We start from the raw sequence: 269,024 nt of genomic DNA, 5'->3' as shown, positions 1-269,024 counted from the left end.
CCTTGTCAGATAAACAAAACCATAGGTAACATTCCACCAGCGTATCTGCTTCTAATGTGGCGCCTGGTCCAAAGGGGGGAGTGGTTTGGCTTCTGAGTTCTGAAACGGTGTGCGCTGTAAACACTGATTATATGAAACATTAAGAACGCTAACAACCCCCCCCCCCCTCCCCCAACACTGCCTCAATTCGTCAGGGCATATTTTTTATTTATGTATTTATTTCACCTTTATTTAAACCGGTAGGCCAGTTGAGAACAAGTTCTCATTTACAACTGGGACCTGGCCAAGATAAAGCAAAGCAGTGCTACACAAACAACACTGAGTTACACATGGAATAAACAAAAATACAGTCAATAACACAATAGAAAAGTCTATATACAGTGTGTGCAAATTAAGTAAGATTAGGGAGGTAAAGAAATAAATAGGCCGTAGTGGCGAAATAATTACAATTTAGCAAATTAACATTGGAGTGATAATGTGCAGAAGATGAATGTGCAAGTAGAGATACTGGGGTACAAAGGAGCTGAAAAAAAGAATAACAATATAGAGATGAGGTAGTTGGATTAGCTATTTACAGATGGGCTATGTACAGGTGCAATGATCTGTAAACTGCTCTGATAGCTGATGCTAAAAGTTAGCGAGGGAGATATGAGTCTCCACCTTCAGTGATTTTTGCAATTCGTTCCAGTCATTGGCAGCAGAGAACTGGAAGGAAAGGCGGCCAAAGGAGGAGTTGGCTTTGGGGTTGACCAGTGAAATATACCTGCTGGAGCGCATGCTACGGGTGGGTGCTGTTATGGTGACCAGTGAGCTGAGATAAGGCGGGGCTTTATCTAGCTAGACTTATAGATGACCTGGAGCCAGTGGGTTTGGCGACAAATATTAAGCGAGGGCCAGCCAACGAGAGCATACAGGTCGCAGTGGTGGGTAGTATATGGGGCTTTGGTGCCGAAACAGATGATACTGTGATGGACTGCATCCAATTTTCTGAGTAGAGTGTTGGAGGCTATTTTGTAAATGACATCACCAAAGTCAAGGATCGGTAGGATAGTCAGTTTTATGGTGGTATGTTTGGCAGCATGAGTGAAGGATGCTTTATTGCAAAATAGGAAGCCAATTCTAGATTGAATTTTGTATTGGAGATGCTTAATGAGAGTCTGGAAGGAGAGTTTACAGTCTAACCAGACACCTAGGTATTTGTAGTTGTCCACATATTCTAAGTCAGAACCGTCCAGAGTAGTGATGCTAGGCGGGCGGGTGTGGGCAGCGATCGGTTGAAGAGCATGCATTTAGTTTTACTTGCATTTAAGCGTAGTTGGAGGCCATGGAAGGAGAGTTGTATGGAATTGAAGCTTGTCTGGAGGTTAGTTAACACAGTGTCCAAAGAAGGGCCAGAAGTATACAGAATGGTGTCGTCTGAGTGGAGGTGGATCAGAGAATCACCAGCTGCAAGAGCGACATCATTGATGTATACAGAGAAAAGAGTTAGCCCGATAATTGAACCCTGTGGCACCCCCATAGACTGCCAGAGTTCCGAACAACAGGCCCTCCGATTTGACACGGAGAAGTACACTGCTCAAAAAAAGAAAGGGAACACTAAAATAACACATCCTAGATCTGAATGAATGAAATATTCTTATTAAATACTTTTTTCTTTACATAGTTGAATGTGCTGACAAAAAAATCACACAAAAATGATCAATGGAAATCAAATTTATCAACCCATGGAGTTCTGGATTTGGAGTCACACTCAAAATTAAAGTGGAAAACCACACTACAGGCTGATCCAACTTTGATGTAATATCCTTAAAACAAGTCAAAATGAGGCTCAGTAGTGAGGGTGGCCTCCACGTGCCTGTATGACCTCCCTTCAACGCCTGGGCATGCTCCTGATGAGGTGCCGGATGGTCTCCTGAGGGATCTCCTCCCAGACCTGGACTAAAGCATCCGTCAACTCCTGGACAGTCTGTGGTGCAACGTGGCGTTGGTGGATGGAGCGAGACATGATGTCCCAGATGTGCTCAATTGGATTCAGGTCTGGGGAACGGGCGTGCCAGTCCATAGCATCAATGCCTTCCTCTTGCAGGAACTGCTGACACACTCCAGCCACATGAGGTCTAGCATTGTCTTGCATTAGGAGGAACCCAGGGCCAACCGCACCAGCATATGTTCTCACAAGGGGTCTGAGGATCTCATCTCGGTACCTAATGGCAGTCAGGCTACCTCTGGCGAGCACATGGAGGGCTGTGCGGCCCCCCAAAGAAATGCCACCCCACACCATGACTGACCCACCGCCAAACCGGTCATACTGGAGGATGTTGCAGGCAGCAGAATGTTCTCCACGGCGTCTCCAGACTGTCACGTCTGTCACGTGCTCAGTGTGAACCTGCTTTCATCTGTGAAGAGCACAGGGCGCCAGTGGCGAATTTGCCAATCTTGGTGTTCTCTGGCAAATGCCAAACGTCCTGCACGGTGTTGGGCTGTAAGCACAACCCCCACCTGTGGACGTCGTGCCCTCATACCACCCTAATGGAGTCTGTTTCTGACCGTTTGAGCAGACACATGCACATTTGTGGCCTGCTGGAGGTCAATTTGCAGGGCTCTGGCAGTGCTCCTCCTGCTCCTCCTTGCACAAAGGCGGAGGTAGCGGTCCTGCTGATGGGTTGTTGCCCTCCTACGGCCTCCTCCACGTCTCCTGATGTACTGGCCTGTCTCCTGGTAGCGCCTCCATGCTCTGGACACTACGCTGACAGACACAGCAAACATTCTTGCCACATCTCGCATTGATATGCCATCCTGGATGAGCTGCACTACCTGAGCCACTTTTGTGGGTTGTAGACTCCGTCTCATACTACCACTAGAGTGAAAGCACCGCCAGCATTCAAAAGTGACCAAAACATCAGCCAGGAAGCATAGGAACTGAGAAGTGGTCTGTGGTCCCCACCTGCAGAACCACTCCTTTATTGGGGGTGTCTTGCTAAATGCCTATAATTTCCACCTGTTGTCTATTTCATTTGCAAAACAGCATGTGAAATTTATTGTCAATCATTGTTGCTTCCTAAGTTGACAGTTTGATTTCACAGAAGTGTGATTGACTTGAAGTTACATTGTGTTTAAGTGTTCCCTTTATTTTTTTGAGCAGTGTAGTTGGTGAACAAAGTGAGGCAGTCATTTGAGAAAGCAGGGCTGTTGAGTCTGCCGATAAGAATGTGGTGATTGCCAGAGTCGAAAGCCTTGGCCAGGTCGATGAATACAGCTGCACAGTATTGTCTCTTATTGATGGTGGTTATGATATCGTTTAGGACCTTGAGCTTGGCTGAGGTGCACCCATGACCAGTTCAGAAACCAGATTGCATAGCGGAGAAGGTACGGTGGGATTTGAAATGGTCGGTGATCTGTTTGTTAACTTGGCTTTCAAAGACCTTAGAAAGGCAGGGTAGGATAGATATAGGTCTGTAGCAGTTAGGGTCTAGAGTCTCTCCCCCTTTGAAGAGGGGGATGACCGCGGCAGATTTCCAATCTTTGGGGTTCTCGGAAAGAGAGGTTGAACAGGCTAGTAATAGGGGTTGCAACAATTTCGTCAGATCATTTTAGAAAGAGAGGGTCCAGATTGTCTATCCCATCTGATTTGTAGGGGTCCAGATTTGGCAGCTCTTTCAAAACATCAGCTATCTGGATTTTGGTGAAGGATAAATGGGGAGGCTTGGGCAAGTTGCTGTGGATGGTGCAGAGCTGTTGACCGGGGTAGGGGAAAGCATGGCCAGCCGTAGAAAAATGCTTATTGAAATTCTCAATTACCGTAGATTTATCGGTGGTGACGGTGTTTCTTAGCCTCAGTGCAGTGGGCAGCTGGGAGGAGGTGCTCTTATTCTTCATGGACTTTACAGTGTCCCAGAACTTCTTGGAGTTTGTGCTACCGAATGCAAATTTCTATTTGAAAAAGCTAGCCTTTGCTTTCCTTACTGCCCGTTGGTTCCTAACTTACTTGAAAAGTTGCATATCGCGGGGGCTATTCGATGCTAATGCGGTACACCACAGAATGTTTTTGTGCTCGTCAAGGGCAGTCAGGTCTTGAGTGAACCAAGGGCTATATCTGTTCCTGGTTCAAAATATTTTGAATGAGGCATGCTTATTTAAGATGGTGAGGAAAGCACTTTTAAAGAATCACCAGGCATCCTCTACTGACGGAATGAGGTCAATATCTTTCCCGGGCCAGGCCGAATTATAAGCCTGCTCGCTGAAGTGTTTTATGGAGCGTTTGACTGTGATGAGGGGTGGTCGTTTGACTACGAACCCATTACGGACACAGGCAATGAGGCAGTGATCGCTGAGATCCTGGTTGAAGACCGCAGAGGTGTATTTAGAGGGAAGATTGATCAGGATGATATCTGTGAGGGTGCCCGAGTTTACGGATTTGGGGTTGTACCTGGTAGGTTCCATGATAAGTTGGGTGAGATTGAGGGCATCTAGCTTAGATTGTAGGACGGCCGGGGTGTTAAGCGTATCCCAGTTTAGGTCCCCTAACAGTACAAACTGGGGGTAATTGATTCACATATGGTGTCCAGGGCACAGCTGAGGGGGGTCTGTAACAAGCGGTGACAGTGAGAGACTTATTTCTGGAAAGGTGGATGTTTAAAAGTAGAAGCTCTACTGTTTGGAAACAGACCTGGATAGCATGACAGAACTCTGCAGGCTGTCACTGCAGTAGATTGCAACTCCACCCCCTTTGGCAGTTATAGTTGAGGATGGAAATTTCAGAATTTTTGGTGGTCATCCTGAGCCAGGATTCAGACACGGCTAGGACATCAGGGTTGGCAGAGTGTGCTAAAGCAGTGAAAAAAACACACGTAGGGAGAGGAGGCTTCTGATGCATGAAACCAAGGCTTTTACGGTTAGAGAAGTCAACAAATGATAGCGCCTGAGGAATTGGAGTGGAATTGGGGGCTACAGGGCCTGGGTTAACCTCTACATTATCCTACTCTTATACCCTTATCCTACTCCTCCTCTGTTCCTCTGGTGATGTACAGGTTAACCCAGGCTAAAGGCTATAAGAACTGGTTGTCTAGTGCTTTGGGGACAAAGAATAAAATAAGCAGATTTCTGGGTGTGGTAGAATAGATTCAAGGCATAATGTACAGACAAGGGTATGGTAGGATGTGAGTACAGTGGAGATAAACCTATGTGTTGCATGATGATGAGCGAGGTTTTGTCTCTGGAGGCATCAATTAACATAAGTGAGGTCTCCGCATGTTTGTGGGGCGGGACGAAAAATCGATCTAAGGCATTTTGAGCAGGACAGGTCTCTACAGTGAAATAAAGCAATAAAAACTAGCCAAGACAGCAGTAGACAAGGAATTTTGATATTTGAGAGAGGCATAAAGCAATCACAGGTGTTGATCGGAGAGCTAAGACAACAATGGGTAAATGGCGAAGAAAGGGCAGAGCGGGTCAGTTAGACACATACAGGACCTGGGTTCGAGGCTGGGGCCGACAGGTTAACAAAATGAGGTACCGTGTTATTGAAACTGTCCAGGGGGCATCAGCTGTTTAGCTGAGTGATCATAGGGTCAAAAGAGTAGCAATAGGTGAGTCAGGGTGCTGTACGGTATTCACTACAACGCTGGGCGAGCAGGTGGCACAGCATTCAGAAAAAGCTAACGGGCCGGGGCTAGTAGATGGTTCTGTAGATTCGGCGATATCATAACAGAATAGCCTGTTGAGTCCACATCGGGTGATCACGTCGGCAGTCCAGTCGTGATGGATCGGCGGGGCTCTGTGTCAACAATAAAGGGTCCAGGCCAATTGGCAAAGGAGGTAATTGTAGCCCTAGAATTAGTTGGTATATGAGCCTAACTCGAGGCTAGCTCGTGCTTGCTTCGGGACAGAGGCGTTAGCTAACAGTAGCCACTCGTTTGCAACTAGCTAGCAGCTAGCTAGGAGTAATGATCCAGTGTAATGATCAAGAGCGGCAGGAATCCGGTGATATGGTAGAGAGAAGCAGTCCGATATGCTCTGGGATTGATATCGCGCTGTGCAAGACTGGCAGGTGTTGTCCGAGCTAGGGCTGGCTGATGCCGGGGGGCGGGGGGAAGTTGAGGACCGCTAGCCGTAGCAGACTACTAGCTAGTTAGCTGGCTAGCTCCTGATGGAAGTTCCAGTTATAAGGAATAAAAATAGCAGATCTGTACCACATTGAGTGAGGCAGGTTGCAGGAAAGTATATTTAGTTCGTAGATAGAAGTGAGATTAAGATATATATATACGAAAAAAGACTGGCTATTTACAAGGGATAAGACAAAGACAGAAAAACACGTCCTACTGCGCCGCCATCTTGGATTGAGAATATACTCTACAAGGTGTCGAAAGCATTCCACTGGGATGCTGGCCCAAGTTGACTCCAATGCTTCCCACAGTTGTCAAGTTGGCTGGATGTCCTTGTTGTGGTGGATCATTCTTGATACACATGGGATATTGTTGAGTGTGAAAAACCCTGCAGCGTTGCAGTTCTTGACACAAACCGGTGTGCCTGGCACCTACTACAGTACCATACCCCGTTCAAAGGCACTTAAATATTTTGTCTTACCCATTCACCCTCTGAATGGCACACATACACAATCCGTCTCAATTGTCTCAAGGCTTAAAATATTTTTTGGGCCTCCTTAGTGGCGCAGTTGTCTAAGGCACTGCAGTGCTTGAGGCGTCACTACAGATCCGGGTTCAATCCCGGGCTGTGTCGCAGCCGGCAGTGACCGGGAGACCCCTGAAGCGACACGCAATTGGCCCAGTAATTACTTAAAAATCATACAATGTGATTTTCTGAATTTTTGTTTTAGGTTCCGTCTCCCATAGTTGAAGTGTACCTATGATAAAAATCACAGACCTCTACATCATTTGTAAGTAGGAAAACCTGCAAAATTGGCAGTGTATCAAATACTTGTTCTCCCCACTGTATACACATGTAGCTACAGTATATGGTTTTGCAAAACAATTATGTTTTGATTGTGGTACTGTATGTGCAAATGATTTTAAAGAAAATCGTTCTAGAGTATAACGACATGAATAAGACACATACCCCATTGTGTTGTCCAACACCTTAACAACCCTCATTTCCATTTGTTATTTGCACCTGTCAGTCCAGCAAAGCTTGAGAATCTTTTCTTTAAGGCAGGCACTTTCTCCTCCCTGCCTAGACAGTTTTCAAAATGCATTAAAATAAGGTTCCCTGCTTAGATGTAATGTTCTTTAAGCTGTTCAGAAGTTTGGTTGTATAGCCTGAGACAATATTTTCAGAGGGTATCACCTTTGTTGATCAAGATTACAAGTCTGTAAATCAGGTTAACCAGATTAATATTTATCCTTTACAAGACTGCTGCCAGCTAAAATAGGTCATTGGCTGTAGTCTTTTCATTTTTTCCAGTTGAATTCTTAGGCCTCACCTTTTGAAATGTCAATTGTGTACTCCTAATATGACTGAGAGCCTCCAGAGTAACAGATAGGGATATTTAGCAGCTTTGCAAGGAGACATAGATGGAGAATGCTGGAACGCAAAAATAGGCCTATTGTGGAACTTATATTAGGGATGCCTTCTGGGATTTCAGACATTTAATGGGCTGTCTCGCACACAAAGGCTGTCAGATTGCAAACCCTTAAATTCCTTCTTTAAAGAAAAATGTGCATGTGATTTATGAGTGGGAGAACATTGTCATGAATGATATATTTGGCCATGGATAGATGGGAAGACCGACACAGACTGACTGACTCGAAAAGCTGTTGACTTTACCATGAAAGGTATTGTCTGTAACAAAGCCTGTACATTGATTTCCTTTGACGAGGTAGTCTTTAATGCAGTAATCTGTTTAATAGTCCCGCCAACGCCTCAGTATAAAATGTTGCCCTTTATCTTACCGGCTTTGCCACACAATAAATCATGAACATTATATTCTTGTCCGACATCAAACCTGTCAATTACAAAGCTTCACTGAATTCCTTTTAATGCATTTATTCTCTCCATTTACATTATTGTAGTTCTGTCCTTGATGCTGGACTTGTCTATTGTCACAGAAATGCTTTAGCATTTAGCCTGAGGGAACGCACACAAGAATCTGCATTTCATATTTTTGTATTGACATTTAACAGGTACCTTTTTAAAGGTCCTTATATTTACCTAAGAACTTATGGGTAAATATACATACGTGTCAAACTTAAACTACAACTCGGCTTTTAATGTGAACTTTTATTAAGCATGCCTTCTGGGATTTCTGAAATTTGAATGGGCTGCGAAGCGCCAAAGGCTTTCAGATCGCAAACACCCATAAATTCCTTTTTAAACAATGTGCATGTGATTTATGCTACTGCGCTTTTCCTCTTTTCCTGAAGTCACACAAAGCTATAGGCTTCAATAACTTGTTGACATTTATGTTGAGCATGTTTTGCTACAGTAGTGGGAAGTAATATTTGACAGTGTAGATGATATTATAAATACCTCAAGGGCAACTCGTAATAAGACTAAGTATTTAGCATATTAAAATGTTTATCTTACTCCATAAAGATAATTAGCAATATGACAGAACACTATAGTTCAGTTACAGTAATAAGCAATGAAGAAATGTCTGAGAATGGAATTCGAAATATAAGTGTATTTTACTACTTTGGAAAATGAATGGATTCACATACTAGGCATAAAGCTGAAGTTACAAGGCAATACTGACATTAACAAATCATTATTCTATGCATGATCAGAGAGGGAAGGAGAGAAATCATAGCCTGAAAGGCCATGCCCCAGAAATCTATGGGGTAGAGAAAGAAGGAAAGAAAGAGGGAGTATCTCACTACAGCAGGTCAGGAAGAAAAAAAGAGAAAGAACAATGAATCTTACTCTTTTTTTTTTTAAAGCGTCTGAGTTGTTTAGATTCTAAATCTGAGTTGGCCAATAGTATTACTATTAAGTTAACCTCCAATCAGATATCAGATCTATATGATGTGAACTCTGCTTCTCAGAGGTGAGACAATGGGGGTTGGAGAAATACAACTGAGAATGTTGAATTCCTAAGACAACACAGAGGAGATTCTTGCCTTTGGTTGTTAAAGTGACTTCGGGGGCTGAGCTGCCCTACTGCCTACTATTAAAAGGCAGTTGGCTAACGTGTTAGCAAGATATCAATGTGCATGATATCTAACAAAGCAGAGTGAAGGTAGGAAAACGTATGAAACGTGGATACAATGGTGACTTTTTCAAATCATCCTACGGAGGTTCATCCAGGTCAGCTTTTACATTTCTTTACATTATCGGAAAGAGCAGATTCTAAGGTTTCTAACATACAATCACTTACAAACTCTGGAAAATGAGGGCATGGCCTCTGTTTCAAAATAGAACTTGTTTGTTACGTGGCAGCGTTTCCATGCGTTACCGTGTCACTCAAGTTGCGGGAAAATATTATTGATATTTGATTGTTACAGTATATTCCATTATATTATTACTATAAAATGTGTTGCCTGTGATCAGAGCAGGGGAATGTAAGTACGTCTTCTCTGTTTTAATTAACAAAATAGCCAACTATTAATTTAATCTACATGGCACAGCCATGTATCCTGCAGGCTGCATAGACCAGTAACATAATTAAACAAAAAAATATGCTATTTCATTCCTTTGAAAATGCATTTTATTAGTCTTATGGTTCTTAGCACCTGCCTAAACCAAAGTAATCATAGATTTCTTTGTGATGGTGTATATTCAATGGATTTATCAAAATAGACGCCCACCCACATCTGCATACCCCTACTCCCTCAATCACCGGTGCCGGCATGTGCACAGTATATATAAATGGTTTATGCCCCCCAAAAACGTTTTTTACAGGTAACATAGACATATCACACAGGATTTACAGTATCTAAGACAGACACACACACACACACACACACACACACACACACACACACACACACACACACACTCCTGTCTGAGCAATATAGAGGTATTTTTCAGTTGGATTGTTTTCTATTGTTAAGATCCCGTTGTACATCTCTTTCTTCCATCATATGTATTCCTATGAAATAAAAAGAACGCCAACTGCCCCTACCCTGGCTTCATGAAAGACACAACTCTGCACTGACTTAGCTGTCAGCCTCCTAAAGTCTAAATTCAGAGACTGGCTACCCCCTGACCGGAAGCAGGAACACCAGCAGCCAAAACAAACGGACTATTACCAAAGTCTAGAACAGAAAGGTACATGACAAAACCAATCCATGTTTCTGCCCATTGATTAATGAGTCACTTTAAGACCACAAGACATTATTGCATTTTTTTTGTTGATGTTACTCGTTTGTTTATTTTGTTGCTGTTATACATTAATATGTTGTATGCTCATGGATTTCTGTTTGTATTGACTTCTATATGAGTGTTATCAATAGAACTTGAAACCAAAAACAATGTAAACATAAGAGCTGGGAATGTAACATGAATACAGCTCCTTCATACTCCTCCTCTGCTTTTTTGAGGCCTGTCTGTTCTCTGTAATAGTGTCTCTTAGGGCCGCAGCAGAGGTAGTTAAGCAAGATAAATAGAGCCCACAGCCCCATAATGCAATGCTGTGAAGTATCCTCACTTAAATTTCATTAACCTTGTCTCAGCAACTCCCAGCCCGGGATGCAAGACGGCACACAGGGAAGCAACCGCCGCACGGTGGACTGTTAATGTGATGAATGCAAACTGGGAGAATATCTGAGAACAAGTTATTTTTTTCAACGTGACACGCAGCAGCAGTGTCATGTTTCTCTCTCGCACAACTCTCGACAGAACAGCCAGGCAAGCCTCAGAGTCCTTGACTCCCTTGGTATTCGTGGAGTCGTGCAGAGCAGCACACAGCTCCGTAAAAGGGCTGACAGACGCTCACATTTAAGCCAGTATTGTTGTGCAACCATTGTGTGTGTTTTATACAACCCAGATGAAGACACTTTCAGGTATGCATGCATGTTGGTTTGTGAGCATGAAGACATTAATTCCGTTCTCTGCAAGCTAATGGACGATAAAGTACATCTTGTTTTGTCCAGTCAAATATCTATTTGATCAGTGCATTGCATGCGAGAGCTCTGTACAACATGCGAGCTGCTGTAATCTACTACTCCCTTGATCATGTGTTTATAAATCCCAGGGTTTATAGGAAAACATTTGCTATGTTCACTAACCTTTTGGATCTGATTTGATCTTATCACTATGGAAATATACAGGCAACTGCCAAAATAAACGAAACACTCGAGTAAATGAGGGATACAAAGTACTGTATATTGAAAGCAGGTGCTTCCACACAGGTGTGGTTCCTGAGTTAATTAAGCAATTCACATCCCATCATGCTTAGGTTTATGTCTAAAAATGCCCAGTTGCCCATTATTTTGGCTACTATGGCTAGAAGAAGAGATCTCAGTGACTTTGAAAGAGGGGTCTCAAAGAAGCATAGATAATTTAAAGGGGTGTGTGTGTGTGTGTGTGTGTGTGTGTGTGTGTGTGTGTGTGTGTGTGTGTGTGTGTGTGTGTGTCTGTCACCAGATCTTAACCCAATTGAACACTTATGGGAGATTCTGGAGGGGCGCCTGAGACAATGTTTTCCACCACCATCAACAAAACACCAAATGATGGAATGTCCCGTGGAAGAATCGTGTTGCATCCCTCCAATAGAGTTCCAGACACTTGTAGAATCTACGCCAAGGCGAATTGATGCTGTTCTGGCGGCTTGCGGTGACCCAACACCCTATTAACACAATTTATGTTGACGTTTCCTTTATTTTGGCAGTTACCTGTATGTGGCTGGTGTACACAGAATGCATTATTTAGTGTTTCTCATACTAACACAAGGTGAAAAACAACAGTTGACAGTAAAGTCCTGTGTCAGTGCCTCTTTCATAAAGCTGTCAGCAGTGTTTCCACCATAGAGGAGGATATAAGCATAATCATCCCAAAGCCCAAGGACATGAATAGATTGATATCGAAAGCCAGAGCCTCTAGGAACAACTGTAGTCAATTCATAAAACATAGTACTTTACACACTACACTTACAGATTTGCATTTAGACAACCATTTGAAGTGCTCTGTGGAAGTTCTGTACCATACAAAATTATTTTGATTTCTCTATAGTAAGAAACCTACGTCTTATGTATTTGAAGCCCTAAAGCCTCTGAGTAAGTGTGATTCCTTTGAAGTTCTTCCAGAGTTTTATTAAGGGACCTTTCTGGTTCTACTGTCAGGGAGACGGCTACAGTAGGGACTAAGGTCCACCACCGGCACCAACTAAACCACACTCTCTGATCGAGTGGAGGAGAGGCAGAGATCCTCAAGCACACCAGAAGAGTTTCACTGTTCAGGGCCTGAGGGGATGAATAGATATCCATCCTTAGTGTGTATGCATCTCTGGTCCTGACCTTTTTGTGTGTGTTTTTTTAACACAATTTTTGTACCATAGGGGATCAGTGGGGGCCTCGCCAATGTATGGACCTTTAACTCTAAGATTATACTAGAATGGGAAACATGATTAACGTGTGCACCGCGCGTTACACAACTGGTTGTATGCATGGTGCAACTGGAGGCTGTGTGGTGATAGGTAAGCTATTAGATTCAGAGGAGCTATCTATATCAGTTCAGCAGTAGAGGTTCAAGAAGGTTTATACACAACCTACAGGCTTTCTGGAATAGCTACTCCTGATGATTCTCTGCTGATGATGACGCAATGCTATTTTGTTGTCGTGTCTCTGTTGCACACAACCACCTGCCCCTGGACTGTATGTGTGTGAGCGTAAGTGTGCGTCTGTACGTGTACGTCTGTCTGCGCGTGTGTTTTTGTCTGCACCCAAGGCAGATTCATGAGGAAAGGTGGGCTTTGTGTCAGGCAGTGAGCTTTTCAAGCTGATTATTTTAAGTCTCCTCTGTGAATTTCACAATCTGGACACAAGTGTTGAATACAAAAATGCTGACTAAACAGTTTCATAACTCAAGCTACAGAGCATCAATTTCCTGCGGCATAGTATTCATCCTAACAAACATATCCGCCTCTGATGTGTATGATAGACTTCCCTTGCCTTTGTTCATGTATTCCTTAGCAATTAGAAATGGCCCTCCCCCTGACATAGCCCACCAGTATGTAATATACTTGTACAAAAGAACCCTGGGCCTTTTTGTTGTCTGAGTATCCCCTTCCTCTGACATGGCTCTCCTTTGTTTTCCTAGGATACTCCAAGATCCGGGAGTGGCCACCACCAGAGGTGAGAAACCTTCCATATTACTTCTGTTGAGAATGAGGGTGTGTATTATTGTTTCTGGTATGGTGGGAGGGAATGTAGTGATTAAGTGAAGAAACAGAGCACCTGGAAGACCAGGAAGAGAAGGCAGCAGTTTAGGTCATTAATTACCATAGCAGATGACCTTGCATGTACTTAAATAGATTTAAAAGTTTCACAATTGAAAATGTCCTCTGTGTTTACGGTGCCTGTTCCAGTTCCAGTTTTTGATATCAATGCATCAGAAATGACAGCACAGCTTAATTATTAACTCACCGGGTGTCTTCTCGTACAGGGTTTCCCAACCTCGGTCCTGGGGCCTACCCTAATTCAAGTAAGCTTTGATTATTTGAATCAGCTGTCTACTTAGGGGGGGCCCCAGGACCGAGTCTGGGAAAACCTGCTCTAGTAGTTGACTGTACGGCAACAACAGGCGTGTTGTTCAGACTATCGTTTGCAGGCGATGCAACGTTGACGTGACATGAGGGCATATCAAGCCGATCCGATGTCTCGATAAGGGGTTGAAGTTCAATCAAGGTCGGAAACAGTTGTTGCTGATTACAGCTGACATCCTCTTTATACCACACACTTACTATGATTGACTTATCGGAGCATACAAAAGCCAATTAATCCACACCAAGTCAGTATATTTCTTGCTTATGGTGTGGCCATTGACACCTCGGTTTTTCTGGACACCACACTGCTAAATTCCCAACCACCATTTGGGAATTCTTTTCCACTATTTGCTTAAGGGCAATCGCCATCAAATTGTTAAGTTCTGTGTGATCCCGGCCAAGTTCACACCGGCTGACGCTCCCAATCTGGCCCAGTAAAGATATCCTCCTGTGATTGGCTGGCCTCCACTGTCGCATGGTCCAGTGTTGTGGAGTGGAGTGGCTGCCACAAGATGGCTGAGAGATTGGACAACCCTGTCTCTGTGAACGCGCCAACAAAACTATACAACAGGCTGCTAATGCATTCACACCATCCTCTCTCACTACACTATCATTATGGTCGAAATGGGCTATTATAGTGATCAGCCTGTTGCTGGTTGTCAGTCTTTGGAGATAGTTTGACTTTAAGATGGATGGGCCTTCTCTGTTCCCCTGGGCTCCACACCAGGCATCTCAGTACTTGTTGTGTGTGGCCATTGGGTTACTACTCTGTTATTGGCTCTGCCTCTCCTCTCCAACCCCCACCTGCTGAGACCTCCAGGAGTGGATCATTGCCTCTGCCTGTCTCCCGTGTGCTCTCTGCGGGGCGCTAATGGACCAGATGGGGTGATTAGCACTGAGGACATGGCTGTTTAGACTGGGTGCCTGGCAGATGCTGCAAGCCCTAGAGACAGAGGGATGTAGAGAGAGAGAACGTGTGTGTGTGTGTGTGTGTGTGTGTGTTTGCATCTACAAGGGAAGAGTGGCCTCGAAGACCCTCAGCAAAAAAAATAAATATATATATCTTGGCGTAGGCAAGTGCCATGGAGAGCATTTCAAGGACTTTATATCAAGAGCAATGGGCACAACACTCTTTAGTTCTGAAAAGAGTGAAAATAATCTCTGTGGGCTCAGCCTCTGAGTTACTGAGGAAGTAAATGTCAAATAGCCCCAAAAACGGCATTATTATCTGAGTGTTTTTATTATGAGTGGTGGCGCCTCCTGGCTAAAAAAGAGATGGAAGGGGAGATGGGTCTGATTTCTGTGTGTGTGGGGGGGGGGGAGAGCGAGAGGTTTATGTTCCTCACTAGCTGCAGACCATGGACCCCGTAGCACCTCTCTTCACTAGCCGATGAATAGGGACTCTTTGTTTGCTAATGACATGAAGTGGATTTATGCAGGGCGCTCTTTACACATCTCAGCGTTCAAGATGGTCATATTGAAATTGCCTCGTATTCAGAATCCATTCTTCGCCCTTTGAAATAGAATATTTTATGTCATAATGGAATAAAAGGTAAAAAAGCATCAAAGGTATAAGTACGTGTTCTCCTCACACTTAAGACTGACCATTAGAGCTGTATTGTGTGTTCAGCAGGCTCTGAGTCATACGCTGCAACAGCTTTTCAGTTTTTATGTGATGCTTTTGAATGTCAGGGAAATTTCAAAAGGTTTACACGTTGTTTATTGGATTTACTTCACAAACTACGTGTGTGCGTGCGTGTGCGCATTGTGCGCGTGTACCGTACCCAGTTCTATTGTTGACATGAGTCAGTGTTGAAAGCATGGACATTGGTGTTGGTCAGAAGTATTGATGTGTGTGTTGTGGCAGCAGCAGTTCTGGAGGTTCTGGTTCTGAGGAGGCGGGGGGGAACAGTCGACACCGCCACGGCAACCGCCACAGCAACGCCGCCGCACCCGGAGGACTGGAGAGGAGGATGGAGGAACTGGAAAAGGTATTCAAAATTAGGCTTGCTCTACCATTCCCCCAGAAGTGTGCACTCGGTCACACCCCCTCATGCATTGAACACATTGGATTAGTGCGAGCAAGCATAGCTGGGGGAAGGATCTGCATTAGGCCTATCGTTCACTAGTTGACAACTGAATTTCAACGCAGGTCTATCCAGCATCACTATCCAATGTTTTTATTTTATTTAATCTTTATTTAACCAGGTAGGCTAGTTGAGAACAAGTTCTCATTTACAACTGCGACCTGGCCAAAAATAAAGCAAAGCTGTTTGACACATACAACAACAGAGTTACACTAGTGAAATACAGTGGGGCAAAAAAGTATTTAGTCAGCCACCAATTGTGCAAGTTCTCCCACTTAAAAAGATGAGAGAGGCCTGTAATTTTCATCATAGGTACACTTCAACTATGACAGGTACACTTCAACTAAATCCAGAAAATCACATTGTAGGATTTTTAATGAATTTATTTGCAATTGATGGTGGAAAATAATTATTTGGTCAATAACAAAAGTTTATCTCAATACTTTGTTATATACCCTTTGTTGGCAATGACAGAGGTCAAACGTTTTCTGTAAGTCTTCACAAGGTTTTCACACACTTGCTGGTATTTTGGACCATTCCTCCAATCAGATCTCCTCTAAAGCCGTGATGTTTTGGGGCTGTTGCTGGGCAACACAGACTTTCAACTCCCTCCAAAGATTTTCTATGGGGTTGAGATCTGGAGACTGGCTAGGCCACTCCAGGACCTTGAAATGCTTCTTACGAAGCCACTCCTTCGTTGCCCGGGTGGTGTGGTGTGTTTGGGATCATTGTCATGCTGAAAGACCCAGCCACGTTTCATCTTCAATGCCCTTGCTGATGGAAGGAGGTTTTCACTCAAAATCTCACGATACATGGCTCCACTCATTCTTTCCTTTACACGGATCAGTCGTCCTGGTCCCTTTGCAGAAAAACAGCCCCAAAGCATGATGTTTCCACCCCCATGCTTCACAGTAGGTATGGTGTTCTTTGGATGCAACTCAGCATTCTTTGTCCTCCAAACACGACGAGTTGAGTTTTTACCAAAAAGTTATATTTTGGTTTCATCTGACCATATGACATTCTCCCAATCTTCTTCTGGATCATCCAAATGCTCTCTAGCAAACTTCAGACGGGCCTGGACATGTACTGGCTTAAGCAGGGGGACACGTCTGGCACTGCAGGATTTGAGTCCCTGGCGGCGTAGTGTGTTACTGATGGTAGGCTTTGTTACTTTGGTCCCAGCTCTCTGCAGGTCATTCACTTTGCTCACCGTTCTTGTGATCATTTTGACCCCACGGGGTGAGATCTTGCGTGGAGCCCCAGATCGAGGGAGATTATCAGTGGTCTTGTATGTCTTCCATTTCCTAATAATTGCTCCCACATTTGATTTCTTCAAACCAAGCTGCTTACCTATTGCAGATTCAGTCTTCCCAGCTTGGTGCAGGTCTACAATTTTGTTTCTGGTGTCCTTTGACAGCTCTTTGGTCTTGGCCATAGTGGAGTTTGAAGTGTGACTGTTTGAGGTTGTGGACAGGTGTCTTTTATACTGATAACAAGTTCAAACAGGTGCCATTAATACAGGTAACGAGTGGAGGACAGAGGAGCCTCTTAAAGAAGAAGTTACAGGTCTGTGAGAGCCAGAAATCTTGCTTGTTTGTAGGTGACCAAATACTTATTTTCCACCATAATTTGCAAATAAATTCATAAAAAATCCTACAATGTGATTTTCTGGATTTTTTTCCCTCATTTTGTCTGTCATAGTTGAAGTGTACCTATGATGAAAATTACAGGCCTCTCATCTTTTTAAGTGGGAGAACTTGCACAATTGGTGGCTGACTAAATACTTTTTTGCCCCACTGTATACCTGCTGGAGCACGTGCTACAGGTGGGTGCTGCTATGGTGACCAGTGAGCTGAGATAAGGCGGGGCTTCACCTAGCAGAGACTTGTAGATGACCTGGAGCCAGTGGGTTTGGCGACGAGTATGAAGTGATGGCCAACCAACGAGAGCGTACAGGTCGCAATGGTGGGCAGTATATGGGGCTTTGGTGACAAAACGGATGGCACTGTGATAGACAGCGTCCCAATTTGCTGAGTAGAGTGTTCGAGGCTATTTTGTAAATGACATCGCCCGAAGTCAAGGATCGGTAGGATAGTCAGTTTTACGAGGGTATGTTTGGCAGCATGAGGGACGGATGCTTTATTGTGAAATAGAATGCTGATTCTAGATTTAATTTGGGATTGGAGATGCTTAATGTTTATGTGACTGTGATGTTTGAAATATTAAAATACGACCTGTCTTTGTTGATTATTTCTTGGCACATTTGACATTTTATTGTAGGTATTTGATATCCTTCCTGTCTACTGCTATTTCTATTTCTATATCCATCTCACATTTCCTGAAAGCCCTGTGTTGTCTGTCTGTGGTTGTCTGTCTGTGGTTGTCTGTCTGTGGTTGTCTGTCTGTGGTTGTCTGTCTGTGGTTGTCTGTCTGTGTTGTCTGTCTGTGTGTGTCTGTCTCTGTCACAGGGGCAGAGATACTTTGATAGCAGCAGGGCCTGGGGAGAGGTGACCTATAATTGTTTTTAAAGCGTCTATCAGCATCCTGATAAATCTTGAGGATTTATTTTTAAAAGATGAATTCCTCTCGGGATCGTTTGAGCGGCTGCCCAGTCTGGCCTCGCTGTTCGTCTTCAGTCAGATGTTGCCCTTCCTATAATCCTGACGGCAATAACTCCTCTGCGTTCAGTCAGAGAATGTCTTTTACTGGAGTTAGGGAGAGGTGGAGTTCTCTCTTCCCCAACACTCTGTACTCCCTCTCAATCACTTTTTAGATTCTCAAATGTCACCCCAGTCCAGTCCATTTCTAAAAGAAAAACTACTGCTTTCACTTGCCACGATGCCTGTAAATGAAGTCGGTGCACTATAGTTTTGTATTGATTTCAGCAAGTTCTGTCGCTGGTCTCAGGCTTGTTGTTTAAATGCAGTAGATTTCATAGCTTTATACAGCATTGACAAATGTGCAGTGTTCTTGATTGCTTTGAGTATCGCATTGTAGTGTCATTCATCATGATTTTGGTGTCATTCATCATGATAACGAAAGTATTACTTTCAACCTTCAGTTACCCATGTAACTCGGGTAACCCTCCATAAAATAACAATTATCTTCCGCGTCCTGAAGATTTATGGTTGCCACGGTATAGACATCGTGCTACATTCATTATGTTTGATTGTTTTCTCGTTGCTCTATGGGTTTCCATGGAAACCAGTTCACGCTTAACTTTGTTTTTACTACTGATAAGTTGGAGAGGCAGATTCCTGGCGAGCCTTCATTTAGCAGCGTAAAGATCAACGTCAAGCGTGACCACATGTCCACACGGCTAAGGCTTCTATATTTGTTCTCTGTCTCTCTGACTCCGTCTCTCTCTGTCTCTGTGTGTGTGTGGACCGTACCAAAGTGCTGCAGTATGTGTTCTAACGTTAAAGAGCTCTTTGTCCCTTCTTCCTCAGGAGCTGGCCAGACAGAGGCAGGAGAACGGGCAGCTGCTGAAAGCCCACCAGGATAAAGACGAACTAATTGGAAAGCTGAAGGAGGAGATTGACTTGCTTAATAGAGTGAGTGTTGGAGAGGGTTCTCCCAGGGTTGAGAAGGTAGAGTTGGGCAAGGCTGGGGGGTGTTGGAGACAGTAATTCAGGGTTGAGAGGGTAGAGGTGGGCTAGAGTGTTGTGGAGGGTCACCCAGGGTTGAGAGGGTAGAGTTGGGCTAGGGTGGGGGGTGTTGGAGACAGTAATTCAGGGTTGAGAGGGTAGAGGTGGGCTAGAGTGTTGTGGAGGGTCACCCAAGGTTGAGAGGGTAGAGGTGAGCTAGGGTGGGCAGCCACTAAGGCACTGAGAGTTAAGTCATTTACAGGTATTTTGAAGAGGTTACTATACAGATGTTAGCGCAACAAGGCTAGATCTACTTTCACAATTATTAGTAATTAATAGTATGCTCCTTAAATTATAACGTGTGATATGTATGGTTCCCTTCTAGTCTAGAACACAGGTATTGTAATGTATATCTGTACTTTGGTACGTGTTTTCTTTACCAGTAATCCTTTGATGGACAACTCTGTCTTGCCACGTCTAACTATGCAGAAATTCTAATAGTTTTCTTCATTTCAGTTTGTGACAACTGGCAAGTATAGTGTAGAGAATCATTGTACCATTTAAGCTGTTGGGAAATATATTGTCCATAACCCAAAATGATTGTATTTTAATTTGCTTAAAGCTGGTGTACAAAACTAAAAGTAAAAAATGTAACGTAAGGGAAGCATATAAATAGCACACATTGAACAGATCTACCACTTCTTAGACTTGCTTTCAATGAGTGACTGATCTATAACACCCTTTTCTATGTGAATCTTATTATAGTTTCTCTTATTTGTCAGTTGAAAGCTTGTCATTTTTAGTAACTGTGCACTGCAGAGGAAACTTGGAGATATTCAGTCTCACACAGCTGTGTTGAGTGAAGCTGAGGACTAAATAGAACCGATTGCCAAATTACCACGTCGCTATCTGCAGGCAATCAGCTTGATATTGTGAAGCTGCTTCTCGGATAAGCAGAAGATTACAATTATCCAGCGTTTGCAAGGATTAACACTCGCACAGGCACCCCCCCCAAAAGAGTGATTTTCTCATGTTCTCTCTCGCTTTATTTATCTCTCGTACCCCAACCTCTGAACTGGATCTGATTTTGGTATTTTATCAACATTTTAAACTCATTGTCAACCACACGGGTCGTAACCCCATCCGGTTTTGGTCTACAGAGCCTGAAGTAAACGATATGCAGACCCGTTCGAGGTGCAGAGCTCTTCAGTTCCACTCCCCTGCACCCCTTGGCAGTTTAGAGAAACAACTTTTGAGTTTCGCTGTGTGCCTCCTAACTTAAAACAGCTGCTCTTTTCAAAACATGACATTTTCCCTTCCCTGACAGTCTATTGGATCTAGTCTTAAGAAAACACTAGGCCCCTGCTATAAGTCAAGAGTCCTTATGCCAATCAACATCCTACACACTGTGGTCAAGAGACACCCTTCTAGTGTGGAGTACGAGTCTGATTTCAATCATCCCCTGATATGTAACGTGACTTATAACCACTAGGGTTATCACCCTGTAATTAGTTTGTCATTAGTCAAGAGTTACTAAATCTCCACTCCGGTCTGCTCCTGAAAGTTATGTAACCATTTAGTAGTCCACGCATTAGGCTAAATCCACAGACTCTGAATTTAAAGAGACAGCTGTGTCACATGTGCCTCTTTCTCTAGAGACCAATTATATTACTTCTCCTTGGCACCAGGGAGTCAGATCTGTGACAGCCTACAGGCAAATACCCCACACCCTGTCTCCATACCTACTGTAGACCCACACTGTGTACAGAGAGGCAAAACCCCCACCCCTTTCTCCATACCTACTATAGACCCACACTGTATACAGAGAGGCCAAACCCCCACCCCCTGTCTCCATACCTACTATAGACCCACACTGTATACAGAGAGGCCAAACCCCCACCCCCTTTCTCCATACCTACTATAGACCCACACTGTATACAGAGAGGCAAAACCCACACCCCCTGTCTCCATACCTATTATAGACCCACACTATGCAGAGAGGCAAATACTAGGGTCCTCAGAAACACAAATTCCTCAGCATTTCTCCCGATGTTGTTATTTTGTATTTTTCTAAAGTAGATGGCATTCACTCACTTTGAATGTTTCATAGATCATTGTCTAGCTCCTGGAATTGAATATTGAGAACAGCGGGTCTCTTTGCTGTTGGTTTCATAAGAGGTCAGAGTTTCTGTTTCCTGAGTCTACAGTCTTGGGCCAGTATTCCAGTGTTCCCAGCGCTCTGAGACCATCAACAAAATCTCCCCATCGCATGACCCCTGCTCCCGTTATCTGGGTCACAGGTTTTGGCAATGTGTTTGGCATTGGGAAACCCAGCAGGAGGGCTCCCAAAAGCCTTTCATCTCTGAAATATTCCAAAAGAGAGTTTGCAGCCCTCCTCAATGAGGCATTCCAATGCAAACAAGCCCTGAGTCTCCCCTGCCAACAAATACAGTTGCTGGTCAGTGTTGATTTTGCACATTTCAGGAACTTGCAAGGGTCCTCTATGCCTGGCTGTCTTTATTATCGTCACGTGTTCGTTAAGATAGCCACTGCAGTCTCCACAGCCTATGAGCCATCTGGCCATGTGGAGGAGGCCATATAACTGTTGGATCAGAGAGCCCTGATAGCATCACATGAACAGGACCTCATAAGAGGAAGTCTCCCTGTGGGAACTCTCGCCGGGGCGATAGTGATCAGAAATGTCCCTCTGAGAGGTTGCTGCAAGGCCTGATGGGAAGGCAGGAGATAAGGAACAGATCCAGTGTGGCGTCTCTTTCTCGCAGCGCTTGAAGATTTGAACTGTGACTCACTAGCAGAGTTTGTAGCGAAGGCTTGGATAAGGCTGAGGTGCTGGCAGACAATATGACCCCGGAGAACATCTGACTCTGGGTATTGGCTACATAGAATACAGGCTCAAGCAGGTTGCATGCAAGTTGAAGTACATAATCTATGTTGGGAGATCCAATGAAATGTGAATAAAGTTATTAGTCGGTTGTAACTTAAAAAGGTTAAAGGGGTATGCCGGAGGCCAGAAAAACAATGTCATGGCTATCGAGTGAATCTAGCAGCCGTCTGATGCGAAAGGAGACGGCTTTTCTCCCCTTGTGTCAGAGCTCAGACAGTGAGCTGTTCTGTAGCCACACCATGTCTGTGGCTCTGTGACCTCCAGTGTTTGACTTGCAGACTACCCCGCTTTTTAAGTTTCCGACAAGTGCGGCTTAGCTAATCCTGACGGTCGCCTGTCGCTTCCGCCAGTGATGGAGGAAGCCGAAAATGAGAAGTGTCACTTTTAGATCAGCGCTTTGATGAGAGGGCGTCGTGGCAACAGGGCTCCTCATTTGTGCCTAATTGGAGCTGTTCAAGTTTAATTCGTTATTATCAAGGCAATTCTGCTGAAGGGAGACCCGTGAGGTGAAACTCTTCGTTCCACCTATCACTCTCTCATCTTTCTCTAAACTGACAAGCTAACTCCTCTGAGGTAAAAAATAAGGCAGATCTTGCATAATGATGGTATATGACTTCCTTTAGATCAAGCTGAAGTGGAGCTGTATACTTTGTTTTTGTTTTGCAGGACCTCGATGACATTGAGGATGAGAACGAGCAGCTGAAGCAGGAGAACAAAACTCTCCTGAAGGTGGTGGGCCAGCTGACTAGGTAGAACCCAACGAGCCACGGATCTCCACTTCCAAAAAGAAAACAACCACCCCCCACCCCTCCAACGGAGTGCCCCTCTCAAGGCCTTACACCCCCTGCTCTCACCCACCCCCTTCCCTTTCCACCCTCGTTCCAAGTCCAGCAGCAGCATATCCTTTCTCTGTGTCGGTGGTGTCTCTGTTGTCGATGGGTGGAAGAGGACATTTTAAAAGTAGCTTCTAGATCCATTGTGTCTTAAATGCACCTTGAGCGTCCTCCCTAAGGACGCTTTTATTCAGTTCTGAGGGGAAACTGAAGCCACTGAAAGCTCCAGTCCTATTTAGATCCCATGGGGTGTCTAAATGAGGTTCTATGATGGTATATTTAATGTAAATCTCTTGTACATAGGCCATTTTTAGATTTGTTGTTCTTTTTGATGAATCTTAAAAAGGAAATTGAATGTACGTGGTGCATCACCGAGCACATGAGGGATGCTTTGTAGGTTTTAGGAACTAAAAGAGGTCTTGGACATTTTGACTCTAATGATCTGTTGACCAAGGTATACAGTACTTGCGTAGATTATGTGCAACCGGCTCTCTGTGCTTCTGTTTATCTGCATCATTACAGTGTAAATGCATTGTCAGCTCAGAGGCCGTATTGTCCTTCAAAGCACTAAAACCTGGTCTCCATCTGCACGTGAAAGAACCGGCTCTGTGATGGAGCCTGTGTCATTTAGACCAAATTCAAAACAAAATCCCTGCTACCATCAGCCAAAGTGGGCATAATGCCTTGCATGTTACGGACGTATTTTTTGAAAATCCATTAGTTCCATTTCCCCAAGGGGATAAAAAAAAAAAGCCTGGTGCTTTTTCTGTTTATGTCAATGCCGCTTTTACTCTCTTGTTCCGATTTATACTTGGTACATTTTAATCAGTGTGGTTGTTTCAGCTAAAACTAGGGTATTCTGGTGACATGGGTGGGGGGATAAAGTTGACGCTTTATTTACTGCGTTTCTACGCAATTTCTAACTCTAAAATGCTATTCAGAGAACAGCAAAAACCAGCTAAATTTACTCCAGTCATAATACACTAAACTGCTATTGCCTTTTAATGGTGATTGGAATGATTTTAGTAGCCTATTTTATATTGTTGGTGTTGAGCTAGGATATGATGACTGCCATACTCTGCCAAACCCAATTGACGCTCTGATTTTAATCCAGGCGGTATATTTTAAACCTGAAGTCATTCAAATATATATATCCCCATTTATAAATCATAAAAAGCTAGCAATTTGTTTTCATTTAATTCTATGCTTATTAGCCATTTCAATGTTGAAAATGAAATATTATAGTATTGTTGATGGAGAGAAGTCCTGGGATTACTCCCCGGTAGAAATACATATGGAATCTTTTGAAATGCGTTTTGCATCTGTTACTCAAGCGTTTACAGCTTGTTCTGTTTGCAATATTGATAGGTGTAGCTGCTCTTGGTATATAGTGAGCAAGAGTTATAGAGTAAGCTACTGCAGTGCATTTTCTTGTAACCAAATCAACTGAAGGAACATACTTTTTTGAAATGCACCTGTTTTTGATTTCTCAAGACTGTGATTTTGGCTGTGAGAAGTTCTACTACTTTACCCCGACCGTATTTAGATCTTTACATTACATACAGGGGCCCATTTTTGTGCTGAAACAAATGTGTGGCCGTTGCATCATGTGTTCTGTAAAGCCCACTGGGTGGTAAAGATTTTAGGTTTTTAGACTTTACTGGGGGTACATCTTGATATAGAAACCCTGCTTACCTGTAGAGACACGCACACACACACACACACACACACAGAGCCCTTACAGGAAAAAACACGTGAAACAATGTGTTTTTGGAACACTTCACGTGATGATGTTTCACATAACCTTTCACATTGTCATTCAAATGTGAATCTTTTGGGGGATATTTTTCACGTTAGATTTCACAGGTGATGCCCTGCAAATAAAACAAGAGTAGTTAGAACACACAAACGGTGCTTATAACATGTTTTCAACTGACATATTTGGCACACTTTGACATACATGATTACATTGTGTATGTTTGTTTAGACAGTAATTATTATTCCACATGTCCTCACCTAGGATTTCAACTCACAACCTCTTTGTTCATGGCATTCTGACATATTCCTACACTTTGGACTTCAAAGTAAATCTCAGCTTTGTTAAAAGTACATATTTATCAGAGTGATTCAGGAGTAACGTTAAAACAGAATAATATGCCCCACAAACATTAGGCAACTCTACAGAAAATCCTCAAATTGCTGAAATAAGTGAATTAATTAAATGATGAGAGAATAGTCACTGCTAACTAAAATAGCAGTGTAGTCGGCACTATTTTGGTAAGTGTAGAGGTGTAGGGGAATGCTACAGAGTTTGTGGCGCAGCAGAAAGATCAGTTTACCCCAAATCCAGAGGTTGTTAGTTCAAATCCCAGGTTGGGTCATATTGAAAAGTCAGTACTTAACTACCAAGTGATCATGTCTAATGTAATCATATTGACATTGATGAAATGTTTTCACTATTTTAGTAATTACTTTACTTATCGTCACGTTACGCCCTGATGAATGGTAACGCAAAGGTCTTGAGAACATCTTACAAACACCCTAACATGTTCCTCAATGACTAGTTCCAGTTTTGTTCCAGGGATTTTCCCCAAGGACGTTTTTAGGACATTCTTGGAATGTTGTGTCATGGTCCGCTGGAGGTTTTATCTAGTTCCCGGTTTGTTTCAAGGATTTCCCCCATGACGTTTTTAGGACATTCTTGGTATGTTGTGCCATGGTCCCCTGGAGGTTTTTGTCTAGCTCAAACGTTGTCACATGTTAAAGTTTTTCATCCCCATCCCCACATTTACTCAAATGGTGTCAAGTGTAGTTTAATGGTGTCATGTTGACATTTTGCTTCCCATGTTATCACATGTTTTACATGTTGTCACATGAACTTCACGTGATCATGTGACATGTTTTTTTCTGTAAGGGACACCTCTTTCTCTCTCTACGTTATGCATGTACAAAAGATGAAGTCATTTAATAAAAGTTTGATTATCTCTCTGTCGACTCGTTAGTGTTTCATTAAGGCTAATTTGATGTGATGATACGATGCCACTGAGCCGGTAATGTAATGTGACAGCGGTGGTTCAGTTGTCACAATAGACACACTGTGTGCTCCCCGACCATGGTTATTCATCATCACCAATCACCTCGCAGTCTGACTGGAGAGGGACCACCCATCCCTGGCAAGCTGCGCCTCCAACACACTGTGACGCTGCACTAATACAGCAATGCCATCCAAGTCATTAGTCTCCCTCACCTTGAGAGAAGAGTGCTTCCTATCAGGACTAATGTAAAGGTAATTGTCTCATCTTCCTAGAACTGCCCCAGGGTGGTCCAGCACCATTCCTATTAGCATTTTTATAGGACGTTGTAAGGTGCGTGTGATTTAGTAATATATTATAGGAGGCCTGAAACTATTCTGTTCATTCCTCATCCTTCCTCTAGTTTGTGAAATAATCTCCTTTTTAAACCCCCTACTTTGTCTTTTTCCCGTCTTGTTATTCACAATCTTGACAGTCTCTTCACTGCTTCTCCTCTCTGCTTAGTAAAACTATCATTAACTGAGTTTCAACTTCAGCTTCATTTAAAAACCCCTCATCTGTTCCTTAACCAGCCCTCTGAAAGGCTCTCACCACCACCGCACAGCCTCACGGGGACATGTTTGGAAAATGGAGGTATGTAGGTTTTGTTCATGCTAAATTAATGTCTTTATTATTCTTACTGGTACACGACACAGTTGGGCTCTGATCAAAGCTCTAACGGCACTAATGAAATTACAGGACTGCAGCGTTATCAGATACCATTTTACCTTTGTACTTTTAAGCAATAACTTTGTTTTTTTTTGGTAGATCTGAAATGTAATAGAGGTAACATTTTTTATTTCAGTGAAGACCTTAGATCTTCACTGAGATGAGGCCTGGAGGCCAATTGTTATGGATGGAATGGGCACATCCGTGTCCACCAAAATGCATTTGATCTTTTGGAACTGATAGTAATTGGAGAAAAAATAAAACAAACCCTTATCTTGTTTCTTGAAGGAGGCCATATTTCATTATCAGTGATTTCTTGCTCTTGGTCCTCAGAGCCAATCTCCTCCATCTCTGGGATCTCTGGTGCAAGGAACCACTCACCCAGCTGAGGAAGGCAGGGGTCGGGGAGAGAGAGAGCGGGAGAGAATATATGTGGGTTATTTCGTCTCCCCTGAATTGGCCGGCTGGCTTGGAACCATCTGCTCAGAAAAATGCCTCCTAAAATAAAATAAAATATTGCCCATATAGAGTTTTGTTTAGAATAAGATAACATTTCCCTAAAACCTTTTGTAACCAGTAGATCATGTTCTACTGATATGGAACCTACGAGATCCCACACGTTGCACTCGTATCAAAATTAGGATACATTCTGCAGTGAGTCTTTTGTAACACAGATTAATAGCGTTGGCATTTGTGGAAGCCTGATGGACCTCTGTAGCTTGCTACTGGACTAGTGAGGGATTTTTTTCGACTCGTGCTCTCCCACCAACGCTCTGAAACGCGAACAACACCATGTCAGAGAGAGGGGAGGTGGAACAACACAAGACACATGCATTTCCCTGAACACACCAGGACCACGAGCTGGGCTGCCCTTTCAGAAATGCCCTGTAAACGTCAATAAGGAGGAAAGGCGCTATTTTCACACCAATAAGCAACATAAACCGTTGACAGACCAAAGGCATTTCATTCACCACAGAACTCCTACGACTGTATGATTCATAGTGCGATAGATTATCATACTTTCATTTTCCCACAACTGTTACCATAGCAATGACTGAGATATGGTTTGGTGTAGATCACACGTTCTTGGTGTTTGTGTACTTTGGTTAGGCTTATAGTAAGTTGTTATTGCTGTAGTATTACATTTCTGATACAGTATGTCTTTTACATGATTTGTAAAACTCTGCAAGCATTTCAATATGATAGAATATACTGCGATAGTTATACAGTATACCGTCGTGGCCAAAAGTTTTGAGAATGATACAAATATTAATTTTCACAAAGTCTGCTGCCTCAGTTTATATGATGGCAATTTGCATATACTCCAGAATGTTATGAAGAGTGATCAGATGAATTGCAATTAATTGCTAAGTCCCTCTTTGCCATGCAAATTAACTGAATCCCCCCAAAAACATTTCCACTGCATTTCAGCCCTGCCACAAAGGACCAGCTGACATGTCAGTGATTCTCTCATTAACACAGGTGTGAGTGTTGACGAGGACAAGGCTGGAGATAACTCTGTCAGGTCTAATAACAGACTTGAGGATTCAAAAGGAGGGTGGGGCTTGGAATCATTGTTCTTCCTCTGTCAACCATGGTTTCCTGCAAGGAAATCATTGCTTTGCACAAAAAGGGCTTCACAGGCAAGGATATTGCACCTAAATCAAACATTTATCGGATCATCAAGAACTTCAAGAAGAGCGGTTCAATTGTTGTGAAGAAGGCTTCAGGGCGCCCAAGAAATTCCAGCAAGCGCCATGACCATCTCCTAAAGTTGATTCAGTTGTGGGATCGGGGCATCACCAGTACAGAGCTTGCTTAGGAATGGCAGCAGGCAGGTGTGAGTGCATCTGCACGCACAGTGAGGCGAAGACTTTTGGAGGATGGCCTCTTGTCAAGGGCAGCAAAGAAGCCACTTCCCTCCAGGAAAAACATCAGGGACAGACTGATATTCTGCAAAAGGTACAGGGATTGGACTGCTGAGGACTGGGGTAAAGTCATTTTCTCTGATGAATCCCCTTTACGATTGTTTGGGGAATCTGGAAAAAAGCTTGTCCGGAGAAGACAAGGTGAGCGCTACCATCAGTCCTGTGTTATGCCAACAGTAAAGCATCCTGAGAGCATTCATGTGTGGGGTTGCTTATCAGCCAAGGGAGTGGGCTCACTCACAATTTTGCCTAGAACACAGCCATGAATAAAGAATGGTACCAACACATCCTCCGAGAGCAACTTCTCCCAACCATCCAGGAACAGTTTGGTGACGAACAATGCCTTTTCCAGCATGATGGAGCACCTTGCCATAAGGCAAAAGTGATAACTAAGTGGCTCGGGGAATAAAACATCGGTATTTTGGGTCCATGGCCAGGAAACTCCCCAGACCTTATTCCCATTGAGAACTTGTGGTCAATCCTCAAGAGGCGGGTGGACAAACAAAAACACACACTTTCTGACAAACTAAAAGCATTGATTATGCAAGAATGGGCTGCCATCAGTCAGGATGTGGCCCAGAAGTTAATTGACAGTTAATTGGTCTTGAAAAAGAAGGGTCAACACTGCAAATCTTGACTTTTGCATCAATTTCATGTAATTGTCAATAAAAGCCTTTGACACTTATGAAATGCTTGTAAGTATACTTCATTATTCCATAGTAACATCTGACAAAAAATATCTAAAGACACTGAAGTAGCAAACACTGTAAATTCATATTTGTCATTCTCAAAACCTTTGGCCACGACTGTATACCTCATGTGACCCATGATAAGACTATGCAATTAGCCTGTTTATCTGATTCCATAAAGATACATCAAATATGCAAGAGACTATTGTTGAGTTAGTAATAGGCAATCAAGAAAGGAATGGGAATGAAATTCTAAATACAACTGTATTTCATTAATTTGTAAGATGAATGCTACACTATACAAGGCACAAACTTAAGTTACAAAGCATTAACAAGCATTACAAGGCACTATTCTAAGGATGCTCAGGAAGAGTGAGAGAGGTCATAGCCTGAAAGACCATGCACCAAGAGTCCCTGGGGTGAAGGAAGGAAGAAAGAAAGTGTATCTCACCGGTGCAGGTCTAGAACAGAAGAGAGAAACAATGAATTTTAAGACCCCTTTATAATATCGGAGTTGTTTCTATTCAAAATCGGAGTTGTTGACCAATATTATTACTGTAAAGTTAACCTCAATCAGATATCAGACCTATAGGATGTAAAGACAACAGAACCTCTTCTTCCCAGAGGTGTGATTGAGGGGTTGGTCAGACAACACAGAGAATGTTGAATTCCTGAGAAGACAATAAAACCCCTTTGTTGATAAGAGTCCCTTCAGTGGCTACATAGGTATAATAAGGAATCGGTAAGACTTGATGAAGGTTGTTCCTTTTTCTTGTTGACTTAATTTATATTCAACTTTTTTTTGGGGGGGGGGGGGTTGCTGACATCTAAGTAAAAACAAAAATGGAAGCACACCATGTCCTCTTGGCTTTGCTGAGTGCCCCACTGCATTCTGAAATTACAATCCGTTTCTCTTCCTCTTAGTTGAGTGCCTCTCCTCAAAGCCACAGACATTGGTCTGTGATGGCCAGTGGGACAAGAGACATTGTTGGAACTGAATTTCTATATGTGGTCCTTTTGTCAAACTTGAGGTCAAGTTCACTTTAAGGCAGGACAGTTGGATAGCCAGGCACTGTAGTAATGGTAGTTGTAACGTCCTTTTATTTTCTTAGTACACTGGTGTCTCATTGTCCTGATCACTGTCACGTTGGAGGCATCAATGTCACCTTGAAGCTGCATCCTCAAAATGAACTACATCGGCCTCAACATGGATTGTGTAAGTCAGAATCTATTCAATAGTATTTGTGTACAGTTGTCGATACTCTAGTCAAGAAATCCTCATACAACATATGGAATTGTCAAGTCCCGTGATTAGAACCAGAGCACAACAAGCTTCAGTACCTCTTTTCTCAGCTGGGAATAAAGTTGGCTGTTCCAAAAGATCATTTTTGGTCACCATGGCAACGATCTATGATGCGAATCCCGATCAATCTTTCTAAACTACGGTCTGCGCACACCCATGAAGACACACACAGAACCTGCCTGGCTGCTAATTCCACCAAGATCCTTTGCATTGTTGGGTGAGAACACTAATGACAGAATACCTCATATATAGACTGGGAATTTGGTTGCCCCTTTTTTTTTTTTGCTGGACAAAACTACCTTGAGTAGTTTAATTATGTGGAAGAAACGAGTTGAAATAACATACATATCCAATGTCTTCAACTTTCAAAGGAATTTAAATTCAAAGAATGACTTACACAACCTACACTGTGTAGATAGCAATCATGTTCAGTACCAATGTGTTTTCCTACACTGCTTCAGTTTCTCTGCTCTACCAGTGGATGGCAGTGTTCTCACCACATCCATGCAACCTATTCAATCCACTACACTGGGGTGTCAAACTCATTCCACGGAGGACCGAGTGTCTGGTTTTTCCTTTCAATTAAGACCTAGGCAACCAGATGAGGGGAGTTCCTTACTGATTAGTGACCTTAATTTGTCAATCAAGTGCAAGGGTGGAGCGAAAACCCGTAAGGCACTAGGCCCTCCGTGGAATAAGTTTGACACATGCACGAGACTGATTCATATCTCTCTTTGCTACATACACGGTGTCCTGTTAATGCTATACCCTTGTTCTGTTTGGATACAAAAGTCCTGCCTGCCATACCTCAGTTGTACGTTTATGAGAGGAAATGAAAAATTATGACTTCAATAGCTGCAATTTCTTTCTTTTTTCTTCTTTTTTTTCACTTTCAATTTTGGATTGGAGATGCTTAATGTGAGTCTGGGAGGAGAGTTTACAGTCTAACCAGACACCTAGGTATTTGTAGTTGTTCACATATTCTAAGTCAGAACCATCCAGAGTAGTGATGCTGGATGGGTGGGCAGGTGCGGGCAGTGATCGGTTGAAGAGCATGCATTTAAGAGCAGTTGGAGGCCACGGAAGAAGAGTTGCATGGCATTAAAGCTTGTCTGGAGGTTAGTTAACACAGTGTCCAAAGAAAGGCCAGAAGCATACAGAATGGTGTCATCTGCGTAGAGGTGGATCAGACAATGACCAGCTGCAAGAGCGACATCATTGATGTATACAGAGAAAAGAGTTAGCCTGAGAATTGAACCTTGTGGCACCCCCATAGAGACTGCCAGAGGTCCGGATAACAGGCCCTCCGATTTGACACACTGAACTCTGTCTGAGAAGTAGTTGGTGAACCAGGCGAGGCAGTCATTTGACCAACCAAGGCTGTTGAGTCTGCCGATAAGAATGTGGTGATTGACAGAGTCGAAAGCCTTGGCCAGGTCGATGAATACAGCTGCACAGTATTGTCTCTTATCGATGGCGGTTATTATATCGTTTAGGACCTTGAGCTTGGCTGAGGTGCACCCATGACCAGCTCGGAAACCAGATTGCATAGTGGAGAAGGTATGGTGGGATTCGAAATGGTCGGTGATCTGTTTATTACCTTGGCTTTCGAAGACCTTAGAAAGGCAGGGTAGGATAGATATAGGTCTGTAGCAGTTTGGGTCTAGAGTGTCTCCTCCTTTGAAGAGTGGGATGACCGCGGCAGCTTTCCAGTCTTTGGGGATCTCAGACGATACAAAGAGAGGTTGAACAGGCTAGTAATAGGGGTTGCAACAATTTCGGCTGATCATTTTAGAAAGAGCGGGTCCAGATCGTCTAGCCCCGCTGATTTGTAGGTGTCCAGATGTTGCAGCTCTTTCAGAACATCAGCTATCTGGATTTGGAGAAATGGGGGAGGCTTGGGCAAGTTGCTGTGGGGGGTACAGGGCTGTTCACCATGGTATTGGTGGCCAGGTGGAAAGCATGGCCAGCTGTAGAAAAATGCTTATTGAAATTCTCAAACAATGGGGATTTATCAGTGGTGACAGTGTTTCCTAGCCTCAGTGCAGTGGGCAGCTGGGAGGAGGTGCTCTTAATCTCCATGGACTTTACAGTGTCCCAGAACTTCTTGGAGTTTGTGCTGCAGGATGCAAATTTCTGTTAGGAAAGCAAAGGGTAGCTTTTTCAAACTGCCTGTCTATATTGGTTCGTAACTTCCCTGATAAGTTGCATATCGCGGGGGCTATTTGATGCTAATGCCATACGCCACAGGATGTTTTTGTGCTGGTCAAATGAAGTCAAATGCTGCTGTTTGTATTACATAAAAATACCCTTTGCACTGCACAGTCACAAATGAGCAGCATGTTCTAAAAACTGTTGTTATCATGCTAACGTGGCATGCTAGCCTGTGGAAACTCATAAAGTCCCTGTGGGAGTCCTGTGTTATACAATAGCCTCCCTCTCACAGAACCACCACTAGCTATGGACAAAACACAAAGGCAGAAGACTATTACTGTCAATACCATGGAGGCAGAGAAAGAAAGGATCTCTTGAGTCTGCCAATATTCTGGACTGTAAAACCTGATAATATTTGTGACTGTTGGACACTTTCATTTGTTTCACTTTCATGATAGTGATGCATCCCAATGTAATTCTTGACACAACTGTTGTCACGTTATGAATACTAAAAGCCCTCAAATAGGTTCCTGGCAGCTATTTCCAGTGAAAGTGCATGGATCTCAAGGTTGTGATGGTTACACATAAAGCCACACGACATACTGAATATGAAACATCTCTGGGGAGCATCAATGGTCCCTGAAGGTCACTTTACACTGTTTCCATGACAGCCTGTCTGGCTCCCCTTCTGGGAAAGCTTGTTGTGGTTTTGTTGTTATGTAATATGATTTAAGTATTCACACACATACATACACACACACGCACACACACGCTGCCTCTCTCTCTGTCGGAGAGAGGCAGAGTCTCATTCTCAGTACTCCCCGGGGACGCAAACACTCACAACACGGCTCATCCGCTGGGCTGGCGCAGAGACAGCAGAACACCTCCAGGGGATAATGTTTGTGCAGTAAGCAGAGTGCCTGAAGTTTTTCTCACTCACACTCTGTTGACAGCTGAGATAGTACTGTATCAGACAAGTCATGTATAAAAACTTCCAATTCAGGTTCTGTGGTAGAATAACATTCAGCTATCATTCAATCAATCAATTATGGAATCTACCCACACATCCATCCATCCATCCATCCATTGACATGATCAACACCTATGAACTCACGGGGGATTGCTAGCAGTGTGGGAGTACGGTTCATCTATGCATGTCCGTTTCCATGAGCCTTCACTTTTTATTGATTTATTTATTTAATCTTTATTTTAGCAGGTGTCTCATTGAGATAAAAAATATATTTTAAAAAGAGAGACCTGGACAAAATAGCAGCACACAAAGCTTCACACATTTACAACATAAACACGAAGCAGCACAGTTTAAAAAACATACATTTACACATTGAGCAGCAAGAAGGTGTGTTGCAACCAAGGGTCAAAACATTGACGACCCTCCACTTAATTTCCCATCATAGTGTTTACCCTAGATTTAAACCTGCAATTTCAGGACTTTTTGAAGCTTGTTCCAAACATAAGTGACAGAGAACTAGAATGCTTTTCCCCCTAGCTATGTACAGGCCTTATGCTATGTTCGTAACCAAATGAGAGGTGGAGATTTACCAGTTATGAAGTCAAAAATACTAGTTGGATGCATTGACGTGCTTTGAACTTGTTGAACAAAGCCGATTCGCTAACGTCCAACAAGCGGCGTAAACCATAAAATAAAAGTACAGCTTGTAAACAAATTATATTATGTTCCAAAACCGTATGAATAGATTGCTTTAAGAAAAATAATGTTTGGTTGTTGCGTTTAACTGCCAAAAATGCTTTTTAAGAGGTCAGTTCTTTAGTCAGCATGTAGAAAAAGTGGGAGCTCAGGATGATAGATGAGTTCGCCACTACAAAAAGTGAACTCTAAGCAAGCCTAAATATCTTACATTAGGTGATAACTCACTTAGCGTTTGTATTTTTATATTTGCCTTTTTCTTACCAAGCTAAATTATCTAATGATGAGTTTGCTTATTTTAACCTGATAAGCCCTAACCTAAAGTAACTTCATTACCTGATGAGATGATTAAGGTCTAATATCTTGTAAAATAAATTAAAATAAGATAAATGTGTAGTAATTGCCAAAGGGCCATTAAAGTGGATTTCCCCCAGTAGTAAGTGGTAAATTCCAACTTCCCACTTGGTTACGAACACAGCATCAGTCACAGTCAACAAAACACCATGTGAGCTCAGGCGATAGTTGTCATTTGTCTGCTGGATAATGCAGATACACAGGTAAAATGGGAGCTGTCTCAGTATGGCCTTATAAACAAAAACGTAACAATGCCAGCCTACTCTCTTATAGACGGTACAGTGATGAGTGAGAGCTTTGGAGTTTGTAACAAACCTCATCGCCCAACAGTACGCATACATGTACAAGATATCACCATAACCAATTACAGGCACGAAGGTAGCGGAAACAAAGCCTCCTCGCTTCAAAAGAAAAACGTAGCTTATTTTGAAAATAAAAACCGAACTTGGGGGTTAGTATCACAGGAGGATCTAATGAGCCAACGGTCCCACTGGGGATGCCCCTCTGACACAGGTTAAATTACGCTCTGAAGGATGGTGGACACAGACCCTGCAAGGGGCAGCAGCATCTTCTGAGAAGCCTCCACATAGGAGGAACACAGAGGCAATAACAACAACAACAACAATACAAGGAAAACATCCATATTGGATGTGGAATGAATTATACAAATGCCTCACTGGAAATACAATCTGACACCACTGCACTAGTCCTTAATGAATAAAAGTGATTTCACACCACCAGGGTCTGTTTGGCTGATGCTTAGCTCCAGTGCTTTGATGCTCCAGTGGAGCAGCACAACAGTGACATTCAGACACACCCGAGCTTAGAGGGTCGCTCCGGTTCCCTGAGCGCAAGAAGCAGGTGACACATGACTGGAAAGGTCGCTCTCTGCATGGTCCTGCCTACGGGTCCACCCTGCCACGGCAAGTCACCAACCTCACGGAACGACAGCGGTGCCATAGCCAGGGTCATGTTGGCTTGTTACTGGGGAGAGATGAAGGAGGACACTACTCTAGTTGTGTAATCAATGATTTTTGCCCAACAGATGAGAGCTCTGTTTGTATAGTATATCATATCCTTAGTGACTGTGAATAGACTTTTTCATTCCAAAGAACAAACCGTGTAGCTACAGAAATCAGAGGATATTTTGCATTCAAGACCTGGCATTGAAGTTATTATAATTCCACACTCATTGTGTAATGAATAGCCTACTTAGAAAAACAGAAATTATTTATGAGGAATGTATCTATTTCACAAGGCTAAACGTTCCTCACTAACTGTTCCTCACGTTCCTCACTAAATGAAATGGGGACATTCAGATGGCGCAATGTTCCGGATGCATTCTGGATGCTGATTGTCTGAAAGCCGTGGTACATCATACATTATACAACGGGTGGGTCTAATCTTGAATGCCGATTGGTTAAAAGTGTATTCTAGCAGGTGTCTATTCCACAAGTTATCACCGGCTAAATCTATGACTTTAAAATGCCTATTTACTCTGTTCCATCTGACTGCACAATCCGCTGTCTCATCAGCCCAGCCAGACAATTTATGAACTTGATCTCCACTATAAAAAGCATCTAGACATTATCTCACATTTCTCTTAGACTAACATTTAGTTTTCAACAGCTGAGATTTGTATACTAAAGAGAGAGCACATTTTCTTATGCCTGGTGAAATCGTGCCTCAGTAGCTCATTGTTATGGATGCATTTGGATGCAAATGTTGCAGCTTAAGCAAGTGCAGCTACTGTTCTGGCTGCACTGTTTGACGTGACTTATTTAGCCGTAGTCGGCTAGCTAGCAAGCAAGGTCAAAGAATGTTGCAGCCAGAATGGCAATGGAACATGTAGAACGAATGACTGGGTCGCGTCTGTAGATACAGAACAAAAAGACTGAACGACTGGGTCGCGTCTCTGGCAACCGAACCGAATAATGATGGACATATTTTCATTAAAAACTTTATTTTGATGAATTTATTTATACTATTTCATCCTTCCACAAGATATAGTCCCGAAAGCAAATCTACTGTAGGGTTGCTACCCAAGCCGGCTGGTCGGTCATTATTTGAATATGTTGGTAACCCTTTGTCTAAAAGTGATAATGCCCTCGTAGCCGGTGTTTGGAGGATATATTGGCACTGTTTGCCTCGACTTCGTCTCGGGCCTAATAACACCCGTGCCAACATATCCTCCAAACACTGGCCTCTCAAACATGATCACTTAATTATAAACTTGGTGGTTTGATCCCTGAATGCTGATTAGCTGAAAGCTGTGGTATATCAGACTGTATACCACGGGTATGACAACACATTTCATTTTACTGTTCTAATTATATGGTTAACCAGTTTATAATAGCAATTAGGCACCTCAGCCATATGCCACATTTCTTTGGGCTAATTACTTAAATATATTCCATTGGCCAGATCATATAGGCAATGATGACTTCATGACATGTCCATTCCTGTCCATAAAACAACATATCTATCTGCTTGTTTGAATGTCGAATGCACACGCCAGGTGATATTTGATTGCACTAAATAGGTTTGGGCCTACTAGCAGGCTACTTCCCTACACTTAAGATAAACAAGCTGGGAAACGGTTAATTAAAAACAAACTTTTCAAGAATGTCACCGAAATGATCAAAATCACAAGTGTTGAGACAGCACCGAAGTGTAGATGGAAAACTTTGTGTGACCTTCTTCCCAAGGGAGAAAGGTGAGTCACTGGCCAATCACATTTGCAAAACAAAAGACGCCATTGCAGCATCTCTCAATTTATCATAACAAGGACAGGTCATAAGAACTAGTCATGAAACAACACATATTCCCTGGAAGCAAATCATTCATTAGAATAGCCTAGTAAGACTACTCGCATTTCTGAAAACACTGCCGCTGTCAGACCGCCATAAACATATTGTTTACAACTGAATAAGATTTCACTGTTGTTTGCAAGGGTCACCGTGACAGGTAGCCTCTTTTAGAATCAGAGAGGGAAATACTTACACACTGGTAGGCTCAGCATTCCCCAAAAGTCCCCATTACAAGTCAGAATGTTGCACAAACTTCATTTTCAACTTACTTTGCCTGTTGTCCACCGGTTTTCTCCCGATGTCGGAGGTAATCTGATACAACATATCCACAGGGAAGTGTTATCAACCTGACCTTCAGTACACTGGTCTGTATATCGATTTGTACTTCGGGTTTTTATTTTCAATGCTGATGCAATTCGCAAGTGAGCAACACGTGCGCAATATGGCTGAGCCTAACTGAACCACAGACCAAACTGCAAGCAATCTCAGCTGATTGTGAGGAAATGTGCTTCGGTCGACCATGTTCGTTTACATTTGGCTAGTGTTTACATATTGTGCATCCTCTGCTATGCTTTAAGAGATTGAAAATACATGTGACAGAAATGAACACTTTCCTGTGGATACCAAATCTCTACCTCCTACCTCCAAAAGCACCAACAGCATGTACTGTATAAACAGTAAAGTAACTGTAAAAACACAAATGTCGAATGCACACGCCAGGTGATATTTGATTGCACTAAATAGGTTTGGGCCTACTAGCAGGCTACTTCCCTACACTTAAGATAAACAAGCTGGGAAACGGTTAATTAAAAACAAACTTTTCAAGAATGTCACCGAAATGATCAAAATCACAAGTGTTGAGACAGCACCGAAGTGTAGATGGAAAACTTTGTGTGACCTTCATCCCAAGGGAGAAAGGTGAGTCACTGGCCAATCACATTTGCAAAACAAAAGACGCCATTGCAGCATCTCTCAATTTATCATAACAAGGACAGGTCATAAGAACTAGTCATGAAACAACACATATTCCCTGGAAGCAAATCATTCATTAGAATAGCCTAGTAAGACTACTCGCATTTCTGAAAACACTGCTGCTGTCAGACCGCCATAAACATATTGTTTACAACTGAATAAGATTTCACTGTTGTTTGCAAGGGTCACCGTGACAGGTAGCCTCTTTTAGAATCAGAGAGGGAAATACTTACACACTGGTAGGCTCAGCATTCCCCAAAAGTCCCCATTACAAGTCAGAATGTTGCACAAACTTCATTTTCAACTTACTTTGCCTGTTGTCCACCGGTTTTCTCCCGATGTCGGAGGTAATCTGATACAACATATCCACAGGGAAGTGTTATCAACCTGACCTTCAGTACACTGGTCTGTATATCGATTTGTACTTCGGGTTTTTATTTTCAATGCTGATGCAATTCGCAAGTGAGCAACACGTGCGCAATATGGCTGAGCCTAACTGAACCACAGACCAAACTGCAAGCAATCTCAGCTGATTGTGAGGAAATGTGCTTCGGTCGACCATGTTCGTTTACATTTGGCTAGTGTTTACATATTGTGCATCCTCTGCTATGCTTTAAGAGATTGAAAATACATGTGACAGAAATGAACACTTTCCTGTGGATACCAAATCTCTACCTCCTACCTCCAAAAGCACCAACAGCATGTACTGTATAAACAGTAAAGTAACTGTAAAAACACAAAAGTATGTGGATATCCCTTCAAATTTGTGGATTTGGCTATTTCAGCCACACCTGTTGCTGACAGGTGTATAACATCGAGCACACAGCCATGCAAAGACAAACATTGGCAGTAGAATGGCCTTACCGAAGAGCTCAGTGACTTTTAACGTGGCCCCGTCATAGGAATCCACCTTTCCAACAAGTCAGTTCATCAAATTTCTGCCCTGCTAAACTGCCAGCAGCATACCATCCTGCATCCCACTGCTGGCTTGCTTCTGAAACTAAGCAGGGTTGGTCCTGGTCAATCCCTGGATGGGAGACCAGATTCTGCTGGAAGTGGTGTTGGAGGGCCAGTACGAGGCACCCTTTCCTCTGGTCTCAAAAAAAATATATATCCCAATCCCCCTGGGCAGTGATTGGGGACATTACTCTGTGTAGGGTTCCATCTTTTGGATGGCATGTTAAACAGGTGTCCTGACACTCTGTGTTCACTAAAGATCGCATGGCACTTATCATAAGAGTAAGGTTGTTAACCCCGGTGTCCTGGCTAAATTACCAATCTGGCCATCACGGTCACCTACTCATTCCCAATTTACAATTGGCTCAATCATCCCCCCTCTTCTTCCCTGTAACTATTCCCCAGGTTGTTGCTGTACATGAGATTGTGTTCTCAGCCAGTTTACCTGGTAAAATAAGGGTAAAATAAATATATAAAGCTGCCCTGGTCAACTGTAAGTGCTGTTATTGTGAAGTGGAAATGTCTAGGAGCAACAATGCGAAATGGTAGGCTACACAAGCTCACAGAATTGAAATGCGCGTAGTGTGTAAACATGGTCTTTGCTCAGTTGCAACACTCCCTACCGAGTTCCAAACTGCCTCTGGAAGCAATGTCAGCACCAGAACTGTTCATCCAGCTTCATGAAATGGGTTTCCATGGCCAAGCAACCGCACACAAGCCTAAGATCACCATGCGCAATGCCAAGTGTTGGCTGGAGTGGTGTTCAGCTCGCCACCGTTGGACTCTAGAGCAGTAGAAATGCGTTCTCTGGAGTGATGAATCACGCTTCATCGTCTGACAGATAAATCTGGGTTTGGCGGATGCCAGGACAATGCTACCTGCCCAAATGCATAGTGCCAACTGTAAAATTTGGAGGTGGAATAATGGGGCTGTTTTTCATGGTTCGGGCTAGGCCTCTTAACGCTACAGCATACAATGACATTCTAGATGATTCTGTGCTTCCAACTTTGTGGCAACAGTTTGGGGAATGCCCTTTCCTGTTTCAGCATGGCAATGCCCCCATGCACAAAGCGAGGTCCATAGAGAAATGCCTTGTTGAGATCCTTGTCGAAGAACTTGAATGCCCAGCACAGAGTCCTGACCTCAACCTCATCAAACACCTTTGGGATGAATTGGAACTCCAACTACGAGCCAGGCCTAAATGCCCAACGTCAGTGCCCGACCTCACTAATGCTGTTGTGGCTGAATGGAAGCAAGTCCCCTCAGCAATGTTCCAACATTTAGTTGAAAGCATTCCCAGAAGAGTGGAGTCTGTTATAGCAGCAAAGGGGAGACCAACTCCATATTAATGCCCATGCTTTTGGAATGAGATGTTTGAGGAGCAGGTGTCCACATACTTTTGGTCATGTAGTGTATCATTTCATTCAACATTCTGGCTTGTAGATCGCTTTGAGTCTTTTTTAGGGTGACTTCGGTCAGACTGAACATTTCTGGAGTAACCATGGTAACAGTCTGATGTTTAGGCAATGTGACAGGCTGTTGACATGTTCTGCACATTCAGTTCAAATTTCACTCCAAAATCACTGCCAATATGAGAGACTGATGTCATTCCAGCAGCCATCTCCAGATCAGTCATCATTGTATTACTGTATTTAAATGTACTTTGGAAACATCACACAGCATCTCAAATGGCACTTTTAGCTACCTAGATCAGGGGTAGACGATCGTAGATGATAGATGATGATAGATGATCATGGCATTTAGATCAACATTTCTGGTGCATTGATACTAGAAAGGGAGAATAACAGGTAGTTTTAATACTTTTCCAAAGCCATTAGTGAGTGAACTAAGAAGATGGCATTGTGTGTGTGTGTGTGTGTGTGTGTGTGTGTGTGTGTGTGTGTGTGTGTGTGTGTGTGTGTGTGTGTGTGTGTGTGTGTGTGTGTGTGTGTGTGTGTGTGTGTGTGTGTGTGTGTGTGTGTGTGTGTGTGCCATCAGGTAGATGAAAGCGGGTTAGAGTTCAATGGGCCTTTGTTGTGGAGGGAATTATTCAAAATATTCCTACTACAGGCAATGTGTTAGGGTAATCTGCCTTAACAATTTCATCTTTCTGCTTTGATCATTGGTTGTTAGTAAGCAAGCAACATAATATATAGGCAAGCTTTACCTTGACTGGATGATGGGCATCAGCTCTTACAAATATGTGTATTTGAAGTGCTTTGATAAATCAAAGGCTCCCCTCCATACAAAAATAACATTGAAAACACCACTTAGTTGAGTAATCTCACACAATCAGGATCAAAAATGTTTTATACATAATGTTGCTGCTACCGTCTCTTATGACCGAAAAGAGCTTCTGGACATCAGAACTGGGATTACTCACCTCATATTGGACGAGGAATTCTTCTTCAATGAGTCGGACGCGAGAGATATACTACAGACACCCGACCAGGCCCAGATCCCTTGGATTTGCTGGAAAAGGAAACGTATGTTTCGCGGAAAGAGATGAGGATGCCTTGTGAGGATCAGGCGACGACGGGTGGCTAATCTGCCCTTCCCTCCCATTCCGCTAGTTGACGTTAAATCGCTGGAAAATAAATGGGACGAACTGAAAGCACGTATATCCTACCAATGGGACATTAAAAACTGTAATATCTTATGTTTCACCGAGTCGTGGCTGAACGACGACATTAAGAACATACAGCTGGAAGTTATATTCTATCGGCAGGACAGAAGAGCAGCCTCTGGTAAGACACGGGGCGGGGGCCTATGCATATTTGTAAACAATAGCTAGTGCATGACATCTAAGGAAGTCTCAGGGTTTTGCTCGCCTGAGGTAGAGTATCTCATGGTAAGTTGTAGACCACCCTATCTACCTAGAGAGTTTTCAGCTTTATTTTTTGCAGCTGTCTACATACCACCACAGACAGACGCTGGCACGAAAACCGCACTCAATGAACTGTATTCCACCATAAGCAAATAGGAAAACGCTCATCCTGAGGCGGCACTCCTAGTGGCCGGGGACTTTAATGCAGGGAAACTTAAATCAGTTACCTAATTTCTATCAGCATGTTACATGTGCAACCAGAGGGGAAAAAATTCAAGACCACATTTACTCCACACACAAAGCTCTCCCTCGCCCTCGCCCTCCATTTGGCAAATCTGACCATAACGTTATCCTCCTGATTCCTGCTTACAAGCAAAAATTAAAGCAGGAAGCACCAGAGTCTTGGTCTATAAAAAATTTGGTCAGATGAAGCAGGTGCTAAGCTACAGGACTGTTTTGCTAGCACAGACTGGAATATGTTCCGGGATTCTTCCGATGGCATTGAGGAAGGAGTACACCACATCGGTCACTGGCTTTATTAATAAGTGCATCGAGGATGTCGTCCCCACAGTGACTGTACGTACATACCCCAACCAGAAGCCATGGATTACAGGCAACATTCGCATTGAGCAAAAGGGTAGAGCTGCCGCTTTCTAGGAGTGGGACTCTAACCCGAAAACTTCTAAGAAATCCTGCTATGCCCTCTGATGATACATCGAACAGGCAATACAGGACAAAGATCAAATCGTACTACACTGGCTCCGACGATGTGGCAGGGCTTGCAAACTTTTACAGACAACAAAGGGAAGCACAGCCGAGAGCTGCCCAGTGACACGAGCATACCAGACGAGCTAAATAACTTCTATGCTTGCTTCGAGACAAGTAACACTGAAACATGCATGAGAGCATCAGCTGTTCTGGACGACTGTGTGATCACGCTCTCCACAGCTGATGTGAGTAAGACCTTTAAATAGGTCAACATTCACCAGGCCGCTGGGCCAGACGGATTACCAGGACGTGTACTCGGAGCATACGCTGACCAACTGGCAAATGACTTCACTGACATTTTCAACCCCTCCCTGTCTGTATTACCAACATGTCTCAAGCAGACCACCATAGTCCCTGTGCCCAAGAATACTAAGGTAACTTCCTAAATGACTACCGACCCGTAGCACTTAAGTCCGTAGCCATGCAATGCTTTGAAAGGCTGGTCATGGCTCACATCAACACCATTATCCCAGAAACCCTAGACCCACTCCAATTTGCATACCACACCAACAGATCCACAGATGATGCAATCTCTATTGCACTCCACACTGTCCTTTCCCACCTGGACAAAAGGAACACCTACGTGAGAATGCTATTCATTGACTACAGCTCAACATTCAACACCATAGTGCTCTCAAAGTTCTTCACTAAGCTAAGGACCCTAGGACTAAACACCTCCCTTTGCAACTGAATCCTGGATCCTGGACTGGTCGCCCCCAGGTGGTAAGGGTAGGTAACAACACATCCGCCATGCTGATCCTCAACACGGGGGCCCGACAGTGGTGCGTGCTAAGTCCCCTCCTGTACTCCATGTTCACTCATGACTGCCAGGCTAGGCACGACTTCAACACCATCAATAAGTTTGCATATGACACAATAGTGGTAGGCCTGATCACCGACAACGATGAGACAGCCTATAAGGAGGAGGTCAGAGACCTGACCGTGTGGTGCAAGGACAACAACCTGTCCCTCAACATGATCAAGACAAAGGAGCTGATTGTGGACTACAGGAAAAGGAAGACCTAGCACGCCCCCATTCTCATCGAAGTGGTTGTAGTGGAGCATGTTGAGAGCTTCAAGTTCCTTGGCGTCCACATCACCAACAAACTAACATGGTCCAAGCACACCAAGACAGTCGTGAAGAGGGCACTGACAAAACCTATTCCCCCTCAGGAGACTGAAAATATTTGGCATGGGTCCTCAGATCCTCAAAAGGTTTTACAGCTGCACCATCGAGAGCATCCTAACAGGTTGTATCACTGCCCGATATGGCAATTGCTTGGCCTCCTTACCGCAAGGCACTACAGAGGGTAGTGCGTACGGCCCAGTACATCATCGGAGCCAAGCTTCCTCCCATCCAGGACCTCTGTACAAGGCGTTGTCAGAGGAAGGCCCTAAAAATTGTCAAGGACTCCAGCCACCCTAGTCATAGACTGTTCTCCCTGCTACCCCACGGCAAGCGGTACCGGAGCGCCAAGTCTAGGTCCAAGAGGCTTCTAAACAGCTTCTACCCCAAGCCATAATACTCCTGAACAGCTAATCAAATGGCTACCCAGACAATTTGCATTGCCCCCTACACATTTACACATTGACTCTGTACCGGTACCCTCTGTATATAGCCCCGCTATTGTTATTTACTGCTGTTCTTAAATTATTTGTTATTCTTATCTCGTTCTTTTTTAGGGATTTTCTTAAAATCATCTCCCTTCAGGGTATACACGATATACCGGTACATATTGTTTCGTTCTCATTCAAACTTTTTATATTAAATCATACTGTTCAGAACTAGCATCACCTGTTATAATCTAGCTTTCACTCTCTCCTTTCTGTTTTGAATGCTTTCCTGAAATAAATAAACATCTAATTTACAAAACCACTCTGCACTCCAAAGTGAAACGGATAACCAATCAGCAATTGACAGTAACTGTAGATTTGCTGGTCCTTTTTTATTTACAAGGAGTTAGCTTGCGTGAAATAAACATACTTTTTCTGTTGGTGTGCATCAGAGCATTCTAAAAAACACTCTGAATGTTCCCTAATTTAAATGGAATAATTGAGAGCGGAAAATAGATAATATCATAGTTGCACTCAACACGGTCCTTCTTTCCCAACTGGAGTAACCGATGTGTGAAAAAGACAATATTCTTGCTCTAATTAACATGTCTTGGGAACAGAAAACAAAAGGCTTTATTTTGCAGCCATTGTCCCTGCAGAATAATGACTCCAATATAGAACAGCAACTTCTTGAGAAAAACATCACAACTACTGATGGAGTTATAGACCGTATAATATTCGGGCCAAACTGTACTGTAGGTAGTCATGATTCAGTGTCCATGAAGAACACCGTGATACGTTTTCACTGACTCCTTATAGTAGGTACTAAGTGCACAGTTGACTAGGTTGAGACTCCACAGCCAAACAATTGCAGGTCATCACCGCCTCTTTGAACACACTCCTTCGATGACTGCAGCTGAGATATCCTCTCAGGCCTGCGAGCTCTTCATTTCATAGCCTGTATAGAATGGCCATTATGCTCTGTCATAAAAGGACTTGAAAGGGATATATCCACTTGCCACTCCACAGACAATCATGTACCAGGAGAAGATGGACTTGGCAGTAGCAGGATATGAGGCAATGCGATCTAAGGACTAGACGTTCGCTCAGCTTAGGGGATCAGGTAGGTTCTCAGCCCAGGGAGTGTTCTCCCACAATGCCATTGTGCAGCGGTGCACAGCTGGGAAGCGAGGATAGCGAGTGTGTCCATCTGATCTTGTGACTTGGCCCAGTGTGCCCTTAAAACACATTAGTCTCTGGGTTTTTAGCTATAGGTTTCAGTGGGGAGCTTGACTGTGGGGTATACAGTACCCACATCCCTCAGTGACTCTGCAGCATGAAGGAACAGACCCCTACAGGAGGGTTTTGACTAGGTGGTATACAGCGATGAACGGAAGTGATTGCTTTCATAGCAGGTTAGGAATCAGAGAATCAGGTTATGGTTAGGAAAAAGGTTAGCGTTAGACTTAATGCTTTCCTAACCTGCTACGAAAAGTCACTTCTGATTGTAGCTGTACTCCATCTCGTCACAACCCTGCAGGAGAGCATTCTGGTGATTAGACAGTGGTGGTTGAGCGGCTCCAGCTGACTGGCTGCAAAGCTGCAATCAGTCGGCCCTCACACTCTGATTTGCCTGCTGTGTGAGAGTTAGAAGGGGAAATGGGATGATGACTCAATGTTTGTTGTGGTTGACGAGGTTCATGAAAACTGTACCATTAAATGCTATTCTACCTCTTGTGAGTATTTTTGTGATGTGAATTCATTCATGAAAAAGACTGTTTGGATACTAAGACATTTTCAAAAAGAATGACTGAAAGCATGCCTTTGAGCATACAGCGATATGTCTTTCACAGCAAAAAGATGATGCATGTTATTCATCTTATCAACATCCCTGTTTAAGAGCTGAATATTGAGGCATTGTGCCACCGTTAGACCTTGTCTGGTCGTACGTTGAACTCTGAGAAGGAGAGCGACTATGTGATCCATCTGATTAGAATCATAACTAAGCAGGTTTAAACCCTGCCTCTCTGACTCAGGCAGCTAAAGAACAGCGGATCAAGAAAGGGCACCTTGTCCCCGAGGTACAATATACCCAAGATCACATCTACCTTAGTCGTTGTACTTGCTCGAAGCTACGAGTTAAGCTTAGAATGTACCAAGCCAATCTATAATAACCCACATCTAACATTTAAAATATATCGAGTAAAATACTCATTCAGTTCCATTTGTACCAGATAGTTAAATCAGCGGTTCATGCCTTGTGTTGTCCCGCTGCATTTGTGTCCTCTCTCCTGCCACCATCTCCTTCGGCACTGCTTTCCAGCCACAGTCTTGTCAGATAAATGAATGGCTTATCACTGGCTAATTTCATAATAGCCACTTATCGGTCTGCATGAGTTGGCATCACGTAATTGAGATGAGGCTGGGACATTGTCTCTCAGGAAGCCGGTGGAGAGGGTTCTTGAACAATGCCTCAGGGCCTCCAAGGAGATGTCTGTTAATTTTCTCTATCTCTCTTTCTTTCTTTCTTTCTTTCTTTCTCTCTCTCTCCCTGAGCGACGTGGACGTGTCTGCATGCCGCCTAAGCATGTATGTCGACACACAGTGGGTTGCTATTCATCCTGTCATAGCTGTATAGTGTATATGAATCTCACTTAGTGTACATGAAGCACACTTTAAAATGGCATTATAAAGTGGTCTGGGACTTCCACTGACACTCGTGTTTTATGAAAGACGACGTTCCTCTTTGTATTTGAATAATTTGTGTAAAAATAAGCTTTGAAAGCCTTTCCATTAGTAAAAGGTCTGAAAATGGAGCAAACCTGTTTGGCCAATATAAAATGGTGTTTTTCGATGCACTAAAAGTCTGAGTAGTTGTAATGCAAATGGCGAAAGCAGAAATACATCTGCTAATGTCAGTCAGCAATACAGTGAGAGAGATGGTGAGAAAGAGGAAAGGCTATATGGTAATATATTTGGCTGGAAATGAATGTGGTTTAATATCCCCCATAGTGAGGCAATACGCCGCAATTCCCATCAGTGTTCTGCTGCATCTGTGTGAGATTAAGAAAACCTGCTCAAACTTCTTAATTCAACACATAAACAAAAGGGAGGGCATGTGTGCGTCAGCACGCTTTCAGTAAATGTACAGATTTACCTTATTCATGAAACACCTGAACTTTCATTTTCATCACAAACTGCTGCTCCTGTTGCTGAACTTTGCAAAACACCAGACAATCTACTTGGTGATTATAGCTTCAGACGAGAGAGATAATGAGAGGTCCACCCCTTAAGTGCAGTGACTGACAGTGAACACATCTCTCCCATTGTTCTCCAGGAAAACACCACCCCAGGTTCAGATTATTTTTCTCTCAGGTGTGGGAGTTGTGACTGTTTTTAACAGAAGCAGTTGACCATGCCTGCCGCCCACTATAACCTCCACCCATGATTTGAAATGTAAATGACAGAGTTGTCTCTCAAGCATGCCATGTGTGACAAAGCCTCCTTTCTTATAAAACAAAAGTATTTAATAGAGCACTTTTGAGTAATGACCCCTTTGTGCCATGTAATGAGGTAAATTATGGATAGAGTCGCATCAGGAAATTATAGTGTGTCAGACATCTCTGTCATTTCTACTTAAACACCCGTTTGATTTGTACTGGCCTCAGATCAGCTTCCATCCCTACAGGAGTGTGTGAGTCTGGCACACACGTCTGCATTAAGAGCAGTTTGTTGTTTGTTAGTGCATTCTTCTTCTTTTTTTACAGCACAGTCACGATTTCTAGACTTTGTCGTAGAAGTGTGATGTATTGATATAAGTAATGACCTATATTGTCCATGCTAAACCTGTGTTGAGGTGAGTGAGTACAATACCACGTACAGAGGGGTGTAGGCTAAACTACAGAGAGTTAACATGACAGTGGTTGACTGGGGTAATAGCTGTTCACTGGGGTGTGTAAGGTGAAGATAATGTGTGTTTGTCTTACAGTAAAGGAGTACTGCCCAGGGGCTCCCCGAGCATCACGGTTCCCATCAGACTTCGCTGGAGGAAGTGCCAGCGCCATTACATTAACTACTAGCCTGTTGGTTGACAGAGCCTCAGAGAATAGGAAATGACTCAAATGTCTGTAGATAGCCATGCATTATTGAGTATTACTGAATATACTGAAAGCTACAGAATAGTAGTTATTTGTCTCAGCCTCTGGGCTGTGTGGGTCTAACATATTGGAGCTGTGTGACTCCACATGCCGTGTAGTCTCGTTACGAGAGCCATAATTAAATCTCGAGCTAGCTGGTGTGATCACGTGTCTACACGCCTAAAAATAACCTCACTCCCAACATACAATGGGGATAATGCCCATAGCTATAAATAGACTCACTGGAGGGCGGTAGGGGATTAAATCACCAGTTAGCGATGGCTGCCATAAGGAGGAGTTTCAACATTGAGCAATTGATTCCAGTGCCGTCAGTGACATAGTAATCAGCATTGTGCAGTAATTAGTATCTGTCAGGTAAATGAGGCTAGTCCCACTACTGTACTGTGCTATTCCCCATCAATGGGAATCCTCCTCTGCTAGTTGCCACAGGAAGGGTTTGATTAAGATTAAAAGGAAGAAAATAAGAAATGAAGGCGGGGTAGCCTAGTGGTTAAGAGCGTTTGGCTGGTAACTGAATAGTTGCTGGTTTGAATCTCCGAGCTGACTAGCTGAAAAACCTGTCAAAGTGTCCTTGAGCAAAACATTGAACCATAATTGCTTCTGTATGTCGCTCTGGATAAGAGCGTCTGCTAAAATAGTTTGAATGGGTTGTTTCACTTTAGCCGATAGGACTAGGGCCAATAGATGCTCATATTGCGCAGACGCCACTCTCAGGTCGCAGACAATACTGCTTTCATGACCAAAGACAGTGTCATTATGCAGATCCATGTATATGACATGCACCTCCTCATGGCAGCCATTTTTCTGTACTTATTGTACCCCATGTCCCCCTCCCTATGCATTAATTCAAATGGGCCATTGAGCCCCTGCTGGAGTGTTGATAAGACTCCTGAGAGCTCCGCTAATGCAGTCTGTACACTGCTCCTACCTACCAGAGCGAAGTCCCCATTATTAATGCATGAGGGCAATTCCACAGTAACGGAGTGATGCTGTCATTGAATTTGTTCTTCACTGACTTGCCTAGTTAAATGAAGGTAAAATAAAAACAGTAGCGTGAAGAAGAGTAGAGTATATTACAGTCCAATAGAGTATTATACTCTACTTTTCTTTACTTCATGCGTGCTCTACTGTACTTTACTGTACTGGGCTCTACTGTACTGTGCTCTACTGTACTGTGCTCTACTATGATCTACTGTGCTCTACTGTGCTGTACTGTGCTCGATTGTACTGTGCTTTGCTATGATCTACTGTGCTCTACTGTACTGTGCTCTACTGTACTGTGCTCTACTGTACTGTGCTCTACTATGATCTACTGTGCTCTACTGTGCTGTACTGTGCTCTACTGCAACATATTTTTCAGACACTCCATTACCAATTTAGTAACAGAGGGACTCCTTTTAATCACTTAATAATAGTTATATTTGCCTTTACTTGTTACTTCTGTGAACTTTCAGAATTCTCCCTCCTCACGAAGGAGAGAAATTAGACTATCTTAAAGATATGTGGGGTTTTGGTAACAGAATGACAAGACGGTAGACAATATTTCTTATACTTACTGAAGGCAAATAATTTCTGCAAAACTAAATATAAATGTTGATATTAGTTGGCAGGGGTCTTTTCTTCAACATTATTCTGTTTGTATGTGTTTCTAATACATTTTAAGACTTTTCTGTTTTTTAAGACCCATTTTCCCATCTGTGTGACCAGAAATCAAAACCCTTGTTTATATTCCTCATTTTTAGAACAGGAAACATATCTATGCCTTCGTTTCCCAAAAATATAGACTCTTTAGTTTTCAATGAACACCAACGTTGGTATGCTCCTATAGACTTCACATGTTGGTTCTCATGGGTCCTTTTACATGGAAATGACCATGAGCATCAGGCAGCACACTAAAGAGTCCAGAACGTTCAGGGCAAGGCCGAGCCTGAGGAGGCCGGAAACGGCTCATAAAAGGATCTTGTAGTTTATTCAAGGTTTAAAAACGCTTCATAAGTTTGTAATTTCCACTTTAAAAAGTCAGACTTGATTTGCCCTAATGAAAAATGTATTAACCCCCTCAAAAAAATGTCCATGAATTATTATCCGCATAATAATTCACATTTCCTTTTGCTGCAGGATTATTTTCCTGCTGTAGCAAACTGTCTCTAATTAAGATCCTACATCTGTACCTTTTTGTTTGTTTTATGAGCCATCAAACATCTCAAGACCACATAATGTGATTACACATCTCATTACACCATCCACTTTCAATAAAGAGCCTCCGGTGGCAAGTTTTGGAAGCAGGGAATGTGCAATTAAGACACTCTCAGAGAGGCCCTGATCAAATCTATGGATCTGAATATTATTGTGTTCTGCTGGTCTGCTGGGGATAACCTTAGGCCTGCCTGTTAGCTCTCTCTGTGTTTATGTAAGCTTGAAACCAATTCAGGCAGCTCAGCCTCTGTTTTGTAAAGGCTTGGCGTTGCCCATGACTATATTCAATTGTTACTTTGATGGCATTTCTCCTGTTAAACAACAATATTAAAAATAAAATACACATATGAAATATATGCCATCATACATTACCTGTGGTCCTATGAAGGAGAAGGAACTCAAAATATATATATTTTTTCCATCAACTGTTGCCCAAGGATTTCCGATGTTTTTAATGTAGATCTAAACCCCTCTTATTTGGTATGAACTGAAACACAACATCCTATCAATACTGTCAGGAAGGCACACTACAGGCACTTTGGACTTGGGTTTGGGCTGGAGGGCAAAAGTGGGAGGCATCTTCATATGGCTCCTGAAGAACGTTTCCGCTCTCAGGCAGACAATCCAGCCCCTCTTATCCCTCTCCCAAAGAGGGCGGAGACGACAGACTAGTCGATTGTATATGATGCACATGTCTGTGGAGCCTCCTGGGCATATGGTGACTGCAGGCTCATCTCTAAGGGCATGAGCAGAGATCAGGTGGCTGGAGGTCTGGATCCACTGATAATAAGAAGTGGCTCCCCGCCATCAGAGGTGGGTCTTCAGTTCAAGACCTGTGCGCTCGGTATACCCTTAAGAGGATTGAACCCTTTAAAGCTACTGTAGTCCCCCACCACCTGCAGTTGTCTCTAAGCATTTGGTGTAAATCTGATTGACCTTAAAGGTAGGCCCAGTGAAACGATGTTGCAACGAAGAGCACTGCAGTTATTGAGATGAGCACAATGCAAGACTTTGTGTTTGTAATGTAGTGCATGCAACGGCATCTTGCTGAGTCTACCTTAAAGATATGGCAAATTATTAGCGGTAAATATGGCCAGTATCACTCCAAATGATATACATTATCTGGCATTAGATGAGAAGAATGCAATATGATTGTGATAATTTCATTTAATGACCTGAGTAACCTTGGTTTAAGCTTCTCCTTTGAGTATTTGCTGCTTGTTTACTTGACTGACTAGATAATAATGACAGATCCCCATTAAGTCAATCATGCACATTGTGCATACAGAGGATTGCCTCACGTTTCGTCTAATGGCTCATCTCCTGAACTCAATTTCCATATAACAAAAATAAATGATTAGTATTAGTAATCTGCCAATAACATCCCAGCACAGCGACACAGCCTCCCAAGATGAGGGATGGAAAGAGATGGAAAGAGATGGAAAGAGATGGAGAGAGAGACACACAGAGAGACCAGAGAAAGAGGGATATATGGAGGGAGAGAGAAGGTTAGCAAGTCAAACAGCCTGAGGAGCGGTGGGCCCTCATTGACCCAGTGCGTACCTGGGGTCACCTTGATTGGAAGGAAGAGAGAGTATAGGTTTACTGGGAGTGTATGATGCACAGCCCTGGAAGTGGAATCCAATCTGGCTGACTTCAAGCACACTTTGCCTAATTTACAGGAAATGGTAAACTCATGGCCTCTTATGATTAAAATTCAGTTGGAATGTCAGTTTGGAACCTTGCTGTTGAATGATTTCCTAACACTCCTGTTGATGCCTATCAGTAGTTTCAGAAGAAATTTCTTTGTTTCTGGACATGCTGAGCCTGTTATCGAATCCACAAATGCTGATGCTCCAGATACTCAATAGTCTAAAAAAGGCCTGTTTTATTGCTTCTTTAATCAGAACAACAGTTTTCAGCTGTGCAAACATAATTGCAAAAGGGTTTTCTAATGATCAATTAGCCTTTTAAAAGGATAAACTTGGATTAACAAACACAACGTGCCATTGGAACACAGGAGTGATGGTTGCTGATAATGGGCCTCTGTACGATTATATAGATATTCCATTAAAAATCAGCCGTTTCCAGCTACAATAGTCATTTACAACATGAACAATGTCTACACTGTATTTCTGATCAATTTGATGTTATTTTAATGGACAAAAAAAAAGTGCTTTTCTTTAAAAAAAAAAAAAGAAGACATTTCTAGGTGACCCCAATCTTTTGAACGGTAGTGTAGGTATTTTTTAAATACCCCAGTACACGGTATAAACGGTATATTACCCAAACCTACATCCAATTAACATGACTGTAAAACCCAGCATTCTAATCTGAATGTCCCCCCTAATGGCTAGTAAATTGCATGGTTTCCAGCCAAACATTCTTCCCGAACCATCCACCCCTGTCCTTCAGGGGGAATCAAATAATGTTTCATAGACAAATCAATTCAGCTTTAGAAATTCTTGTAATTATTTGTCAGTATTATGTCCGTGGAGAATGTGTGTCACGTTGAACACCTTACACATGATGTCTGGGGTTTAAACCCCGGTGACCTCTCTCTGTTGTGTCTTTTCTGTGTAAAACGGGTTTAATTATGTGAGCGAGTGCTTTGGCAGACAAAACAGATCAATGTGAAGGCCGATGGGTTGAGCCAACAGCATGCAGAGCATTACTAATAAGACAGGGCGATGATGGGAATATTTAAAGGTCTATACATTTCACAGATCAACAACAATGTCTTATCTCAAAGAGCATCGATCACAGTTCATCATTTTGATGTCATTCCGCTTTTCATCCACATCAAGGTGTTCCTGGAGACATCATATTGATTGGAAGAAAGAATACTTCAATAGCAACGTTGATCGCTTGAATCGTCTCTTAATTATTTTGCAATTAATGAATCTATTGTAGTCCGTGGCTGTTGTTTTGTTTGTGTGCGTATCCGAGGAACATGCTGAGTCACCTGACTCTGAGTAAGGAAGCATCGACGTGGAGAGGAAAACTAGATTAGTTATGCATGCCATTTGTCCAACGGAAATATGGTCAGTGATCCTCTTGACAGGCTGTGTTGCTACTCTGACTGTGGTCTCAATTTCCTCTACTTCCTTCACCTGATGGGGAAGCTGTGCCTCTCACAGAGAAGACCTCAGATGTGTAATTTGGACACTGCGCCTCTCATTTCCATGCAGATGCATTTGGCCTCGTTTTCGTAATTTCTCGTCCTCCCGCCTGTCGTCCGTCTCGTCTCCCTCGCTTCCCTCGCAGCATCATCTGGGGCAGGTCTGGCCTTGTCATCCAGCCGTTGACAACCACGCGAGCTGACAGCCTCCCACTCAGGCCTGCCGTCTATGCTGTATGTGCCGTAACACCTCCTACATCCACCCCCCTTCTCCCCCCCGGGGGTGACATGGCACTCTGCTGTGTCACATCATCCATCAGGCTGTCATTGGCTGTCGACCGGACCAGGAATGCCACGGATCTGTAAACAATGGAGTTAGAGACGCAGCCGTCCCTGTGTCCCGTGCAGCAGGCCAAGCAGGCCTCTCCTCCTGGATGACTCACTCTCCCCCACGCCACGCCAGAGGGGACACACACAAAGACACAGACAGAAGCTACTTCTGATCAGCACACCGCCAGGTGGAAATGACTAGCACCTCTTGATGCATGTTGTTTATGTGTCTGCACACCCTGCCGGAACCACGAGAATGATCAATGAACTATGTTACTCTGTGATGAGGGAATGACGTCATTATATCAATAGGGAGGAATTGATAGAGCACCTGGTGGAGTGGTTGTTCTTGTCAACATGTGATGAGGGAATGATGTCATTATATCAATAGGGAGGAATTGATAGAGCACCTGGTGGAGTGGTTGTTCTTGTCAACATGTGATGAGGGAATGATGTCATTATATCAATAGGGAGGAATTGATAGAGCACCTGGTGGAGTGGTTGTTCTTGTCAACATGCTTAAATTGAGATGTTGAAAGGATTCTTCTCAGGCTGTCTGGCAACGGCCAACCTAAATCCTCATTATAGCATAACCATAAGCTAAATGTATTTCTCTCAAAACATCACCACTTTTCTGGAGCGGTGATGCACATAAGAACTCATGGCGAGAAGGATTACATTTTTTTTTTAAAATTATACCGGAACATTTGAGTTGTCGAAATTATAAAAAAATTGTGAGGAACCCCCTCAACTCAGGACTGACGAGGTGATTTTGTGGTTATCACTCTGAGGTGATGAAATGAAGACTGTGACAGTTTTATTGGGTTGTATATTTTCTCTATTAGGGCGGAAAGACTTCAGGTGTCTACGGATGGATTGGCTGTTGATGACTGCATGCAGAAACAGGCATGCACACTTTCATTACCCACTCGGCCAAACAGTAATCTGTCCGTGCAGATGGCTGAAGGGAGGATTCATTTACTTTTTTATTAGTCTGTCATTTTTTTCCTCCACCACATAATTAATATTGTCACTTTGATTTTCTCATCAGGATATTAAATTATATAGACCATGTGACTGCAGACCGTGGAATCACAACTAGGGGTGAATGATATTATGTCAATCCCCTGTGCCAACTTCATATTGCCCCCTCCCGACCCCTTCCCTCTTAGTCTCTGAAGTCTAACCTCCAGAAAATCTAATGTTACTGTCGGGCCAGCCAGGGCCTGTTGGAGCGTAGTGGGTTGAGGTGTTGGCTGGGGCTTGGCCAGGCTGCCGCTGGGCCAGGCTGTGTGTGAAGGCCAGCGGGGAGGGTACAGCTGGTGTCCCCACTGTGGAGCGCACAGCCAGGCCAACTCTGCTGACGGGCATTCAGCCCAGAGACACTGAGCTGCCGTATGCCCTCCAAAGGGGATGGGTCCGGCCCTCCCTCTACAATCAGCACAGAGATCTATGGCCAAAGCCAATAATATAGTAGAGCAATTCCACATTAACAGAGTAACACAGAGACTTAGATTCTTCACTTTAAAAAACAATCATTGTTTTTTGTTTGACAAAAAAAAAGTGAACAATCTGAGTCTGTGTCACTGTGTTACTGTGGAATTGTCCAATACACAGTTCAGTAAACTCAGTTTGAGATGAGGAATTTGAATGGCCACAAAGTTCCAAGGCAATGACATCTAAGTATGAATATTCTAATGTTTCTCGACTAATGGCTCTGTGTAACTGTGGTGTGTGGTAGGAGGATGACCTTGGAGTGTGGGAGGTGGGGATATCTCAGCAGGGAGCTTGGTGACTCACCTACAGAGAGAAGCTTTGGAATTTGGGAATCATGGTTGTAAATCGTGATTCTCGAACGGGTGTCTTTTGAGGAAATTGGACATTGGGCAATTACTGGATGTAATGGGGCTTGCATACGAAAATGTTCATAGCCTTTTGTGAATGAATTAGACCAGGGGAAGCTTGATTTCTAGTTGAATTCATACATCAGTTATGTTGATATGCATTGTAAAATCTAATAGATATAGTCATGTGCCTGTTCTCATTTAAATTACCTTCTTATGTAGAGTAAAGATATAGACTGAAAGGCAAAGGAAATCACATTGACATTTGTATGGAGGGAGGTTCAAGCTGTCATTGCCAAGGTCACCCATACCAAAATGGCGACTGATCTTTACCATTCTGAACGACTAGCTTTTGTCATCATGTTGTTGGGTAGCTGTTGGTGCTACACACCAAAGTTAGTTAGAGAGGACTTCCATTGGTACTCCCCCATCCCAGAGTTCACAGAGACTGTTTCCTGAGAGTGTACTGTAGGGATTTGTGATGACTATCTGTATGAGGTAAGCAGTTGTTCAGAGACACCACCAGGCGTCTAACGGCTTCTAACTGAGGATGCACAGTGTATCTACATGTATACTGTATGTAACATATTTGTTGGCAGGGGCCGATGTCAAAGTAAATCCTAAAAGGGTCAGCTACGTTATTAAACATGATGCCCATTCACCCACTCAGGCTAGTTCTGTGCAGAAAATACTACTTGGTTTGCCCCCTTATACTTTGAATTTCAACTAGAGATGTTTTGAATGAATAAAGCATGGCAAAGTAATAGAAGTGAAATGATTTTACTCGTGGTGTTCATAGTGATTGAGTTATTTTGTTTTCCTCTCCTCCTGGATGACTCACTCTCCCCCACGCCATGCCAGAGAGGGGACACAAAGACACAGACAGAAGCTACTTCTGATCAGCACACCGCCAGGTGGAAATGACTAACACCTCTTGATGCATGTTGTTTATGTGTCTGCACACCCTGCCGGAACCACGAGAATGATCAATGAACTATGTTACTCTGTGATAAGGGAATGATGTCATTATATCAATAGGGAGGAACTGATAGAGTGGAGGGGTTGTTCTTGTCAACATGCTTAAACTGTAAATCCTCATTATAGCATAACCATAGGCAAAATGTATTTCTCTCAAAACACCACCACGTTTCTGGTGCGGTGATGCACATATTTAAGAACTCATGGTGAGAAAAATTTTCGAATTGTACCGGAACATAAGAGTTGTCCAAATTGTTTAAAGAATCGTGTTGAACCCCGTCCACTCAGGAATGGCGAGGTGATTTTGTGGTTCTCACTCTGAGGTGAAGAAATGACAACTTGGTTTGCCCCTCTGTCTTCTGAATTTCAACTAGAGCCTTTTTGATAATGCATAGAAAATGTATGGAAATGAAATGATTTCTACTCGTGCTGTTCATAGTGATTGTTATTTTCTTTTCAATATGACATCTCCAGATTGAGATTAGCCCCTTTTCACTCCCAGAATGCCCCAAGGCTGTGTTTGACACTGTGTGTGTGGGAACATGAAAGGAGTCAGAACGCTCTCCTGCTTAGCCCTCCATCATGACCTTTCAGCCCAGCCAGCCCTGCTCCTCATTCAATCCCCTATTGATTCCTTCCTGGTATTTCAGAGATTTTGATTTGAGGCACAGAGGAACACTTTCTTGAACAGTGAACTACTGTATATTTCCTTCGTGAATTCCATCTACTTATAAACGTAAAGATCCACTAGGGAATAATGTGTATGTTGCATAATGAGGTATTGTATGCAATTTCCTGTAAAAATATATACTTTCAGCAATGTTATCATGGTGCCCAGTGTTGCACATCCTCATCAAATAACTTTCCTGAAGGATACAGAGCAGACCAGAGGATAGCACTTATTGGATGGTGTTGCTGATCTCCTTCCAGGCTGTTTCAAAATGAATGAAGGCAGGCTGGTATAACATGGAGTGTCTGGGTCAGAGTCATGACCCATTCATCATTTTAATGAAAGATAGCCTTGCAGTGTTTTTCAAGCTCCTCTATGGATGAGCCCTCCCATCCTCTCTGGGGAAATCATGTCTCCTTCATGGGCATGATCTGATGGGACCTGTGTGTGTGTGTGTGTGTGTGTGTGTGTGTGTGTGTGTGTGTGTGTGTGAATTACCATGCATACAGAAACCACTCACCCTTCACACACACACACACACACACACACACACACACAGACACACACTCACACAGCTCCCAAAGGGGGGATTTTTGGGAGTGTCCTTGCTTGTCATTGATGGTGTGCCCTGCGATGTTGGGCTCAGACACAGGAGGGGATGTTATGTGTGCTGAGAGGGTCATCTTACTTCACAGCTGCCAGAGCAGAGCACGACAGATCCCCCGTCCCTAGCATCTCCCCTCGGCTCAACCAATCACAGCCAAGGACTCTGTGATGTAGCGCCCCTCTCACTTGAGGGATTCCGAAGGAACTGCGACGTGACGAAGGTCCGCTTAAACAGCCCAGTCTCTCCCTTCTCTCTCTTTCTCCACCTCCTCCCTCTCACTCTCGCCCTCTCTCTCTCTCTCAGCCCAGCGCTCGGTGTATCCACTGTCGTTTCTAACGGGGGATAATACAGCGCCACCCGTACTGCTCCCTCAACTCTGGCCACAAAATAAAGGCGGCAGACGGTGACAGCATCAGCATTAGCAGCAGGAGGCTCCTCTCTGCTCTCCTCCTCCTCTCCTCTTGTCTGAGACTCCTCCTCTCTCTCTCTCTCTCTCTCTCCCAGAGACTCCCTCGTTCCCTCCAGATGAGATCTTCTCCACATCCGGACGGACAGATCGGGAGCTGACAGCATGCTGTGCCAGGTAAAATGAGACATTCCCTCTCTGGGGTACCGCAAAAGTTATGGGCATGAGTAGCTTGGAGGTGGGGGAGGGGCTGTGTTTGTTTGGGTGAGTGTGATTGCTATCTGATTGATATTGAGAAGAGGAGTGGAGGGAGAGGGGCAGGGGAAGTCTACTCTCTGACAACTCCCACCCTTTTGCCGTGGCACCATTTTTGGCACCCATTTCTGTGTGGCTGCGCCCCAGCGGGCGAGGTGTTGCCGTGGTTATTAGGAGATGGCAGTGTGTACAGGTTGAGATGAGGTGATATAAGCAGAGAGGTGAGTAGCTGGAGGCACGGCTCTGGTTGGGAAACAGGGACCACTGTGTTGATGTCTGGGTGGATGGATGGAGGGATGAGGTGGAGGGAAGGGGGCGGAAGACGAGCAGCTGCTTTCATCCTGGAGAAGCTAATCTCTCTCACCATCAGATGAAATGGCCCGGCTGTGGCTCCGTCTTTTCCTCCTCCATCCGTCACGTGATGGGTTTATCTTTGGCATGACTTGCTTAGGGAGGAACGGAGCACACTATTGATTCGGAAAAGAGCTATAATGACATTTGGAACAGGGAGCCAGGCGTTGATCTCAATCCTTTAACCCCTTAGTTGTGCTGCTTCCTGTTTCTGCACAGGTGTGTGGGATGAACCTAATATACATTCAGTATCTTCTTTGCACAGCAGTCTATGGCTGTTGATAAGATCGAAAAGCCGTTGCGAGCCCTCAAGCTGCAAACGTCTGTCATTGTCATGATTGTTGGAAACCCCCAATAGGTTAGCTTCTTATCACCACTCTCAGGTGGCGTCAGGTCCACTAACATGGGGCATTTGCAACAGTGAACACAGGTACTGTGATATCCCCATGTACTGAGCCCAGTGTGAAACATGTCAAGCATATCCCTAGTTATTGTACTGTTCCTCTCTCTCTCTGACAAACAAGGCATGGGCACAGGTCGCCTGTTTCCCCGCCCGCCCATTATTACCTCGTATCTCAGGTGGTGTGGATAAGCCCGTTGCTATGAGAGTCCACCCGAGAGAGACTACCGAGCGGGTTTGCTCAGCTGTAGCCCTGGGCTCATGCAACTGAGACTCTCAGCCCTAGCCTCCCTCGGTCGCTGTGAATATATTAGCCGGGAGGTGCCCATGTCAAACTGTTGCCAGGTGATAGCAGCGAGAAGGGAAGCAACTCTCCCTCCTGCCCTCCCTCCCTCCCGCCACCTCTCCCAAATCACAATTACCTCCCCAGCTCATTTCCCCAGACAGCAACTTGTTGTTTACATACTGTCTGGGAGAGCTTTGCAGACGCTTCGTTTCATAACCACTAACTGAATCAGATGTGATAGGGGAAGTTGGGGCTGGTCTCTAGCTGGTGGATGCCATGTACACTGTGTTATTGTGATGACTTATTGAAACACAACAGGCAGAGAATACTTCTGTCATTCACCGGTCATATGGGAATACAGGAAACACCGTTGGGTTAGATCTGTGTGACATGGTTTTTCCATCCGTTTACATTTATATTTCAGTCATTTAGCAGACACTCTTATCCAGAGCGACTTACAGGAGCAATTATGGTTAAGTGCCTTGCCCAAGGGCACATTGACAGATTTGTCCACCTAGTCTGCTCTGGGATTTGAACCAGCATCCTTTTGGTTACAGGCCCAACGCTTTGCTACCTGCCGCCACAATAAGGCCAATTAGGCCAATAATCCAATAAGGCCTCGAGAAACCCAAACAAGACAATGTTCGTGAGAGCAACAACCACCCAACCAGAGAGGGAGGGGCAGATGTTGACCTTAAATAATTCAAGCATCCCCTCTATCGCCAGAGGTAGCATCATGTTTAATCATCCTCGTTAAATAGCCAATAATGAGGAGAACTAGGAGGCTGCTGCCCCGAGCCTGATGTGCAAACAGCCCTAGCCTTTTGATTCAGCCCTGGTTATTTTGGGTTTGCCTTTTCAAAACCCAAGGCTTCTGGGTCAGAAAGGGCAGCTGGCAGGATGACTTGGTGTTTGCTCAGAGCTCTTTATTTTAAAAAACTGCGTTAATGAGAGCCGGGAATTGAGGAGGAGAAGGGGGAAGAGGAGGTGAGAGGGAGGAGGGGGAGGGCGCTGTTGTCGGAGCAAAACAGGCGGTTAAAAATAGTCTCTGTTATGATCCGACATTGTGCGGCCGCTTGGCAGCAGGTCGCTCTGAAAGGAAGTGCACCGATCAATGACATGCTCATGAAGTGACCTGTGTCTCGCCGTTGGCCAATGATGAATGCTTCCAATATCAGGACCTGACGTCCCTCTCACCTTTCACTGTCTGCAGTTGATTCGGTTGTTCATGTCAAAGGCAAAAGCAACTTCACAGTAGCCTCAGATGGCTAGATGGTACAGATACAGGACCGGCTCCAGGCATAAGCGACATGAGCAGTAAGTCATGGCAAAATGTGTCGAATTGCATGAAATTACAGTAGCTTTAAAATTAAAAACTGTTCTCTCCACCCCATGGCAAAATGTGTAGAATTGCAGAAGTTCACTTTAAAACATATATTTTTCTCTCAGCTGTCAAGAGGTGGGGCCACTGTACAGCCGGCCCTGTACAGATATGAGGGTGTCTGAGTGTGCCTGTCTGAGAGGTGGAATGGGCTGTTATTTTCATCTAAAGAAGCTTTTATAGCCACCTATAAAAAGCAATGCATTTTAGATTCCTTGAGTGTGAAGAATCACAGAGCACCTTTTAACATCCAAACCAATGACAAAGACAGAGGATCACAGAGCAGGTTGAAGTTGGCTAATCATTCTGCATGGACCAGATACATCGCGAGGGCAAGAGGTCCCCAGGGATGTGTAGTGTAGCCGGATAAATCATGTTGTGTTCAGGCAGCAAGTCGTCCCAAGATCAGATTCACAGTGGAGGAGAGTGGAAGAATAGTGATGACATACCTAGTGCAACCGTGTGTATATGTGGAACAGAATTCTATACTGTCCAAATGTTGTTTTTTACCTGGTCCAGATAGGGACGACTATTGGAAACATGCCTTTGATATGTTTTATCATCTTATTTCCAAGGCATGAATTCAGTTGCATTTCTCACACCTCTAATTCAAACAGACAACGGGGCTCAGAGAGGGCGGTGTGATAGCCCCTGGACAGATCAAAGAGAACGCTCCTGTCTGTGGTTTTCTCTGCTCTTGTTTAGCTCCTGGGCCAGCTATGCTCCCTGATCTTTCCCCTCTGAGATCCTTTAAACAGGGCTTCAATCAACAACCAATCAATGTAATCTCACTGCTAGCACCTGTAACCTTGCCATAGGGCCAACTCTCATGAAATACACTACGTGACCAAAAGTATGTGGACTCGTCAAACATCTAGTTCCAAAGTGAAGGGCTTTAATATAGAGTTGGTCCCCCCTTTGCTGCTATAACAGCCTCCACTCTTCTGGGAAGGCACGGGGGCATTGTCATGCTGAAACAGGAAAGGGCCTTCCTCAAACTGTTCCCACAAAGTTGGAAGCACAGAATTGTCTAAAAGTTAATATTTCCCTTCACAGAAACTAACCATGAAACACTGTCTCACCATTATTCCTCCTCCACCAAACTTTACTGTTGAAACTCTGCATTGGGGCAGATAGCGTTCTCCTGGCATCTGCCCAGGTTAGTCTGTCAGACTGCCAGATGGTGAAGCGTGATTTATCACTCCAGAGAACGCGAGTCCAACAGCGGCACGCTTTACACCAGTCCAGCCGACACTTGGCATTGCGCATGGTGATCGTAGGCTTGTGTGCCGCTGCTCGGCCATGGAAAACCCATTTCATGAATCTCCCGACGAACAGTTCTTGTGCTGACATTCTAGAGGTAGTTTTGAACTCGGCAGTGATTGTTGCAACCGAGGACAGACGATTTCTATGCACTATGAGCTTCAGCACTCGGCGATTCCGTTCTGTGAGCTTGTGTGGTCTACCACTTCTTGGCTGAGCCGTTGTTCCTCCTAGACGTTTCCACTTCACAATAACAGCACTTACAGTTGACCAGGGCAGCTCTAGAAGAGCAGAAATTTGACGAACTGACTTGTTGGAAAGGTGGCATCCTATGAAGGTGCCACGTTGAAAGTCACTGAGCTCTTCAGTTAGGCCATTCTACTGCCAATGTTTGTCCATGGAGATTGCATGGCAGTGTGCTCGATTTTATACACCTGTCAGCAATGGGGGTGGCTGAAATAGCCAAATCCACTAATTTGAAGGGGTGTTCACATTATTTTGTGTGTATATAGTTTATAGCTAAGCATTGAATACCAGTACATTTGTATCAGTAATGTATTTGGCTACCACCACCACTAGAACATTGCTGTTTAAACGAGTTTGTTGTAGAGGAGAGAGTGAACATAGTACATAGTGAACAATGAGATATTGCCTGCATGTTGAGGGTTGGTTTCATGCAAGGAGGGATTGGTGGAGGGAGGAGCTCTCATTTGACTAGCTGTGTTACCATGGTGCTACATTTAGTACAGTATGCCCACAGTCAACCAACTCCTCATTCAAACAACTGGCTCACTGGTGAGCATGAAACTGAAATGGTTTGTTGCACTTTGAAACACTATTTGTTCTCATTGAATTCTAGCCTATCGATCTTCTCTATTTTGTTAGTGATGGCTTATTTCTGGCTTTGCTAGGCTTGGTCCTGTGGTATTACTCTGTTATAAGGCCTGATAGTCTAATTAGTCTGGTTTAAGGCTAAATCCTGATACAAGGCTCAGTATTTAACAAGGTCTACGGGACTCAGGGCTCCTTGATCTGTGTTAGACCTGGGGAGATAAGGCAGAGATTACATGATCATTGTGGCCTTTACTATAATACAGACCCAGGGCACACCACACTCAACATTTCCTGACAATGCAATCGCTGGCACTGCTGATGCATAGAGAACGGGTGGATGAGAGGCATGGACATCTTTGTTTTGTGGTTTTGCTCCAGTTCTGTTCTTTACTCAGACCCTGAATGTACTGCATGTACAAAGGATATTGTGAGGAGTTTGAAAGTGACTCACTCACACTGAACTCAAGTGGGTGAAGGTCAAGATCCTTCCCTTCATGTGGAAGTTCTTCAGGCCATTGTCATTGGTGCAATAGCAAAACATAAAAACAAACAGCTCTTTTTAACGAGGCTCAATCTGTTTAGCCTACAAATGTTGTTGTGCAACGTTTCTATTCATATTTACAGAGTGCGCTGTGCTGAAAACAATTGCAGTTCCATTGCAGTTAGTCCTGTGGACCCAATGACTGTAGACAGGCTGGAAACAGTGTGTTTAATGAGGCCTGTAGAAGTGCACCGTCTATATTGGAGATGTCTGTTTCCTATTTGAGCCACAACAATGGAATGAGGAAGCGCATGAAGTGACAATTCAAAACAATTGAATGGATTCACAGTAGTCAAAACTAATGAACAACAACATTTCATCATCCTGCATGCAATCTTTTTTTTTATTGAGGGGGAATCCAAACTAACTGGCAAATGAGATACAGTTGAAGTCGGACGTTTTACCTACACCTTAGCCAAATACATTTAAACTCAGTTTTTCAAAATCCCTAACATTTAATCAGAGTAGAAATTCCCTGTCTTAGGCCAGTTAGGATCACCACTTTATTTTAAGAATGTGAAATGTCAGAATAATAGTAGAGAGAATTATTTATTTCAGCTTTTATTTCTTTCATCACATTCCCAGTGTGTCAGATGTTTACATACACTCAATTAGTATTTGGTAGCATTGCCTTTAAATTGTTTAACTTGGGTCAATTGTTTTAGGTAGCCTTCCACAAGCTTCCCACAATAAGTTGGGTGAATTTTGGCCCATTCCTCCTGACAGAGCTGGTGTAACTGAGTCAGGTTTGTAGGCCTACTGTTTCACACACACTTTTTCAGTTCTGCCCACACATTTTCTATAGGATTGAGGTCAGGGCTTTGTGATGGCCAATCCAATACCTTGACTTTGTTGTCCTTAAGCCATTTTACAACAACTTTGGATGTGTGCTTGGGGTCATTGTCCATTTGGAAGACCCATTTGCGACCAAGCTTTAACTTCCTGACTGATGTCTTGAGATGTTGCTTCAATATAACCACATAATTTTCCTCCCTCATGTTGCCATCTATTTTGTGAAGTGCACCAGTCCCTCCTGCAGCAAAGCACCCCCACAACGTGATGCTGCCACCCCCACAATGTGATACTGCCACCCGCGTGCTTCACGGTTGTGATGGTGTTCTTTGGCTTGCAAGCCACCCCCTTTTTCCTCCAAACACAACGATGGTCATTATGGCCAAACAATTATATTTTTGTTTCATCAGACCAGAGGACATTCCTCCAAAAAGTCGATATAGGACTTGTTTAACTGTGGATATAGATGCTTTTGTACATGTTTCCTCCAGTCCCTTCACAAGGTCCTTTGCTGTTGATCTGGGATTGATTTGCACTTTTTGCACCAAAGTTCGTTCGTCTCTAGGAGACAGAATGCGTCTCCTTCCTGAGCGGTATGGCGGCTGCGTGGTCCCATGGTGTTTATCATTGCGTACTATTGTTTGTACAGATGAACGTGGTACCTTCAGGCATTTGGAAATTGCTCCCAAGGATGAACCAGACTTGTGGAGGTGTACAATTATTTTTCTGAGGTCTTGGCTGATTTCTTTTGATTTTCCCATGATGTCAAGCAAATAGGCCCTGAGTTTGAAGGTAGGTCTTGAAATACATCCACAGGTACACCTCAAATTGACTCAAATTATGTCAATTAGCCTATCAGAAGCTTCTAAAGCCATGACATCATTTTCTAGAAGTCAACTTAGTGTATGTGAACTTCTGACCCACTGGAATTGTGATACAGTGAAGGATAAGTGAAATAATCTGTCTGTAAACAATTGTTGGAAAATTACTAATGTTATGCAACAAGTAGATGTCCTAACCGACTTACCAAAACTATAGTTTGTTAACAAGAAATTTGTGGAGATTTAAGAGTTTTTTAAGAGTTTTAATGACACCAACCTAAGTGTATGTAAACTTCCGACTTCAACTGTAAGTATGGATCGATAGCATAGTAGTATCGATAGCATAGTAGTTGCTATCTAGAATCCATAGATTAACCCTTTTTGGTTGCAGGTAGAACCTTTTTGGGTTCCATGTAGAACCCTTTCCACAGAGGGTTCTACATGGAACCCAAAAGGATTTCTACCTGGAACCAGAAAGGGTTCTCCTATGAGGACAGCCCGAAGAACATTTTTGGAACCCTTTTTTTCTAAGAGTGTAAGCTAGAGGAGAAATTCCTTTTTTATCAAGCCATTCAGCCGGACATTTGAACTTCCGACACGTCTTCACCTGTTCAAGCAGCCTTTAGTTTATGGCCACATCAAAGATAAGTATTGTCATTTATAAGGGATGTGAGGGGTATAAACAGGGGAGAAGTAGAACACGGTGGGCCAAAAAATTAATAATAATTGTCAGCCAACAAACTTACTGTACTACCCCCTCAAAGCTGTAATTTCAAAATCCCTTTTAAGAGGATATTGCTTTTCGCTTTCTACAATTTTTTAATATCCAGATTTTTACTGAGCCAAGTGAAACGCATCTAATACCCAGCTGCATTTTGCTGTTGCTGCCCTGAAGGTGGTGCGGAGACAAGTTATTAGAGTTTAATAGCATCTGTATGGACAAAACTTCTCAGAGAGACCAGCCCTGGAGGAGAAAAGCTCAACGCCAGGCTTCTGAGCATGTTAATAATTACAAAGCCGAGCCACAGAGGTGGGTTGGAGGACATTTTGACTGTTTTATGAACGCAATAAGGAACGGGAGCAGCATTCAAAGGAATGCTATTTACCGCCCCTCTTCTCCCCTCTGCCACTCTCCTAAAATGCTCACACTCAGCCACTCCGTGGCATCCCAAGATGCATCTGTGGTCAGCATGCAATGAGTTGATAAAAAAAAAGCTAATACAACAGAGGATGCTGTTTCATTTCACTATGTCTAGTATCTGTAATGACTGTCTGAGTTGTACAATGGTTTTTGGCTAACCATGGTTTGGACAGTCTCTTCAGAGCGATAAGACTTGTTTCGGTGGGCACTGTGGTGGTGAGTCATATTGTGACCCTCATTCATCAGAGCCATGACCACAGAGAAAAACCCCTTTCACTGCTTTATTAAGGTTAACAATAAAAAGAGGATCAGGAAATTGGCTCATGCCGCTATATTACATTTAGGGTGAAAAGACATGACAGCTAGACTGAATAGCTTCTTAATACAGTATCTATTTGGACAAAGCAGCCTAGTCTGAGTACAGAAGATCCACGTTGCGGGTTATTGAAGAGCTGCTTTATGTTGTTATATTGCATTTGACTATAATAGCGCGTTCAGTTACTCATCTCCCGTCCCTCTGTTGAAATCCCTCAAATAGGGCCAGCATGACAGCTTCGAAATGAGAGAAACTACTTCCAAGAGATTGGCCTCTGAGCTATTGCACAGCAACAACAACAGCAAGTGCCTCTGGTGCCCTTGGAAGACGCATGAGTCATAAAGGACAGGACAGACAGTAATGTACAAGACACAGCGCCACCACCAAGACGTACACGCAATTACAGTCAATGTCTTACTGCTGCATCCATGTCAGAAAACATCCTTCGTTGAGTTTGTGTGGCCATACTAACCTGATTAGCCTAGTAGAAACGAATGACATCCGTACATGTGGGTATGGACGGTCTTTTTTAGTGTACAGATCATAACATCCCGTACCCCTAACATTATAAACAGTGTATTTAATGTCTGGCTCTTGACCTCCCTCCGCCCTGATGTGACTCGGTAGGAGGAGATTTGGTTGGATGAATCCCACACTAGCCAATGACATTCCTCTATTGTTTTACTACCAAGGTCATTGTTGATCCTTGTTGATCATTTACTAAGGATGAATGAAATGTGATATCCTGCTGTTAATGAATCTACAAATACACTCAGTGTGGCCATAATGTGTAGTAAACAGTGAAATCTGGTATGTGGATGCTAGTGACCCTCCCTTCCGAAGAGCAAGGCAGTAGTAAACATTATAGCTGCTAGACCAATGGCAGTCCCAGCCCGACTTGTATTAGAATGGAACCCCCTTTCTGGTCACGGCTCGACTAGACCCTGATTGAGGAGGGATGCCGAGTGATAAGAAAAGATATACCTTTCCCACACCTGTTTCACCCCCCCCCCCCCCCCCCCTCTTTGGAATGAATAGCCAGTGTCGAGCTCCGGTGATTCTCCATTACTGCCCGGTGGCTTTCATGGCCGCCTGACGAGATTAGCCTCTGATACAAACATCCTTGTTTGTCACCATGGCAACCAAGTCTCCCGCCTGCCGTGGGTTGTCTTGCCGTCTCTTCCTCCCTCACCCCTCCCTCTTCCTCCCCTGTGAGCACTGTAGATGAACACAAGCAGTTCCTGTTACAAGCCACAACGTGCTCCATCTAGTTATCTCCCTAATCTGTAAAATGAGCCTCTCCTCCCTCTTCCAGTCCATTGTCTTTCAGGGTGCTGCGTTTACATTACACCCCCAGTCATGGCTCTTCAATTTTTCTCTCTTGCGGCTGAAAGATGAAATTGCCCGCGAGCTAAGCGCGTGTCAATTGCTATAATAATAACATAGCAAAATAAGCCCATAGCTCTGCCTCTGCTGCTCTCAGAATGAAAATGTAAAAAAGTTAAAAATAGCGACAACTAGCTTAGTTTCATATTTTGTTTGATTGGTCTCCCCTCCCTCCATCAATGGAACAGTCTGACGGATTTGGGGATCCCCTGAAGGACAATACAAATGAGTAGGCATGCTTAAGGAACGGCACATCCCACTGGGCACACACCGGTTGAATCAACGTTGTTTTCACATCATTTCAATGAAATAATGTGGAACCAACGTGGAATAGACGTTGAATTGACGTCTGTGTCCAGTGGGATGTATCTTCACGAGAGAGAGAGAGAGAGCCAGGCTTCTCCAGAGCCAGACAGAGAGGAGGCCTCCCCAAAACATGTCCACCCAGTCAGACAGAAAACAACACTTATTACAACACTTATTACCACTCGCCCCATTGGGGATAATAGCCATGCATCTGGTTAAATTGGCTAAACTGTAGTACTAGCTCTGTGTCTAGTCTGAAGTCTGGAGTGTAGTAACAGATAATATTCCTCTCTATTAAACCTTGGGACTTTTGTATTGCACAGCTTGAAGCATAAGATGTAACATTTTCTATTGAATAAATGTAGAGAATGTAGAACATTTGCATATTTGGCCATTTTTATCACATTTGGCAGCATTAATAGCGGCCATTTTCTCCTCTCTTCAGTGGGTGGTGGCTGGAGAGTCCATATTGTTGCTGGTGGGGAAATCTCAGAGCATACATTTGCCGTTCCTTATCTCCTAAATTAACTCATTACCTTGACATCCTGCCTTCCATCCCCTGCAGAGATTGGCCTTGAATTTCTAATGAAACATGGCTGTCCCCTCCCATATGTACGGTGATAGATATCTTGCCACTGCTCTCGCCATTGATTTTGACTTCACTCTACAGTCAGATGAATACTCTTGAGGAGAAAGAAAATGAAGGAAGATAAGATCTGGGGCAAAAATATAACTCCCTCCTACAGTATATAGACTTCCTGTGGCCATGTCCCCTCTGAACTGAAGGTATATCAAACCCCGAGCAAGGCTCTGCTAGCCGTCGCTCTGCCTCCTACAACACCACCAAAGCAATCTCAACAAATAGCTGTTTGCTCAGCGCACAGAGGACCCCACTCAGGGGGTTTGTCGTCATTGTTCCACCACTACAAAAGTGAGGCAGCCGTCGATAACAAACAGTTGTGGGCGTAAATTGGGTGTGCAATTTCCCCCTGGCTTGCGGTTTGATTGATTGTAATGGGCAGTGAGATGAGAATGGGAGTGTGTGTCCAGGCCAGGAGGTGGGAAGGCTTTTAGATAGATCTCAGCTGGGTCTCGTCTGACCTTGTCCATCTGCTAGGTCTCCCCAGCATGGGGCCAACACCTAGCAACACCTAGCAACACCTAGCACAACCAATAGCAAATTACTGCTGCAAGATGGACTATATGGATGGGCAACAACTGTCTTCTGGGGCGTGGAGCATGCGTAACACATATTTCCTTCTTCTGTTGATAACCTATACTCTTCCCATTTGCTACTGGGAACCAAGAACCTTAGGTGCCAAACCATTCTATTCACGCCAATTACTTATTTTCCTGGCGGTTTATTTTAATTGCGTACTATATGCAAATTGGTGCAGGATGACATAGATCTCACCTGAGACATGGTGGATGATAGCAGAGATATGATAACGGCAGATTTCCTCCTGTTTTTATCTCAGGAACATACTCGGTCACTAAGAAACATTGATTATGCATGCGTTGTGCATTGTACAACAAACTTTGAGGCTGCTGGCATTAATGACAATTATGCTAATGTGGGAAACAATCAAGGTATTTCACCCCAGTCCAGATGCATGTGGAACATGCAGCATTGTTACAGATGTTGCTCAGTAAATGATTTATCAGCTTCCTTCCATGGAGTGTAAATGGGTTAAACTAATCAACCTTGCACACACCACTGCAGCAGTGCTTTCAAAAGGTGTATGCTAAAACTAGCTAATACTATGCTAATACAGTAATACATTGAATTATTCAAAGGGCTTTGTTAACTCCAACAAGTGAACCTTAGGTCCTTTTTTCAGCTTCTGTCAGCCTTCCTTTATATGGTCTTTGTAAGATAAAAAAAATATCCACCTGTTAATATTATCTTTGCGGAAATCAGATTCATACGGTACCTTACTATTTTATGACAAGATATTTGAGTTGAACCCTTTCATAATTAATTTAGCGTTCAATGCAGAAAGAGCATTCCGAGCATTTGATGTTATTTGAAAGAGCATTTATTCCAGTCGCTTGCTGACTAATTCCGTTTGACCATGATTATTCTGTTCAGAACAGCCCAGGGTATGACGACATGTCATCTTGTAACTGTACATCAAACATAGTGAACATAAATGATGAAACTGTATTTGACATGAGTTTTATGATTTGGAGATGTGATGTGCACATTTGGACTCACGGGTGTTTGGCTTGCTTGTATGACATTAAAGCAGTACTTATTATAATGCAGTATTTATTATAATCCTCAACGTCTCATCTTTCAAAATATATACATTGAGTCCTCTTAATTTACAGCATTTCCCTCACTCGGACAACAAAAAGTGTGCAAAAGTTGCCTGATTTGCGGGAGGTGTGGTTCACCTTCAGAACATCTGTCAGTCAAAACCCATTCAGAGCTCTGAATCGCAGAGCCAGAACTCTGACATTATGTTCGAATTTAGGAACTTATTCGTTCCTAAATATTCAATTTTCAACCTGTATACGGGTATGAGTGTAAAGGGCTACCGCACTAGAATAGATGTATTTACTCACGTGGTACTCACAAAAGAACAGCAGACAAATAAAAAACACCAGATATTCTTGAAAATGAAAGAGCAGGAACTTGTCCGCCTGCCAGCAGTAGCCACTAAACACCATGGGTCCTAGCTACATAGAGGGTTTTTAAAACTGTTTCTATTTAGTGGCCGGCAGGAGGCAAGGACTGCCTCAATGTCAGAGTTCTCACCAACCGTGCTTAGTCCCTCCGGCCCTCAGGGGCCCCACTCACATATTCCAAGAATCTTCCATTAATAACCTGGCAACCCAGCCTCCCCGTGCGGCACCCCAACCCTGCTAAGAACCCCCAGAGGGCAGTGGGGTACAACCAAGCACAGACAGTCACGACCCTCCAGACGGTGACTAAACACGGCTGTGTTTGTGCAGCATTCACAGACCTGTACAGCATGCAGATAAAACAAGGAAGGTCCGTGGATCTGCACCAGTCACTCCAGCTTTGTGAATTCATAAAGGCATCCAGGCCATTAACACACATGGGTTCATTGCTAGAAGGTGTATGTGAATGACTGTAATGGATTAGAGGCTCTTAAAGACGTGAGGTTCATTTGCACATTAGTATTCCCACCCATATAGGCTGGAGTCGTTCACTCTTTCGGATAACAGAGTGGTTAATTTGCCTTTTCAGATGATGGAGAGATGGCTGCAGTGAGGTTCACTGCCTCTAGATACATACTGCTGCAACCTGAAATGTGACGGTCCCTTTTGATGAATCAGTGGCCACCAACAGACTGACTCTCGTGACATCTGCATCTGTTCATATATAAATATTCAATTATGCCATTATTGGAACATGGATAAAGGAGATTGGAACTGAGCTCAAATGTTGTGGGAGGCAGGAGCTATTTTGGGAGAAAGATGGAAGAGTGGAGTGTGTATGCTACATTTGAGTGGCGCTGAATGGCGTTTCTGTGAGCTACAATGAAGCCGTACTAACCCTGAATTAGCACCCCATTTCACCAGCCATCTGCAACTCACGCGGGGCACCAAGACCTTACACCTGTGGCGATGCCTCTGCCAAGCTTCTACACCCTCATGAAAAAATACTACTGAATTACTACTCATCACTACTTCACAAGAGCTACACAAAACCTGCTAGTTTTGCTACTTGATTACTATTGTGATGTCTAGTACACCAGTCATAATTTTTGTAGTAATGAGTGATACATTGGTACGTTTCACTACTGGTGAACACTACATATTTACAATTCAAATCACAAGATTTGACACCAGTGGCTTGCGAAATTATTCCCCCCCTTGGCATTTTTCCTATTTTGTTGCCTTACAACCTGGAATTAAATAGATTTTTTAAGGGTTTGTATCATTTGATTTACACAACATGCCTAACACACATTTTGTGTGTGTGTAACAAACAAGAAATAAGACCAAAAAAACAGAAAACTTGAGCGTGCATAACTATTCACCCCCCCCCCAAAATCAATACTTTGCAAAACCACCTTTTGCAGCAATTACAGCTGCAAGTCTCTTGGGTTATGTCTCTATAAGCTTGGCACATCAAGCAACTTGGATATTTGCCCATTCTTCAAGGCAAAACTGCTCCAGTTCCTTCAAGTTGGATGGGTTCCGCTGGTGTACAGAACTCTTTAAGTCATACCACAGATTCTCAATTGGATTGAGGTCTGGGCTTTGACTAGGCCATTCTAAGACATTTAAATGTTTGTCCCTTAAACCACGCAAGTGTTGCTTTAGCAGTATGCTTAGGGTCATTGTCCTGCTGGAAAGTGAATCTCTGAATTTCCCTGTATTTAGCGCCATCCATCATTCCTTCAATTCTGACCAGTCCCTGCCGATGAAAAACATCCCCACCACATGATGCTGCCACCACCATGCTTCACTGTGGTGATGGTGTTCTCGGGGGGATGAGAGGTGTTGAGTTTGTGCCAGACATAACGTTTTCCTTGATGGCCAAAAAGCACAATTTAGTCTCATCTGACCAGAGTATCTTCTTCCATATGTTTGGGGAGCCTCCCACATGCCTTTTGGTGAACACCAAATGTGTTTGCTTCTTTTTTTTCTTTAAGCAATGGCTTTTTTCTGGACAGTCTTCCGTAAAGCCCAGCTCTGTGGAGTGTACGGTTTAAAGCGGTCCTATGGACAGATACTCAAATCTCCGCTGTGGAGCTTTGCAGCTCCTTCGGGGTTATCTTTGGTCTCTTTATTGTCTCTCTGATTAATTCCCTCCTTGCCTGGTCTGTGAGTATTGGTTGGCAGCTCTCCCTTGGCAGGTTTGTTGTGGTGCCATATTCTTTCAATTTCTGAATAATGGATTTAATAGTGCTCCGTGGGATGTTCAAAGTTTCTGATATTTTTTTAACCCAACCCTGATAATTTTTGGAGAGCTCCTTGGTCTTCATGGTGCCGCTTGCTTGGTGGTGTTGCAGACTCTGGGGCCTTTCAGAACAGGTGTATATATACTGAGATCATGTGACAGATTATGTGACACTTAGATTGCACACAGGTGGACATTATTTAACTAATTATGTGACTTCTGAAGGTAACTGGTTGCACCAGATCTTATTTAGGGGCTTCATAGCAAAAGGGGTGAATAGATATGCACACACCACTTTTACATTTTCTATTCTTTAGAATTTTTGGGACTATTTTTTGTATGTCCATTACATGAAATCCAAATAAAATCAATTTAAATTACAGGTTGTAATGCAGCAAAATAGGGAAAACGCCAAGGGGGTGAATACTTTTGCAAGGCACTTGACTACTGTGTAACTACTGAGATTTTTGGAATCTACAACTTAAAACCTACACGTTCACTACGGAATTACTACGTAATTGTCACACCCTGACCATAGTTTGCTTTGTATGTTTCTATGTTTGTTTGGTCAGGGTGTGATCTGAGTGGGCATTCTATGTTGTGTGTCTAGTTTGTCTGTTTCTATGTTTGGCCTGATATGGTTCTCAATCAGAGGCAGGTGTTAGTCATTGTCTTTGATTGGGAACCATATTTAGGTAGCCTGTTTGGTTTTGGGTTTTGTGGGTGATTGTTCCTGTCTCTGTGTTTGTTTGCACCAGATAGGGCTGTTTCGGTTTTTCACGTTACGTTTATTGTTTTTGTAATTGTTCGTTATCATCTTGATTAAAGATGTATAAAGATAACCACGCTGCGTTTTGGTCCGCCTCTCCTTCCCAGGAAGAATCCCGTGCCTACACATTACTGCTGTATGTCTACTTAATACCTGTTGAATTACTACTGCCATTTGTGTGTGTAGTGTTGTCACTACTGATCACGACTGAATAGCTCCTGATTCTTTTTATTTTCCTACAAACCCTTCTGAATTGTTATTTAAACAGACACATTTGCTACTGTTTACCTACTCAGAATCACTATTGGCATCTTCTTGTTTCACCATTGTGTCACTACTAGACTAGTACTTCAAGTTAGTTCCTCAAGTTCCTAGCTGTAGTTACGTCATCAAACAATAAATAATAAGCTTGTACTAACGGAACTGCATTTTCTGAACGTGTTAAATTAATTACTTATCAAATTACATATCTACATATTGTTTATGCCTTTGAAGCTGTGTCTTCATTCAGCATTGACTTAGCTATCTTCAGATCCTCTTTTTTGTTGCAGCCATATTTCTCCACCATGAAACCTTTTAGAAAATAAAGACAAGCACAACAGGCAACCAACTACAAGCCATTATCAATCATCTGCTAACAGAGGTCCAATAAGACAACACAGAAAAACATTTGATAAACAATGTCAGTCTTACCAACAATGGCCTCCAGTCTTCTTATGTCAAGGGCCTCCTTGGTGGCAGGTCAAAATAGGTAAGTGGAATGTGTATGTTTATCAATATGAACATACTGCATATTTCCATTCAATCACACATACAGTACTTATTAGCTAGCATGACAAAAACAGAGGCTACATAGCTACATTTCTCTCTCATCGTCACTCAATGCATAGGTTTACCTCCACTGTATTCACATCCTACCATACCCTTGTCTGTACATTATGCCTTGAATCTATTCTTCCTTGCCTAGAAACCTGCTCATTTTACTCTATGTTCCGAACATACTAGACGACCAGTTCTTATAGCCTTTAGCCGTAACCTTATCCTACTCCTCCTCTGTTCCTCTGGTGATGTAGAGGTTAATCCAGGTCCTGCAGTGCCTAGCTCCACTCCCATTCCCCAGGCGCTCTCATTTTTTGACGTCTGTAACTGTAAAAGCATTGGTTTCATGCATGTTAACATTAGAAGCCTCCTCCCTAAGTTTGTTTTATTCACTGCTTCATCACACTCTGCCGTCCCGGATGTCCTAGCCGTGTCTGAATCCTGACTTAGGAAGACCACCAAAAACCCTGAAATTTCCATCCCTTACTATAACATTTTCCGACAACATAGAACTGCCAAAGGTGGCAGAGTTGCAATCTACTGCAGAGATAGCCTGCAGAGTTCTGTCTTAGTATCCAGGTCTGTGCCCAAACAATTTGAGCTTCTACTTTTAAAAATACACCTTTCCAGAAACAAGTCTCCAACCGTTGCCGCTTGCTTAGGACCACCTTCTGCCCCCAGCTGTGCTCTGGACACCATATGTGAATTGATTGCCCCCCCATCTATCTTTAGAGCTTGTGCTGTTGGGTGACCTAAACTGGGATATGCTTAACACCCCGGCCATCCAATCTAACCTTGATGCCCTCAATCTCACACAAATGATCAAGGAACCTACCAGGTACAACCCCAAATCCGTAAACACGGGCACCCTCTTAGATATCATCCTGACCAACCTGCCCTCCAAATACACCTCTGCTGTCTTCAACCAGGATCTCAGCGATCACTGCCTCATTGCCTGCATCCGTAATGGGTCTGCGGTCAAACGACCACCCCTCATCACTGTCAAACGCTCCCTTAAACACTGGATTCAGCAAGCAGGCATTTTTAAGCAACCTGGCCTGGGTATCCTGGAAGGATATTGACCTCATTCTGTCAGTAGATGATGCCTGCTTATTCTTTAAAAGTGCTTTCCTCACCATATTAAATAAGCATGCCACATTCAAAAAAAATTGAACCAGGAACAGATATAGCCCTTGGTTCACTCCAGACCTGACTGCCCTTGACCAGCACAAAAACATCCTGTGGCGTACTGCATTAGCATTGAACAGCCCCCGCGATATGCAACTTTTCGGGGAAGTTAGGAACCAATATACACATGCAGTTAGGAAAGCAAAGGCTAGCTTCATCAAACAGACATGTTCATCCTGTAGCACAAACTCCCAAAAATTCTGGGGCACTGTAAGTCCATGGAGAATAAGAGCACCTCCTCCCAGCTGCCCACTGCACTGAGGCTATGAAACACTGTCACCACCGATAAATCCACAACAAGCTTTCCACCTGGCTACTCCTACCCTGTTCAACAGCTCTGCACCCCCCACAGCAACTTGCCCAAGCCTCCCCATTTCTCCTTCACCCAAATCCTAATAGCTGATGTTCTGAAAGAGCTGCAAAATCTGGACCCCTACAAATCAGCAGGGCTAGACAATCTGCACCCTCTCTTTCTAAAATGATCTGATTAAATTGTTGCAACCTCTATTACTAGCCTGTTCAACCTCTCTTTGTATCGTCTGAGATCCCCAAAGATTGGAAAGCTGCCGCGGTCATCCCCCTCTTCAAAGGAGGACACACTCTAGACCCAAACGGCCACATACCTATATCTATCCTAACCTGTCTTTCTAAGGTCTTCGAAAGCCAAGTTAACGAACAGATCACCGACCATCTCGAATCCCACGCTCAAGGTCCTAAACGATTTCATAACTGCCATCGATAAGAGACCATACTGAGCAGCTGTATTCATCAACCTGGCCAAGGCTTTTGACTTTTGTCAATCACCACATTCTTATCGGCAGACTCAACCGCCTTTGTTCTCAAATGACTGCCTCGCCTGGTTCACCAACTACTTCTCTGACAGAGTTCAGTGTGTCAAATCGGAGGGCCTGTTGTCCGGACCTCTGGCAGTCTCTATGGGGGTGCCACAGGGTTCAATTCTCGGGCCGACTCTTTTCTCTGTATACATCAATGAGGTCGCTCTTGCTGCTGGTGATTCTCTGATCCACCTCTACGCAGATGACTACTTCTGGCCTTTCTTTGGACACAGTGTTAACTTCTTGATTCTACTTGAGACGCATATGTCTCAACTAGGCACCTGGAAATGCAAATGCGCTACGCTAAATGCTAAATGTACTCGTTAAAACTCAAACCTTGATCAAAATTCACAAGCAGGGTATTGAATTAAAGCTACACTCGTTGTGAACCTAGCCAACAAGTAAGATTTTTAAAATGCTTTTCGGCGAAAGCATGAGAAGCTATTATGCATGCAACACCTCAAAATGCCTGAATGCGACGTAAACAAAGACTTTGCTTATCCGGCGCTGCACAAAACGCAGAAATAAAATATAAAACATTCATTACCTTTGACAAGCTTCTTTTTTGGCACTCCTATATGCCCCATAAACATCACTATTGGGTCTTTTTTTCGTTTAAATCGGTCCATATATACCCAAAATAGCTTTCTATGGAAGCTGTGTCATTCAGAAAAAAACATTGTTTTTAAACGCTGCGTCATTTTTTAAAATTAAAAAAGTCGACGATAAACTTTCACAAAACACTTCGAAATCCTTTTGTAATCCAACTTTAGGTATTAGTAAACGTTTATAATCTATCAAAATGATTACAGGGCGATGTATATTCAATAGCTCCTCATCTGCAAATCAATGGCTGCCAATGTCCACATTGAAAAGATCCTGGTGGAGACCGGAAGAAACGGAATCCAGATAGTTGGATTTTCCAACAAAAAATTCAATTGAAAATGACGATAATGGCGACATCGTGTGGAATTTGTATGAATTGCATGCAGGTCGATATTAAATTTTGTCCCCTTTTAACAACTCATGAAAGTGACTTATGGAAATTATTTTTAGCTTTCAGAGAGCAGTTTTTCTTGCGTTTTTCAATGAAACACACGATCTGTTATAGTCACAGCCGTGATTTAACCAGTTTTAGAAACTTCAGAGTGTTTTCTATCCACACATACTAATCATATGCATATACTATATTCCTGGCATGAGTAGCAGGACGCTGAAAAGTTGCGCGATTTTTAACAGAATGTTCGAAAAAGGAAGGGGTAGACTTAAGAGGCAAACCTCCAGACGAGCTTCAATGCCATACAATTCTCCTTCCGTGGCCTCCAACTGCTCTTAAATGCAATTCAAACTAAATGCATGCTCTTCAACCGATCGCTGCCCACACCTGCCCGCCTGTCCAGCATCACTACTCTGGACAGTTCTGACAAAGCATCCTTCACTCATGCTGCCAAACATACCCTCATAAAACTATCCTACCGACCCTTGACTTCGGCAATGTCATGTACAAAATAGCCTCCATCACTCTACTCAGCAAATTGGATGCAGTCTATCACAGTGCCATCCGTTTTGTCACCAAAGCCCCATATACTACCCACCACTGCGACCTGTATGCTCTCGTTGGCTGGCCCTCGCTACATATTCATCGTCAAACCCACTGGCTCATGGTTATCTATAAGTCTTTGCTAGGTAAAGCCTAACCTTATCTCAGATCACTGGTCACCATAGCAGCACCCACCCGTAGCACGCGCTCCAGCAGGTATATTTCACTGGTCAACCCCAAAGCCAATTCCTCTTTTGGACACTTTTCTTTCCATTTCTCTGCTGCCAATGACTGGAACAATCTGCAAAAATCACTGAAGCTGGAGACTCATATCTCACTCACTAACTTTAAGCATCAGCTGTCAGAGCAGCTCACAGATCACTGCACCTGTACATAGCCCATCTGTAAATAGCCCATCCAACTACCTCATCCCCATACTGTTATTTATTTATTTATCTTGTTCAATTGAACCCCAGTATCTCTACTTGCACACTCATCTTTTGCACATTATCACTCCAGTGTTTAATTGCTATATTGTAATCGTTTCGCCACTATGGCCTATTTATTGCCTTATCTCCCTTATCGTACCTCATTTGCACATACTGTATATAGACCTTTTCTATTGTATTATTGACTGTACTTTTGTTTATTCCATGTGTAACTCTGTGTTGTTGTTTGTGTCGCACTGCTTTGCTTTATCTTGGCCAGGTCACAGTTGTAAATTAGAACTTGTTCTCAAATAGCCTACCTGGTTAAATAAAGGTGAAATAAAAAAATAAAATAAAATGTCAATGTGGCTAGCAAACAGCTCGGCTAAACACGAGCGTTTTTGATAGCAGTCTTTTTAATGTGGTAAAACAGTTCTATAAAAAGCTAAACAACGACATGAAGGTATTCCTAAAACATAAAGGAAAGTTCAAACTTATAGATGGTGCCAGAATAAAGGCTATGAAAGAGGATGACAAAGGATGGAAGGTGATTGCATTGTCAAAAACAGTAGCTAGCTGACAACAACCAACTACTTCCTATTTTGTCTTCTTCTGTGGTCATGAAAAGCCGGTGTAGTCTGGCTTCAGTGTTGAGTAGTACAAGTCTCAACCTGATTATTACTGGAAACTACTGTTTTTTTACTGAACACTACAAAACTTTTCTTGTGTATCTTGAGTTGTGCATAAGATACATCTTCACGACACAATCCCTACAAGTCTCTACATAATCACTACTGCACGAATAGGTTTTGTTAAGGAATTCAGTAGTATTTTTTCATGGGGGCATTAAGGCGCCCTGTAACTGTCAGTTTGTCCTTAGTAAGCTGGTGTTTGGTCTTGTCTCGGGGCAATGTCATTGAGTCAACATATTTATATATTTTTTGAGGGCGGTGGGGGGGAATGATTTGTGAAATGCGGAATCACCTGTGGATGAAATGGTGTAAAATCCTCATGAATAATTCACCATTGACTGGTCAAACAGGAAGGAAACTTTGATGGGACGTTCAGATTTGATCATATGTTATCCTCAAGCTAACGGTGTTGTTGAACTGTATTTGGACATGCTAAACTCAGAGCTTACTGTTGTGATGTATGTGGTATTGGCAATGGAGGTTAGCAAAGTGGTTTGCTTTGTTCCCAGAATTGGACAGAAAAATCCCCTTCTCTCCTGTCATCCACTGGTGCAAAGTGGTGGCTCTTGATTGACCCCTGCCTGCGCGGGGTGTCGGAACAGTAAACACACTCAACAGCCAACTCCATCTCATGCCACAGATCACAATACACTGAGTGGCTCTCTGTTTACTATTCATCCACTTGCTATCACTTCCTTGTTTGCCTCTATTTCTCCCCCCTCTCTCTCTGTCTCTCTCCCTCCTTATCTCCATCTCTTTCGCTCTATATATCTTTTTCACACTCTCAATAGATGCAGCTCTTCACTAGACACACAGCCATAGATAACATTTACCATTCATTAAGCTTGCGGGACATTCACAAAATGAATGTGTGTGTGCGTGGTAGTACATTGTCCTGTCTCTGTTATCTCCATTCATTTCCTGTCCATTATAGTTGCCCCTGGATGCAAAAGTATTGTTTCCGCCCGGCGCCTGGTGTTGGTCTGCATCAGCAAACATCCTTTGACGTTGATTTGACAAATTGTTTGTGTTCCAGATGCACTGAGTCCTTTGGCCCCAGGGTACCGTTTGCAGAACAGCGATTTTACCTTTGGCTTGATCAATGACTTTACTTGGCTTCTATCAAAGGAATCAGACCAGGATGTATTTTCATAGGACATCTAACTACCGGAAATCTCCATCAGGGGGTCAGTTCAATCACTGAGCCTTGTGAATCACACTAATGCTCCCTTAAATCCCTCCGATTTACTCCACATTATTTAACCAAATTTCAGCCCAGTTTGTCAGGTAACGTTATTTGAAGTTGTGCTTGGGGGCTCTTTTAAAGCCAGTGAACTAGTGGTTTAAACACTGAGTCAATGCCAATGTGTCTCCAAAGTCTCATGGATTTCTCACATGTGCAGCTAAACGAGCAGAACGACAGATTTTTACCTTGTCAGCTTGGGGATTTGATCTTACGACCTTTCGGTTACAAGTCCAATGCTCTAACCACAAGGCTACCTGCTGCCCCATTCATAACTACATTTGACTTACATTAGACAGAGAACAGTGAAATCCCATGTCATCTTGTTATCTCTCTATAAAAGGCCATAAAAAGTATTGCGTATTTATTTACTCTTTTTTATTAACTTTTTACCATTAAATGTTGAGGAGGAATGATTGGTTAGGTGTGTTAGCTAGTACAGGGTTGATGGTTGAAGCTGAGTCTGTATTGGGCCTTTCATGTCAGCCAGTCACACCTCTAGTTCCAAGGTGCTCTCCAAATGTTTCCCCAGATTCCACTTGGGGCCCTGGACCCAGTCCCTGTTCTGCTCAGCTAGCCTGGACACAAGCCCTATCAGGGTCTCATGTGTTAGTTTCACACCACACCAGCACCTCTTCCTCCCTCTCTGCCTGGCTGACAGGCACGTCCTCCACAGGGCAGAACGCCTCCGCGGGGAGGTGACACCGAGGTGTGTGGACTTAATGATGGGGCTGACGTTAACAGAACAGTGCCAACCACATGACTCCTCCAGTGCATCATCTGTTCTCCCTCACACCTCAGCCCCCACACAGTCACAAACCTACAGTATATATGTGGATGTGTGACTGTGAGACACATGTGCCTTTGACATGTCTGACTAGCATCATCATTGACAGGTATTAAATACCATATTATTATGGTTGTCCATGGAATGTTTGGCTGACAGAATACTGAACTCTGATCTTGTCTGAATTCTGCAAGTTAAGGATGTGCTGTGCTCTCTGATTATTAAGCATTGTGGGTTAAACACACACACAGAAGGGCAATTTGCTGAGTTCACCAGCTTGCAGTATAGCAGATTTCAGCAGCAGTCTAGTGGACAGCTCCTCACAGCAACAAGCTAAAAGTGAGGTCTCAGAGACCACTTTCTATGCAATGGCCTGTACCTAACATAGCACTGCTATACCATACAGTTATTCTGTTCAGAACAATTGTATACACCATTTTAAGAGTGCTTCCTTACTTGTCCTGCTATTTTCCAAATACAGTGGGGACATTTTGTTACTCATTAACTTATGAAATGAGGTGAATGGAAAGATGCAGCCGTCCCTGTCCTGTTTGTCCCGAGGCGGCTTCCGTATGTCCCGCCATCAGTCAGGAAGTCAGTGTGTCAGATGTTTTATTCAAGACAGCTGGGTGTATTTTTGGCACCTGGCTGGTCCATCTGACCCACATCAAACAGCCCAGACACCTGTTCTACAAAGACACTGGGCTGTTTATCTGCCCCTCCCCCTCAGTCTGATCAGATCAAAGAATAGGGAAACTTTCAACCAGGGGAACATTGGCTGAGATCCAAAGTTTATTTCAAAGCATGATATCTCTTTGTTGGTCATTTGCGTTGATCAAATCACTCGTTTTGCCTTCCCTTTGGGACCAAAATATGTATCTGTCTGTTTAGCCGCCGTTGTCTGTGCTTCCATTGTCCTTGCCAATGGCAGCATTCAACTCAACTGCCACAGAACTGACAGGTCCATCTAGACAAACGTCAAAAGATACATCAGGCCTCATCTCTCTGGCTATCTGTCTTTAGTGTCGGTGACACGAAGTGGAGAAGCAGTAAACTAATGGGCAGTGAAAATCTTAAGACCTCTCAGTTGATAATGGCCCTCTCTTTCTACAGTTGAGTCCGTGGGGACGATTCCACACACTTGGTGTTTTTTAGATCTGCACATCTTTTTTTTAATGTCCACTGTTCAAAGCAAATTGCGCTTTGAGATTTCACTTGACTTAATGGGATGTGGCTGTGAATGGCTGTTTCTCCGCGCCATTCAAAGTCGAACGTTCCTTTTTAAATCAAGTGGTTGATGTGCGGAGACTGGGAGCTCATCAGGACGCCTTCTGTCCTGTTGCATCCTTTTGATCACAGTGGCAACAACAGAGAAAATCATCTGTCTCATGGTAGTCAGATCATGTTGTGACCTAGAAACAAATGAACACTGTAGCATAAAAACACTTTATGCACATCATTATGCTGACAAATAACCTTAATGTGGTATACATACTGTGAGTAATGCCTCGTCTTTGGGGACTTAACCTCAGAGGAGAATCATTGCTGCACAAAGGCAGTTGGCCCAATATTCCAAAGATGCAAGATACTCTTACCCAGAATATTATGATAGAAATGTCACAATGTCCATGTGAGAGAGGGGCTGGGTAAATGTGAGAGCCATGTCAGAGTTTGAAGTACAGCATGTCCCCCCAGAGCAGGGTGCTCCTCTTCGTCTCATTTCCTCCCTGACTTTAGGGGACAGCATGGCAGCAAGGAGAGGAGGGAGAGCAGGGTGTGTATATTTACAGGCTTACAATGTCATGGGTAAAGGACTGTCACAAAACTAGACATGCTCAAGTCTGTTCAATACAGTCTGCCACCGTACATCTCAAAAATACCACCAACTAGATAGGTGATAAGTTAGCTTGGCGTATGACAATTTAGTCAAGCATGTGTGTGCATGTGTTCTCACATGTGCACGTGTGTGTGTGTGTACCCATGTCAAGCATATTAGTTTCGAGTGAACCTTTGAGTTAGATAAGCCTGTGGAAAGGGTAAACCCTCAATGTAGATTAACACCACTTGTTCTTGCTACCGAGGATAATTTGTGAGTTTTAATAAAACCAAGCCTTTTCCTCCTTTTGAAGATAATTCAACCTCCAAATCAGAACTCCTTGAAAGAAGCAGACTGTCCAGCAAATCACTCTCTGTTCCCTATAAAGAATTGTGGAAGTATACAAATATACATTTGCATAACAAGCCCATGTAACGATCGTCGTTGGTGGAATTAGATCAAGATGCAGCGTGGGGTAGGTTAATCATATTCTTTAATGATAACCAGAAAAACAAGAAAGTGAGAACCAACGAAACGTACAGCTTGTGGGGCTCAACATCAACAATACAAGGACAAGATCCCACAACATAGGTGGGAAAAAAGGCTACTTAAGTATGATTCCCAATCAGAGACAACGATAGACAGCTGCCTCTGATTGGGAACCACACTCGGCCAAACACAAAGACATACAAAACATAGAATGCCCACCCAAATCACACCCTGACCAAACCAAATAGAGACATAAAAAGGCTCTCTAAGGTCAGGTCGTGATGCTCCCCCCCAAAGGTGCGGACTCCGGCCGCAAAACCTGAACCTATAGGGGAGGGTCCGGGTGGGCATCTATCCTCGGTGGCGGCTCCGGTGCGGGACGCAGACCCCGCTCCACCTCTGGCTCCCCCCACTTTGGTGGCGCCTCTGGTGCGGGGACCCTTGTCGCCGACCCCGGACTGGTGACCCTCTCTGCAGGTCCCTCTCTGCAGACCATGTCCACGGTCGTGCAAAGGCACAAGCGAAACCCTATCTTCCTAATAATGTGCTGTAAAATGACTTCCTCCCTTAGTGTCTGCAGTAGCTGCTACGGTTAAGCCATCTGGCTTTACAGGTATTTTAAGGGTGCATTGAGCATTTAATGTGAAATCAGAGCAGTTTAATGGCATTCGGCACCTTTAGCCTCGTCAGTTTGAATGCATGGCATAAACGTAATTCATCCATCTACGGTAATGGAATTCTACTAGTGTTGTATTAGTCACCCCCCTACCAGCCCTATTCACCCCCATACTTCTATATAATGGACTGTGGCTTTATTTTATGTGGCTCCTCAGCTACAGCCATGTTAATGACTATCCCTCTAGATCATGGAAATGTTCCTGCGCTCATTAAAGCTATAATCCGCTGTTGAAACAATAACAAAGCAAGGACCACACCTCTGTTTTTGGTAAAACAAATCTGAGGGAAGGGCCTGGAGAAATGTAACCACTCTCAAATTCATGGGCTGACCATTCCTGATATCAAAGTTATAGTTTTAACCATGTTTTGAGGCTACGGTATACAGTTTTGGTTCACAAACATTGGAGTAAAATAAGCATATATTTTGTACTCTGATGGGTTACGACAATCTCACTAAGCTCACAAAGCATTTCTAAGGTCTATTCTTCAAGAATCAATGGGTATATATATCATATGTTTTTCAGTTCAAAAATGGACATAGCAAAGGAGGATTCTAGCTTTAGAGATACAACAGGGCTGCATTAAAGACTTGTGAAAATAAAATACTGTCTCACACTTTCACCTTACACATTCTATTTCAAACAAGTCCGTGTCTTTTCTTACCTGCTCAAAGGATAGGTCATGGAGATGGGGTGGAGCACAGGGTTGCAGTTATTAAGTTTGATCATGTTGACGACTACATTTCTTACCCCCTCAGTAGATTGTCTTCCTTTGATTTATCGTGATGATACACGCAAAGGCTGCCAAGGTTGCCATGTGTTATCCAGCAGCAAATATCATTTTATGTTAGTAATTAAAGAGCATCTGTAGAAATCTGCGTAGGAATAAGTATCACCGTCAACCGATTCTGATCATTTTACATCGTTCATTCTTGTAATTAAGAATCAAATACCAACGTGTCTTTAAGCATCACATCGGCAGTGTCTTGGGAGTCTGATTGAATTCATTGGTCCAGTCGTTGGCAAAAAGGGGCCCTGCCAAAAGAGGGAGTGTTTATGAGGAATCTATGATTAGATTAGATTAGAAAACGTTTTTGTCCATTAAGTTTTCACAGAGTGGGAAAATGTCTTTGGCGCTCTGTCTTACAAACAGACAAAAAAACAGACATAAAAACATAGTCATTACACACATTGAGCATTTCCATGTCAATTCATCCATCTTATTAAGGATTGTCACTGCAGAGGGGATGAAGCATTTCTTAAAACCGTTCTTCTGTGCGAGTGGCACCTTTAGTCTCCGGCTGGACGGCAGGCAGCATATGGAAGGATGCGTACAGTGTGTGGGTGTTGGCGTTGAAGACCTGGAGTGCATTCCTTATAAATGTTCTGTGTGTAGAGTTCTGGGAGTGGTGGCTGTTTGCTTCCGACTATTGCACTGACCTGATTGACAACATGTGCCAGTTGAATTACATGGTGGAGGGATTGATTAGCTTTTTATCTACTGGCGGGGCTCTCCAAGATACTGCGTGGAGATGGATGGGCTGCTGAGGACTGACGTTGTTTATTTGGTCGGTGTGCTCCGGTGGAAGAACGTGTCAGGCACTGACGCAGACGCGCCTCAGATCAGGTGAGCAGCAGGCTCACACCTCACCCCTCCGTAATGACCCTTGGACCCCCAGCCCCTCCCGGTACTTGGAACATGATTGATATTTATGCATTCCAAATGAGCCATTGCCAGGGCCCAGAGGTCTCTTTCGGGACAGCGAGTGGAGAGGAAAAACGTTTTTATTCCCATACTCTTTTTCTCTTTTGAGGTCCAATTTCTGGTCTGTGTTGAATTTCCTGACCTTCTGTATAGGCTTCTCCTAAAATCAGGGGTGTGTCTGTCAGTCAACTGACCCAGACAAGGCAGAAAGGCTGCCTCCGGTCCTAGTAAGATACTCATGATGAGAAATTATAATCCTGCAAATCAATCCATTTACACCTGGGAAATGTATCGATTTTTCTCCATAAACTATAACCTTCGGACAAATCTGTGTTTCACCGTATAGATGTACAAACGTTATCTTTGCCAGCATGAAGGTAAGCATACAAACTAAGCTAAATATTTCCTCTACAGGCCAAGGTCACCTTGAGGGTCCAGTAGCAGCATCTACAACTCTCAGCCAGCAGCTATACTGTATATGGCACGATGTCAATATCTTTACTCCTCTAGATTTGGCAGTGTACTTTAGTTTTCGTTTCAGAAGCTACTGGCAGGGCATACCATGACATAATGATGTCCTTTGACCTGACAATGACTCCTCCAGTAGCTCCTAGGTAGAGAGAACGAGTGTAGTTTCTAGTAGCCATTACAGACGTACAGAGACACATCTGACTCATCTTTCCCAAAACAGCCAAGTGATTTCAGAGATGGCTTTCAGTCCCTCCGTCGGTCCCTTGCTAATCCACCGTTATCTCACATCATTGTACTCTCATTTCTCAATTTTCCTCTTTTGTTTTGTTTTTGACCGAAGATGCCTGTTTTGTTTTCTGCCCCAGTGAAGTCATGCGATAAAACCCAACAAGACCCGGCAGATATTAAGATAGGAAACAGTGGAGATAGAGACAGGATATTGGAGGAAATAATGCCAGAAAGGAGTCTGTGTTCTGTGGTGCATTCCCCTCACTTAGAACTAAAAAGCTGTCTTGTTCGACAAGCAGGCACGCACAAAACAAAGACCAGAGCTGAATTACCGTGGCTAATACATCCCAATGTTTCCAAAGTGGGCCTAAGCTTTGGCAGAGTGTCTGCTGCTGTTGGGCTAATAGGACATGATGAAAGTCAATGCCCGGACCATCTCCCCACCCACATAGATTTAAAGGATAGAGAAGCACAGGATTTTATGTAGGCAAAGTGGATATGGATTGATGCTGTATATTCAGACTGGGGACTAATGCAGAGACAGAGCAGAGGAGAGGTGTATTAATCTGTGATCGCTGCCATGGGTTATAGAGCTATTTATAATTACTGGGAAGCAATCAATTCTGTGTCGCAGGCAGCAGAGTGGTGAGTGTTCAGGGTATAATTCACGGGGTGTTGGTTTGACTCTGTTTTGATAGACTACACTTTTCACCCTCTCTCTGAAAACGGTGGTGAGTTTCCTAGAAAAGACATGAGCCCTCACCCTGTCTGCACTTATCAGACACATTTTCCAGGTGTCTGCCTCTGGTTTCACCCCATGCGGGAGAGATTGAGAAATGTTGAATAACTAGGATTTCATGTTCTATTCCCATCTAGATGACTAGTTTTAAGGGTGTGTCTTGTGTCAAATAACAATAACAATATCACATTCACGCTAGTTCCCTCATGCTGTCCTTAGACAACATGAAATAAACATTTACTATACCTCCTTACACTTACTACCTCAGGAGGGAGAAATTACACTTTAAATGGTCTGTAGTCTCCATTTGATTTGTTTTGACAATCTGAATAAATTGGCTTTATGGGCCGAGTCTCTTCACACAATGGCCTCAATTACTCTCCTTGCTGTTATTATTGCAAATCGTGTTGCTTTTATGACTAAAATGACCATGGCATCTGGCACCATGGCATTTAGCATTGGGAATCATCAGAGTGCAAGCTCATGCTAGCCTCTTTACGGCCCTCCAGTTTGGAGGCAGCTGTAAGACAATCTACCATTGGTGCACTCTGTCCTTCTTCCTGACCATCCCATGTATGGGATCACACATCCCATACAATCCATCCACAGAGCGAGATAGCCACAACAATCATGTTGCCCATCTAAAGAGTCATGGGAAACCTGACTAAATGTGTTTTTAGAGCAGAGGCCAGCTAGCACATTGGGCTCAAAGAAACATATGTTTCTCAGAACGTTATGGGATGGCTGGGAGTAGATCAGGATGGGAGAAAAATAATGGCCTCCTCCAAGGAAACTATTGAAAAGGCTGTTGACTTGCTCTGCTTTCTCTTTACTATCTCAAACATATCCTTATGTCATTGGGTACTTAAACCGTTCATCCTCAGTCCCAGCAAATAGGATATGTACATCTGCATATATTTTCTTCAAGAAACTAGCTATATAGGCTAGATGTGACACTGCAGTCCTAAACTATGCCACCATTGCCCTTGATTATAAGCCATGTTGTGCTGCCATTTTATTGACTTGGCCATAGCTTTCGATACGGTAGACCATTCCATTCTTGTGGGTCGGCTAAGGAGTATTGGTGTCTCTGAAGGGTCTTTGGCCTGATTTCCTAACTGCCTCTCTCAAAGAGTGCAGTATATAAAGCTAGAACATCTGCTGTCTCAGCCACTGCCTGTTACCAAGGGTGTACCCCAAGGCTCCACCCTAGGCCCCACACTCTTCTCAATTTATACTGAACAAAAATATAAAGGCAACATATAAAGTGTTAAAATAAAAGATCCCACAAAAAGCGTATTTCTCTCAAATGCTGTGCATATTTTTTGTTTACTACCCTGTCAGTAAGCATTTCTCATTTGACAACATAGTCCATTCACCTGACAGGCATGGCATATCAAGAAGCTGATTAAACAGCATGATCATCACAAAGGTGCACCTTGTGCTGGGGACAATAAAATGTGCAATTTTGTCACACAACACAATGCCACAGACGTCTGAAGGATTTTAGGGAGTGTGCAATTGGCATGCTGAGTGTAGGAATGTCCATCAGAGCTGTTGCCAGAGAATTTAATGTTAATTTCTCTTCCATAAGCCACCTCCAATGTCGTTTTATAGAGTTTGACACTGTGTATGGCGTCGTGTGGGCGAGCGGTTTGCTGATGTCAATGTTGTTAACAGAGTGCCCCATGGTGGCGGTGGGGTTATGGTACGGGCATGCATTATCGACAGACAATGAACACAATTGTATTGATGGCAATTTGAATGCACAGAAATACCGTGACGAGATCCTGAGGTCCCCTTTTTTTAAGGTATCTATGACCAGCAGAGGCGTATCTGCATTCCCAGTCATGTGAGGGTTTCTTTCAATTGACTGATTTTATATTTTTGTTCAGTATACATCAACAACATAGCTCAGGCAGTCGGAAGTGCTCTTGTCCATTTATATATATTTTTATTTTACCTTTATTTAACTAGGCAAGTCAGATAAGAACAAATTCTTATTTTCAATGACAGCCTAGGAAGAGTTGGTTAACTGGGTTAACTACCTTGTCAGTTTAGGGCATCAATCTTCCAACCTTTAGGTTACTAGTCCAATGCTCTAACCACTATGCTACCTGCCGTTCCTATATGCAGATGATACAGTCTTATGCTTAGCTGGTCCCTCCCCGGATTGTGTGGTAAATGTTCTACAAGGAAGCTTTCTTAGTGTCAAACAAGCTTTCTCTCCTCTCAACCTGGTTCTGAACACATCCAAAACAAAGGTCATGTGGTTCGGTAAGAAGAATGCCCCTCTCCCCACCGGTGTGATTACTACCTCTGAGGGTTTAGAGCTTGAGGTACTCACCTCCTACATGCACTTGTGAGTTTGTCTAGATTGATGGTACACTGTCCTTCTCTCAGCACATTTCAAATCTGCAGGCTAAGGTTAAATCTAGACTTTGTTTCCTCTATCGTAATCGCTCCTCTTTCACCCCAGCTGCCAAACGAACCCTGATTCAGATGACCAGTCTACCCATTTTAGATTACGGAGACGTCATTTATAGATCGGCAGGTAATGGTGCTCTCGAGCGGCTAAATGCTCTTTACCATTTGGCCATCAGATTTGCCACCAATGCTTCTTATACTGTTGGACACATCACTGCACTCTATTCTCTGGTCATCGCTGTATACCCGACGCAAGACCCACTGGTTGATGCTTATTTACAAAACTGTGCCTAACAATGTTTGCACCATGTTTTGTGTTGCTACCATGTTGTGCTGCAATTTGTTAACTGACTTGAAATAAATATTAAATACAAAAAAAAATAGTAGTTAATGATAAAAATCCAAAATATATAGTCTTTGAGTCCCAGAAGCTCTGTTCCTCCCATCCTGGCTAATAAACACAACGCATGCACATTGTTGTCATAGTCTGTTTGATGAGGAGGGATGTGCCAACCCTAATGAGCACTTCAGAGAGCGAAACGTTTCCTGTTGGTAGCCCACTTTTGGTGCCCTGAAGCTTTCTACCTCAGCAGTAGACGTCCCTACCAAGCACAGTAAGAATGAAAAGGTCCAAGATGAGTGGCAGGACTGGAGCATGGGGCTGCACATTAAATAGGGTTCATCACTGCAGGTCATCACAACCAATTTACCAGCAACCAACCACTTAGGTGACTCACTGCCGTACAATAAAAGCCATCCTTCAACTCCCATCCTTTAAAAAAAGGTTTGATTTAACTAGGCAAGTCAGTTAAGAACACATTCTTATTTACAATGATGGCTTAGGAACAGTGGGTTAACTGCCTTGTTCAGGGGCAGAATGACAGATGTTTACCTTGTCAGCTCGGGGATTCAATCCACCAACCATTCGGTTACTGGCCCAACGCTCTAACCACTAGGCTACCTGCCACCTCATCCTAAATAACTGTTAATGGTGATTTTCAATTTGCTGTTGTTTATTGTTCAGAGACTGGATGCCTGGAAATGTAATATTCATCAGAATAACATGCCTCTGACACTTGCATAACCAAGTCACTCCAAGATGGCGTAGCAGTCGGATGTGTGTCTTTGTCTTGTTCTGTCTAGTCCCATGTATATATTGTTTTCTTCGTATATATTTTGTATATATTTTAATCTCACTTTCCATCTACAGACTAAATATACTCTCCTGCAGCAAGCCTCACCCAATGTGGTACGGATCTGCTAATTTTAACCCCCTTCAAAAGCTAGCCAGCTACCTAGCTACTAGCTAGTAGTCAGTTAGCCACTGCTAGCGGTCCTCACCGTTAACTCGGACATCAGCAAGCCTCATCCCGGTCAATTCCTGCCAGTCTGCACAGCGCAATATCAACAGAGTTTATTGAACTGCTTTTTCTCTACCACATCTCCGGATTCCTACTGCTACAATACCTCTTTTGCCAATTGACCTGGGCCCTTTACTGCCGACACGGAGCCCCGCCGATCCATCACGACTGGTCTGCCGACGTAACCGTCCGAGGTGGTCTCAACAGGCTCTTCCGTTGCAACGTCGTCGGATGCCCATCTGCTATCCCCAGCTTGCCTAACTTAGCAGCGACTATGGAATTGGCTCCCTGACTCATCTAGTGCTACTCGTTGGACCTTATGATCACTTGGCTACACATGCCTCTCCCTAATGTCAAAATGCCTTGTCTATTGCTGTTTGGTTAGTGATTATTGTCTTATTTCACCGTAGAGCCCCTAGCCCTGCTCAATATGCTTTAGATAGTCCTTTTGTTCCACCCCCCACACCACCAAACCTCTCTCATCATCATTCAATGCCGAGGTTTAACTCCACTGTACTCACATCCTACCATACCTTCGTGTGTACATTATGCCTTGAATCTATTCTTCCTTGCCCAGAAACTTGCTCATTTTTCTCTATGTTCCGAACATACTAGACGACCACTTCTTATAGTCTTTAGCCGTAACCTTTAGCTGTCACCTTTAGCCATAACCTTATCCAGCCATGTCTGAATCCTGGCTTAGGAAGATCACCAAAAACCCTGAAGGTTCCATCCCTTACTATAACATTTTCCGACAAGATAGAACTGCCAAAGGTGGCAGAGTTGCAATCTACTGCAGAGATAGCCTGCAGAGTTCTGTCTTAGTATCCAGGTCTGTGCCCAAACAATTTGAGCTTCTACGTTTAAAAATCCACCTTTCCAGAAACAGGTCTCTCACCATTGACGCTTGTTATAGACCCCCTTCAGCCCCCAGCTGTGCCCTGGACACCATATGTGAATTGATTTTCCCCCAACTATCTTCAGAGCTCGTACTGTTAGGTGACCTAAACTGGGATATGCTTAACACCCCGGCCGTCCTACAATCTAAGCTTGATGCCCTCAATCTCACACAAATTATCAATGCACCTACCAGGTACAACCCTAAAACCGTAACCATGGGCACCCTCTTAGTTATCATCCTGACCAACTTGCCCTCCAAATACACCTCCTCTGTCTTCATCCAGGATCTCAGCGATCACTGCCTCATTGCCTGCATCCGTAATGGGTCTGCGGTCAAACAATCCACCCCTCATCACTGTCAAACGCTCCCTCAAACACTTAATTCAGCAAGCAGGCCTTTTTAATCGACATGGCCTGTGTATCCTGGAAGGATATTGACCTCATCCAGTCAGAAGAGGATGCCTGGTTGCTCTTTAAAAGTGCTTTCCTTGCCATCTTAAATAAGCATGCCCCATTCCAATAATGTAGAACTAAGAACATTTAAAGCCCTTGGTTCACCCCAGACTTGACTGCCCTTGACCAGCACAAAAACATCCTGTGGCGTTCTGCATTAGCATCGAATAGCCCCTGCGATATGCAACTTTTCAGGAAGTCAGGAACCAGTATACTCAGTCAGTTAGGAAAGCTAAGGCTAACTTTCAAACAGAAACTTGCATCCTGTAGCACTAATTCAAAAATGTTTTGGGACACTGTAAAGTCCATGAAGAATAAGAACACCTCCTCCCAGGTGTCCACTGCACTGATGCTAGGAAACACTGTCACCACCGATAAATCTACGATCATTGAGAATTTCAATAAGCATTTTTCTACGGCTGGCCATGCTTTCCACCTGGCTACCCCTACCCCGGCCAACAGCTCAGCACCCCCTGCAGAAACTTGTCCAAGTCCCCGTCCCCCTCCCCCTCCCCCACTTCTCCTTCACCCAAATCCAGACAACCTATGTTCTGAAAGAGCTGCAAAATCTGGATCCCTACAAATCAGCTGGGCTAGACATTCTGGACCCTCTCTTTCTAAAATTATCACCTGAAATTTTTGCAACCACTAGTACTAGCCAACCTCTCTTTTGTATCGTCTGAAATCCCCAAAAGTTGGAAATCTGCCGCAGTCATCCCCCTCTTCAAAGGGGGAGACACTCTAGACCCAAACTGTTACAGACCTATATCCGTCCTGCCCTGCCTTTCTAAAATCTTTGAAAGTCACGTTAACAAACAGATCACGGAATATTTTGAATCCCACGTACCTTCTCCGCTATTCAATGTGGTTTCCGAGCTGGTCATGGGTGCACCTCGGCCAAGCTCAAGGTCCTAAATGATATCATAACTGCCATCGATAAAAGACAGTACTGTGCAGCCGTCTTCATCGACGTGACCAAGGCTTTCGACTCTGTCAATCACCACATTCTTGTCGGCAGATGACTGCCTTGCCTGGTTCACCCAGTCCAGAGTGTCCGGCTACAGTACCCAGCCCAGAGCGTCCGGCTACAGTACCCAGTTCAGAGCGTCCGGCTACAGTACCCAGTCCAGAGCGTCCGGCTACAGTACCCAGTCCAGAGCGTCCGGCTACAGTACCCAGTCCAGAGCGTCCGGCAACAGTCTACCCAGACCGGAACCGCCTACGACGGGCCACAGACCGGAACCTCCTACGACGGGCCGCAGACCGGAACCTCCTACGACGGGTCACAGACCGGAACCTCGTACGACGGGCCGCAGACCGGAACCTCCTACGACGGGCCGCAGACCGGAACCTCCTACGACGAGCCGCAGACCGGAACCTCCTACGACGGGCCGCAGACCGGAACCTCCTACGACGGGCCGCAGACCGGAACCTCCACGACGGGTCGCAGTCTGGAACCTACCACGACGGGTCACAGTCCGGAACCTACCACGACGGGTCACAGTCCGGATCCGCCAGAGTCTCCCTCCAGTCCGGATCCGCCAGAGTCTCCCTCCAGTCCGGACCGTCAGAGTCTCCCTCCAGTCCGGATCCGCCAGAATCTCCCTCCAATCCAGAGGCGTCCTCTAGTCCGTGGTCGGCGGTGAGGGTTCCCGCTCCAGAGACATTAAGTAAGTGTGAAGTGGAGCGGGGTCCACGTCCCGAGCCAGAACTGCCTCCTCGGAGTCATGCCCACCCACACCCTCCCATATAGGTTTAGGTGTGCGGACGGGAGTCCGCATATTTGGGGGGGTACTGTCACGCCCTGACCTTAGTATTCTTTGTTTTCTTTATTATTTTGGTTAGGACAGGGTGTGACATGGGTGATGTATGTGTTTTTGTACTGTCTAGGGGTTTTGTATGTTTATGGGGGTGTTTACCATCTAGGTGTTTATGTATGTCTATGGTTGCCTAGATTGGTTCTCAATTAGAGGCAGCTGGTTATCGTTGTCTCTGATTGGGAACCATATTTAGGCAGCCATCTTCTTTGCGTATTTCGTGGGTTATTGTCTATGTCTATGTGATGTTGCATGTTTGCACTCAGTATTTATAGCGGTCACGTTCGTTTTGATATTTTGTTTGTTTAGTGTACTTTGTGTTTTTCCGTCTTTTCTTTAAAAGATGTATTCACCATCAAGCTGCGCTTTGGTCTCCTCACTACGACGATCGTGACAACCGATCCTTGACTTCGACGATATCATTTACAAAATAGCCTCCAACACTCTACCCAGCAAACTGGATGTAGTCTATCACAGCACCATCCGTTTTGTCTCCAAAGCCCCATATACTACCCACCATTGCGATCTGTATGCTCTCGTTGGTTGGCCCTCACTTCATATTTGTCGCCAAACCCACTGGCTCCAGGTAATCTATAAGGTGAGGCTTTACCTAGCAAAGACTTATCTCAGCTTATTGGTCTCCATAGCAACACCCACCCATAGCACGCGCTCCAGCAGGTATATTTCACTGGTCATCCCCAAAGCCAACACTTCATTTGGCCGCCTTTCCTTCCAGTTCTCTGCTGCCAATGACTGGAACAAATTGCAAAAATCACTGAAGCTGGAGTCTTATATCTCCCTCTCTAACTTTAAGCACCAGCTGTCAGAGCAGCTTACCGATCACTGTACCTGTACACAGCCAATCTGTAAATAGCACACCCAACTACCTCATTATTTACCTTGTTATTTTTCCTCTTGCTCTTTTGCACCCCAGTATCTCTAATTGAACATCATCAACTGCACATCTATCACTCCAGTGTTAATGCTAAATTGTAATTATTTCGCCTCTATTGCCTATTTATTGCCTTACCTCCCTTCTCTTCTAGATTTGAACAAACTGTACATAGATTTTTCTATTGTGTTATTGACTGTATGTTTTTTTTGTTGTTGGTAACTGTTTTTGCCACACTGCTTTGCTTTATCTTGGCCAGGTCGCAGTTGTAAATGAGAACTTGTTCTCAACTGGCCTACCTGGTTAAATAAAGGTGAAAAAAACAAAATATGAATAATGAAAAAGGGCACAGGCTTCAACATAAACATACTGATGGATGCACTATGGAATATGGGATGCATTGAGTAATAGAATGCAACACCATAGAAAATCATTGTGGATGAATGACATGATAATTGAATGTAATCGCATGTCATTTAGTCGCTGTAGGGAAGTCTCAACCTATGAAGAGTCCTAGATAGTGTATGAGGTTGTTCACCCAAGCATAATCATCTTTGGCATGATGAGATCCTCTGTACTGTCCTGTACTCTTGTTAAGCAATAATAAATTAGTCCAGCAAAGTTGAACCACATGGCCCTATACTAAGAGGCCTGGATCGATGCGATGGTCGCCCTGCTCATTCTTATGACAGTTACCCTGACCTGTCAACATTCATATCTCAGGGTGGTGACGTGACCTTCCTGACGCAGAGGCCGGGGTTGTGATGGAAGACAGGGGTGCAGGAGGTAGGGTCTAGAGTCTGTCCAAAAACCCTGTGCCCTCCTCCCTCCTCCCTCCATCCCCCTGCTCTGCCATTGGCTCCGGTGTGAGTAGTGAAAGGTCATCCTCTGCTGTCCTGTATTATCTGCCCTTTCTGTTCAGCCAAGATCCCCCACTGCTCTCCAGCCTGCTGTCTCTGTGCCTCTCTGTGCCCTGCACCACATAGCCTCCACCAGTCAGACATGAGATTAAAAACGGTGTCTGTCTGTCTGCACACTGTCCTACTGTCCATCCTTCAGTCTCTCTGTCTCTCTGCCTCTCTGTGCTCTGCACCACACAGCCTCTTCCAGGCAGAGATGAGATTCAACACTGTCTGTCTCTCTGCACACTGTCCTACAGTCCGGTCTCCTGTCTCTCTGTGCTCTGCACCACACAGCCTCCACCAGGCTGAGATGAGATTCAACACTGTCTGTCTCTCTGCACACTGTCCTACTGTCCGGTCTTCTGTCTCTCTGTGCTCTGCACCACACAGCCTCCACCAGGCTGAGATGAGATTCAACACTGTCTGTCTCTCTGCACACTGTCCTACTGTCCGGTCTTCTGTCTCTCTGTGCTCTGCACCACACAGCCTCCACCAGGCTGAGATGAGATTCAACACTGTCTGTCTCTCTGCACACTGTCCTACTGTCCGTTCTTCTGTCTCTCTGTGCTCTGCACCACACAGCCTCCACCAGGCTGAGATGAGATTCAACACTGTCTGTCTCTCTGCACACTGTCCTACTGTCCGTTCTTCTGTCTCTCTGTGCTCTGCACCACACAGCCTCCACCAGGATGAGATGAGATTCAACACTGTCTGTCTCTGCACACTGTCCTACTGTCCGTTCTTCTGTCTCTCTGTGCTCTGCACCACACAGCCTCCACCAGGCTGAGATGAGATTAAACCCTATTTGTCTGCAGTGTCCTTCTCTCTCTGGTTATAATTTCACATTTTAAACAAACATGGAGCTTCTCTAATTACCTCTGAGCCTGATTAGCAGTGTTGAACCACGGAAAATACTTGAATTACTTCCAGGTTGGCATCCTCTTTTTGTCTTAATGGCAAGGACTCTGGCTCTCTTTGTACCTCTATTTCTTACCTCTTTTCTTACCTCCCGTTTTATCCCCACACCATTACCTCCTTCTCTTTACCCCCCCCCCCCCCCCCCCCACTCCCTCTGGTGATCAGTTATTGAAGTATTATCACAATGGGGCTGCCAAAGGCTTACAGTGATCAGGATGTGTCTAGCTACCACACAGAACACAACACGACAAGTTTCCAGGCACTGAATGTCCTATCCATGTTTTTGGCAGCGGTACAAATATTTGGCAAGATTAAGTCTGATGGATTACTTGCAGTCCTTAGTTTAGCATCAATAGTCACTAGACACAAAATGACAGCACAGTAAGAGCCTGTAACTGTTCACAGCTCCTTAATCGGATTGCACATTTCTTAATTAATCCATGCTAACAGTCAAAACAATAACAGAGTTATTCACAATGTGAAATAATGGCTACATAGATTAGTCTGTAATCACCTCTCTCCAGGCATACATGTGTTGCTTTCTTACTAATGTAATCATGCTGCTTGAACTAATTAGTTTGCAAAAAGGTTTTTTGTACTTAAACCAAATTGTTATGATAAATCTTGAAAAGAAAACAATTCAGCTATGAAAATAGTGTGTTGCAATCGCTGGCGGTCTTAAAGTAGCAGTTTCCCTCTCTCTCTCTGCTCCGTGATTATGCATGTAACTGGCACAGAGTGAGTTATTTATATTTTTGAGTGTGTCGCCCCACTGCCATGATGTATCGCCTGATTGCCACAACTGTTTTTCTGGGTCAGACAGAGCACACACACACACACACACACACACACACACACACACACACGCACAAAGCGTATATTTCTCACCTCGATGCTCCTCTTCCTCCCCATCTAAATATAAACGTGACTAACGGCGTGGCGATAGTGCTCACACTCAGTCAAGATGGAGGACCCCCCTCCTTCAGCAGTCCCTCGCACGGCCTAGCAGGGCTGTTTTTCATTTGCTAGATCCATGTTGTTTTCTAACTGTCATTAATCAGTGCAGTGTGTAAAGCACCAAGTCCCATTTACACCTGAGCTTTTTGTGTCTCTCTGCCAATGACAGACAGATAATTATCGTTGTCTGTGAATAATGTATAGGTAATAAACGTGGTGCTGCCCGCTATCGTTTGCCTCTTTCAGTGGCCCCAGGGGAACCTGTCAGGTGGGTGCTCGCCTTGCGGCTGCCTGCATTGCCAGGCTGGAGCTTGGCATGGCCCCCAGCCACCCCACTCTCTCTGTCCCTCTGTCCTCGTGCACTAGATGGCACAAAGGCAACAGAGCAGAGGTGCACTATAATCTATGTAACAGTGGGCGTAAACATTACGGCAGCCAAAATGTCTATTACCTTGTAGTCGAGATCAATATGACAAATGACTGGGGAAAATAGAATTTGGACTCATGTAGTACGTTAGGCAATTCAAGCACTGCGTATGTGCCATGGAAAGGCAGCAATGCTTTGTATTTTCTCACATAGACCTATACATTCTACTCACATACTCACATACTCCTCATTGTAATTACTGTGGGCATTCTGGTAATCACCTGTACCAGCGAGTGTAGCTAATGACTGTTGACTCATGCTTGTTCTGTCTCTTTAGAAAACTAGCAAGAGCAGTTGCGAGTAATTTAGCATAAAATCAAATGATGACAGTTTGAATAGGATGAAACCACATTTACCTACAATGTGTTAATACACCCTCTGTAATTGAATTTCAATAACAATACTGAAACAAGCGAAGACTCACAGCAGAAAGCAGTAGGTGCAAAACATGCTTCAGTGACTCCACACTACAGTGTATGATAAATCACTTCCTGTTTGTCATAAACATACTGAATGTGACCTCCGTCTAATCCCTAACGCGACCATATTATTTTAGGTACCAGGGACAATATTAGGAACGCCTTCCTTGAGATGAGTAAATGGCATTCCCGCCGAGCGCTGAAGTGTCATCCGGCCCGGGCTCATCACGGCCTTCCCTGTCACCACGGCTAACAGCGTTTGTCACCCATATCAATCATCCCACCTCTGCCGCAGCCGCCTCATCGGTCATTGTTTCAACGTTGAGATTTTTTGCTTGCTGTCTTCATGAGCACCATCCATCACACTCAGAGGAGCTTTCCTCCTCCTCTCCACCTCACAAGTACAGAGAAGATAAAAGGAGGAACTACTTCTCCATACTTCTGTATAGTTCTCTCTTTTATATTTTTTCGTACTGTAGGCTGTCTTTGTTTTTCACCTTTGAGCTCCTTCTCTCCCCGTTGGGAGTCCAAGTGTTAACTATTTTGATCACTTAAATGGAGTTTTCCTCAACACACATGGGAAATGGACTCTTGTCACTTTTAGTAAGGCGATTCAGGTAGACACAATATGTTGTTCATCTCTCTACCTCCCCTCTCGTCTCTCTCTGGGGTGAGGTGTGCTTATTTCCTGTCCTGGCAGAGGGAATTGGCCCCTGAAGGGAAGATCGAAGCAGGGGGAGAATAAAGCCTCAGTGTCCCCTGTCACTTTGTGTTTTAAGAGCTTACATTACTGTTAACGTAGTGGGGCTTCAATGGAGGATCCTGCGGGAGATATTAGCGCTTAGGGCTCTCTGGGCGCAACTTCAATTGGTTATTGATTTCAGATCTCAATGAAAAAATACAACTTTATTTTGGGCTTATCAAGCTGCGAAAACTAGATATCCACAATATTACAGTTTATATTGTGGATATTGGCTGCTCTTCTCGTGTAGGATTACAATTCTTTCTGTCTTATTTTCTGTCGGTTCAATCAAGGTCACAGTCTGCAGATATCAAATGTGTCAGCAAATGCAACTTAAAAGCCCTGACCTGGATCAGATGAGAAAATCAACGCAGTAGCTAGTAAATCAAATCAAAGTTTATTTGTCACGTGCACCGAACCCAACAGTGAAATGCTAACTTACAGGCTCTAACCAACAGTGCAATTCTTAAGTTAAAAAAAGGTATTAGGTGAACAATAGATAAGTAAAGAAATAAAAAACAACTGTAAAAAAGACTATATATACAGATATATATACACAGCAGCGAGGCTATATACATTAGCGAGACTATAACAGTAGCAAGGCTATATACAGGCACTGGTTAGTCGGGCTGATTGAGGTAGTATGTACATGTACAGTTGAAGTCGGAAGTTTACATACACCTTAGCCAACTACATTTACACTCAGTTTTTCACAATTCCTGACATTTAATCCTTGTAAAAAATGCTCTGTCTTAGGTCAGTTAGAATCACCACTTTATTTTAAGAATGTGAAATGTCAGAATAATAGTAGAGAGAAATGATTTATTTCAGCTTCTATTTCTTTCATCACATTCCCAGGGGGTCACATGTTTACATACACTCAGTTAGTATTTGGTAGCATTTCCTTTAAATGGTTTAACTTGGGTCAAATGTTTCGGGTAGCCTTCCACAAGCTTCCCACAATAAGTTAGGTGAATTTTGGCCCATTCCTCCTGACAGAGCTGGTGTAACTGAGTCAAGTTTGTAGGCCTCCTTGCTCACACACACTTTTTCAGTTTTTCAATTTTCTATAGGATTGAGGTCAGGGCTTTGTGATGGCCACTCCAATACCTTGACTTTGTTGTCCTTAAGCCATTTTGCCACAACTTTGGAAGTATACTTGGGGTCATTGAACAATTCTCCTTCCTGAGCAGTATGACGGCTGCGTGGTCCCATGGTGTTTATACTTGCGTACTATTGTTTGTTACAGATGAGCATGGTACCTTCAGGCGTTTGGAAATTGCTCCCAAGGATGAACTAGACTTGTGGGGGTCTACAATTTTTTTTCAAAGGTCTTGGCTGATTTCTTTTGATTTTCCCATGATGTCAAGCAAAGAGGCACTGAGTTTGAATGTAGGCCTTGAAATACATCCACAGGTATACCTCCAAAAAACTGAAATTATGTAAATTAGCCTATCAGAAGCTTCTAAAGCCATGACATCATTTTCTGGAATTTTCCAAGATGTTTAAAGGCACAGTCAACTTAGTGTATGTAAACTTCTGACCCACTGGAATTGTGATACAGTGAATGATATGTGAAATAATCTGTCTGTAAACAATTGTTTGAAAAATTACTTGTGTCATGCACAAAGTAGATGTCCTAACCGACTTGCCAAAACTATAGTTTGTTTTCAAGAAATTTGTGGAGTGGTTTAAAAACGAGTTTTAATGACTCCAACCTAATTGTATGTAAACTTCAACTGTAGGTATGGTTAAAGTGACTATGCATATTTGATAAACAGAGAGTAGCAGTAGGGCAAAAGAGAGGTTGGCGTGTGGTGGGTGGCGGACACAATGCATATTGTCCAGGTAGCCAATGTGCGAGGGCACCGGTTAGTCGGGCTAATTGAGGTAGTATGTACATCGATGTATAGTTAAAGTGACTATGCATATATGATAAACAGAGAGTAGCATTAGCATAAAATAGGGGTTGGGGGAGGGGCACACAATGCAAATAGTCCGGGTAGCCATTTGATTACCTGTTCAGGAGTCTTATGGCTTGGGGGTAAAAACTGTTGAGAAGCCTTTTGGTCCTAGAGTTGGTCCTAGACCGGCGCTCCGGTACCACTTGCCATGCAGTAGTAGAGAGAACAGTCTATGACCAGTACTAACTCTAGTACCAGTACTAACTCACAACAATGATGTTGAAGATCCTATTTTTCTCCATTACAAGCCATTTTGGTTGCTTCCTGGTGGGCGTCAAGGCCAGTCAGCGCAGTTTGTGATTAGTCAATCACAACCATTTATTTAGCCCTGTGTTTGTGCATCTGTCTCAACAGGTTTTAACCCTTTGAAGAAAATGGTCTCTCAACCTGAACCGTCTCTGTAAATCAGAACAATCCAAGAAATAGACTGAGGTGTTGTTTCATTGGGAAAACGCTCAGTGGCTTAGCACTCAGGGGAGGACATGGAAGAAAGAATTGACCAATCCTACAACATCCTTCTTCAACTGTGGCTTTAAGACCATGGCTGGTTGTGTCTACTGCCTTGTGGGAATATTTAAGTTGACTGCTCAGTGAACAAAACAGCATAGAGTTCATCAATACAGTACAAGACACAGGCTAAATGTATGTGTGGATGTTGAGGATTGGAGTGTGTGTGTGTGTGTACAGTATATGTACGAGGTTTACACGTTTGTGTGAAAACTCAAGGAAACCTGCAACGTGACATAAGATGGTTACACAACTGCAAGAAGTGGTTGTTGAATATGCATACACAGCGCTCTCCCACCTCCCACTTACCTATCCTTTACACCCCCCACCCCCCAGTGCAATCTTCACATGCAAATGCCCCAGTCTGTGGGTGGGCTGTTGCTGTGGCAAACCCGGGAACAGAAATTACATTTGCATGTGATTGAGGAGGACCGGGTTCCCAGTAGGACCGCATCACAGTAAATAAGGACAGTCAGAGAGGGTCGTGATTGCACACTTCCCTGGTGCACTTCAAAGCACTCAAAATTACAGCCTCCCTTCCCGCCTGCGAGCGGAGCGGCGGCGCTATCTTTTTAGGGCCTTCTCTGAGCTGTCACCCACTGGAGTTAACTTCTGACACTGCAATTTTAGGGAAACTCAGCGTGTAACACAGCCTCTGGTATGGTTGTGAAGTACATTGTTGTGGTTGTGACATGGGTATTTTATGTCTTGATATGAGTATGACTCGTCATTGGTCTTTACTACCTGAAGTGGTCATGGTGTGCATTTTGATAGAAAATACAGTGGAAATTCTAACAGAAGTTTTGGAAAGGAAAACTGTAATGAGGTGAAAGTGTCAATGAACACTTTATGATTAGACCGTTATTAGGAGAGGAATTAAATCAACTAGCTACTTACATCGCTTAAAGGCCCAGTGCAGTCAAAAACGTGATTTTTCTGTGTTTTGGATACACTATGAGGTTGGAATAATACTGTGAAATTGTGGAAATGATAATACCCTTTTAGTGTAAGAGCTGTTTGAAATGATATCCCAGAAAAGTTGAGAAATCTTGCAACTATTACCTTTGATGGAAAACGTAGGAAAACTGAATTTTGAAAACGTGGAGAGGGAAACACCTATCAATTTACTGGAAGATTACCCTGATTAATTATTTCATGATATCGCTGTTCACATATTTACTACGACTAGGAGAATCCTGTTTCAAATCATATGAGAAAACAAATATTCAACTTTATTTGGAAAGGAAAACCAGATGAAGTTAAAGAGACATAAACTATTGCAGCATAAATACTGGAGGCTGAGACAGGAGGGGTCGGGAGACATTGTGGCCCCGTCCGACGATACCCCCCGGACAGGGCCAAACAGGCAGGATATAACCCCACCCACTTTGCCAAAGCACAGCCCCCACACCACTAGAGACAGGAAGATCACATCATATTCCTATATTCAACTATTTCTTATTGTTGTTGCATTGCCAAGAAGGAACCTGCAAGTAAGCATTTAGTTGGACGATGTATACCATGCACATCTCGTACATACAACTACTAAAAACTGGAATTGCATTATAGTCAGCCAGTTTGTATGCTATCCTTCCTACCCACAGATGCACACATAAACACACTAACACGTACACAGGCAGTGAACCGAACACCATCAACATCCCCATCCAGCACAGAGTAGTTCGCATGACGCAACTAGACGGCTTTATGTAACATCATAGCATGTATCTCTCCTGGAACTGGAGCAGAAGAGCATGTGAGACTTATCAACACTGGAGTGTCTCTCTCTCTCTCTCTCTCTGTCTATCTCTATCTCTCTATGTCTTTATTTCTCTCTCTTTCTCTTTCTCTCTCCCCCTCTCTCTTTCTCTCACTCTGTTTTTTTCTCTCTTGCTTCATCTCTTTCTATTTCTCTGTCTCTCTCTCTCTCGCTCTCTCTTTCTCTCTCTGCCAAGCCTACTCAATACGTATTGACATTAAATCACATGAGCACAATGCACGCTTATAGATCACATCCTTTTATTCTACATTTGGAAATGTCAAAGAACTGCTACCTGTGTATGAGCGTGAACCATGATGAGAACTTCTAACACGAGTCTATGGCTGGTTACATTTTCATTAGACACTAATGAGCAATCAACGTGATTTTTCTGAAGAGACGTCCGCCCGCAGTAGCACTGCTAATTACGTTATTTTCTAACCTGCATACAGTAGATGCAAATGGAGATAAGATCAGCAACACTGGGCCTATTGGGCTGTGGCTGAGCATGGCCCGAACTGAAGCCATTGTTTACCAACCATTGATAATTAATGTAATGTGGCAATGGGAAATTATAGTCTTAATTTTGCCATTTCCAATGGACATTAAGTCCCAATTAAGACTTGGAATTGAGCATTGTGAAATGAAAGGACTCGTCTGACATTGATTATATGCATGATAGAACGCTGCAGCTGAACCAATCAGATATTCCAATTGCAGAATGAACACGTGAACATGCCAGGCATAATAATCAGCTGTGCTTGACTTGGAATGAAATAGGTGCCGTACTGTTTATGTTTAGGTGCAGGAACTCCTCAATACTTTTGAGCTAATATTCTATAAGAAGTGCAGGAACTCCTCAATACTTTTGAGCTAATATTCTATAAGAAGTGCAGGAACTCCTCAATACTTTTGAGCTAATATTCTATAAGAAGTGCAGGAACTCCTCAATACTTTTGAGCTAATAGTCTATAAGAGGTGCTGGAACTCCTCACTACTTTTGAGCTAATATTCTATAAGAGGTGCTGGAACTCCTCACTACTTTTGAGCTAATATTCTATAAGAGGTGCTGGAACTCCTCACTACTTTTGAGCTAATATTCTATAAGAGGTGCAGGAACTCCTCACTACTTTTGAGCTAATATTCTATAAGAGGTGCAGGAACTCCTCACTACTTTTGAGATAATATTCTATAAGAGGTGCAGGAACTCCTCACTACTTTTGAGCTAATATTCTATAAGAGGTGCAGGAACTCCTCACTACTTTTGAGCTAATATTCTATAAGAGGTGCAGGAACTCCTCACTACTTTTGAGCTAATATTCTATAAGAGGTGCAGGAACTCCTCACTACTTTTGAGCTAATATTCTATAAGAGGTGCAGGAACTCTTCACTACTTTTGAGCTAATATTCTATAAGAGGTGCAGGAACTCAAGCAGAAGATAATTTCAGGTGCCGGTCCTCCTGTGAGCTCCTGCCCAAATCAAGTACTGATAATCCGAGCAATTAAAGCATTTTGTATATAAAGCCCAACAGAACTCTTTGTCTGTTCCCGCAGTAGTGAATGCACTGACTGTACAAGTTAGCCTAGAGTGTGTTAATGTGGTTTTCTATGTACAGTGACATTGGGTGTGATGAATGGCGTCTTAAATACGATTTAACATCATTATAATAATCTAAAATGTTCATAAAACACTGTAATGTACATCACAAACTTCTAGTTATTTTTTCCCCATGTCTTCTAGACCCATTCGAGTGCACCAACCCCCATTGTTACTATATGAAACCTCAGCTCGGGTAACAGAGGACTTAATCATTCTAACTTGTGATGTGCTGTTGGGCTCAATGGATTGGAACATGACACAAGCGGGTGTACAGTCCCACCATGGCCTTCTGCCAGGGCCATTTTTAAAGAGCCACTTAGGCTCCTACAGATGTAGGATCTTAATTTGATCACCCTGTTGCAGGAGAACATTCTTGCAATCCAGCAAATGTAAAAACTTGTAGTGTATTTGAGGTTAAAATCGCTTCTGAAGTTTGTGATTTCCACTTTGAAATCTTACACAGATGTCTGTTAATTATAATCCACATAATAATTCACATTTCCTGTTGCTGCAGGATTATTTTCCTGCTGTAGAAAACCGGCTCAAATGAAGATCCTACAGCTGTAGTAATGTGCCCAGGGAGAGAAGGGGGCTAGGTTGCTGCTCTGCTCCAATTGCTGCTCAAACATCTCAAGACTGCATGGGACAAGAGGGGAGAAACAGAAACATACACCCTATGTTTGTTTTTAGTAGCGCTATGACATCAATCACAGGAGCGTCACAATAGAAGAAGTCAAGTATGAAAATGATCGCTCCAGGAGTAACAAAACAATATGAGAGAGAGAGAGACGGAGGTAAGTCAAGTAACATACTGTAGAATCTCTTCTATGGCAGTCCCTTGGCAACCCAGTGGAACGTACAGGTTGAGCTGTGTGTGACGGCTGCAGAGGGTGATTATCTGGCGTTCCCGAGAGACAGAGCGTCTCCATATCTTCTCCATAGCTTCTCCGAGAGTCATGTCTATACAGTACAGTATGCTCCCATCCAGGTCCAGAGGTCAGCTCATAATGACTGTTTAGATGGGCTAGTGGGTGACTCATCAGGCCAGTAAACACACAGGCTAATACATAACCTCCAATCAGTGCAGGAGAGCATGTTTGATGCAATCACATGCATGTACACTACGGTCATATAGTTCTAGAATCACAGTATACAGTATGTAAACATGCACGCATACATTCTATGGTTTCTCTGTCTTGAATCCCATGCTGTAAGAGCATTCATTGAAAACAGTGAGGGAGGGACATTTAATTCCTGTCAAGAGTCACCCCTTGGGACTTTGCAGGCTGATTAAAGCAAAACACAGCTAACCTTTAAATGCAATTAAAGTGAGATGTCAACTGGAAGCTAACCTATAGGTTGTGCAGGATGTTCACTTTCTCCTTCCTGTTTTATTCTGTCAATGGAGAGCAGAACCTCAGGCAGCATGTCTCTGGTTCTGGAGACAGAAAGGAGAGGGACAACACCAATTGAGTAATTGGTCTGCTGCTTGAGGTGTGGATTAGTCCTCCTCTCTACAATGCTTGATGCCATTTCACTTCTGAATGACTGGCTCATTGAAATGCCAAAATGAATACTGCGGATGAGAGAATGCCCTTTTCTTTGCTAATTTCACAGCTCCTAATACGTTAGATTGGCTTTAATATTAGGGCTTAACGAAGTCACCAATCACACACATTCAGAACTCACCATTACGGTGCATATCAACCTTGAGTGAAAACGAGGCAATCTACAAGGCATACATGCCTTTTCTTGAGCATGACGAAATGCTTGAGGAGTTTTGCCTGTCCAGTTGAAATGTTTTCTTTTCAAAACACATTATCACAACCCAATATCATTGATTTGTCCCACAGTTCCTTGAATGGGTGTTGACAGTCTGTAAACCTGGCCTTTGTATGACACGGCAGCCTAGCTGAGGCGACCCACACTCCTCTCTGTCTGTCTCAAGACTGCTTCTAGCTGTCTCTTCCTCCAGGCCTGTGCTCTGTTGTTAATTATGGATTATGACCATGACAAGAGGTGGGTGGTGGGGCGTGAGGCAGAGGCACTTCTGCCTGAACAAAAACAAGCTGATTAAGCCTGAGGGAGCTGCGTCACGGGAAACGCTGAGAGGAAGATGGGATCATTAATCAGAGACAGAGTGACTGAGTGAGTTTCCCCTGAAATCAGCACTCCAGTGTCACCACGGCTCATCCCTGACCTCCCCAACTCCACAGACACACTTATAAGGTCATTCTCATCATCATCATCCACAGCTGGTTCATATTTGGCCCTGCTGTGTGTTTCTTGACCACTAGCTTGAATTCCGTCCAATTGGCGACAGATTTTCATGCGAATATTCAAAAACAATATGTGCATTTTCCCACCAGGGATGTGTTACCATTAAATGGACTTGTTGCAGATAAGTCTGTGAGTGATGACATTGCGCAAATAAAAATACCTCTTGCAGTTAAACGTCCATGTACCAAATAAAAAATACAAGTAAAAATGGTTTCCAACGCATTTTCAACTCTACTGATGGTTTTCTCACGAAAAGGGATGAGATTATTATGGACGAAAGAGGGATATTACTTGTATTCGTCGAACGGCAGCCAAGCATCACTTATCACGTCAGTAGAATAAGACCCTTGATGTTCATTGGAAAGGAGCATCAAGCGTTTCACCTTGCACTTTCACCCCCCCCCCCCCCCCCCCGTGTGAAGTTCCTCATAATGCTGTTACCGTGGGTTTTTAGGAGGATCAACATTGTTTTGACTATGTACATGCATCTGGAGAAACCATCTCTGTTTTGAAGGTTTCAAACTGGGGCACTTTACACATGTATTGTAATGTTCAAGGCCAGTGCTATGTGTAATGTTCTGAGAAAGGGTTCTATGATCGTACTCTTTTTTTTGGTCCACCACATAGAACTTAATGGCAGCCTAGCAGGTATTACGAAGCCAACATTAGGTCTCCGTGGTGTATTCACCAGCTGTAAGTACCATTAGTCATTGTGCAGCTCTGCGACTTTCATTATAGCAATGGCTTTCATGGATCATAATAATATATTATTTTCAATCATTATTTTTCAATGTTCATACAAAGAGTTTCATTCCAATTCTTAAACTCTCTCTCTCTCTCTATATATATATATATATATATGTGTATATATATATAGTGCCTTGCGAAAGTATTCGGCCCCCTTGAACTTTGCGACCTTTTGCCACATTTCAGGCTTCAAACATAAAGATATAAAACTGTATTTTTTTTGTGAAGAATCAACAACAAGTGGGACACAATCATGAAGTGGAATAAACATCCCAAGGAGCACTGTGCAAGCGATAATATTGAAATGGAAGGAGTACAGGACCATTCTGGAATAAAACCTGATGGAGTCTGCAAAAGACCTGAGACTGGGACGGAGATTTGTCTTCCAACAAGACAATGATCCAAAACATAAAGCAAAATCTACAATGGAATGGTTCAAAAATAAACATATCCAGGTGTTAGAATGGCCAAGTCAAAGTCCAGACCTGAATCCAATCGAGAATCTGTGGAAAGAACTGAAAACTGCTGTTCACAAATGCTCTCCATCCAACCTCACTGAGCTCGAGCTGTTTTGCAAGGAGGAATGGGAAAAAATGTCAGTCTCTCGATGTGCAAAACTGATAGAGACATACCCCAAGCGACTTACAGTTGTAATCGCAGCAAAAGGTGGCGCTACAAAGTATTAACTTAAGGGGGCTGAATAATTTTGCACGCCCAATTTTTCAGTTTTTCAGTTTTTGTTAAAAAAGTTTGAAATATCCAATAAATGTTGTTCCACTTCATGATTGTGTCCCACTTGTTGTTGATTCTTCACAAAAAAATACAGTTTTATATCTTTATGTTTGAAGCCTGAAATGTGGCAAAAGGTCGCAAAGTTCAAGGGGGCCGAATACTTTCGCAAGGCACTGTATATATACACACATTTTCAGAAATGTTCAGAAACTAGTTTTTTTCTTTTTAAGAACTTTTGAAAGAGAATAGTGTGTTTTTCACATCTAGTCATGGCATGACAGACATTTTGCTTCAAATATATCACTACATGGCTTCCATTCATAAAAACAATCATATTTAGTTGCAAAACTCTATATATCCACCTCACTTTCAGAGACTAAATTAAGTAGCACTGCAAGGTTTTCCACAGTCAAATATGATGTTCATACCTTGTAGTTTTGTTTAAGCCTCGTCAGCTACCAGCCTCTGGGGCACCTTGGCAACTTATGAAGCCAGGTCAGTCAGACAGTCAGTCAGTCAGTATAAATCACAAGCTGTCTCTCTGTCTTACCCACATCCCCCCAGACAGGTCTAATCAGCCGCTGGACACTACTCCAGCTCAGGAGTCATCTTCTGTCCTCCTAATCCTCATTGACAATGCAGTGACCTTAACCCTCCTGCTGTGTTCCCGGTCGAATTAGACCGATTTACAAGTTCTCTCTGAAAAAATGTAGTTCATTTAATCTGATTGTCATAAGGTTCCATGACTTTGTCCACACAGAGGATCTGAACACACAAAATACATTTTGATGATTTTCATTACATTTTGGATGTTTTATTTCACTTTTGTACACTTGTGGTGTTCCCGTTCACTAGAATTTAATGGGTGAGACTACAATTAGTGTATAAAATTGAGTTCAGGCATATGCCCATTCATCAGATGGATGCACTTCCTCTCCCAGACCCCCACATGCATGTGTGTTTGAGCACACACACACACACACACACACACACACACACACACACACACACACACACACACACACACACACACACACACACACACACACACACACACACACACACACACACACACACACACACACACACATCACTCTCCTTCTTGGCTTCCATGGCAACACCCACAGGAATCCTTCCCCAATAGAATCTTTCCCCCACGGGAACCACACCTGTTGGCATTCTCACAAACAATCACAACATTCAGTTTCAGTAATATATATAACTTTTCTCGCAGCTCTGGTATATAAATATTTTTTGAGGCCTTGCTCACAATTCATCAAACGATATACTGTATGTGAGGCTCTTGATCATATCTTTGATCATGACACTGGTGAGGAGGAGAGTCCTTGTTAAACTTCGACACAAAGTACTCTGTGAGAAATAGCACAATATGTTTCATCTGACTATTTGTTATAGTCAAAATAATCCATACATTATGCTTTTTTTAAATTCAAAAACGAGGTGTATGAGCTCAGGTCAATGAGGCCTACAGGCCATAAAGAGTAAATAGTAGGTCAAAACTTGTAATGTTCACAAGGACTGAAGTTGATAAAAAAGATCTAACACAACATCAGGTGATAATACATGTATTATTATAGATTTATAATCAGCTATAATGGGGCGGTCATTTTGGACCGGGAACACAGAATGAATTGACATGAAACGAACACAACAGGAGGCGTTGGCACGAAACTCGTATCTGATCTCAGGTTTACTTTAAATGCAGACGGTTGGGTCTGTGTGGTTGTCCGGAGGGCTAAAAAATGACCACAATGTATTTTCGGACATCAAAACACATTCAGTTATTCAAACCATGCCCAGCCTGGCTGGGGATAATAGTGCTACAATACGGCAATTAGTTCCGTTCCACTCTAAAATCTTTCATCTCCAAGACATTTTTTGAAGAAAAGAGCCAGAGATGGAACCAGAGAATTGTCAAAATTGTAACAAACTTCCTCCTCTCCCGTTCTGTGAGGGTTGATCGACACACCGCCAGTAGAATCATTTGGAAATGAAACACAAAAAGTCAAACTGCACCCCGTACAGACGCGTCGCGCTCCTTAGAATACTGAATTCTCCACAGCGCCTGTCCGCAGCAAGAGGTCTGTACGCACCCTGATGGTTCTCCAAACAGAACAAAATGGAGATAGGCCTATTTCTATCAGTAACAGTAAGCACACACAACAAGGATGGAGAATGTAACCACACACAATAGAAAATAAATGCTGGCCTTCAGGCAGTTACAAGATCTCTGCTGTGAAAATGTTGCCATCTCCAGGACTTTGACATGTACTTATGTTCTTGCTCCGATACAATACAATGACAACCTATTTCAAATTCTCCACAATAGCCTAACCTCGGGTTGTATTGTGTTCTAAATCTCGAAACGATTGTGTTCTTTTATTCACAATAATCCAAAGAAATAGATATATACAATGGTACAAAGTAAGTTGGTTACAAGCTTGGTACCATCCGACTGTAGATACAGGGCAGGTAGACCCACCTACAGTACCCACACCAGGCTCCACCCCAGGGTCCTTCTCTCCCAGCCCAGTAGCCTGTGAGACAGACAGTACGGTGTAGGGAGTTGAGGAGTGGACTGACTCCTTCTCTTCTCATCCTCCTCATCATCACTGTGATCCTCCTCCAGCCTGTTGGGCTAATTTAATCCCCAGCCCTCTGGTGCCAGCTGCATTCTGTCCATGCCTGTGTCAAATGAACCAGATTAAAACATCCTAATCTACGGGGCTCGAGGATGATGCGGTGTGTACGTGTGTCCCTGCGTCCAAGAGGACTTGGTCCAATCCATCTCATTACTGAGAGCATGCCATAAATAAGAATGGAAGTTAATAAGGAAGGCATGGTTGTCGTAGACAGCTGCTATTGATGAGGCATTACCTTAATGCAAAGTCATGCCTCTGAAATTAAGGAATTGAACAATGTTTTGAATACCTGAGACAGTTTTTCCACATCCCGATTTTGTATGAAAATTCACTCAAAACAACCGGTGTCTGGAATGGTGATATGGTTGAAATGGTTCTATAAATACTTGCTTTTGACAGATTCAGGGGCTTCAAATAATTTCACCACCAGAGGTGTTTGCTTGTGTGAGTACGTGTGTGTGGTGCTGGAAGAGATAATTAAGTTGAGTTCCATTGAGATCAAAAGGAGGTCCCAAATGTCATAGTGATTAGGTGGCTTTTATCTGGATGACATACATACTAATGGCTGTGTCTGTGTACATACTCTACCTGCAATTCAAACAAACCAGTTGGAGGTCATTTATTTTCCGTTTCATTTCAACTAAATTACGTGTTAAGAGGCAGTGTTTTGGAATTGTGTGTAAAACATTTGTTTTTAGCATTTATTGCATTTATTAGGGAGTGGGGTCAGAGCTTATCATGGCAAGAACACACTTTCCTAACGCTTATGTGAAGTAGCTTATTTTCTCCCCAATGTCCCTCAGTCTATTGTGTCATATCAGCAATCTCCCACATTCTCCTCCTCTTCGTATAAGCGATGAACTGTAAAAATCATTTCTGGCAGTAAAATAGCAGAGATAGTGTGAACGAACGAATCAACTGCACTGGGCGTCTAAATGCCAAAGCACTTCTCAAGCGGTGCCAAACTGAACTATCACTTCGTATATTCTAGATACTGGCCAATCTTACTCTTTTGATATCCCAACTCAGTATTCAGCTGCCTCTTCATAGGACCATGGCCTTATGCCGTGCAGTTAGTTCTTGTGTGGACTGACTCCAACGGAGGCTGCTAAAAGGGAGGACGGCTCCTAATAATGGCTGGAATGGAGTGAATGGAATTGCACCGTAGTTGGTACCATTCCACCTATTCCCACTCCAGCCATTACCACAAGCCCATCCTCCCCAACCTCCTGTGACTGACTCCATGGAGGAGTAACAGCTTTCCGTTACCTTCGTTCTAGTCCTCTTACCACAGTAATCAGATGGATCGTCTGTCGGTGGCATTGTGAACATGCTGTTCTTATATAGGTGTTATGCTCTATCGAACACTACACTACCCTTTCCAAACTGTTGACAAAGTCGTAGCGTGACAACAACTAAGAGACGACTAAATGATTGCTGATACATCTAACATACGTATGATCTTATTCATTTCATTTCAAGTGAACAAATATACAACCTCTAATTATGTTTAATGTGTGGATGCAATCCATATCTGAATGGCTTCATTTGCCTAATTTGCTGTTAATTTAGCTTTTCACCATACATAGTGGTGAACTCCTGAGGCAAAGACTCAATCTGGGTGAAGCTGAAGCAGGGTTGAGGTTCATACCTCATACCTCATTTCACCCCTTGTCACTGTAGTACACTAACGAGTGTTGCCTAGTAACCAGTGAAGCGGCTCTCGTGAAGTTAGCTTTTCAAAGAGGCACGCTTGACGGGATTTGTTTTTGCTTCCCATGTGCCATCTGCATCCACATTAACATCAGAAAGGTCATCCTCTGCTTGAAAAACAATTATAGGGCATAATTACCAATCGTTTGAGATGTTTAATGCAATAACAACTCCGATGACTGTATCCATATCTGTCCAGAAGGCAGGTTAGTCATTAGGCTCTGGGCTTGCTGTAACATTCTGTACCCATCCATTGCTCCGTCTTTTACCTGCTTTGGCAACATCTGCTCTTGTTGTTGATGCTTCCTTTTATATTGAATTTGATTAGCGATTGAAGCGGAAATCAATTGAGGTTTGATCTTACATTATGACATATAGACACACACATACATTTAGTAAATTCTACTCACTTCTATGGCTGCCCTCTCAACCTAAATTACCTGAACAAATGTACAGCTCCACTTAATCCATATAAATATAACTTGCGTCGTTTCAGAGCATACGGTTGTAGTTGGATTAGCATTTCATATTCTGTCAGACAAGCCTAAATATGTCCATAGGGGTGGCTGGACAAAAGCTCTCCAGTGTGAAGAGAAGCTTGAAATGGAATTACCATTACTCAAATCATAGCCCGTAACATCATATTATCACACATTTAAATACCCTGTATGCTCTCCCATCACGAAATAATGATTTCCGTTGAGCCCTGTCGAGAGAAGGAGCCAAATATGAGTCAAATTAGAAGCGATGCAGAATGTGTCGTCCGTGATTATTCTGCAGGTGATTATCTTGCACCTGCAAAAGCCAAATGATGCTTTTTGATTGCATGATTATCCGGCGTGTGGATTCGGAGTGCTGTCATTCAGCTCAAAATTGCTCACCCAGAGGATTCGATTGAGGTTAGATCAACGCTGTTTGTTGCATTCGCAGCTGAATGAATGGTCAACTCTCAAACTGATGATTCATGAAAGTTTAATGCGGCACCATTTCCACAATCACACCGTAAGAGCTGATGGGGGAAAAAACAAACCAAAAATGCTCTTACAATATGAACAATACAGTCCACAAACAATACACTCTTACACAACTTTACATTAGTGTGCTTCATATATAACATGCATCAATAATCATGAGAATTTCTACCCAAATAGTTGATTACGTTCTAATAGATTGCTAATGTGGTGCAAGATGAACTAATATTAGCCAGCACAAACGGTGGAGCTAGGCTATGGCTAATAACGCCATATTGCTAGCAGACATCAGAACATCAATAACACAAATATCCGTTCAAAAAAATTAGAACGATTTGAAACAAGACCAATATTGCAAGACAGTAAATACCTTGTTCTCTTTCTATCTAGGTGTTAAGTTTGCCGTTGTTTCTTGGATACTTGAATAACCTTGAGAGAGAGAGAGAGAGAGAGAGAGAGAGAGAAATCCAAATGTAATCCACTCAGTGGAGAGGGTCATTTCTACACAAGTTCCTTAATCTTTCCAAAAGCAGATTCCTAGTAGCCGCCAGCTTGGTACCAGTTTAGTAGATTGGTCATCTTCATTTAAACAATAGATAGATGATCTACTATGTATCTAAGGCGGTCTTACTGTACGACAAGTGTATTGTCATAGTCTTTACTGTATGATTCTATCTTATCTTTGTTTCTGTTGAATGAGACTGTGTTGGCTTGATGTTCAGCCTAAGTAGGTTGTGGTGAGCAGTGGTGAACACTGTGTGTGCGGCCATTTCCTCCACTCGGTTATGCAAGTCTCCAATAAATTGACCAAGACTTCACAATATGTAAAGTCTGCTTACGGTTCCTCTAGGTGCCATGACCTCCAATACCCTTGAAATTCTCTCCTGTACATCCAATATCATGGTGTTTACTGGATTCTGTACTGAACAGAAAGGCCATTGTTGGAGGTTTGCTATTCACAGGCCGAATCCTAGTTTAGCGGTCTCTGTCAAGGTCAGACCACAGGAGAGGTTGGCAAGACCGGCCAGCCTGCCAATGCTGTGTCATCATGAGGGACGTCCAACTGAATGTAATTACACCGCCTGATGATTCAAGTGCTCAGTGCTGGCTCCAGAGGCGCGTAGACGGGTACCCTGCTCTAAACGTAGAGATACTCTCTTTTTATAGATCTAGTTCTTCCCAAAACGAATGCTCATACACTCCTCATCCCACTGTGCCACCATCTCTTACATTGGTCTGCCTGTGGCAATATGGACATTTGCTGCTATTATTCTCTGTTAGATTGAACAGTGATTGATAATCTAATAGATTTTCTAATGGATCCAATGCTGTCCACTTTTCTACATGCTGATGTGAGGAGAAAGCCCAAATGAGCCAACAGAATGAAAACCCGAGACAATACTTTATCTTCCGCCTCAGTTCCTTCTACCTCATTAGTTCTGCTTAACTACGTTCATACGAGGCGCCCACGCTCCTTCAGTTTAGTTTTGTGGAGCTGCAATAATGTGTGATGGTGGGCTGTCTGCTGTGATTGCTACCTGCTGGCTCTGTCAGGAGAAACCAGCTGTAGGTTTGATGTCTCAGCGCTGCATCCTCATCAGACTCTGTCCTGATCAGTCAGGATTCACTCCCCCAGCATGGCTTTAAAACAAGTCTTCAACCCCCAGTTCATAACTGAAGATATTTTAAAGGTGCTTCCTGTTCGATTTCAGATTTACTGGTAAAGGCTTTGGAGTTTTGCTTATTAGCAACAACTAAAAAATCCCACCCTCCAGTATGGGCATGGGTCAGTGGACGTATAAGACTAGGAACTGAAGGATGCTGGATGATACTCATTTCTAGAATCCAAGTGACAGGCCTGTTCCATCAATGTATGCTCTTTTAGGTCCAATCAACCAACCAGACACCAATAAAGTCCCCCAGTCTCCTTCACGTTCCTGTCATCTATCCACATAGCATTTGCATACATTGATTTATGATTGTCCGTCTGTCTGTCTGTCTGTCTCATCCACTCACCTAAGTAAATGGATAGAAAATTAAATTTATTGTGAGATGTCAATTAAATCGGTTGACAAAGGGAGAATCCAGACACAGCAATTTGGGACGCTTTCTTCTTCTCAGAGCCTGTAGCTCCATGATTATCAATGGTGTTTTGATATCAAGGGAGAGAGGGAGAGAGAGATGTTGACTGACAGGTCTGGCCAATGCTCGCGCTACCAGATCACAACTGCCGGCCAGCTTCTGTGGGACAGAGAAAGACAGGAACTAAGGAAAAGAAAAAAGAGAAAGACAGGAACTAAGGAAAAGAAAAAGAGAAAGACAGGAACTAAGGAAAAGAAAAAGAGAAAGACAGGAACTAAGGAAAAGAAAAAGAGAAAGACAGGAACTAAGGAAAAGAAAAAGAGAAAGACAGGAACTAAGGAAAAGAAAAAAGAACATGCTGCAGTAGCATATCATTATCCTACCAGCTTCAATAGACTGTTGAAATGAATTTGGCCAAACTCTCTGTGGCTCGCCTTGCCTCCGGATTAATAAATTGTTGTTTTTTTTACACTTCTCTATTCAGCCTGCCTGGCAAACAGAGGCCATTTAACAGAGTGAAAGTACTTAGGTTATTTTCAGGCAGCAATGAGTTATTGGAGGACAATGACTATTGTTTGCAGTGTTGGGAGGACTACCATAGTGTGTGTCCGTGGAGGCTGTGTCGGTGAAGATTTTGCATTTTGGGATATTTTGAGAGGAAAGAGGGGGCCATGGGATGGAAGTTCCATGTACCAGAGGCTGAAATTAACCTGACTCCGATTGGGGACAATGTCTCAGAGTCAAATTTAAAGGGCAGTCCCACTGACTTTGACATTTCCTCTGGTTTTCTCATTGAACTACTGTAGCAACAACTATCGGTCTTGAGGCCTCTTTCAGCTCCCTCCAAAACAAGTAATTCAGCTAAATAAAAGAGTCTGACTATGTAATCACACATCTCCATGTGTAAGTGTTAATGCAACGCTTCACACTGCGTACTAAACCAGCCCCAGACAATCTTTGTCAACAGCAGATCAACAAAAAATTTGCAAACGGCCTTGATTGCAGAGAGGATCATTTCCATCCGGAACCTGTTGAAAACGAGACCCTGGTGGGACGACGCCATCCATTATACCCACATCAAAATGAATGTTGCCCCGCGTGAAAGGGATTGGCAGAATAGAGGTTGATCATAATTGCTTAGTTCCCGAGGGCCCGGGCAGATTTCCTCTGCCAAATCTATTCTTTCAATCCAAATCTATTCCTCCAATCCAAATCTGTCTCTGATCAGCTTGTTCTCAAGGCTGCGTGGTGTGATGATGCTGCTGGCTTCAGGGAGGAGGGAAGCAATGGAAAGAATCCATGGCTTCTCTATGGAGCAAGAATAAGATTGTCAGATTAATGAAAGCTTGCCTCCTTTCCCTGTCATAGGCAATGTCTCCATGCCAGATATTGGCTCTGTGTTGTTACCACTAAACATTATTCCTCCCCCACTAGCCCTCTTCACTGGTTTCTATTAAATACATATTGTAAAATAAAATCTATGTCGTCTGGCCATCCATTGTGTGTTAATGTTCTCTCATAATTGCATGTGGACATGTTTCGGTGGTGTTAATAACCATTAAATGTGTAAGCCTGTGGCAGAATATGAATGGATCTGTAATGAATACTCAGGGAGAAAAAGGTGTAGATTCACGTGCAGGGCGCGGCAGGTGTTTCTCTTGCCTTTGCAGAAGGCAGGAATCGTGGTCACAGGCAGGCAATGGTCATACACAGGTAGGCAAACAGGCAGGTGAATCAAAACTAGGACTAAAGCCTATAACTGGTTCTCACAAACGAGCTAGGAAAAGGCTTAGTAGAGTCAAAATGAACAATAACCCACAAAGGCACAAACAGAATGAACTGAACTAAATAAGGAGCTGATGAGACCAGGTGAGTAACTAACACAGGTGAAATCAATGAACAAAAATTAAAGACAGGGCTACGTTCAAGAACACAAAGAAACAGAACACAAGGTTGACTAAGAAAAGAAATACAGAACCTTACAGGATCCTAAAGACATTGTTGCCATGAACAGCAGGATGGACAGCTGTTCCCTTCCATGACAGCCGTTTAACTTTGAGGAGAAACTGGGATAATCACTTGATATATTGGGTGTGTTTGTGCAGAGACACTAGCGTCGTATGGTACATTGGAGGAGTGTGAGGCAGTAAAGTGGTTTAATCCTGAATAATCTTAATGGAGTAATGATTTTTTATGATTTTACTAGTTGTTTGCCGGCAAATGACGTGTTCGTTGTAAATAAGGTTTATTGAATGTGCATTTACACATATCTAATAATGAACTATCATTGACTTTTGGAATTGATAATAATTTATTCGGTGGAGGTTTTCAAGCATTGGTTATTGCCTACACTTCCCCACCTTCTCCATGCCCATCAAAATCATGGTCACCAGTATAATGGCTCAGAAATCCAAATGAAGTCCTACCTGAGTGGCCTCCCACCAGCACTCCCTCTCCCCTCCCCTCTCTGCCCCAGCCCAACCCCGTCCCCATGTCTTTGATGTCTGGAGTAATTAACCATCACCTGTGAAGTAGAGAGGGGAACCAAGGCACTTCCGTGTAGCACTCCATTTTTCCTGGTAATGATGATAGTTTCTTCCAGGTAACGTTCCAGCGCATTGCTTATTAAATGTGGCAAAACGTGCGGCCCAGACTTCCACAGCGGGGCGGCCCGACAAGAGAGATACCTACCTGCATGATTTTATTAGCCTCCTTGCTATCTCCTCCTCACAAGACTGACCTGAGAAAGGTCAAACGCAAATTCTTTCGGATGTTGATTCTTCCTCACTGTGGAAGAATTTGATTTGCGAGCACCATTTTGGCAAAGAGAAAATTGGGTACACAAATTATGTGCCCACAAATAGAGGCTGTTTTCATACAAAAAAAAACAGCTAATAATTCCAGCAATGGTACATTCCACTGTATGTAACTCATTGCTGAATGATATTGCTCCATGGTGCCTTACAGTAGTAATGCTTGTCTTGTAATGCTTGTTCTTTATGGCAGACGTACATTGTCATTACCCCCACTTGTGTAAAGCCATCTTTACACAAAGGGGGGCAATGTAATACTTCTCCCCCATCGATTTTGTAAATCTTGTGCTGCATGCCAGAATGGCAATAAAGCCTCTACAATGTCAGTCCACACCTCTGACAAGTTTGTATATTAAATGCCTGCTATGGGATTTAGCGTAATGTAAAGATCTCAAGATGGTCCTTCATTTGTGTTGAGGGGGAGGGTTGGGCAAGAGAGTAATTGTGAGATGTTCCATAGGGTCCATTGGATTGTGAATAAATTGAACAACCTTGTATGAAGTCTTAGCCATTCAAAAACACACAGCCTTTTCCCTCACTGAGCAAAAGACAGGGGGGTTAAATAAACCACAATTTGTGAGAATGATTCCGATATCATCAACATGATAATTGGTTTCTTCTGCTCTGCCGTGAAGAAATGCTGTTCCCTGACCATTATTCTAAAGTGCAATGAACTGAGCCATCACGGAAACAATGTAACACGGTATTTTGGCCTCTTTGCATCAGACCATTGTTTAGCTAACCCCCGCACACACTTCAACTCAACAGCTTAACCTACCACCTAACTGAGCTTTTAGTTGTCACTTGCTTGAGCCCGTTCAATCGATAGACCACGCAAGGCCGTGTCACATTAAAGTCAGATGTCTCCATTGAGATCAAATGGGCTTCTTGGCCTTTGTATGGAAAACGCTCCAGAAGACATATGTGATGAACCTGCCCTATCAGGGCAGCAGAGTGGACTAGTGGTAGTGCGTCTGCTCCCTACACAGTCACAGACAGCCATGGATTGTCTCCGATGCTGACAATTCTTGGTTCCCAGAAGGTTTCAGGTAGGTTAAGAATAACATGCCACTACCTCTTTTTTTTGTCCAGTTTCTGAGTTTTCTTAGACAGTAACTCTCTTATAATCTGAACGTTAGGAACGTTCTTCCTCATCTCCTTGCAGTCCACCTCTATGACAGCGGCGCACCCTGCCTGGCTGCGTCTGCATTAACGTAGGATGCATTGTGGGTTGGTCATTGTCGCATGCTACTTTAATGCCTGTCATAGAGCCGGCTCCCTCTGGGCTCAGCAGCGGCAATGAATTAGAGACATGAAAGGTGGAGTAACATTTTGTGAGGTGAGCTCAAAAGTGACATATATAACCTAGCTGGTAATCAAAGGCCAAACCAGTGGAATCAAATGGCATGAAGGGAGTTCATGGGAGTAGATGGGAGTTCAGGAAGTCATTACTTACCTGCAGCATTACCTCAGAGGGCAAGAGAGGACTATGAACGACATAGACAATCAGCAAAATTGTGTTAAATGTGTTTCAAAAAGGTTCACAATAAATAATGGCGGAGTTCATTTGGCTGAGGTGTGCAATCTTGCGTAAAAGGGCAAAACTGTTGACATCAATTATGAAAGGCACAAATCTATCCATTAAATCGAGTACTTTGTCGTTTCTATTCATTTAATCCTGTTCACACTTCCACTGTGGTACTGTAGCTCTAACCCTGTCAACAGATCCTTTTCTCTCATTTCAGCTCATATTCCCCAGTTCAATGCTATGCCTCCAAGGGCTGAATTTGCCACATACCTCATTCAGTGCCTCTATCAAACTTCTGAAATACTTGGATGAAGGACCATACAAGCTTAATATTAAAATGCATTAAACCTTCTAAATGAATACTAATCTGCCTGCTCCACAGTTACACTGTGTTGTATATAGCCAAACTTTGGCCCTATAGAAGAGGTTACCCCTGGATTTCTCTGGCTTGCTGTGTGCTCCAGAGAGTACCAGCATGCCACAGAGCCAGTTAGTCTGACAGAACCAGTCCAACTAACAGAGGGAGCCAGAGGGAAGGTGCTGTATGTGTCAAGCGTAAATACCAAACTCTGATCTAGCCAATCATGGCACCCTGCGGGCATCGTCTGATTGGCTTGGCCTTGCGTCAGGGAACACTCTCTCCCCCGACGGCCATTACAGAATCCCATCATGCCCAGAGTCATTTTCTCTCTCTTGATTTCTGGTTCCAGTGAGAAACCAAGTGTGTAGGTCAAACTAACTGCTGCTTGTTACATTTAGGCAGTATTGACTTCTAAATGCCTTCTGTCTGCAAGTGGAGAGGCAGGCCTGGGGAGTGGGGAGGCAGGCCTGGGGAGTGGGGAAGCAGGCCTGAGGAGTGGGGAAGCAGGCCTGAGGAGTGGGGAGGCAGGCCTGAGGAGTGGGGAGGCAGGCCTGGGGAGTGGGGAGGCAGGCCTGAGGAGTGGGGAGGCAGGCCTGAGGAGTGGGGAGGCAGGCCTGGGGAGTGGGGAGGCAGGCCTGAGGAGTGGGGAGGCAGGCCTGGGGAGTGGGGAGGCAGGCCTGGGGAGTGGGGAGGCAGGCCTGGGGAGTGGGGAGGCAGGCCTGAGGAGTGGGGAGGCAGGCCTGAGGAGTGGGGAGGCAGGCCTGAGGAGTGGGGAGGCAGGCCTAAGGAGTGGGGAGGCAGGCCTGAGGAGTGGGGAGGCAGGCCTGAGGAGTGGGTCCTCCTCTTGGAAAGAGGTCGGTCCCTCTGCTTGATGTACAAAAGGAGTTCAACAGGGAATCAGGAGGAACAACACTTCTGCTGTTTAAATGTTAAAATGTGTTTCCCAATTGATGTTATTTTTGTAAATTGCCTCCATTTCCAATCAATTCCATGCACATTGCATCTGTAGTAGATTAGAGACCCCTTGTCGATTAGGATTTGGGCTGGGGATTGTGAGGGGAATGCAAATGGCTGATAATTGAGCCGATCATCTGATGAACCTCTGAATCCATTAGATAACTAAGCACCAGTAGATTACTGATGAAACTGAGGAAGGCCCATTAATTCCCTAAATGAAAGAGGTCTCTTCTACTAGGGGATGACAGACTTGCTAATGACCCTCCCTCAGCACAACCATGCTGTTAGTCTATTGCTCCCCCGAACTGAAACCAAAACTATTGAAGAGCTTCTGTTGTTGTTCGTGTCGAGTTTGTCATCCAGTTGGCTCTATAGTGAATTACATAGTGCTGTTCCACAGAGGTGGCAAAATCTAAGCTGTGCTTTGAAAATATCAAAATGCAACATGCAAAGAAAGAACAATCCTCCACTGTGAAGTGTGTAGCCCTCAGCTGTGGATCAACACCACTGTTTTGCATTTGAGGGGGTAAAGCACCTTTAAAACGTTAAAACGGATAGGCCATTGGGGAAGTTGTTGCCTGGTCCCCAGAAATCACACACACACACACACACACACACACACGCTGTCACGCCCTGACCATAGAGAGCCCTTGTTTCTCTATGGTGTAGTAGGTCAGGGTGTGACAAGGGGGTGTTCTAGTTTAAAATTTATATGTTGGTGTTTTGGTTTGGTTCCCAATTAGAGGCAGCTGGTAATCGTTGCCTCTTATTGGGGATCATATTTAAGTAGCTATTTTTCCCACCTGTGTTTGTGGGATATAATTTTTTGTTTGTGCATGTGCACCACGTAGTCACGTTTCGTTGTTTGTTTATTGTTTTTGTTTTGCTTAAGTTTCACATTATAATAAAGATGTGGAACTCTACGTACGCTGCGCCTTGGTCCAGTTCTTACGACAACCGTGACACACACACACACACACTGATAGGACAGCTATTTTTAGACCTGGCTTGACACCCTCAAATGAGCCATATCTTGTGCTCTGCTTAGCCAGGTCCTTATTTGGAAAAGCAAAGAGTCAGTGAATGCCAATGAAGCTAATCTCCCTGAGCATTTGAGCTCTATTCTGGGACGACAACTAACTATGGGCAGCCTCCAAGGGGGAGAGCGAGCAACCTCATGTTTATTTCCCAGACCGTTATTTTCTCCTATGCCGGAGATTGATTTGTCTAATCTCTCATGAAATACATTTTTAGTGGAGGAAAGGCGGTGACGACACTCAAAGCCCTCCTGCTGGCCACTCCCAAATATAATTGGCTAATTAAGGGCTATTTACATCTCAGTCTCCTGGAGCAGAATGGACATTCTATGCTATTTATTCTCAGCCATATAGAATTATGACTCAAGAAATGTTTTTTTTGCCCTTCATCTACATGGAAACACAGACTTTTTTTTTTTGTTGAAAAATTGGTATTCCACCTTGGTAGTCTACTTAATCATTCAAGTGGCAGTACTTGAGGAAGTTCTAAGGAGGAGAAACTTGTTTTAAAAGTTCAGTAAAGTGAATCTTAAGGGGGTTTCTGAGATTGTTGGAATCTGTTTCAAATGTTAATCACCCCTAGACACCCCTGTCTAAAGAGAAGGTGCTGTCAGTGAGATACAAAATACGCTTGAAGATGTGCCAGGTCTCTGTCCTGTTAGATGCCATGTTTCCACCCTTCCACACTCTTCCACACACCATGGACAGCCAATTAGAGGAGATTTCTGTCCATAAGCCCCAGCTATGTCAGAAGTATGACCAGTGACAAGGTGTAATGAGACACATGGCCTTTCCCTGGTGGCATTAGTCAGCCTAAGAACAACCACAGCCACAATGACCGACCGAGTTCAACTTCTGCACACCCGGATGATCAAAGAGACCCATTTCTGTTGAAGCCCAAATCTAATCGCTTGACACCCTCTACCAAAGGTAACAAACAACTGTTTGAGGATGGTTACCCCTCATAGCCTGTTCCTCGTCAAGTGTTTGTTGTGCTCAATGGAATCCCACAGGAAATGATGCCAATTCTTTCCTTCAGGTAGAGGAGAGTGGTCTTCTTCTCCGGGTCCACGGGGGCCAGTTGGGCTGCCTCATCACCCTAAACAACAAGGGGCCGTACTGAGTTCCTGGGATCATTATTCTCTCATGAATTACCCGCAACCCCCCCCCCCCCCCCCCCCCCCAAAAAAAAAACTCCTTCACACACACGTCGGTGGGTCATTGTGTTTCTTCACCGACGAGGATGATGCTCATGGTTTATGCATGGAGGTCTTTTCTCTTTGAAACACAGAGAGAACGAGCAGCGTGAGTGGTGCCATAGAGCCTGAGTGAATGCTTCGAGATCTGTTTATTGACATCTGGTTGATTTCTATTCCTCTCTGTAATCCGTGGCAGCCCTGGTTGTTGTTATCATCTGAACCTGGTTGAGTGGCTGGAATCCATTTTGTTGCTTTGTGTGTGCTTCATTGTGTGCCATCTGCCTCCTGCAAATGAACCCACAATGTCAATTTCTGTGTCCTTTTGTTCTGGCACGGATCACTCGCACCCACCCTGAAATGGGAAATGGATGTGACTTACATGTTTAGGACTGAGTGAAGTTTTGAAAATAATTAAATGCATTTTATGTTAGTATCTAAGAAGGTGGTATCGTTATAAGAATGTGTAGCGGTCGTCAACTTTGCAATATAAATGTGTTCCATTTTGATGCACTGAGTGCTAAACCAAGCCAAATGGAATAATGTTCTGGCTGCAACCATGCCATTAAGGGAGGAAAAATGGATTTTGTGAAAAACAACCAAACGACAAAGGGGTAGAAAGGTAATGTTCTTTTAAAAAGCCTCCCATCTGTCCATTTTTATGGCTCCGAATCTGTCAGAACTTCTAAATGAATAGGATCACCTCTATGTCAACATTGTGAAGTAAATCCCAGTAAAATGCCTTCAGTAAGATGCTACAATGCTGTCCCTTCAGCTATCAGTGGCTTTATACTGAATAAGGAGTGTAATGACAGCTCTTAGTTATCACTCACTGGAGTTTGAGTCATGTGAGTGCATCATCACTAGGCTGTGAAAGGAAAATGTCACCTCCACAGGAACAGGATGGAGAGGAGAGGGGCCTCTTAAGTGGAAGTACGTTGTCGTCAATGCTTTCCAAAACCAGAACCCAAATTAATCACAAAGGTTGTTTGCTATCACGCACAGCCTTGGGCAATTCAATCACACCAGGGCGCCATTAGTGCTGTTGCCAAATTTGAAAAAAGTACAAAGATGGAAACAAGTATGAGGTCATTAGTGATGTCATACATTTTGTCATGAAGAGGATCTCTATGGTTGAATGACCTTTTCTTCAATTCACTGATCATTGTTTGTCTTTCATCAATCCACATCCAATTTAAAACCAACCCCAGTAAAATAAGTTAAAGGTCTGACAGAAGCTAAACTGGATTTATTGGCTAATAGTTGTGATATCCTGTACAGCTTCTGGTTGAAGGCCATGGGCAAGGTGCATTTTGAGAGTACAAGCAGAACCACAGTGGCACAGTTACAACTCTATTTCCAACAGAATTGTTGACTCAGCCAAGTCATGGCACAAATGGGATCTTCCACAGAGCCAAGCTTGTTTGATCAAGTCATCTGTGACACATCACGCTGGGAAGGTTTTTGTTTAAATCAGTGCTGTCTATTATATAACCCATTATGACGTATGATGCTGCTTATATATGATTTGAGAAGCATGTGTAAGGCATATGAAGACCTTATGAATGCTCTATAAAGCCTTTATAAGGTAGTTAGTTATCTTGTCTCAGTGTATGCATATTCGTGTGCATCTACAATGACTTTAAATGCCACTTGAAAATATTCAGAGCTCCTAAATATGTACATTTTACAGACTCTTAAAAAAGCAATACATGACTAAAATGGAAATGTGTCAACTTTTCAAAACTGGCAACTTGTTTTTGCAACTGCCACGTGATAAATCTAGGGCAAGATGATGTACCTTTTGCATAATTCAATAGAAATATGAAGGAGTAGGGAGAGGAACTTTAGTCTGACAGGATCCTTACAAGTCACCATATTTTCAACTCTACTCTCTGTCAGATTGACAGGCCAGTAAAACAAAGGAGAAACCGTTCTATTTTTCATAACATACCCTAACATATACACGTGTTAATCTCACTTCTTCTCCACATTTAAGTCCAGTTACTGACATGGGAGTGCATTTCCGTGTCAAATTAGCTGTTCACGTCCTGAAACACCATGTCGCTGTCCATGGTGCTGAATTCAGATAAGTACAGATAAGTAAATTCGGATAAGCATACAGCCTAGTTGTCGTGAAAAACGATGTAAACAAATCGGGAGAGGCTACCTTTACTGGGATACCTCTATAAACATACAAACAACTTACTTTTGTTCATCAAGATACAGTAATAGGAGTCATACCATATAGGCTACCACATGACGAGTGCAATTACACGATTCACATGGAGAGGGAGAAAGAGAAGCACATGATCATTGGTTGAATACTATTCTGCAGTCTGTTGCCAGACGTGGGCATACTCACTACACTAGTCTATGGATCTTATGGCTGGATGTGATTATCAGTTACATCCGTGGATTTAGTAGGTGAGTAGCTCATCCTTTTGATGTGTTAGTTGAAACAAAATCTAGCAACATCGTGAGAAAATTAAATAGATATTTTGCCCATTCATTTGGAAGGAAACGTGCTTATTTGTCTAGCACGTTGCTGTGTGTAGCCGCTTGATCTATGAGTGTTATTTTGTTCATGGGTAGAGCGATTATTGCATATACATAAAAATACTATACATTCGTACATTGTCAGTAGCACACAACATGAAATATCCTTCGTTTTCGAGACAAAGTTTTTTTCTGTAAAAGAAGCATCTTTGATTGACTTGGCAATGAGCCAATCTCTTATTGGAAGTTGGTTGGTGCTGAACAGGGTTATTTAACCAAATAGAAAGTCAATTTGAGTGAATTAGTTGTTCGTTTATTGGTAACAATCTGACAATTCTTTAGATTAAAAAAATGATAGCCTGCCCTGTTCCGTAGTAAGAACAATGAAATCGCGCTTGTTACCTTGGTTCGCTTTCTAAATATTGCGTTGTTTAGAGATATTTACAATGTATCTTGTGTTTAGAAGCCTTGACACAAAGTTTGAAACAGTGATGATGGTTTCTTTTACATTTAGTGCATTTCCTTGATCATAGCTTATGGTTACAAATAGAGGCATGCATAGTCTATGCCGTATGTACTCTACGTCCCCAACTGCCGATTTTATTTGACGAGCAAATGAGCTCCAAGTGATTTGAATTTTGGAAATCTGTTCCAAAGTATTCCCACGCATAATAAAAATATGTGATCTATACAAATGTTTAAAAAAAATATGCCTATTATGTTTTAGTAGAATATGTCTGTTCTGGGCTTCTTGCGGTCAATTGACAAATGAATTATGTTCTGTCCCCTTGACCATCCAAGAAAAAAATCGTCCCGCTGCTGAATCTAGTTGATGATCCGTGCTCTACAGGTCAACATGCTTCTCTCTGTAGGTTTGTGTGTCGGCATCAGCAACCTCCAACTATCAAGGTTTTCTTAATTACCATAATCCATTTCTATTACCAAGCCTCTCTGGAGTACAAACCTACTTCTTTCTCACTTTTAATTTGTGTGCACTTCTACGCACAGGTCCTTATTTGGTCATTCAGATAATAATAATTGAATCTTCCCTTTTCAGATCTGACGTGGTACCCCAGTATGTTAATTAACGGGTAACATATTGGCTCAATGTAAAACTCATGCATTTGGGCTAGACCAAAACTGTTATTCAAAACATAATGATCCAAATGTTCATATTAAGGTAACTGTTATGAGGGCTACTGGGAGTCTAGGTTCGTCTGCTGTCAATACGATCCTTCTCTGGACTAGTTTCTGTTCACATTGCTGTTTTACCATGCTGAAGCGGCTGTCGTGGGTTGAAGAAGGTGAGGACGAAGGTGCAGGTTCATCTGCAGTGCAGTGTTCATCTGTTATTATGAATTGAACACTGAATGGAAAAACAACAAAAGAGAAGGAACGAAACAGTTCTGTCTGGTACAGAATCCAAAAACAGAAAACAACTACCCACAAACACAGGTGGGAACAGGCTACCTACGTATGGTTCTCAATCAGAGACAACGATTGACAGCTGCCTCTGATTGGGAACCATACCAGGCCAAACACATAGAAATACCACACACCGAACAAAACGTAGAAATGAAAAACATAGAATGCCCACACCGACCAAACCAAAATAGAGACATAAAAAAGGAACTAAGGTCAGGACGTGACACATGCTCACCTACTTCACGCTATACAGCATTAGAGTTGAAGCAGAAGCTTCTATTCAGGCAAGAGGGAGCCTTCTTCTTTTGTGAGAAAACACACTCATAGTCATGGTCGAGTTCACTGAACCATAGGTTTGTTTTATGTTGCCTTGGCCTACTTTCACTCTTGTACAGTGTGATTCTCTCTCTCTCTTCTCTGTGACTGCTGCTCTCTGCTGACCCTCGTCTCGTTCTCTTAGATGGCCCTAGGCAGTTCTGCCTTTATATTGAATGTGTTTGGACACGCATGCCAGATCTAATACCACTGTCTGTCTCTTTTGCAGTGAAACCAGCCAAAGGAAGAACAAAAAGGAATCTACACCGACTGAAGACGTTGTAAGTGTTTCATTACATTGTTCCTTGAATCAACATATAACATTTCACAAATTGTGTTGTGCTTGCAATGGTGTATATTTCTGGCCATCCCATCCCATCCCAAATCTAATGAAACAACCTTCCAATCTGTCAATTTCGATTTTAAGATCAACAAATAACCTAAGATTCATTATATTTTCATCTCTCTTATCAAACCTTTGAGGACAGATACATACAGATCACAGTGGCCTACTCAACAAAGTAGTATTTTTCAAATTGTTTTTCTCAAAAGCCTTTATATATTGTCTCATACAATAATCTGTACTCTTAATAATCATAATTATTGTTCTTATTATTATATTTAGTAACTCCACTGCAATTCCCCGATTTAGGAATACCACATGTTGCTCGACCTTTTGCGTGAATCACAAGTTGATGTCAATGGGATATTTATGCAAACATGTGGCTTATATGCTCTTACTGTATCTACATGCATTTAGCCTATAGCACTTGAGCAGTACACACACAGTGAGTTACTCCATGGGACATCTTATTGAAACATTTTAAAAGCAGCTGACGCACATACTGTCACTCAACCTACCGTATCAAGTTAGTGAATTGACCAGGGAACCAGAATGCCTGACGTCCTCTGGTCTTGTTTGGGATCTCTAGGCTGGAGAATCTAATATTCACCACCGAGGCTACAACATGGCCCCCAAGTCAGTGACTCTGAGGACTGTACGATAATCCAATGGAGTGGAGTCATCTGTGATCAAGAAGAACTAGGGAGGCAATAGAATAGAGCCACACTCCAGAGGAGAATGTTCTGTAAGGGATCTGTAGTGTGTGTCAAATTACCAATAGATGGCAGTGAAACATGATATTTTCTCTCCACAAGTCCTGATTTAGGATCAGTTTTATCTTTTAGATCACAATGAATATGATTACATGAACAGGGGAAGCTGATCCGAGATAAGCACTCTTACGCTTGACACATATGGCCCTCGTCTTTACAGTATAGTATGTATGTTTGCTTGTTTTTGCTGGTGGCTGGTTTGGAAGGACAGGCAGTTACAGTATAGACAAGAGTAATTAACGCTGCCTCATTTTACATGATGGAGCACCAAGTTGTCTCCTGTGGTGAATGGAGCTCCCTGCATCTGTCCCAACTGTCACCTGTGATTGATGAACTGTGTGTGTCCCAATACGTCTCCCCCCCCCCCCCCCCCCGCCACCACCATCCTGATCCCCATCGCCGGATCTCCCAGCCTCATCCTATTAGCAGGCATATTAACCACCACCCATATTTTATGATCGGGACATAATCCCACCTTGTCATGGTGGTCTGTCATTATAGTAAGACAAGTCTCCTTGTTGCCGTCCTTGTGTTTACTCTTTTCCAAGTGAGTCCCTCCTCTTCTCCACATAGCCTCCCCACCTTTGAGGCAGGGACAGGGGTGTACTGGCAACAATCACACCCCCTTAATCCATTTAGATCCAGGACATACGTAATCCGGACAGTGTTTCCTGGCATTAAGTGATATATTCACACCTGATATGTTATTGTGGGAGATGGGCCAGATCTGATGGGAGGACAGTAGCAGGTTTATAGGCTCTCTCACCACCAAGGTCGAGCCTGTCAGTGAGTCAGTGTCTCATAACACCTTCCATAGGCTTTGAGCTTTGTGGCAGTAGCCTGGCCCTGTTCCACAACACTGATCCTGGCCTGATTCTGACAATCTCACCCTCTATCTGGGGAAGCCCTTTGAGGGTTCCAATCACCTGCCTCTCCCATCACCTGCCTCTACCCAGTCTCCCACTTTAGTGTGATGACAGAGTTTAGAGAGCGTGCGCCCACATAGATGCTAAATGGTATCAGTATAAGATATTGTCACAATCACAGATTTGCAACAAAGCCATGATGTATTGGGTTTGAGCCAGGTGACGAGTTGAACCAGGGAACACTTGTTATGATTAGTGTTTTCCTCTGATACTTGGTAATAACTTTACAGTTTACCGGCTCACTGAGAGTCATCAATCTGCTGGTGGATGTCATCTTGCTCTCAGCTCTTAGCTGCTTGGAGAGGCTGACAACCATCTCATTCACTCAGTGCTCAGTCAGTCATATCTCCCAGGGAAAGAGAAGTGAGTGGGATGGAGATAAGTGCTGCAAGATGGAGCCCCTTCATTTAATGCAAAACAGATAGACATGCAACCGAAAACATTCACAGTCACACAGATTGATACAAACAACTTTGAATTCACTCTTGAGCATCATAGTATTGTTTTGGAGTCAATATAGCGCAGTGATTAGAGACAATTATAAACTGGGTGGTTCGAGCCCTGAATGCTGGTTGACAGCCGTGGTAGATCAGACCGAACACCACGGGTATGACAAAATATATATATTTACTGCTCTAATTACGTTGGTAACCCGTTTATAATAGCAATAAGGCACCTCAGGGGTTTCTGGTATATGGCCAATGTATCACGGCTAAGAGCTGTATCCAGGCACTCCGCATTGCATCGTGCTTTAGAGCAGCCCTTAGCCATGGTATATTGGCCATATACCACACTCCCCCGGGCCTTATTGCTTAATTATAAAGTCGACAGAAAAACGTTGGTTCACAGAGTGTAGTAATTGACATGAGGAGCTGTGAGGATGGGGTGTAAGGAGGTTTTATGGGGATGTTTTACAGGGTGTATTCATCACCCTAGCTGTCTATAACCAGACTGACTACTTCCCCCGCCAGAGTGCATTAAGGTCTCTCAGAGTGGGCTTTCAGACCAGACCCATTTTAGACATAGTTCTCTCTCCCTCTTTGGCCAGGGTATTACAGCAACCAAAATGAGCTCCTCTTTCTCCTCAGACAAGGTTAGTATTCACCTGCATTCCCTTATCTAACGGGACAGGCTATGCTCCATGTTCGTCTTTGAATTTCAGGCATTATACTATTTCATTTCCTCCCTAATTCGTTTAATCAGCCGCTGGGTCCCGCTCCTCAGACAGGGCCGGGGTGACAGCAAACGGAATTCACATCTCATTCTTTGTCCTCGGTTTCTGCACCATGCAAACTCTGTGATTGTTCTTTAATAACAGAGTGTGGATGTATCCAGGTTACCATTGTGGGGACGTAATTTAATCCATAATGTTGCCCCTTTGAGGAAATTACAGGGAAATTGAGGGCTCGCTTTGAAATGAGGTCTTGCGTGGATACTGTTTCACTGAGAATAGGGCCGTACAGCTTTTAATCAAACAGAGTAGAACATTAGCAGTTCATTTGATAATCAGTTTAACTTTGGCAATTCAAATTCTTCAGTCATTCTTTATCTCGGTGTAGGTTTCAAAGTCAACTTCTCTCCTCAACCTTCATCCCAAGGAGCATTACGTTGCCTCAGCAAAATGGATGACTGAACGAGATGCAAATGCAAAGCATGGTGAACGACGACACTTGTCAGCATTAAGCAATGTCTAAATGATGCAAGGTCACGCAACGAGGTGGACGCACTGAGGTCAGTGACTGACGAGTGAGAAAGGCATGTATGGCATTAGCCCTGGTGGACCTTAGCCTAATCTGTCAGGGAGTTAGACCCAGAGCGCTGCTACGCTGCTTAATGAGAACCGACCAATCACATCTAATCACTACTAAAGCCTGCATCTCCACTGGCCTGGTCAGGGTGCACACCAGGATTGTGGAACTATAGGAGGTCTAATGGCGTAAGCCTTTTATTTCATAGTAGCAATGAAGGATCAGCCCATTTAGCTTTTCTCTCCGGCTTCTTCCTTGTTTCATCCTAAGTGTTCATCCATTTATTTTGTATTTCTATCCACGTTCACTTGCAGCAGCATGTTGAATGTACTGGGTTTTACAGATACGTGTGCATGGGGGTTGGGCTGTGATGCTGTTGGCTGTGTGGCCTCTTCTTCTGGCTAGCACACCGTGCTCAGTAACCAGTGGGCTGATGGGCATGTTTCTGTCAGCACAGCCTCTTGATCCTTATCCAGGGAGCAGTGAAACCACCCTCCGGTGAAGCTCAGGACAACGCTGATGGGTAAAAAGCAACATCAATGTGTTCAAAATAGCTGCGAGGTTGGCATTTTCCAGAATGCTCCACTTCCCATGGCGTTCGCCGTGTCCTCTGTGAGCCAACGCGTCTCGGACACATTGCGGTCACCATGTGGCTGGAGGAGATCTGAAAAATGCAGAGATGAAGACTGCGAATGTCCCGTGAGAAAAGTGTGTTCCTTGAGAATATCGTCTAAGCTGTCCAGGACATGTTTCTGACTCATTAGCCTTGTTACAGAGGAGTACAGTATATCCTTTATCAACCGAGGTCAGGTGACCACTGCATTGTAGGTATTTATGTACCCTAAGACCAATGGAACCATGTCAGATTCAGAGGCTGTGTTGTTTTGAGGAACTCCCTGAACCATCCAAAGTGTTCTCAGTGTCTGAAGCTGAACTTCTCACAGGAGAACCCAACACATCTCCAAGATGGATTCCTTTTCATGTTTCTGGGCAGGCTTCATGTGTCCGCTCTTTCCTCAGCGGGAGAGACCCACTTCAAAGGTGTGGCCAGTAAAATCAGGGCATCTTCGTGCTCAACCTGCAAGGTCTTCTGCTGAATGTTTTACGGCCAAAATTTCTGCCCTGGATGTCAGATATTGGAATTGTGTTATGATTCACCTGCAGATACCACTGTCACAGCATGTCTTCTCTCACATGTCTTGCTTATTGCTGAACTCTCTCATGTCAACTCGTATTGATAGACTCTGCCCTCTGTGTTGACCTCCATTACTCAGTGTAGGTAAAGAGCTACCACCTTCACATGATACCTCCAACGACTTCAATCTCCTAGGCAAAAACAGCAGGAGAGCTAAAGAGCCAGCGAAAGAGATGTAGAGAGGGAGAGAGAGAAGCAGAGAGAGAGAGAGAGAGAGAGAGAGAGAGAGAGAGAGAGAGAGAGAGAGAGAGAGAGAGAGAGAGAGAGAGAGAGAGAGAGAGAGAGAGAGAGAGAGAGAGAGAGAGAGAGAGAGAGAGAGAGAGAGAGAGAGAGAGAGAGAGAGAGAGAGAGAGAGAGAGAGAAGTCGCTCGCATTAAGCAAATCATTTCATGCACGGTGGCAGCGTTATGAAGAGAAAAAAAATGCCACTGAGGATCCTATCAGAGGGATCAAATTGAGGATCGTATTAGTGGGATCAAAGTGAGAACTACGTCAAATATCTGGGGCAGGTTTCTTAAACTGTTCTGTCATCAGCCAGCGGTGATTCATCCGGATGCCTCGTTGTGCCCAAAGCAGCTCCGTAGATCTACTAATGCTAAGTAACATTTGGTTTGTTGAAAATGTTATAGGTCACATTAGGAGGGAGGTTGAAATAGCTCTATTTGTGGGATGGGGAAATCTTTCTGTGTGTGTGTGGCAGGGGGATATGCAGCCTTAGTCCCTCTTTCCACGCTTTTCAGGGAGTGTTGTGGTGTTTTCTCCCCAGGATTAGGCCCACTGACTACAAGTGGGTCCATATTCACTACCGGGGGAATAAACGGTGATAGTGTATGAGTGAAATGTATGGATGTTTTTACCAAAGTTCCACATCTCCACAACACTGTCAGATACACAACGTCTGTCTGGGACTTTCTTCCCTTCTCTTTCTTATCCCTCTCGTCCTGTGTGGAATAATGGCCTCCTCCATTCATTCTCTCCCTCCTCTCCAGGAAATCAATAGCGATGATAACAAGCCCGAAGAGAGGTCCTCAGTCAAAACAGCCCATTGAGCCTAAATGTCACCGTTTGGAGTCTAAGATTGATTTATTCTGGCAAAATACTGGTTGCTATCTTGGAATTGCCTCCTTTCCTCATTCCCTCTCTCATTTCTTTCATTATCGTCACGATTCAGGAGAGTGTGCTTTTACTTTGTATTTTCAAAGTCTCGTCCAAAGTTCAAGTAAGCAAACATTTGACTTCCTTAATCTCGGCCTGCAAGGGGCTTTAAACGGGTAACCCTAATGGGCGTCCTGATTTAAGCCACCACAGCGCAGCTACTTTAGACTCACTCGCTGATGGCTTGGTTAATTACGCTGAATTGTGTGTTTAGCAAACTTAATCTGTCTGGGAAATATTTAAACACACTCAATCACAGTGATAATGCCTCTTCCACTTCAGACTGTCCAATCAGCAAAGAGCTCAGGGGCCAACTCTTGGATGGATCGACGTAGCTAATCAGAACTTGCTGTAGGTGACGGTGAAACAATGCTTTTAACCTCTGACACAGCTATGGGTTTTCAAATGGTGTGATGGTGTGTTGCCAATTTCATATGCAACTCACTGCACAAAATAAACCTCCATAACTTAATCTCACTCTGCCTCTGTTAGAGCCTGCTAGGCTAATTGAGTCCGTAGTGGTTTTAGGAGGTAGTCCTTTTAGTGGTTTTTCACACATGAATATAATGTTCTATGTTTAATGTGCTTTCTTGGGCTCCTTTGGGATACAGCTCCATATCCATTCTCTCAGAATGAAGGTTGAATCTACTTTTAATCTACATTATACATTTGGGCGCTGTTAGTCACATGAGTTTGTGGGAGAGTAAACCCATCTCCAGGCAGGGCCAGATTAATATTCTGTAGGGGTTTACCGGGCCTGAAACTCCTGGGCCCAGGCCCGTGGGGGGGCCAAGAGGCAGCAAATTATTATTTATTTTTTAAATATATATATTATTCACAAAAAATATACTGTATATATTAAATATACTACCATTCAAAAGTTTGGGGTCACTTAGAAATGTCCTTGTTTTTGAAAGATGTTTTTTTGTCCATTAAAATCAATTTGATCAGAAATACAGTGTAGACATTGTTCATGTTGTAAATTACTATTGTAGCTGGAAACGGCTGATTTTTTAATGGAATATCTACATAGGCGTACAGAGGCACATTACCAGCAACCATCACTCCTGTGTTCCAATGGCACGTTGTGTTAGCTAATCCAAGTTTATTATTTTAAAAGGCTAATTCATCATTAGAAAACCCTTTTGCAATTATGTTAGCACAGCTGAAAACTGTTGTTCTGATTAAAGAAGCAATAAAACTGGCCTTCTTTAGACTAGTTGAGTATCTGGAGCATCAGCATTAGTGGGTTTGATTACAGGCTCAAAATGGCCAGAAACAAATAACTTTCTTCTGAAACTCTATTCTTCTATTCTTGTTCTGAGACATGAAGGCTATTCCATGCGAGAAATTGCCAAGTAACTGAACATCTCGTATAACGCTGTGTACTGCTCCCTTCACATAACAGTGCAAATTGGCCCTAACCAGAATAGAAAGAGGCATGGGAGGCCCCGGTGCACAACTGAGCAAGAGGACAGGTACATTAGAGTGTCTAGTTTGAGAAACAGACGCCTCACAAGTCCTCAACTGGCAGCTTCATTAAATAGTACCCGCAAAACACCAGTCTCAACGTCAACAGTGAAGAGGCAACTCCGGGAAGCTGGCCTTCTAGGCAGAATTGCAAAGAAAAAGCCATACTGTCCAATACAAATAAAATATTAAGATGGGCAAAAGGACACAGACACTGACAGAGGAACTCTGCCTAGAAGGCCAGCATCCCAGAGTTGCCTCTTCACTGTTGACGTTGAGACTGGTGTTTTGTGCGCATTTGGGCTGAGGTTTCTGGGAGCGAGATTAGTGGGAGAGCAACATTATGTTGGAAGGTAGCCTAGTGGTTAAGAGCGTTGGGCCAGTAACTGAAAGGTTGCTGGTTTGAATCTCTTTGCCGACTAGGGGAAAAATCTATCTTTGCCCTTGAGCAAGGCACTTACTGTAACTCTATTTGTGTCACGCCCTGACCATAGTTTACTTTGTATTTTCTATGTTTTGATTGGTCAGGGTGTGATCTGAGTGGGTATTCTATGTTTCAGGTCTTGTTTGTCTATTTCTATGTTCAGCCTGATATGGTTCTCAGTCAGAGGCAGGTGTTCGTCATTGTCTCTGATTGGGAACCATATTTAGGTAGCCTGGGTTTCACTGTGTTTGTGGGTGATTGTTCCTGTCTATGTGTTTTTCACCAGATAGGCTGTTTAGGTTTTCGTTACGTTCGTTACGTTTTTGTAGTATTGTATTGGAGATTCGTGTTTCGTATTATTAATAAACATGGATCGTAATCTACACGCCGCATTTTGGTCCGACTCTCCTTCTCATCAAGAAAACCGTTACAGAATCACCCACCACAAAAGGACCAAGCAGCGTGTCAACAGGCAGGAGCAGCGCGAGGAGACGCGCAATAAGGATTTCTGGACATGGGAGGAAATCCTCGACGGGAGAGGACCCTGGGCTAAACCAGGGGAGTGTAGCCGCCCAAAGGTGCAGCAGGAGAAGAGGCAACAGGAGCAGCCCAAAGAGGAGGTATGGACATGGGAGGACGAATTAGAAGGAAGAGGACCCTGGGCTCAGCCAGGAGAATATCGCCGCCCCAAAGAAGAACTGGAGGCGGCGAAAGCTGAGAGGCGCAGATATGAGGAGGCAGCACGACGTAGCGGATGGAAGCCTGAGAGGCAGCCCCAAAAATTTCTTGGGGGGGGGCTAACAGGGAGTATGGCTATGCCAGGTAGGAGACCTGAGCAGACTCCCTGTGCTTACCGGGGGGCTAGAGAGACCGGACAGGCACCGTGTTATGCAGTGGTGCGCACGGTGTCTCCAGTGCGGGTGCATAGCCCGGTGCGGTATATTCCAGCTCCGCGTGTCTGCCGGGCTAGATTGAGCGTCGAGCCTAATGCCATGAAGCCGGCTCTACGCAGCTGGTCCCCAGTGCGTCTCCTTGGGCCGGCTTACATGGCACCAGCCTTGCGCTCGGTGTCTCCGGTTCGCCTGCATAGCCCAGTGCGGGCTATTCCACCTCGCCGCACTGGCAGGGCGACCGTGAGCATTCAACCAGGTAAGGTTGGGCAGGCTCGGTGCTCAAGAGCTCCAGTGCGCCTGCACGGTCCGGTTTTTCCAGTACCACCTCCACACCCCAGCCCTCCGGTAGCAGCTCCCCGCACCAGGCTTCCTGTGCGTGTCCTTGGCCCAGTACCACCAGTGCCAGTACCACGCATCAGGCCTACAGTGCGCCTCGCCTGTCCAGCGCTGTCGGAGCCCTCCTCTCCAGCGCTGTCGGAGTCTCCCGCCTGTTTAGCGCTGTCAGAGCTTTCCGCCTCTACAGCGCTGCCGGAGTCTCCCGCCTGTTCAGAACTGCCAGTTAGCATAGAGCTGCCAGTTAGCATAGAGCTGCCAGTTAGCTTAGAGCTGCCAGTCTGCAAGGAGCTGCCAGTCTGCATAGAGCTGCCAGTCTGCATGGAGCTGCCAGTCTGCAAGGAGCCGCCAGAGCTGCCTGTCTGCAGGATGCCGCCAAAGCTGCCAGTCTGCAAGGAGCCGCCAGAGCTGCCAGTCTGCAAGGAGCCGCCAGAGCTGCCAGTTAGCATGGAGCAGCCAGGGCCGCCAGTCAGCATGGAGCAGCCAGGGCCGCCAGTCAGCATGGAGCAGCCAGGGCCGCCAGTCAGCATGGAGCAGCCAGGGCCGCCAGTCAGCATGGAGCAGCCAGTCAGCATGGAGCAGCCAGTCAGCATGGAGCAGCCAGAGCAGCCAGTCAGCATGGAGCAGCCAGAGCAGCCAGTCAGCATGGAGCAGCCAGAGCTGCCAGTCAGCATGGAGCAGCCAGTCAGCATGGAGCAGACAGAGCTGCCAGTCGACCAGACTCTTCCAGATCTGCCAGTCGTCCAGACTCTTCCAGATCTGCCAGTCGTCCAGACTCTTCCAGATCTGCCAGTCGTCCAGACTCTTCCAGATCTGCCAGTCGTCCAGACTCTTCCAGATCTGCCAGTCGTCCAGACTCTTCCAGATCTGCCAGTCGTCCAGACTCTTCCAGATCTGCCAGTCGACCAGACTCTTCCAGATCTGCCAGTCGACCAGACTCTTCCAGATCTGCCAGTCGTCCAGACTCTTCCAGATCTGCCAGTCGTCCAGACTCTCTCAGATCTGCCAGTCGTCCAGATTCTCCCAGATCTGCCAGTCGTCCAGATTCTCCCAGATCCGCCAGTCGACCAGATTCTCCCAGATCCGCCAGTCGACCAGATTCTCCCAGATCCGCCAGTCGACCAGATTCTCCCAGATCCGCCAGTCGACCAGATTCTCCCAGATCCGCCAGTCGACCAGATTCTCCCAGATCCGCCAGTCGACCAGATTCTCCCAGATCCGCCAGTCGACCAGATTCTCCCAGATCCGCCAGTCGACCAGATTCTCCCAGATCCACCAGTCGACCAGATTCTCCCAGATCCGCCAGTCGACCAGATTCTCCCAGATCCGCCAGTCGACCAGATTCTCCCAGATCTGCTAGTCGACCAGGATCTGCTGAAACCGCCAGCCAGCCAGGTTCTGGTAGTTTCTACTACCTGCCTGGGCTTCCTCTCAGTGCTGAGCTTCCTCTCAGTGCTGAGCTTCCTCTCAGTGCTGAGCTACCTATCTGTCCCGAGTTACCTCTGTCCCGAGCTGTCCCTCTGTCCCATGTTATCATTGTGGTGGGTAACCTATTTAGGGACGTTTAGGAGGGGGATTAAAACTGTCATGGAGTGGGGTCCACGTCCAGCGCCAGAGCCGCCACCGCGGACAGATGCCCACCCAGACCCTCCCCTATAGGTTCAGGTTTTGCGGCCGGAGTCCGCACCTTGGGGGGGGGGTACTGTCACGCCCTGACCATAGTTTACTTTGTATTTTCTATGTTTTGATTGGTCAGGGTGTGATCTGAGTGGGTATTCTATGTTTCAGGTCTTGTTTGTCTATTTCTATGTTCAGCCTGATATGGTTCTCAGTCAGAGGCAGGTGTTCGTCATTGTCTCTGATTGGGAACCATATTTAGGTAGCCTGGGTTTCACTGTGTTTGTGGGTGATTGTTCCTGTCTATGTGTTTTTCACCAGATAGGCTGTTTAGGTTTTCGTTACGTTCGTTACGTTTTTGTAGTATTGTATTGGAGATTCGTGTTTCGTATTATTAATAAACATGGATCGTAATCTACACGCCGCATTTTGGTCCGACTCTCCTTCTCATCAAGAAAACCGTTACAATTTGACAATAGTCAAAAATGTTTTCCTCTTCGTTTCTGCTTTCCTTTATCTCCAGAGAAGAGTTGAGGAGAGAAAGCTTCTTTAGGTTATCCAGGTGATGTCACAATGACAGCCACCATTTCAGTGATAATGCCAGAGAAGCCCGTGTTTGGAGGGTGCCGTGCCAATATATCCTCTATAAACCGGCTTCGAGGGTATTATCACTTTTATACAACAGGTTAGCAAAATATAAAAATATGATTGACATATTTTAATAAAAAAAGTAATTTTTTGGAATTAATTTATACTATTTCATCCTTCCCCAAGATATAGTCCCGACACAAATCTAGGGTTGATACCCAAGCCGGCTGGTCGTTCGTTCTATCAGTTTGGTTGCCAGAGACGAGACCCAGTCGTTCAGTCTTTTTGTTCTGTTTCTATGGATGCAACCCAGTCATTTTTTCAAATGTTCCATTGCCACACTGGCTGACAAAATTCTTATCTCTTGCTTGCTAGCTAGCCAACTACGGCTAACTTACAGTCACGGCAAACATTGCAGCCAGAATAACAACAAATTAGCTGCGTTTGCATTTATTTAAGCTGTTTTCTAGTGACATTTACTTGGATACATCCAAAACAATGAGCTAATAAGTCACGATTTCAGCTGGCATAGAAAATGTGCTCTCTCATCAGGACACTGTTGTTCAGAGGAGCTAGCCAACAGCACAGCTAATAGCAATTACTTCAAGTGGAACCTGGAAAGGCTGCACTTCATTTAGTTTTACCTGTTTTCTATTGATATTTCTGTGTATATATCCATACAATTATGCTGATTCATGATTTCGACTGGCTGAGAAAATCTGCCTGTCTGTCTGTCTCATCCCGCCTCCCGACACGTTTATTACTATTCGACAGCTGGAGATTGAATTTGAATATTGAAACAATGTTGCAAATGTTTGTAAAGTTTATACAAATCTCCGTGGTGAAAACAAAATGTTAGTCTAAGAGAAATGTGTTATAATGTCTAGATGCTTTTTATAGTGGAGATCAAGTTCATAAATTGTCTGGTTGGGCGGATGAGACAGCGGATTGTGCAGTCAGATGGAACAGGGTAAATAGACATTTTAATGTCATAGATTTAGCCGGTGGTAACTTGTGGAATAGACACCGGATGGACTGCGGTTTTAACCAATCAGCATTCAGAATTAGACCAACCCATTGTATAACTTCCGATAACCACCATCCATATATGAGTGGCAAAGGCCAGTGAAAAACCAGCACCACACATCACACAATGTCCCAACTCCAATAAAGTCTTGTTCACAGTGGAATAGGAGGAGTAGGTCTGCTGATTGTGAGTTGAATGACTAGGTTCCTGCAGACTCTACAGACTGGGGGCTGCATCATTGCTCTGGTCTAGCTCCTGCTTCACAGAGGAAGAGGGAGAGAGATTTCTCAGCCCACGGACAGCAGAGCAGCCTGAAGCCAAAACCCCAGATGCTTATTTAATTCCGCGCTGGCTCACAGTGGGCTGTAAATTGAACATGGGAGCATAATTCTGGGTGTCTGTTTGTTGTGTTTAAACATTGGCGAGCCGTCTGCCGGCGTCGCTTCATCAGCCGCCCCCCCCGACTTCTGGGCGGATCTCCACCCCTCCCCGCTGCAGAGGTGTGTGGAGCAGGAGAGGAACCGAGCCCAGAACACCTGCTAAGGAGAAAGAGAGTGTAAACTGAAAAGAAGATTGCATCTTTTTCTGTTATTGAAATGATTCAGGAACTGAAATGTCTCAGCTCTAAAGTAACAGTGTTAATTTTGCACCGCTCTCTGAGTCAAAAGGTATGATAAACAGAAGTGAGGCCTGTGCTCACAGTGAGGGGTTTTGTAGCCAGCCATTGTATCAGGGCACTCGGCCTCCCCTCCACACAAAGACACAACGGTGCCATCCCTTTTCCTCTCCAATGAGTCACAATAGCGGTGGTCACGATGATGTCGGACATGGCACAGTTACCAACCCAGTGGGTGCCAGATGTGAAGGAAACCATCGTCGGCTTGTAAGAGCTTGAATTGGTTATTCATTTAAACATGCCTTTGCATGTTCGGTGGAACCACTAATAATGAGTCAATGTTCACAATGCAGAATTGTTCGAGGCATCTGTCCTTCTTTCTTGGAATTGCCCCCAGAGAGTTGTATGGCATTGAATCTCGTCTGGAGGTTAGTTAACACTGTGTCCAAGGAGGGGCCAGAAGTATACAGAATGGTGTCGTCTGCGTAGAGGTGGATCAGAGAATCGCCAGCAGCAAGAGCAATATCATTGATGTATACAGAAAAGAGAGTCGGCCCGAGAATTGAACCCTGTGGCACACCCATAGAGACTGTCAGAGGTCCGGACAACAGGCCCTCCGATTTGACACACTGAACTCTATCAGAGAAGTAGTTGGTAAACCAGGCGATGCAATCATTTGAGAATCCAAGGCTGTCGAGTCTGCCAATAAGAATGTTGTGATTGACAGAGTCGAAAGCCTTGGCCAGGTCGATGAATACGACCTGGCCAAGGCAATGGCAAACATAAGGTGGCAGATTTGAGCCTCCGATTGCTTGTAATTAGGATTATCCATAATCTCAGGGGTTGGGTGAAAGTGAGTTATAAACTGGGTGGTTGAAGCCCTGAATGCTGATTGGCTGAAAGCCGTGGTATATCAGACCATATACCACGGGTATGAAAAAAAGTAATTTTTACTGTTCTAATTACATTTGGAATCAGTTTAAAATAGCAATAAGGCACCTTGGGGGTTTGTGGTATGTGGCCAATATACCACGGCTAAGGGCTGTATCCAGGCACTCTGCGTTGCGTCGTACATAGGAACAGCCCTTAGCTATGGTATATTGGCCACATACCACACCCCCTCAGGCCGTATTGCTTAAATATACTCTGTTACATCCTGTATCGGTAAAATGTTTTATTTTCTACCTAGTTTATCACACTCTGCTCCTCGTTGATGTCACTCGCCCCGTTCACTCTGTATTAGGTGAGTGTTGAATGTCTATTAGCATTGCATGGAGAATAGGTTTGCAGTAGAGTTGCTAAGAAACCGCAGAGCTTCCCCAGAATGTGCTGTTATTTCTGATAACCACGTCACGGCTTTCACACCTCTGAGAATAAGTACAGCAGCCTAGACTTTAAAGACAAGGAGACTAAAGAAAGACAGAGTAGTTCTCCCAAGGATGGAAAATCATTCTGTCTCCAGTAGATTTGAGAATTTTGAAAGATGAGCATGCATCGTTGAGCTCTATCAGCTTTTGGGGTTGTTTTTTATTAAACCTCGCACAACAACACAGGCATAGGCAGATAAAGCCATTTTTAGAATGTGTTCTAAAAATGTGTTGGGAGCTAGCATAACCCTCTTGTCACCCTCCGCTCACTGAAGATTGAGATGTAGCACATTGAAATGTCAGCTCCTCTTAGTGTCGTCAGTTTCGCTGAGGGCTGCGGTATGATTACCATAAGGCTGGCGTTACCTCATCACACTCGCCCCTGTGTATCTGCCTCTCTCCTCAGAGATATGGGGCAGAGGGACACAACACACACAGAGCACCACAGAATGTAGAGGAGAGTAGATCCGAGTCAGCCCGACTGTAATGGCTGACAGTCTGACACAATAATCAAGGCTAGGGACAGTGGGCAGTCTGTGGAATTGGAATGGGTTGAAACCATTAAGAGTGAGGTTTCATTATACATGGTTTGGCAGCCATCTTGGATAAATATACACAATGAATTGTATCGAATGGCAGTAACAAAGTTTAGAGTGAGTTTTATGAGTTATACCATACCAAAGATTCAGCACTGTTTACAAGGGTGGGCCTCTAAGTACTCTGTCACAGGGGCTTGGAAGCTTAGTCAGGCTCTTAACAAGCTGTAAAGGGCTTCTCACAGAGTAAAAGCAAAGATAAGCATAAAAAAAAAACTAATGTCCTGCCGCAGTGGTGCTGGAAGTGGGTGACAGCTTGACACCACTGTGTCTCGTTACTCTCTCAGCTGGGCCCACTCTGAACCCTGACCTCAATCTCCATTTTGTTTACCCCAGCTGACTAACCATGTACTATTTGGCTGTGAGTACCCTCTGTCTCTCCTTTAACCCCACAGAACATAGTGGGCGTTTTCATCCTGATCCAGCCAGTACCCCCCCCCACCACCGCTTTTAATCTGCATTTAAAGATGAAAAGAGAATGCAGGCATCTGTTGGGGCACCCACTCTGGGTAATAACAGGAGGACTGAGGGAGCACATGAAAGTCTAGGCCTGGTGCACAAAGAGGCCAGGGTAGAGGGGAGAGAGTCATTGACCCCCCCAGGCCCCCACAGCAGAGGCTTTTACAGGGACAAGGCCAGCTTTGATCATCCAGTGGTAAGAGGCACTGTGGATAAGTGTGTGAAAGAGAGAGAGAGAGGCAGAGGGGGAGAGAGGCAAAGGGGGAGAGAGGCAAAGGGGGAGAGAGAGAGAGAGAGAGAGAGAGAGAGGGAGGCGGACGGTCAGTGATCTGAGGGTCTTTGTAAAGTCACAGTAATGCGCCGGCATCCATTTTGTGCCCTCGGTACATTGTGAATTGGCCTCTGATGAAAGACAGTGCCAGGAAAGTGCACTTTGATAACTATCCCAATGCTGTTACCATGTAACATAATCACGGCGGCTATTACAGTCAAAATGGAGACCTGTAGACTGAAATGGAGGGACATGGAAGTAAATGGCTCTAGATAATCAGCAGAGAGAGAAGATGGAGCTGCAACAAAAGACTGGATCTGTGTGTATTCTCATGTGGCCACCATCTCAGCATGCTATGCATCTGCTATTAATACAGTGTTGTTGAAGCCATGTTGCGTCACTCTGTTACTCCGACATGTAAGGGCTTGCATAATTGGTTATGGTTCAAGCTGTAGATTTCCTCAATAACTCAGGCTTGTGTTGGTACTGCATTGAACGGTGTTCATCTCAAAACGAATGTAGGTCAAATAGCACTAAAAACAAGACCCATGAGACGTCTCCCCTCTGCACGTAGGTTCCACTGTCTCCTTCTGTTCTCTTCTATTACAGGGAAAAGGTTCACTCGGGTAGTCATCCAGATATGCAAATCATCCATGGATGACAGATCCTGATGCGACACACCTGTCCTCGTGATGCATGATTTAACCGTTACAACGATCTCTCTTCTCTAGTCAGGGGTCAGATACTAAACTACCACACACTCTGCATTCCCCAGGTGCCATTGGCTCCACCCCAATTGTCGCCATGGAGACCCCTTATGTCCCCGTTTTAATCGCCTGTCCTTGACACATATGGAACTACATACACAAAGCCTACACACAGTATGTACACACAGCTTCAGGTTTGTTCCCGTGATGCACACAGGCAGCTGTTCTGCCACTGCCCTGTGGAGGGGAGCGCAGTGGATCCTACAGTGGACCACTCACATGCAGTTCACAGTGCACACTCCCAGGAGGTTCAATGAGTGGGGGAGGGCCGGCACACAGCAGCAGCAGACTCTCCTCACTGTCCGTCTCAGCTGTTCATTATGGACCTGCTGCTCTGCTCCCCCACTGCCAAAACTCAGGATAGAGTTAATTCCGTCCTCCTAGATGATTTCCCATCGGTTTAGTTTGGCTGAGAGAGCAGGCAAACACACACACACATGTGAACCCAGGCGCAAACACACACAGATGCGCGCACACACACACACGCACGCACACACACAGACACACACGCACGCACACACACACACACACCCTGTGCGTACTGTGGTTAGTTAGTCACGTGCAGAAGGTTTGTTGTAAAATGCTTTGGGATTACAGCTCCATGGTAAACAGGTTATTCTAGAGAGCAACGTTTCTCCTCTATTCCTGACCACATCTGTGTGTCTATGTTCCTGCCTTCGAATGAAAACGCCACCAGAGAAATCAGCCCAATCGAAGACCCATCCTTCCAAAACGCGATTGGGTCAGAGAGTGTCTGTCTTGACTCATTCAACCCATTCTCCTCCGGAAAGATCTATGCAGACCAATACAAGTTAACTTACCCCTCAAACACACGTGTACTCTTTTCCAATGCCCAGACACGACGGTCCATGAATTTGTTCTGAGAGGCCTCAATGATTTTCCACCGGTTGTCCAATGTGATCTCCAACAAATTGAACGTGGAAAGCATTTGACACATTAGGCATTAGGTGTTATCGTTGAATAACATTATGGTTAATGCCTGCTCAGAGTTCTTTCACTAGTGTACCGTCACATGGATACAGAATTTACTGTGAAATTGGACTACCGAGCCAAGACCTTTTCTCTCCACACCCATGGATAATGACCAGCAAAGATAACTTGGGGGAGAATAATTGTTAAAGGAGCCTTACTCATAATATCACATAATTTACATAGTTTCCATAAAAGGGACATGATTATGAGAGAGAGAGTTGTTCATCTCTGTCTCAGACTTCAAGCCCAGGCATTTCAAAGTTGTGTTTCACAACTAATGTTAGAGCAGGCCGAGGAAGTTTTGCGTGAAGCAATGCAGTCACGACTGAGGGAATATTCTCCCCCCCCCTTCTTTCTCCCTGCTTTGTCTTCCCCCTCTCTCTCAGTGGCATCCATCTCTCTTAGAGATCCACCATGCTCTCCTGCCCCAGGGGGCAACCTGGATACTGTAAGAAAGCCTCTGGCCTGTGAGAGAATAACAATCACTTTACCTTGGATAACCCCGAGCCATTGGCCACTGTAGTGGGGGGAGAGGAAGAAATAGGAATCAGCCATCCTTGGAGGAGCCCACGCTCAAATGGCCCTCTGTCAGCCAGGCGTACTGCTCTCTCTCTCTCTCTCTCTCTCTCTCTCTCTCTCTCTCTCTCTCTCTCTCTCTCTCTCACTCCTATGGCACTCGTATATCAGACACGACACCTGTCAACCTCCATCATGGTCATCGGTGCCCTAACAGGCCCTATCTCTGGACGGGGCTGATTAAGCTGGACCTAGAGACCTGCGATGACAAAATGTGCGCCGGACCGAGCCATCCCACGGTGTATGAGCAGGTGACTGCCAGACCATGGGAAACAGGAGGGCTGTATTGTTAAATGACTGTGTCCCATCGAGCCCTGGCTTGGACCACTGGAGGATGAATAAGGAAATAACAGCCAGTCCTGCTGCCCAGGAACAATTTCCCCTCCACTGCCAGCTGGTGGACCCCATCCATCCCCACCTACCCTCCCCTTGCTCTCTGCTTATCCTGGTCCACAGGCAGGTTAGAGATGGAGCTCTCTGTGACAGACAGTTACTGTATGAACCTAGTGAAGGAAGCTGGAGGAGAGGCAGAGAAGAGGAACTTTCACCAGCCAGTGCAATTCAAACTGTTTTTTTGTCTTTGTTTGCTATGTTAACTCAGATGTGGAGGTGTATTTCACCCTCAATGGAAAATGACTAACCTCTCTACCCTCATCTTATTAAAACACTTACAATCAACCATTTTCACAGACCAATTCAAAAAGCTACAGGCCTTTGTATTTTGGATAACGACTGCACTCACAGGGGATCTTTTGATCAGGGCGTTGTTGCGATTGCAGCGGGTATCTGAGGGCTGCGTCCCCACTAAACGCTCTGTCTCCAAAGTTTTTGTCGTTGTCAGAGAGAGTGAGTCACCCCCAAAGTACCTTGAGACAGGGATTAAACACGGCAGCTCGTCTTCATCACAGTAATCTTGTTTGCTCAGAGGGCAGTGTCTATAGAGGACGGAGCACATTGTAGAGTGCTGATCACAATATTGTAAAGGACAAAGGAAAACAAGGTCTTAAATATTCAGATATTGTGAATTCACTGTTGATGGCAGCTGTTTGAATAGTTTCCATGTGCTTTGACATGGAACATGGCTGAAAAAGGCATGTTGCTCAGCACATGTCTGCAGGACATGAGCCCAAAAAATCTAAACAGTTCATTTTTTGAAGTGTAGAAAAATGTCTGCCAGAGTTCAGGGAGTTTACAATTTAAATTGATCGCCTGGGTTTGTACTGTAATTACTCTCACCGCGAGCCGCCATCAGCCAGCAGAAGAAGCGGATTGCAAATGTGTCACAACGGGATAGCTAATCCACAGAAATAGCCTGTTAACACGGGGTGGCATGTCTCCACCCAAGACTTATGGTTCAAGCTTTGTGGGCATGCCGAGGGAGGTTGGTGGGAATAAGAGTCAGTCTGGGAGAACTGAGAGAATTGTCAAAAAAATTATGAAAAAATACTATTCGGAGAGACAAGACTCAAAACAATAACAAAAGCCTTCTCGCTGGCTTTCATTTGTCACCTGTTCCTTCGTCGTCACTGCATCTCCTTAAGCCTCGTAGCACTCTTATTCCCGTCTTGATATTTCACCGGAGCACGTGTCCACAATCAGACAGAGTACAAGCGGGGAACGAAAGAACATTATCAGCACCGTACATTGCTTGTGGCTGACAGCCCTTACAAACAGCCACCGCAAGGCAGACAGACAGGCAGTCTAGTCTCCCTCTCCTGAAATAGTTAAGGAAAAGTATGGAGGAGTGACAACGTGCTCGGGCTTTATGAGTGAGTGTAAGGTTGAAATGAGAGAAAGCAGATGGAAATCAGTATGCTGGAGAAAGTGTTGTTCCGCCTTCGTTCTTCAACGTATGGAAGGTTTCAGAGCTTCAGTAGAAGATATTAGATGAATGCACTAACTGTAAGTCGCTCTGGATAAGAGAGTCTGCTAAATGACACCATTTTTTAATGCAAATGTAGGGTATGAGGGGGTGAGATTGTTCTTATCTTTTTCCTAGCTGGCTAACTATATGTCCTATGTGCCTACCTCTCTGTCAACTAACAGACCCAGGGTAATATGCTTGTGGTGTTACACACAAAGCCCGCCAAAACAGACAACTTAACAACTGCCTTATAGCATTAGCTGTGGGAAGTCAGAGGTCCTCAATATGAATACAGCCGTAGATCCGCGCATCACAATAGAGTTGGTTTTAAAGTGTCGACCAGGGAAGGTGCATCACTTATCAGTGGTAGTGTGGTAGAGTGGACTTGCTGGGGGCAGATGATGAGCCTGGTCGAGCTCCAGCCGAACAGGGACCGCCTTCTGTGTAGCCTAGAGGCATGCTGGGTAACAGTTGCTAATCATCTCCACGGCGCTCCCCGCCACCGTAGAGTGACCACAGAGGGGGTTGGAGGATGGGCCTGGAGGTGCCTGACTCAGTTACTCCAGCTCAACCTGACTCAGTTATACCCGCTCTGTCAGGATGAATGGGCCAAAATGCACTTATTGTGTGAAGCTTGTGGAACGCTACCCAAAACATTTGACCCAAGTTAAACAATTCTACCAAATAAGAATTGAGTGTATGTAAACTTCTGACCCACTGGGAATGTGATGAAAGAAATAAAAGCTTAAATAAATTATTCTCTCGACTATTATTCTGACATTTCACATTCTTAAAATCAATTGGTGATTCTAACTGACTTAAGACAGGGAATTTTTACTCTGATTACATGTCAGGAATTGTGAAAAAACTTAGTTTAAATGTATTTTGCTAAGGTATATGTAAACTTCCGACTTCAACTGTAATTATACAGTAAATACTTAAGTACCTTCTCCGATCTACAGTACAGTACAGAGCCCGCTACAGGTATCACTCTATAGAAATCCATTTCCCCAAGTGTTCTAGTGATTGGACGTTCCTGCTTTCCACAGAACTGCCTGGTTTCACAGAATGTGCTCCAACATGTTTGAGTGATGAGACTTCTCTAGCTGTCAAGAAGGATGTTTCTTACACTCCAGGCTTTCTGTCAACACCAATCATCTCAGTGGGTAGACTCTGAGGCAGAGAACACCAGTATTCTGTCCTTCTTTAAGGGGAAAGAGGACATGGGCTACTATGTTTATATGCCTGTTTTGTTGAGGCGTTGTATGGTGTCCCAACGCATGATGAAAATACATACTAAAAGCTAGATTCACATTCATAAAGACAATGGCTTGGCTATTTTCAGAATCTAAATGATTAAAACTGGGCGAAAATATGTTGGTTCTTCCCTCTATCAGGAATCAAGGTAAGACCCAAGTGCAGACTGTGTTAAGCAGCAATGTTTATTGTAACCACAGGGGCAGGCAAACGACAGGTCAAGGCAGGCTCAGGCTCAGGGTCAGGTCAGGCAGAGGTCGGCAATCCAGAGGTGGAGCAAAGGCACAGAACAGCAGGCAGGCTCAGCGTCTGGCAGTGGTCAGGCGAGAGGGTACAGGGTCAGGACAGGCAAAGGTCAAAAACCAGGAGGACGAGAAAAAGAGAGACTAGGGGAAACCAGAAGCTGAGACAAAATGCTGGTAGGCTTGAACAAACAAGCCAAACTGGCAACAGACAGAAAACACAGGCATAAGTACACAGGGAATAATGGGGAACATGGGTGACACCTGGAGGGGGGTGGAGACAAGTACAATGACAGGTGAAACAGATCAGGGTGTGATACCCTCCTTGTTTTCTCCATCTGATAATGACATTTTCACAAACATCTCATTGTCTTGACCAACGAATATGACTTCTCATGAGATGCTTTGCCATCGTATTCCATGTTGGATCCCCCTTCAGAACCGATGGGATGGTATAAGCCAATGGTCAGGTCATTACACCAGCTGACATATCTGGAGCGTTGAGTTTCTGCCTCAGTGCCTGTCAAGGGGAGCAAGGCTCTGGTGATTGGCATGGCCAAGTCCTCAAGGTCATGTTTGTTTTTACCGCTCACCCCTCACTGTAGATTACTGGGGTAACATATCTCCTGTCACCCATCCACCCATCCCCCCCCAGCACTGGTCCTTAACCAGTACACACATCTACAGATGGTTTCCACCACTTGTCTCCTTCATGTTGTAACCCAAGCCAGGGAAATATACCGGAACACAAACCTTGTATGTATGTTTTGTCTCCCGTCGGAATACTAAGAGATGGAAATGTAATCTCTCCCTTTGGCATCACACTGAGCTGAGGGTTGGGCTTGGTCGTGATCGCAGACCATAGCTCTCAGGAACCCGGCCAAGGCTACATGGGGCCTTACATTCATCACTGTGCAACGAGAAGGATCGCATCATTCACCCGGCTGCTGCCCGAGAGCCATTCAAATCGGCCAGCGTTAAGAGCGAATAAGCGATAAAGGGCTACCTGGTCAGAATACAGAGGAGTTCTAGAGGAGGCATCTGATATGAGGATGATGGAGACGGACTCACGTGTTCAGGCAAGCAGAGAGGTGGAGGGAGAGAGGGAGATGGAGAGTGGTGGATACCCTAAGTGGAGGATGGAGGAATAACACGGTGAAGAGAAAGATGACGGGAGGCTGGTGAAAAGCAGGCGCCACGTCGGGAAAATTAAGACTTATGTGAAGCACCACAAAGGGTGATTGGCTGTTGCAGACACTGTAGCTGACCAATTGTAGGAGTCACGAAAGCCAACGCTCATTCCGACGAAAGCGGCGGTTTGGATATCATAACGACAATGTCATTGTGTTCCTACGATGACTTATTTTCACACTCATCTAGCCGAGCATCGGAAGTGGTAGCGAGCCCATTGATTTGCTCGAAACCGTTGTTCTGTGATTACTTGTCACAACCCTACTGTTCTCTGTGTGTACATTGAGTAATATGCACAGGAGAACAGCTGGAAACTTTGGCAGTGCTACACCTAATGTGTGTGGCAAGGTTCAAAGCAATCCCACTGGTTACTTACTGTAGCATAGACACTCAAACAAGTACACACACACACACACACACACACACACACACACACACACACACACACACACACACACACACACACACACACACACACACACACTGCACCTATCTGGTGTATGTGACAATAAAAATGACATTGGAAAAGTACACACTCTCGCATCCTAAAGAGATGAATGACATGTGATGAGGTGTGTGTATGTGTGCATGTTTGTGTTAGTAATGTGGTGGAGATTTCATTCATGCACATGTATTATACCAAGCATCAACATATCAATGTCTCCTTCCAAGTTCTTAGCGTGCTGCATGTCATCCTGACTGAGGATGGCGGTGCTGGGGTTAATATCAACTGTTGTTGACAGAGTGGCACCAATTGTTAGGAAAATGTAAGTCATGGGTATGTTAACAAGAGCACGTGATTCATTCTATAGTAGGAGCTTACGGCTGAAAAATGTATTTTAAGGCACTGGCTACATCTATGGTAATATATAAGGCTATAACAGAAAGAGCTCCATTGAGCTCCAAGTAGGAAGATGAATAATGTTATCGTGTGGGAATTCAATGGCAACTTACCCTTCTCTTGAATGTTAAGTTGGGATGATGGGGGGGGGGGGTTCAGGGTATCTCTTGATAGCAAGTTGTTTATATATAGCTAACAGTACGCTTTAACTTGAAATGAAAACGACTTTGTGACAAAATTAGAAATGTGTAATATCTGCAAATGTAACTAGCTAGACTATTTTATGACTGGATGGACGCTTCTCTGTCATTGATGCCATGGTTGCCCTTAGTTTGAAGATGTAATCCGGAGACAGGTGTTTTATACAACAGTGTGTTCTCTTTTCGTCTCCGTCTGCATATTTATTTGCAATCAAACTCCAGAATTTTCTAATTCATACTCTGATTATTTGTCCATGCCTAAACGAACTAGGCTCGTATTTTAACAATTTCATTCGAATTTACAGATGGCATAGTTTGTAAAGCATTTCTGCCAAAAAGCGCATTTTGATAAAAAAATTGCTTTTAAAATGTATTCTAATGGCTGTCCTGTGAAGTAGTGATGCGCTACATACCCGTAGTTTCCTGAAACGAGGCACAAATTGCCTCTGAATTTTTGTGCCTTTGTGTACCTGCCAATGCCAGCCGGAGGAAATAGCTTTTAAAGGCCCGGCAAATAGCTCCTCAATAGTAATGGGGGAATGAATAGGGAATCACAAACTCCATCTCCACCTCCCGACACCGTCAAGATGGTGCAGATAGCTCTCCATCACAGCAGAACCTTGAGACGTATGCTGCAAGGACAGATCTTATTTGCATTTTTTATTTATCCACATTTTGAAGTAATATATTCTGTGATTCTGTGAATCTCCATCCAGGTGTTTATTGGATATTGCTTTTGGATACATTTTAAAACCAAAATACAGTCAACCGATCACATTAGTTTTGTTTCAAACATGATTTACAATGAAATGAGACATTGAAGTAGTATTGAAAATCCCCTGCTGTGACCCTAACTAGAGATGGTCCGTACTCCACATCCGCCTCCTCCTCCGCGCTGGAGTGCCTTTCACACTGTAGTGGCAGGCAGCATCTGTGGGGAGGAGATCCCCAGCTGGTCCCCGTCCCTGGTCTCCAGCTCATGACTTGGTTCCACCGGCTTCTAAATGAACACAACCAATCGGCTGTGCAAGCTCTCCATCGATAATGGATCCCTGCCACCCCCCACACAGACACACACGCACGCGCACGCACACACGCACACACACAAATAAACACAACTGAGCTGATGGAAAAATCAACTGGGTGAAATGACATTGGTTCATTTCACCGTGCCTCGGTTCTGGATGTCGCCATTTGAGCCCATTGCCGTACACATTGATTGGCTGGAAGAATTGAAATGCTATTGGTCTTGTGTGCGCCTGGCTTATAAAGTACTCTTAAAAGAAAATGGCTGCTCTCAAGAACACAAAATGTCAGAAATCGATACACAGAATAGCAAAGTATCTGACTGGGCTTGTTTAAAATGTCTCTTGAAAACAGGAACCAACCTGCAGTAACTAGTCTCAATTCAGTTCTATGAACTTTGCATACTTTTTGTTGTTCCAAATTAACATGCTCTGTCTGTCTCTTCCTCAGCTTTGAACTATCTCGACTGCGTGCAACTCCTGTGTAAAGAAGAAGAAGCGGCATTGGAAGAGCCCCTAGCAGCAGGCACCGTTGAGTTAAAGGTTAGTCTCTGTTCCCTCGTACTCAAAGACAGGCAAACAAAACAGACATCCTGTCTCAGTGGAAATGCCACAGGTCCACAGAGCCACTCTGGCTATTCACTGTCTCAGACCCCAAGGATCTCCAACCCCTATGGGCAAATAACCTCAGTCCCCTGGTTCCTTATCCTTAAATGCCAATGACCACAGGGGGGCAATCCCGAAAAGAAGAAGAATTCCACAGAGATTTGTCTCACAATGTACAATGACTAATGCTAATTAGTATGTATTATTCCGCACATTTTGTGTATACATGCATTAAACAACTCATAGAGGCCACCAAGACACACTTCTAATAGAAAAGACACATCAAACAGTGGTACGCAGCACTGAAAGCCTCATTAGTACTGTAGAGTAAGACATGTGATACTACAGTCTCTGGACACCATAGCTCATTCATGGTCTATATTTGCACTAATAAAGTATTGATTTGATCTATTAGAGCAGGAAAGGCACAAACGCACCATATACATTAGGCTATAATGTAAAGAGCTCCGTTGAGCTTCAACTAGGAAGATGAGTCATGTTGTTGTGTGGGAATCCAATGGTAACCACTGCAGTCCTTATCTTGAATTTAAGTAGGGGGGGGTTCAGGGGTTCTCTTGATGTCATGGTGTTTATATTCATCACACTACTGTTCACATTTGAATGTCATGCTGTGACAGCCAGAGCAACATTTTCAGATCCAACAACAATCCTCTGTCTCAAGCTGGGGGAGACCAAGCGTGTGTGGCCAAGGGCACGCCATGGCGACCAAGGTCATCATAAATGGCAAACACAAATATGAGGACACCACACACTGTTGATCAACGTCGTATTTGAATAAATAGCAGGAAAACAAATGAAGAGTGAAAAAAACTATGAAGATGAAGGCTTAAGGGAGTTTTATCATCACACACAAGGTTTCCAACATGGCTTGAGAAGGAATGAATGAATTCTGATTAAGCCAGTGTTAAATAAAGCCAGGCAGATCATATGGAGTCTTACCCTGGTGTAAGTTTAACCAATAGGGAACTCTGTCCTGGTCTCTGTTCACAAACCGTATTGCCTCCCTCGCACTACACAATACCACTCTACTATAACAACATGTACATCCAGCTGGTGAGGCAGGTGCGGCGGGGTTGAGTAGCCATTTGCTGAGGCATGTGGCTGATTCAGGCCTTGTTAAATTCCATTTTGTTTGTGAGCGGTGCTGAGCGTGGCCTCCTCTGGGCGTATAAGGGCAGACTCCGAAGCCACCGCACCGACTGGAGACCGAGGGGAGCAGTCCCAATTTGTCATCCTTATTAACCATGACATATCCAAAGTGGCAGAGTGCGGCCCATGGAGATATAGAGAGAAAGAGAAAGAGGGAGATAGGGGAAAAGATAGACTCCCTGCCCACCTCTGTCTCCTATCCTCCCTCCCCCTCATGAACCTCTGAGCAGGGCCCCAATCTGCCTGGCTAAAACAATGCAATTCAATGTTGGTGATTAGGGCAGACGAGGCTAAAGTAAAGGAGTCCCGGCCGGGTTCCCACCTCTCTCTCTCCAGTCTAACTCACTTGTCTCAGTAGCTCTGCTGCGAAGGGGGGGGGGGGGGGGGGGGGGGGCGACAAACAGAGCATGAAGCCTGCTCTTTTACTCTGTCTAGCTATCTCAGCGACGAGGCTAAATGAAGAAGTTACTTAGCCCTGGAATGGCAATGGGGTCTAGTCAAGGGCATCTACAAGGTGACTTCCATAAGAAGAGGTAGTTGGACGGGGGTGGGTGTCTTGCCTTCAGCCACGTGACATGATATTAGGGGTTTTCTTCACTGAATGAGTCCCCCCTCTCCCCTGCTCACCTTCCCACGGCGGAGATTAAGATCGCTTGTTGTAATTATTGCTCCTTGAGGCAGTCTAATTCTGCCAAGGAGATAGCGTCACACCAGTCAGGTGCTTTAGAGGGAATCTGGCAACCAGCTGTTGTCGTCCTCTGTGTGTTCCGAACGGCATTGTTTTGTGATACATGTCTGTTGATCGACTGGCTTCTCTGGCTTCTGCCAATCCCCCCGTCTGTCTCCAGATTCGCTCTCCTTCACTAACCACATTATAGGAAAAAATAAGGGGGAAAAAAATCACACGCCAAAGCCAAAAACCCTGAGGTGTCTGGGATTTCTGCCACCTGACGTACTGCGAGGCATCAATCATCCGCCACCACAGTCCCATGAAACATCTGTCTTAGACACACCGGGAGCATGGCCGCCTCCCATCCAAACACAGGTGTTTGACACGCACATTCAGCTCTGCCCAATGAGCAGCCATCTTTTACCGTCAGAAACAGTAATGTAAGGGTATGAGAGATCACCAATTAACGGGACAATATGCATACATTCAGAAACCTTCACAGGTGTGCGATATGTCATACAGTATATGCATTACAGGAGAAAAAATGTGCTTTTCAAGTGATTCATGTTCAAACAAGCAGTATCATCACTAGCGAGCTCCTGTTATGGTTGTGTCATTGAATGTTACAGTGATGACACTGAGAGTTATGGGGGTGACGTTGAGCGTAATGGTGGTGACATTGAGTTACCGTGGTGACATTGAGAGTTACGGTGGTGACATTGAGAGTTACGGTGGTGAAATTGTGAGTTACGGTGGTGATATGGAAAGTTGCGGGCAGATGGTCTCTCTTGGGAATGACTCCCCACCGAGAAATCATCTGCGCCCGCGATAAGCTTCATTGGCTGTTCAGGGCCGATGTTCTAATTCTCCAAAGACAGAACCCCGTTACACACGTGTGTCGCCGCAAATCACCATCAACAGCGCGTGCATCACCCTGTCTTTCACCAGCACATCTATCGGTGCCACTTTGCTAGGGTAACCGCAGTCAGATCAGGCACGCGGCTGATCCATTGCCCTCACTCAGCAGTGGAGTAGGATCGTTGGTTGGGTGTACTTTCCGTCTGCTGCTTTCATCAACAAGCCTTAATGATCCTCAGACAACTGACTGGTGAATACGATCACATCTTATAGGAAGGGATGTCTATTAATTTGCTTTAATCGTGACGGAGTGACAGGCAATTAAGGATTGTGGTGCCTCTGTCATCCCTGGGAATGTGTGGGCTGGATTAAAACGCACATCAGTTTATGGTAGCGCTGGTATATGGTCGTGGAGGGAAAAACAGCTTATTGTCAATGCTGTCAACTCCGGAACATGGAGAATGGAATCTCATAAGCATGAAGTTACATTGGTCATTGGGAATTGCCTCAACATGGGTGACCTTTGGCTCCATTTACTACAGTTGAGCAGGTTAATGTACATTGTCACTGTGTGTGGCTACTCATGCGTGGATTCATGTGGATTCATGTTAATGTGTGAGTGATATTAATTGAGAAGAGGAGAAATGTATTTCATCAGCGTTAGTGATTAGACTGACCTTTATTTAAATTGGCTATTGTGGCTGTTTACAAGTCTCAATGTCATGTAGAGTGTGTGGGTCAATTAATTTTTTCTGGTAGGGTGGGTATGTTTTTCTATATGCGTGTGCGTGTGTGTGTGTGTGTGTGTGTGTGTGTGTGTGTGTGTGTGTGTGTGTGTGTGTGCAAGAGGGAGTGCTCAGTGGCAGATCGTGACAAACCCTCAATCTCTACGTGGGAGCTGCTACTGTTCAACCACGACCATACACCCACATCTCCCTCTTCTGCACCCCCACTTTCTCTCTCTCTCTCTCTCTCCCTCATTCTTTTGCTCACTCTCCCCATCACCTCTATCTAACTCTCTCTTCCTCTAGCTTTTCTGCCCTGCTTTCTCTCCTGTTCCTCCACTCATCCATTCTCTCTCCCTCTCTCTCCAAGTGCTCTCCCCATCTCTCTCCCAGCAGGTCACAGCCTCTCCTGGTCTGAGCATAGACACCAGGGGGGAACCCTGTGATGTGGCCAGCTGCAGTATTCCCACATTGGGCCACTTCACCACCATCACCATCACGCTGGGCCCATCTCCTGTCAGTCTCCTGTCAGCACCACCAGAGGACCACCTGCAGATCTCAGCCACTGCATGGCAATGAGTCAATCCACATGCTATCGGGAAGGGCAGAGAGTAGTTGGAAACAAGAGAGCTGATGTTCAGGATTTTTAAATAAGAGAGGGAGAGAATCAGAGGTCTGAGACAGTCAGACATTTGAATGTATGTGTCAGTCTCAATGTGAACTGCAAAGGCCTAAACAAGTCCTGACTTAAGTTGCACTCCACCTTCAAGACCAACCATCCATTGGCATCAATGTGTTGTTCATGCCGTGGATAAAGTTTCAAGTCAACTGTGTCATTCAGGATCTTGAGTCAGGATGGTGGCCATGCAGCTCATTTCAGATATGAGCAGAGCGACCTTGAAAGCCCTGGTCTGTGTATAGTAGATAGATGGGAAGGCAGCGGCATGGCTGCTGAGGTAATTTAATTATCAGACCCTCCACAGGCTAGGGTAATGACTGCTCTCCAAATCCTCCCTAATCCCCTATCCCAGTCCTCTACACAATCAGGCCCTGCCCGGGGCTCTCTGACTGTCTGACACAGGCAGTACTAACTCCTATACCCTGACTCTGTCTGTAGTCCCAGCCTGATGGCATACAATACTGTAATATACAGTGCCTTCGGAAAGTAGTCAGACCCCTTGAGCTTTTCCACATTATTGTTACGTTACAGCCTTATTCTAAAATTGCTTAAATAAAAAAAATGTCCTCAATTGCTTTGTGATTATGGGGTATTGTGTGTAGATTGATGTGGGAAAAAACGATGTAATCAATTTTAGAATAAGGTTGTAAAGTAACAAAATGTGTAAAAACCCAAGGGGTCTGAATACTTTATTTCACTATATCGATAGGAGCGACGTGTTTGGTGAGTAAAAGACCAAAATACACTTCCATGTAGTGCATTGTGTGTGTGCGTGTGTGTGTGCGTGTGTGTGTGTTAAAATAGCTCTTCATTCCTCTCACGCTGGTGTCCTCTGAGTCCAGGATGGTTCTTGAGGTCTAAAGGGGGCCATCCTCTCTCCATGACAACATCTTTATTAATTACCCCTCCTGAGAGAGATAGGAGGTGACCCCTGACCCTCTCAGAGGCCCCGGACCCTAGACTTGGTGACTGGCTGTGGGGACTGACTGTCTCCTCTCAGTCAAACCACTGGAGAGCCAAAATACCCGCTACACACATTGCAGGGGAGCCACACCATCTTGTGGGCGGAGGAGAGTTAGCTTGTTTGCTCGGTCTACGTCTCTGCTTTCAATTTTTGGTGATTAGTCAGACACAAAGTAGCTGTTCACTTCCACCTCCAGTCAAGTAATACCCTATAATATGATATAGTGAGTTGTGAAGATGACATGATTAGATAGGCACTGTGAAAAGTGGTTCATTTAGATGAAGAAACCCCTGGGTGTGAATGGTGTGCCTCTGTATGTTATCCTGCTGAAATTAACCTCTCTGTTTTACCAGCCCAGCCCTCCCTCCCTCCCTCCCTCTTCTCTTCTCTCTCCTATCCAAGCATCTGTGCAGAGTCAATGGTGTTGGCATGTGCTAATGACCCCAACATGGTGGGTGGGTGTGTGTGTGTGTGTGTGTGTGTGTGTGTGTGTGTCTGCGCGTGTGCGCCAACAGAGAGTGAAAGGAGCACCTGTGCGTGTTGAAAAGAGCCTGCTGGTCCTACCTTATGAACAGCACCACATCCTCCAGGCTGGATTGATAGAGCTTTAAGGCAGCTTCCTGCCTGCGGAACAGAGAGAGAGAGAGAGAGTAACGAGAGAGTGTAAGGGGGCTATCAGATGTAATTAAAGCAAGTGTCTCTTCTCTGTAAGAAAGTCAGAATTCTCAGAAATATGTCTGACTCACTAAGAATTCTTTGAACAGTATAACACCCATGGGTAGTGTGGAAATGAGCTGACTATGACAGGGGCATGATAACCATACAGACCATACAGACCATACAGACTATTCCTGGGATGGAAGACAATGCAAGTGGTAGACGGGCTGAGTTGGGAATCGACTATGACATACTGTATAATATCTCAATTTACAGGGGTACATAAAGGGCTAGGACTGTCAAAGTATATCTTAAAATGTTGACCTTTTGGAGATTGGCTGCCTTTTTCTCTTCCCACTCGTCTCTTTCTCCTGCCCTCTCTTCTTCTCTGTCTCTCCACCTTTCTTTCTCTGCCTCTCTCTTCCTGTCCCTGCTGACCCTCTGACTCCCCACTCCTCACAGCTAGCTTTCTTCTGGAAGACAAACTCTCCACTTCAGGCTCTCTTCATGAACTTGGCAGCCGAGAGATAGGTTGTTCATTTATTTCCCCCTCCAAGAGAATCATTCTACTCCTCATGAGCCACTAGACAAAAGTCAGGCCAGGATTATTTCTTGAAATGTTTTTTATAGTTTTTTTCCCAGTTTATTTTCTCCAACTTTTTTGGAGTGGACCCCTCTCTCTTTCTTTTTGGAATTGGCAACACTTTGTGTTCATCTCAGTCTGATTGGCTGGAGCCTCGTAGTCCCCAAAGCTTCCAGAACAAAGCCTGTTGACTGTATCAGCCAAGTGGTGGATGACACAGTCTAGGAGAGAGAGGAGACCAGGATGAAATATTTATTTTGCAGACTGGCTGTGTGGCAGCCATTTGCTGTTATGTTGTGTCTCACTGCCTTGGTCTAGCTAGCTAACATAGTCTGTTTGTTAGTTGGATTTGCTTGATTGCATGGATTCATTTTTGGTTTCTAGTCTCTTGTAACTTTTCATCTGAAAACGGGAAACGTTTTTCTGTGACTCCTGACTTCAAGGCTCATTACATCTAATCATGCAGTGGTGTACTGTGGCCTTGTTTTCTCTCGTTTTTTTGTTGTTGTTTTGTTGCTGTTGTTTTACCATTCCCTGCATATTTACGATAACAGGACATAAAATGTTGCCATGGGGACCGACCCACCCCGGGATAACAGAAGGCATTACAGCACCGGACCACAGAGGAGAAAGCCTTCCGGCCAATCAGCAAACAGCTCACTGTTGCCAAGGAGTTTTTTTATATATATATATATATATATATATATATATAATTTAAAAAAAATCACCTTTATTTAACCAGGTAGGCCAGTTGAGTACAAGTTCTTATTTACAACTGCGACCTGGCCAAGATAAAGCAAAGCAGTGCGACAAAAAACAACAACACAGAGTTACACATGGGATAAACAAACTTACAGTCAATAATACAATAGAAAAATCTATATACAGTGTGTGCAAATGGACTAAGGAGGTAAGACAATAAATAGGCCAATAGTAGCGAAGTAATTACAATTTAGCAAATTAACACTGGAGTGATAGATGTGAAGATGATGATGTGCAAGTAGAAATACTGGTGTGCAAAAAGAGCAAAAAGTAAATAATAACAATATGGGGATGAGGTAGGTAGATTGGATGGGCTATTTACAGATGGGCTGTGTACAGCTGCAGCGATCGGTAAGCTGCTCAGATAGCTGATGTTTAAAGTTAGTGAGGGAGATATAAGTCTCCAACTTCAGGAATTTTTGCAATTCGTTCCAGTCAATGGCAGCAAAGAACTGTAAGGAAAGGCGGCCAAATTAAGTGTTGGCTTTGGGGATGACCAGTGAGATATACCTGCTAGAGCGCGTGCCAAGGGTGGGTGTTGTTATGGTGACCAGTGAGCTGAGATAAGGTGGAGCTTAGATGACCTGGAGCCAGTGGGTCTGGCGACGAATATGTAGCGAGGGCCAGCTGACGAGAGCATACAGGTTGCAGTGGTGGGTGGTATATGGGGCTTTGGTGACAAAACGGATGGCACTGTGATAGACTACACCCAGGTTGCTGAGTAGAGTGTTGGAGGCTATTTTGTAAAATGACATCGCCGAAGTCGAGGATCGGTTGGATAGTCAGTTTTACGAGGGTATGTTTGGCAGGATGAATGAAGGAGGCTTTGTTGCGAAATAGGATGCCAATTCTCAATTTAATTTTGGATTGGAGATGCTGTATGTGAGTCTGGAAGGAGAGTTTACAGTCTAACCAGACACCTAGGTATTTGTAGTTGTCCACATATTCTAAGTCAGAACTGTCCAGAGTAGTGATGCTAGTTGGCCGGGCAGGTGTGGGCAGCGATCGGTTGAAGAGCATGCATTTAGTTTTACTAGCATTGAAGAGCAGTTGGATGCCACAGAAGGAGTGTATGGCATTGAAGCTCGTTTGGAGGTTTGTTAAACAAAGTGTCCATAGAAGGGTCAGATGTATACAGATTGGTGTCGCCTGCGTATGGGTGGATCAAGGAATCACCAGCAGCTAGAGCGACATCATTGATATATACAGAGAAAAAAATCGGCCCGAGATTTTAACCCTGTGGTACCCCCATAGAGACCAGATGAGAGATACAGTAGGATTGAGATAAGAAGTGAATGCGTACAGTGTGTTTGCACCTTTCAATAGCTCATAGTACTGTTTGGATTTCCACGTTTTTCCAAGTCCATAGTCTAGTAACATACCCTATGGAAGTCCAAGAGCATGACGGCTCATATTGCCATTCCATGACGAAATATTGTCTCTGATTGAGCCTTTTCATGCAAGACGTTTCCTCTGCCTGCTGAGATGGGAACAGCTCTTTACACTCCAACCCCTAGGGGCAGTAATTATTACCCCAGGGCCCTGTTTAGTCACTAACCATTTTACAGCTGCCTGCATTTAATGTTCACAGAGCCATTACGATTAGCTAGCTTGAATCTCACCTAGACGACAATCCGTGGCTTTTCATTGTTGTCCTCTTTCTCTTAGTTCCCTCCTCTCTGAGAACTCAGAGAGATCTATCACTGACAGACTGCATGCTACAGCTAGTCAGATACTGGAGGTGATAACTGGGCTAAGTTTGCAGTCTACGGCTGTGTTGTTTGAACAGCCTCTGTGGCGCTGAGGTGTTGGGTGTGTGTGTGTGTGTGTGTGTGTGTGTGTGTGTGTGTGTGTGTGTGTGTGTGTGTGTGTATGTGTGTGTGTGTGTGTGTGTGTGTGTGTGTGTGTGTGTGTGTGTGTGTGTGTGTGAGCTCGTCAGGGAGATGGAAGATAATCTCCATATACATAGACATGGATGTCCAGCCCAACCCCCTTTTTTTCCACCCTTTCCTGTCTTCCTGAGACCACTGGGGCGGAAATCCGCCCTGTCCCCATGCAGCGTCGCTCCTATCCATCCCTACGTAATACACACACATGGCCACAGATAGGTGGGCATAACAACCACAGTTTTCTGACCGAGACTCAAGCTTTTAGCCAAACAAGCCAACTTGTAAGGAAGCTTAAACCAGGTGATGGTAATCATTAACACAGCCTGCCTGGCTTGTCTGTTTGCTTATCGTTGCCTTGCCGCTGGACTGGCTCCAGTGTCCGACAGCCCTGTGTGTCATCACAAACACCATGAGCCTCCCACTCCCCATTTTTTATCAGCTTAACAAGGCCTATTTCCTTCAAGTAGGCCTCACAGGTGTAAAGGGGAGGCTGTAGAGGGTTATGATACATCACATCTGTCTAAGCCTGAGGCTCCCTTCTTCTACTTCAGTCCACCGAAACACCGAAAGTTGACAGAGCTCCATTGTAAGACTTGAGTTGGGGGGCAGGGGGGTTCCGGGTCAGAACCTTAGTGGTTCTTGAATAATGGAATTAAACCACACCAAACCAAGCCAAGCCTCTACTGCCAGGGTGACTCTTTTGAGGTACACAAGCCCATGCTAATACAGTCCTCCACTGTATATAATGTATAAACCATACTTTTACAGTTCTTTGGGAAAGTATTCAGACCCCTTGACTTTTTCCACATTTTGTTATGTTACAGCCTTATTCTAAAATGGATTAAATTGTTTTTTCCCCTCATCAATCTACAAACAATATCACATAATGACAAAGCAAAAACTGTTTTGAGAAATGTTTGCAAATGTATGAATGTACTTAAATATCACATTTACATACATTTTCAGACCCTTTACTCAGTACTTTGTTGAAGCAACTTTGGCAGTGATTACAGCCTTGAGTCTTCTTGGGTATGACTCTACAAGCTTGGCACACCTGTATTTGGGGAGTTCTCGAGCTCTGTCAGGTTGGATGGGCGTTGCTGCACAGCTATTTTCAGGTCTCCCCAGAGATGTTCGATTGGGTTCAAGTCCGGGCTCTGGCTGGGCTACTCAAGGACATTCAGAGACTTGTCCCGGAGTCACAGCTGCGTTGTCTTGGCTGTGTGCTTAGGGTCTGAATACTTTCCAAATGCACTGCAACTACCTTATGCTCTGTTGATTGGTTTATTTCCGTTGGCTGTTGCTGCCTCTCCCTGGGTGTGCTGTGTTTCCCCTCAGCTTTACATCTGGCTGTGTGGAGCGCTGTTGTGAGGCAGCACCTTTAGAGAGAGAAAGAGAGAGAGAGACTTTCTAAGCTACATATAGAGGGTCTGTGTACTAAGAGAGAGAGAGAGAGAGAGAGAGAGAGAGAGAGAGAGAGAGAGAGAGAGAGAGAGAGAGAGAGAGAGAGAGAGAGAGAGAGAGAGAGAGAGAGAGAGAGAGAGAGAGAGAGAAGGGGAGGGGGCTGGAGTAGGTGGGCGGGAAGAGTGGGAGGGAGTGTCAGAGAGAGGAAGAGAGAGATGAAACAAGCAAGCAAGGGAATCAGAGCTTGCCTGCCGGAGCTGTGTTGTGTTTGGTGTATGAGCGCTAGCTGATCCATCACTGTGTGAAAGGGACCTCGCTGAGCGTTCAGCCCCAGCCCCGATCTCCCTCAACCCCCCAGAGCCCTTCCAGAAGGCTGTAAAGGAGGACCCAGGCTCGTGCACGTGCTGCCAGGTAAGACACAGAGAGCATGGAGGCTCTCCGCTGAGAGAGCTTACTGTACAGAGAACAGATCACGAAAGCGCTTAGCCATGCCTGTGTATCGGGAGGTGATCTTATTGGAATGGATGTGGCTTGCAAGGACAAGGTGAATGGTGTTGTTTCTCATCTGTGTCTGTGAGTGTGTCAGTGTGTGTTTGTGTACGTCAGCTGACTCTGGTCACAGGGCATATGTAACCTGATTGGAACAGGTCAGCTTGTATGTGACAGCAGTCAGTTTATTTCTGACTCTAGCTCCTCTTTAATGGCAGATGTCATGGGACATCAATACTGCCATTTACAGAAGAAAAAAAACAAAATAGGAAAAGGTGGTTTTTGATTTGGATCCCGTTTAGTAAATTGGCCTTAATAGCTGTTGTTTCCATTGTTTTCTGATGTATTTCATTGCTCTCTTTTGTGGCGAAGTGCTGTTAGATATTGTCATCATCGCAGGAGTTTGTCTCAGAGCATAAATAAATGATTACTGTATATATTTTCTCGCCTCACTACTGGCATACCATTTTTTGCCCGTTCCACGAAGGCTGACAGCAAATTGCTGTGTGTTTGTGAATGCACGATGTGTGTGTGTGTGTGTGTGTGTGTGTGTGTGTGTGTGTGTGTGTGTGTGTGTGTGTGTGTGTGTGTGTGTGTGTGTGAACGCATGCATGTGTGTCTGTGTGTTCGTGTTTGTGTGTGTATACGCATCTGTGTGTGTGCGTGGTTGTGTGTGACCCGGCTGGACATGGCGGCAGAGTTGAAAGCATCCATGGTATTAATGAAAGACTGGGATGAGCGGAGTCCCACTGGTGTTGGGCTGGGCTCCAGATGCAGCGCTGGAACTGGGAGGGAGGGAGGGAGGGAGGGAGGGAGGGAGGGAGGGAGGGAGGGAGGGAGGGAGGGAGGGAGGGCTGGATATTCAGTGTGGAGCAGCAGAGCCTCCGTTTCCATATGAGACAAAAGACTGGATTCTGCTGACTGAATGATGAATGATTATCAATCACCAAAGAGGAAAATGGGGTTGTCACCAACACAAAATACAAACAGAGACATTACAAACCCACAGCATACACCAGAATAAAATAGCTTCTCAGTGAGAATCAGCTTTCCTGATATTAAAGAGTAGGGCCTATTTTGTACAGGCAAGATGGATGAATAGAGTTATTATCATCTAGCCTAACCTCCACATAGGTATCCCCCTTCCCATGGACTGATGGAAGACAGTCGGATGGAGACAGTCGTATTCAAATCATTTTGGCTCCTCTCTCTCTCTCTCCCTCTCTCTCCCCTCTCTCCCCTCTCTCTTCCCTCTCTCCCCTCTCTCTTCCCTCTCTCCTCTCTCTCTCCCCTCTCTCCTCTCTCTCTCCCCTCTCTCTTCCCTCTCTCCCCTCTCTCTCCCCTCTCTCCTATCTCTCTCCCCTCTCTCCTCTCTCTCTCCCCTCTCTCTTCCCTCTCTCCTCTCTCTCTCAAATCAAATCAAATCAAATCAAATTTATTTATATAGCCCTTCGTACATCAGCTGATATCTCAAAGTGCTGTACAGAAACCCAGCCTAAAACCCCAAACAGCAAGCAATGCAGGTGTAGAAGCACGGTGGCTAGGAAAAACTCCCTAGAACTCCTCTGGCCCCTCTCTCTCTCCCCTCTCTCCTCTCTCTCTCCCCTCTCTCCCCTCTCTCTATCCCTCTCTCTCCCCTCTCTCTTCCCTCTCTCCCCTCTCTCTTCCCTCTCTCCCCTCTCTCTCCCCTCTCTCCTCTCTCTCTCCCCTCTCTCTCTATCCTTCTCCCAAGTCTTTATTTCAGATGAATTGACCCAGTCCTCTTTCCACCCCTCCATTCCTTTCCCTCTACTATAAATAGGTCAAACCCAGAGCACAGATCCAGTGGAACGGTGATTAACATTCACAGTTGTTCCCTCATTTAGAAACATGAAAGAGTGGAAGGTTGTCTCATTGTGGAGCTTCAAACGTCTCCTCTCCATTTCCTTCCATTGTCCTCAGCTGGTGTAATCCATGAAAGCCAATGCACGGCCAGTTCTTTTTTTTACACATGAATCAAACCTGTCGGATTTCAATTTCATTTCACCTCTTTGCGCCAGGTCTTTTTCTTTCTCTCCTGGCGGCCTATCTAGCGTATTCACATCCACTGTAACAATCTGGCCTTTGGAAAATGGATTTGCACTTCCAACAGGGGTCAAGGTAGGCTGAACAATGGATCATGGCTCCACAGTCTGGTCTTGTTCAGGGTTATTGTTACCGATCATATTCATAGACATTTTAAATGAAGAGATATTCAGCTTTCATCTGGTTCATTTTGAATGGGACAATGTTTAGCGATAGACTGGTGGACACTTGCTGTTTATACAATAGATTCCTTGGTTTGTGTGGAACTTCACTCAATGGATTTTGACCAGAACTGTAGTTTCAGCATGTATGAGCACTACAATGAGATCAGGACTCATGCTATAGTCTCAAGGCTGAGAAGTAAACAGAGAGACAGGCTGTGTGTGGTGTGTGTGGTGTGTGTGGTGTGCGCGTGTTTGCGTGCGCGCTCGCGTGTGTGTTCATTTCTTTGCATCAATAACTAATGAGCTTCTCTCTGGCGCTCTCACTCAGTTCAAACAGTGTTTTTGTTTATCTAGCAGCTCTTTCAGTTAAGTAAATATGTTTGCCTCTGACAAGCAAAGGGTAAAGTAGGAGCAGCGTGTGACCTTCATGCAACCTTGTAGTGACGTTGTGGATGTTTTGGGGTTATTTAGAGGTGGCAGAAGAGTATATTGGATATCTTCTGTCATAAATATAGAAACCAGGGCGATAGAAAAAGGAGAGAAAGAGAGAATGAGAGAAACAGAGAATGAGAGAGAAGGGATGAAGAAACAAGGTGAATTAGAGAGAGAAGGGAGGAAGAAACCAGGTGAATCAGAGAGAGAAGGGAGGAAGAAACCAGGTGAATCAGAGAGAGAAGGGAGGAAGAAACCAGGTGAATCAGAGAGAGAAGGGAGGAAGAAACAAGGTGAATCAGAGAGAGAGTCACGGAAGAGGCATAATTAGACAACAGACGTGTGCGTGTGTTTGTGTGTGTTTGTGTGCGTGCGCTCTGACCCGTGTACTACTCTCCCTGTTACGTGTTTCGCTCTGAGCGACAGCCAGGGCCTCTTACTTTCCACTCTGCTGGACTCTGTCCTTCCTCCGTGACTCACCACCTCAACGCCCACTCTGATTGTCTATCCATCCTTACTGCAGGGAGATGGAGGACAGAACTCAACCTCGCCAAACGCCCAGGGTGATGTCTGCGGTCAAATTGGTGGTGTTCTCTCTTGAAGCAGTGATCAGAAGCTTTATTCACAGAATACACTACTTTATTCTTAGAATGGAATTGGATATGAATAGAGGTTGATTGTGTGGTTTTCAATAAGTGAAGTGATTGTAACTAATGGTAGTTTGAGAATTGGGCATTCATTTGGTGTTTGGTGTTTGGTGGTGGTCTCCTTATTTCGCATCATCTTACTCCTGGGTTCTGTATCCTATTTAAAAAGTTATAGGTTGTGCAAAATGCAAATTATATATTTTAATTTTTTATGTCAATCAGAATGTTCTCATACGAGGACCCAAGTCATATTCATATCCAGCTCAGGCCCCAGCGTCCCTCTGGTGCAGATGATGCTGTCACATGACAGCTCCAAAGCAAACAAGGCGTGAAGGTGCCTGCCTGCCGAGAGCTGGGCTCATTTAGACACATCCAAGCAGCATGGCCAAACAGCTCCCTGTAGCCAGCAGCCAGTTATATTCAGCACCCCCTGTCTCCGGACAGTTCCTTTTGGGTTCGGCACAGCAGTGCTGGCGGTTTCAGCACCTATATCATCTAACAGCACTGCCTGCTCAGACACAGCAGTGCTGGGAGTTTCAGCACCCCTCCTCTCCTGGACAGGGCCAATCAATTCAGCTGCACATCATAGAGGTGAGAAAGAGGGCTGAGAGATTTCAGCACCACCTTCTCCACACAGCGACAGCCAGTCAGTGGACTGCTAGGTGACAGTGGATTGTCAGGAGACAGGTGCTAAAGAGGCGCACACTTACCCCCATGCCAGTGGGCTGAACTGAGTGTGTGTGTGCGTGCGTGAACGACCTGAAGCTGCTTCACTAAAATGGGTCATGTATAGCAAGCCAGAACGCATTCCACCTTTGATAAGATAAGAAAATGCATTTTGCAAATCTATTCTTAGAGTGGCAGTATCAGCCCAGTGCTGAAGCTTTCGCCGTTACCCCACAGATTAGGTTTTGACCATCTGACGAACTGGGAGCCACGTCAGTTAATGTTTTAATCCTGAGAATTAGGAGAATCCCTTGTTCCTGAACGTTGGATTCGTGTCTGGGATATGTTTGCACAAGAGGCCATCCAAACACTAGGTAATGGCTTCAGCTGCTGGTATGTTTGGCTACAATGAGATTATGGGTTTGATACGGAGCTTCTTTGGGCAGTGGATGTTCTATCAGGAAGAAGTAAGCCACATGCTTTCCACATGTTAGTGTGTCATCCCAGAGCCCAACCCAGGATAATAGAAGGAGATCCTAACACACACACACACACACACACACACACACACACACACACACACACACACACACACACAGGATGTGAGTATTAAAGGTGAGCATCGCTTTGTCGATTCACCTTATTGATTTGAATGCAGATTTTTACAATGTACCTACCTACGACACATGCAAGCCACAGCGGGCGTATCATTTAACTTCCGTTAAAAGCATTTGACAGCTGTGCATTTGGATCAGTGTGAACGTCATGGCTGTGTGAAAAAACGACAACATTACATGAAAACAGATGATTTCTATTTGCCCTAATAGATGAAAGATGCTTTGATCCGTCACCGTAAGCTTTGGTGATATGGTCGGTGGGACCGCGCATGGAACCATTGTAGATAGCAGCCGCACGGAATTCCTCTGGCCGTGGAATATCATCCCAATATCCCAGAGGGGTAAACGTCTCGCCCCCGGCCTGTTTATCACACACTACCAGAACCACACCCCTCTCTCTGGGCTTTACCCCTTCTACACATGTCCCCTAATTGAGACAACATGGGGTAGCCAACCAGGGTCACTTGTATGTTGGAATTAGCATAATTGAATAGGCATGAGTTAAGTGTGTTCCAGTGGTGTGTTAATAACATGGTCAGGGCAACTGAGGCAGGAAGCACGTGTCACTGTGATTGTCTCCAGCAGGGACATCCATCTGCTCTCTCTCCCTCTCCTTCCTTCCCTCTATCCCTCCTGCTGTCCCTGTGCAGTGGAGGTGAATGGGGTAATATTTCACTCTCCCGAGGACGCCCTTGTTTGTGGTAGCTAGCTGGCTGAAGCCAGAGAACTGGGCCTGTGTGTTAACGTCCAGGCTCGCAGCGCTGCCGTGTGGACTTGGCGCCCCGTGTGGGGACCGACTGGCCCCAGGGATTCAGACAGACAGTCGCCGGACTCCAGCCAGTGGTTCATTTCCCCTGTGTGTCACACAGATGTGCACGGTGAGAAGTGACATCCTGGCCCTATTGCCTTACCTAGTAGCCCCAACTCCCAGCTTTGACCAAATGTTTCATTTTAAAAGCTTCTGTCTTTGTAGTGTCTTTCTACCCAGAGTCCACTGGTAAACCCCCACTCAGGTGCAGCTATAGCCAGTGTATGAACTATATGTCAGCCAGCTGCACAAAAGCAGAAGAAAGAAAGTCAGAGGGGGCCTGGAGGTTGGAGTGAAAGCGAGGGTATGATGGGAGAGGGAGGGAGGGAGGGATGGAAGGGGAGAGAACGAGAGAGAGAGCGAAAGAGAGAGGATGATGGTAGGATAGGGGGGGGGGGGGGGGGGTCCATCCCAGCTGTCGTCCTTGTTACTGGGTTTGTGTGAATCAGTGGTCTGACTGCTGCTGCTCGAGCTGTTTCCTCCCCCTCTGTGTCTGAGTGATCTCCACCCTGGGCTAAAAAACCCTGTTTGATTCTGCACAGTGGGACAGTTCTCCGGCCTTAAGACATAACTCAGACTAGCAATAGTAGTAGTAGTAGTAGTAGTAGTAGTAGCAATAGTAGTCATAGTAGTAGTAGTAGTAGTCATTTCCATTCCATTCACCCAGTTCAATGTAACATTGATGGGTTTAGGCTACTACATGATACTCGAATTTCCACTCTACCATGAGGCTGCTGCAACCTAACCTATGAATGAAAGTTTACAATGTAGGTGAACACAGGTCGAGAAAAATATTGGAGATGACAGACAGTGACACATGGACAGACAATGACACATTCAATACCGAATTGCTCACTCTTGCCTGCATCTAGCTGATCTAGGGTGTAGTCACTAGTCCGACAGTTGCAACAGTTTCTATTGGATAAATTTAGGTATTTTTATCCCTGGTTTGTTTGCTTCCGTTTAAGAAATGTTTTTCAACAGAATCGACGGAATGAATATACCCCTGATCATAGCAGCCACGCTGTATTCCTTCTAGCCTCTATGCACTCTCCTCCTCTCACCTTTTCCCTTAGTTTGTGGACTTCAATGAACAACACATCAGCTGTATGTGACCAGGCGAAAAAACCTTTCCAAGCCAGACCATGTCATAACCACTACACACAGTCTACATCGTTGTCACCATATTAGCTAAAGTAATGTCCTAGTCAACATAGTTAGTATAACCCATTTGTTAGTAAACCCGCTACAATCACCTTATCGCTACAGTATATTTGGGATACTACTGCTAAATAGACTCTCCTTTGAACAGCCCCATTTGAGTGTTTAAGATCAGTCCCATACAACTGAGGCCGTTCTATTTGACACTCACTTTAATTGATTAGCTTCCTCCAGAAACCAAGGTCAATTTTGTTAGCTCTTCTCTGCTCCCTCCTCCTATGAGATGGGGGTATTGAGGACACCTTGACTGAGGCCCCTTCTTGCCACTAGATAATGATGGAGGTTCGACATGTCCCTCAGTGCTGCTTTACATTCACAAGGGTGATAGACAACCCAGGCCTGTGTCCTCTCCCAGACAGAAGTCCCACCCAGGCCTGTGTCCTCTCCCAGACAGAAGTCCCACTCAGGCCTGTGTCCTCTCCCAGACAGAAGTCCCACCCAGGCCTGTGTCCTCTCCCAGACAGAAGTCCCACCCAGGCCTGTGTCCTCTCCCAGACAGAAGTCCCACCCAGGCCTGTGTCCTCTCCCAGACAGAAGTCCCACCCAGGCCTGTGTCCTCTCCCAGACAGAAGTCCCACCCAGGCCTGTGTCCTCTCCCAGACAGAAGTCCCACTCAGGCCTGTGTCCTCTCCCAGACAGAAGTCCCACTCAGGCCTGTGTCCTCTCCCAGACAGAAATCCCACTCAGGCCTGTGTCCTCTCCCAGACAGAAATCCCACTCAGGCCTGTGTCCTCTCCCAGACAGAAATCCCACCCAGGCCTGTGTCCTCTCCCAGACAGAAGTCCCACTCAGGCCTATGTCCTCTCCCAGACATAAGTCCCACTCAGGCCTGTGTCCTCTCCCAGACAGAAATCCCACTCAGGCCTGTGTCCTCTCCCAGACAGAAGTCCCACTCAGGCCTGTGTCCTCTCCCAGACAGAAGTCCCACTCAGGCCTGTGTCCTCTCCCAGACAGAAGTCCCACTCAGGCCTGTGTCCTCTCCCAGACAGAAATCCCACTCAGGCCTGTGTCCTCTCCCAGACAGAAATCCCACTCAGGCCTGTGTCCTCTCCCAGACAGAAATCCCACCCAGGCCTGTGTCCTCTCCCAGACAGAAGTCCCACTCAGGCCTATGTCCTCTCCCAGACAGAAGTCCCACTCAGGCCTATGTCCTCTCCCAGACAGAAATCCCACTCAGGCCTATGTCCTCTCCCAGACAGAAGTCCCACTCAGGCCTATGTCCTCTCCCAGACAGAAGTCCCACTCAGGCCTGTGTCCTCTCCCAGACAGAAATCGCACTCAGGCCTGTGTCCTCTCCCAGACAGAAGTCCCACTCAAGCCTGTGTCCTCTCCCAGACAGAAGTCCCACTCAGGCCTGTGTCCTCTCCCAGACAGAAATCCCACTCAGGCCTGTGTCCTCTCCCAGACAGAAATCCCACTCAGGCCTGTGTCCTCTCCCAGACAGAAGTCCCACTCAGGCTTGTGTCCTCTCCCAGACAGAAATCCCACTCAGGCCTGTGTCCTCTCCCAGTATAAATGCAGCTTAATTAATATCACAGCTGTGCCGTTCTGTGTTAAAAGGTTCTGAGGGATTGAGATCTTAACATGGATGTACGGTATTGGTTTTTAGAGGGGTAAACAGAGGTGTTATCTGGAAATGTTACCCATTTTTTTCCACCAGGAGCAGGGTAGATTGTGTTAAATGGAGAGTAATTACTTCTCTAAGCCGTCCATTTGAGTGGCCTTATCAGCCCATCAACAAGGTCCGGTCCTGGAGATACAGATCCCCATTAGAGGTGTGCCTTGCATTTCTAATGCAGCAGCACACAGTCTCTCTCTTGCTTTTTAAAAATCTCTACCACACACACACAGTCTTTCTGTCAAATTTTTTGACGTTTCGGCTCATATTTTCCTCATTTGCAAGGCTGTAAAGGAAAAAACTCAGCATCAATGGTAAATCCGGCATCAGGGGGAACTTTCGATGCCCCATTGTAATACTTTTATTAAACGAGCAGAACTGAATTGAGCATGGAGAATTACATTGACTTCTCTCTCTCACCTCCTCCCTGCTATGGAGGCTGCTTGGAGCTGGGGAGAGGAGGGTCAAGAGGGGGGTGGCGGAGGGGTACGGAGGGGGGCGATCTTCATGATTAACGCCAGGAGATACATCTCATGTATTATTCCTTTTCCGTCACCTCCGCCGAACGGAGGCTGGCAAATCTTCAGGGCACATTGTTCCTGAAAACGTAAGCCGAATTAACGCATCGATAACATCAAACTCTCAGGCGAAGACTCTCTCTCCTATCCCTTCGAATGTGGTGAAGGAGCTCCTCTCTGGTTGTGGAAAGCCTCCAACGCCCCCGAGACTGTTTGTGAACAGATAGTAAAGCTAAAGTCATAGCTGCCAGGAAGCCTTGTTACAAACCTGAGGGAGCTCATCTTACTCTGGCTAAGCAACCCTAATAGGTTCAATATCTGGACTATTCCCATTGAAACCCTACCTATTCAAGGTGGTGTGGGACAACTGAGTGAACCTCTTTTCTATGCCGTTTCTTTATGGTTAACTCATTCTAAGTATACTGTTTGAGTAATACAAAGATTAGTGTATGCACGCACGCACACACACACACACACACATCACCCTGGTCAGTTGAAATTCAATCCCAGACCCCTTTGGAAAACAGCCAGTATTGTTTTAACTCCACAGCTGATAATAGCCTCTTTCTCTGTCTCTCTGCCGTAGCTGTCAGTATAAATAACTCCTCTACCTCCTGATATGATAAACCCTTAGGAGAAATGAATTACCCAAGATGCACAGGGAGTGGCAAACACACACTAAAAATAAGATACTGGATTATGATGGCCCGGTTCTTCTTTTTGAATGATCTGTATGCAAACTACGTCTGCCACCCACACTTAATATTTAATTATGTTGATTTATATTATTGATATTTATATATTTTTCCAGATCCTTTATATCAGTTGCTAATGGTCTGACCCACGCATTCAGAGTCATGGATAGATGCCTGTGTCCTTGAATGGCTAATGGATGTTACGTAACCTCAAGGTCACAGGTCATAGACGGGCGTCCATCTTCACCTGTTTAATTAAATATCACTCAGGAGTTTGTTGTGTTATTGTAATGGCCGATCCCACATCAGATTCACAATGACTAAACGTAATGTACAGTATGTTCATTCACAGAAGGCAGGCTTTATTATAAGACATGTCACTATATGAGAGGTTTACAATGGATCTTTTGAAACCGTGAAGCAGACGCAGTAAGTTGACATGCTGTCTCTAGACTAGAATCAATGACACAACAATATGAATAGATCACAGGAGGCTGCTGAGGGGAGGACGGCTCATAATAATGGCTGAAACGGAGCACACGGAATGGCATCAAACAATCAGATACCATGTGTTTGATGTGGTTGGTACCATTCCACCTATTCCGCTCCAGCCATTACCACAAGCCCGTCCTCCCCAATCAAGGTGCCACCAACCTCCTGTGGACTAGATATATGGAGTTACATGAATAATTTACAAAAACTCCTTCATACCATTTTGCGAACCATCATTGCAACATGGGTTGATATATTAAACCAATACACCCGAGCCATTCAGAATAACTATGAGGTCACCCTGGTACATCACTCTGTAATTGGAAACAAAATTAGATGTCATTCACATTGTTCTTAAAGCTTTTCTCTGTATGAGAGGTTGTCTGGTGTTGCACACACACACACACATGCACACACACACACACACACACACACACACACACACACACACACACACACACACAGGCTTAGCTCCTTGTCTGTGAGATGAATGGCACCCTAGGGACCTGCTTGGACCCCCCTTGACTGGCCCAGGTCCACCCAGCTCAGTGAGACTCTCTCCGTAAATCCAGCTATCCATGTGAAGCCTGAGTGGCACAAAAGAGGACAGCACCCCTACCTTTTCCCCCCACTCTTTCCAGCACAACATCCAACCTCTCCACCCAAACCTACACGCTAACTCTGCCCCCTGCTGTGTGTGTGTGTGTGTGTGTGTGTGTGTGTGTGTCACAAAAAAGTGCAGCGTGAAGAAGCCTCCTCAGTATGTTTTTATACAAACATCAGTAGATTGTGTAACACAAACGCTACAGTGATAGCAGTCGCACGTTACATGCAATTAGCTGCAGTATTGTGCTGTTATTGTGGATGAGGGAGAGGATAAGAGTTTATGTAGATTTATGGATGGCATTTCTATTAAGTACATGACTCACCCTGCCAGTGTTACAGGGTTATTGAGCTGTAGCTCCTGAGCTTTTAAGATGTAAATCATGAATGTCCGCAATGACTCATTGGCTTTAACAACACTGTATTGATAAGGATGTTATGTATGAAATGCACCACTGTTTCTGGTTACACGTTACTGTTGCACTGATGTACCATCAACTGTACATGCACCCTCTGTATAGATGTGATCCAGCTGTTGTATGAATTATGGCACTACATGTTTATTTTGTTGTCCGCTTGCAGTGGGCGTATTGTGTGTGTATGTGTATGTGTGTGTGTGTGTGTGTGTGTGTGTGTGTGTGTGTGTGCGTGTGTGTGTGTGTGTGTGTGTGTGTGTGTGTGTAGTACGTTGTAGGACCTCAGTCATGTCCCAAGCAGACAGGGGGGGGGGGGGGGAGTCACGTTCCACCGCCACACAACATAGTACTCAAAGGAGTGTCAGACCGCCCTCTACAAACCACCACTGAATGATCGAACCAGACGTCTCCCCAGCCCAGTCACAACGGTGCATGGGATGCTTTTGGTAGGGGCTGTTGAATGTTGATGATGGTTGTACACAATTAGAATATATTATGCCATTAAATCCATTTGCGGGTGTTACCATGTTTCCCTTGGAATGTGTGTGAATCAGAGAGCAGTGTGTACGTTCTGTAGCGGACGTTTTCATTTGCCTTCAGTAGAGTTCTGTTAAATGCACAGCTAAAACTGAGGAGCTCCACATTGTCTGTTTAAATTCATGAAAGCTTTCTAGGGTTGTTGAGAGGATAGGGACGTAGAATGGAACAGCTTGGCCAGTCAGACACATGCCGCTACTTATAATTAGAGATTTTTAACAGCACTTAATGAAGTCCCCAGCCACTTTTAAATTAAAAGTAACATTGTTTTGTTTGCTGAAAGGGAGAGAGAGAACAAAAGAATGAGGGGGGGAGAGGTGGAAAGGACATAGAAACAAAGAGGCTGGAAGGAAACAAAGTGACCACCCTCCAGGAGGGGCGGTAATAAGATAAGCTGTACAGCAGCGTGTGTTCAGTCTGCTCACAGATGGCCGTCCAACCGCTCCCAGCATTTATCTCCTCCTCACAGCCATGCCACAGGGAGCCGGCGCTGCCTCCCCCCTCTCTGTCCTCCCTACATCCTCTGGGAGAAGTGGAGTCGTGTCCCCTGCTTGCCCCAGCCAGCTACTCCTCCGTCTGGGAAGATAGGTTCTGGATCCCAAGGAGACAAGGACAGGTTCTGGATCCCAAGGAGACAAGGACAGGTTCTGGATCCCAAGGTGACAAGGACAGGTTCTGGATCCCAAGGTGACAAGAATAGGTTCTGGATCCCAAGGTGACAAGGACAGGTTCTGGATCCCAAGGAGACAAGGACAAGTTCTGGATCCCAAGGTGACAAGGACAGGTTCTGGATCCCAAGGTGACAAGGACAGGTTCTGGATCCCAAGGAGACAAGGACAAGTTCTGGATCCCAAGGTGACAAGGACAGGTTCTGGATCCCAAGGTGACAAGGACAGGTTATATTGTACTTACTGTATGACAGTTGTTTAGGTGAATATCCTGTCGCGTCAAGACATTTTAATTGAAAAGACCATGGCTGGAGGACTAAGACAAGTGTTAAGCAGGTGTCATGTCTCTGACAGTGTGTGGTTCCTGTTATGTCTTTTCAGGAGAAGGTGTCAATTGGTCCTGGCAAGGTGGCAGCAGTACCAACACAGGAGACTCAGCCAAGGGCATTTGACAATAGGGATAGTAATACACACCAGGCTATATCTTCCTATGACTGTTTTTAACTTTGAATAATACACCCATTACTATATGTGTTTTTAGTCCATGAGGAAATATCCGCTTCCTAGAACCAGAAGCAGACCAGTACTTGTTGTACCAATGAAAGTGAAAGAGGAAATTAGTCACACATCTATTTTTGAGCGCTGACTTTTCTCTCAGATTTCTCCACATTTCAGAAATGTGTAATGGGACATTGAGAGAGAAAGAAAAGGTATTCACACCATGCAAGATCCTGGGTTGCCATGACGCCCGTCATCCGTGTAGGATAATCGGATTCCCACTATAGCTGTGAAAACACACTCATTCCAGTCTTTCTAGTTGATCCTCGGAACTATACTATTCATTCACCCCAAGGCATTTGACCCCGTGACCCGCTATTTCTATCTGCCCTAACGAGGGAGAGTATCAGTGGGAGGCAGAATGAAAGACTATTGCAGAATGACTACTATGCTACTATGGCAATCGAATGGATGATGAGCTCTGCACACACCAGCTCTCTGTTGTCTTTGACACTCTGGTATTATTAGAAGAAGAATGGAATCGAGTGGTAGGATGGGTTAAGGATAGAGCCAGAAATATGCCCCGTTGTTTTCTGAATCACGATCCTCTCATATTGAATTAGATGCTGTCTAGGTTGAAGAAACCCAGATGGGATTTGATCTGATAACGCGCTGCTGGAGTCTTCAGACACGGTTCATGTGGAAGAACAGAGCGAGCGGACACAACTTTATGTCCGTCTTCCTTATCATTCGTAATGGCTGTTGTATAGTGTCTGTGAAATATCAAAACCCTGAGTGAACAACACAACCACATGTAATACTGTTTCACCAAGCCAGAGGCCAGAAGATTTTCATTTGTTCCATTTCACCCCAGCTCCCACTCATAAGATGTGACATTACTGCTTTTTCAGACCATTTTAGACAGCAAAATGACCCTGATTTGGTTGAGATTGGAAAAGGCGGGAATACATTTTGGTCGAAGTGTAGCCAGGCTTCGTCTATTACATCTATCTTCTGCGCCCCAGTATGACAACTATAGATCTTCTCCCCCTGGCCCAAGATAAATGACCTTATTACTGCATAGAGCCATTCAAAATAGGATCATGACAAGCATGGCAAATGCCTTTCCTCTGGAATATACAGACCTGCCAGACAAAGCCTGGGGTATATTGCAGCTCCCCAAGATGACCTTGTCAAACACAAATGAGAGAAAGTGCTGGATACATGGACTATCTGGTCACGTCTAAAGTATAATCTAAACTCCATAGTGTTCTATGTGTGTCTATGAATGTCAATGTCGTCTAGACAGTTCGCTTAATTTAAATGAACACTGTAAACCCAGGTCAGTTGGCTGTTGATGACACACTTGTTCAGCTTAAAGGGAAACTTTGGGATTTTGCCAATGAGGACCTTTGTCTACTTCCACAGAGTCAGATGAAGTCCCGGATACCATTTGTATGTCTCTGGTTCCATTATGAAGGAAGTTACGAGGTAGTTTCACGTGCCAATGCTAACTACTGTAGCATTAGCGCAATGGCTGGAAACATTTGGGGAGGGGTTAGTGGGTGTAGCCCATTTACAGGCAGGTTCAGTAAATGGGAGTCAGGCGAGGATAGGTGTTTTAATTGTAATTGTTGGGTTGAAGGGGTTGAATGTTATTCAAGACAACCATCTTTTGTTCTTTAATCAAATGAACTAGAGCCAGCTTTGCATTAATGAAACATAACGATAATAATAATTATAATAATGATCAAAGATCGTCGTTAACACCCATAGAATAACTTCAGGCTGATGATCAGTTCAAGCCTGACCATAGTAATATTCTGAATCCGGTTAAATCCAGTTTCAAACCACTTTCTCTAATGTACAGCAGCACATTCTCCTCTTGTTAACACCAGTTTATTTGTCTCCTCCCTGTGACAACCCTGGCCAGGTTTAGCCGTTCATCTTTCTGACTCTTACTTTTATCTTTGCCCTTCAGATGAGACCCACTCCTCACTTGGTGTTTATGCAACGTGTCAGCACCTGACATCCAGCGAGCAGCGCTGACTTCAGTTCCCCTGGGGTCAGTCTGGGATCTGTCTCCGCTGCACACTGGAAAGTCAGGCAAGGGTCGAACTGAAGCGTATCCCTGTGTGTTGAGTTATGGGGCCAATCAGGAGGGATATTTACGGAGGACTCAACAGACATCTGGAGGGAGATGAATGCAGACAACCAGGATGGGCGGGGTCCGGTGGGCAGTCAAGGCAGGAGACAGGTGGATTTGATTAGGAGCAATGTGAATGACCTCAATCTGTCAATTTACAGGAAGTTGATTTGAGTGATACCTCCTGTGCTTGTGCTACTGTGTATCATGACGTGACATACTGTGTATAAATGCACCATTTGATCCACATTTGATCCACATTGAAGAAGGCTCTTACTGCAATAAATTAGTGTCAGTATGATCCAAGTGAGACACACTGTCCTCACTGGCTCTAAAAGCAATGCAGGTTTATTCTGGACTCAATAGCATCCCAACTCCACAGTAATAGCTGGATATTACCATCCAGCTGAAAATAGTCCTTCTATCATCTTTCCCTTTTTGTCTCTGAATCCATTGACAAAAGCGTTTCCCCAGTTCAGTAGTCTTTAAAGAGATGTTGAAATGCATCTAATATCAATGAGGCTGGGAAGAGGTGATCATCTCTCTCTCTCTCTCCCTCTCTCCCTCTCTCCCTAGTTTGTTAAATGGCCTGGCCTCCTGGCAATAAACACCTATTTGGATGCATATTTGCGCGAGCCACTCCTGATAACACTCCTGAAGCCGTCGGAATGGAATTTTCCACAGCGGGCATAGTTTAACTGAACATAAAGTTGCATTCTGGTTAGTAATCGGTATTCTGCAAGCTTTTTGGAGACTTTTACCTTTGTGACAGGAGCCATTGCATGTCTGGGTATTGTGTGACTGATCGCTTTCCCCCGTCCAGTTTCAACCCAGCAGCAGTTTGGGGTTGTAGTGATCTCAGAGAGGGAGTAGTAGTTAGCTGTGACAGGAAGGCCATTTGAAAGCATGGCTGATTTTCCTCCATACTCCCACTTGGGCTGACTAACAGCTTGTTCAGTCAAGGGTTATGAGCCGCAGATGGTTTGAGACAATAAACACAATCAAATATGGGGGTGGAGTTTTTAGAGGCACTATGCCTGAAGCCCTGTCTTCATAGCGATGCACTAACTTCTCAGCGTAACTTCTCATCGTACAACTCGTATCTTTAATTATTCCTTCTCTTCCTATCTGTTCCTTCTTCATTATTTTCCCCATCGCTTTATTCCTTAGAGAGTGCATTATCTTTTGAAACGTTGACTATTTGTGCCCTCAAGCACTTTAACAGCTCTAGATGACAAATAGCATTATTATTGAACATAAATTACAATTACGTATGCATTTCACCTTTAGCTTTGCGCCTTGTTTAATATTATCGTGTCTTCTCATGAAATATGGACTTTGACACGAGCGTTTAATTACAGTTGCATTTTTATGTAGAGGAATAGTGTCAGGAACACACTGAGGTGATGTTGACAGCCTCAGTGTGTTTTATTAAAGATCCATAGTACATTTCCACTGAGGACATTTGCATCATAATTACCCTGATCAATTCACTCTGACAAAAGGGTAAACTACAGTAACTTACTGTAATTTCTAACCCTCCATCCTGATCATAAACAATCCAACCAATGACATCTGGGCCCTGCCCCTGAACATGTAATGGGTTCAATCAATCAGCTATTGAGGAGCTACAGAGGAGCAATGCTTAGCAACAGCTCAGTCTAACAGTGGGGTGCAGCCTCTCTCCTCCCTGAGTGAATCACCTCTAAACCATTTCACAGTAATCATGATTGATTTTGTTTACCCCTTCACCAATCAACATAGAGAATGGCACCTGTAATTGCAGAGGACAGTATTCCAGAGTTGGCAGAAAGAAAGAAAGAAACTCTAGTGGCTTTTATCCAAGAGGTCAGCGAAATTTTACATAAGAAGAAACCATATTCTATCTAACAGCGCGTATCTGATTGGCCTAATAGTCTTCTTTAACCACCATGTTTGCAGTGTTGGTTCTAATATTACAGTACATGCATACACATACACACACACCGAAACACACACACACCGACAGACACACACAGGCAGGCAGGCAGGCAGGCAGGCAGGCAGGCAGGCAGGCAGGCAGGCAGGCAGGCAGGCAGGCAGGCAGACAGACAGACAGACAGACAGACAGACAGACAGACAGACAGACAGACAGACGTCAGCTCAGACAGAGAGACAGACAGAAGTCACATCCTTCCGTTCTTTAAGCAAACTGAATCACACGGAACCTTATCACAACGATCACAACGAAACCTTATTGTTCCTGTATCGGAGCCCAAGTATCTAGATCAGTATCGAATCATCTCCTGGAGCCCAGTTACAATGGTCAAGCTTCGCTTAAGGTCAATTGGAAATCTTATGTTCCTAGAGGATGTCGAAAGAGGGAGTGTTTCCCCTTTATCATCTCTGTTGTCTCCATGGTGCTCCTTTTTTCTTGCCCTCGTCACTCATCTCCTACAGGAAAAAAGAGGGAAACAAAATCAATCGGCTCATGTTTCATTTTGTGCATTGAGACAAAGGTTTTGTAAAGTCACCTGATTAGCTATTGTGAAGGTATCTCCGTCTCAGCACAAACACTGAACACAGTGAAAGGAAAACGCGGTAGTTAGTTTCCAGAGTAATCATCATATTGAAGCAGTCGAACATCTCTGTACGAACATCTCTGTATGAGTACTGCATAGGGAACAGGTACAGTGGTATATATCAGCCCTGGTTCAATGAGACAAGATGGTTGTGACTCAGTAGGAAATGATCTGGCTCTGTAATCACTGAGCTGGTCACCGCTGATTGTCCTTGTAGCAGCAGTACCACATTTCCAATTTGACTTAATCACATTCTTCCCATCTCTTTCCCAGACTCAATAAAACAAATGGGGATGTTTCAATTTATATTGCAATTGGAAGTCTTTGCGACTTTTTGACTGCTATTATTACAAAGACATAATGCAGAGGTGTCCACGGACACAGGTGTTAAAGGTTGAATAGAATATTGTAATAGAATATTGAAACACATTTTAATTGACTGTGTGTACAGTGCCTTCGGAAAGTATTCTGAACCCTTGACTTCTTCCACATTTTGTTAGGTTACATACAGCCTTATTCTAAAATGCATATTTAAAAAAAATCATCATCAATCTACACACAATACCCCATCCTGACTAGTCTCCCAGTCCCTGCCGCTGAAAAACATCCCCACAGCATGATGCTGCCACCACCATGCTTCACGGTAGGGATGGTGCCAGTTCAATCTTTGTTTTCAGACCAGAGAATCTTGTTTCTCTCGTGGTCTGAGATTCTTTAGGTGCCTTTTGGCAAACTCCAAGTGGGCTTTCATATGCCTTTTACTGAGGAGTGGCTTCCGTCTGGCCACTCTATCATAAAGGCCTGATTGGTGGAGTGCTGCAGAGATGGTTGTCCTTCTGGAAGGTTCTCCCATCTCCACAGAGGAACTCTGGAGCTCTGTCAGAGTGACCATCGGGTTCTCTTGGTCACCTCCCTGACCAAGTCCCTTCTCCCCGAATTGCTAAGTTTGGCCGGGCAGCCAGCTCTAGGAAGTGTCCTGGTGATTCCAAAATTCTTCCATTTAAGAATGATGGAGGCCACTTTGTTCTTGGGGACCTGCTATGCTGCAGACACAATTCTGTCTCAGAGCTCTCCGGACAATTGTTTTGACCTCATGGCTTGGTTTTTGCTGTGACATATACTGTCAACTGTGGGACCTTATATAGACAGGTGTGTCCAAATCATGTCCAATCAATTGAATTTACCCCAGGTGGGCTCCAATCAAGTTGTAGAAACATCTCAAGCATGATCGATGGAAACAGGATGCACTGGGCAAAATCTCGTATTTATTTGTAAAAAATTCTAAAAACCTATTTTTGCTTTGTCATTATGGGGTATTGTGTGTAGATTACTGAGTTTTTTTTTATTTATTGAATCCATTTTAGAATAAGGCCGTAACGTAACAAAATGTGGGGGGAAAAGGGGTCTGACTACTTTCCGAAGGCAATGTATGTACTGAATATTTACTGTCATAGAATAATGAGTTGATTTTTGTCAGGGACACTCTGGGGTCACATATAGCTGTGTTTACTAACATTACAAGGAGTACAGTGCCTTCCCCAAAATGAACTGAGTAGCAGAAAGACTACTGTGTGTGATGTGTGATAGCACCACTGTACAGATTTCTCTGCATGGTCTGTCTCAGTGAAGACAGAGGACTATTTTTTCTTTGCACATAACCCTCCCCGGAACCATGCATACAGTCTCAGAGGGACCAGATAAAACAAAGCACTGGGGGGAAACCATGAGCACTCTGCCCCAGGGCTCTCTGTTTCTGTCACTCCTTCTCTCTGTCTCTCGCTCTATCACTCTTTCTCTCTCTCTCGCTCTCGTTTTCTCTCTCTTTCTGTCACTCCTTCTCTCTCTCTCGCTCTCGTTTTCTCTCTCTTTCTATCACTCCTTCTCTCTCTCTCGCTCTCGTTTTCTCTCTCTTTCTGTCACTCCTTCTCTCTCTCTCGCTCTCGTTTTCTCTCTCTTTCTGTCACTCCTTCTCTCTCTCTCGCTCTCGTTTTCTCTCTCTTTCTATCACTCTTTCTCTCTTGCTGTATCTCTCTCTCTCTTGTTTCTTTCTTCTCTTTCTATCACCTCGCTCTCTTTCTCTCTCTCTCTCCCCCTCTTTCTCGCTCTCCTTTCTCTCTCCCTCACCAAACCTCAAACGGGGCCCAGTAATAGACCAATTTCAGCTCTGCCTGGAGCAAACCAATCCCTTTATTCATGTATCCGGGCCTTTTCCCGCACAGTGAGATTGCCCCCTTCACACTGAGACGAGTGGGAAGACGCCTCCCTGGTGGGGCGCAATGAACGCCCATGAGCCATGGGGTGGCCGGGACGGGGAACATTCACCACTACCACAATACAAATTGTTGTAGGCTGTATGCAGGGGCGGACTGGGACAAAAATGAATTCAGCCCTGGCATTTCAGTCACAACAGCCCACATCACCACTACTTACACACACAAGCAGTGATGCTACTAACACATAATGTAAGCAACTATAGTACAACTTTTACTGTACCAGTGACCGGTGGAACATCGTCCTTGTATTTTTTAACCAGCTCTTTCCAGCTCATGTTTAAGACAAATGTAACATGTAAAAACAACACTGGAGATACAACTCAACAATATAACTGTGCCTCTGTTGCCTCCCTGTTGGGCAGTCTGTCTCTGCTTCTCTGTCACTTTTTCTGTCTGTCTGTCTGTCTGTGATTCTTCTTGTTCTCCTTTGTTGTCACCCTGACTTTGCTTCTGCTTGTGCCCATCTGTCTTCACTCTGAATGTCTGCCTGTGTCTGTCACTCTGTCTGTCACTCCTAAGTGTTAATTGCTATTACATATACAGTAGAGTCAACATTTTAAGGAACTGGCAGGACATCTGTGTCTCTCTGTTTTCTTCCTATCTCCACTACACTCACCTCTGCTGTCTCTGCTAAGCCCAGCTTCCTTTCCCTCAGCACTGGTACCAGAAGACCAGGGGACCACTGCTTGTACTGGGCCAGGCGACATCATAGATGTGAATGAATAAACACATTTATTAGAAGAAGAAAGATTACTGAATAAATGCCTAAAAGATAACAATTGGCTCATAATACCTTAAGAAAACCTAACTACTGTACTAATACTGCATACTAATACTAATACCCCCCCCCATCCTAAGGGTTAATTACTATGACATATACAGTATTCATATAGAGCCAAAATATCAATCAACTGTCAGTACAGGGGTCTTCTCTCTCTCTCTCTCTCTCTCTCTCTCTCTCTCTCTCTGTCTCTGTGTTTTCCACCGACATCCACCTCAGATATCCACACTGCCTGTGCTGGGCCCAGATACCCACTAGGATAACACTTTATTTTAAGGGTCCATAATAAACCATTTATAAGGCATTTAATCATTACTCCCACATTTGTAAATGTTAGTAAGCTAGTTATTCACACACATATATATATATATATTTCCTTAAACATCCTGTGTTGTGTGCTTGTTCTTTTACCAGGAACAGCAGGAATGTCCACCATCTTTTTGTGAGAAATTACACTGGTCCCTCAAAACATTTCTGAAGTATTTATAGAGTATAAATAGCACTCACTTTAGATTAGGGACTGCAGAAAGACTTGACTAATGATTAGTAAATGGTTTATTGATGTGGGAGTAATAATTCTTAATCAAGGCATCATACACTTTTTAAATGCCTTATTACGGCCCCTTAAAATAAAATGTTACCGATCCTCGTTGTGAATGAATAAACAGAAATATTAGACAGACAAGAACATCCCTGAATAAATGCCTTATAGATGACCATTGGCTTATATAATACCTTATGACTAATTAACTACATATTTCAAACGAGTGCATTTCAAGTGTTCCCCCCTGCCCACTTTAGATAAGTGTTTAAATATTAGGCTACATGTAATCTGTTAAATAGAAGAAAACAGAGACGGAGAGAGAGAGAGAGACTGCCAGTTCCTTAATGGTTAGGCTGTAACCAATGGCTATATTAAGGAACTGGCAGTCTCTCTCTCTCTCTCTCTCTCTCCTTCTCTGTTTTCTTCTGTTGAATTAAATATACAAACGTCTGTGTTTGTCAAACAACGATGCCGGGACTAGTTTATGTGGATGCGGATACATTTCCTGCGATGTGTTTCGTTTGACAGTGCCACTTGAGTATGCTTGTCTCTTTCTGCCAAGAGGTGACGGGCCTATCAGTGAATGAAATAAGCAGGCGATATAACCTGACACCGGTGTCACTCGTTACTACAGCTCATGAACTCACTCGCTGGGCTGAGATTCAGAAACGAATAAACATTGATTAAACAATTCAAATACACAGTCCCCGAATTGACCTTCATGGTAACAGACCAGTGGTTCCCAACCAGGGGCACTAGGACCTCGGGAGTACAGTACCTGGCCTATCCACAGGGGGTACTTGAGAAGCCTCATGAGACCGTAGGTCTACTGGTAAAATGCAAATGAGGGGGTACTTCAGAAGTACCGGGCAGAGCAAAATTCAGTTATTTGTTGGGTAACTGAAAAACATTAGGAACCACTGTAATGCATGATGACTTGTGTTTAGTAAAAAGCACTGTATAAATGTGTGGTAGATGGCTATTGCCTTACCAATGGGTTATAAAAGCCAATCTAATAGCGTAAAAGTCATTAAAAAAACAGGCTCATGTGCTGCAGATGTTTCCATTATGTGTTTCTGTATTCATATCAATGTGTTGTTATCCATTTGGAACAGCCCACCATGATCAAATATGGTCTGGTCCTCCGGTATTTGCCAGAATTGCTAGATGGCCAATCCGCCCATGTTTGTACACCTGCCCTCCTGTGTCCAACTGGCCGTATGTGTCCTGTGAAGTGGAACATGACCATGGGCAGGTTGCAAAGTAGTGTGAACTCCCCTGGGTCTGGGTGAGACTGGGAGTGTATTCTGTCTGACTGTCGTCAGCGGGTGTCCTGTCTGTCTGTGTGATGTGATTTGACCATAACTGGACACGACCAAAGCCAGGGCTCCAAAAAGTCTAAATGGGATTCTATTAAATCCAAAATGGCCCGCTGTGAATAAATGGCCCCCCTCCCTCCCACTGTTTACCATAGAGGCGCATTATCATAGCAGTCCATCCTGCCTCACATTGTCATATCCAATTATTCAGATTACCGAATGGCACTAAGGCGTGCTTAATTAATTAAAAGGCTCATTTAAATTTCCCACTGTCTGGCTTGGTGGGAGACATTTAGAAATATCAGAGTGGAAAGCTGCTAACGTGCAGACTGTTAAAAGAGAGAGAGAGGTGGTTAAGCCTCCTTTTCTTATGATTCATTTGTTTAGCGTTAGTGTGCGGATCTATTCAGAAGAGTGACACGTTGAAAACACTTAACATTCATTCACACCCAGGTGGGTTGCCAATGGACATTCATTCCATATCAGGTTTGGGTCTCCTCATCTGGCCCTGCTCTACTGTGCATGGGGTTGCCAGGTGTGGAGGTCAATGCTGAGTGCCTGGGGAGGTTAACAGCATCAGTGTGGGAGACTAAAGTCAGTGGGGTTTTCTGCTAGTGGTACTGCCCACCCCAGACACGCTGTCCTCCATAAGGGGTGAGTAATTGTCCCCCTAATTGCCCTGTGAGACGTCTCTCACCATCATGACCCCATCCCCTTGCTCAGTTTCAGACCCTGTGATGTGGCCCCCAACCATGAACAAAATGCAATGCTTCTATTTCTCATCTCTTTCCTTCTCCTCCCTTCCCAAAGGAGGGAGCATAAGCAACATTAGTCAGCCCTCATCAGGCATACACTCTTCGAAAAAAGAGTTCCGAAAGGGTTCTTTGCGGAGGGACAGGGTTCTACCAAGAACCGTTTTGCTCAGAAGAACCCTTTTTGGAAGACAAGCGTTCTTTGTAAGGTTAAGGGTTCTACCTAGAACCTTTAATATCATAAGGACCGTTTTTGGAAGACAGGGTCCTTAGATGATTCTTTGGAACGCAAGAACGATTCCGCATAGAACCATATGTAATATTTCCCAGCATGCTCTATTGCATGGAGATTTTCAGAATGGTTTGTTTTACTGTAATATTTGTGTTTTTGCAAGTACATTGATTGGTTGAATTGATTTGATGTTACAGAAAGATAAATAACATACAGTTTTCTAAACTAATCTAATCTGTTAGTATTTTGTATTTATTGCACCCGTTACTGAGATGGTTGTTCCAGTTTAGATGACAAAATGATTATTACCTAGAACCCTTCATTAGGTATGACCATATACAGGGGCTTCTTTGAAGAACCCTATCTAGAGGGAACCCTCTGCAAACAACCTGAAGAACCCTCTGGCAAAGGGTTCTACCTAGCATCAAAAAAGAGTTCCCCTATGGCGACAATCTGAAGAACCCTGTATGGTTCTACTTAGCCATTTTTATTTCTAGGAGTGTAGTATTAGTCATCAACGTGATGAAGGCCTTCGTTGCCAAACAGACGTTCTGCATCCGTATTTGCGAACGCTTGATTCGACACCTACTGTATGCTTGTACTTAAGTCTTGATAGAGCTGCTTATCAAGGCGGTCTGAAGCAGTACATCAGGAAGCCTACCACTGAATCATAAGCGGCCATGACAAAGTGGCTTATAGGAGAGGAGTTTAGGAGCCCTCTTAGAATGAAGACATCCAGTAAAAGTGGATGTGTTGAAGCCTAAGTTTGAGCCACTGTGGCATACTGTAGCCTAGGGATCAGTTGAGTAAGCCGAGGGACGGCTTTTTTTGCGCGGATGGGTGGCGGGCGGGAATATAATTACATTTAGTTTGTAGACAGCAAGAAGCAAAACACATAATATTTGACTTAAACATCATTTCAAACCTTGCGTAAGGGAAACGCTTGAGCTTGAAAAACCCAGCAGAGTAGCAGTTCTTGGCATAAACCGGTGCGCCTGGCACCTATCACCATACCCCGTACAAAGGCACTTAAACATGTTATCTTGCCCATTCCTTCTCTGAATGGCAAAACTACACAATCCATGTCTCAATTCTCTCAAGGCTTAACAATGTGTATTTAACCTGTCTCCTCCCCTTCTACACTGACTGATGAATGGGAAATAAAGGCCTTTCACTGTACTTGTGCATGTGACATTCAAAAACTTGAAACTTGATTGAAGTGGATGTGACGAGTGACATCAATAAGGGGTCATAGCTTTCACCTGATCAGCCTATGCCAAATCACATTTTTCAAATCAAATTTTATTAGTGACATTCGCCGAAAAGAACCGGTGTAGTAGACCTGCTTACTTACGAGCCCCTAACCAACAATGCAGTTCAAAGAAATACGGATAAGAATAAGAAATAAAAGTATGGGGGTGGCACCGGTTAGTTAAGGTAATATGTAAATGTAGGTAGAGTTATTAAAGTGACTATGCATAGATAACAACTGAGAGTAGCAGCGGTGTAAAAGGGGGGAGGGGGCAATGCAAATACTCTGGATGGCCATTTGACTAGATGTTCAGGAGTCTTATGGCTTGGGGTTAGAAGCTGTTAGAAGCCTCTTGGACCTAGACTTGGCGTTCCGGTACCGCTTGCCGTGGGGTAGCAGAGAGAACCTTCTATGACTAGGGTGTCTTTGACATTTTATAGGGCCTTCCTCTGACACCGCCTGGTATAGAGGTCCTGGATGGCAGGAAGCTTGGCCCCAGTGATGTACTGGGCCGTTCGCACTACCCTCTGTAGTGCCTTGTCATGGAAAGTGCAGGTGTTCATAATGTTTTGCACACTCAGTGTACATCGGTATACCATTGATAATGTCTAACTCTACTTCTCTCACAGCCTGAACATATCGCTTCCAAGTGATGCTGCAGCCTATCACAGCTATCGATGCGCTACAGCCTTAGCTATGCCAGCATTGATGCTGCTCCACCACTGGCTCTGTCACAGCCAAAGCTTGTCATTAACAGTGTTGAGGCACGGGTGGGAGCGTTGCCTCTGTGTTGTGCCTGAGGTGCCACAGAAGCAGATGTCAAGGTTTGGAACTGTATTCCCTCTCCCAGGGTCTGGCGTTAATGTAATCATTATTATGATCCTGACACCAATTAATAGGACCTGTGTCAGGGCCAGTCAAGTAACTGCAGTGGGGCTGAGGAGGGCTGTGTTGTTAAAGGGGAGGTGGGGTGAGGTGAGCGGTGGGGTGAGGGGGACAGTGGGGTGAGTGGGGAATGGTTGGGTGAGGATGACGGTGGGGTGGGGGGGGCGGTGGGGTGACACTGGGTGAGGGGGGCAGTGGGGTGATGGTGGGCGGTGAGGTGAGGGGGCGGTGGGTTGAGAGGGGTGAGGGGGACGGTGGGCGGTTGGGTGAGGGGGGAAGGTGAGGTGAGGAGGCCGGTGGGTTGATGGGGGACGGTGGGGTGATGGTGGGCGGTGAGGTGAGGGGGGGGGTGTGTTGAGAGGGGTGAGGGGTACGGTGGGCGGTTGGGTGAGGGGGGAGTGTGAGGTGAGGAGGGCGGTGGGTTGATGGGGGACGGTGGGGTGTTGGGGGACGGTGGGGTGAATTTACCCTGATTTAGACCTGGACACCTCCCAGGATGCAACAACTTGATTACTCACAACTGTTGTTTTAGTTGGAAGGGAGGGAAAGAGAGAGGGAGGAGTTGGGCGAGAGAGAGAGACTGAGAGATGGGTAGAGGGAGCTGGATGGTAGAGAAAGAGAGAGTGGGAGCTGGAAGAGGGAGAAAGAGAAAGATACAGAGAGAGGGGTAAAGGGAGCTGGATGGGAGAAAAAGAGAAAGATACAGAGAGAGGGGTAAAGGAAGCTGGATGGGAGAGAACGAGAGAGTGGTAGAGGGACCTGGATGGGAGAGAAAGAGAGAGGGGTAGAGGGAGCTGGATGGGAGAGAAAGAGAGAGGGGTAGAGGGAGCTGGATGGGAGAGAAAGCGAGAGGGGTAAAGGGATCTGGATGGGAGAGAAAGAGAGAGGGGTAGAGGGAGCTAGATGAGAGAGAAAGAGAGAGGGGGAGCTGGAAGAGAGAGAAAGAGAAAGATACAGAGAGAGGGGTAAAGGGTGTTGGATGGGAGAGAAAGAGAAAGATACAGAGAGAGGGGTAAAGGGAGCTGGATGGGAGAGAAAGAGAAAGATACAGAGAGAGGGGTAAAGGGAGCTGGATGGGAGAGAAAGAGAGAGTGATAGAGGGAGCTGGATGGGAGAGAAAGAAAGAGGGGGAGCTGGAAGAGAGAGAAAGATAAAGATACAGAGAGAGGGGTAAAGGGAGCTGGATGGGAGAGAAAGAGAAAGATACAGAGAGAGGGGTAAAGGGAGCTGGATGGGAGAGAAAGAGAAAGATACAGAGAGAGGGGTAGAGGGAGCTGGATGGGAGAGAAATAAAGAGGGGGAGCTGGAAGAGAGAGAGAGAGAGAGACAGAGAGGGGTAAAGGGAGCTGGATGGGAGAGAAAGAGAGAGGGGGAGCTGGAAGAGAGAGAAAGAGAAAGATACAGAGAGGGGGGTAGAGGGAGCTGGAAGAGAGAGAGAGAGAGAGACAGAGAGGGGTAAAGGGAGCTGGATGGGAGAGAAAGAGAGGGGGGGAGCTGGAAGAGAGTGAAAGAGAAAGATACAGAGAGAGGGGTAGAGGGAGCTGGAAGAGAGAGAGAGACTGAGAGAGGGGTAAAGGGAGCTGGATGGGAGAGAAAGCGAGAGGGGGAGCTGGAAGAGAGAGAAAGAGAAAGATACAGAGAGAGGGGTAGAGGGAGCTGGAAGAGAGAGAGAGACTGAGAGAGGGGTAAAGGGAGCTGGATGGGAGAGAAAGGGAAAGAGAGAGGGATAGAGGGAGCTGGAAGAGAGAGAGACAGAGAGGGATAGAGGGAGCTGGATGGGAGAGAAAGAGAAAGAAACAGAGAGAGGGGTAGAGGGAGCTGGATGAGAGAGAAAGAAAGAGGGGGAGCTGGAAGAGAGAGAAAGAGAAAGATAAAGAGAGAGGGGTAAAGGGAGCTGGATGGGAGAGAAAGAAAGAGGGGGAGCTGGAAGAGAGAGAAAGAGAAAGATACAGAGAGAGGGGTAGAGGGAGCTGGAAGAGAGAGAAAGAGAAAGATACAGAGAGAGGGATAGAGGGAGCTGGATGGGAGAGAAAGAAAGAGGGGGAACTGGAAGAGAGAGAAAGAGAAAGATACAGAGAGAGGTATAGAGGGAGCTGGAAGAGGGAGAAAGAGAAAGATACAGAGAGAGGGATAGAGGGAGCTGGAAGAGAGAGAAAGAGAAAGATACAGGGAGAGGGATAGAGGGAGCTGGAAGAGAGAGAAAGAGAAAGATACAGAGAGAGGGATAGAGGGAGCTGGAAGAGAGAGAAAGTGAAAGATACAGAGAGAGGGATAGAGGGAGCTGGAAGAGAGAGAAAGAGAAAGATACAGAGAGAGGGATAGAGGGAGCTGGATGGGAGAGAAAGAAAGAGGGGGAACTGGAAGAGAGAGAAAGAGAAAGATACAGAGAGAGGTATAGAGGGAGCTGGAAGAGGGAGAAATAGAAAGATACAGAGAGAGGGATAGAGGGAGCTGGATGGGAGAGAAAGAAAGAGGGGGAGCTGGAAGAAAGAGAAAGAGACAGATACAGAGAGAGGGGTAAAGGGAGCTGGAAGAGAGAGAAAGTGAAAGATACAGAGAGAGGGATAGAGGGAGCTGGAAGAGAGAGAAAGAGAAAGATACAGAGAGAGGGATAGAGGGAGCTGGAAGAGGGAGAAAGAGAAAGATACAGAGAGAGGGATAGAGGGAGCTGGAAGAGAGAGAAAGAGAAAGATACAGAGAGAGGGGTAGAGGGAGCTGGATGGGAGAGAAAGAGAGAGGGGGAGCTGGAAGAGAGAGAAAGAGAAAGATACAGAGAGAGGGGTAGAGGGAGCTGGAAGAGAGAGAAAGAGAAAGATACAGAGAGAGGGGTAGAGGGAGCTGGATGGGAGAGAAAGAGAGAGGGGGAGCTGGAAGAGAGAGAAAGAGAAAGATACAGAGAGAGGAATAGAGGGAGCTGGAAGGGAGAAAGTGAACGAGGGAGTAGTAAGTGGGAGAGAGCTGTTACAGCTTATTCAGACATGCAGCCAGGAGAGGATAGAAGACATCACTTAATATGTTCTTTCGCTGTCCATTCAGATCAGGGAAGAAGAGGATCTGAGCCAAATAATATTCATCATGGTGTTATAGACAAGACTCGACTAGACCATCTACCTGTCTGTATGGCGAGGCTCACTGCACTGTCCCACTTTGAAACTCATCAACCAAACCCATCTTGGTTCTTACATCTCTATCTCGCCATTACAATGTGGAGTAAGTTTTTCAACAGCCATTTCCCGGTAGAGGCCCGCGTGCCGAATCATAGAATTACACATAGAACTCCTATTAATTCAAATGGATCTCTGTGGGCCTAGACCTTGAAGATGTGTCATCTAACTTGTAAAATGTATTATCTTTATCATCTGATTGTCAATCACTTCAAAGGTCTCCTTTACTAGGCTACCCGTTCATGATCATCCACTCGCAACATATAGTATTTATCCTCCAAACAGGAGGAAAAGAGACAGAATTTATGCGTCCACTGCTGTCGGTGTTCGCCACTCATCTCTGCCTTGGCAAAATGTCAGTGTTCTTGTTTTACCACATGGCATTTTGGAGCGTAGGTTATACCACCTGTTTTCATGTCCATTTGCAAATTGTTCATGCCTCTGACATGCGGTAATGATAAATAATTGTGTAAAAGCCTACAGTTTTATTGACATTTTGTTTGAATTATTATGATAGGTTCATGTTCCACAGGTACGGTTTATCCCCACGGTTTTCTGGGACGCCATACAGGACCGTCTTACTTTCACCCCTGATGCTTTCTACTTTCTATGGAAAGTACTGTGTACTGCTTCTTTTTGTCACAGACGCCATGTCATATGTAAAATATTTCCCCTCGCTCTCTCTCTCTCTATCTATCTCTCTCTCTGTCTCCCTCTTTCTGTCTCCATCTCTCTCCTCCTCCGGAGATTTGTCTAACCTTAGGGCTGCAGTGATAACAGCAGCTCGCTTTGCAAATGAGAAAAACCTCCCCCATATGAGAACATCTAAACTCACATTAATGCAGTGTCAGGGACGCCTGATGGGGCCCGATAAGCAGCTGAACGATTGTCGCTCTCCGCGCTACTTTATTTCAATGTCACCCACAATGTTATCTACCCAGCCGCTGCCACACACTGTGAGTTTAGAGCTGCACAGTAATGCTCCCATCGGGTGGTGATGCCACAGCACTCAGGGAAAAAACACCTTCTTACTGGCATCTGTGTCATCTACTACAGAATGGCCACACTGTGAGTTTGGAGTTACACAGTGTTGCCCCCATCGGGTTACGATGCCACAGCACTCAGGGAAAGCAGACCTTCTTACCGGCATCTGTGTCATCTACAAGTACTACGGTATGGCCAATATCTCTTACCTCTGGAGTCAGGGTGTTCTGAAAACTTCAGTGTCCCTGCTTGGAAAGAAAGTTATGAACATGGGAATACAATGCAATAGCATGATGAGTCTGTGGATTTACTGTGGATAATGAGGGTGTTTGTAAACATCATATAGCATGTTAAATCCTCAGTATACAGTAGGAGAAACATCACGTAACATCATATAGCATGTTAGATCCTCAGTATACAGTAGGATAAACATCATGTAACATCATATAGCATGTTAGATCCTCAGTATACAGTAGGAGAAACATCACGTAACATCATATAGAATGTTAGATCCTCAGTACACAGTAGGAGAAACATCATGTAACATCATATAGAATGTTAGATCCTCAGTATACAGTAGGAGAAACATCATGTAACATCATATAGCATGTTAGATCCTCAGTATACAGTAGGACAAACATCACGTAACATCATATAGAATGTTAGATCCTCAGTATACAGTAGGAGAAACATCACGTAACATCATATAGAATGTTAGATCCTCAGTATACAGTAGGAGAAACATCATGTAACATCATATAGCATGTTAGATCCTCAGTATACAGTAGGAGAAACATCACGTAACATCATATAGAATGTTAGATCCTCAGTATACAGTAGGAGAAACATCATGTAACATCATATAGCATGTTAGATCCTCAGTATACAGTAGGAGAAACATCACGTAACATCATATAGAATGTTAGATCCTCAGTATACAGTAGGAGAAACATCATGTAACATCATATAGCATGTTAGATCCTCAGTATACAGTAGGAGAAACATCATGTAACATCATATAGCATGTTAGATCCTCAGTATACAGTAGGATAAAAATCATGTAACATCATATAGAATGTTAGATCCTCAGTATACAGTAGGAGAAACATCATGTAACATCATATAGAATGTTAGATCCTCAGTATGTTGGGATAATGGGAGGAAGAGAGAGGAAGATTGAGAGAGAGAGAGAAAGAGAGAGGGCAACTGAGAGAAAGAGAGAGGGAGATTGAGAGGTAGAGAGAGGGATATTGAGAGAAAGACAGGGAGATTGAGAGAAAGAGACAGGGAGATTGAGAGAAAGAGACAGGGAGATTGAGAGAAAGAGAGATGGGGATTGAGAGAAAGAGAGATGGGGATTGAGAGAAAGAGAGATGGGGATTGAGAGAAAGAGAGAGGGGGATTGAGAGGTAGAGAGAGGGAGATTGAGAGAAAGAGTCATGGAGATTGAGAGAAAGAGACAGGGATATTGAGAGAAAGAGACAGGGAGATAGAGAGAAAGAGACAGGGAGATAGAGAGAAAGAGACAGGGAGATAGAGAGAAAGAGACAGGGAGATTGAGAGAAAGAGACAGGGAGATTGAGAGAAAGAGACAGGGAGATAGAGATAAAGAGACAGGGAGATTGAGAGAAAGAGACATGGAGATAGAGAGAAAGAGACAGGGAGATAGAGAGAAAGAGACAGGGAGATTGAGAAGAAGAGAGAGGGGGATTGAGAGGAAGAGAGAGGGGGATTGAGAGAAAGAGAGTGAGATTTAAAGTGAGGGATAGAAAGAGGTGAAGACAGATGCAGGTAGAGATTGAGTGAAAGAGTGCCACACCGGCTGATAAGAGGAACATTGAATCCACAGGCAGTCCAGCAGCACACTGCATCACTCCTGACGTGCCCATAAACGTCAGGGGACTGGAGAGAGAGCCACCAGAAGGAACTCCAATTACCAATCCAGCCATCTTCCTCTCACCTTCTGTTCCTTTCTTATACCGTACCTTCCCGATCTGTCTTTCACCTTCTTTACCTTTCTCTCCCTGTTTCTATTATCTTGTCCCTTTCTCCCCTTCTCTCCCTCCAGCTGCCACTCTCCCTCCTTCCCTCCCTCATCGCTAATCTAATCTATCCTTCATGAGAAAGCCTGCCACAAAATGTCAGATCAGTGACACATTTGAGGATCAGATCAGGGTGTTATTTGTCACCACCTAATCATACCCCTTCGCACTGTAGCTCTGTTGATGATGGGTGGACAGGCTGTCAAAGGCATGCACAGTGACAGGACAGCTGTATGACGCTCACAGTTTCCATGGAGGAAATGATGCGGCGCCGTGGAGGAAGTAAGGTGGGGGGAAGTGGGCATATGTTTGGGAGGTCTGGTGGGGGATGGACGTCAATTCCATAAGTGCCAATTAGATTCAGGGACCGTGGGAGGACAGGAAAAAAAGTCCCCCTAAATTTGTATCTAACGGCCTTGGACAGATGATGTTTAGCAACCATGATCAGACATACAGACATGCACATACACACACACACATGCAGGCATACACACACACATGCAGGCATACACACACACACACACACACACACACACACACACATAGAGATTTGCATGCTCACACACACACTGGGCGCACACACACAGGCACACGTACAAACAATTACGTGTGTGTGTATACCGAGTTTAGGTAAGGCAGAGAGCTTAGATGGGTGTCTGTTTGTGAGAAAAATCAACAGCTCGGATGACATCTCTCTCGACACGGGACCACGGAAAATGCCAAACAGAGCACTGTCAACAAGTTCTCACAACTCTCTACAAGTTCTCACAACAAGTTCTCGCCACTCTCTACAAGTTCTCACAACAAGTTCTCGCCACTCTCTACAAGTTCTCACAACAAGTTCTCGCCACTCTCTACAAGTTCTCACAACAAGTTCTAGCCACTCTCTACAAGTTCTCACAACAAGTTCTCGCCACTCTCTACAAGTTCTCACAACAAGTTCTAGCCACTCTCTCTACAAGTTCTCACAACAAGTTCTCGCCACTCTCTACAAGTTCTCACAACAAGTTCTCACAACAAGTTCTAGCCACTCTCTACAAGTTCTCGCCACTCTCTACAAGTTCTCACAACAAGTTCTCGCCACTCTCTACAAGTTCTCACAACAAGTTCTAGTCACTCTCTACAAGTTCTCACAACAAGTTCTCGCCACTCTCTACAAGTTCTCACAACAAGTTCTTGCCACTCTCTACAAGTTCTCACAACAAGTTCTCGCCACTCTCTACAAGTTCTCACAACAAGTTCTAGCCACTCTCTACAAGTTCTCACAACAAGTTCTCGCCACTCTCTACAAGTTCTCACAGCAAGTTCTAGCCACTCTCTACAAGTTCTCACAACAAGTTCTCGCCACTCTCTACAAGTTCTCACAACAAGTTCTCACAACAAGTTCTAGCCACTCTCTACAAGTTCTCGCCACTCTCTACAAGTTCTCACAACAAGTTCTCGCCACTCTCTACAAGTTCTCGCCACTCTCTACAAGTTCTCACAACAAGTTCTTGCCATTCTCTACAATTTCTCGCCACTCTCTACAATTTCTCACAACAAGTTCTCGCCACTCTCTACAAGTTCTCACAACAAGTTCTCGCCACTCTCTACAATTTCTCGCCACTCTCTACAATTTCTCACAGCAAGTTCTCGCCACTCTCTACAAGTTCTCGTAACTTTTGGGGAACCGTTCATTCCACCTGGTGCCTGATTTGTAGCATATGGAACAACGTGTTGTGGGTAACTTCCTGTAAACGGCAGATTGGTTGACAGTATCCATGACTGAGTGCAGTACCATGGGTGTGGAGTTTCTGTCCTGCATCACTGCTTGTGTAAGCCGAAGTCACACAGCATCTCACAGTAGGAATGCTGATCTAGAATAAGTCCATATAATATTATTCATTATTATCTAAAAGGCTAAACTGATCCTAGATCAGCACTCCTATTCTGAGATGCTTTGTGGATACATGCCCTGACCTGACTGCAACTAACAAGTCTGAAATCCCCCAATGGAAATCCCCCAATGGTGTGTGCGTGTGTGTGTGCGTGCGAAGGAAGTGTTCCTGTCACAAATGTAACAATGTGGAGCTTCTTATACCATGCTTGAGTTGGTGTTTGGGTCATTGGGTTCCCTCTACCTACAAGTATGTTTTAATATGCAACATGTTCTTCCTGATCACGCTTTACTAGACCTTGTCACTTGTGATCTCTGTGGCTGAGCCTTGTGGGAGTCTGGGTACGGCGGGGGAAGTGAGAGGGAGGAGAGGGAGGGAGAGGAGGAGGGAATTACGTTAGCTATTGCTTCCCTCTCTCACTTTCTTTGCTCTTTCCGTCTCTCTTTTTTCTCTTTCTGTGTGAAGTAACACTTCACGTCCAGATTCAGTCACTTTCGTCCACCTGCAAAAATAGAACATAACTTGACAGGGGGAATCTGTCTGCACAGAAAAAATACCCTGTTTTTCCAATATTGTAGTCCAAAAATAGAGAGAGTGAACAGAAGTGAACGATGAAAATATAAAATCCTCCTCCAGGTCATGCCCTCTCAGACACCCCATGAAGTCCATCACGCCTGCCCACCCTCTCAAACCTCCGGCTGGAACTCCCCCAGAGGGGTCAGTCTAACTCCTTGACCATTAGAGTCCTGTCAATCACTCCCCACTTCTCTTCTATTCTCTCACAGCGTCACGCCTCCAGTGGTCTTCGGTCGCCGGGCAGATTTCCCAGTGGGGTGCTCTCGGCCCGGGCAGTGTTCTGAGCAAATAGCCCCCTCTTGACCGTACGACTCACCTGTTTACATGCAGTCCCTTACCCCCTGTCCCTCTCCCCTCCATTCCTCCCACATCAGCCTGATTCCAACAGACACCGTTCTCCACAAGGGCTGTCTATATTAATATGGGTCCCCAAACACCCCCAGCTGCCTCCTCCCACCGCCCAGCAAGCCTTGCATGCAACCAGGGGTAGTAAAGGGTAGCATTGAGGGGCTGGTAGGAGACCGGGTCTGTCCTGTGTCTCCTATAGAGAGGAGAGTTATTCAGGCTTCCAGACTACTCATCATCTCTTCCTTCTGTTCTACATGAAAGCGTAGTAGCGAGGGTGGACAACCTAAACAAAACAATGGACTGTCCCAGTTTTAAAAGCAGAGTGTAAGTAATGGAGCCTAATGGTCCAAAATGAGATAATCCCTGGATGACTGACACACCAGACACACGCTCTAGCACTGTTGTGTATTTAGGAGTATTACAGCGCAATACCCCATGCTATGTTACTGTATGGGGCCATTTTTCCTGAGAAAGCAAGTGGCTTTACCCAAACACCTAAGTCCATCCAAGCTTGGCTAGACTCCTAGATCCCCCCAGGGCTCTCCTCCTCACCCCAACCCCAGGAGGACTCAGAGCCCTGCTTAGCCCCTAGCTGACAGGCTCATGTTTCAGGCACCCCGAGACACAGACATTCCAATATTAGTGAGATGAATAGGACCAGGGGGGTGACTGGGAGGAACTGGATTGGAAGATAACAGAGGGAGGTTTTGAGGCCAACTTAAACCCTTCTCCGTCAGGTTCTGACCAACACGACTGCCTGTTTTTAAGGCCTTATTTCTCCTTCATAGACCTTTCCTCTGCTCCTTTGCAGTAATTGAAAACGGGGGATCTTTCTGCATTGGCTTAATAGAGCTGTCCCTGCCTCGCCGCAAAGCGGGGTTAATCACTTTTTCCAGTTCCATTACCCCTAGAGATTGCCTGCAGATGAGTAAAGACCCATGCTGGACAGGGAGGGAGCTGGGCTCTGGGCTTTCTACTCACACTGCTCGTATCTCCTCTTGCAGCAGGCTGAATAATTTGCACCACTTATTACTTACAGTAGACAAGAAACGGTGTGTGTGTGCGCATACCTGTGTGTGTGTGTGTGTGTGTGTGTGTGTGTGTGTGTGTGTGTGTGTGTGTGTGTGTGTGTGTGTGTGTGTGTGTGTGTGTGTGTACCTACCTGTGTGTGTGTACCTGTGTGTGTGTACCTACCTGTGTGTGTGTGTGTGTGTCTGTGTGTGTGTGTGTGTGTGTGTGTGTGTGTGTGTGTGTGTGTGTGTGTGCATGCATACCTGTGTGTGTGCGCATACCTGTGTGTGTGTGTGTGTATGTGTGTGCGCGTACCTGTGTGTGTGTGTGTGTGTGTGTGTGCGCATGTGTATGTGTGTGTGTGTGGCTGCACATACCTGTGTGTGTGTGTGTGTGTGTGTGTGTGTGTGTGTGTGTGTGTGTGTGTGTGTGTGTGTGTGTGTGTGTGTGTGTGTGTGTGTGTGTATGCCTGCATGTGTGTGTGTATGTATGTGCATGTCTGTGTGTCTGATCATGGTTGCTAAACATCATCTGTCCAAGGCCGTTAGATACAAATTTAGGGGGACTTTGTTTTTTTCCTGTCCTCCCACGGTCCCTGAATCTAATTGGCACTTATGAAGAGGCTGGCTTGACGGACTGCCGTTCGTAATTGACAGTCCATCCCCCACCAGACCTCCCAAACACATTTTTATTGTCACATACACCAGATAGGTGCAGTGTGTGTGTGTGTGTGTGTGTGTGTGTGTGTGTGTGTGTGTGTGTGTGTGTGTGTGTGTGTGTGTGTGTGTGTGTGTGTGTGTGTGTGTGTATGCCTGCATGTGTGTGTGTATGTATGTGCATGTCTGTGTGTCTGATCATGGTTGCTAAACATCATCTGTCCAAGGCCGTTAGATACAAATTTAGGGGGACTTTGTTTTTTTCCTGTCCTCCCACGGTCCCTGAATCTAATTGGCACTTATGAAGAGGCTGGCTTGACGGACTGCCGTTCGTAATTGACAGTCCATCCCCCACCAGACCTCCCAAACACATTTTTATTGTCACATACACCAGATAAGTGCAGTGTGTGTGTGTGTGTGTGTGTGTGTGTGTGTGTGTGTGTGTGTGTGTGTGTGTGTGTGTGTGTGGGCACCTGTGTATGTCTGTGTGTGCGCAAGTGTGTGGGCGAGTGTCATCAGACCATCCTCTAATAAATTAGTATCCTTCCAGTTTTTGACTGGCAGCTTGTCCACCAATGCCCCATCAAGTGCCTCTGTCTGCACCGCATGTCAGCTGTCCAAACTGGCCTCCAAAGAAATGTCTGAAACTGTTTGAAAAAAAAAAGCCTAATTCAAGATACACACTTTTCAAGCAATTCTGTAATGATGAAACGCCAGTAGGGATATATACCATCAATATTTAGTACATGGCCATGTTATGTTTCCCGTTCACTCAGCTCAAGTGATAGTGAATACAGTACATGTATCTAAAGAATGTAGGGGGGAAATGTACCGCACCTTGAATCAAAGTGAGCAGTAATCTGTTGTTTATACTTTCTTGTATTTTCAAAGCTTCCTCTCTAGGTGGTAATAAAGCCTTGGATGAAGTAGAACTCTGAAATACACAACTTTTTGTCACGTCCCCCTGTTTCCTTGAAGATAGCACTAAAACCATTGTGTTGTTTGATCATGCAGGCGAGCTATCCACACATTAATGGAATGGGTTTTGAAGCAGGGGCATTACTTTAATATTTTTAATTGGTATGTTCCAGATGAATATCTCCCCGATTTAATATAGTGAACTTAATTGTTTGATGTGGTGCCACCTGTCTCTAGCCTATTTATGCACGCAAACACAGGCTTTAATTTGGTTTATTTCATTTAATTTAATTTATTGTAATTACACTGTTAGTGTTCCGTTAGTGTTCCCCTCAGATCAAAACCAGTGTTCTCACTCTGATTATTCATTTATCCGTGTCTGTAAAGCAATTGCAAGTGTCTCGCCGAGGATTACTTTAAATGGTCGGAATGTCCTGAGCTTTCAAATGTAATCAAAATGGGAATGAATTTGAAACCAACAAACACCTGTTGAGGGCAGAGAAATTATGGACGGCTGCACAGTCGCAGTCGGACTGTAGCTAATGGGTGTTAAGAAGCGCTGCAATAGATGGTCAAGTGGATTCATACAGTAGTTATATAAAGTGAGTCTGTTGGAGCTAGACTTTTTGTCACTACCTTCCTCCACCATAACAGACAGACATCAGACTGAAGAGCCCTGGGCCCCTCCTCTGTATTGGTGTGTAGTAAAAGCACTTTCTCCCATTGATTCAAACTATCGATCCCGGCTGGAGCATTTATCCCAAACACTCGCTCTCGCTCTCTCTCTTTCTCTCTCTTTCTCTCTCTCTTTCTCTCTCTCTCTCTCTCTTTCTCTCTCTCTCTTTCTCTCATCTGTTCTTTGACAAAACAATTACAACACTATTATTGCCTTCCCGCTTACCAACAGGCTCCTAGACAGCTTCTACCCCTAAGCCATAAGATTGCTAAATAGCCAGACTGCTAAATAGTCAAATAATGGTACCTGAACTAGCTGCACTGACTCTATCTTGCACTGACCGTATGCACACCCACTAGACTATATAAACACCATATACACACTCACTAGACTACATATACACACCATATACACACTCACTAGACTACATATACACACCATATACACACTCACTAGACTATATATACACACCATATACAACCTCCCTAGACTACATATACACACCATATACACACCCACTAGACTATATAAACACCATATACACACTCACTAGACTACATATACACACCATATACACACTCACTAGACTACATATACACACCATATACACACTCAGTAGACTACATATACACACTCACTAGACTACATATACACACCATATACACACTCACTAGACTATATATACACACCATATACACACTCACTCGACTATATATACACACCATACTGTATACACACTCACTAGACGATATATACACACCATATACACACTCACTAGACTACATATACACACCATATACACACTCACTAGACTACATATACACACCATATACACACTCACTAGACTACATATACACACTCACTAGACTATATATACACACCATATACACACTCACTCGACTACATATACACACCATACTGTATACACACTCACTAGACTACATATACACACCACATACACACTCACTAGACTACATATGCACACCATACTGTATACACACTCACTAGACTATATATACACACCATATACACACTCACTCGACTACATATACACACCATACTGTATACACACTCACTAGACTATATATACACACCATATACACACTCACTAGACTACATATACACACCACATACACACTCACTAGACTACATATACACACCACATACACACTCACTAGACTATATATACTAGTGTTTTCCAAACTTGTCGGGGTCTTCTGAAATTGAAATGGGGTCCACTTAGAAAATCTGTAATCTTATCAAACAAATGACAAAATATTTCTTCAAATGAGTATAAAATACAAACTTTTAGTGTCAACTAAGGGCCTCTAATGCGCTTTCATGTCATTACTTTGATTCGGCACGGCATAACAGACCCAAAACTGAGGGAATATAATTTCTTTAATTGGGGTCCCCTGCGTTTTCTAGTGTCAATTTGGGGTTGTGTGCAGAAAGGTTTGTGAACCCTTGATATATACACACCATATACACACTCACTCACACACACACTATATTGACAATCCCACAAAAAATCCACACACATTCACATACTCTACATACGCATACGCACACACACATAACACACACACGCAGACTGACACAACATTAACACACATACATACATACACATTACACACACAGGCACACTTACAGACAAACACTTTTACACTCATCATTTGTTGCTGCTACTCTGTTCTTTATTTACTCGTATTATTATCTATCCTGATGCCTAGTCACTTTTCTTCATGTACATATCTACCTCAAATACCTTATTATCATCTATCCTGATGCCTAGTCACTTTATCCTGCCTTCATGTACATATCTACCTCAAATACCTTATTATTATCTATCCTGATGCCTAGTCACTTTATCCTGCCTTCATGTACATATCTACCTCAAATACCTTATTATCATCTATCCTGATGCCTAGTCACTTTATCCTGCCTTCATGTACATATCTACCTCAAATACCTTATTATTATCTATCCTGATGCCTAGTCACTTTACTTCATGTACATATCTACCTCAAATACCTTGTTATTATCTATCCTGATGCCTAGTCACTTTACTTCATGTTCATATCTACCTCAAATACCTTATTATTATCTATCCTGATGTCTAGTCACTTTATCCTGCCTTCATGTACATATCTACCTCAAATACCTTATTATTATCTATCCTGATGCCTAGTCACTTTACTTCATGTACATATCTACCTCAAATACCTTATTATTATCTATCCTGATGCTTAGTCACTTTATCCTGCCTTCATGTACATATCTACCTCAAATACCTTATTATTATCTATCCTGATGCCTAGTCACTTTATCCTGCCTTCATGTACATATCTACCTCAAATACCTTATTATTATCTATCCTGATGCCTAGTCACTTTACTTCATGTACATATCTACCTCAAATACCTTATTATTATCTATCCTGATGCTTAGTCACTTTATCCTGCCTTCATGTACATATCTACCTCAAATACCTTATTATTATCTATCCTGATGCCTAGTCACTTTATCCTGCCTTCATGTTCATATCTACCTCAAATACCTTATTATTATCTATCCTGATGCCTAGTCACTTTACTTCATGTACATATCTACCTCAAATACCTTATTATTATCTATCCTGATGCTTAGTCACTTTATCCTGCCTTCATGTACATATCTACCTCAAATACCTTATTATTATCTATCCTGATGCCTAGTCACTTTACTTCATGTTCATATCTACCTCAAATACCTTATTATTATCTATCCTGATACCTAGTCACTTTACTTCATGTTCATATCTACCTCAAATACCTTATTATTATCTATCCTGATGCCTAGTCACTTTACTTCATGTACATATCTACCTCAAATACCTTATTATTATCTATCCTGATGCCTAGTCACTTCACCCTGCCTTCATGTATCTATCTCAAATACCTCATACCTCTGTACATTGATCTGGTACTGGTACTCCCTGTATATAGCTCCACATTGATCTGGTACTGGTACTCCCTGTATATAGCTCCACATTGATCTGGTACTGGTACTCCCTGTATATAGCTCCACATTGATCTGGTACTGGTACTCCCTGTATATAGCTCCACATTGATCTGGTACTGGTACTCCCTGTATATAGCTCCACATTGATCTGGTACTGGTACTCCCTGTATATACGCAGCTCATTTCTCTGCATCATAGGGAAAAGCTCGTAAGCAATCATTTCCCGGTAAAGTCTACACCAGTTGTATTCGGCGCATGTGACAAATAACATTTGATTTGATTTACAACCTAAGCAAAGCAGTCATTTTGGGTCAAGTGCTCTCTCTGTCTCCAGTGGATGATAGGTTTTAGACAACTTTCAATTTAATGATTCAACTTCAAATAGTTTATTGTCGTCCTTCATCTTTCAATACATTTAAGTTCCTTCATTCTTGGATATGGCAGCACAGTTTACATTTTGCAGTCCAGCGTTTGGATGTCGTTCTGAAATGGCTTCGCTCTACATGCACCTCGAATACTGAGTGAGTGGTTTTAAACCACCATTTTGGGGAATTGTTTTGGAACCCTTTTTGGGAGGTTTTTAATCTGCAATGGGGATGGATGACAGTAGTACTTCAATTGTGTCTCTCTTTCTTCCTTCATAAGCGGTTATCAAGTTAACCTAACAAGCCTCTCCCTGCAGCAAAATGACTTTATCCCATCAAGTCACAAAGAAAAAGTTATATGGTATATGGTCCAAAATAAGATCACTCGACTCAATGCATCGTTCAATTTCATTGACTACAATGACATGTAGTGGCTACTGAATCGTTTGTGACAATTAGCAGTTGACATTTAACCTCTCAGGGATAAGCGTCTTGCTAGCGGGACAACTTCCGGTGAAACTGGAGGGCGCGCAATTCAAATAAATAATCATAGAAATTATGGATATTAAACTTTTAGGTACATACAAGCGTCTTATATCGGTTGAAAGCTTAAATTCTTGTTAATCTAACTGCACTGTCTGATTTACAGTAGCTATTACAGCGAAAACATGCCATGCGATTGTTTGAGGACGGCGCCCCACATCAAAATAGCGATTAAATATTCACATACTTTTTGAAAATCTTCAAGCCTGAAACCTTGAACATAGACCCAGTGGAAGCCATAGGAGTTGCATCCTGGGAGCTAGAATTGAGTATGCCCTTATACTTGCCATTGGAAGAGCATGCTCTCTCTCAAAATAATTCTGGTTGGTTTTTCTTTGGATTTTCTCCTACCATATCTATTGTGTTATATTCTCCTACATTATTTTAACATTTATACAAACTTCAAAGTGTTTTATTTCCGATGGTACCAATTATTTGCATATCCTGGCTTCAGGGCCTGAGTAACAGGCAGTTTACTTTGGGCACATCATTCAGGTGGAAATTGAGAAAAAAGGGGCCTAGCCCTAACATTTAACTATTCGCTAAATGGACATAATTAAACATGAACTGGCTAGTTAACTCATGGATTCTACACATAAGGTGCACTGTCGTTGGATATTCCTCCCATTCTTTTTCATGTCCTTCACTTGAAAGTCAACTTTTTGAGTCCTCTCTGATGAAATTGACGGTAATACTCATCGCTCTGGCTTCCCTGGCTTCAGCTTTCCCTCTCATCTCCAATGGATTTAGAGCCCGGCTGATTTGGCAGCCTTGTAATTTCCTCAAACAGCACGGTCCAAAACACTCTGCCCGCTGAGAGTCCTGGCAAAAAATTGGGAAACCTGCAGGAGAACAGGTTCGGAATGAAAGCAGCACTCTTTCCAAACCTAAACCTTGATGGTAGCTTAAAGAACATGTTTCTAGTAGTAATAATTCTACAGTATCTCTATATCTATCTTTCTCAAGCAATATACAGGGACAGAGAAAGAGGAAGAGATAAACAGCATTGCCAGTGTTGCACCTGGGAGAGGGCCATGTGAGGGTTTTGGGCATGGAGGGAGGGAGCTGACCCAGTTAGAGTAAGTCTGGCTGGGTAGTGGGGAGGAGTTGGTCTGGTCTGTGGGCACCGCTATCCAGGCGCAGGGTGTGATGGGGGCCCTGCTAAGCCATCTGGCCGTCCTGTAATTGGGTAGGGCTTTTACACCTGCATGGCACACCTCGAGAGGGATGAGCTTTTGAGATGGAAGAGGGGAAGTAGAAACTCAGACTCGTTGTGCTTCCTCAGGTGCTTAGAGGAAAACGACTGAAAGTGAAAAGCAGCTGGTTGTGTTTCAATCTGTCCACTATCCTGAATCCATTATCCTCCATCTTTGTTTGGCATGTTGATTTGAGAGATTTCCAGGCTTTGGTGTCCTGATATTTTAGCTGGCCTTGTATCTGACAGACTAGGTACATTTGACGTGTTGCCTCAGCAGTGGAACAGAGTGGGCATGCTGGTGCATGGCTGTGAGAGGAAGTGGTCTCATTATGACAAAATTGACGCTATGTGTTAAAAGCGCATTTCTGAATTTTATCGGCATGCATCATTTAACATGCTCTCTGTGATGTATTATTTAGCTTTGGCTTGAAGTTGGTTTATAATAAAGGCAATTGAAAGGGCAGGTATTGACTTACTGTTGAAACGGAGATTGCTATGGCGATGACAGACCATGGAAAGGGGAAAAGGTCATAGAGGCAAATGAGCTGCCAGCCAGCCAGAACAGAATGCTACTCCATGTTCAAGTTGGTCACCTGCCACACAAGGGTCTTCAGCCTCTATACGAGACTTGTTTATACAAGTATACATAGAATTTGAGATAGAATAACCCTAATATTCTGGGCTGATCCTTGAAATGAGAAGCATCACTGTCTCTGTGGATGGTCTCCGACTCACAGTAGGCCTGAGAACCTTCTCTCTCCAAGCATAATGCATTTGACATTAATGTCACAATGATCCAAGGTGTTTTACACTTTATATGTGACCACCTGCTCATAGAGAACATTAAAATGGCTGCCTAAAGCTAGGCCCAAGTTAGTCAATTCATTAAGCATTTGATGATCATTTGTCTTTCTATAAAGCATCAGAGGTGAAGCATTAATACAACAGTGACATCACCTCTTGTACTACATAGTTACCACATCATGTAGCCCATAGCCACTCATTCTCTAAGAGCCTGTTCATAGGCAAAGATCCAATAGCATCCATCACTTGGTGCTTTGACCTTGAGAGAGAACAGAGGAACAAAATGATCTGATCACGTCTCTGAGTCTCGACATCAGCCGCTACGTCTCTTTGAGTAACTGGGCATATGAATAAGAAATGCACTGAGAGCAAATAGATAAATGACTTGTTTCAGCTCTGTCACTTCAGTTTAGCATCTAGGCCTAGGTCCTTTGTGCTGAGGACAAAGTGGCTATATGGGTCATTCCCCTGGTAGGTGGGTCTGTACTCTTCACAGGGGCCCAAAAGGGGGGCGCCACCAAACATCAGGGCGTGTCACAAAGATCTCCCTAATGTTCCAAAGTGTCGGATGTTCTCTTTAATGACAGCCCCGCCACCCTGATCTGGCCTCTAAGTGGATAGATTGTCTCTCTTGTTCCCACAATGCAAATGTGCTCCTAAATGGGGCTGTTTTCTGCTCAGGGTTTCTTGTAATTACAGCCCTTTGATGGAGCTCCTTTGTTCAGCCTATGACTCACTCACGCCTGTTAGGAGAGCGGGAAACTTTAGCAGGTGTGCATTAGGGCCCTTCGGATTGGAGTTTGACGTGGACGAACATGAAAACATCACGCCTGAAGCCTACAATACAATACATGCCCTCCATTCCTTCCCACGGGATCAATCCTATCTCCAATAGAAGAGAAGATGCCTCCTCCCACATACCCTACTCTCTCCTGAGAGCGCCATTATATTCCGAAAGTCCTCTCCCTGCCTGCACTGAAGTGTCTCTGTCGTGGCCCGTCGTGCCTCTCCACGGCTCAGCCCCCACACTCACCTCGATGCTGCCTTTCAAAGGGAGACAATGGAAGGCAGGGAGAACAGGAAGGTGTAGGTGGAACTTTGAACTAGAGTGGAGATTCAAAGGGCTCACAGAAGCACTGATTGCTGTGTTCATTCATAGAAATTAGCTAAGATTTCAGGGGGGGGGGTTTCAAGCCAAGCTAGAACCTGAGTTAGAATACATCAATGCAATTGTATACCCTTTATAAAATAGCCTATACAGTTGAAGTCAGAAGTTTACATACACTTAGGTTGGAGTCATTAAAACTCGTTTTTCAACCACTCCACAAAGTTCTTGTTAACTAACTATAGTTTTGGCAAGTCGGTTAGGACATCTACTTTGTGCATGACACAAGTCATTTTTACAACAATTGTTTACAGACAGATGATTTCACTTATAATTCACTGTATCACAATTCCAGTGGTTTAGAAGTTTACATACACTAAGTTGACTGTGCCTTTAAACAGCTTGTAAAATTCCAGAAAATGATGTCATGGCTTTAGAAGCTTCTGACAAGCACAGGCTTGTCAATGCCTGCAAAGTGAGTGAGCAACTCCGCCTCATGCTAACAGGCTTGTCAATGCCTGCAAAGTGAGTGAGCAACACCGCCTCATGCTAACAGGCTTGTCAATGCCTGCAAAGTGAGTGAGCAACACCGCCTCATGCTAACAGGCTTGTCAATGCCTGCAAAGTGAGTGAGCAACACCGCCTCATGCTAACAGGCTTGTCAATGCCTGCAAAGTGAGTGAGCAACACCGCCTCATGCTAACAGGCTTGTCAATGCCTGCAAAGTGAGTGAGCAACAGCTAATCCTGTGAATACGCTGCACTCTAAATTTGATAAAATGTTTTCTCCCATTAACACACTTAGTAAACCTACAAGGCAATCGGATCAATGTTAGCAATACTATATTTGCTCTCAATTCATTCACATGCCTGGGAGTCCATTTGCATGACTAGAATAGATAACGGCATAAAAGTTCACACTTAAAGTAAAAAGTGGAGGTGTTAGAGGCTTTGTGAACGTCCCAAATGCCACCCTATTCCCTATATTTGGGACACAGTATTGTGTGGTGTGAAAGCCAGCTTCATCTGCCTGGGATTGCTGGTTGAACCCTGCAAGATCATTGTGGTTTCAAGGTGTGTTTACTCAGGCTGAGCCAGCAACTAGTCATACAGAGGGAGCATCCACTCACTCATCTATAGCAGGGCCAGAGAAAACTGTCCCTGGAAGGCATCTGTCACAACCAGCTAATCTTCCCTGACTCTCTCTTGCTTTGTCTTTCTTTCTCACTCTGTCTCCCTGTCTCTCTTTCTCTCTCGCTCCACCTTCGATCTGCCTCTCTGTATCTATTTATTCTATGCACACTGGAAGCTATATTAAATTAGGTGTGTTAAACTCAACTCTTTCTCCATCTCTCCTCCAGCTTCTGCCTGGCTGCCCAACACCACCATGGCTGAGAGTCGAAGGGAAGCCCTGGCAGCGGCCCCGATGTCCACCACTGCCTCCACGGTCGGTGCCAACTCTACCGACATCTCTGGCACCGGATCCAGCGAGGACTTCTCCAAGCTCAAGGACAAGTTCATGAATGAGCTCAACAAAATCCCACGTGAGTCATGTTAGTGGTTGGTGTCCCCTAACCTGCCCGGTGACAGGGTGGTGATTGGTTGAGTAGCTACTTCCTGTATACATCTCACAAATGCCTTACAGCACCCTTGGATCTGTTCTTTAGCGACTAATTGCAATCAACAAAGTACAAGTGGCCATTATGACTGATTGTGGATAGGGACTAATGGTCTTACTCAGAAGTACTGTGACTACTTTTAGAAACCCATTTGGCATTTGAGGTGCCAAGAAAACAAACGGCGTTGACTTCAGGGTTGTGTTTGGAAAGTATGTCTAATTTCCAAAATTGTTGGTTTTCTCAAAGCAAATTAACTTTTTCAATCTCCAAAGTTGTCTGTATTGCTGGGCACCCTGCGTTTCTTCCCTCCATCAATACCCTCCCCCGACAGGAGACACGACTACAGCATGTTGGAATCCTGACCAACTGTGAGCCCATCACTCCTATATAAAAATGTTCCACCCAGTGATTCCGGAGGAGACACTTGTCTTTGCCTGTAATGTCTGTGGAACAGTAGCAGTTAGTTTGGGACAGCAGCATCCTTTGTTTATCCCAAACCCCAACCTACTTATCCAGTGGACGTTGTTGTGTTCAGCCTCCCAAGTCCTAAATATAGACAAATCCACCGGCTCATGTGAAAGTAATTCTCGTGTCAGGAAATGGCTCCCGTGAAAAAGAGAGGTTCTGTTGCTTTAGCTCCAACGTGAATGACGCCACTTGTCATATTATGCTGTCCTACATTCATAGCGCAGGGAGACTGAAAGCGATGAAAGATTTCTCCAGCGTCTGGCTAATTTAAAACCAACAACATATTTGCTTTGGAAAATAAAGCCGAAGAAGCTTTAGACAGTAGTCCGTGGTTAGTATGTGCTGCCCTGGACTTTACTCCAGCAGACCAGAAATAGACTTTCATTGATTGACAAATGACAAGCGACAAACACTTCCTGGTCTCCTCATAGAAGTGTGTTGGAGCCATTGGGTGCTCCAATGAAATTGGCACCACCGAGGAGCATATGGAAGCCATAATGAAGACACTGTGGAGGGGGGTAACTCTGATGTCCCCTGTGCCTTAGAGTAATGGTCCCTCATATCAGAACTGTTTCACCGTGAGAGGGCTTGAAGATACGCCACCTGCCACATTTAGCTACTAAACTACACCCCTCAATCCTAGCCAGCACAGCTAACCTGGTGCCTCAGCACTCTCACAATGTAGTTGCGTTACCCTTCCAAAACACCCGGTCTTTCCTTCATTTCACTGTCTGTATTTGGCAATGACATGGTGGCAACCAGCCCATTAGGCTTTGTAACAACCCATGTACCACCTCTCTCCCTGATTATCACATTGTGTGATGTGGACAAAGACTAAATAAGGGGTTGTTGGGTGCACCTCAGACAGAGATGGTATCTGCAAGCAGCCCCCCAAAAAGCCACTCAATTATAGTAGAGTTTAAATTACAGTTTTTGCTCCAGCACTCAGTCAGAACTAGAAAATGAGCGGCTCCGCGCCGATGGCTGCCAGCCTGATAAATTCCCACTGACGTGTTTGTGCCAGGGAATATCAATACAGCTACTCCCAGGATGGGGACAGGGCATTAATAAGGAATATTCAAGGGGAGAAGGCAGCGTGAATAAAACAGAATTAATCCATTGCCATAGCAAATTTTTCCTTGTGGGTATTTCTACATAGAAATAGATGGTTATCTATAAGACTTGACTCCTGGAGGTAAAGCTGAATGCATGGTGTTGTCAGAGTCGGGCATCTTGTGCTGTATCTCTGGTATAACTCAGTGGAATGCCTTGTGACAAACAAAGATCCATGGATGAATCTCCAAGCCAGAAGCTCCTCTTCAGCCCCATCTGTTGGCTGCTGCTGCTGGAAGTGGCTGTTTCTCAAATGGAGTTGAATTGCATCCCTACAAAAATCTTCAGTGTTTTCTTCATACATTTCCCTTCTCAAAATTATTTTAAACCACCAAACCTGGTTTAAAAAAAAAACAAATAAAGCAACACCACACGGCACAACGCCTCTCCCCCATGTGACCTACTTGTGTGTAAGTACTGACATGTACTGTATGTGTAACTGATAGATGCACACACACATACATTTCAAAGCATTAACATGTAGTGTATGGAAATTGTATAGTCTTTTGTCTGTAATGTATTTTTTGATATGTGCTCAGTAAGACTATCTGTTGCCATTTGCGTCGGCTAATGGGGGTCCTAATAAATCAAATCGAATCATTTCTAATTCGCTGTCTCATAACTATTTCCCACCAAGGAGTACCTACAACAAAGAGGATGTTATTAAAAGCATTACTTCCTCCATTACCTGCTGTAGTTCCATCCGCAATCCCAGCATGCATTGCCACCACCAGGATGTTTGTGGAGATTAATGCAGACTGTCCCACTTTTCTCTCTTTCAAGTTTACCACTAAAAGTTTGTTGTCAGACTACTGATATTATTGGCTTGTGTGGAGAACGCCATGTGATGCCGTAGCGAGCGCCACATAAAGCTCATGGCCACACTCAGACGGGTGTATCTGCTGCAACTGTATCTGTTTGTGTTGGGCCGCACCACATCATGCTCAGGGCCTTGTGGCCTCAGCGGGAGGCGCTGTAATGAATTTTCCAGCACTCCCTCTAAACACCAAGGGACAATAATGAACCTCTCAGTGTTAGAAATGCTTTGCTCCATAACTGCTGTCTCCACACTCTCCTCCATTACTCTAAATAACACAGACAAACATATTGAAAATGACATTTCTAAAAACATGTATTTTCAAAGGCTGTCAATATGAGTGGGTTTTTTTCACACCTGTTTCTGTGGGTATTACACTAAAAGCTATTCATACTCATTACAAAATGGACTGTTTGGGATTTTAAAATAAAATTAGATGTACAGGTGACTGAAAGCTAACATTTAAAAAAATTATTTACAATAATTACTGAGTAGTTTATTTCATTTAGATTCTGCTCCGAAAGGACAGCACCCCGGGGGTTAGGCTGGAGGTAGATCAGCAAAGACAAACTTCTCTGTCTCTCTCTGTCTATCTCTAGTCCCAGTCCTCTCCCAGGCCTTGGACTGAGCCAGTAGGCCTGCCATGTGGCAGCAGGATGGGGCTGGGGTACCAGAACTTAGAGCTCGCAGCTTATACAGAAGGGAAGAACAGCCCTCCTCAGACCAAACTGCGTGCCCCCCCGCACACCTGAACCCATGTCAGGAGGGTGCTCCATGGAGCGCAGGGTGAGATCTCCCCTCATCAACAGTGTGATGCTTGACCATTTTGCGTTCAAACAAATAAAATTAGATGCCCAGTACACTACCTCCCACGTCACCCACCCCCAGAGTAGCATTTCAAAGAAGGGAATCAGAGGCCTGGTCCGAAACTCAATCACTTTCTTCCTCATTAGTTTTACATACTGTAAATCTTACCACAAATACCAGTTTGTGTAGCTAGTTATTTTTTCTGTTATATATTCATCCTACCCCATTTGCAGCTATTGTTGCACTGTCATTGTTGTTGTTCCCACAGTGGGAAAGGGCAAGGACCGGGGGTGCTGCTCTTGTTGGCATAACATAACATGTAATGTCAAGGTTAATTGACCAACAGTGTGCTGTCATAATGTATTAGTTTGTGTTGCCATGCCTATTACCCTGATACATCATCACACACCACCCACCCCCCTGCCCACTACTGTTGCCAGTCTATTGGATCCTCTATATAAAGATGTAAGGAGGCAGTTATCTCCTCAGAGGACCATGGGTAATGTGGTAACAAGCAGGAAGCTCCCACCAAGCCCCGAGGCAGACCGCACGTGACTGATTACTATGCGCCCATCTCATCAACCTCACCCGTCGTGGAAAATCGAACTGCTCCAACTCCCTCAGACTGCCTCTGCCCCGTACCATTGAGATAGTATGGAAATCTGCTCCAAAACTAGACAATGAAATAGAGCCCTTTTAGCTTCCATGATTCCTATTCTGTGTCTCACCGATTTGACTGATCCTGCACTATCTATTGCCACACCTGAAAGTGGTTGTGTCTCTCAGTTGAGCAACACTTCAATAGACATCAATACACATCAATGTACACTATACACAATTATATACACTATATACTGTACATCAATGTTACTTTTTAACTCTGCATTGTTGGGTTAGGGCTCGTAAGTAAGGGCTCATAAGTAAGAGTTTCACTGCTCTTGTCAGATACAATTTGACTTGAACAATACCCATCAATATACACATCAATAATACCCATCAATATTACATGAATATTCATATCAAAACACTGAAAGCAAAACACAATCATAGAAAACAAACATTATTCAGCAAAAAGGTCCTCAATCAGCCTTTTAAATTGTCCCAGAGGCATCAATTCGTCCAATCTTAGAGAGCCTTGGAGATTATTCCACAAGTAAGGTGAAGAAAACTCAAATAGATTTACCTACCTGTAACTCAGTGGAGATTGTAGGGATCTCCAGAGTTAGCCATCCCTAAGACCAGGTCTGGTATCTCGTACGTCTGTCTATAAGTTAACAATTAAGTAACAATGAAGTTAACAATGAAGTTACAAAATGCAGTGATGTGTACTTAACCAATCGTCTATAATACTTCCTGACAGGCCGCTCCCCGAGTGGTAAGGTTAGGTAACAACAAAAAACAACATTTGAGAATGCGCTGACCCTGGTGCTAGAAGGGGTACACATCTGGAGGTTGAATGTTTGAAGGGGTACAGGACTATAAAAAGTTTGGGAACCACCGATATAGACAATATCCCCATATTCTATAACCGGAAACGACTGTTGACTGAATTATTTGTTTCCTGCTATTTAATTAAAACCGTGACCGATTCCTTTAAAATAAGCTGTTGTTAAATAGAGCCAATAATCTGTTACAGATGAAGTTCAGTAAAATATCTTTCAGTTACTGTAACCTTTTCTTCTTCATTCCAGAGTGTATGTCTGATGAGTCCCTCATCCTGTTGGCATTGTTCCATGTGTCAAGAGTTCCATAGCCCTTGGCAGTCTGCAAGGTTTTGTTAAAAAAACCCTGTCTGATAACTCAGCTGTCATATTTCAATGGTCCCCATTCCAGCCGGTTATCAGATCAATTCTGTCTGGAAGAAAAAAAAACATGAGTTTGATAAGAAAGCTGGGGACTCGGAGCGCCAGACAAATGCAGCTGGAGCCTCCTGGTTCGGAGCGAATGAGCCAAAAGGCCCTGCTGTGTCCTTGAAGGCATCCGGAGGAGAAAAGATGGTAGACTTATCAGTTGGCCGATGATATTCACAGCTGAAAGCCAAGGAGGTGTCTCATTGTGTGGCGTATTGGCTGCCGCTCGCTGGATGGCTTTTGACTACGGCGGCAGAAATGTGATTTGCGCCTCTTCTCGGGAGCTGTGAACACCGAACACGCACTCCATCATCCAGAGCCTCCATCGTTTTCCGTTCGCCGTTGTGTGTGCCGGAACGAGGGAGAACTACTGCTTAAAGTTGAAGTGCGGTGCATCCGCTGGCGTCGCGGTCTCAAAGGAGAATAGACGCACCATGTAGTTAATTAGGGAATGCTTTTTATTGCTTTCGGAGACTCAGGTTATTTTAATTAAGCAACACAAAAGTGTCTTGCAGTATGAGATACATGCAGAATAAAGTATACAAGCAAGGCCTGTGTTATTGCATTGAGTTTCACAGCAGTGGGCTGTGCATTATAACGGTGATGTACCGCTGATGACAACACATTGTAAATAACCACAGAGGATGGCAATACCATTTAAAAACATTATATTTCATGATGCACAACGGAATCCAATTGCAGTGCAGTCTGCCTCGTCAAAATAATGCCAAATTCCACTGTTATATCAGTTCATTTATTTACACTCCTGCTGTGTCATTGATATTAGAAATCATTTTTATCAGACCTCCCATTTGAAAAAAAGTGTCACAGCTTTCTGGTTCCTTCAGTGGGAATGTGACTTACCATCCCAGCTTTCAGGCCTGAAATAGGATCCTGCCATATCTCCGACACTTCCATTAAAAGATAGTCTGCCAGGCTGTGTGGAAAAAAATGACGGGTCAAACACTGGAACATGTGGTGGTATCCCAAAGGTATCAGTCTCAGACTGCTGCCCCTGCTTTGGCCAAGGAGCAGAGGAGAGGTTTTAACTCAGCCCTAAACCTGTGACTTTAGGGTCAACCGAGGATGCAAGAGGAAATGGAGTCAGTGATGGATAGCGAGGTGTTACAGTATATTATGTTTAGGTATTGATAATTACGATACTAACGCAAAGTGACATAGTTTTACCGCTAAAACAATTATAACAAGCAAATTTCAAAACAATATTTCATCTTTTTCAAATGTTTTCTTGTTTACCGTTCAACAACTTTGTGAGCAGCAACAAACCAGTTTTTCGAGAGACCACAGCGAATTCAAAATGGTGTGGGTCGGGGGAGATTGTCACTGCCATTAGCACACCACTGTGGTAAGGCCAAGGCTGTAGATCCCAAAGTTATTTTAGAGCATCACTCAATGTTTTTCCTTAAAGGAGAGTGCTTATCGATTTTGTTCTCTCCCCTTCCCTCCTCTCTGACAGCGAGGCGGTGAGGGAAATTCAGTGAAGTGCTGGCAAGCCAAAGCCCCAGGGAGAATAGACCGTCATATATTTCTCCTGTGATGGTTCTTTCTAGTGGCCCGCAGATATAGAGTCTTCAAAGTAGCACTGAAAGGTGACAAACATTGGATTTACAATGAAGCCAATTGGCTCCCAGTGTTCCATACGAATAGAGTTAGGAGTACCACAACAGGTTTCTGAGTAGTGTACAGAGAGGAAATGTACCATGTCATCTTTACTATGGTTGTAATTATTCTGTAATTAAACTGAACAAAAATATAAATGCAATATGCAACAATTTCAGGCGATTTTACTAAGTTACAGTTCATATAAGGAAATCAGTCAATTGAAATGAATTAATTAGGCTCTAATCTGTGGATTTCACATGACTGGGCAGGGGCACAGCCATGGGTGGACCTGAGAGGGCATAGGCCCACCCACTTGGGAGCCAGGCCCACCCACTGGGGAGCTAGACCCAGCCAATTAGAATTAGTTTTTCACACAAAAAGTCATTATTACAGACAGAAATACTCCTCGGTTTCATCAGTTGTCTGGGTGGCTGGTCTCAGACGATCCCCCAGGTGAAGAAGCCAGATGGGGAGGTCCTGAGCTGGCGTGGTTACACATGGTCTGCGGTTGTGAGGCTAGTTGGACATACTGCCAAATTTTCTAAAATGATGTTGGAGGCGACTTATGGTAGGGAAATGAACATTCAATTCTCTGGCAACAGCTCTTGTGGACATTCCTACAGTCAGCATGCCAATTGCACGCTCCCTCAAAACTTGTTTGACAAAACTGCACATTTTAGAGTGGCTTTTTATTGTCCCCAGCACAAGGTGCACCTGTGTAATGATCATGCTGTTTAATCAGCTTCTTGATATGCCACACCTGTCAGGTGGAAAGAATTTCTTGGCAAAGGAGAATGCTCACTAACAGGGATGTAAACAAATATGCTTTTGTGCGTATTGAACATTTCTGGGATCTTTTATTTCACCTCATGAAACACTGGAACAACACTTTACATGTTGTGTTTATATTTTTGTTCAGTATAGCTTGCTTGAATTTATACAGGTGGGAAAACTGTTTAATTATCAGAAGTAAAGTAAATCAAACCAGCCTGAATCTACCATATGGTCTCCATCTTGTGCATGGTAAATATTGACAAAAACATATTTTGTTTGCTGATGGGGCTGTTGGTGGCCCTCTCTGTTGAAAGGAGGTGTGGGTTGCAAGGTGTTTGATGTTTTGTGAGCAGAAGCCGTAATTATCCATCCAGAACGGAGCAGTCTGACACTGTGTTTCTGTCCTCATTATTTACAGCACGTCTGGCCACTCTACCATTCCTCTGATACATTTAACAACCCACTTTTGTGCCGTGCATAGCTGGTGGCTGTGTGTGTGTGTGTTCTGTCGGGGAGAACTGCCTGACTCCTGTTGTTTAGATGGGCGTCCCTGTTTGTCAGCAGGCTGTTAGAGTGATCACTGTGCTGTGGAGCTGAGCGGCTCCCTGTCTGCCTGTGACAGCCCTGACTGGACCTTTCAGCTGGACTGTTTAGTCCATTCAGCCTTATATAAAATAGGGCCTGGGAGAAAAAAAACACGTCATTACATTCTCAATTAAAGTAACATAATGGTCCATGGCTGTTTTAGTATCCTTTGCCGAGTAGGTCACATCCACGAGCAATACTAAGAAATTGACTTGACAAAAGCTCTCAAAGAAAGTTCTCAGAAACTAGCTAGTATGAGATGAATCTAAGACAAACGTGTGAATAGGAACACTCTTTGAGAGAGAAGTGTCAAAACCCATCAACATGATGAGTGGTCATGCAATCACTGACTCGACACGGTCACGCTACAGTTGGTAACTCGCTCTCCAACAGGCCCTGCAAATTACCTCTACACCCTGACCTGTGTGCCCGTGATTGGTGTGAAAGTATCAGTTGTCAGAGAGAAATGTTTTGTTTAAATGGCAAGTGGAAAATGCCAACCTCTGTTATTTCCACTAAATTGGCCGAGGATGCTCAGTGAAGCGTCGGGACGCTTAAAACGTCTCTCTTCGAGGGCAATCGTTAGGAGTCCATGTCTAGACTGCAGATCGGGGACTCTGCCACCCACCACTGTTGATCAAAGTCTTCCGTCTGCACGTTACCTTTACATTTGAGTCAATTAGCAGACGCTCTTATCCAGAGTGACTTACAGGAGCAATTAAGATGAAGTGCCTTGCTCAAGGGCACATCAGCAGATTTTTCTTACGGTTACTGGCCCAACGCTCTTAACCTCTAGGCGACCTGCCGTCCCACATCCTGATGTCTTTCTCTATGTCCTCATTCACTCCAGCTGCTGCTGCAGCCGCTATCTTCAACAAGTAGTCTCAACGTCCCGCCATCAGAGTCATTCGTCAGATGCAGGGAGATGGTGAACAGGCGTTTCTGGTCAGCTCGGGCCTTGTTTGAAACAGACAATGGTGCCATATTCTGGACGAGGCACTTTTGGTTGTTTGAGAAAAGAAGAGTGAGAGCAATGGTGCGGTTTTCTTCATCCAGGTATGGCCCCATCTTTGACATCAGCTCGTCTAACCTGTGTCCCTGTGTGTCCCTCTCCAGTGCCAAATTGGGCCATCGTCTCCATCGCCTTCGTGGCCGTGGTCCTGGTCCTCTCCTGCTGCTTCTGCATCTGCAAGAAGTGGATATTCAAGAAGAAGAACAAGAAGAAGGGCAAAGACAAGGGCAAGAATGCCATCAACATGATGGACGTGAACGACGGTGCGAAAACCGAGGTAAAGACTTTGTACAACTGCCATTGAACGTTATTGATTAGAGTTAATAGTTTGTTAGTCAACAGTAGTATTTGATAATGCCAAGTTGTTCTGTATTTTCTACTGCATTATTATATATACTGTATATAACTTACCTTTTACTTCAAGGTAAAAAAAAAATGGAGTTATATACGTCTTTATACATTGTGAGTTTCATATTATCTGTGATTGACTGTAGCCAGAAATGACATCACTGACTTTTATTACACCTGACATTCATTGATGATTGAAACCTATAAATAAATGCATATACAGTATATTTCAGAATAATAATCTTCACATAACAAAGTGATTTCACTATACAATATTTCAGACATACATATAGTTTAGGCCAGGGGTGGGAAATCTTTTTGCCTCGAGGGCCAAAATTCAACGGAGGGCCGCACAGAATTTAAAACAATACTTTCTATCTCATTTTAAAGGTTCAAGTGTGGCCTGGAGTGTTTTTTTTAAACCCAAAATAATTGAATGGGCCTGCGTGCCGTAGTTTGCCCCGCCCCTGGTTTAGGCCAAACTCTTCCCCATGAAGACCAGTGGACACACATGACACACGACTTGTGTTGACATTGTTGCGTCTGCGATGACTCCTCCCCATCCACTCTGATTACAGGACTGTTAAGGAAGCCTGCCGTTTATAATCGCCTCAGAGAGAGTATTCAATCTCTCCTTCTGTTCCTCTCAATATTTTAATGTGTTAAGAACAATGGAGCTCTGAGTACGGTATGCTGTATTGCCAGTGGTATCAACCCAGAGAAATGACATTAGCTAATTACGAGCGAGGGGAGTGAATTAATTCCGCCCTCCCTCTCCAACGCACACAGAGAGAGAATAGGGAACACACAACTCTTTAACCCCAGTTAAATACTAATTGCATTAGCGAAGGTTCTCAATCCCCCCCCCTTCTCTGTCAAAGTCTGTTTAATTTGCAGTCTGTCCACGCCGACGCCGCTCACATCATCAATCAGGGACATTGAATTGGGGTAGAGGGCAAAGCCCTGTGAGATGATGTAGGAGTAGGGAATTGAATAGCCGCACAGGCCAGAGATGCAGAGGCGTTACACAGTCTGATAAGGAGTGAGCTCCACAAGTTTCATCTGATTCATACCAAAGAGCTTATTGTTGAAATGCTTCTTTGATTTGTAGTGGCCTATGCCTTGTGTCCTTGTTCCTAGTGACAGTTGGTAAGCTTTATAATAACACTGATTTATCTTAAGCTTTAGTAAGATGCACCCATAGAATTACAATGACTTCAATCTAGAATGAATTCTATTTGGATAGACCACTTTTTCTGTGCTGATTTAGGAGCTGCTACGACTACACATCAAGCAATTAGGCTACACACTGCCAATACAACACCCCTATCGGTTCCATATGCAACACACCTCTTGGTTAGATATTCTAGAGGTGGGGCCATGGGCTCCCGAGCGGTCATTTCTCCTGGTGTGCCCAGACTCTTGTGTTAACTCCTGTGTGTGGTTGTTTTAATGTGTGTTTCTTCCTTCTATGTCCTCCTTATCTGTGTTGTGTCTGATGACTGTGCGGGATTGTCACTGGCGGTAGGTTCCCAATTGTTGTTGGATCCTCCTTAAGCCTGCTGCTCTGATGTTTTGATAGCCTCTTGACAACAACTTACCCCTGTAGAACCAAATATATGTAACTATGCATACAGTACATGTATATCTGCTCTATATATGTGCGTAGTCTTGCACATGCACATATATATGTATGAAAGAAGCCCTGGGCGCGCTTTAACAAGGTTGAACCACACTGATTCTCCATCTGGCGCCTTTTCAATCTTTGCTTTGCATTTCAAAACAAAGATGTGCCTATGAGCTAAAGTAGACTGGTAAAGATGCTAGGTTACTGCTTTTGAAACCTGTAGTAAGGTTTAGACATACAGTAGCTTTACGTTTCACATACATTCACCTGAAGCCAACAGGCAGATTGACTTGACTTTGACTTAACCCAGTAAAATACCTAATACACATTGTGGGTGTTGAACATGGCTGTCTATTCTGCTGTACTCCTCTCCTCTCTGTGTGCAAGCAATAACGAACAAACAATTACATTTTTTAGAGTTTTGCTTAGCGAAACATTGACTATAGGTTTGCTTGCACCAGGAGGGGACTCAGATGGGCCGTACAAATTCCAAACAAATCTATGTTGTTCAGCCTTGATGCTTTCACACCAGCAACCTGACCATCACCATGACAACCATGACAACATCTCTTACCAACACCTACCTACCTACTGCTGGCATGATGCTTATAGCTTCCATCGGCGTGGGGGTAACACATGCAGCTGAGGGTTCTGACAATGCGATTGTGTCTCCTGATGGGTGAATGATAAGTAAACTGAGAATGTGGGGGTCACAACCAGAGTACTGTTCTGTTTACTGAGAATGCCCTGCATGCAACAATGACAGTCTGACAATGTCTGACCTTTGGAAGGCAACTTTGACACTGAATGTACTTGAGAGCTAGTTTTTGCCTCTTTAATCGCATGCTTATCAATAACAAACTGACTGCCCCCCTGCCTCGAACCCGCCTCTCCCCCATCACTACCAGCATCCCTTCAGAACCAGGCTAGCGAAGGAAAACTCACTCTTCTTCTTCTTCATCATCTTCTTCTTCTTCACTCGCGCCATCTCTTGACATTTCCCTGTTGATTTTGTTTTGCACCACAGACTGATCTTCTTGAAATAACATCAAGGGAATTGTCGTTGGTGGTTTGCAGAAGCGCTCTCTCCCTCTCCCCCTCTCCCTCTCCTTTTCTCTCTCTCTCTCTCTCTCTCTCTTTCTCCCTCTCCCTCACTCCCTCCCTCTCTCCCTCTTTCCCTCCTCTGCCTGCCCATTACTCTCATCTTTTGGCTCTATCATTTGATCTCTCTCCCCCCTTGCCCCCTCAGACCAAAACACCCACAAATTGATTGAACCGCATCAGGGGTCCCGGCCCGAGGCTAGCGCATCAACGAGCATGTCCTGGTGTTAACCGCTGTGGTGTTTTAGTGCTTGCTCCCCCCATTATAATCCCCCGAAAGAGAGGCAGCTTTTTTCAGGAGACGGGCCCGCTGGCACACCCGCTGGCAGGCCCGGGGCGGGGCAGGGCGACAGACGTCAATGGGGCTGGCACAAGAGGCACACGGAGGGCACTGACTGTTGGTGGGTGTCTCCTTCAGGCCTTGAAGGATGAGGATGATGCTGAGACAGGCCTGACCGATACAGAGAAAGAGCCCGAGCCCAAGGAGGAAGAGAAACTTGGAAAATTACAGTTCAGCCTGGATTACAATTTCACCGAGAATACGGTAAGGGTCCGTCTCTGATATCCACTCTCTCTGTCGTTGTCGTTGTTGTCCGACACATCTCTCCTTCGTAAGTATGGTCACCCCATCTTCCTCTGTGGTTGGCCCATTGACTCATCAATCCATTTTAAAAAATACTGAGAAAATGTTGCCTACCCAGGTAATGCAGAACATACTCCTACTGTTCATTGTTGTATAAACACTGTTTATAATGAATGCCTATAACTGCAGCATGCTAACCAGAGCTTATCAACTACACCTCACCAGAGGATCACGGTGGTTGGGTTGGTTTGTAAATGAATCACTCCTCCTCTCGCAAACAATCCCATCTTGGGATTTCGGTATTTCTGGGTTTACCATTTTTCTTTGTAAAAGTGTCCTCTTTCAGCCTTGACGGGAACACGGTCCCCTATGGAATCCATCTTCTGTTTTTTTTCCCTCCGTCTGGTTTTTAAAAAGCAGAGCGACTTGAGGAGCAGACCAACTTCCAGATGTGGTGTGACAGATCATAGAGGAGGGTGGAAGGCAGCATGGAGAGGAAGCTCTGCTGTCCTTCACTGAGGCCCTGCTAACTCCCTGTCATTAACAGAACCGATGGACAGCCTGAGATTAGCCACTCACACACATCTGTCACTCTGTCTCGTCCACGTGGCCAGGAGTTTTAATTGGCTCACTGGGTTAGAGCATGGTGCTAGCAACACTAGGGTTGTGGGTTCAATTCCCACATGAGCTGAATGGATAGTATGTTGACAGTTCTCTGTGGATTTCTTTGTCACTTTGGGTGAAAGTGTTCGCTGACCCGCCATATTATATTATCCACACGTTCGGAACATTAGAGATTCTCCACATGCATCACAACTTTCCCCTGAAAGACCCTCAAGCACTCTGTTAGTCCTTAAATGAAAATGCTTTAGCGAATATAGTGACGGTAACAGACAGTAATGATGCTAATCATGAGGATTAATAATCACAATAATCCCTCACGCACTCAGTTGTTATGGCCATAATAGTCATGGTCATTATCATAATATCAGTCAAATGTATTCTGATAAAGAGCCTTATTACCATTTAAGACGAATGCACTAACTCAATACTAGTCACATTACTTATTTTATATATTGGGTCCAATATAGCTTTCTCCATTCCCAGTAGTTTACTGAGCTGTCATGCAGTGTAAAACCATACCAGCCTGTTCTGTTCTGTGAGACTGTGATTACAGTGGTCCAATAATAATAAGCACCGTAATTCCATAATGGATCCATAATGAATGGATGGCAGTTGTCACTGTGTGTGTGACAGAAACCTGGAGCATTGGGCCCGGCGCTCACTGACTGTACCCAGCTCTGAGGCTGAGAGACAAAGCCAGTGAACCAGGGACTATTGTCAGTCTGACCCACTTTCAGTTCAGCAGCAGCTACAGCAGAGAGCCACAGAGCCCCCTACTCAGTCAGCTCCTGTGTCTTCAGATCAGGTCCACAGAGTAGAAGCAATCACGGTGAAAAGACTGCCCTAGTCTGAGGAAGAGTGGCTGGCACAGGTGATTGTTCCACTAGTTGTTCTCTTGTCCTCTACTGAGGACTTTGGAGGGGGAGGGGGAGGAGCAGGGTTTTGTTTAAAGGTAATCTGCCCTTCTCAGCTCAGTAGAGCAGGACCTCTCTCTGAATGAAGGAAAGAGAAAGACCAGTATGGTCAAATGTCTCCGCCTGGTTCTGTTAGTTAAGCACCAGTAATGGCTACTGGCCCAGGCCTCTATTAGAATGGTGGTGTGGGGGTTTAATGAGAGCACAAGTTAGTAAAGGATTCGGTACCCAGAGTACGGTGGCCGTATAAAGCAGCTCCACCACAAATGATCCACAAAGGAGCCAGAATGGGAAACATAATATTCTATTTCCCACTTTCAACATCATAGTAATTTCCCTTTTAATGGGTCGAAAGGAGACCCTCTGCATTTATAAAAGAGAGTCTACCGTCTCCCTTATATTGGGTAGGAATAATTAAAAACAGTTTTTCCCCATTACCTTTCGCTGTCTCTCCAAATGTACTTCTACCATTGACCTCTGAAAGAGAATACATTCTCAGAGGCTCCAGCAAAAAGCAAGAGAAGACAGGAGGAATATGACAGCTCCATTCACATCCCCTTTCGCTTTCGCTTTCTCCTTTGAAGTGTGTAGTGTTTGTGTGGCTATGTGGAGCCGTGATGGCAGGGAGGGACCAGGGAGAGAGTATCGGAACAACTTGATTCAGGATGTGCTGCCCGGGGCTTAGTCACAATTGCAGGTGCACACCGTTCTCCAGCTTCCCGTAAGCGGCCAATATCACACATACAGGGAAGGGTTATGACCCAGCAGGCCCTTCTCTGTGACAGGACGCTGCCCCTCCGTTAAACACACACACAGGTTTACAGACCTGGGGAATGTGAAAGAAGCCAGATCAGATGTTCAGTATCATGAGGATCATAATATAACACAAACACAGATTGGAATAGTATCCTTTTAATAAATCAGTTTAGTAGTACCCTTTTAATAAACCAGATTAGTAGTACCCTTTTAATAAACCAGATTAGTAGTACCCTTTTAATAAACCAGATTAGTAGTACCCTTTTAATAATCCAGTTTAGTAGTACCCTTTTAATAAACCAGTTTAGTAGTACCTTTTAATAATCCAGTTTAGTAGTACCCTTTTAATAAACCAGATTAGTAGTACCCTTTTAATAAACCAGATTAGTAGTACCCTTTTAATAAACCAGATTAGTAGTACCCTTTTAATAAACCAGTTTAGTAGTACCCTTTTAATAAACCAGATTAGTAGTACCCTTTTAATAAACCAGATTAGTAGTACCCTTTTAATAAACCAGATTAGTAGTACCATTTAATAATCCAGATTAGTAGTACCTTTTAATAATCCAGTTTAGTAGTACCCTTTTAATAATCCAGTTTAGTAGTACCTTTTAATAATCCAGTTTAGTAGTACCCTTTTAATAATCCAGTTTAGTAGTACCATTTAATAATCCAGTTTAGTAGTACCCTTTTAATAATCCAGTTTAGTAGTACCCTTTTAATAATCCAGTTTAGTAGTACCTTTTAATAATCCAGTTTAGTAGTACCCTTTTAATAATCCAGTTTAGTAGTACCCTTTTAATAATCCACTTTAGTAGTACCCTTTTAATAATCCAGTTTAGTAGTACCCTTTTAATAAACCAGATTAGTAGTACCCTTTTAATAAACCAGATTAGTAGTACCCTTTTAATAAACCAGATTAGTAGTACCATTTAATAATCCAGTTTAGTAGTACCTTTTAATAATCCAGTTTAGTAGTACCCTTTTAATAATCCAGTTTAGTAGTACCTTTTAATAATCCAGATTAGTAGTACCCTTTTAATAAACCAGATTAGTAGTACCCATTTAATAAACCAGATTAGTAGTACCATTTAATAAACCAGTTTAGTAGTACCCTTTTAATAAACCAGATTAGTAGTACCCTTTTAATAAACCAGATTAGTAGTACCCTTTTAATAATCCAGTTTAGTAGTACCATTTAATAATCCAGTTTAGTAGTACCCTTTTAATAATCCAGTTTAGTAGTACCCTTTTAATAATCCAGTTTAGTAGTACCTTTTAATAATCCAGTTTAGTAGTACCCTTTTAATAATCCAGTTTAGTAGTACCCTTTTAATAATCCACTTTAGTAGTACCCTTTTAATAATCCAGTTTAGTAGTACCCTTTTAATAAACCAGATTAGTAGTACCCTTTTAATAAACCAGATTAGTAGTACCCTTTTAATAAACCAGATTAGTAGTACCATTTAATAATCCAGTTTAGTAGTACCTTTTAATAATCCAGTTTAGTAGTACCCTTTTAATAATCCAGTTTAGTAGTACCTTTTAATAATCCAGATTAGTAGTACCCTTTTAATAAACCAGATTAGTAGTACCATTTAATAAACCAGATTAGTAGTACCATTTAATAAACCAGTTTAGTAGTACCCTTTTAATAAACCAGATTAGTAGTACCCTTTTAATAAACCAGATTAGTAGTACCATTTAATAAACCAGTTTAGTAGTACCCTTTTAATAATCCAGTTTAGTAGTACCTTTTAATAATCCAGTTTAGTAGTACCTTTTAATAATCCAGTTTAGTAGTACCTTGTAATAATCCAGTTTAGTAGTACCTTTTAATAATCCAGTTTAGTAGTACCTTTTAATAATCCAGTTTAGTAGTACCTTTTAATAATCCAGTTTAGTAGTACCTTTTAATAATCCAGTTTAGTAGTACCTTTTAATAATCCAGTTTAGTAGTACCTTTTAAAATCAAGTTTCAGTGGTGGAAAAAGTACCCAATTGTCATACTTGAGTAAAAGTAAAGATACTTTAATAGGAATTGACTCAAGTTAAAGTGAAAGTCACCCAGTAAAATTCTACTTGAGTGAAAGTCCCAAAGTATTTGGGTTTAAATATACAGTACTTAAGTGTCAAAAGTAAAAGTGTAAATCATTTTAAATACTTCTATTAGGTCATCTAAATGGCACAATTTCTTGTTTCGTTTAATTTACGGATAGTCAAAGGCAAACTCCAGCACTCAGACATAATTTACAAATTAAGCATTTGTGTTTAGTAAGTCTGTCAGATCAGAGGCAGTAGGGTGACCAGGGATGTTCTCTTGATAAGTGTGTGAATTGGACCATTTTCCTGTCCTGTTAAGCATTCAAAATGTAACGACTACTTTTGGGTGTCAGGGAAAATGTAGGGAGGAAAATGTACATAATTTTCTTTAGGAATGTAGTGGAGTAAAAGTTGTCAAAAATATAAATATTAAAGTAAAGTACAGATACCCCCAAAAACTACTTAAGTAGTACTTTAAAGTATTTTTTACTTAAGTACTTTACACCACTGTCCAGTTTAGTAGTACCCTTTAATAATCCACTTTAGTGTAGCTGTTGGCCCCTTTCTACACTTGACTCAACTGGTCCCTCTGAGAATATTCAAATATGATGAAATATTAAACTAGTCTGAATCTGACTGTTTAACTCTTGACTGTGGACATGTGTAGTGTACGTGTTGTATTAAACAATAGAGGTGGTTACACAGCAGAACATCTGATTTGAGTTTTGTAATAGGTAAAACCTAGTAAGTAAACGGTCTTCGTCACAGTACTCCAGTCCCATCATCCTCTTAGAGATGATGGAGATGAGTCCAGGTGGGTGGAGGCTCACAGTAAATGCAGGGTGACACCGTGTAGCAGGACACCTGACACTGCTTCTCTCTGGACAACTGTAGGGAAATCTAATGGACAGCATGTCAGGATTAATCGACACACTTGCATAGAGATGACTGCTGGTTAACATTTTGAGCTCTGCAGAATTATTTTTGAAAGCTACAATATCATCACAGTGAGGTCTTTGGTAAGTGTCGGGCAGGATAATTGTACTTGCAGTGCCTTCAGAAAGTATTCACACCCCAGTTACAGAGTTTAATGGCTGTGATAAGACAAAACTGAGGATAGATGAACAACATTATTTAACCTAAATGACAGAGTGAAAAGAAAGAAGCCTGTACAGAATAAAAAATATTCCAAAACATGCATCCTGTTTGTAAAAAGGCACTAACGTAAAACTGCAAAAAAAATGAACTTAATGTCCTGAATACATAGTGTTATGTTTGGGGCAAATCATCCAACACATCACTGAGTACCACTCCTCATATATTCAACCATGGTGGTGGCTGCATCATGTTATGGGTATGCTTGTCATCGTCAAACACCAGGGAGTTTTTTTAGGATGAAAAGAAACGGAATAGAGCCAAGCACAGGCAAAATCCTAGAGGGGAAACCTGGTCTAGTCTGCTTTCCAACAGACACTGGGAGAACTTCATCTTTCAGCAGGACAATAACCTAAAACACAAGGCCAAATGTACACTGGAGTTGCTTACCAAGACGACATTGATTGTTTCTGAGTGGTCCATTTACAGTTTTGACTTAAATTGTCTTGAAAATCTATGGCAAGACTTGAAAATGGCTGTCTAGCAATGATCGATAACTAATTTGACAGAGCTTGAAGATTTTTACAATCTAGGTGTGTAAAGCTCTTAGAGATGTACCTAGAGTGACTCACAGCTGCAAACACTGACAAAGGTGATTCTAGCATGTATTCCCTCAGGGGTGTGAATACTTATGTAAATTACATATTTCTGTATTTAATGGTCATACATTTGCTAACTTTTCTAAAAACATGTTTCGCTTTGTCATTATGGGGTATTGTGTGTAGATGGGTGAGAGAACAAAAATATATATAATCCATTTTGAAGAACATACATTTCCAGAATCTTAGTCATTATTTTTGGGTTGCTTTAGCTTTATGTTCAAACTACACTGAGTGTACAACATATTAGGAACACCTGCTCTTTCCATGACATAGACTGATCAGGTGTATCCAGCTGAAAGTTATGATCCCTTATTGATGTTACCAACTAAATTCACTTCAATCTGTATAGATGGAGGGGAGGAGACAGGTTTAAGAAGGATTTTTAAGCCTTGAGACTATTGACACATGTATTGTATATGTGTGCTATTCAGAGGGTGAATGGGCAAGACAAACGATTTAAGTGCCTTTGAATGGGGTATGGTAGTAGGTGTCAGGTGCACTGGTTTGAGTGTGTCAAGAACTGCAATGCTGCTGGGTTTTTCACGCTCAACAGTTTCCTGTGTGTATCAAGAATGGTACACCACCCATAGGACATCCAGCCAACAGCAGGCCACAGGTCAAAAACGGGTCCTTGATGAAAGAGGACAAAGGAGGCTGACATGAATTGTGCAGAGCAACAGACGGGCTACAGTTAGTCAGCTGACAGACTAGTGCAACATTGGTGCCCAAAGACCAATAAAAGAATGCAAAACTCATCGTACCTTGACACGAATGTGGTATGGCAGCCGACGACTTTACTGCTGTTGCAGTGGGCTAAGGAATGAAAACACTGGACACTGGAGAATTGGAAAATCATTGAAAGTCATTGGTCTGATGAATCCCAGTTCCTGCTGTTTCACGCAGATAGGAGGACTAGGGTATGGGTACATGCATCCATCATGCCACCTGTCAACATTGCAGGATGGTGGTGATGGTGTGATAGTGTGGGGTGTGTTTTTATGGCACATATTGGGCCCCATGATAAAAGTGGAGCAACATTTGAATGCCGCAGGATATCTGAACATCATTGCCAATCAAGTGCATCCATTCATGGCATCAGTGTCTCCATCTGCAAATATATATTTTTTCTGCAGGAGAATGCCCCATGCCACAAAGCTAGCATTGTATTGGAATGGATCCACGGACATGACAGTGAATTCAGCTGACTGCAGTGGCCTGCCCAGTCACCACATCTCAGTCCATTTGAGCATCTGTGGGATGAGATGGAAAAGCTATTCGAGGTAGAGATCCACTACCAGCCAACTTAACACAACTGTGGAAAACATTGGAGTCAACATGGGCCAGCATCGCTGTGGAACGCTTTCGACACCTTGTAGAGTCCATGCCCCGATGAATTGAGGCTGTTCTGAGGGCAAAGGGGGGTGCAACTCAATATTACAAAGGTGTTCCTAATGTTTTGTACACTCAGTTTCAGGAGTTGGAATCTCAGTTATTTTCCAATCGTTTCGTTTTGAACAGAAGCATAATTTATTTGGTTCCAATCCATTGCTTCCAACCAGCAAAATAAAGATCTGAACCGGTTCAAACCAAAAAAAAGTAACATTTGATATCTTTCCTTTTTGTGCCTTTGAAATCTGAATGTGCCTCTGAAATCCACATTTAGCTCAACATTAAATTACTTCACCAATGTATAGTGGATCCATTCCTGTACAATGCTAGCCTTGCATTGGACAAACTAGTGTAGTGTAGGCTGTGGAGAGTGCTGGGCATGAAGTGCTGGATATCTTGTTGTTATGACATGCATTATCTGAATTTGGCCCACAGAATTATACCTATGGAGGAGCGACTTCTATGAAGGAACTTTGAACTTCAGAGAGTTGACTTAACTAACATTGGACCAGAGCTAGCCCTTGAGCATGACTCTCAGTTCCATTACATTACACATAATGCTGCCTAGAGTTTTCGAGAGCTAGACCAGAGCTATCTAACAAGCTAGCTGGCTAACAAGCTTGTGTGTGCAGAGCAGCACCAGAGATATAATAAAAACATTTCTTACCTTTTTGTAGTTAATAAATCCAATGTGAAACTTGATAACTATGCTTAACTAGCACTGAAAAGGCAAGTCCATTGTTCTCTAATTAAAAATCTCTCTCCCTAATTTCTGAATCACGCCTGTAACATCAGTAGCTACAGTAGACTATGCATGGTTTAGAGGGAGGGAGGAACATGTACTGTAGCCTACACACACACTGGAAAAGATGTTCTGGCAGGCACTGGAATACGTTTCTGAATGACAGTGAGGGCACTGTGTTGCATTTTTTGTCGGACTGGTAAAAATTCCTGGAGTGTAAAATAACGTTATTAACCGGTTACCATGCTTTTAAAATAATGGTTCTGTTCCGGAACAGTATACAGTAGATCACTTTCGTTCTCGGTTCTGGTTCTGTTCCTCGAAAAATGTAATTATTTTCCGGGTTTTTGTTCTGTTCCCTGAACCGCTTCTAGATGGAACCCCCCCTAAGAATTTAGTGTATATAACAATGTTTTGCAGTAGCATGGGTGCATTTTAGCACAATATCACCCCCATTGGCAGAGGGGGTTCCATCTATGTCCTTTCCTGTGCAGTGTATATGGAGTATTTGCTTTGGCCTCTGTATCGTGTCATCACCCACTCCCATCATTTTTTAAACTAGGCAAGTCAGTTAAGAACAAATTCTTATTTGCAATGACAGCCTACCCCAGCCAACGCAGGCCAATTGCACGCAGCCCTATGGGACTCCCAATCATGGCCGGTTGTGATTCAGCTTGGAATCGAACCAGGGTCTGTAGTGATGCCTCTAGCACTGAGCTGCAGTGCCCTAGATCACTGCGCCACTCGGGAGCTCTTCCTACAGCTGGAGTCCCATCACCATCTCCCCTGAGCCTTGCTTTAGCACTGATCTGAACTGCGAAAACACGGGTCACAAATTCTGATGAGATCCAGCATTCGTTGCTATACCGATCCATGCGTTTTGATGACAGAGGGTAGCCTCATTTCTCACGCTCCAATAATCCATGCTGGCTGGCTGGCTCTGACAACTGCTGGAGAGCTCCATGGTTGAGTGCCCTGGTCCCCCTCCAGATTGCCGGTTGATGGCTGCCTGACAGGAAGTTGATTGACTGACTAGGAGGCCTCAATAGGCCTTGGAGGAAGCAGCTGTGACTGGCAGGTCAATCAGCCTCCCCTGCCCCCCAGCATGGTTATCAATTATCAGCCTGATGTGGTGCTTTGGCTTAAACCATCATGGCTTTCACAGGAGCGTGACTTTTAATATCACCTATGGCCTACCTCCATGATTTGAATTGTAAAGAGTTACAGATGAGAAGGTATGGATGAGTCCCTTTGTAAGAGATTACCGATGGGCCTCTTTCTCATAATTCAATCTAAACTATAGAGGCTCTTGACTTCAATTCTGCTGGTGATCGTTTTAAACCCATGCCATGTCGTGTCTCTCCATCCTATTTTTTTGCTCCAGTGATGAGACTGGGGGTTATTCCAATTGAACCAAAGCTTGGTGCTCTGTTAGAATGGTGGTGGGATGACAGTCATATCAAGGCTCTGGTATTGCTGTGGGTAGGACTGTAGAGCTGACTAGTTTTTGTTGTCTCCCCTCCACCCTTCCTCTCCTCAGCTCATAGTAGGGATCATCCAAGCAGCGGACCTTCCAGCCATGGACATGGGCGGCACCTCGGACCCCTATGTCAAGGTCTACCTGCTACCTGACAAGAAGAAGAAGTTTGAGACCAAGGTCCACCGGAAGACCCTAAACCCCACCTTCAACGAGCAGTTCCAATTCAAGGTACTTATTCAAGGTATAAGAGTAGACTAGACAATACTACACCCATGCAACTCTCAAACCTTGTCTTGTGCAGCAGTAGTATTAGTAGTAGTAGTCGTAGTAGTAGTAGTAGTAGTAGTAGTAGTAGTAGTAGTAGTAGTAGTAGTAGTAGTAGTAGTAGTAGTAGTAGCAGTAGTCGTAGCAGTAGTTGTTGTTGTTGTATTAGTAGTAGTATTAGTTGTTGTAGTAGAAGTAGTAAACTTTGTATTCCAAAATAGCAACAATAGACATTTCTAAAGGAATAGGACAAATACACAATACACAAACCATACATTGCACACAGTAGTTTAAGCAGGTTGTGTTTGTTCGTTCTATGACAAAGTTATTTGCATGCTGTGGTGTGTTCGTTCGGGTAAGGTGTGTAAACATGGAGCAGCTGGCCCGTAACAAGCTGCTGACAGACTGCCTCCTGGTCCACGCAGCTGGCCCAGTAACAATCTCCTGACAGACTGCCTCTTGGTCCATACAGCTGGCCCAGTAACAAGCTCCTGACAGACTGCCTCTTGGTCCATACAGCTGGCCCAGTAACAAGCTGCTGACAGACAGCCTCCTGTTCCATACAGCTGGCCCAGTAACAAGCTGCTGACAGACATCCTCCTGGTCCACACAGCTGGCCCAGTAACAAGCTGCTGACAGACAGCCTCCTGTTCCATACAGCTGGCCCAGTAACAACCTGCTGACAGACAGCCTCCTGGTCCACACAGCTGGCCCAGTAACAACCTGCTGACAGACAGCCTCCTGGTCCACACAGCTGGCCCAGTAACAAGCTGCTGACAGACATCCTCCTGGTCCACACAGCTGTCCCAGTAACAACCTGCTGACAGACAGCCTCCTGGTCCACACAGCTGGCCCAGTAACAACCTGCTGACGGACATCCTCCTGGTCCACACAGCTGGCCCAGTAACAAGCTGCTGACAGACAGCCTCCTGTTCCACACAGCTGGCCCAGTAACAAGCTGCTGACAGACAGCCTCCTGGTCCAAACAGCCTCTGTATGATCAGGATTCACACATTCAGATTCAAACTTCCATCTCTCCTCATTCTCTCTCTCTTTCTTGTTTTGATTTGGCCTAAATTTGAGCAAAAGATCCTCCGTTTCGAAAATGTGATTGTAGCTACAATATCTCAGCTGTGGAGGAAGAGTTGTGGTATTCACCCTGCAGTAAAAAGATAACAGGTGTTTGTCTGCAGCGAGGAATACGTAGCATATGTGGGGGGCTGGGGGGATGCTGGTTGCGAGATTGGTTAAATACCAGTAGCATATTTATTTTGGAATTCAGAAAACATGGTAGATCTGTGAAGCTTTATTTATCCCACCGGCGCCTACTTGTAATCACAAGTGGCTCCATTATAGAAATGAAGGAGCTAGGAGTGTTCTTTGGTCGTGCTGGTGATAGTGTCAAGGACAAACTTCAGAAGTCTTATCTCTTTTCTAGCCAATCAGGCAGTTTGTCACCATGTTGTAACAAGACGCCGTGTATAATGAGCTTTGTCTGCCTCAATTGGAGGCAATCAAGAATCAAATCCCAGACACCACTCTCATCCACTCTTCACCATCCCCTCCACCAGCACCCCTTCCTTCGCCCCGGATCTCTGGCAGATAAGACTGCCTGCCGCCTGTCTGTCACAGATAGGACTGGAGAAGGTAGGAGAGGAGGAGGAGGGAGGAGGAGGCGGGTTGATTGATTTGTAATGCTCTAGAACCAGAACTTCCCCAACTCACGACAACTCCTCTATTCCTTAACAAGTAATACCAGTGCCTGGAAGTAGCTTTGATGCAGCGTGCCAATCTGGCGGCCATTTTGTAAAGCACCACTTTCACCACTGTGCTACTACAGTTGTCAACAATAGACTACTTCAATTTATCCTTAGTTTGAGATAAGTAAGTTCCACCAGAAGACACTTAGAGAGGTTTCAAGTTCGGACAAACTCTCTTCTAGTGATTATATGCACAAGTTCAGTCCTCATGGTTCTCCCCAGGTGCCCTACGTCGAGCTGGGAGGCAAGACGCTGATGATGACGGTGTACGACTTTGACCGCTTCTCCAAGCACGACGCCATCGGAGACGTGAAGCTGCCCATGAACAAGATTGACTTTAGTCACGTGACAGAGGAGTGGCGGGATCTTGTGAGCGCCGAGAAGGAGGAGGTAAATAATAATATATATATATATAATATAACATCTCTAAGTTTACACATCAGAAACTCCTAATATTTTCTTCCCCAAAGTTATGACAGTTGACTACCAGTATGGAGTGTTGTCACCAAGGTAACAGTTCATTTCTAGAAAATCCACGATCAGACATTTTAAATGACACGTTTTATCACACGTCAATCGTATGACTATGTTCAAAATGTTTTACCTGGGATTGAAGAGTGAGCTCAGTGCCAAACAGTAGTTGGGGGTATTCCTTCTCTCATAGAAAATGTAACTTAATCATCTCTCCATGATTCTCATTATATTAATAAAGGTGTGCAGGAGATACAATGTTCAAGGTAAATGTTACGGCGTGCAGCATTTAAGCGTGGGTTGCTAGGGGAACCTTGTTTTTAGCAGCACGCTAGGTTCATGTAAAGGTTCATTTTCACACCTGTGGTGCCAGAGAGTGGAAGGACATCTCAATCTGCAGCGTTGTTCCAGAACCAGACAAGCTACACCTGATCACTTCAAGCGAGGCTTGAGACACTGTCTTAACGCCTTTAAAGTGGTAGTCGCTCACTTGAGTGGGCTTTCGCTGAAGGTTTTGGTTTGATTTGAAATGGCCACTTTCACTATCGTTAGCACAATCTTAAACACTATATGATTATACAAATGTTGAAATGTGATCATTGTGCGAAGGCTTTAAGGATAATGTGACACACCAAGCAACTTGTGTAAGAGACAATGGGGTCAAGAAGAAGTTCCTGTCCTCATTGAATGTGTGTAACAGTGGCTGAAAGGAATGTTTCACACATCAGCCATGCCTCAGTGGCTGCAAATGACACCCAATGAGGTCCTAGCAGTTAGCTAAAGAGATGCTCTGAACAGCCCGTCCTCTAGTCTGGTCCCAGATCTGTTTGTGCGCTATAGCCAACTCCTATTTCTCCCCATGCTTCTACGTTTGGCACGACCACACTAGACTAAGAGCAAAATTGGTCCTTCAGAATAATCCCAATATCCACTCAGAACAATGTATGGACTCATTACCCATATCTATGCAAATATATGCATCCACACAGAGTGAGAGGCATGTTGAACCAGATATTTCCTCTGGGGTATGATTTAAGCAATAAGGCCCGAGGATGTGTGGTACATGGCTAATATACAACGGCTAATGGCTGTTCATATGCACGACGCAACGCGAATTGCCTGGACACAGCCCTTAGCCATGGAATATTGGCCATATACCACAAACCCCCAAGGTTCCTAATTGCTTAATTATAAACTGGCTGATTTGAGCCTTGAATGCTGATTGGTATACTGGTTACACACGGAATTAGAACAGTAAAAACATAAAAACAGGCCTTAGCACTGGTATAATGGCCATATACCACACCCCCTCGTGCCTTATTGCTTAATTATACCATGGTATTATTGAATACTCGTTTATGATTGGCTTGAAGGGCATTCTAGAGCATGGATTATTTCCCTATAACGCACGGTATATCAGCACTGTAGAATTCAATGGCCATAGTTCATTCTTAAATGTTCTATGTTTGAGCTGCTTTTGAAAGCAAAACTTGAATTGAAAACATTATTGCCATTGTTTAATTAGATTTTCATAATAGCAAGCTAGGACTAAACTAGCAAGTCTGTTTGTTTGGCTATCAGTCCTCATGGCTATCAGTCCTATCAAAGCAACTACTGTATCTTTCTAGTAAACTTACTATCTAGTAAACAGTGGATGTTGAACACATTTCTACCTGCAAATGAACACATTTGTAGCAGTAAATGTGTTAAATTATAGCCATGGTATAAAAGGGATAATAGACTCTGGGCTCTATCCGTTCTCTGAAAAATTATACAACTCCGTGGAAGGTTCCACGTCGTTCATTATTCTCTACAGAATGCATAGACCCTTGTTGATTATCCCTTACATATACAGTTGGTCTGTGGAAAAGATAAGGCGGCATTCTGTTCATATAACTTTAAAATGAAGTCAAACACTGCCAGAATAACAGATGGATTCCAGATGAATTCAGAAGGAATCCAATCTTTTTTAAGCGACACGTGTTTTTACCCCCAAGCCAAAAGACTCCTGAACAGGTAACCAAATGGTTACCCGGGCTATCTGCAATGTGTCCCACCACCCGCCAACCCCTCTTTTTACGCTACTGCTACTCTCTGTTCCCATACCTACATACATGTACATACTACCTCAATCAGCCTGACTAACAGGTGTCTGTATATAGCCTTGCTACTGTTATTTTCAAATGCATTTTTACTGTTGTTTTATTTCTTTACTTACATAAACACACATACACATACTTTTTTTTCGCACTATTGGTTAGAGCCTGTAAGTAAGCATTTCACTGTAAGGTCTACCTACACCTGCTGTATTCGGCGCACGTGACAAATAAACTTTGATTTGATTTGATATCAGGGGGTTTCATAATTTGTTTGTTTTCCACTGTGTATCCTTCTAGAAACAAAGGTTCCTTACAACGGCGCCTGTTGTCGAGAAAAAAAGGGATGCGGGGACAATTGGATTTACCTGCAAACGTGCTTTGAAATAACACACCCATATTGGCTGAGGGAACCACGGACCATGCATTTTATTAGCTACAAAATGTTAGACTCTTCCTACTCGGTTGTATAACAGTGTTGACATAGCGAAAACATCCTCCTCAACCTGGTGGGTCAAACACGAGGCGCTCTCAGCAGGAGAGGCAGTGCTGGCCTTTCCTAGATATTTCTGGAATATATTAGACCATGATGGCTTCAGACAAGCATCATTTATTTCAGCGTTTTTTTTCTCTCAGTCTCTCTGCCCACGTCTCCCCGGGAGGAGTGTGTGTTTATGTTGATGAAGCTGGAGCCTCTGTCATTAAAGTGAGTCTATTTAGTCCCGTCGGCTCTGGGCTGAGTGTACAGGCCAGGCACGGCTAGATACACTGACTGAGTAATGGCAACCCAGGCTGAGAATAAACCTGCCCCATATACAACTCAAATCTAGCAACCATATTATATTCTCATCACATATATTTAGTATTAGGGAATCAGTCTTGATTGTAATTTGATAAAAGACCTCTGGTATATAATACAAAAATCAATGTTCAGGCCTCCTTGGCCCTTGATTTATGAGGTCTATTCATGGTGGCTGTTTCCAATCATGTGTAATTCAAGTTGGACCTGGGACACTTATTGAGCGTCAGTCTGTTCTACTTGTTAATATGTGTAATTCCAGAAATATAAATCACATTTTGAGTCTGTTCGCTCTGTGACTATGATTGTTTATTTCTATGTTGATGTGTATGACACAAGGGAATGATTGATGACGTTCTGTCTCTCAGCAGCTATAACCTCAGCCAATAACCTCTACAACAGGGGTTCCCACAAACTGCATTCAGCAGCGGGAAGTTTTTTCCTTGAGCGGATGGTCGGGGGTCCCGGAACATAATTGCAAATAATTTGTCAAATTGACCACAAGATGCCCAAACAAATATAATATTTGACTAAATAATAAGAATTTCAAACCTTGATTACATTTGGATATGGTAACATATGTATCCCTATTATGCGTTGGAATAGTTGGGGACAGATTTACTAAATTAAAATCTCTTGGAGCTGAATTCCTGTTTTTTTGTTACGTTGTTTTATGTCGTCGTCGTCGTCGTCCCAACAAAAAAAATTATTTGCTCAGAAAACTTCGGGGGCGAAGAAAATTCACCCAAGGGCCAAATTCGGTCCACGGGCCGCCAGTTGGGAAAGCCTACCCTAAAAAGATCCAAGAAAACCCAAATGGGAAAACAGAATCCATGTGAAAGCATTTAAGCTTTTAGACAGACAAGACTAGACAACCAAAACATGTGTCACTTCGGCAGACAACTTCATCCTTATTCCTAGCTATGGTCATGACTCTCTCTCTCTCTCTCTCTCTCTCTCTCTCTCTCTCTCTCTCTCTCTCTCTCTCTCTCTCTCTCTCTCTCTCTCTCTCTCTCTCTCTCTCTCTCTCTCTCTCTCTCTCTCTCTCTCTCTCTCTCTCTCTCTCTCTCTCTCTCTCTCTCTCTCTCTCTCTCTCTCTCTCTCTCACACAGCAAGAGAAGCTGGGTGATATCTGCTTCTCCCTGCGATACGTGCCCACCGCTGGTAAGCTGACCGTGGTCGTCCTGGAGGCCAAGAACCTGAAGAAGATGGACGTGGGAGGCTTGTCAGGTGAGCAGAGCAGAGCTGAGGGCCACAACAAGGATGGCCAGGCAAGACGATTGACAGCCAGGGGGCCTAAGATGGTAGTAAGGAATTTTACCTCCAGACCTGCTCTCATCTGTGTCATGTCCACTCAAGAGGAGGGGCTGTCATTATGAAACCCTCAGTCAAAGCCACTCTCTCTCTCTGGTAATGAACGCTCTCAGGGTGTTACAGTATGTATTAGAAACCATTGTTTTGCCCTCTCCCCTCTCTGTGCTGTTCTATGGGTTTTGCTGAAGGCTTGGTGAGTCATTGTGGGGCCCAGTGTTTTGTCAGGTTGGACTTTGGGAAATTGGTGTCTGTTGGAGACTTTGAGCTCTGATTGTGCTGCTCTTTCACTCCCCGCTGGCTTTCCACGCGACAGGCTCATCTTTTGTCTGAGAAAATCTGCGGCAGCAATCACTTCAGTGTCTCCTATTTTCCTGCAGCTATTTCTCTCAAACAACAACCGTCCCCAACCAATCATTGCCCACCATTATATTGGCAGGAGATAACAGATCGCATCTGAAGTGATTAATGTATGTCTAAACTCTACCTCCAAAATGTGGACAACAATAGAAATGGCATTTTGTCTTCCAGAACAATGCCAATGTGATGCCAATGTGATGCCAACAGAACATGTGGTTAGACCCAGGTACTCCAGGGATCAGGGGTGTGGGTGGTGGTTACTGGGCTCCACTGTGCAGACCTGCTGTTACGTGGGAGAAAATAAACATGAACAGTAATGATCGCAGTGGGCACTAATGAACACCCTGCTTTATGTTGGCAGGAGATCCCATAGGGACTACACTGAAGTAACGCTTTGGAAAGTCACCTGGCCATTGCGGCCATGGTTCACTAATGCACCTGTAGAGGCTCATAGATAGACACATTTCTAATGAATTGACCAACTCTGAAAAGTGAGCATGATGCCATGTTAACAGAATGTTTCATTTGCGATAGTGACCACGCATTCCACACACACACACACACACACACACACACACACACACACACACACACACACACAGACACACACACACACACACACACACACACACACTCCTGATCATGTGCAGGTGTGTGTGTACTGCAGAGAGTAATCAATCTAGTGTTGAGCAGCTTCCCATCCATCAGTGAGCATGGGGCAGAACTCTCCCTGAGGGCCAGAGAACGCCATGATGGACACCAGACACTCTCCCATGAAGCTCCCCTCGGAACATCACACCATCACACCACCAATACTGTTCTACACAAAAAGGTGGACAGGAGAAAGTTGTCGCTGCTGCACTGCTCAGAGATGAGCAAAGAAATCTAATTCTCTAAACCTTTCCTCTTGGAAGGAGGGCTATGTGGGCGCGGGCCCCTTCTAGCAAGCAGAGCCAGCTGTGTACATTTCCTGTATGGTCCTAGTGATACGGGCCATTCAGGAGCTAGAAATAGGAGCCCACCTGAACCATTCATCACTCCACCCCACAAAGAGCCCCCCCAGCCCCCAAATCCCCCCTTCCACAGCTGGGTCTACCCCACCCCTCCCGTCTCCCTGGCTCTCTCCTATCCATTCCTTGGACCATTTCTAATCCCCTATCCTCCTCTTCCTCCCTGTCCTTCCTCCTAACCTTAACCCTCTTCAGGCTGCAGTTACCATGCATCTAGTCCATTCTCCCTCCCCGTGCCTTACAGCCTAGCAGGCCATCAGTGCCTGACTTGCCTAACAGAACCGCTACCTCACACTAGCCCAAGACCTTCCGTCATCTGTCTGTGAGTAGTGTGCCTGGTAGCCATTAGCCAGAACCCATGCCTCCCTGCTTGCATTTCCACTCGAAGCATTAGCTCTCATCTGTCGCCATTTGCATCATGGGATTGGCCACATCCTAAGCTGTCAATCAAGCTGATGAGGTAATAGAAGGGAGGCAGTTTGAAGGCCAGGCAGTTACTGTGGGAAACTTATTCCGAAGGAAAGTGGTTAGTAAGGTTGGCTGGGCTTGACATGCAATATGCCAAGGGTAATTGGTGCATGGTTTATCTAGTGTGTTTAAAAGGTCAAAGTGGAGCCAAGTCTGGGGATTTCTGGTTGAATTATTAACATATGGTAATAGCATGTTTTCATCTTAGTTGCCATTGGATTCAGGTTCCGAACTATGATTTCCATTTTAATAGCACATTAGACTGGCTACACTGTTGTCGGTGGGTCTGTGTTAGTGTGTGTGTTGCGTCTGTCAGAGTGTGTCAGTCAGTGTGTGCATGGATATGTCTCTCATTGTATACTCAAATGAGCATACTGTATCATAAAATCTGTAAGGGGATAACATAATTTCTAGCCAATGGCTTCTAGCCATCCCAAGACCCTATTGAGAATCATATTGGCACATCATTGTCTATCCAATCTATCCAACTGGTAAAGTATTTAACACTCTCACCTGGGTTTTTACTGGAATGAGAATTATAGGAGCTATTGTTTGACTTTCATGTTACCTATTGAAGTCCCAAACAGTAGGCTAGATAACAGGCGTCTTGTTCCCACTCACACAGCTTATTTCGACATTCATGTTTTTGATGTCAACCGAACAATGAACAAGGTAGTGAAGCTGAACACAATGACAGCAATTTTACCTTTTTTAAATGTTATCAGAAAATTGAATTGAGGAATAGCTTGTGCTTGGCTTGTTTTGTTCAAGTTTTGAAAGAGAACGTTGTCATTCCTTTTGAAAGGAGCCAATACTCTGGTATCTCTTCGTCGCTCCGCCTCCGGGTTTGACTAACCAAATAAACAAATACCAAACAAGCATAATTCCCGTACACGCTTTAGGGCAGAAAGTATTGTTTTGGACCCCTGTAGCTAACAAAATTGTGTTCCAATTTATTTTATCTAACAAGATATCGCAGAATACTATATCGCAGTTAGCCCATTGTTTGAAGTGTCAACTTCTCCAGAAGTGTCTTTTTGCCAGGAGAATAGACGTCAAAGCCTGGCAGATAGATGAAATAACACGCGTGTATATAATAACAATAATTAGTGACTATCTCACATCGTGACACAGCCAGAACTAGAGGAGGAGGACAAGTAATTGATGGTCTGGGATTGGTCCTTTTCTCCACTGCTGTCCTGTTTATCGAGCCTAATTACTGCTCAGCAAACGAGACACCTCTATTTTCATTCAAATATGTATAATTATTCATAATTCTTCTGATTGCCCCAAATAATCGTAACAGCCAGAATCGCTGTATCATGCTGTGCAGCAAAACTTGTTTTAAAAGAGCACCTAATCTAATCATCGTTAAAAGTTCTCAGCTGAGCCACTCCTGAATCACAGTGGAAGGTTTATTTTTTGTCAACAACCTCGTCTTATCATAACATAACTATATCCCTGGAGGGACTCTTAGAATACAGTATATACCATACAATCCATCGAAGGCAAGACACTTGACTTTCTCATAATCTTTGCTGAAAATGTACAGGTAACCTTATAGACTCAAGGTGAGTTCCTATATTTAAGTACAGTATATATTGTGACAATGGGAACAACTCTCACTAGTATGACTCACCACAGGAGAGAGCTCCAGTACCCATGGAATTAAAATACAGTTGAAGTTGGAAGTTTACATACACTTAGGTTGGAGTCATTAAAACTCGTTTTTCAACCACTCCATAAATGTCTTGAAAACAAACTATAGTTTTGGCAAGTCGGTTAGGACATCTACTTTCTGCATGACATAAGTACTTTTTCAAACAATTGTTTACAGACAGATTATTTCACGTATAAAATGTATCACATTCCCAGTGGGCCAGAAGTTTACATACACTAAGTTGGCTGTGCCTTTAAACCGCTTGGAAAATTCCAGAAAATGATGTCATGGCTTTAGAAGCTTCTGATAGGCTAATTGTCATAATTTGAGTCAATTGGAGGTTTACCTGTGGATGTATTTCAAGGCCTACCTTCAAACTCCTTGCCTCTTTGCTTGACATCATGGGAAAATCAAAAGAAATCAGCCAAGACCTCAGAAAAAAATGTATAGACCTCCACAAGTCTGGTTCATCCTTGGGAGCAATTTTCAAACGCCTGAAGGTTCATCTGTACAAAGATTAGTACGCAATGATAAACACCATGGGACCACGTAGCCGTCATACCACTCAGGAAGTTCTGACTCCTAGAGATGAACGTACTTTAGTGCGAAAAGTGAAAATCAATCCCAGAACAACAGCAAATGGCCTTGTGAAGATGTTGGAGGAAGCAGGTACAAAAGTATCTATATCCACAGTAAAACGAGTCCTATATTGACGTAACTTGAAAGGCCGCTCAGCAAGGAAGAAGCCACTGCTCCAAAACCGCCATAAAAAAGCCATACTACGGTTTTCAACTGCACATGGGGACAAAGATCGTACTTTTGGAGAAATGTCCTCTGGTCTGATGAAACATAAATAGAACTGTTTGGTCATAATGACCATCGTTATGTTTGGAGGGAAAAGGGGGAGGCTTGCAAGCAACATCTCAAGACATCAGTCAGAAAGTTAAAGCTTCGTCGAAAATGGGTCTTCCAAATGGACAATGACCCCAAGCATACTTCCAAAGTTGTGGCAAAATGGCTTAAGGACAACAAAGTCAAGGTTTTGGGAGTGGACATTGCAACGCCCTGAACCCAATCTTATAGAAAATTTGTGGGCAGAACTGAAAAAGTGTGTGCGAGCAAGGAGGCCTACAAACCTGACTGTCAGGAGGAATGGGCCAAAATTTACCCAACTTATTGTGGGAAGCTTGTGGAAGGCTACCCAAAACGTTTGCCCCAAGTTAAACAATTTAAAGGCAATGCTACCAAATACTAATTGAGTGTATGTAAACTTCTGACCTACTGGGAATGTGATGAAAGAAATAAAAGCTGAAATAAATCATTCTCTCTACTATTATTCTGACATTTCACAGTCTTAAAATAAAGTGGTGATCCTAACTGACCTAAGACAGGGAAGTTTTACTAGGATTAAATGTCAGGAATTGTGAAAAACTGAGTTTAAATGTATTTGGCTAAGGTGTATGAAACTTCTGACTTCAACTGTAGTTGTCACTTCTCAAGGCTGCAGGGCTCTTCACTGGCTGTGTGCAGCAATGTGATAACAGCCTATTTCTATGGGTGAAGTATGTTTGCGGGGCACATAGACCATGTCCCCTCACATAAAAGGTGAGTAGAAGCATATAAAGAGAACTCAGCGCCAATGCTGACAACCTACATACAGTGAAGTGTGTAAAGTGTGTAAAGCCACAGGCACCATCAAGAGCCAATCAAATCATTTGTGGTAAATAATATACTGCTATAGAATAGTATCAGTGTGTTACATACAGAAGCACAGTGGATGTTACTGGAGGATGAGTACATGCTTGTTAAGATAATGGATGTACTGTCTGCACTGTGACACTTCTCTCCCTCTCTCCGTCTATCTCTTTCTCTTTTTATTTCTCTCTCATCTCCCTTTCTCTCTCCACCTCTCTCTCTCTCTCTCTCTCTCTCTCTCTCTCTCTCTCTGTCAGTCACAGGGGATAGTGAGGCTGTTCATAACAGGGTAATGGACCTCCTCAGTGAGGGGGTTATCACATCAACCAGTCCTGCAGTATTAATGAACCTTCACTCCCTTCAGCCAGTGCTCCCTCACCTCACCACACAGCATGCCATCAAGCCTCTCGGCTGGAGACCATATTATTTGTTTTGTTTGTCATGCATACTGCCCGGCTGTTTAAGGTAGCTCCAGGTTCGCAGCCCCACTGCAGTCATTTACACTTCCAAGGTGTGGAAAGCAACGAGGCCAGGTGTTATTATAATGATGAATGAATGGAAAACCAATTTGGTGGTGATTAGGGAAATGCAGAAGTTTGGAAGTGTGTGTGTGTGTGTGTGTGTGTGTGTGTGTGTGTGTGTGTGTGTGTGTGTGTGTGTGTGTGTGTGTGTGTGTGTGTGTGTGTGTGTGTGTGTGTGTGTGTGTGTGTGTCTGTGGTGTGTGCGACGTAGCTTAGTTGCATGTGAATGATTCATGTCAACTCCAAGTGTGTAAAACCGAGATGACAGTGGGGCCCTGCGTGCCCCTCCTCCATGGCCCATCCAGAACGATGGGAGGGAAACTAAGATGACAGCTGAGCTATATTTAACCTGCTTGTGTTGACGTTCGTTCAACATCTCGTACACAGCCCCCGCAAGCCAACACACAGCACACTCGAGTAAGCAGCCAACGTGCATGTTTACTAGTAGCTTTCTGTTTTTACCGTTTGGTCTTCACACGCTCAGTAGACTAATTATGATTGGCATTGATAGCTATTCTCTTTCACTTAGGCCTATAATCCAAAATATATAGCAATGACTAGTTATCGACAAGCTTAAAGCCTAGATCTAAGCAATTCTGTTGAAACCGACGGGTGAACACACAGTAACGCTGAAATAGGCTCGTAACGGTAGGGAATGAATATAATGTGTTTGTTTTGGATGTACACACTGTCATGTTAAAAGGTCCTCTGTCATCTGTTTGGCACAGAGCCAGCTGGGATAGAAAAGGTCCTGTTATGGCTGCTGCTCTGACAGATCGCATGGGACAGGTGCCTGCATCGTCTCCTCCACAAACACCTGCAGCCGACGTCGCTCATGTCCTCCCCGTTAGCCACTTCTTCACACACCTGCTGCTCCCTGTTCACTGGGAAGGGAGGGGGACTCTTTATAAATGGGCACAGCATCTTTTCATTATAACCCGGCCCATTGGCAGTGATCCAAATGAGTGACTGTCACGCTTGCAGCAAGGATCTGCCTCCGTATACTAAAGTGTAGACAGACACAAGGAACGGTAAACGCTCTCTCTCTCTCTCTCTCTCTCTCTCTCTCTCTCTCTCTCTCTCTCTTTCTCTCTCTCTGCGACAGGCGCATCACATCAGCTGCCGCGGCCACTCATCCGCAAAATGGGCAGAGATTAGAGCTGTCTGGGATGAGACGCCGAAATGAGCTGGATATGAGTTGGGGTGCGTCGCCCGCCAAAACCCAATAATCCTGGCGGTGAGATAAGAAGAGTCGGGGTAGAATAGGGCTGAAAGCCACGGGACACCACAGGTGTTTTTCTAACGGTGGAGGGATAGGTTATCTGTGATATCCCTGCCTGGGTGTTGTTGTTGTGTGTATTCAGCCTCAGTCTCTATGGATAGGGGGATTCATTTATCCAGTGCTGGTCATTCAGACCCAGGCCTGTGCGGATGGTCAAGATGAGGCAGAGGTAGCCAGATACAGGGTTGGAATGGGAAGGAGTTGGAATGTATTCATACGGTTGTGAATGTGAGGTCATTTTTTATACAGAGATAAAAGATTTCTGCACAGGTTCAAGACTGTTGCAACTGATGGTCGGGAGCAGGGATGAAGAAATACTTCGCCATGAAACGGAATTGCGTACGTGTGTGAATGCCTTTGTGAGTTATACAGCTGTCACAGCCATGGATCAGGATCTGATGCAGCCTCTGTTATCAGTCTGCTGTGACAGTTCCAACCAAGGGGGTGTTGAGCCTAACCTCCACAGAGACCTTGGGGACCATACTTAGTTCGTCCACAAACTTCCCTCCATTAACCTCCAATCATGACCTATTAGAAAAGCTTCCTATCAGCGTCAACAGCAAAGCTGTAGAAGTCTGATTGTTTGTAATCGACTCTCTCATGACACATCTTTAGTTTCCTACAGGGACATTAGTAGAACCTATAAAGAAGGGAACTGAGCTGAAGAGAATTCACTGCACACATCAAAAAAGAAAGAGAGAAAAAAACAATAAAGGGGTTGTTGATGGAAGAGTCTGATAGAAAGTGGTGATACGGCCGTGTGATGCTCACAGTCCGACACTGGAGAAGATTCCCATTTAGATACTGCTGGGCCTATTCACTAACACACACCTCTCCTCCACTGTCTCTTTTATCATCGCACAGCCCTCACAGGAGAGTAATAAACGTCACAATGGACACCCGCTCTCGAGGCTGCATTCTCTTTCTCTCTCTCTCTCTCTCTCTCTCTCTATTTCTCTCTTTTTGTTCTAGCTGTTCTCTCCCTTCTGTTCATTCACCCTCTCTCTCTTCGTTCACTCAGTTCTCTCTGTCTTTCTCTCGCTATCACACTTTGTCTCCGTCCTTTCTTTTTTCTCCCTTTCCCTCTGTCCCATTGCTTTTCTCTCTCTCTTTTTCTTTCTCTCGGTTCTGCTTCTATTTTTTCTCTGTCTCTCAGTGTACACTGTGCACACAGCTATGGGATGAACCTGCCAGTGAGCAATCAGCTCTTACAGATGTAGGGTCTTCATTTGAGACAGTTTTCTACAGCAGGAAAATATGCCTGCAACAACAGGAAATGTAAATTATTGTGTGAATTATAATTCATCTACATTCTTGTAGGGGTTGATACATTTTTCATTAATAAGGCAAATCAAGTCTGAAGGTTGCTGGATTGAATCCCCGATACAAATCTGTTGTTCTTCCCCTGAGCAAGGCAGTTAACCCACTGTTCCCCGGGCGCCGAAGACATGGATGTCAATTATGGCAGTCCCCCGCACCTCTCTGATTCAGAGGGGTTGGGTTAAATGCGGAAGACACATTTCAGTTGAATACATTCAGTTGCACAACTGACAAGGTATCCTCCTTTCCCTCTAAGTTGGATAACAGATGTTTACCATTGCTTTCAAAATGTTTGCCATTGCTAGGAATCCCACAGATGTTCCACAGTCAAAACTGTAGAACAAATCCCTACAAAGCCCTACACCATGAGCATCAAAGACAGCCTAATAAAGTCATCTGGGAGCCACAGATACATCTAGATTATGAGAACCAGCAGTATTTTAGAACAAGAGAGCATTATGAGGATTGATACTGATGCCTTGCTTCATTGGTGCATTACCATGCTGGGGCTCAATTGTAACTGCCACCCTTTCCCTTAATGTGATTGGTCGTTTAGCTCAATTACCATGCCATATCCTATCATATTTCTTTGTGTTTGTTGATCCTAGAACCAACAACGCTGTCTCATCTTCAAAGATAAATGGCGTGACCTGTTTTCATTAAGATAAGTCTGTGTCTACTATCTAACTCGAATTGGTTTCAATGGCAGTCCATTACCAAGGCTCATTAGCTCTCAAAAACTAAAGTGTCTTGTCTCAAACAGGGTGCCACTCCACACCCTCCTCTCCCCCCTCCACTTCCCGCTTGTCATTAGCATTCCGAAAGGAGTAAAATAAATCAGGATTGCTAGCCATGCTAGTCCAACGTCTTGATTGCCAATGATAAAGCAGGAAGGCTGCTGGGTGAGTCTGCATCTTTTACTGGTCCTTTTGACCTGATTACCAGAGAGAGGGGGGCCACAGGGCCAGCCACAGCAGGCCCACTCTGGAGAGGCTTCAGTCTTCATTATTGGGGAAGGGAAATGACGCCCTTCAGTGAAAGTGGCGAAAACATGAGCCACTTGAAAAAGCAGCAAAATTCTATTTATAGAAATTGTGCGCAACTCTGTTTCTCTTGCATATGATTTGAAATGGGTTTGTAAGTACGGTGAATGTTATCAGACTGTGTGATTCCTCTCCGTGTTGATATATCCAAATTAAGTGACAGACAAGGTGTGACTAAAACATATGAGTGTATAGACACTAGAAAGGGAGGGTGTAAATGCCTTGTGGCAGTAGGTTCTAACCTGGCCCTCTCTTCTTTCCTCAGATCCCTACGTGAAGATCCACCTGATGCAGTGGGTTCTAACCTGGCCCTCTCTTCTTTCCTCAGATCCCTACGTGAAGATTCACCGGATGCAGTGGGTTCTAACCTGGCTCTCTCTTCTTTCCTCAGATCCCTACGTGAAGATCCACCTGATGCAGAACGGGAAGAGGCTGAAGAAGAAGAAGACAACAATCAAGAAGAACACCCTCAACCCTTACTACAACGAGTCCTTCAGCTTTGAAGTGCCATTCGAGCAAATCCAGGTAAAGGTGTTGTACATCCCCACGTGCATCTTGGGAGTTCTCCATGTTGTTGAAGCATTAAGACTAGATCTAATTGAGCTCAGTCATAAACCACTAAGTCAAGTTTTTTTTTAAGAATACTTCAAATAAGACTTAGTGCCAACACCGAGACAATTGACAAGGAGATTGTGTTCAAAGCTTGTGGCTACTAAGAGTGAATTGGTGGCTTAAAATTAGCATGTGAATGTGTGCTCTTTGGTCTGTACAGGATAATCAGTCTCAGGCTCTATTCATCATGGGCCCGATTCAGACTTAGTAAATGTACACCTTTCCTATGCACTTCTCAGTAGTTGGTATTCAGGCTTACCTAATGCAGGCGCGTAATGCATTAGTGTACCTCAAATTTGTATTTTGTCGACAGACTACAATACATTGAAGGAACGGGTTCAGAATATAGGGATCAATGAAAGAAAGCCATCTACTGTATATATATGCATATTCAACTCGGTTTCAGCACCAACTGGTAAATAAAAAAATACTCTGATCTTGTAGACTTTAAGCAAAATGTATGGTTATGAAAGTATGTATGAATCATATTTTACAGGTTTGGAGTGCGTCTACGTACAAAATTGATTGATGAAAGTTGAGATACTCAAGTTCATTCCATGAAATATTAGAAGGTGGAAGTAGATGTACTATAGGAGTTGAACAGTAGTCCTAGAAATTTACCCTGATCCTCATTAATCATGGAACTGTATGACAACGGTCCAGTCATCGTGAACCATGCACCAGGCTTAAACTGCTACGTGTGGTCTGAGTTCCATATTGACTCAAGTAGGCTATGAGTAGGCTGTCCCAAATGATTTCACAGTGTTAGCCTGATATGATCCACTAATGCTAGCATCCCTCAGGAACAACTACACAGACATGACAGAGGAAATAAAAAGTAAACGGAATGGAATGGAATCTTTCAAAATGTAGGCAACAAATTTAACAGTTACAAATGTATGTGTGGCTCCCGATAGTGGCTAATATTTAACAATACATATTGTGAAATAAAACTGCAAAACGTCTGGGTATATAATTAAAACATTCTAAAGCGCAATTTGGCAGATTCGGTCCGACAGAAGCCTGTAGCTTGGGTCTCCAAATTTCATCTATGCAAATGATGAGGGCATACAAATAAAATCAGATTAACGGCACAGCTATTTACAGCTTACTTCACTGTGGGAATGGGGACACAATACATATCATGTTGATAGGATTTTTAGTTTGTTTGGTTTAACATTTGTCTCCATGGATCATAAGGAAAAATCATCTCAAATCAAATCAAATATTTGTCACCTACACATGGTTAGCAGATGTTAATGGTCACCTACACATGGTTAGCAGATGTTAATGCGAGTGTAGCGAAATGCTTGTGTTTCTAGTTCCGACCGTGCAGTAATATCTTACAAGCAATCTAACCTAACAATTTCACAACAACTACCTTATACACACAAGTGTAAACGGAATGAATAAGAATATGTACATAAAAATATAGGAATGAGCGATGGCCGAACGGCATAGGCAAGATGTAGTAGATGGTATAGAGTACAGTATATACACGAGATGAGTAATGTCGGGTATGCAGCAGCCACTCAACGTTAGTGGTGGCTGTTTAATAGTCTGATGGCCTTGAGATAGAAGCTGTTTTTCAGTCTCTCGGCCCCTGCTTTGATGCACCTGTACTGACCTCGCCTTCTGGATGATAGCGGGGTGAACAGGCAGTGGCTCGGGTGGTTGTTGTCCTTGATGATCTTTTTGGCCTTCCTGTGACATCGGGTGGTGTAGGTGTCCTGGAGGGAAGGTAGTTTGCCCCCGGTGATGCGTTGTGCAGACCTCACTACCCTCTGGAGAGCCTTACGGTTGTGGGCGGAGCAGTTGCCGTACCAGGCGGTGACACATCCCGACAGGATGCTCTCCAATGTGCATCTGTAAAAGTTTGTGAGTGTTTTTGGTGACAAGACAAATTTCTTCAGCCTCCAGAGGTTGAAGAGGTGCTGCTGTGCCTTCTTCGCCATGCTGTCTGTGTGGGTGGACCATTTCAGTTTGCCCGTGATGTGTACGCCAAGGAACATAAACTTAACATAACATAAAATCCACCTTCTCCACTACCGTCCCGTCGATGTGGATAGGGGGCTGCTCCCTCTGCTGTTTCCTGAAGTCCACGATCATCTCTTTTGTTTTGTTGACATTGAGTGTGAGGTTATTTTCCTGACACCACACTCCAAGGGCCCTCACCTCTTCCCTGTAGGCCGTCTCGTCGTTGTTGGTAATCAAGCCTACCACTGTAGTGTCGTCTGCAAACTTGATGATTGAGTTGGAGGCGTGCATTGCCACGTAGTCATGGGTGAACAGGGAGTACAGGAGAGGGCTGAGAACGCACCCTTGTGGGGCCCCAGTGTTGAGGATCAGCGGGGTGGAGATGTTGTTAACTACCCTCACCACCTCTAAAACAATTGAAATGTGTATTTACAATTCTCTTCTCCAAATGGTTTACTCATTTACCTAGCTCTTATCAATAGCTCTTATGTATTTATAAATTACTGTGCATGGAGAATGCTGTTATTTCTATAAAAAAAAGAAAGTACATGCTTTTCCCACTTGGAACCGGCAGGTTTGCTCGACCTTATTCATGGTTTCTTCCCACACGAAGGTGGTAGAATGATGAGGGAGTTAAGTCAAGTTCAGAATGCAGTGTATTTGTAGACACCTCCGTCACACCTTCATTTCATTGGTCTCCACCCCAAACGAATAGCGTGTGAAAAGAATGCTGTTCTCATGATTAAGTTCAAGGTCAGAATGCTCATAGAGAAAAAAAGTGCATAAAAAGGGAATTATGTTTCCATTTACACACGCTTAACTTGGGTCGGAATTCCCCCCATTTGCATTCTCATTAAATGCCTTCATTTCACAAGTTTACAAGACAATTGCACAGGGGAGTGGTGAGAAGTAATGCCATTCTCAACACATCCCTGATTACATGCCTTTGGCGTATGATTACATTTGAACATTCAAATATCTCTTCTTCACGGTGCAATTCAGTACCTTTTTTTATCCAGTGCGATGAAATGTATATAGAGTACGGTTTAGTATGGCACTCGCACTGTTTGAGGACAAATGACTTTATGAGAAAGCACTTTAAAGCTACTAGGCCCAGAGAATTAAAGAAGATAAAGTGCATGCAAATTGGGCCAAGGGGGAATTATCTGTGAGCGGGCGTCTAAACGCCAGGCATAAAAAAGTAATTGCCTATAATTGATTTAGCACTTCACAGCTCACAAACCACGAGTTTGGTTCCACGTGCCTCCGTTTCAATTCGCAGCTTAACCCCGCCTAGCCTGTGAGGATGCCAATCAGAACATCCCATACCCATTGGAGAGACAGAGGGGTGACAGTGGAGGAAGCCTATACTGCTAAGTACACTCCCTCCTCCACAGAGGGTCCTTCTCTTTAAAGGGATAGAACAACCCAAATACAAGTGTCTATGTCATTGTTATACCTCAAAGTGATTTGAGGGGGTCAACTATCTCTTTCAAAGCCACTTGACTCCAACTGACAGGCTGAGGGACTTGGTGCAGCGTTCCATTACATGCTTTGGGAGAACAGTGACTCGGCACCTACACAGGTAGAGCACCTCCTCTCTCCTCTCTCATGTGGATCTTAGTGTGCCGATTCATATTCCCTTCCAGCAGATGACGCACGGATCACCGCTCATTGCTGAGACACTTTGAATAAACACATGCTGAGGCTGAAATGTTGACCTCTGAGTAAGCTTACAATCTGTTGTGCGTTTGGCTCTGGAAAGATTCAGGCCCAGTCTTCAAATGGTGTATACTGCTAATAAGCACGTAGGACTGGCTCTTCAAGGGAGCGTATCACTCTTCACTCAAATAGGCCACTCTGTTAGTCAGGAGCATTTGACAGAGTGGAGGTTACTCCCACTTGTCTTCTAATTGTACTGCTTTTGGTATTTGAGAAATTAGCCAAGGTCGTTCTGTAGGTCGTCGAGCAGAGCCTTCATCATTGTGCTCAATAGAGGAAGTAGGCTGTCTGGGGACTTGAGACAATATTATTATTATCTGGTACGTTGGGTGAATACTGGGTGCTCAAGAAAACTTCTCAGCACTACACAAATCATAAAACGTCCATGACTATAGTCTGTGAGCTGTAAATGTTACCAGTACATTACTTTAGTTACATGTACAGTGTGTGTATCCCACAAACTCATAATTTATTCCAATGTCTTCCTCCCTACTTTTCCCCTTACAGAAAGTTCAAGTTGTTGTAACCGTTCTGGACTATGACAAGATCGGCAAGAACGATGCCATCGGCAAGGTCTTTGTGGGCCTCAACAGCTCGGGGACGGAGCTGCGCCACTGGTCGGATATGCTGGCCAACCCCAGGAGACCCATCGCCCAGTGGCACGTGCTGAAGGTGGAGGAGGAGGTGGACGCTCAGCTCTCCACAAAAAAATAGGCAGGGCCCTTTCAGCACCTTCCCCATAGTGCTCTTTAGCCAGTATGTGTAAATACCTCAGTGATATATGAGTCCATCCACCGTCAAACCAATCCAGCCAACACCCATCCTTCCCACCAACTCCATACTACTTGTCTTACCGCCTTCTTTTGTAATTGTCAATGGTTCTTTCAAACCCCTAGGCCCTGTCGTTCAGATTTGTGTTTCTATTTGTCAGGTTGGGAGTCCCCGCCCCTGACTATGTTGTCCATCTCTGCACCCTGATTCCCCTTAACCAAATTCCCCCTTCTTTTAAGCAATATGATCTGTATAGATAGTGCATGACTGAAAGACATTTATTGTACCACAGTTGTATATATCAGTCTGCAGACAAAAATGATTTCTAGTTTATGTTGGTATGTTGTTACCCGTTTCCTAATCGATGTATATCTGGATGTTTTTAATAAGATGTTCTATTTTAAATGATGTAAATGCAGATATAGGAGAGACGATATTATATATTACAGGATAAAACGTTTTGACCTTATTGCATTCCAGAGGAAGAAGAAAGCAATTCCAACCTGTAAGATGCTAATGGAAGTATAGTCACATTGTAAAGGACGGTGTCTGGCTTTATGTTTACTAATGAACCATTGCAGAAAAAAAGTTGAAATACACAGAAAACTAGGCCGTTAACTACTATGGTTTCATGGGAAAATATATGCTGCTGGATAGTATACAAGCACATGGTTTCTTATACACCTTTTTATACACATTTCTCCATCAGAGGACCTACTTGTTTTGCTTGAAACACAATGTTCTGGAGGATCTCTCAAATCGATGCAAACCGGTTAGCCTTTTTCCTTTTCCTTAAGCAGGGCATCACCTTGTGACACAGTCAGTTACTTCGAAGTGAAATAGGTCCTCATTTGAAAGGCCATCTTTTCATTAAATTATTTACTTTTTACAGACCGGTCCTCTTAAACCCAAATGACTATTCCGCCAAACCCCCCTCGGAAAGTGATCCCATATGAAATAGAATCAAGCAGTTGCCATTGTGTCCTTAAGCTTGTTGAACAATATTTACTTTCAATAGCCTTGTTGTTGGAAACGGATTATGTTGAGGACATTGGAGTCTCAAGGTCTCCATAGATGGAACAAAGACTTTTGACTCTAAGCTTTTAGATGACTATTTTTTAGATAAATTCAGCTGATTTTTTTGTAAACTGCATGATTTTTTAAACAATATTTGCTAAAGGCTGGGATGGGGGGGGGGGGGGATCTACCAACACCATGGGGCTGTCTCTTATGATAACATCCCCTTGCCTTCAATCTATTTCATCTAGATTAAAGCTGAAGTGAGTGATTTGATGGGTCAGTATATGATTATTATATTGACTGGAAGTAAAGTGAGTTTCTAAACACTGCCATTTTCAGGGAGGTGACACATGTATAGTAGTAACCTTCTCTCCATGGTCGTAGCTTTGGTTTATCGGGAACAATGTATTTGGCTGCACAAGGTGCCCTAAATAGCAGCTTTGTGTTGCCTTCTCACAGTGGCAATAGAGCTAGCCATGTTATACTGCCAATCTTACTTTCTGTACGGCTACTGTTTTGCACTGTATGTCTTTGAACCGGCAATAGCTTGTTGACTTCTTTACACTATGTTGAAGGGCCTTATTTAAGGACGCTCAATGCGCAGGGGAGCTTCTGGTTCTTGGTATTTACTTAAAGGAACAGTACATGAAAGCAACAACCATATACTGTATCTCTTCGTTGAGTAAACCGTAGTTAGCCAGTTTTCTATTGTTGGCTCTCAGTACAACACCAAGAGAACAATGGGATATAAACAATGACTGTAAAAGTTAATGGTCTGCATAGGGGATAATATTTGTTTATATGTCCTTTACTACGGGCCCAATAAGATGCTTGAATCCATGAAATCCGTGAAGTCTCTTATCTTGGAGGAACCTCCATGCATATACTGGATGCTAGCTTCAGGAGTAGTTTCTAAGTGTTTTCAATGTTATTGTGTAGTTGATAGCACTATTATGAAAAAGCTATTTGTCATTCCATGGGCGTCTCTGAGGACAGCTTTGTGTGTCACTGTGACTGCCGTGCGTGCTTAGAAGTGTAGACTTTATCAATAGCGACAAGTTTGTTCTGTAGTGACGTTGTACTGCCATTTCCCTTCCACATGCTGAGAGAGTGCGTGGCATCGTCAGTTCTTATAACTGTGCAGCGGCTGGTTGGTTGATTGACAGGGCTACACACAGGAGTTATAGAACGTTTTATGGGAGAGCGAGAGTGGTGGGATTCACACAGCATTTCGTTGAGCACTGTGCAATACTTGTATGTTCATCCCATAGTGTTGTGTGGGTTGTGTTTGTCCGAGGAAAAAAATGAATATTTAAAGTTTAAAGACTCCTATCAAGTGAGACGTGTTCCTCTCCAGTGAGATGGTTAGGACACAGCACATATAGATTCTGTGGTGGTTGGAGTCTGACATCTAAAATCCTTCTGTTAAGGGTTCCCTCCTATCCAGTTCGTTTTTTTCTTGCACACAGATTCGGCTTCAGAAGTTTCAGGACATAGTGGGATTGGGAAATACCAAAATATGACGCACGCACACACACGGAAACATTTAAATGACCCCTCACCCTCTGAAAGTACATATGTACATATTTTCATCATTTTCCAAAAAGTGATTTATTTATCATATTGAAATGGTCATGATCATTACCGAAACGTATCACATCTTGTCATGACAACGTCATCCATCGTTGTATCAACCTGATCTACTATACTATATCTAATTATGATTATTTTTTATTACTAAGTTATGTTTTACAACCCTGTTGAAAATACTTTTATATTTGAAATGAAAACTCTGAATGTACAGTATGGACTGTGTGTTTGTGGTGATTAACTGTGAGATTAGTACTTTTCTTTCATTGTTGCAAAAATATGTTGATTTGTGTGTGTTTTAATTTCTGTATTTAAATACCCTTTTGGGTAGACCTTCCCCGGATAAACTATACATTCCAGAAACGTGGAACATACATTTAATCACAGCAGTATGTGCCCTAATGAATTACATTCCCTCTTGAACTATATATTTTTTCATTTAACATATTTATTATGCATCCTTTAAATCATGAATTACAAAAAAAAAAACGCTTGTTTAAAGAAAACAAGGATAAAACGTAGGCTCGGTATTTGAATGGAAGGAGCAGATCCACAGGGGTACGACTAAATCACTAACGAAAGGCTGTAATCGGTATTTAAAGGGGAAGGAAATCAAAATGCTTCAACAAAAGAAAAGGAAAGCGTCAAACTCTTGAGGGGCGGACACTACAGTAAGAGGCAGCATTGCAGGATCAGATTGTGAGGTGTGTAACTTACTGTACCACAAGAAAAGCCACTAGCTGCAATGTAATGCTACTCTTATTGGTCCCCCCTACTAAATCATGGAAGCAAAACCCCTCACATTCTATTCAAGAAAAGCCCATACATCTCACTGTGTGACCAGAAACATATAAGATTCTCTAAAATGACGACAACAAAAAGCCACTCTAACCTTTCAAGACGAAGCTGTGTAAAGTATTAGAGTCTGATGCTGTAGAAAGATCCTAGTTGCCTTTGTGTATATCAACTGCCTGCTTGAGTATTTCTGTGTTGACATTTTCTCTGTAATCTTGTACAACTGTTTGGGCTGTTTTTCCTGCCATATCGCTCGCGGTGACAGCGAGCTGACAGTTACTGTATATTGCTGTGTATACCTTCATTTTTTATGAGGTGTTTTACAGTTTTGTTTCACTTTGTGTAGTGATTCACTCTGTGGAGTTTTTTTGACTGTTGTTATATAACTTCATATACACAAATGATCAATAAAAATGTTTTATTTCCTGTTGATACAGAACCTTTTTAAAGTGCTTTTTTTTTCTTTCCAGATGCTGGTTTGGTTCACTTACCAACTTTTTACGTGGATTTTGATGTGTGAGCAGATAATACTCACATTCACATGTTAGACAACATGCCTTCATCAGCACAAGAATAAGAAGCATTGAGTGAATTTAATAATAAACATTGAGTGCATATGAAGCCTAGATTTATTTTTATTATGAGCCAGATCTAGGAATTGCTGTGATCTATTTAGTAAACACAAGAGACCAGAGAAATGTATGAGTGTGGCGGTATATAGCAGCAACAGTGGCATCTAGTGGTCAAAATCTGGTAAATTCACACTAAATAATCCAAGTGATTTAAATTACAAAAAAAAATGTATGAGGTGGAAAAAACATCTCCAGATTCACAGGGAATACATTACATAGTATGGATAAGCAATACTACAAGCCACAGCTTCATACTATGTGTCAGACATAGAGAACTGACACAGTATATTGGTTGTTGGGGGGTCTGTGTGTGACTTTTTGACCATTCGTTTTGTAGAAAGGATGTCAGCTACTATATTTAGTGAATATTATATGAACCCTATATATTTAAATGGTCAATTTGGATGCAATTAATTAGCGTAATTTCCCAGCGATCCAATTATATTTCAACAAAATAATGTTGCATGAATGTTAATCTTATCTGTTTCTAACCACATAAATTATTTCAGAACAATCTGAGATGGTGGGTGTCCTTTTAGAGATGGAATGACCCTACAATCATTCAGACATTATCAAATGACTAATGCGTCTTCATTCATTATACTTAATACATTAGTAACATTTTTATTTATTTATTTTAATTTTATTTAACCTATATTTAACCAGGTAGGCTAGTTGAGAACAAGTTCTCATTTGCAACTGAGACCTGGCCAAGATAAAGCAAAGCCGTTCGACACATACAACAACACAGAGTTACACACGGAATAAACAAACATAAATCAATAATACAGTAGAAAAATCTATATACAGCATTTGCAAATGAGGTAGGATAAGAGAGGTAAGGCAATAAAAAGATCATGGTGGCAAAGTGGTTACAATATAGCAATTAAACACTGGAATAGTAGAAAGTGCAGAAGATGAATGCGCAAGTAGAGATACTGGGGTGCAAAGGAACAAGATAAATAAATAAATACAGTATGGGATGAGGTAGATTGGATGGGCTATTTACACTATGTACAGGTGCAGTGATCTGGGAGCTGCTCTGACAGCTGGTGCTTAAAGCTAGTGAGGGAGGTAAGAGTCTTTAGTGATTTTTGCAGTTTGTTCCAGTCATTTGCCGCAGAAAACTGGAAGGAGAGGCGGCCAAAGGAAGAATTGTCTTTGGGGGTGACCAGTGAGATATACCTGCTGGAGCATGTGCTACGGGTGGTTGCTGCTATGGTGACCAGTGAGCTGAGATAAGGTGGGGCTTTAACTAGCAGAGACTTATAGATGACCTGGAGCCAGTGGGTTTGGCGACGAGTATGAAGCAAGGGCCAGCCAACGAGAGCGTACAAGACGCAGTGGTGGGTAGTATATGGGGCTTTGGTGACAAAATGGATGGCACTGTGACAGACTGCATCCAATTTGTTGAGTAGAGTGTTGGAGGCTATTTTGTACATGACATTGCCGAAGTCACGGATCGGTAGGGTGGTCAGTTTGATGAGGGTATGTTTGGCAGCATGAGTGAAGGATGCTTTGTTGCAAAATAGGAATCCAATTCTAGATTTAATTTTGGATTGGAGATGTTTAATGTGAGTCTGGAAGGAGAATTTACAGTCTAACCAGACACCTAGGTATTTGTAGTTGTCCACATAATCTGAGTCAGATCCGTCCAGAGTAGTGACACTGGACGGCGGGGCAGGTGCGGGCAGCGATCGGTTGAAGAGCATGCATTTAGTTCTACTTGCATTTAAGAGCAGTTGGAGGCCACTGAAGGAGAGTTGTATGGCATTGAAGCTCACCTGGAGGTTTGTTAACACAGTGTTCAAAGAAGGGCCAGAGGTATACAGAATGGTGTCGTCTGAGTAGAGGCTGATCAAAGAATCACCAGCAGCAAGAGCGACATCATTGATGTATACAGAGAAGAGAGTCGGCCCGAGAATTGAACCCTGTGGCACCCACATAGACACCGCCCAGACAACAGGCCCCCTGATTTGACATACTGAACTCCATCAGAGAAGTAGTTGGTGAACCAGGCGAGGCGATCATTTGAGAAACCAAGGCTGTTGAGTCTGCCAATAAGAATGTTGTGATTGACAGAGTCGAAAACCTTAGCCAGGTCAATGAATACGGCTGCACAGTAATGTCTCTTATCTATGGCGGTTATGATATCGTTAGAGGACCTTGAGCGTGGCTGAGGTGCACCCATGAACAGCTCTGAAACCAGATTGCATAGCGGAGAAGGTATAGTGGGATTCGAAATGGTTGGTAATCTGTTTGTTAACTTGGCTTTTGAAGAGCTTAGAAAGGCCGGGTAGAATAGATATAGGTATGTAGCAGTTTGGGTCTAGAGTGTCTCCCCCTTTGAAGAGATTCCAATCTATGGGAATCTCAGATGATACGAAAGAGAGGTTGAACAGGCTAGTAATAGGGGTTGCAACAATTTTGGCAGATTATTTTAGAAATTGAGGGTCCAGATTGTCGAGCCCGGCTGATTTGTAGGGGGTTCCAGATTTTGCAGAACTTTCAGAACATCAGCTATCTGGATTTGGGTGAAGGAGAAGTGGGGGAGGTTTGGGCTAGTTGCTGTGGGGAGCGCAGGGCTGTTGACCTGGGTAGGGGTAGCCAGGTGGAATGCATGGCCAGCCGTAGAGAAATGCTTATTGAAATTCTCAATTATAGTGGATTTATCGGTGATAACAGTGTTTCCTAGCCTCAGTGCAGTGGGCGGCTGGGAGGAGGTGATCTTATTCTCCATGGACTTTACAGTGTTCCAGAACATTTTTGAGTTTGTGCTACAGGATGCAAATTTCTGCTTGAAAAAGCTTTTTGGGCATGCTTATTTAAGATGGTGAGGAAGGCACTTTTAAAGAAAAAACAGGCATCCTCTACTGACGGGATGAGGTCAATATCCTTCCAGGATACCCGAGCCAGGTCGATTAGAAAGGCCTGCTCGCTGAAGTGTTTTAGGGAGTGTTTGACAGTGATGAGGGTGGTCGTTTCACCGCAGACCCATTACGGATGCAGGCAATGAGGCAGTGATCGCTGAGATCATGGTTGAAAACAGCAAAGGTGTATTTGGAGGGCAAGTTGGTTAAGGATGATATCTATATGGGTGCCCGTGTTTACGGATTCATTGATCATTTGTGTGAGACTGAGGGCATCAAGCTTAGATTGTAGGATGGCCAGGGTGTTAAGCATGTCACAGTTTAGGTCACCTAGCAGCACGAGCTCTGAAGATAGATGGGGGGCAATCAATTCACATAGGGTGTCCAGGGCACAGCTGGGGAAAGAGGGTGGTCTATAGCAAGCGGCAACATTTTCTGGAAAGATGGATTTTTAAAAGTAGAAGTTCAAATTGTTTGGGTACAGACCTGGATAGTAAGACAGAACTCTGCAGGCTATCTCTGCAGTAGATTGCAACTCCGCCCCCTTTGGCAGTTCTATCTTGTCGTAAAATGTTATATTTAGGGATGGAAATTTCAGGGTATTTGGTGGACTTCCTAAGCCAGGATTCACACACGGCTAAAACAAATTTAGGGAGGAGGCTTCTAATGTTAACATGCATGAAACCAAGGCTTTTACGGTTACAGAAGTCAACAAATGAGAGCACCTGGGGAGTAGGAGTGGAGCTAGGCACTGCAGGGCCTGGATTAACCTCTACATCACCAGAGGAACAGAGGAGGAGTAGGATGAGGGTACGGCTACGGCTATCAGGACTGGTCGCGATGTAGAGGCCAGTTGAGTACCCCCTCGAGCAGAATTACGTCATAGTCCAGTCCTGAAGGATCGGCGGGGTTCCATGCTCCGTACCGACAGTAGAAGGGGTCCAGGTATTGTAGCCCAGGAGTGGCTGATGGGCATCTTTAGCAAACCGGGAGAAAGGGCCTAGCATGGGCTAGCTCCAGGCGAATTGTTGCTTGCTCATGCTAGGCCCTCCCGGTTACCGACGTTAGCCAGTACTCGGGTAGCAGCTAGCTAGCTGTGAAGATCCATGTGAAAATATCCAGAGCTTGCGGTAGGAATCCGGGGATATGGAGAGAAAATAGGTCCTGTATGCTCTGGTTTGAGTCGCGTTGTACAAACTGGCGAGAGCTTTCCAGGCTAAAGGTTAGCTGATGACCGCTAGCAGTGGTTTGCTGACTACTAGCAAATAAAACTGTGAAGGACCTCGGCGTTACTCTGGACCCTGATCTCTCTTTTGAAGAACATATCAAGACCATTTCAAGGACAGCTTTTTTACATCTACGTAACATTGCAAAAATCAGAAACTTTCTGTCCAAAAATGATGCAGAAAAATGAATCCATGCTTTTGTCACTTCTAGGTTAGACTACTGCAATAATCTACTTTCCGGCTACCCGGATAAAGCACTAAATAAACTTCAGTTAGTGCTAAATACGGCTGCTAGAATCCTGACTAGAACCAAAAAATTTTATCATATTACTCCAGTGCTAGCCTCCCTACACTGGCTTCCTGTCAAAGCAAGGGCTGATTTCAAGGTTTTACTGCAAACCTACAAAGCATTACAATGGCTTGCTCCTACCTATCTCTCTGATTTGGTCCTGCCGTACATACCTACACGTACGCTACGGTCACAAGACGCAGGCCTCCTAATTGTCCCTAGAATTTCTAAGCAAACAGCTGGAGGCAGGGCTTTCTCCTATAGAGCTCCATTTTTATGGAACGGTCTGCCTACCCATGTCAGAGACGCAAACTCGGTCTCAACCTTTAAGTCTTTACTGAAGACTTATCTCTTCAGTGGGTCATATGATTGAGTGTAGTCTGGCCCAGGAGTGGGAAGGTGAACTGAAAGGCTCTGGAGCAACGAACCGCCCTTGCTGTCTCTGCCTGGCCGGTTCCCCTCTTTCCACTGGGATTCTCTGCCTCTAACCCTATTACAGGGGCTGAGTCCCTGGCTTACTGGGGCTCTCTCATGCCGTCCCTGGAAGGGGTGCATCACCTGAGTGGGTTGATTCACTGATGTGGTCATCCTGTCTGGGTTGGCGCCCCCCCTTGGGTTGTGCCATGGCGGAGATCTTTGTGGGCTATACTCAGCCTTGTCTCAGGATGGTAAGTTGGTGGTTGAAGATATCCCTCTAGTGGTGTGGGGGCTGTGCTTTGGCAAAGTGGGTGGGGTTATATCCTTCCTGTTTGGCCTTGTCCGGGGGTGTCCTCGGATGGGGCCACAGTGTCTCCTGACCCCTCCTGTCTCAGCCTCCAGTATTTATTCTGCAGTAGTTTATGTGTCGGGGGGCTAGGGTCAGTTTGTTATATCTGGAGTACTTCTCCTGTCCTATTCGGTGTACTGTGTGAATTTAAGTGTGCTTTCTCTAATTCTCTCTTTCTCTCTTTCTTTCTCTCTCTCGGAGGACCTGAGCCCTAGGACCATGCCCCAGGACTACCTGACATGATGACTCCTTGCTGTCCGCAGTCCACCTGGCCGTGCTGCTGCTCCAGTTTCAACTGTTCTGCCTTATTAATATTCGACCATGCTGGTCATTTATGAACATTTGAACATCTTGGCCATGTTCTGTTATAATCTCCACCCGGCACAGCCAGAAGAGGACAGGCCACCCCACATAGCCTGGTTCCTCTCTAGGTTTTTTCCTAGGTTTTGGCCTTTCTAGGTAGTTTTTCCTAGCCACCGTGCTTCTACACCTGCATTGCTTGCTGTTTGGGGTTTTAGGATGGGTTTCTGTACAGCACTTTGAGATATCAGCTGATGTACGAAGGGCTATATAAATAAATTTGATTTGATTTGATTTGCTCTCCAATATATCGTCCATGTAAAAAACCTGTCTGATCAGGATGAACAACATCTGGTAAAACCTTTTTTATTCTATGTGCTATGCATTGCGCCAGTAGTTTTGCATCACAACATTGAAGTGTAAGAGGCCTCCAGTTTTTTAAATGGACTGGATCTTTATACTTACTACCTGGGTCTTGTTTTAATAATAAGGAAATCAGACTTTCTTGTTGAGTACCTGAAAGTCTACCATTTGTATAGGAGTAATTAAAACATGCTAATAATGGATCTTTGAGTACATCAAAAAAGGTATTACCATCAAGCCCTGGTGTTTTTCCAGAATGAAAAGATTTAAATTGTAATTATTCGCCTACCTCCTCATGCCTTTTGCACACAATGTATATAGACTCCTTTTTTCTCTTTTTTTCTACTGTGTTATTGACTTGTTTATTGTTTATTCCATGTGTAACTCTGTGTTGTTGTCTGTTCACACTGCTATGCTTTATCTTGGCCAGGTCGCAGTTGTAAATGAGAACTTGTTCTCAACTAGCCTACCTGGTTAAATAAAGGTGAAATAAAAAGCTCAAAAAGTTCATCTTCTGTAAGTTGGCCTTCACACTGGTCTTTCTGTAAATGTGTTAATTTCACATTATTATTATTGTCATTAGGAAAGAAATGCATCATTCAGTGGAAATGGAGGAGACTGAATAGAAAACATATGCTTAAAATATTTTGCTTCCTCTTTCAAAATACAATTTGGTGAATCCTTGTTGACTCCATCATTTATAATGAGTAAAAAAAAAAAAAAAATTGGTAGCATTTTTATGTTGAATTTCTATGTTGAATTCTTAACAACCATTGCCATTCTAGCGAAGGCTCATATCATATAGCCTAGTTCAGAGCGTGCGCAGACCACTGGCTCTAGTGTTTATGGACATGTTCATACTCTCCCTATCCCAGTCTGTCTTTGCCACTTGTTTCAAGATGACCACCATCGTGCCTGTACCCAAGCAAGCTCAGATAACTGAACTAGATAAATGACTATCGCCCCATAGCACTCACTTCTGTCATCATGAAGTGCTTTGAAAGGCTAGTCAAGGACCATATCCCCTCCACCATACCCTACACCCTTGACACAGTACAATTTGCCTAGTTTCCAAGAGGGGAAGCATTGGAGTCAACATACAATGCATTATTAGTGTTCTTAATGTTTTGTACACTCAGTGTAACGCTACTATAATAAGACAACTATAATAAACCTGGGACACCAGCCTTAAACTCTGAGCCACTCTAGTCTACTCCTCTGTAGTGGCCCAAAAAGCAGAGTATATTCTTGGCTCATGCTGTTTAGTATGGTCACAGAAGATTAGGGTTGGGGAGTAATTTACATGTTACATGTAATCTGATTACATAAAAATATAACTGTAATCAGTTAGGTTACCAGCTAAAATATTGTAATCAGATCGGCATCTGACTGTAAGGCGCTACAGAGGGTAGTGCGAACAGCCCAGTATATCACTGTGGCCAAGCTTCCTGCCATCCAGGACCTATATAATAGGTGGTATCAGAGGAAAGCCCATAAAATTGTCAGAGACTCCAGTCACACAAGTTATAGACTGTTTTCTCTGCTACCGCACCGCAAGCGGTACCGGAGTGCCAAGTCTAGGTCCAAAAGGGTCCTCAACAGCTTCTACCCCCAAGACATTAGACTGCTGAACAATTATTCTTGAACTGCACTGTTGGTTAAGGACTTGTAAGTAAGCATTTCACAGTAAAGTCTACACTTGTTGTATTCGGCGCATGTGGCAAATAAAGTTTGATTTGAGATTGGAGATACTTTCGAAAAACTAGATTACTTCTTGGATAACTTTTAGGATGTTTCCTAGAAGAAAAACTCCCATTATGAAACATTTCTGTTTTCTCAATGACATTCAATTCAACATTGAAAAAAGGCGCAAGTTTAAGTTTGTTCCACCTGAGCGAGTCTGACTACATGTCAGCGACCACTATGACACACACATTTTTCTTCTTCTAATGCCTCTTAAGGGTAAAGTCATCCAGAAGTAAATGAAAGTAACAAGATAACATTACTGTGTTTGAGTAATCCAAAAGTTATGTTACTAATTACAATTCTGGACAGTTAACAAGTAACTGGAATGGATTACATTAAGAAGGTAATCTACCCAACCCTGTGAAGACCTTGCATGTCACAGCTCTCTCTACAAGATGGAGACACAAGACCGTTTTTACACTGATTCTGCATGATGTTCTTCACTACAAAGACTTGGGCATTTGGAGTGAAGTATGAATGTTGTTTACTGCTGAGGTGAGGTTCCTCTGTTAGAATGGTGGCTTGTCCATCAAAGTATCAGGTAACACGTGCTATTTAATTCAAACAATTCAATTAAAACCATTATTAGTGTACTCTTTATCATCATTTGCTTACATAGTTTTCCTAAATGCATGCAGTGCACTCTATATCAGCCCAGGCCATCCATTGACTTTTAAAGGCCCTGATTTACACGAGTCTTTGCTGCCATCTACTGGACTTGTCTAATACGTCAATTGGCTTCATACACATCTGTATGATAGAATCATTAGAAATTACCATCATATTAATCAACATAGCTTAAATGGCAATTTCACCACTTTTCAACTTCATTTTCGATTATCTCCAGCACAATACCAGTGTCTAAATATGTGAAAATGGTGCATTTTTCTTCTTGTTATGAACACAACAAATACAAAACCAGAAATATACAAACAAGAGTACATAAACCTAACAGACAGACAGATATTACATATCGAGATACATTTTCAATTTGACAAAAACCTTTATGGTGCATATTGCTTTTTTGTTTTTACATTTACTGATCATTTAACACATTTTATTTCAATTGTATCTTAAATAATGTGAAGAGGGGTTTGTTCTCTGCCCACTTAATTTTATGGATAAATAATCTTCCATGAAAGATAAACAAATGAACAATGAAAGTTAAATCAGGGTCCATATCATTTGGATCAAAATAAAACATAACATCAGAGTCTCTTAGATTAACATTAATAGTCGTTTCCTTTAAAATAAAATATTCTAACTCACTCCAAAATCGCCTGACATAAGAACAGTCCCAAAATAAATGGTCAAGAGTTTCTGGGTCACAACCACAAAATACACATTTGTTAACAATAGCTATTTTAATTCTGTGTATAATAAAGGTCTTTATGGGGTAGATTCTATGAATGAGTTTGTATGATACTTTCACCTTATTAGATATGCAATATTTACCAGACAGCAATGAGACTTTGTTCCAGCTCATTTCTATGTTCTGTAGAAAAATAAGTTAAAAGT

General features: G+C 43.9%; 2 protein-coding genes and 1 long non-coding RNA gene across 11 annotated transcripts in view; 2 read left to right on the top strand and 1 right to left on the bottom strand.

Annotated features, from left to right (window-relative positions):
- LOC139378530 (PRKC apoptosis WT1 regulator protein-like) overlaps positions 1-26,050 on the top strand; it is a 79,875-nt gene extending 53,825 nt beyond the window's left edge. Inside the window, exons 4-8 of one of the 4 annotated variants that reach the window (XR_011628305.1) lie at positions 13,210-13,244; positions 15,528-15,645; positions 19,191-19,295; positions 22,900-25,708; positions 25,797-26,050. Coding sequence is in view for 3 of the 4 variants with exons in the window: in XM_071120786.1 (XP_070976887.1) it covers positions 13,210-13,244; positions 15,522-15,645; positions 19,191-19,295; positions 22,900-22,986 (351 nt within the window). In the remaining variant the exon portion in view is untranslated. Of the gene's footprint in view, positions 1-13,209; positions 13,245-15,521; positions 15,646-19,190; positions 19,296-22,899 lie in introns of all 4 variants that reach the window. The other 3 variants (XM_071120787.1, XM_071120786.1, XM_071120788.1) reach the window with 3 other exon arrangements.
- LOC139378531 (uncharacterized) lies at positions 15,503-38,067 on the bottom strand. Its single transcript, XR_011628306.1, has 3 exons — positions 37,980-38,067; positions 27,075-27,191; positions 15,503-15,636 (listed from the first exon to the last, which is right to left on the bottom strand). It is a non-coding gene; the product is annotated as an uncharacterized lncRNA (long non-coding RNA).
- A 20,978-nt stretch (positions 38,068-59,045) lies between these two features.
- On the top strand, positions 59,046-259,738 carry LOC139378529 (synaptotagmin-1-like). 6 transcript variants are annotated; one of them, XM_071120785.1, is made up of 11 exons: positions 59,046-59,274; positions 130,074-130,125; positions 155,053-155,144; positions 212,097-212,279; positions 221,508-221,680; positions 224,907-225,023; positions 234,828-234,995; positions 237,014-237,181; positions 241,270-241,387; positions 251,219-251,352; positions 255,646-259,738. In XM_071120785.1, the coding sequence occupies exons 4-11, from the start codon at positions 212,123-212,125 to the stop codon at positions 255,850-255,852; spliced, it is 1,242 nt and encodes a 413-aa protein (XP_070976886.1). In that variant the 5' UTR covers positions 59,046-59,274; positions 130,074-130,125; positions 155,053-155,144; positions 212,097-212,122; the 3' UTR covers positions 255,853-259,738. The 6 variants fall into 6 exon arrangements, with proteins under 6 accessions (XP_070976886.1, XP_070976884.1, XP_070976885.1 ...); XM_071120783.1 differs by having other exon boundaries at positions 251,093-251,352; XM_071120784.1 differs by having other exon boundaries at positions 224,898-225,023.
- Positions 259,739-269,024: the final 9,286 nt, after the last annotated feature.

Source organism: Oncorhynchus clarkii, chromosome 21 (genome assembly GCF_045791955.1).
Source record: "Oncorhynchus clarkii lewisi isolate Uvic-CL-2024 chromosome 21, UVic_Ocla_1.0, whole genome shotgun sequence".
Lineage (NCBI taxonomy): Eukaryota > Metazoa > Chordata > Actinopteri > Salmoniformes > Salmonidae > Oncorhynchus > Oncorhynchus clarkii.
Note: the sequence above shows the minus strand (reverse complement) of the source record. Positions and strands in the feature narration are given on the sequence as shown.

Coding starts and splice junctions, on each gene's coding strand:
- LOC139378529 (XM_071120779.1), top strand. CDS start 212,123: ATGGCTGAGAGTCGAAGGGAAGCCCTGGCAGCGGCCCCGATGTCCACC. Junction 241,388..251,092: donor GGACGTGGGAGGCTTGTCAG/GTGAGCAGAGCA, acceptor TTCTTTCCTCAG/ATCCCTACGTGAAGATCCAC. Junction 251,353..255,645: donor TGCCATTCGAGCAAATCCAG/GTAAAGGTGTTG, acceptor TTCCCCTTACAG/AAAGTTCAAGTTGTTGTAAC.